This window comes from Cibotium barometz, chromosome 15 (genome assembly GCF_041138505.1).
Source record: "Cibotium barometz isolate CiBa-2024 chromosome 15, ASM4113850v1, whole genome shotgun sequence".
NCBI lineage: Eukaryota > Viridiplantae > Streptophyta > Polypodiopsida > Cyatheales > Cibotiaceae > Cibotium > Cibotium barometz.
Genome location: NC_141060.1, coordinates 39,749,442 through 39,966,422, shown reverse-complemented (window position 1 = coordinate 39,966,422; position 216,981 = coordinate 39,749,442). Strand labels below are relative to the sequence as shown.

The following is a 216,981-nucleotide window of genomic DNA, read 5'->3' as shown; positions in this document are numbered from 1 at the left end:
TCTCTCTCTCTCTCTCTCTCTCTCTCTCTCCAACACTCACTCTCTTTACCTTTCTCTAACTCTCTCTCTTACTCTCTCAAACTGGCCAACTCTCTATCTCTACTTCTAACTCTTTTCTTTTCTGTAACTCTCTACAACTCTCTCTCCCATAATCTCTCTTACTTTCTCTAATTCTCTATATTTCTCTCGAAATGCCCAACTCTCTCTCGAACTCTCGAACTGGGCAACTCTCTCCAACTCACTCTCTCTCTGACTCTCCTTTTTTCCTTTCTCCAACTCTCTCTCTAATACTCACTAACTCTGTTTCTTTCTCTTTCCAACTCTCTCTCTCTCTCTCTCAATAACTCTTAGTAGCTCTCTCTCTCTACCTCTACCTCTTACTCTTTTAATTCTCTCTCTAACTCTCTCTCTCACTCTCTAACTCTCTTTCTCTAACCCTCTCTCACTCTCTAACTCTATTTCTCTAACCCTCTCTCTAACTCTCTTCAACTTTCTCAATATCTCCTACTCTCTCGTCCTCCCTCTATTTCTCTCTAACTCGCTAACTCTCTCTCTCTCTCTCTCTCTCTCTCTCTCTCTCTCTTTGACACTCACCCTCTCTCTAAAACTCTCTTTCTCTCTCTCCTTAACTCACTTAATCTCTCTTATTCTCTCTATTTCTCTCAAATTACCCAACTCTCTCTCTAGTTCTCTCTAACTCTCTCTCTCCAACACTCGTTCTTTCTCTAGAACCTACTCTCTTTGCCTTTTTCTAACTTCTTCTCTAACTCTCTCTCTCTCTACCTCACTCTCTCTCTCTCTCTCTCTCTCTCTCTCTCTCTCTCTCTCTGACTTACTCTCTTTACCTTTCTCTAACTCACTCTATTTCTCGAATACTAAGGATCTCTCTCTCATTCTCTCTTTAACTCTCTTACTCTCTCTAATTTTCTCGAGCTGGCCAACTCTCTCTAACTCACTCTCTTTACCTCTCTCTAACCCTCTCACTCTCGAATTGGCCAACTCACTTTCTCTCTCTAACTCTCTTTCTTTCTCTCTCTAACCCCTCTAACTCTCCCTAACCCCCTAACTCTCTCTAATTCTTTCTTTCTTCTAAGCCCCCTCTCTCTCAAACTCTCTTTCTTTCTCTATTTATCCCTCTCTCTCTAACTCTTTCATTCGCTCTAACTCTCTCATTCTCTCGCTAACCCTCTCTCTCTCTCTCATTCTCTTCTATGCACTCTCTCTCTCTTTCTAACCCACTCTCTCTCTCTCTCTCTCTCTCTCTCTCTCTCTCTCTCTCTCTCTATATATATATATATATATATATATATATATGTATATATATATATATGTATATGTATATATATATATATATATGTACCTCTCTCTCTCTCTCTCTCTCTCTATACATATATATATATATATGTGTGTGTGTACCTCTCTCTCTATATATATATATATATGTACCTCTCTCTCTCTAGAGAGATAGAGAGAGAGAGAGAGAGAGGTACACATATATATATATATATATATATATTCATATACATACATACATATATATATATGTATGTATGTATATGAATACATATATATATATGTATGTATGTATATGAATACATATATATATATGTATTCATATACATACATACATATACATACATACATATATATATATGTATTCATATACATACATACATATATATATATGTATGTATGTATATGAATACATATATATATATGTATGTATGTATATGAATATATATATATATATATATATATGTGTACCTCTCTCTCTCTCTCTCTCTATCTCTCTAGAGAGAGAGAGAGGTACATATATATATATATAGAGAGAGAGAGAGAGAGAGGTATATATATATATACCTCTCTCTCTCTCTAGAGAGAGAGAGGGGTTTAGAGAGAGAGAGAGAGGTTTAGAGAGAAAGGGGGTTAGAAAGAGAGATAGAGTTAGAGAGAGAGTGGGTTATATATAACTTACTCTCTTTACCTTTCTCTATTTCACTCTCTTTAACTCTTTCTCTCTAACACTCACTCTCTCTCTCTTTAACTCTCTCAATCTCTGTTACTCTCTCTAATTCTCTCTATTTATCTCAAATTGGCCAACTCTCTCTCTCTCTCTCTCTCCAACTCTCTCGAACTGGCCAACTTTATTTCTAACTCTTTTTGACTCTTTTCCTTTTTGTAACTCTCTCCAACTCTCTCTCCCATAATCTCTCTTACTTTCTCTAATTCTCTATATTTCTCTCGGAATGCCCAACTCTGTCTCTCTCTCTCTTTAACACTCTCTTGAATTGGCCAACTCTCTCTCTCTCTCTCTCTCTCCAACTCTCTAACTCTATTTCTTTCTCTTTCTAGCCTCTCTCTCTCTCTAACTCAATCTCTTTCTCTCTCAAGAGTAGTAGTATACTATAGTATATAACTCTCTCTCTCTCTCTCTCCAACTCTCTAACTCTATTTCTTTCTTTTTCTAGCCTCTCTCTCTCTCTAACTCAATCTCTTTCTCTCTCAAGAGTAGTAGTTATATACTATAGTATATAACTCTCTCCTCTACCCCTCACTCTTTTAATCCTCTCTCTCTACCTCTACCCCTCACTCTTTTAATCCTCTCTCTAACTCTCTTCAACTCTCTCTTTAACTCTCTCAATATCTCCTACTCTCTCTTCCTCCTTCTATTTCTCTCTCTAACCCCCTAACTCTCTCTTTTTAAACTCTCTCTCTCTCTCTCTCTCTCTCTCTCTCTCTCTCTCTCTCTCTCTCTCTCTCTCTATGTAACTCTCTTATATCAACCTCGCTCTCTCTCTCAATCTCTCTTACTCTCTCTAATTATCTCTCTCTCTCTCTGACACTCGCCCTCTCTCTCTAACTCTCTCTCAATCTCTCTTACTCTCTCTAACGCTATCTCTCCTCAACTCACTTAATCTCTCTTACTCTCTCTAGCTCTCTCTATTTCTCTCATATTGGACAACTCTCTCTCTAGTTCTCTCTAATTCTCTCTCCAACACTCGTTCTTTCTCTATAACCTACTCTCTTTGCCTTTTTCTAACTTCTTCTCTAACTCTCTCTCTCTACCTCATTGTCACTCACTCACTCTCTCTCTCTCTCTCTCTCTCTCTCTCTCTCTCTCTCTCTTTAACTCCCAAACTCTCTTACTCTCTCTCTCATACACTCTCTTTAACTATCTCTCTTACATGCTGTCTCTAACTTTCCTCTCTAATTCACTCTCCTTACCTCTATCTCTCTAAGTATGTCACTCTAATTCTCTCTTTTTTAATTATCTCTTTTTTAATTCTCTTTAACTATCTCAATCTCTCTTACTTTTTCTTACTCTCTAATTTGCTCTCTTTACCTCTCTCTCTCTCTCTCTCTCTCTCTCTCTCTCTCTCTACCTCACACTCTCTCTCTCTCTCTCTCTCTCTCTCTCTCTCTCTCTCTCCAGCCCCCCTAGCACTTGCTCTCTCTTTCTAACTCACTCTCTTTACCTTTCATTAACCCTCTCTTACTCTCTCAAAACCAGCCAACTCTCTCTCTCTCTCTCTCTCTCTCTCTCTCTCTCTCTCTCTCTCTCTCTCTCTCTCTCTAACTCTCTTTTTTTCTCTTTCCACCCCCCCTCACTCTCTCTAACTTTTTCTTTCTTTCTAAGCCTCCCTCTCTCTCTCTAATATTATCTCTCTCTAACTTTGTTTCTTTCTCTCTCTAACTCTGTCTCTTCAACTCTCTCCAATCCTCTCTCTAACCCCCTCTCTTTCTCTCTCTCTCTTTTGAATCCCCTCTTTCTCTAACTATCATTCTCTCTCTAATCCACTCTCTCTCTCTCTAACTCTATTTTCTAACCCTCTCTCTCTCTCTCTCTCTCTCTCTCTCTCTCTCTCTCTCTCTCTCTCTCTCTCTATATATATATATATATATATATATATATATATATAGCGTACTCTCTCTCTCTCTCTCTCTCTCTCTCTCTCTCTCTCTCTCTCTCTCTCTATAATTCTCTCAATCTCTCTAATTCTCTCTTTAACTCTCTCAATCTCTGATACCCTCACTAATTCTCTCTATTTGTCTGAGATTGTCCAACTCTCTCTCTCTCTCTCTCTCTCTCTCTCTCTCTCTCTCTCTCTCTCTCTCTAACTCATTCGAACTGGCCAACTCTCTCTATTTCTAACTCTCTCTAACTTTTTGCCTTTCTGTAATTCTCTCCGATTATCTCCCTCATATATTTCTCTTGGTCTAGCCAACTCTCTCTTACTCTCGAATTGGCCTACTTTCTCTCTCTAACACACTCTTTCTCTAACTTTTTTATTTATTTCTCTAACTCTCTCTCTAATACTCTCTAACTCTGTTTCTTTCTCTTTCTAACCCCTCTCTCTCTCTCTCTCTCTCTCTCTCTCTCTCTCTCTCTCAAAACAGTAGTAGTATACTATAGTATCTAACTCTCACTCTCTCTCTCTCTCTCTCTCTCTCTTTAACTCTCTCAATATCTCCTACTCTCTCTTCCCATCTCTATTTCTCTCTCTAACTCGATAACTCTCTCTCTCTCTCTCTCTCTCTCTCTCTCTCTCTCAATCTCTCTTATTCTCTCTAGTTGTGTCCATTTCTCTCGAACTGGCCAACTCTCTCTCTCTCTCTCTCTCTCTCTCTCTCTCTCTCTCTCTCTCTCTCTCTCTCACACACACACACACACACACACACACACTCACCCTCTTTCTTTAGTTTCTCTCTTATCTCTTTAACGCTCTCTCTCCTTAACTCAATCTCTCTTACTCTCTCTATTTCTCTCGAATTGGCCAACTCTCTCTCTAGTTCTATGTAACTCTCTCTCTCTCTAACACTCACTCTTTCTCAATAACCTACTTTTTTTTACTTTTTTCTAACTTCTTCTTCTTCTCTCTCTCTCTAACTATCTCTCTCTCTCTCTCTCTCTCTCTCTCTCTCTCTCTATTTCTCTTCAACTAGCCAACTCTCTCTCACACACACTCACACACTCAGTCTCTCTCCAACTCTCTCTATCTCTCTCAAACACTCTCACTCACACACTCACACACTCAATCTCTCTCCAACTCTCTCTATCTCTCTCTAACTCTCTCTCTCTCTCTCTCTCTCTCTCTCTCTCTCTCTCTCTCTCTCTCATTTTCTCTAACTCTCTCTATTTCTCTCGTTGCTCTTTCATTGTTATTTTGGTTTCACCCGAAATGGATTGTATCAGTCATGATGTACTTTTGGTCCCATATATGTCTTCAAGGCATTCTGAGGACATTAATCTCTCTCTCTCTCTCTCTCTCTCTCTCTCTCTCTCTCTCTCTCTCTCTCTCTAACACACACTCACTCTCTTTGCCTTGATGTTAGCTCCCAGAAGGGATGTTGCACCACCCAACATATACAGGGAGGTGATCTATGTCCCCTTACAATCGTACAAATATTATTCCAAAGCTTTTGTGCAAGAGTGTCCATGGTTACCAAGACATGGACACAATCGGTAAATTCATCAACCTTTGGGAGAGGTTTGTAGTCATGGTTCTCATCTTCACTATCTAATAACTTGTTGCAACATTTACACATGTTGACCAATCAATTCGGGAAATTGTGTCAGACTCATTGGCGATAATGCCTTGACCCATGGGATGAGTCTTCCTTGTCTTTAGCTTTATCTTCAAGAACTAGTTGCATTTGGTTTCCCATTCATAAACCAGTCTTGCTTCTCTCATGTAAGGCCTTCTGGATCATCATGTATGACCCTCTTCTCTGAAAATCCATCACCTAGAATGTGTGGTGGAAACTTAATGCAAAGGCCTTGATTTTTAGATCTTGCAAGATGCCTATAAAGGTTTGCTTGTGTTCAAACTTCACTCTGAGGCTTGTGCTTGCGGACGATGAGTGGCAAGCTTCCCCATGCCTCCCAATAATCCTTGGTGATTATGTTGACACCAGCACCATCATCCAATATTGTGGACATCAAAAGACCCTTGTAGATTATAGTTAACCATGGTGTTTATTTTGTTGCTTCCAAAATAGTATCCAAGCTTGTTTATGGGCACTTCTACCTTGAAGGGGAGAATGGCACAGCTACCATTCTCCCTCACATTCAATGAAGAATGGAAGTGGTGCCATTCTCAAGGCCTCCAATCACCTTGAAGGGGAGAATGGCACCACAACCACTCTTCGTTACATTCAAGGAGGAAATGCAGTGTTGCCATTCTCAAGGCATGTCCCATAACCTTGATTGAAGAGGGGGAATGGCACCACTAGTATTCTGAAGGCCTCCTATGACCCTAAAGGGGAGAATGGCAGTGGTGCCATTTTCAAGGCCTCCCATCACCGCCGTGAAGGGGAGAATGGCACATCTACCATTCTCCCTCACATTCAAGGCCTCCCATCACCGCCGTGAAGGGGAGAATGGCACATCTACCATTCTCCCTCACATTCAAGGAAGAATGGCAGTGGTGCCATTCTCCAAGCCTCCCATCACCTTGAAGTGGAGAATGACACCACTACCATTCTCTGTTACATTCAAGGAGGAATGGCAGTGTTGCCATTCTCAAGGCACGTTCCATAACCTTGATTGAAGAGAGGGAATGACACCACTTGTATTTTGAAGGCCTCCCATCACCCTAAGAGGAGAATGGTAGTGGTGCTATTGTAAGATTCCTCCCTCCAGCTTTTGAGGTGTGCAGGTGTAAGTACCTCCCCTTCTGATCTTATAATTATTCCCCTCTCTGAAATAAAAGAAAGATCCTGTTTTGGCCTAGAGAGAGAAAATGTCTAAAAGAGAAATTCATAGCATATTAGAATTATTGGATATTTTATTTAAATTCAAAGATGAATTTTAGATTAGTTTTGACTATGGAGGGAGGGTGCTCAATGGGGCATGCTTCATCGTTCTCCTCCTTAGGTTTAGGTTCAAATGTGTAGGCTCCTAAATTCCCATGCATCCAATCCAAAAAGCCTCTCCAAAGTTGTGAATTTCCTTGCAAAAAAAAAGAAAAACTTATCAAAACTTGGACCCAATGACAAGAAGGCTATGAGGCCTCTATGTCCCACGCAAGCCACTCAATGGGTTATGAAGCCTCTATGTCCCACGCAAGCCACTCAATGACAAGAAGGCTATGAGGCCTCTATGTCCCACACAAGCCACTCAATGGGTTTATACTCACTCCGAGGTGGGCTCAAACCTGATAATGTATAAGGTATGTGCATTGACCCTTCTCTAGGAGGAGCCTTGGATGTGTTCCTTTTGTTGTCACCCTCCTCATCTTAGCTTAGAGATTTGTGATGGTATTAAGGAGGGGGATTGTGTGAATAAGTCCTCCTTGTACACTTAACAAGTTAAGGCTCGTTGAAGTGGTAGTAGCAAATGCTTCTACCATATGGGAGACTGTTGCTCTACTGGGATAATCCTTGTTGTAAGCATGGTCACATCCGATAGCATATGCTTCCATATGGATGCCAAGATTAAAGCTGTGAGATAAACCATCAAGATCATGGTTTAGATATCCACCAAGGTCGAAGACAAATGTGTCATGATGATGGCATGCCACATCAATAAGCACAAGGCTTTCAAGATGATCTCTGATAGGACCAAAAGTGAATGCCCAATAAAATTTATCCTTATCAATGCATAGGCATCCATAAGCATCACAAAAGAATGCGTCATAATCCAAGTCAAGACATATACCAAAAACTAATAGGATGGTATACCTCCATCAATGGTGCCTCCATAATCACTGGATCTATGAAAATGCCCAAGTCAAATCACAAGTATGGTATGCCTCCATCAATGGGTGAGGCCTTGTATGCGAGGCATGAGCATGCACACAGATCACTGGATCCACGTGATCTGTGTGCACACTCATGCCTCACCCCCACAAGGCCTCACCTCAATGAAGTCATCCTACCCTCATGCACTATGCCTGATTGTTCAAACATATGAACTATATCCAAATGGACATTGCCAGGTACATTATAAGAGCTAGGAGTAGTGTTCAAACTATAGATATCCCCACACAAGAAAACTTAGAGGAATAGCCCAACACATCTAACACAAGAACCTCAGGCCTATGCTCCTCATGGTCCATCGTATGCTCATGAGTATCTCTAACCTCATGTGCAATAGATGCATCACTAATCAAATAATCAAGATCCTCTAATCGTCCCTCACAATCATCTAATACATTACCGTGATCTCTAGGAGGGAAGTAGGTAGACATACTAGGCATCTCATCATCTATAATGCTCGATGTGCTCAATGCCATGCCTACCCTCAAGATCATGTCCACATGATTTGGCACACACATATCAATATCGCATGCATCATCATCATGTGCATGTGTGTTAAAATTATCACCATGTGTATGTGTGACAATATCATCATGTGCATATCACCATGTGCATGGGTATCAATGTCATCATGTGTGTTTGTGCATGATACATCATCGATCTTACATATCTTCCATGGGCAAGTATGTATGTATGGACACTAAGAATAGAGTTTTCAATGTGATTCCTAACCAAGGAACGAGTTTGAGTCCATACCCATAAAACCCAAATGTGTTCAAAGTGGATAGACTTGACTTAGGATTCTATTTTTACAAAGATGTTTGAGACAATAGATACATTCCATGTGATGAGCCATAAGTGGAGTTACTATTAAAAGAGGCTAGGCAGGGGGAGAAGAAACCATCTCTAATCCCTCATCTTGAACCTCTTTTATCAAGCTTTGGCTCAACCTCATTTGATTTAAATGAGGGGAGGGGAGGATGAAGCTATCTCCAGGGGGACCTGGGAAATAGAAGCCTCTAGTGGGTTCCCTGAATTTACTTTCTATACAATAACCCAAGTGATAGAACTTTTCCAATTGCACCTCTTCCTCCTCATGATTACATAGCACCTGACCCTCACATAGGAGTCCATGAGAAGGGTATCCAGGTCATGTGCCATACAGCTATATTAATATAGTTGTTCCACGTGTCCCATGGAGAACACACTCATGTACATCCTTGGGTAAGAGGCATGCATATGCCCACAACTGTGGCTACAACTCCTGTTGGGAACCTGTACAAGAATTCTAGAACTCGCATGGTGGGATTACGTCCCCCAGCTCCTAACTACACTCCTCCAAGAGTACATGCTTTGCCAATAGGAGGAGAAACAACTGTGGGAGTTCCACTCCCAACATAGGCAGTAAGACCCATTCCAATTGAACCACAAGTTCCTCCTACACCTCTAATCAAAATGGTGTCAAGTGATGATGCCATCAGAATAGCTGAAGCAAGTGCCATAGAAGTTTCAAGAGGACCTGCTATTCTTATAGCACCTCTTACTCCTCGAGAAAGAGAATGGGACTAAAGAAACTCTAGAGTCTGGAGTGTGTCAAAGGCTATGCAAAAGTTTAGTGGGATTGGTGATGCTCATGGACATTTAGAAACTTTTAAGCAAGTATGCGATGCTTTGGAAGTGAATGACGACCCCACAAAGATTAGAGAATTCCAATTTACCCTAGAGCACGAGACTACCAAATGGTTTAGAACCTTAGAACCTGAGAGAAAGGCAACCTACGAAGATTTGAAACAATCCTTTTTTATTGCATATTCCAAGACTGGAGATAAATGGAGTTCAAAAAACCAAGTGAACACTCTAAAGTAAAGAATACATTAACAATTCTAAGTATCTCTATAGTAGGGGTGAGACTGATGAGAGACCTAGCAAAACTGATTGATCTCTCTTTTCTTGGAAGGCTTACAAAGCGCAAAACTGCATGATGCACTTTATGCAAAAAGCCATAGTACCTTCAATGAATCTGCTCTAGATGCCATAGTGACAATTTCATGGGACCACCCAAAGAAATACATGGATCATAAGGATCATTCAAGACATGATCAAGAAGTGAAAGATCTAAAGGACAAAAGTCAAAGGGGAAGAAAGAGGATCCGGATCTTATTAATAGACTGATGAGACAGTTGAAAGATGAGTTTAAGATCACCCCTAAATGGGCAGGAAATCCCCACCTCTACCCAAAAAGAGATATGGTTTGGTGTGTTTACTGTAAATCGAATCATACAACAACAGAGTGTCCGCACCTAAAACCAAGGCCTAATCTATGTTGTGGCTATTGCACTTGCATTGGCAATCACAACACTAGACAATGCTATAGATTGCATGGGCAATCACAACACTAGACAATGCTATAGATTTAACCCAGTGCGAAAAACTAATGCAACACGAGCTTTGGCCTAGCCTGCTTCTCAAAGGTCACTCGCCCTATCAGCACCACCAATTAGAACTCAAAATCCAAGAGCTTTGGGCAAAGGATCAAGACTTGTTGAAATTCCTCCACCGATTTTACCTCCTCAACCTACTCCACCCAGAGTCACTCATGTGCATCGAGTGGGAGGAGAAGAGGAAAATCCCTCTGAATGTTTTATGGCTGATTACAATTACGAGTCACCTGAAGTCCATACATGAGTATTTTGTTACACCTCTTGGTTTCACCATGGTTGCATTAGTGGTGGTAGGGATGAGCACACATCTTTGACGAACATAGCAGCTTTAACATGTGGGAAAGACATTAACTCCTATGCGAGAAGACCCCCACTTGCTTGCTATGCATACGATGGACCTCACATTAAGGCTGAGTGCCCAAATAGGATCTACAAAGATGCCCCAGTGGCTACAGACCATGTTTCCTTGGATAGATGGTATGGTATTGAGCATATGCTCAAAGACTGACCCTACATTACTATTCCACAAGTGAGTTCAATGGACCTATGGCACTGACTATAGCTTAAAATATGTTGAGCATCTTTCAAGGGTAGAAAATTGATTCAATCCTTATACCTTTCAACGTTGTGATTACACAAAATTGACTAAAGATAAGGATGACAAAACTTCGACTAACTAGGAAGCTAGCACTTCCAAGGGCATAAAAAGCAGATCAAAACAAAAGAAGAAGAGTACCCAAGTTGGGAAAGGGGATGATAAAGTTGAAATCTTGGACGAAACATTTCTCATCTGCTAGATACCGTCCATACCAGAAGATGAATCATTACACTTCATGAAGAGAGAAATCGAGAGTAGTCTTGAGAAAAATCCTCAAGCCTTACACGAGAATCATGTGCAATATCCAAACCGAGTTTAGGAAAAAGAGCGCCTTTTGGTAGCTCAAGAGTTGGTTAGGCAAACACAATGAGAAGTAGAGGGGGTGCTTGGACTTTTAAAGACACCTCTCCCATATCCTCCACTACCTCTCTCTACAATTCAAGGTCCGATATCAAAGTGTTGAAAGAAATGATAAAAATAGGGGCTTCACGAAAAATGAGGAATCGATGGAGAATCTTTCTGATGAGACCAAAGAAACATGTCCTCCTACAAAGCTTGAGTCTCTTCCTTCTGATTTCTTGGAACAAATGGAAGAGCATAATCCAAAAAATCTTTGGTAGCATATGACTCCTAGATCTCCACCCGTCAAACCCTAACTCACGTGTACATATGTAACGTAATCCTCCTGCCCAAGTTTACAGTCTCACTACCTTCACCAAGAATAATAAAAAACACAAAAACTCAAAAACATACCCACAAAAAATGAATCAGTGATACTGATTATTGTTCTGCACCCATAGCACCTATGCAAGAGAGAAAAAGCCTCGTGATTTGGCCACCACAGCAGCAGAGAGAAAGAAAGAAAGGAAACACCCGTGAGCCTTTGGCCGCTAGGAGAGAAGGAAAAAACGAGTTGTGCCCTTGCCAATGAGCAATGAGGAGAATGAGAGATAGGCTTGCCAATACCAACACCGAGAAGGGAGTGGGCTACTGCTCTTGCTACAATGCTGCAGCACCTTTCTTATAGACCTCTTTTCTATAATTTGTTACACGCCGTTTCTTGTAAGTAAGCCTTGTGTTTTGTGTGGCCCAACCTAATTTAAATTCCCCCACTCTCCAAGTCCACACATTAGTCAAGGGCTATAGTCATTAAGGGTTTTATTTTGTCCCAGTTGTTGCATAAGGTTCCAGATGTCACGGGACCTAATTTACAAGTTTCGAAATAGACCTTTGTGGACCATATGTGGCAACAAACATTGCAAGCTTTATATGGCCACATTATGAGCAAGTGAAATCAATTACAAGGCTATATATTATGAATATTTTCTAGTGCTACAAAGACTTCTTGCTATCTACGCTAATTTATTAGATCCTGTTTTCCATGCTCAAAACACTATGGCGGAGGCACCGTAAGCACTCTACAACTTGGATTCAATGTGAAACCCTCAAGCTTGTTCAAGATTAGAAAGAGGTTGGCTTCCCTGTCCTCTTCCCTGACATAAACCTTGGTCTTTCTACCAACCACACCATGCAAACTATCGTTTCTACCAACCACACCATGCAAACTATCTTTCTACCAACCACACCATGCAAACTATCGGCATATCCAACAAAGCACCAAAGCCAACCGTTGTGGGCTCAAAGTTGATCTTCTTTTGACAGCTATATCGGTGTTTCAACAAGTATTGATCAACATACTATCAATGTCTACATCTTCTTGGCAAGTGTAGATAAACCCTTCACCCTCCTTTTATTGCTTATATTGGCTCCCCACCATTGAGTGGGTAGAGCGCTCCCCCATGGAGGGTAGAGCTAGTATAGCTGGTTATTTGCAAGTACTCTCCTAGAAAGTCCAAACACATCTTCCTAGATAGTCCAAAACACCTCTCAAACATGCACATACCATGCACTTACTCAAAACCTAAGGGCTTAGTCCATCATGCACAAGGACTATTGCACACACATCATGACACATGATGCCACATCCTTTTACCATGGGCACTTATGCACATAGGCCCCGATAGTCCTCCCTACCTTGTGGTCTTTTTGGCACCAATCCTTGCACCCATACCTTCCATCAATTTTCACCCACCAATGGTCTAATCTGCACCTTATCAAGGCACTCCGATAGAGGCTCCCATTCTTACATGCCATACATACCCCATGCCAACACTTTGCATGGATGCCTTTGATCATGTTGTCTTGACTTCTTCATTGAGTCTTGTTCTTGCTCAGTCTAGACTTCTTTCCATCCATGAAAAACAATTTCGGCATCCACATGTTCACAAGGGCTACTAGCTTTCCATCCACACTCAGCATGATGGGACTTCATGAAGATTCCTATCAAAGAAGCCTCTATCTACATCATCCACTTCCCATGTTGCCTTGACAAGTTGCATGCCATTAAGTTTGCTCAAAGCTTCCCATCACTTTACCCTACATTTGGTTTTATGTATTGGCCCTAAACTAACCACTTAACCTGAGCTACCAAATCCATGGCATATCCTAGACCATCCACACCACATCCACTTCTTGATAGTAGCTTCAGCACTGACTTGGGTGTCGACTTGGGTGATGTAAGGACATAGTCACCATTTGGAACGGGGGTATGTAACCACTCGGTTAGTTAATGTGGTTTCACTCACCCAACCTATTGTAAGGCACATTTCCATCTTACCCGCATGAATAGGCCCTTAACTTTTGTAAGACAACGTTGGAACATATAAAGTGGGCTTACCCGATGAGCTTAATGTCAAATAGGAAAAGCCTACACACTTTAGTGTACATAGTTGCTTAAGACTAGTAATAGAGGCCTAACTATTTTTTAGTTGGCTGGCCTGGTGTGAAAACTAGTCACTTGTTTATGTCATTTTTGAGACAATAAGAAATACACAATCATTCCCTTGCAATAGTTTACTCGTGAGCTCTCATTCTTCCCTCTTTTTGTTTGCTTGTATGCTTTTGAATTTATGCTTACTTGATGGATAGATTCTTGAGCAGGTTTAATTGTAGGCTTCTCTCTTTGAGTAGCTTCTTCTTCCCCTACTTTTAGAGAACCATTACGCAAAGGATCCTCTCTTCTTGCTTCTATCTAGGCATTAAGAGATCTCCCTTCACCCCTTTAGAAAAAGAGCATTCAGGTGTGACGACGGTAGAGTGAGGACACGACAGATGAGCACCCACAATGGGAAAATGGGAAGTTGTATTTGCAACTCGAAGGCAAGACTTAAAAACACATGCTTTTGCAAGGCTAAGGTGAGCTCTTGACTTGAACAATTGGCTATGGGAATGGGTAGATGTGGGAGGGGAAATTCTAGGAAGAACTAAATAAACATACCTCCTATGATTGTAATAGATAGCACTGGGACAAAGGACTCTTGCTCGGTGACTCAAGCTTGGACTAGCATGTTGAGCAAGCAAGAGAATAGTCTACTCACACAGACTAAGGACACAAAAATTCTTGATGTTTACAAGAGTTTCTTCTAGCAGGATTGCCTAATTTTTAGCACACATGTAGCAAACATAGTCTCCCAAGCACCCTATAGGGTTCCACTCCAAGGCATTATACTTGAGGAGTTGACACACAAATAGGAAGGCATGTCACTACTCTACCCCACTCCACTAAGCACTCACATAAACAATCAAGAGAGACAACAGTTGTGAACACACCACTATACCACTTAACACAATTAAGTAAATTAACACACCGTGAGATGTTGAAAACAACCAAATGAAGATGCTATAAGAAGCTATGATTGACAAATTGGCTCACCAAACCAATAAGCATACTCACCCTTGGATAGTCCCAAGGGTGACCTCTTTTTTACATTAAGAGTTGTCTATCTTTAGTCATCCCAATGGTGGGCATCACCTAAACTAGGAATAGCACCATCAGTAGCATACCATGAGAAGCTAAGAAAAACCAAATAAAGATGCCACATAAAGCTATGGTGGTTTTGGCAAACCAATGAGCACACAAACTAATAAACTCATCTCCTTGGATAGTAGGGTGACATCCTTTTTACATTGAGAGTTCCATATCTTTAGTCATCTCAATGGTGGGCATCACCTAAATTGGGAATAGCACCATTAAGGGCATACCATGCAAGTTGGTTCACCGGTTACCTCTGTAAGTTGGTGTATTGGTAAGAGGTAACTATTGGGTAGGTAGCCACCGCTCTAGGTTCATGACTATACTTAAACTAGTGTGCGAGATCACTTTACCACTTTCACATGTAGAAAATCCCATGGGCAGCAAGGTGTTTTCAATTCATACACATAAAGTAGGGCATTTACGTATGCTTCCATGAGGTTTCCCATGAGAAAGATACTTTAGCAACTTTATCCCATGAGCAAGCATCTGTAGTGGCACACTCTACCAATGTCAACCTTGCCTTCAGATGCTTCAATGAATAGACTGTTTTAATAGGCATTGGTGGTTTAGTTGGGCATAAGCAAAAAGCCACGTGGCATGTGCTCCTTGGATTCAAATCCCTAGTGCTTTTTAATATCAGTATATCTAGTTGAGTATATCCAGTTGAAGTTGGGAGAATTTATTCTAGATTTTCCAAGGTGTCAGTGTGCCTTTAAACTACCTTAGCCTTACTAAAGCATGTGATAGAGCCATACAATTTTAACTTCTTGATGTGGGTTGGCTAGCTTGTCCATCACATCCTCACTCCATTGCACCGAAATGCTCCTTCTTGATGGGGTGAAAGGAGAGCTCTCTTCACCTAGATGGAGGCAAGAAGAGATGGTCCTTCATAAGCAAAATGTGGGGGAAAAAAAGGAAGCAAATGTAAGGTGAAAACCTACAAACAACCCTATCTAGCAAGCATCCATCAAGCATGCAAGATTCAACAGAGCACAAGAAGAAAGAGGAGAGAAGAAGGAGAGCTCACAAGTATTTTATCACAAGGGAATGATTATGTCTTGCTTATTGTAAAAAAATGACATATATAAATGACTAGCTAGGGCCACCAAACTTAAAAATGATTCGGCCTCTATTACTAGTCTTAAAAGCAAGTATGTATACAAAGTCCTTAGACTTTCCATATTTCACATTAAACACAAGATAAAGTCATGTTATATATTCTAGCACTGCCCGTTTGAATGAATAAGATGATGATATAATATTATACCTCAAGCTCATAGCGTGATGCCTAGAGATTGAGATTCTCATTGGCCGGTGGGCCAGGGTGAGGTTTATCGCGTTGAATTGGAGTCAGAGGTTGCATGCATTGAAGCTCTTTAGAGGTACCTACAAGGTTGAGGGTTCTCTAGGTGATGAGTTGTACCATGGGCCATGCTTGCATACCCACCATGGTCCCCCCTATCCATAGATGTACCTAGAGGGTTTGGCATTGACAAGATTAGGTTGTTGGTGCATGTGTGCATGCATACCATGAGGTGCAAGATGTGGACAAAAATTGTGATGCCCCTAGTGATATATGTAAATGGCATGCGTGGGCAATGGGTGGAAGGTGTGCCCTATATGTACTCTAAACTCAAATATTTCTCCAACTCAACTCCTTTCTTCGAATCTCTTTATTGTTTTCTTTGACATTTACTTGATATCCCTTTTCTTAGGGAGTAAAGAAAAGGGATATCGAGTAAAAGGGATTTCTTTGACATAACTCTTTCTTCAAATCTCTTTGCTACTTTCTTTAACATTTACTCGATATCCCTTTTCTATCATTAGATTATTGATGTATGGCAATAGAGTTTTTCCATAGTTGCAATGGAGCTAGGTGGCCTCTATGGTTGAGGGATTTGCCCAGAGTTGCAATGTAGTTGGGTGGCCTCTATGTGGTTGAGGGATTTTCCCATAGTTGCAATGGAGCTGGGTGGCCTTTGTGGCTTAAGGGATTTGGCATTGTGGTGATCACTAGGGTAGAGGCAATTTGGATTAATGGGCAGTGGGGCCGAAGAAGAGGATATGAAAGGTTCCTACTAATTTGAGGAAAGGCCAAGCGATGGCTCATACATGTGCTAAGCGATAGGTCATACTGATTTGAGGAAAGAATTTAGGACACTCAATATGGCATGTGTATGTTAGCAAGATGGGAGCTATGGGTGGCTTGTGGAACATAGTTAAATGGAGCGGGGTGTGCTTGAGCCTCTTTTTGAAAAGTTGGTGGGTGACTCAGTCTGCTTGCTTCTTGATTCTCTTCTCAGGGGAGGTTTTCTTACTCTCTCTCTCTCTCTCTCTCTCTCTCTCTTTCACTCTCTCTTCCTCTCCTCTACCTTTTTAAGATTTTTACAGGTGATGAGATGGCACTATGGGCCTACATTTTCATGTGGAACACGTAACCCTATTTTTATTTTTATTTTGTAATGATGTAGCACTCGATGTGTTATATGCACATTATGTGTGCATATACTAGGAGGCTAACCCACATTAGGCTTGTGAGCATGGGAGCATGGGAACAAGCTCTATTGGAGCATGGGTTAGGACTAACCTTAAGGGTTAAGGTTAGGGTCAGGCATCCAAGGGTCACACATGGGAAATGGAGAGTCAAGAGTCACTTGAGGGCCCTCCTATATAATAGCGGCATGGGGCACACTCAGGGGGGGCTTGGAGGCTTGGGCTTATTATGAGGCCAAGGCTATGTTATGCTCTCTTGTGTAGGCAATAGGCCTTTCTAGGGCACATACTTCTATGAAATCGGCCATCATTGGCATATACTTTTATGAACTAGGCTCACATCTATAGGCTCATACCTTTTGTATGAACTTTTGTATGAACTATGCTCACATACTTTATGAAATAAGCCTTCCTAGGGCATATATGTGTATGAAATAAGCCTTCTTGGGGCACATACTTTTATGAATAGACCTTCTTGGGGCACATACTTTTATAAAATAGGCCTTCCTCGGATACATACTTTTATGAATTGGGCTCACATACTTTATTTTTGTGAAATAGGGCTCTTTGGGGCATAGACTTTAACATAATAGGCCTATGATAAGGTTGGTGTGCAATTATTGGGCAAATAATTATACTTTAATGCCCCAATAATATTAAAGAAATAAGAAATTTCCTTTGGAAATTGTAGGTATATGACAAGAAAATCCTTAAAGGACATGAGTACATATTTTCGTGTACAAGTCTGTAAGGCAGTAATAAAGGGTTGGTATAGTATTAGGTATACCTACCTCTAGACTCATCTAGGCTCCCATTTGTAGGCTTACCTGTCTAGATCCACTTTTTTTTTTTTTGCAGGATTGTGGACTCAAGTCCCCATATCTGAAAGCCAGGCTTTGCCTAGATTTTAGAGTTTTTGAGATTTTTTGGACTTGATGGGGGATGATTAAGAGTCCTAATATTAAGAGTCCTAATATAAGGTTGTGTAAGTAATTAAGTGTTTTTTGATTGTTTTTATTGGAATTGCATGCTTCTAAGCTACCAATGCATGAATAAAAATTCACACAATTAACTATCCCATTCTAATGGAGCTCAATGCTTATATCTTTGGAGCTCAATGCTTATGTTTTTGGAGTGGATTCCACCTCTAATCACAATTGTTAAGCTATTTATTGGCTCAATACAATAAGATCAAAGCCTTATAAGCTTCAAAATCATGCAAATAACCAAGAAACCAAGGTTTTTCCTTCCAAGGTATGAAATTAGAATGCTCTAATTTGAATCAAAATTAAAAGCAATAAATCAACACATCCAAGGCTCCAAAACCGTATGTTTTTTGGATGTGACCTCCTAATCAACATTGGGCAGTATTGGGGAATCGCAACGATGAATGGAGATAAGCCCTAGGCTAGTCTCCGACGGTGCTGCCAAATATGTTAGAGTCAAGAGCTTACCAAAGCATGTGTCCTTGGGCCTTGCCTTAGAGCCACAGATTACAACTTTGCAATATAGGTGCACTAGTTTGTTTGTCGCGTCCTTACTTTGTTGTTACACCCGACGAATGCTCGTCGATGGGATGAATGGATAGCTCTCTTCACCTAGATGGAGACAAGTAGAGATGGTTCTTCACAATGGTTCTCTCTCACAAAATGCGAGGGAAGAAGAGGAAGCTAATGCAAATAAAAAACCTATAAACAATCCTATCTAGCAAGAATCCATCAAGCATGTAAGATTCGCAATGGTTCTCTCTCAAAAAAGAAGAGGAAACTAATGTAAGCAAGAAACCTATAAATAATCCTATCTAGCAAAAATCCATCAAGCATGCAAGATTCAATAGAGCACAAGCAAGAGAGTAGAGAAAAAGGGAAGCTCACAAGTATTCTATTACAAGGGAATAATTGTGTCTTGCTTATTGTCAAAAATGACATATTTATAATGACTAGTTAGGCCAGTCAAACTTAAAAGTGGTATAATATCTATTGCTAGTCTTAAGCAAGTATATATACCAAGTCTTTAAACTGTCCCTATTTAACATTAAGCACAAGAAGGTAAAGCGCAAGGTAAGGTCACTTTATATTTTACAACACCGTCTTACAAAAGGTAAGCACCTATTTGAGGAGGTAAGATGGCAAAATGCCTAACGGTAAGTTAGTTAAGTGAAACCATGTTAACCTATGCAGTGGTTTGAAAACATGTTTAACACCATAAAATTACATGATTAATCTTTGTATGTTGTTAACCTACTAAGCTGTTCAACACCATACTTGAGAGACTAATTATCGGGTTTAAGTGAGTGTGAAGCAATAGTTGTTAACATTGGTTACTTAGGATTGCTCTTGGAGTAGCATGCATCCCTTAAAGAAATCATAACACCAAACTAATTCCTTGGCAACATCCATCGCACATGAGGCATATACTCACACCACTTCAAATGCATAGATGTAAGCAAGGATCAATATGAGGATTACATGATTCTTGTAAAGGCTTTGGTAAGTGCTCCAACCTCACTTTAGTTATTTCTTTAAGGTCTTTTCAGCCTTCTAATAATTTACATACTAATTGGCACATGTAATCAATCAATAAACTAGATAAGATTTTGATTGAAAATATCAAAATAAAATTATTTCTAATATGATTCTTAATAGAGGGACCATAACAAAGAGATATTTCCTAGGAGATTATTATGTCCCTCCAAGACAAGAGGCAACATTTAAATTTCTTTTCTATGAAGTTTTGCATTTTGACCAAGAAGTTCTTTAACTAGGAAGATCTAGTTTTACATTTTGACCAAGAAGTTCTTTAACTAGGAAGTTCTTTGACTAGGAAGCTATAGTTTAAAGGAGGAAATATATGATGTGCTTAAATATGCTTATTATTGGGCTCTGTGTTAAGTAACTTATGATTGGTTTTACTAGCAGAGCTGCTTTTATTATCGAGTTTACGTGGGTGGTGAAAGCAATTTATGCTATGTAGGTGTTTTATGTGTGTAAAAACGACCCTAGTGGGTCAGGGAGGTAGACCAAAAGCACTTCTAAAGATTTGTAAATTTTTATTTTTTAAGAAAATATTTAAAAATATTTTTTTTGGGTTTAGTACGGCCATATGCTCATAAGCGAACGCCCATGGCTTTAGGTTGGAACAACTCTGGAACAGCGGTTTGAATTTTTTTTGAATTTTTTTTTTGGTTTGGTACGCCTGTACACTCACAAGCGAACGCCTGTGACTTTAGGTTGGAACGGCCATGTGTGGAATGGCCGTTCAAGTTTTTTTTTTGGTTTGGTACGCCTGTACACTCACAAGCGAACGCCTGTGACTTTAGGTTGGAACGGCCATGGCAAGTGTGGAATGGCCATTCAAGTTTTTTTTTTTTTTGGGTTTGGTATGGTCATACACTCACAAGTGAACACCCGTGGCTTTAGGTTCAAATACCCGTGGTAAGAGTGGAACGGTTGTTCGATTTTTTTTTTAATTTGATTTTTTTGGGTTTGGTACGACCGTACGCTCACACGTCCATGGCTATAGGTTGAAACAGCCATGGCAAGTGTGGAATGGTCGCTCGATTATATATATTTTTTAAAAGTTTTTTTCGGTTTGGTATAGCCGTACGCTCACAAGCAAACGCTTGTGGCTTTAGGTTAGAGCAGCCGTGTGGCAAGTGTGGAGCGGCCATGCGTTTTTTAGTTTTTTTTTTGGGTTTGGTATGGCTATACGCTCATAAGCGAATGCTCATGACTTTAGGTTCGAATGGCCGTGGGGCAAGTGTGGAACGGCCGTTAAAAAAAAATTGGGAATTTTTTTTTTGGGGTTTGGTATGGCCGTACGCTCACAAGCGAATGCCCATGGCTTTAGGTTGGAACGGCCATGGCAAGTGTGTGGAGACGGTTGCTCAATTTTTTTTTTTTAAAAATAGTTTTTGTTTTTAGGTTTGGTATGGCCGTACGCTTATAAACAAACGCCCATGGCTTTAGGTTGGAACGGTCGTGGTGGCAAATTTGAATTTGAATTTGAATTTCAAATTGGAGGGAATTGAGTGGGAGACAACTAATACCCCCTCTTTAATGCTAGGTGGGTGGGATAGGGCTAAAGTTAGAGGCTACCTCTAAATTCATGGATTTTGACTAATTTAGAGGTCCTCTAGCTTAACTAAAGATTAATTCTCTTAATCTCACTACTAATCACTCCTTAATCCTCTTCTTTGCCCTCAAATTACTCCTAATTGGTGAGGAGTTTAAAAATGGAGATTTGATAGGTGGATTAGCAATGTTTATGCTAATCCAAATATGTGATTATCAAAAAATAATTTCACTAATTAATCCACTCAAAGGAGGAGAAATTAGACAAAAGAGACCAAATTAGTGCTAATTGGAGCCTAATTAGAGTGAACTGAGCATAGATTTGAGTCAAGGCAAATGTTTAGAACACTCATGCCACTCCAATTAGTCTAGGCTCAATTTTTTAGTTTTTGGATCTCTTTAAGTCTGCTAATCACACTAACCAGTAGGTTAGTGTGATAATTAGTGAAAATTAAGAGATAGTTTATGGTTTTTTATTTGATTAGTGTTCTCTCTAGTAATGCGCTAACCTACCTATGCAAAGGAATTAAGCAATAAAAATAAGATTAAGGTAAAAATTAACAAAAAGAGTCTAGGTTTAAGCAAAAACCCTCTTGATTAGGCTCTCTAATCACCCAAATCACAAGTTTTTTTACTCTAGCAAGTGATAATCCTACTCTAAACACAAAGCTATACTCAAAAACATCGAAATAACCAAACAAAACATCAAAATACAACAAAAAATCAAAAAACCGCATGCCAAAGAGCACCGGGCTATGGGGCTCCGTTGGATTCGAATCAAAGATGGAGTAGACAAGTAGCAGATGGCGCTCCCCGATAGCGACGCCAAAAATGTTAAGGAAACCCTATCCTAACCGTGTCGTGGTGGGAAGTTACCTATCCGTTGAGCTCCAGCATGGCTTGAGAGCTCCACCGTAGTAGCCGCTTGTCACCGCTGTCCTCCCGCACTCGTTGTCACTCCGAGACGGTTGTTCTAATCCAACAGGTGATGCAAGCTCTCTCGCGAAGATTGTGTGGGATCTTCGCGGAAGAGGATCGCATTGGTTAGCCTAATCCCGAGAGAGAGAGAGAGAGAGAGAGAGAGAGAGAGAGAGAGAGAGAGAGAGAGAGAGAGAGAGAGAGAGAGAGAGAGAGAGAGAGAGAGAGAGGGTACAAGTGATTGGTACTAATCACTCCCAAATCCTAACCCTAAGCACACTACACATGCTAGATTAGCATTGCAAGAGATAGGAAGAGAGAGAACACTTCACTTCTCTTGCAAAAATGGGAGGATGAGTTACAAACAAGAGAAATTGGTGTTTATAGTAACTTAATCACCGATACTCCACTAACTTCTTTCCATCTACTAACTCCCCCACCCCCTTTCATTTCCAGAGAGACAAGCGAACCAACCAAGTGCAACCTTCCCTGCGTGCCTCACCATCCTCTCATCGATCACAAGGACGTGATCGACTTCAGGAAGGGGAGTATGTTAACCACATATTGGTTAACATATTCCTATGACAACTATGTCTGCACACTTATGTAATGAGCGCCCGTGCTATATTGTAAATCCTACTCCCAAGTATTGAGCTTCAAAGGACAGAAAAGATGATCTTGGTCAGTTGTCCAAACCATAAAAGCCTTGTAACTATGTTTTGTATGCCTCAAGTCACTTACTCCCGGGCAGCCTAGTTGGAAAAGGCTTAGAACTATAAAAGCCAATTTCTCTTGTTTGTAACTCATTCTCCCATTTGTGCAAGAGAAGTGGAGTGTTCTCTCTCTCCCTCTCTCTTGCAACTCTAATCTAGCATGTGTGGTGTGGTTAGGGTTAGGGTTTGGGAGTCTCTCTCTCTCTCTCTCTCTCTCTCTCTCTCTCTCTCTCTCGATTAGGCTAACCAACGTGATCCTCTTCCATGGAGATCCCCCTGCCAAAGGGATTGGTGAGATCATTCTCATAGCCACAGATGGTCTAGGTATATGTATTATAGATATGCATCAAGCATAAAGAAGAATTTGATGTCTATCTCCTCTTTTTCTAAAAGAGGCTATGAGGATGATAGGTGCATGGTTACACCATCACTTAGAAAGCTTTACTTTGTGACTAATGACTACTCCATATTTTCTTAGATGTACCATCTTCAAGCAAAATTTGAGATGTTTATGTGTTTTCAACATTATTTTGCAAGGACTGAAAATGAGACATGTTGCAAATTGTAGACCCTTTGAACAAACTGAGGAGGGGAATATATGTCAGATGCTTTTAAAGCATACTTGGTTGAAAAAGGCACCAAAGGTCAATGCATTGTGCTATACACACCACAATAGAATGGTGTGCGGGCAAAAAGAAAGAACAAGTATTTAGTGGAGATGTTTAGATGTATGGTCAAAGTCAAAGGTTTGCCTCTTAAGTTTTGGATGGAGGCAATCATTCCGTTTGAGGCTTGGTATGGCAGAACATAGACATTTGGATGCCTTGCATATGCACATGTGCCTTTGCAGTTACAAGGAAAATTGGATGACAAGGAAGTAAAATGCTTATTTTTGGGCTATAGCAATGGTAGCAAGGGATACCGTCTCTACAATCCATGCACTCAGAGGATCTTTGAGAGTAGAGATGTTGTAGTTGCTGGAAATTTAGCATAACTCATTTGATAAATTTAGTAGAGACTTCAAAAATGACTCATAGGATATGTTTGAGGGACTACTCCCATTGGTTACAGATGTTAGACATGACTAGCAACTATAAATGTCCAATGGATAGTAGTTGAAAATCAGCCCCAAAATCAACCCATTACAGATCATGACATAGAAGAAGCAGTTCATGAAGAGTAGACAACTTTGGAAGAGGTCAGAACAATGCCTTGTTGGCTAGTCCATACATTGCAAGAGAGTAAACTCTCAGTTCCTTTGCATAGTGGAACAAGGGTAGGTTCTAGAAATGCTCAAGAACAATGTAGATGTGGCTTGCATGAATAGTCTTTATGATACAACAGAGCCGAATTCTGATGATGAAGAGGCTCAAGAGGATGAGCACTGGCAAGAAGCCATGCAACAAGAGATCCATGCTATTTAGAAGAATAACACTTGAGATTTAGTAGATTTGCCTCTTGGGCAAGAAGGTAATTGGTACACAATGGGTCTACAAAGTCAAGAGAAAATATGATGATACCATTGATAGGTACAAGGCTAAGCCCAATAGAAGGGCATAGATTATGATGAGATGCTTTGCACCTACTTCTTGCATGTCCACTATTAGATGTGTTGTTGCTTTGGCTGCCCATGGATGGAAGGTGCACCAGTTGGATATCAAGATAACCTTTCTCAATGGGAGAAGAGGTTTATGTGAGTTAGCCCATTGGTTTTGTGATGCCTGGCCAAGAAAGTAAAGTGTGTAAGCACTTTATGGTCTCAAACAAGCTCCCAGAACTTGGTATGAGTAGATTCATTCTTCTTACTTGGTCGGTCAGGGCTTCAGGAATAGTACACAACTGAGAGCATGCTGCATGTTCAAGAGGATCATAGGATTTTCATTGTTGTTGACTGGGAATAATGAGGCTACAGTTTCAGCTTTCAAAGCTAAATTAAAAACATTATATTGCACTATTATTTGGGCATCCAATTTGTGCAGACAAATGAGGGCATCTTTATGCGTCATTCCAGAAATTGTTTCATAAATTTAGGTTTCAGGATTGCAAACCTATTTCTCCTCCAGTATAACCAATAGTTAGGCTAGAGCATTTTATGATGCTAGTGAGCCATTCGGCATGAGTTTGTATAGTCAGGTTGTTGGGTGTCTTATTTACTTGTGTTACACAAGACCAGATGTTTAGTTTGGTGTATCCCAGGTAAGTAAATTTATGCACAGTCCAAATAGTAAGCATTGGCAAAGCAGTGAGCAGATCTTTCACTATCTTTAGGGCATCGTGGATCTTGGATTGTTTTATGCCCAGGGGGTAACTTGCAAGTATATGCTTATAGTGATTTTTCGACTGGGCTGGAGATTACGATACTCAGTAATCTACTAGTGGTGGGATTTTTTTTTTCATTGGAAACTCATGCATATCTTGGTTGAGTAAGAAACAACCCACTATTGCCACTTCGGCAGCTTTCACTACTACGGTAGACTGTGTCTGGCTCAGGAGGTTATTTGTAAATCTTCGTGAGTGTCACCACCATACTTACTGACATTTAGAGTGCTATGGCCGTGCCACGGAATCCAGTCTTCCATGCTTGTATAAAGCACATAGAAATAAACTATCGCTTTGTGAGAGAGAGGCTTCATGTAGGGGAGATCACTTTGACTGTTCACAATGGCTTTGCCTCGAGAGAAGTTTGAAGCTTTCCACAAAACTTTAGGCTTGCTCTCCTACAAAGAGTAATGTGAAAGCTTTTATGCTATGTGTAGTGCGACATGTGAATAAGGGCTTACCAAGGGCAGTTTTTTTCCCTTATGGGTTTTTTCCCCTTGGCCATCCAATGTGAAAGGGCACCCACTTATGGTTTAGGGTTTGTTGTACTTTCACTTTACTATTATGGTGTGACTACGTGCAAATAATCACTACACGTCTTGCTGCTTCTCTATGCACTCCTTGTGTGAGTGAGGTTGCTGTAGGTTTCCATTACCCTCTTTTCTAACAAGTGTACTCCTTGTCTGAGTGAGGTTGCTTGAAGGTTTCCAATGCCCTCTTTTCTAACAAGTGGACGGCTCATAGTTGGTTAACTCTAGTTGGAAGGATATCAAGACTCAAACTAGGCCTTGTTAACACTCTACCTAGACACTTGGATAGTGGGCTTTGGTGGCATGGGATGCCAAAGTTTGGGCGATGTATGTGATCATCGTAGGTCTAGCTTAAGGAGGGTACTATGAATGGAGCAATGGTTGGGTGATACATGTGATCATCGTTGGTCTAGCCTTAGCGTCAAGAGGGTGCAGTGAGAATGGAGCAATGGTTGGGTAGTGAGCAAACCCCTTGATTGACTTGGGGGGTTCACAAATGTCCACCCGAACGAAATCCCCCCCTTTACGTGGAATGTCCATTGAAATTGTGCTTCACACAATCCGTGGGGCGGACATGCAACATTTACGACTAATGGATCTTAAAAACTCATCCAACTTGGTAATGGCAGAGACTATATAAAATTTGGACCTGCCGAGATTCTAAACTAGCACCTCGCCCAATCAGGTAGTCTGCACTACCACTTGGGTCATTGGCTTTTGACGTTATGTTTGTGGAGTTATCAGGTAAATGTCCGCCCCTTGTGAAAAGGGGGACGAACAATAGGGCTTTACTTGGGCATGGATGCTTGTGAAGCAAAGGGTTGCGTAAACAATTGGTTGGAAGGCCGGACGCGTGTGTAAGGCCTTACAGAATGAAAGAAAGTCCGGCGTCCAGAATTTTAGAATGGTGGTTTTCAAATAAAGTTGACAGAAAGTAAGAATTCAAAATAATTTCTTGATCGATTTCTTTGCGAAACGAAAGCACAGAAAACATGTGGAAGCTTGTGGTAGCTGAAATGAAAGAAACGGTGACTGTGAAATTAACACAGAATGCTTCTTGCTAGGTATATGCTTCTTGGCATGCAGATTATTTAGGGGAAAAAAAACAGGAGAATTTACAGCAGCGCCATGTCTCTCCAAATGGTGCTTACTCAACCTCCAATCATTGATTTTGATTTTAAATTATGAATCTCTGCAGTAATTAGTCTCTCGGTTAACTTGATGTTGAATTTCTTTACACGCAGTTAGAGGTTAGAGCAAGCGTTTTGATGGAGCTCATAGTGGACAAATTAACATTGCTTGATTATGAGAACAAATTTTGCAACTCAAGGTAAAATTTTCTCGTTGTTTTTTTAAGAGAAAAAAAATTAGGCGTTTTTTCTTTCTCTAAACTAATGTATGGAAACAAAGTTGCATATTTTTGGCTGAAAATGTTAGACAGAAAATTTTCTTGTCTTTGGTTGGATATTTTTGCGTAAAATGGTATTCATGAAGAATTTAATGCAGTATTTTTCTCCTGAAATGTCAGTAAATTATGAAGGAGAACGTGCTGGACAAAATTTTCTTCCTTGCATTTTTATTAGATATTGCTGCATTTTCTGACGGCTGCAAAAATCAGATGGTTTTTTTTTTCTTTTGGCAGAGATCTTTGTGCAGAAAAAACGCTTTGTTATTTTTGTTTTTGTTTTTTGATTCTGATTTCTTTTCATTTTCCTGCTTAAAAAGTCAGTGATTTTGTAGGAAACCCCGGAAACAATCCCCCTTCCCCCTCCTCCTCCTCCTCCTCCTGGGATATGTATTATTAATAAATGACTGCTGGCCCCATTTTGAACTGCTTTTTAGGAAGCCACCGTGGCCCAGGATACACAAGTTCTATTTTTCTATGCCGTGCAACACTCGGAACGATCAATTTTTGTACTTTGTAAGCCTGGTGAGATTCTCTCTCTCTCTCTCTCTCTCTCTCTCTCTCTCTCTCTCTCTCTCTCTCTCTCACACACACACACACACACACACACACACACACACACACACACAGGCTTTTCTATGGCAGCTCACAGATCCCCAACATGTTTTGTGAAGGTTTCATGGCTTCTGAGCTTGATAGGTCGAAAGTTTTCAGCTCCTAAAGAACACATGGATCCGAGTACAACCTGCACAGATATCAGTAAGAGCTTTTTACCTTATCATGCTTTTAGAGGACACTCTTTGCCCCATTTGGGGGTATGTATATGTTATATATGTATAGATACATATATTAAACATTCATATATACATATATATATGTTTAGAAAATTTATCATTCCGTTATGATGACGTAGGTTTTTTTTTTGTCCTTTCAAAGTGTAAACACACATACACATCACACTAGGGAGGATGTCGTACCTTGTCCGGCGCAGAGTAGAATATACATTATGTTGTTCAAAGGATGAAGATTAGGAAACCTTATGTCTGCCATGTTGTTTGATATGTGTCAAATTGTTTGTCACCTTGTACATCATGTTTGTTGGAGGTTAGCAGGTTGGTGGACGGCTTGTAGTTATCCTTGTATGCCCATGTTACTGTGTATAGTCTATTGGAAATCTGAAAGATCCTTGTCCCTCCGCGTAACGAATTCCGGGGTGCTAGCAGCGGAAGTAGCACTTCTTGCGCAAGGCAAAACCTCTCACTCGGGGCCTTGCCCACGGATATGCGGACAAGAGACTAATCCCTCGGTTCTTCCAAAACTTAACCCGGAAAAACTTCCCTCGCCCAGCAGATAGGCGATTCCTCCAGGATATTTTTATTCTAACGTAGTCAAGAGCCTTAACTAACCAAACTGATATTTTTATTCTAACGTAGTCAAGAGCCTTAACTAACCAAACTGATTCGATCGAATCCGTAAGTCACATGGTCAGATAAAGGAAAAGACTTGCACTTGGATCATCGAGTCCAACGCTTTTTACCTCATCAAGAGGCATAGCCGTTGATTCTTTTCCATAAAACAAGGGTTATCCGGGATTTACTTCAACTATCGTAACTTAACAGAATTGAGTCTCATTTTAGGGATCCATCAGTCCATAACCCCATCCAATCCCATGGGGTTAGCCAACCGCCCACCAACCACTGTAGTGATAGGATCCATATAGAAATTTGGTTATGTTTTGCCCCGGGTACCAGGGAAAAGAGTTCCTAGGTCCCCTAGCCGGCCCTTCAAGCAAAAGTTGATACATGAGGTATCTGATCGGGGTGCCCTTGGGGATCCACTGAAATGACTAGTCAAGTAGCTCCTCCTGGGATCTAATGGAGAGGTGGAGACCGTGGAGTCCTGTCTTTTGTGTGGAGAGAAAGTTACTCATCGCTTCCGCCAACGAAAAGGAAGAGGAAGGGGGTTGGGGAGATTCCTGACTGATCTGGAGGTCAGAAACTTGTCCCTCGATGCCCCGTGAGTGAGGATCTGATTGTGAGCTATTGAATATAGGGCGGAGACACCTCTAATTCATCTAGTTAGAAATCCCATCCTAAGCATGGTGGCCTCCAGAAAATCCCAATCAACCTTGCCATAGGCCGTTTCAAAATCCAAAGGAAGAATTGCCATGTCCTCCTTGTGATTGTCGCCTCCCAAAAGGTGAAGATGTTATCGAGGATTCTCCTATCGTGGATGAAGTCGGTTTGGGTGCCATGGATTGGGTCGTGGAGATGAGGCTGCAAGCGATGACTGATGGCTTTGGCGAGGATTTTGTAAGCATTTCCAAGGAGGGTGATGGGGCGCCACTACGGAACCTCCAAATGGTCACCACTCTCCTTTGGAATCAAGTAAATCATCCCCTTAGAGAGTCTCTATGGCATGTGACCTGAGGCCATGATCTCATATCGAGGCCACCATGAAACCGACTTCCATGAGATCCCAATGACGTAGAAAGAGGGTGACCGGCAAGCCATCCTCTCTTGGGGCCTGGAGGCCTGGGGCACCACCTCCCGCGTATGCTGTGAGACCCTCTCCCTTGCCTTCTCCACCTGAGGGGTGAGGGAATTTGCTAAAAGGAGATTTGTGAAGAAACCTGTGGCTATGGCCCGAACCTAGGGGGGATCTGTCTCTATGGTACCATTTGGGTTCCTTACCCTCCAGACCCCATCTCTGCGATGGCAGGTGTAATGGATGTGTTTATGCAGCTCACACAAAGTGAGAAGTTTGCTGAATTTATGAGATCCTGTTCCGAGCCTGAAAAGAAGAAGAGGAAAGTGCGTTCTAAGAACCTACCTCAGGGCAATAGTGGTGCCTTCCCACAGGATCCATCTTTTGGACAGTTTCCGAACATGCAACATACTTTTGGTGCCAACTCACAGAGTTCCTTTTTCGGACAGCCATCTATTTCTTAGCAGTCTATGCATCGAGGTTATTTTGGTGGTGGCTCTGTGTTCCAATCCATGACCGGGGGTTACCCTCAGAGAGGCATGGGTATTCCAGGGACTTTTGGAGCTAATTTTCAGCCTGGTATGCAAGGGAATATGTATGGTGGTATGCAGTCCGCAATGCAAGGAAACATGTTTGGGGGCATGCAACCTGGAATGCAAGGAAATATGTATGGGGGCATGCAGCCCGGTATGCATAATGGTATGTTTGGAAACATGGATGGAATGTATGGCATGCCAGGTGTGGGAATTGGTAATGTTGACCCTATGATGGGCATGAATGCTGGGGGTAGCAATGTTGTGAAGCCACTTCCTTACGATAATCTTACGCCTATGGGTAAGGCGAAGGATTAAAAGGAAGGGGGAGCTGCTGTGAAATTTGACACATTCAGTGGGGCCAAAGATAAACTAAAGGCACTTATCTTTTTACAGCAGTTTGGTTGATGCTGCTTTTTCTGGTGGTAATTACACGGAGTCCTCTAAGGTGAGAAAAGCTGTGACTTTTCTCAAAAGCAATGCATTGCAGTGGTGGTCCACTCTTCTTTTACAGGGCATAGCACCATCTACTTGGGTACAGTTTAAACAGGTGTTCTCTTCCGTATGGCTCACATCTACTTTTGAGGTGGATGTAATGACAACATGGCACAAGTTGGATGCAGTTTTGGGAAGCTTTACTCCCAGTTACTTCTTACCGTGCAGTGCCTTTGTCTGAGCTGGTGGAGAAGTATTGTTGTGGGCTGCCCAAGGAAGTGCGTGACTATTGCATAAAGACTCGAGTAACAAATATGTCACAGATGATAGAGAATGCTATGACAGCAAATGCGTTACTCACTGGGGTCTCATCTGGATTTAAAGGCAGTAAAAGCTCAAGCAAGAAATCTGAAAAGTCAGGGCATGCTTTGCGTGATGCAAAAGGGTCTACAGAGAAGCGGTATAAGAAGTTACCAATGCCCAAGAGAACTTCTGAGGAGAGACAGGCTTTGATGGATGCTCGGAAATGTTTTTACTGTACAGAAGAGGGACATATGTCTTTTAATTGTCCCAAGCATAAGTCCCAAAAGGACTCTGACACAAAAGGGGAGCCCAAGTCAAAGAAACCAAAACCTTCTGCAGGGTTAGTTCCTGATCTTGTTGGGGAACAGCTAGGTGGTGAAGAGACTGAGTTGTGCACGGCATGGGGCAAAGTGAGAGATCAAAGTGCCTTGATTTTCTTTGACACAGGTGCTAGAGCCAACTTTATTTCACCAGATTTGGCTGGCCGATTGGGGATCCGTGCAGAGGAGATGGGGCCTTTATATGAGGCTAACATGGCTTGTCCTGGGTATGTAGAACCCGTCACTCCTATTATTGGGAAGCTCAGGCTTCATTTGCAGGAATATGTGGACAGTGAGGAGTTTTTCGTCATGCCTCTTGATGGATGTGATGTTTTGTTGGGTATGCCATGGTACCACAGAGTACATGCGGTGGTGGATACATACAATAGGAAGATTACTTTGACTCATAGAGGGAAAGAACATGTTTTGGATGTAAAGCTTAAAGGGGAATTTGTTCCTATTGTATCAGCTTCGGCAATTTCATCAGTAATGAAAAAGCATCTTTTCGCGTACTTGATTTATGTAAAGGATGCAAAAGATGATGAGTCTAAATCTAATTTGTCTACGTTAAATAAGGACAGGACTGATTTCTTATGTGAGTTCCAAGATTGTTTTTCCGAGTCATTGCCAGGAGAACTTCCTCCGGAAAGGCCAGAAGATCATGCCATTGATCTAATTCCGGGTAGTACTCCACCAAATAGACCGTCGTACCGTGTTAGTGCAGCCCAACAAGAAGAAATTATGAGTCAGGTAGAGGAGCTGTTGAATAAAGGGTTGATACAGCCTCGCTCATCACCCTTTTGCTCACCTGTACTCTTAGTGCAAAAGAAAGATGGTTTTTGGCGCATGTGTATTGATTACACGGCGCTGAACAAGAATACCATCAAGAATCGATTCCCTATTCCGAGGATCGATGACATATTGGACCGCTTTACAGGGCTTCACAGTCTTTAGTCGGATTGACTTGAAAAGCGGGTATCATCAGATACGTATTAGACCCGAGGATGTGCATAAGACAGCATTTCGAACCACTTTTGGGTTATATGAGTTCTTGGTTATGCCCTTTGCTTTGACAAATGCACCTGCCACATTTAACAGAATGATGGACAGGATTTTCCGGCCTCATAGAGCGTGTGTGGGTACATTCTTTGATGATATGATTGTGCATTCACACACTGAGGAGGAGCATAGAAGGCATTTGGCCATTGTGTTTGAAGGACTCCGAAACCATAGGCTGGTTATTAATGGCAAGAATAGTGAGTTCTTCTTGCAAGAGATACACTTCTTGGGGCATATTGTGTCTAAGCATGGAGTCCGTATGGATCCATCGAAGGTGGAAGCAATTCTTAATTGGCCAGATTTGAGAACCGTGCATGATGTACGCAGCTTTTTGGGATTGTGTTCCTATTACAGGCGGTACATACGGTATTTTGCTGAAATTGCTTCGCCCCTTTATACCTTAACAAAGAAGGCAACTTCGTTTAGATGGGCTGATCAGGAAATTACAGCCTTTAAAAAGCTTACTTCGGATCCAGTATTAGTATTACTGGACCTCCGAAAGGCTTTTGTTGTCCAGTGTGATGCATGTGGAAACAGCATTGGGGCAGTTCTCATGCAGGAAGGACATGTGATAGCCTATGAGAGTCGAATATTGCAGAATGCCGAGAAGCATTTACAGGTTTATGAGAAAGAGATGTTGGCTGTAATTCATGCTCTTTCTACATGGAAACACTATTTGCTTGGGGCTGATTTCACTGTGCAGACAGATCATCAGACCTTGCGTTATTTCCTCACGCAAACTAAGCTTTCAGAGAAGCATATGCGATGGGCCAACTTTTTGACTATGTTTCAATTCCAGATTGTGCATGTGGAAGGCAAAAAGAATGTTGTGGCAGATGCTTTGTCACGCAAGCCACATGTCTCAGCAGTTTCACTTGCTTATCATCATGAGCTTGATGAAATGAAAGAGCAGTATGCACATGATGAGGACTTTGAAAGGTTATATGATCAGATGTCTGAGGGTCAGCGGCATGATCATTATACTCTCAGGGATGGGTTTTTGTTGATGCATGGTAGACTGTGTGTTACTAGGCAATTACGACTCAAGGTTATGATTGAAAGTCATGCTCCACCGTATGCAGGTCATAGAGGAATTGACGCCACGGTAAAAGCAGTTGAAACTTTCTTTTATTGGCCAACCTTGCGAAGAGATGTTGATGCTTTTGTTAGGCAATGCATCGTATGTCAGAAGGTAAAGTTTGACCGTCAAAAGACACCAGGGTTACTACAGCCTTTATCTATTCCAGATAGACATGGGAGAGCATTGCCATGGATTTTATATTTGATCTTCCACGGACACAAACGGGCAATGATGGCATTTGGACTATCATATGCAGGTTTAGTAAGCAGGCTCATTTCATTCCTGTGCGTAAGACTATCAAAGTTGATCATATGGTGAAGTTGTTCATGGCGAACATCTTCAAGTATCATGGCTTGCCTTCGTCTATCATTAGTGACCGTGATCCACGATGACGAGTTTATTCTGGAGAGGGTTGTTTGACAACATGGGTACAACTCTCAAGTTTTCATCTTCATTTCATCCACAAATAGATGGTCAATCGGAAGAGGCTAATTCTACAGTGTTAGATCTTCTTAAGTGTTATGTGTCAGAGCACAAGCAACAATGGGAAAAGTATCTTCCTTTAGTGGAGTTTGCATATAATAACACCGTCCATACCTCGACGGGCAAGGCGCCTTTTGATATTGTGGAAGGAGGAAAGAAGGTACCACCCATTTTGCAAGATCTTTGAGGCTGATCAGTATGTGGAAAACATGGATGAAGCTTATCGGAGAGTTAAGTTGGCACTCCAGAAAACTCAGCAAAAGCAAAAGAAAGCAGCAGACCGTCCACAGACGTGCATTAGAGTTTGCATTGGGTGATTGGGTTCTTTTACGCTTTGAAAAAGCTAGGCTCAAGAAGATGAAGGGTAAAGAGCGCTTATTCCCTAAGTTGAGCATGTGCTATTATGGACCTTTTTAGGTATTGGAAAAGATTGGTGAGGTGGCCTATCGCTTGAAGCTACCAGATCACTGGAAGATTCACAATGCATTTCACGTGAGTCTGGATATGCTGAAAGTTGCAAGGGAAAGTGTAAAGAGTGCATAGTATTACCCTAACTAGCGACAGACCCCCAGAGTTCTACAAAAGGGTATGTGGGTGTATCTTAAAGTCCTTCATAGACCATGCACTTGTTAAAACCATGCTCTGATACCAATGTAAGGTCTTCATAGACCACGCCCAAGGATCATTTGACCTAGAACCGAAACCCTAACGAGGTTTCATAGACCCGATGTTGTACGCATCGCATGGCCACATTGGATCGTGGCTAGCAACTCACCACCCAACTGTAGAGTCCCCTGGACTCACCTCCGCCGAACCAGAGGTTTGATTACCCTACGAGAGCGTGCTTGGTACCGATGGTTGGCCCTAACCTAGTGTCCCATACCACTAGGTTGAACCATCCACCTTGCAGCTCCATGGCTGTGAGGTCTTGCACGCCCTTGGTAGCACTCCTGTCTACTGTGTGGATACCTCAATAACTCATAAGTGTCCCCAAGGTCACTTATGTATGGCCCTTGCTTTATTTATAAGCTTTTAGCTATTATTAGTCCTAGGCTATTAATTATAGACTCTTAGCCAATCTAGACCTCATCCTGCTAGAGCCCTTAGTCCACATGTGAACCCTCCAAGTCTCCACGTCCTAGCTAAGCCGTAATCCCAACCTTGGTTAGTCTACCTAACCTTAGCTTTGTCGAGACATAATAAACGACAAGCCTGCCCAGGAAGCTTCTCAGACCCTCACCCAAAACCGCCCCGAGTCCTTGTGGTAGGAGCGGAGGAGGTTAGAGGGCAGCCCCATCTCGCTCCTCAGCTAGATGGTGGGCAAGTGCTTGGCCAACTTGACCGGGCAGACCACCAGCAATCCCCCCAACAAAACAGACCCAAGGTACAAAGAAGACTTTGGCGCAAATCCTACGATCAAGCGTAAACAAAAAGAAAATAGACATAGACATTGGCATCTAGCTCACCACCCAACCATGGAGCCGTTTAGGCACCCTTAAGCATAGAGGGTTAGTAGTATCTGAGGCATAGCTCCATGTGCAAAGTCCTTGGTGTCCCATACCACGAGTACATACCCATTGGATGTAAACAGTCTCAAGGCCTTGAATCCAGGTCAGAGGAGCTCTCCCTCTAACTCACTCATAAAGGCACTTATATAGGCTCCTATAAACCAAGAACCAAATATAGCACATCTCATAAAAGCTACTAACCCCCCACTTAAGATGCATAACCCCTAGGCTATGGTTAACCTAACCTGAAGGTCTTAACCTTGATTAGCCTTTGGACGACCTAACATACTTTCCCCCCTTATGAATCATTGCTCCCATGTAGCCTTGACCTCAGACCGTCCCTTTAGACTATGCATTGACTCCCATGTAGTCTCAACCTTAGATTGTCCCTTACATTTGATCAAGTACTTATAATAGATGGTGTGATGCCGAGACCATCTAGTATGTTGATCCAGAACCAACTTGGATTCCATAGGAATATATCTAGTCATGTCCTCGAGGTTAGGGATCTCTTGTATTGGCACAATCTCATCACCTTCACCCAGACATTCTTTCAAACGATTAAAGTGAAACACAAGGTGAATCTTGATTCAGGGAGGTATTGCTAACCGATAAGCCACATCACTACTCTTCTTTGTGATCTAGTAAGGACCACAACATTGAGAAGATAATGTGTAATGCTTGCCATTCCTCATTGTCTTAAGAGTCCTTAGGGGCTTTAAGATACACCCACATGCCCGCTCGTGGGACTCTCGGGGTCCATCGCTGGTTAGCGTAATACTGAGCGCGGTCTTGAGCACTCTTTGCGCTTTCCCTTGCAATTTTCAGCATATTTGCACATCTTGCAAGAAACCCATTGTTGATTGCTTGGAACGCTCCCTCCCATCCTCCATTGTCCCGTGCTCCCCCCCCCCACCCAACGGTATGGCAATCGGTGACTTCGGCTGATAACCGTACATAAGCATAAATGGGGTAAAACCAGTAGTCGCATGATTACTACTGTTATAAGCAAATTCAATTTGTGGAAGATACCTTTCCCACTCAGACTGTCTCTTGGAGACATACTATGTCCTCTAGCAAAGGAGCATTTCCGAATTGACAATGGAGTGAGGATGTGACGGATGAGCTAGCACACCCGCATGGGAAATTGCATTTGCGGCTCTACGGCAAAGTATCAAACAACACTTGATTTGGCAAGGCTAAGGTAAGCTATTGACTTGAACAAGGTGTAAAGTACCTCCCATTGGGATCAAAACTTTCGAAACTCATTCGAAACCCATAGTGTTCACATCTCTTTGAAGGTTTTGACAATGCTGCATCTTACAATAGATGGGTACTCATCTTCTATGCATGTTGATTTAAAGTTTATTTCAAAAGTGCATTAGCAATACCTTTGTCTGCATGCGCATGTATCTCGTTGAACATGTTGTTTCGCCCCACACCTTTTAACTACCCCGATCCAGTCTAATATACACTTTTGTTGGTGCTAATAGGGGCGCACAATGAGCGATTAATTAAATTCATTAATTAATTGAATCGAGAAACGTAAGGTTAAAAAACCTTTCGTTTTAAATAACATTTTTAGATATCATTTTTAGCCTTAGTAAGGGTGGCGGTTGTGGGGTTGTTCGGCGGAAGCTTTTGCGATCTCTCGTCAAATGCATGGCCCAGCCTTCGATGAAGATGATTCCCCGGGCAGTGCAGAGGCGAATCACCTGCAGTGCGTGGCCGATCTTGCCTCTCACCTGGAGTCAGCGCCCTAAACCAGAAAGGCCTCCCACTCCTCCCCCTTCGCACGCTTCGCCCAGCGCATTCGGGTAGCCTACGAGCGCGTCCGATTTAAGAATCTCCCTCCTCAACTCAGAGCTGCAGCTGTTGCAGCGTCCACCCACGCCGTAAGGCACGCCCTATTCTCTTCCCCCCATTATTTACGTCTCTGTTTATTATTTTTTTGTATCTGTGTCTGCTCCATAAAGGCAAAAGAAAAAACCAATTCGCGTTCAACAGAGATCCTCTGCCGCAGCCTGATTTTTGAATGGAATTGAATAGTTTGACGGATCTTGCCTTGGAAGCTCAAAAGTTTCAATTCAATCAGCCCGTCTATAACCAAGAAGCGTGAGTATGGTTCCACTGTTCTTGCTTTCGTTTACATTTTTCCAACTAACAGTGTAAGGCAAAATTTTCTGAACTTTCTATCTTTCAACATTGGGTTAATCCTATTAAAGTAGATGGTATCCTGAATGTTAATATTCAATGCACGTCCTTTTTTCAGGTCTTTTGATGAACATGTTCAGGTCATGAACACGAACGATGATAGTGCTGAGGAGGTAAGGCAATCTTGATGGACTACTTTGATGATGCGGCAATTGACATGTCCATGTCCACATGTAACGAGTCCATGTCAGCATGTAACAGGACATGGACATACATGCTATCATGTGCACCCTCATGGACATACATGCATAATCCACATGAAGGCCATGCATGATGCCATAGATTGTGGCCTTGGATGGTCCATATGGTCCGTACATATGGTCTTCTCCTGGTGTGCTTTGCATAGTCCATGTGATTTGCATATGGTTGTCTTAGTGACGGAAGATGTGGGAGATATTGTGCAGGTACGTTTTTTTGTGAGAATGTATGCATACATGTGTTTGTGAATATACATGTAGAAGCTTCTTGCTTAGCAGTGTGCATGTATGTCTGTGTGACTTTGAGATTGTTTGTATTCCATGGTGTCTCGGCAAAAGGGCCACCAACAAACCATGGTGAATTTGCAAGGCATTGCATAGGGTAGAGGTGGTATTGCTGACAGTAGGCAAAACACCTTGGAAACATAGGAAAGCACACTTGAAGGACAAACCACAATGCAAGTCCCAACTTGGAAAGACTTTTTATCAAACACCTCCCATGATCACTCACATGGACATTAATCAATACAAGAAATTCGCACTGGGACATATCAACAATACTTAAACCTGAATTATCTCCTGAGACATGGAACCTGCAATTTCTCCCTTGCTGCAGGGATCGATTTCTACCAAACAGGCGGCGCATCTACAAGGCTTAGGAAACCTTAGAATGGTGTGAATCTTGAATCTTTTAACACCTTCCTGAATCTCGAATCTTTTAACACCTTCCCTCAAGATCAGCAACATCTCTGAACCTTTGTTTAATAGCTGACTACAAATTGATTCAGTCAGCTGATTCAATTAGTTGACTCGGATAGCTGATTCAGTCACTTGATTCAATCTTGATTCAGAAAGCTAATTCAGTCAGTTGATTCAGAAAATTGACTTTGATAAACTCCACAGGTTGGAAGCCGACTCCAGCAGCTTCTTTAGTCAGTTGACTCTGATCTGATAGTTGATTCTGACAGCTGACTCAGACCTGCAAAATGAAAAATAAAAAAATCTAAAAACTTGGGTTGTTGCAGATTTAGCATCAGTCAAATTTCGCCTGTAGACTCAGATTTGCTGAATTTGCATTAGCTTCCGTTCTATTGATGCCACGTCCTCTTCTGAGATGTTGATGCCATGTCATCTTTCGACCTGTTGAAGCCACATCATCATCCGACTTGCTGATGCCACGCCATCTTCCGACCTGTTGATACCACGTCATCTTTTGACCCGCTGAAGTTTGAAGCTTTCCACAAAACTTTAGGCTTGCTCTCCTACAAAGAGTAATGTAAAAGCTTTTATGCTATGTGTAGTGCGACATGTGAATAGGGGCTTACCAAGGGCAGTTTTTTTCCCTTATGGGTTTTTTCCCCTTGGCCATCCAATGTGAAAGGGCACCCACTTATGGTTAGGGTTTGTTGTACTTTCACTTTACTATTATGGTGTGACTACGTGCAAATAATCACTACACGTCTTGCTGCTTCTCTATGCACTCCTTGTGTGAGTGAGGTTGCTGTAGGTTTCCATTACCCTCTTTTCTAACAAGTGTACTCCTTGTCTGAGTGAGGTTGCTTGAAGGTTTCCAATGCCCTCTTTTCTAACAAGTGGACGGCTCATAGTTGGTTAACTCTAGTTGGAAGGATATCAAGACTCAAACTAGGCCTTGTTAACACTCTACCTAGACACTTGGATAGTGGGCTTTGGTGGCATGGGAAGCCAAAGTTTGGGCGATGTATGTGATCATCGTAGGTCTAGCTTAAGGAGGGTACTATGAATGGAGCAATGGTTGGGTGATATATGTGATCATCGTTGGTCTAGCCTTAGCGTCAAGAGGGTGCAGTGAATGGAGCAATGGTTGGGTAGTGAGCAAACCCCTTGATTGACTTGGGGGGTTCACAAATGTCCACCCGAACGAAATCCCCCCCTTTACGTGGAATGTCCATTGAAATTGTGCTTCACACAATCCGTGGGGCGGACATGCAACATTTACGACTAATGGATCTTAAAAACTCATCCAACTTGGTAATGGCAGAGACTATATAAAATTTGGACCTGTCGAGATTCTAAACTAGCACCTCGCCCAATCAGGTAGTCTGCACTACCACTTGGGTCATTGGCTTTTGACGTTATGTTTGTGGAGTTATCAGGTAAATGTCCGCCCCTTGTGAAAAGGGGGACGAACAATAGGGCTTTACTTGGGCGTGGATGCTTGTGAAGCAAAGGGTTGCGTAAACAATTGGTTGGAAGGGCGGACGCGTGTGTAAGGCCTTACAGAATGAAAGAAAGTCCGGCGTCCAGAATTTTAGAATGGTGGTTTTCAAATAAAGTTGACAGAAAGTAAGAATTCAAAATAATTTCTTGATCAATTTCTTTGCGAAACGAAAGCACAGAAAACATGTGGAAGCTTGTGGTAGCTGAAATGAAAGAAACGGTGACTGTGAAATTAACACAGAATGCTTCTTGCTAGGTATATGCTTCTTGCCATGCAGATTATTTAGGGGAAAAAAAACAGGAGAATTTACAGCAGCGCCATGTCTCTCCAAATGGTGCTTACTCAACCTCCAATCATTGATTTTGATTTTAAATTATGAATCTCTGCAGTAATTAGTCTCTCGGTTAACTTGATGTTGAATTTCTTTACACGCAGTTAGAGGTTAGAGCAAGCGTTTTGATGGAGCTCATAGTGGACAAATTAACATTGCTTGATTATGAGAACAAATTTTGCAACTCAAGGTAAAATTTTCTTCTTGTTTTTTTTAGAGAAAAAAAATTAGGCGTTTTTTCTTTCTCTAAAATAATGTATGGAAACAAAGTTTCATATTTTTGGCTGAAAATGTTAGACATAAAATTTTCTCCCAGTTACTTCTTACCATTTTACGCAAAAATATCCAACCAAAGACAAGAAAATTTTCTGTCTAACATTTTCAGTCAAAAATATGCAACTTTGTTTCCATACATTAGTTTAGAGAAAGAAAAAACGCCTAATTTTTTTTCTCTTAAAAAAACAACGAGAAAATTTTACCTTGAGTTGCAAAATTTGTTCTCATAATCAAGCAATGTTAATTTGTCCACTATGAGCTCCATCATAACGCTTGCTCTAACCTCTAACTGCGTGTAAAGAAATTCAACATCAAGTTAACCGAGAGACTAATTACTGCAGAGATTCATAATTTAAAATCAAAATCAATGATTGGAGGTTGAGTAAGCACCATTTGGAGAGACATGGCGCTGCTGTAAATTCTCCTGTTTTTTTTCCCCTAAATAATCTGCATGCCAAGAAGCATATACCTAGCAAGAAGCATTCTGTGTTAATTTCACAGTCACCGTTTCTTTCATTTCAGCTACCACAAGCTTCCACATGTTTTCTGTGCTTTCGTTTCGCAAAGAAATCGATCAAGAAATTATTTTGAATTCTTACTTTCTGTCAACTTTATTTGAAAACCACCATTCTAAAATTCTGGACGCCGGACTTTCTTTCATTCTGTAAGGCCTTACACACGCGTCCGGCCTTCCAACCAATTGTTTACGCAACCCTTTGCTTCACAAGCATCCACGCCCAAGTAAAGCCCTATTGTTCGTCCCCCTTTTCACAAGGGGCGGACATTTACCTGATAACTCCACAAACATAACGTCAAAAGCCAATGACCCAAGTGGTAGTGCAGACTACCTGATTGGGCGAGGTGCTAGTTTAGAATCTCGGCAGGTCCAAATTTTATATAGTCTCTGCCATTACCAAGTTGGATGAGTTTTTAAGATCCATTAGTCGTAAATGTTGCATGTCCGCCCCACGGATTGTGTGAAGCACAATTTCAATGGACATTCCACGTAAAGGGGGGGATTTCGTTCGGGTGGACATTTGTGAACCCCCCAAGTCAATCAAGGGGTTTGCTCACTACCCAACCATTGCTCCATTCACTGCACCCTCTTGACGCTAAGGCTAGACCAACGATGATCACATATATCACCCAACCATTGCTCCATTCATAGTACCCTCCTTAAGCTAGACCTACGATGATCACATACATCGCCCAAACTTTGGCATCCCATGCCACCAAAGCCCACTATCCAAGTGTCTAGGTAGAGTGTTAACAAGGCCTAGTTTGAGTCTTGATATCCTTCCAACTAGAGTTAACCAACTATGAGCCGTCCACTTGTTAGAAAAGAGGGCATTGGAAACCTTCAAGCAACCTCACTCAGACAAGGAGTACACTTGTTAGAAAAGAGGGTAATGGAAACCTATAGCAACCTCACTCACACAAGGAGTGCATAGAGAAGCAGCAAGACGTGTAGTGATTATTTGCACGTAGTTACACCATAATAGTAAAGTGAAAGTACAACAAACCCTAAACCATAAGTGGGTGCCCTTTCACATTGGATGGCCAAGGGGAAAAAACCCATAAGGGAAAAAAAACTGCCCTTGGTAAGCCCCTATTCACATGTCGCACTACACATAGCATAAAAGCTTTCACATTACTCTTTGTAGGAGAGCAAGCCTAAAGTTTTTGTGGAAAGCTTCAAACTTCTCTCGGGGCAGACTTCGCCAGGAGATCCAGAGGGCTCTCGTTGGAGGACCCATAGATATCCTTTTCATCCGGAGCACCACCTTTCTGTCGGGCGTACCCGCACCTGCTGGAAGATCTTGCCAGGCAGGAGTCACACTTTTTGGTCACCGGCATATGGCTCCCAGGGGAACCAGGGTGGAGTATGCATCTCAGTCAGCGAGCAGCTTCTATCCGAGGTTGTGGACTCTGGCACTCTGGTCCAGGGTCGAGCGCAGTGGATCATCCTTCGGGTTGGGGAAGACCGCATTGGCTTCCTCAACTTCTACGCCCCTAATGGGGCGACCGGGAGAGCCGAGTTCTGGAGCACCATTAGGCAGTCCCTCCCCTTGGCAGACCACTGGTGCCTAGGAGGGGATTGCAACATGCTGGAGGATGCAGAGGACAGGATGGGGGGCAGCCAGGAGACCATTCATGGGCCGGAGCTCGCTGCCTGGGAGGAACTAGTGCTGCAGGTGAGAGGCCAGGATCCGTGGACTCTCCCGGAGTTTGGCAGGTTGCAGGGGAGTCTATCTTTCTCGCGCTCGGATAGACGGGCCACATGAGTTAACCTTTCCCGCATCGACAGGTTTTACATTGATGAGTGGGCTTGTGATAGAGGTGGCACTGTGGGCATACTTGCAGGCTCCTCGTTTTCAGACCACTTTCCAGTGCTTCTCCAGATCGAGGACCCTACGAGAGGAGAGCGGGGCCAGAGCGTCTGGATTCCAGATTGTCTCATAGAGGAGTCCGAGATTGCGATCAGAGTTGAGCAGGTCTGGCAGGAGCTGCAGTTCAGGAGAGGATCGGCAGCCAGCGATCTTGCCAGTGGCTTGCAGGAGATCAGTCGGATGCTCAGACAGGCTGCCCTGGACCGTCTGGAGGCCTTCAGAGAGCAGGAGAAGAGCCTACGGAGGAGTCTAGCGTCCCTCCAGAGACTCCAGGAGAGGGATCCTACGAGCCCTTGGATCTCAGAGCAGATGGAGTCAGCTCGCACTGAGATCAGATCCATCGAGGAGAGGAGGGTGGAGTTCCGATTCCATGCTCGGCTTCTATTTGGACACAGGCTGGAGACAGAGTGACTCGAGATTTCTTTGAGGCGACAGGGCCTCGCTTCAGACGAGAGGGTCTCAGGCGTCTTCGGCAGGCTGATGGCCAGGTTGTGGTGGATCCCCCCAGGGTTCGGGCGATAGCCACAGATTTTTACAGGGATCTTCTCTCTGCTGAGCCAGTAGATGAGAGGGTGAGAGAGGCTCGGGAGGCAGTCTGGAGCTTCACGAGACCGGTTGTGCCGGCCCATTTGCAGCACTCCCTTCTCTCCCCCTTCTCGGATACGGAACTGGAGGAGGCTCTTCAGGCATTACCTCGGGGCAAATGCCCAGGAGAGGACGGTCTCTCAATGGCTTTCTTCCAGAGGTACTGGGGCCTCTTACATAGGGGCTTCAGATTGGCATTCCAGGAGATTATGGAGTCGGGAGTCATGCCGGACAGCATGGCAGAGGGGTTGATTCACTTGATCCCCAAAGAGGGAGGAGACAGACTGGAGATTAGACAGTGGAGACCGATCACCTTGCTAGGCACGGCCTACAAGGTCCTAGCTAAGGCGATCAGCAGGCGGCTTCAGCCTCACCTTCCGGACATCATCCACTCCACGCAGACAGGCTTCATCCAGGATAGGAGCATTCTGGATAACATCTTCTCTTTCTGGGAGGCTACGGCTTTGGCTAGATTTCGGCAGGAGGATCTGGCAGTGCTCCTTCTCGACTTCGAGAAGGCTTATGATCGGGTGGACTGGGCCTTCTTGGAAGGCACTATGGAGAGGATGGGCTTCCCCCCTCAGTGGATCCGTGGGGTCTCTGCACTCTACTCATTGGCTCATAGCCAGGTGCTGATACAGGGCGTGCGCGGAGAGAGGTTCCAGCTCTCGCGCTCGGTGCGGCAGGGGTGCTCCTTGGGGCCCTTTCTTTTTCTTTTTGTGGCGGAGGCCATGAGCACTTTTTTGACGGCACAGGATACAGGTTTGCGGGGCCTCCAGCTTCCCATCCGCACCTCGGAGGAGCTCCTAGACTCGGAGTTTGCGGATGACACTGCTGTCTATCTTCAAGGAGGTGAGGAGAACCTCCGCCGCTTCGCCTCAGCCATGGACAGGTTTTGCAGAGCTTCGGGCACTTTGATCAACTGGCACAAGTCGTGTGGGTTGTGGGTCAGTTCTATGCCCCCCCCGACTTGGAGGCCAGTTGACGGTTTTCAGTGGCTGCCCCCCGGCACTACAGTGCGTTATTTGGGATGCTATGTGGGCATTGACATATCTCCGGAGCAGCAGATAGCCCCCCTTCTTCTGAGCATTCGGAAGAAGCTTCTGTATTGGAGTACCGCTCGTTTATCTCTGGCTGGCCGAGTAGTTGTGGCCAACCAGGTTTTGCTTGCTACCATGTGGTATATCACTTCTTGCTGGGCCTTCTCTCGGGCGTGCATTGGCTGGGTGCAGAGGCTCATCAGGAACTTTCTTTGGTCCGGTGGCGACGGGCGGCCCTCCAGGGCCAAGGTGGCATGGGCTGTGATCACTCAGCCGAGGGAGAGAGGCGGCCTGGGCATTGTTGATCCTATTTGCCAAAGCCGAGCTTTGCTTGGCAAGTTGGTAGTTCGTGGCCTCCTGCCAGGCGCTGAGCCGTGGAAGGAGTTTCTTGTTTCCAGGATGCTCAGCCGCACTCCTTCTCTTAGCGGCCCCTGGACCCCCAACATCAGGTGGATCTTTACAGAGCAGCGATCCAGAGGAGTGGGCCTTGGCTTTGAGGAGCGTTTTGCAGCTAGCCTTCTGAGGGCCTGGGCGCATCTGAGGCCGTCACTCTTCCAGACTCCCTCGGGCACCGATGAGGAGCGCCTGAGGCAGCCATTGATCTGGAACCCCTTGATTCGACTTCCCAGTGGCCATATGGTTGGATCGCGGTCTCACGTGTCGTGGGGCCCGTTGAGCTCCGGCCCAGCCCAGTCCCTAGGCGACTGGATATGTTTTCAGCAGAGCTGCCTCTAGAGGCTCAGGAGAGGAGACTCAGTGGGATGAGGGGCAGAGAGTTGATGAGACAGGACATTGAGGCGGCCATCCCCGGGAGTGGCGGACCCCAGTACAGGACCCTCCACCTCCACAGTGGATGGGTGTCTTTACTCGGCATGAGATCCTTCTAGCGGTCTGCGGCACAGCGGAGAGATTCGCCCCACTCACTTTCGAGGCGGGAGAGGGTGGCCAGCTTCAGAGGACACGACTAGATTTGGATGGGCTCTAGGGTTGTATTCTTCAGAGGGTGCGGGTGGTCGGCTTTCATCAGAGACAGTGGCATGTAGACCCCTCACCGGCCTCGATAGGGGAGGATTGTTCTTGGAGATTATGGGCTTGGGACAGCAGGCCTCTTATTCGCCTTCAGTGGGAACCAGGTGAGTGGTTTTGGCGAGATCCCTACTCGGCCCCTACCAGCCCAGGCATCCCCTTTTTTCAGTACACAGCGAGGCTGGGGCGGCGGATTCAGAGGCACAGGATAGCGAGCACCCCGGCGGCGGCCGAGTATTGGCGGCGACAGGGGCTCTCCCCTGCCTTTCTTAGGGACTTCTGGCAGCGCCTTTGGGCCAGCTTCCGGCCCCGGAAGGTGACGCTTTTTCTCTGGCTCACAGCGCATAGAGGACTGGCTGTGGGGGCTTGGCTAGCTTTTGGCAGACACCCAGCGTCCTGCCCTCGGTACGGCCATGCACAGGAGTCGCAGCGGCACTGCTTATGGGATTGCCCACAGGCACAGCAGGTCTGGCAGCGCGCTCTCAGGATGGTTTTTGCAGGCTCACCAGGTGAGATGCTGGTGACGTGGGGTGCGGTGGCTTGGGCCACGGACAGCGGCCCGGCCCTTGGATATGAGGACGTCCCTGGCAGTGCGACCATCCAGGTCTCTCACAGGGCGATGGCGGTGGTTTCGACGCCAGACTTCTCTTTGGCAGCCCCTCAGGAGGGGGTCGGGCACAGATGGGAGATGATCAGCAGCATGACGGCTTGGCACATATCACCTTGAGAGGACACTGGGGGAAACTCTAGGGCGACTCGGATCGCATGAGAGGGTGCCGCAAGTCTTTTCCTTCGCACTTGGCAGCCTGGCCCTTTCCTCACCGCGAGGGGCGAGGATGTCACTTGGCACTATAGGCCTCCAGTTTGGCTTTTCTCACCTCCCACATGTACTACTAGGTAGCCCCCCCCCCAGAGAGCGGCCAGCCACGGGGGTGGAGCTCAGGTGTTCACTGTGTTTTTTATCCCTCCTTGCGAGGTGAGCTTTGTAGCCTTATGGCGTTTTCTCATTAACTAATAGAAGGATCGTTTTTCCGGGAAAAAAAAAAAGTTTGCTTCTTTGCTTTGTGATATCTTAACCTCAACTCATCGACCTCCAAATACACGAATGTCTGCTGCAGCCATAGCTGCGTTTTTTTCTGCCCGCCATACCAACCTGCCCCGTTTGTCTCTGCTCGGCCTGTTGATTCTGCTCCACCGTGCAACTCCAGATCTGCGCCAACAACTGCACGTCTTCTCCTTCTTGCTGCCGCCTCTCTACTTGAGCTTACTGGCCTGTCCTCTAGTACTGCACATGCAGCTGCTAACCCCGCACTCTCTTCTTCATCAACATGTCTTCTCAAGTCGTGGACCTCCTGGACATTCAACTCATGCAACAACTCGTCATTTTTGGATCTCTAGTCTTCTCGACATCAGCTCGACACCTCCTTTTGTGAAGGCAAACTCCAATGCTAATTTTGGACCTGATTTGCAACATCTGTGCAAAAGGCATTTCCCCCTTTATTTCCCATTTTCCTCTTCATCTTCACATGTGGGTTAGCTGTCCATTGGACCAGCCAGACCTGCAGCAGCAAATTTAAAGCAGAAATCAAGTGTATGTTGTGTTCTATTTTTAGTCTACTCTCTATCTCTTGAAAAATAAAAATCTCAGTTCTGAATTTCATTTACTTCTCTATCTTGTACGGGATTAGACACTGCCAAATCTGGTAAGACCTTCCCATCTCTCTCATAATTATCTATGTTTTTCATGCTATGTACCACCATTGATCACCAATGATGTAGATCATGGGGTAATATCATGTCTATTTGTCTACATGGACTTATCTTGTCCCTATCCAAGAGGCACCCTTGCATTACCCACTCTAGCAGGAGGATTGACCTTGAGGAGGGATTATCTATCTAGGTCCATCTCTCTATCTATCTACAATCAGTCAGTCTCTCTGTCTATGTGTCTATCCTGTGCGTCTATCCTGTCACATGTCTTTGACACTCTATCTATCAGTCTATATGCCTCTCTTTTGTGGATTAGCTACCCACATTCTCTTTGGCATTTTGTCTATGTCCCCATTTATCTTCTATTTGTTAGTCTCTCTCATGTCTATCTGAAAGTCTCTCTCTCTGTGGGACCACTCTACTGGCTGATTGTCTCTCTCTGTCTATCTATGATCCACTCTTGTCCCTACCCTTGTGGACCCATATGAGGATATCACTTGAGGAGGGGTGTCTCAGGATCTTTTGTCTTTCATGTCTTGTCTCTCAGTCTATCAGTCTTTATGTCTGTCTTCTAGTCTTGTCCATCTTGTCTTCTAGCTTCTCTCTCAATCCTTGTCTAGTCTCTCTGTCTTGGTCTTATCTTTTGTCATGTTATAGTCTTGTCTTTGTCTTCCTCCTAGTGTCCACTTAAGGAGGGTGTTGGAAATAAGTGCACACTAGGTGTACTATTTCTCTAGTCTAGTTTCAGTTGAGTCTTTGTGTCTTGAGTCTAGTGCCATGTGGCACCTCTACATTTATCCCATAAGTGAGTCTACTCAATCTTGTACTTCTCACCTATATATTGTGGGTGTCACATCAATGAAAGTATCAATCTTGTGTCTTGTCTACACTCATCTCAAGGTATGTCTATGGTTTGTGTTTCCTTCTAGTTATGCTCTCATTTCAGTTTCAGTTTTGTCTTTGTCTCTTCCCCATTTTTCATAACAGGTCCTTTAGAAGGCGCTTCCTACCACGGGTGGGAAGCCCTCCAAGGCCCTGAACATTCCATGAGACGATTCTCATGGAAGAGAAGAGGGTTGAACCCCCGATCTAAGAAGACGATGGGCAGCCTGAGGACGCCTCTCATAATGCTGGAGGACGGGAAAATCCACAGGGCAAAGTCCACTGACATGCCCTTGTCCGAGGCCCTGCACCGTGCCTGCATATGTACGAGAAACCTGTTCGCCCTGCGGGGCATCATGGGCAATGGTATCATGCTGAAAATCTTGCAATACATGATCCCCTTTGTGCTGAACATCCTGCATATCGCCCCCTCCAAGTACAGAGGACTCCATAAAATCATCCTGATCAAAAAAGATGCATCAGCTGACATATCCCTTTGACCAGAAACATCATCTATATGTACATGATCTATCTGTACATGATCTGAGGAAGCCTTCCCATCAATCGCACCAGGGGGGCGGGTGTGAGAGATAGCACGCCATACTTGGCGGACTGAAGGACGGGAAGGAACCAAGGGAGGTGGCGCTTGATAGGCACGCTTATGAGGCCTCCTGCGACCTCGAGCCCGAGGACAATCTTGAGCAAAGTGACCCTGTTGGTGACAAACCCGGCACTGATCGAGTTTACCTGCAATCTCCATACGTTGCTTCAAAGGGCCACAAGGGCCCGGAAGCAAAACATAGTCCTCAAAGAGCTCAATGTCACGGGCAAGAATCATGACCCTGGGGACAGCATCCGCCGAGGCAGTGACCACCTAGGCAGAAGATGTCCGCGAGGCGTGAAGGGGGGGGGACACTTGAAGAACAAGCCCAAAGGCAGACCCGATGGCCTCTAACATAGGCCAATATGCGCGCGGAAGACATGGAAATCTGAGAGTAATCGGGAATCAGTTCCGGTCTTCCTCAACAGGGTCAAGATAGCTGGAGTAGGGAAGAAAAAATATCTTCCTCGGGCCCAATGGCAAAGGACTGCCCTTCAAAACCTCTAAGGCTGCGTCCTCAGAATCAAAATCCACTTGGAAGAAACCTCTTCCAAGCAACCTGACATCTCGAAAGTGTAAAGCGAGGTGGGAGGGCAGAGCCGCTAGGATCCAATCCCGAGCCTGGAGACGGGACGGGTGAGATCCAAAGATCCTTGCAATGAGGGTCGTTTTGGAGTCTTTCTCTATTTCGGCATAGAGGACCGCGAGCTCGGCTTTGGAGAAAACAATGGTTCGCTTGGCCGAGGGAGAACGATTAGCCATGATGCTAATCGAAGAAAAAGGCCGACTTGAAACCGGATGAGAAGCAATCGGAACCAAGGGGAAGAGGAAGGCGTTGAGGCGGAGGAAAGGAAAGGAGGGAAGAAAAGGGAACAACAAAAAGGAAAAGGGAAGCAAGGGGAGAGGCTGAAATTTTAAAGGCAAAGAGGGGCGGGGGTGGGGGGGGGGGGGGGGGTGGAGAGGCTGAAATTTTAAAGGCGAAGAGGGGCAGGGGAGGGGCAGCACAACAGCGCTGCGCTGAGGAAGGAGGGGAGGCGATTAGAGGAGGGGAGGCGAAACGATGAACAGGAGGGCTAGGGTGGGCAAAGGCAAGGAGGGGAGGCGGAAAGAGCATGCAGTGCGTGAAGGAATTCATCCTTCAAGAAAGGGGCATCCAGGGAAGAACACAGCATCTGTAATGAGCCTGGGCATGCACTCCCAAACTTTCTGCCGTGCCACATCTCTCTGAGGAGAGGGCACCTCTGTAGTCAACAAAGACGGATAAAATTCTGAAGCAATTCCCCTCACCTTATCAGGCTCAATCTGAACCTCACCCTACCTCACAGAATCCTTGCTATGGGAAGGCCTGTATGTAGAAAAAAACTCTTTGTTGCATCTGCCACCCATCTGAGTCCAAAAGGCCTCGTTCGCATGAAAGGCGAACTTAGCCCTCCTGTCCATGGTTAACTGCAGCTCTGCTCTAATTGTGGTCAAGAGGTCTGTAATCCAAGTCGCATGTGGATGCTTTTTATGTTCCCTCTGAAGAGTAGCAATCCTACGCCTAATAGCTCTCTCCTTGTCCAGAGCCTCCTTCTTCTTAGACAAGGCAGTGCTACGATAATGATGGCTGGTCCTCTCAAGAGCTAGCGCAATATTGTGACGAGGATCAGGACCGTCACAAGATCTCCATATCTCTCTGATCTCAAGGGAAATGTCAGCATCAAGATAAAGAGAGTCAGGGATACGGACACGGGGAGAGGCCGAGCGAGCCCCAGGCTCCCTGAGACACAAAACGACGGGGCAATGATCGGATTTGGTGGTGCCAGGCATAATAGCAATGGTGCCTCCTCTGTCCAAGGACCAATCATCCACATAAAACCTGTCCAGACGTGCAAAGATGCTCTCATCCCCGCTCCTGCGGTTATGCCAAGAGAAAGATAAGGAATTAGGCCTTCTCTGGAAATCATCCTCAGTCCAGCAATCCCTGCCAAAAAAGGAAAGCGTAAACCTCTCCCATGAGGCTCGCTCCAAAGGGTGTAAACCCCCTTCGCGTCCACCCTTCTTGTTAGAAGGTTGCTCAACCATATTAAAATCTCCTCCCACTATCCAATGATCAACTTGGGGAATCACATTTGTAATGGTGTCCCAAAAGGCCACCCTTTCACACCTCACATTAGGTGCATAGATATTCAAGATTCCCAATTTCTGACCCTCATGCATGATCAAGATCCACTGCGCTCTAGTAGGGATGATAACACCGTGCCCAATAACATGAGGTATAATAGATGCTGCCACTGAAATACAAACACCCCCTCTAGTCCCAACTGCCGAGGACCAGAAGGTGTGGCCAGAAAGCATCTTACCAGTTTTGCCACACTGAGATCTATCCAAATTGTGTTCCTGCAACAAAAGCACATCCATAGACCCTCCTATAACAGCAGGGTGAAGCTGGTCCTTTAGAAGGTGCTTCCTACCACGGGCAGGAAGCCCTCCATGGCCCTGAACATTGCATGAGACGATTCTCATGGAAGAGAAGAGGGTTTGACCCCCCATTTAAGAAGACAATGGGCAGCCTGAGGACGCCTCTCATAATGCTGGAGGACAGGAAAATCCATGGGGCAAAGTCCACTGACATGCTCTTGTCCGAGGCCCTGCACAGTACCTGCATATGTACGAGAAACCTGTTCGCCCTGCGGGGCATCAAGGGCAATGGCATCATGCTGAAAATCCTGCAATACATGATCCCCACTATGCTGAACATCTTGCATATCGCCCCCTACACGTAGAGAGGACTCAACAAAATCATCCTGATCTGAGATATCATCTCTCTGCAAAGATGCATCAGCTGACACATCCCTTTGACCAGAACATCATCTATCTGTACATGATCCGAGAGGCCTTCCCATCAATCGCAGGAGGGGGGCGGGCGTGAGAGACAGCTCGCCACACCTGGCGGACTGAAGGACGGGAAGGAACCAAGGGAGGTGGCGCCTGAGAAGCACGCTTACGAGGCCTCCTGCGACCTCGAGCCCGAGGACAATCTCGAGCAAAGTGACCCTGTTGGTGACAAACCCGGCATTGATCGGGTTTACCGGCAATCTCCGTACGTTGCTTCAAAGGGCCACAAGGGCCCGGAAGCAAAACATAGTCGTCAAAGAGCTCAATGTCACGGGCAAGAACCATGACCCTGGGGACAGCATCCGCCGAGGCAGTGACCATCTGGGCAGAAGTTGTCGGCAAGGCGTGAAGGGGGGGCACTTGAAGAACAAGCCCAAAGGTAGACCCGATGGCCTCTAACATAGGCCAATATGCGCGCGGAAGACCTGGAAATCTGAGAGTAATCGGGAAGCGGTTCCGGTCTTCCTCAACAGGGTCAAAATAGCTGTTGTAGGGAAGAAAAAATATCTTCCTCAGGGCCCAATGGCAAAGGATTGCCCTTCAAAACCTCTAAGGCTGTCTCCTCAGAATCAAAATCCACTTGGAAGAAACCTCTTCCAAGCAACCTGAATCCTCGAAAGTGTAGAGCGAGGTGGGAGGTCAGAGCCGACAGGACCCAATCCCGAGCCTGGAGACGGGACGGGTGAGATCCAAAGATTCTGGCAATGAGGGTCGTTTTGGAGTTTTTCTCTATTTCGGCGTAGAGGACCCTCGGCTTCGGAGAAAACAATGGTTCGCCCGGCCGAGGGAGAATGATTAGCCATGATGCTAATCGAAGAAAAAGGCCGCGGATAAGGAGCAATTCGAACCAAGGGGAAGAGGAAGGCGTTGAGGCGGAGGAAAGGAAAGGAGGAAGGAAAAGGGAACAGCAAAAAGGAAAAGGGAAGCAAGGGGAGAGGCTGAAATTTTAAAGACGAAGAGGGGCGGGGGAGGGGCAGCACAACAGTGCTGCGCTGAGGAAGGAGGGGAGGCGATTAGAGGAGGGGAGGCGAAACGATGAACAGGAAGGCTAGGGCGGGCAAAGGCAAGGAGGGGAGGCGGAGGAGGAAAGGGGGCGAAGCAGGTAGAGAAGCGAAATTGGGCAGCGAAGGAAAAAACGAGGAAGGAGGAGGGGGCAGCGAAGAGGGGCTTTCCACAAAACTTTAGGCTTGCTCTCCTACAAAGAGTAATGTGAAAGCTTTTATGCTATGTGTAGTGCGACATGTGAATAGGGGCTTACCAAGGGCAGTTTTTTTCCCTTATGGGTTTTTTCCCCTTGGCCATCCAATGTGAAAGGGCACCCACTTATGGTTTAGGGTTTGTTGTACTTTCACTTTACTATTATGGTGTGACTACGTGCAAATAATCACTACACGTCTTGCTGCTTCTCTATGCACTCCTTGTGTGAGTGAGGTTGCTGTAGGTTTCCATTACCCTCTTTTCTAACAAGTGTACTCCTTGTCTGAGTGAGGTTGCTTGAAGGTTTCCAATGCCCTCTTTTCTAACAAGTGGACGGCTCATAGTTGGTTAACTCTAGTTGGAAGGATATCAAGACTCAAACTAGGCCTTGTTAACACTCTACCTAGACACTTGGATAGTGGGCTTTGGTGGCATGGGATGCCAAAGTTTGGGCGATGTATGTGATCATCGTAGGTCTAGCTTAAGGAGGGTACTATGAATGGAGCAATGGTTGGGTGATATATGTGATCATCGTTGGTCTAGCCTTAGCGTCAAGAGGGTGCAGTGAATGGAGCAATGGTTGGGTAGTGAGCAAACCCCTTGATTGACTTGGGGGGTTCACAAATGTCCACCCGAACGAAATCCCCCCCTTTACGTGGAATGTCCATTGAAATTGTGCTTCACACAATCCGTGGGGCGGACATGCAACATTTACGACTAATGGATCTTAAAAACTCATCCAACTTGGTAATGGCAGAGACTATATAAAATTTGGACCTGCCGAGATTCTAAACTAGCACCTCGCCCAATCAGGTAGTCTGCACTACCACTTGGGTCATTGGCTTTTGACGTTATGTTTGTGGAGTTATCAGGTAAATGTCCGCCCCTTGTGAAAAGGGGGACGAACAATAGGGCTTTACTTGGGCGTGGATGCTTGTGAAGCAAAGGGTTGCGTAAACAATTGGTTGGAAGGCCGGACGTGTGTGTAAGGCCTTACAGAATGAAAGAAAGTCCGGCGTCCAGAATTTTAGAATCGTGGTTTTCAAATAAAGTTGACAGAAAGTAAGAATTCAAAATAATTTCTTGATCGATTTCTTTTCCGAACGAAAGCACAGAAAACATGTGGAAGCTTGTGGTAGCTGAAATGAAAGAAACGGTGACTGTGAAATTAACACAGAATGCTTCTTGCTAGGTATATGCTTCTTGGCATGCAGATTATTTAGGGGAAAAAAAACAGGAGAATTTACAGCAGCGCCATGTCTCTCCAAATGGTGCTTACTCAACCTCCAATCATTGATTTTGATTTTAAATTATGAATCTCTGCAGTAATTAGTCTCTCGGTTAACTTGATGTTGAATTTCTTTACACGCAGTTAGAGGTTAGAGCAAGTGTTTTGATGGAGCTTATAGTGGACAAATTAACATTGCTTGATTATGAGAACAAATTTTGCAACTCAAGGTAAAATTTTCTCGTTGTTTTTTTAAGAGAAAAAAAATTAGGCGTTTTTTCTTTCTCTAAACTAATGTATGGAAACAAAGTTGCATATTTTTGGCTGAAAATGTTAGACAGAAAATTTTCTTGTCTTTGGTTGGATATTTTTGCGTAAAATGGTATTCATGAAGAATTTAATGCAGTATTTTTCTCCTGAAATGTCAGTAAATTATGAAGGAGAACGTGCTGGACAAAATTTTCTTCCTTGCATTTTTATTAGATATTGCTGCATTTTCTGACGGCTGCAAAAATCAGATGGTTTTTTTTTTCTTTTGGCAGAGATCTTTGTGCAGAAAAAACGCTTTGTTATTTTTGTTTTTGTTTTTTGATTCTGATTTCTTTTCATTTTCCTGCTTAAAAAGTCAGTGATTTTGTAGGAAACCCCGGAAACAATCCCCCTTCCCCCTCCTCCTCCTCCTCCTCCTGGGATATGTATTATTAATAAATGACTGCTGGCCCCATTTTGAACTGCTTTTTAGGAAGCCACCGTGGCCCAGGATACACAAGTTCTATTTTTCTATGCCGTGCAACACTCGGAACGATCAATTTTTGTACTTTGTAAGCCTGGTGAGATTCTCTCTCTCTCTCTCTCTCTCTCTCTCTCTCTCTCTCTCTCTCACACACACACACACACACACACACACACACACACACACACACAGGCTTTTCTATGGCAGCTCACAGATCCCCAACATGTTTTGTGAAGGTTTCATGGCTTCTGAGCTTGATAGGTCGAAAGTTTTCAGCTCCTAAAGAACACATGGATCCGAGTACAACCTGCACAGATATCAGTAAGAGCTTTTTACCTTATCATGCTTTTAGAGGACACTCTTTGCCCCATTTGGGGGTATGTATATGTTATATATGTATAGATACATATATTAAACATTCATATATACATATATATATGTTTAGAAAATTTATCATTCCGTTATGATGACGTAGGTTTTTTTTTTGTCCTTTCAAAGTGTAAACACACATACACATCACACTAGGGAGGATGTCGTACCTTGTCCGGCGCAGAGTAGAATATACATTATGTTGTTCAAAGGATGAAGATTAGGAAACCTTATGTCTGCCATGTTGTTTGATATGTGTCAAATTGTTTGTCACCTTGTACATCATGTTTGTTGGAGGTTAGCAGGTTGGTGGACGGCTTGTAGTTATCCTTGTATGCCCATGTTACTGTGTATAGTCTATTGGAAATCTGAAAGATCCTTGTCCCTCCGCGTAACGAATTCCGGGGTGCTAGCAGCGGAAGTAGCACTTCTTGCGCAAGGCAAAACCTCTCACTCGGGGCCTTGCCCACGGATATGCGGACAAGAGACTAATCCCTCGGTTCTTCCAAAACTTAACCCGGAAAAACTTCCCTCGCCCAGCAGATAGGCGATTCCTCCAGGATATTTTTATTCTAACGTAGTCAAGAGCCTTAACTAACCAAACTGATATTTTTATTCTAACGTAGTCAAGAGCCTTAACTAACCAAACTGATTCGATCGAATCCGTAAGTCACATGGTCAGATAAAGGAAAAGACTTGCACTTGGATCATCGAGTCCAACGCTTTTTACCTCATTAAGAGGCATAGCCGTTGATTCTTTTCCATAAAACAAGGGTTATCCGGGATTTACTTCAACTATCGTAACTTAACAGAATTGAGTCTCATTTTAGGGATCCATCAGTCCATAACCCCATCCAATCCCATGGGGTTAGCCAACCGCCCACCAACCACTGTAGTGATAGGATCCATATAGAAATTTGGTTATGTTTTGTCTCGGGTACCAGGGAAAAGAGTTCCTAGGTCCCCTAGCCGGCCCTTCAAGCAAAAGTTGATACATGAGGTATCTGATCGGGGTGCCCTTGGGGATCCACTGAAATGACTAGTCAAGTAGCTCCTCCTGGGATCTAATGGAGAGGTGGAGACCGTGGAGTCCTGTCTTTTGTGTGGAGAGAAAGTTACTCATCGCTTCCGCCAACGAAAAGGAAGAGGAAGGGGGTTGGGGAGATTCCTGACTGATCTGGAGGTCAGAAACTTGTCCCTCGATGCCCCGTGAGTGAGGATCTGATTGTGAGCTATTGAATATAGGGCGGAGACACCTCTAATTCATCTAGTTAGAAATCCCATCCTAAGCATGGTGGCCTCCAGAAAATCCCAATCAACCTTGCCATAGGCCGTTTCAAAATCCAAAGGAAGAATTGCCATGTCCTCCTTGTGATTGTCGCCTCCCAAAAGGTGAAGATGTTATCGAGGATTCTCCTATCGTGGATGAAGTCGGTTTGGGTGCCATGGATTGGGTCGTGGAGATGAGGCAGCAAGCGATGATTGATGGCTTTGGCGAGGATTTTGTAAGCATTTCCAAGGAGGGTGATGGGGCGCCACTACGGAACCTCCAAATGGTCACCACTCTCCTTTGGAATCAAGTAAATCATCCCCTTAGAGAGTCTCTATGGCATGTGACCTGAGGCCATGATCTCATATCGAGGCCACCATGAAACCGACTTCCATGAGATCCCAATGACGTAGAAAGAGGGTGACCGGCAAGCCATCCTCTCTTGGGGCCTGGAGGCCTGGGGCACCACCTCCCGCGTATGCTGTGAGACCCTCTCCCTTGCCTTCTCCACCTGAGGGGTGAGGGAATTTGCTAAAAGGAGATTTGTGAAGAAACCTGTGGCTATGGCCCGAACCTAGGGGGGATCTGTCTCTATGGTACCATTTGGGTTCCTTACCCTCCGGACCCCATCTTTGCGATGGCAGGTGTAATGGATGTGTTTATGCAGCTCACACAAAGTGAGAAGTTTGCTGAATTTATGAGATCCCGTTCCGAGCCTGAAAAGAAGAAGAGGAAAGTGCGTTCTAAGAACCTACCTCAGGGCAATAGTGGTGCCTTCCCACAGGATCCATCTTTTGGACAGTTTCCGAACATGCAACATACTTTTGGTGCCAACTCACAGAGTTCCTTTTTCGGACAGCCATCTATTTCTTAGCAGTCTATGCATCGAGGTTATTTTGGTGGTGGCTTTGTGTTCCAATCCATGACCGGGGGTTACCCTCAGAGAGGCATGGGTATTCCAGGGACTTTTGGAGCTAATTTTCAGCCTGGTATGCAAGGGAATATGTATGGTGGTATGCAGTCCGCAATGCAAGGAAACATGTTTGGGGGCATGCAACCTGGAATGCAAGGAAATATGTATGGGGGCATGCAGCCCGGTATGCATAATGGTATGTTTGGAAACATGGATGGAATGTATGGCATGCCAGGTGTGGGAATTGGTAATGTTGACCCTATGATGGGCATGAATGCTGGGGGTAGCAATGTTGTGAAGCCACTTCCTTACGATAATCTTACGCCTATGGGTAAGGCGAAGGATTAAAAGGAAGGGGGAGCTGCTGTGAAATTTGACACATTCAGTGGGGCCAAAGATAAACTAAAGGCACTTATCTTTTTACAGCAGTTTGGTTGATGCTGCTTTTTCTGGTGGTAATTACACGGAGTCCTCTAAGGTGAGAAAAGCTGTGACTTTTCTCAAAAGCAATGCATTGCAGTGGTGGTCCACTCTTCTTTTACAGGGCATAGCACCATCTACTTGGGTACAGTTTAAACAGGTGTTCTCTTCCGTATGGCTCACATCTACTTTTGAGGTGGATGTAATGACAACATGGCACAAGTTGGATGCAGTTTTGGGAAGCTTTACTCCCAGTTACTTCTTACCGTGCAGTGCCTTTGTCTGAGCTGGTGGAGAAGTATTGTTGTGGGCTGCCCAAGGAAGTGCGTGACTATTGCATAAAGACTCGAGTAACAAATATGTCACAGATGATAGAGAATGCTATGACAGCAAATGCGTTACTCACTGGGGTCTCATCTGGATTTAAAGGCAGTAAAAGCTCAAGCAAGAAATCTGAAAAGTCAGGGCATGCTTTGCGTGATGCAAAAGGGTCTACAGAGAAGCGGTATAAGAAGTTACCAATGCCCAAGAGAACTTCTGAGGAGAGACAGGCTTTGATGGATGCTCGGAAATGTTTTTACTGTACAGAAGAGGGACATATGTCTTTTAATTGTCCCAAGCATAAGTCCCAAAAGGACTCTGACACAAAAGGGGAGCCCAAGTCAAAGAAACCAAAACCTTCTGCAGGGTTAGTTCCTGATCTTGTTGGGGAACAGCTAGGTGGTGAAGAGACTGAGTTGTGCACGGCATGGGGCAAAGTGAGAGATCAAAGTGCCTTGATTTTCTTTGACACAGGTGCTAGAGCCAACTTTATTTCACCAGATTTGGCTGGCCGATTGGGGATCCGTGCAGAGGAGATGGGGCCTTTATATGAGGCTAACATGGCTTGTCCTGGGTATGTAGAACCCGTCACTCCTATTATTGGGAAGCTCAGGCTTCATTTGCAGGAATATGTGGACAGTGAGGAGTTTTTCGTCATGCCTCTTGATGGATGTGATGTTTTGTTGGGTATGCCATGGTACCACAGAGTACATGCGGTGGTGGATACATACAATAGGAAGATTACTTTGACTCATAGAGGGAAAGAACATGTTTTGGATGTAAAGCTTAAAGGGGAATTTGTTCCTATTGTATCAGCTTCGGCAATTTCATCAGTAATGAAAAAGCATCTTTTCGCGTACTTGATTTATGTAAAGGATGCAAAAGATGATGAGTCTAAATCTAATTTGTCTACGTTAAATAAGGACAGGACTGATTTCTTATGTGAGTTCCAAGATTGTTTTTCCGAGTCATTGCCAGGAGAACTTCCTCCGGAAAGGCCAGAAGATCATGCCATTGATCTAATTCCGGGTAGTACTCCACCAAATAGACCGTCGTACCGTGTTAGTGCAGCCCAACAAGAAGAAATTATGAGTCAGGTAGAGGAGCTGTTGAATAAAGGGTTGATACAGCCTCGCTCATCACCCTTTTGCTCACCTGTACTCTTAGTGCAAAAGAAAGATGGTTTTTGGCGCATGTGTATTGATTACACGGCGCTGAACAAGAATACCATCAAGAATCGATTCCCTATTCCGAGGATCGATGACATATTGGACCGCTTTACAGGGCTTCACAGTCTTTAGTCGGATTGACTTGAAAAGCGGGTATCATCAGATACGTATTAGACCCGAGGATGTGCATAAGACAGCATTTCGAACCACTTTTGGGTTATATGAGTTCTTGGTTATGCCCTTTGCTTTGACAAATGCACCTGCCACATTTAACAGAATGATGGACAGGATTTTCCGGCCTCATAGAGCGTGTGTGGGTACATTCTTTGATGATATGATTGTGCATTCACACACTGAGGAGGAGCATAGAAGGCATTTGGCCATTGTGTTTGAAGGACTCCGAAACCATAGGCTGGTTATTAATGGCAAGAATAGTGAGTTCTTCTTGCAAGAGATACACTTCTTGGGGCATATTGTGTCTAAGCATGGAGTCCGTATGGATCCATCGAAGGTGGAAGCAATTCTTAATTGGCCAGATTTGAGAACCGTGCATGATGTACGCAGCTTTTTGGGATTGTGTTCCTATTACAGGCGGTACATACGGTATTTTGCTGAAATTGCTTCGCCCCTTTATACCTTAACAAAGAAGGCAACTTCGTTTAGATGGGCTGATCAGGAAATTACAGCCTTTAAAAAGCTTACTTCGGATCCAGTATTAGTATTACTGGACCTCCGAAAGGCTTTTGTTGTCCAGTGTGATGCATGTGGAAACAGCATTGGGGCAGTTCTCATGCAGGAAGGACATGTGATAGCCTATGAGAGTCGAATATTGCAGAATGCCGAGAAGCATTTACAGGTTTATGAGAAAGAGATGTTGGCTGTAATTCATGCTCTTTCTACATGGAAACACTATTTGCTTGGGGCTGATTTCACTGTGCAGACAGATCATCAGACCTTGCGTTATTTCCTCACGCAAACTAAGCTTTCAGAGAAGCATATGCGATGGGCCAACTTTTTGACTATGTTTCAATTCCAGATTGTGCATGTGGAAGGCAAAAAGAATGTTGTGGCAGATGCTTTGTCACGCAAGCCACATGTCTCAGCAGTTTCACTTGCTTATCATCATGAGCTTGATGAAATGAAAGAGCAGTATGCACATGATGAGGACTTTGAAAGGTTATATGATCAGATGTCTGAGGGTCAGCGGCATGATCATTATACTCTCAGGGATGGGTTTTTGTTGATGCATGGTAGACTGTGTGTTACTAGGCAATTACGACTCAAGGTTATGATTGAAAGTCATGCTCCACCGTATGCAGGTCATAGAGGAATTGACGCCACGGTAAAAGCAGTTGAAACTTTCTTTTATTGGCCAACCTTGCGAAGAGATGTTGATGCTTTTGTTAGGCAATGCATCGTATGTCAGAAGGTAAAGTTTGACCGTCAAAAGACACCAGGGTTACTACAGCCTTTATCTATTCCAGATAGACATGGGAGAGCATTGCCATGGATTTTATATTTGATCTTCCACGGACACAAACGGGCAATGATGGCATTTGGACTATCATATGCAGGTTCAGTAAGCAGGCTCATTTCATTCCTGTGCGTAAGACGATCAAAGTTGATCATATGGTGAAGTTGTTCATGGCGAACATCTTCAAGTATCATGGCTTGCCTTCGTCTATCATTAGTGACCGTGATCCACGATGACGAGTTTATTCTGGAGAGGGTTGTTTGACAACATGGATACAACTCTCAAGTTTTCATCTTCATTTCATCCACAAATAGATGGTCAATCGGAAGAGGCTAATTCTACAGTGTTAGATCTTCTTAAGTGTTATGTGTCAGAGCACAAGCAACAATGGGAAAAGTATCTTCCTTTAGTGGAGTTTGCATATAATAACACCGTCCATACCTCGACGGGCAAGGCGCCTTTTGATATTGTGGAAGGAGGGAAGAAGGTACCACCCATTTTGCAAGATCTTTGAGGCTGATCAGTATGTGGAAAACATGGATGAAGCTTATCGGAGAGTTAAGTTGGCACTCCAGAAAACTCAGCAAAAGCAAAAGAAAGCAGCAGACCGTCACAGACGTGCATTAGAGTTTGCATTGGGTGATTGGGTTCTTTTACGCTTTGAAAAAGCTAGGCTCAAGAAGATGAAGGGTAAAGAGCGCTTATTCCCTAAGTTGAGCATGTGCTATTATGGACCTTTTTAGGTATTGGAAAAGATTGGTGAGGTGGCCTATCGCTTGAAGCTACCAGATCACTGGAAGATTCACAATGCATTTCACGTGAGTCTGGATATGCTGAAAGTTGCAAGGGAAAGTGTAAAGAGTGCATAGTATTACCCTAACTAGCGACAGACCCCCAGAGTTCTACAAAAGGGTATGTGGGTGTATCTTAAAGTCCTTCATAGACCATGCACTTGTTAAAACCATGCTCTGATACCAATGTAAGGTCTTCATAGACCACGCCCAAGGATCATTTGACCTAGAACCGAAACCCTAACGAGGTTTCATAGACCCGATGTTGTACGCATCGCATGGCCACACTGGATCGTGGCTAGCGACTCACCACCCAACTGTAGAGTCCCCTGGACTCACCTCCGAACCAGAGGTTTGATTACCCTGCGAGCGTGCTTGGTACCGATGGTTGGCCCTAACCTAGTGTCCCATACCACTAGGTTGAACCATCCACCTTGCAGCTCCATGGCTGTGAGGTCTTGCACGCCCTTGGTAGCACTCCTGTCTACTGTGTGGATACCTCAATAACTCATAAGTGTCCCCAAGGTCACTTATGTATGGCCCTTGCTTTATTTATAAGCTTTTAGCTATTATTAGTCCTAGGCTATTAATTATAGACTCTTAGCCAATCTAGACCTCATCCTGCTAGAGCCCTTAGTCCACATGTGAACCCTCCAAGTCTCCACGTCCTAGCTAAGCCGTAATCCCAACCTTGGTTAGTCTACCTAACCTTAGCTTTGTCGAGACATAATAAACGACAAGCCTGCCCAGGAAGCTTCTCAGACCCTCACCCAAAACCGCCCCGAGTCCTTGTGGTAGGAGCGGAGGAGGTTAGAGGGCAGCCCCATCTCGCTCCTCAGCTAGATGGTGGGCAAGTGCTTGGCCAACTTGACCGGGCAGACCACCAGCAATCCCCCCAACAAAACAGACCCAAGGTACAAAGAAGACTTTGGCGCAAATCCTACGATCAAGCGTAAACAAAAAGAAAATAGACATAGACATTGGCATCTAGCTCACCACCCAACCATGGAGCCGTTTAGGCACCCTTAAGCATAGAGGGTTAGTAGTATCTGAGGCATAGCTCCATGTGCAAAGTCCTTGGTGTCCCATACCACGAGTACATACCCATTGGATGTAAACAGTCTCAAGGCCTTGAATCCAGGTCAGAGGAGCTCTCCCTCTAACTCACTCATAAAGGCACTTATATAGGCTCCTATAAACCAAGAACCAAATATAGCACGTCTCATAAAAGCTACTAACCCCCCACTTAAGATGCCTAACCCCTAGGCTATGGTTAACCTAACCTGAAGGTCTTAACCTTGATTAGCCTTTGGACGACCTAACATACTTTCCCCCCTTATGAATCATTGCTCCCATGTAGCCTTGACCTCAGACCGTCCCTTTAGACTATGCATTGACTCCCATGTAGTCTCAACCTCAGATTGTCCCTTACATTTGATCAAGTACTTATAATAGATGGTGTGATGCCGAGACCATCTAGTATGTTGATCCAGAACCAACTTGGATTCCATAGGAATATATCTAGTCATGTCCTCGAGGTTAGGGATCTCTTGTATTGGCACAATCTCATCACCTTCACCCAGACATTCTTTCAAACGATTAAAGTGAAACACAAGGTGAATCTTGATTCAGGGAGGTATTGCTAACCGATAAGCCACATCACTAATCTTCTTTGTGATCTAGTAAGGACCACAACATTGAGAAGATAATGTGTAATGCTTGCCATTCCTCATTGTCTTAAGAGTCCTTAGGGACTTTAAGATACACCCACATGCCCGCTCGTGAGACTCTCGGGGTCCATCGCTGGTTAGCGTAATACTGAGCGCGGTCTTGAGCACTCTTTGCGCTTTCCCTTGCAATTTTCAGCATATTTGCACATCTTGCAAGAAACCCATTGTTGATTGCTTGGAACGCTCCCTCCCATCATCCATTGTCCCGTGCTCCCCCCCCACCCAACGGTATGGCAATCGGTGACTTCGGCTGATAACCGTACATAAGCATAAATGGGGTAAAACCAGTAGTCGCATGATTACTACTGTTATAAGCAAATTCAGTTTGTGGAAGATACCTTTCCTACTCAGACTGTCTCTTGGAGACATACTATGTCCTCTAGCAAAGGAGCATTTCCGAATTGACAATGGAGTGAGGATGTGACGGATGAGCTAGCACACCCGCATGGGAAATTTGCATTTGCGGCTCTACGGCAAAGTATCAAACAACACTTGATTTGGCAACGCTAAGGTAAGCTATTGACTTGAACAAGGTGTAAAGTACCTCCCATTGGGATCAAAACTTTCGAAACTCATTCGAAACCCATAGTGTTCACATCTCTTTGAAGGTTTTGACAATGCTGCATCTTACAATAGATGGGTACTCATCTTCTATGCATGTTGATTTAAAGTTTATTTCAAAAGTGCATTAGCAATACCTTTGTCTGCATGCGCATGTATCTCGTTGAACATGTTGTTTCGCCCCACACCCTGGATACTTTTTTACTTGATGTTGTGTGGCCTTTTAACTACCCCGATCCAGTCTAATATACACTTTTGTTGGTGCTATACAGTGCATCATTTGAAAGAACTTGGCTTTGCACAACCTAGTTGGGCTGCGACCAAGTTGAAGCAAGTAGAGACCTCAAACCGTTCCACTAAATGATTCTGAAGCTATTCTGCCCTTTTCAATCTCGCTCACCTTGCTTATGATGTTGCTTCTTTGGAACCGGTCTCTATAGAAACATGCATGTTTTTGTCAACTTTGTAGGGTTTTGGTGATGCTGTATGTAGCGTGTTGGATAGTTTGACGGATCTTGCCTTGGAAGCTCAAAAGTTTCAATTCAATCAGCCCGTCTATAACCAAGAAGCGTGAGTATGGTTCCACTGTTCTTGCTTTCGTTTACATTTTTCCAACTAACAGTGTAAGGCAAAATTCTCTGAACTTTCTATCTTTCAACATTGGGTTTATCCTATTAAAGTAGATGGTATCCTGAATGTTAATATTCAATGCACGTCCTTTTTTCAGGTCTTTTGATGAACATGTTCAGGTCATGAACACGAACGATGATAGTGCTGAGGAGGTAAGGCAATCTTGATGGACTACTTTGATGATGCGGCAATTGACATGTCCATGTCCACATGTAACGAGTCCATGTCAGCATGTAACATGACATGGACATACATGCTATCATGTGCACCCTCATGGACATACATGCATAATCCACATGAAGGCCATGCATGATGCCATAGATTGTGGCCTTGGATGGTCCATATGGTCCGTACATATGGTCTTCTCCTGGTGTGCTTTGCATAGTCCATGTGATTTGCATATGGTTGTCTTAGTGACGGAAGATGTGGGAGATATTGTGCAGGTACGTTTTTTTGTGAGAATGTATGCATACATGTGTTTGTGAATATACATGTAGAAGCTTCTTGCTTAGCAGTGTGCATGTATGTCTGTGTGACTTTGAGATTGTTTGTATTCCATGGCGTCTCGGCAAAAGGGCCACCAACAAACCATGGTGAATTGGCAAGGCATTGCATAGGGTAGAGGTGGTATTGCTGACAGTAGGCAAAACACCTTGGAAACATAGGAAAGCACACTTGAAGGACAAACCACAATGCAAGTCCCAACTTGGAAAGACTTTTTATCAAACACCTCCCATGATCACTCACATGGACATTAATCAATACAAGAAATTCGCACTGGGACATATCAACAATACTTAAACCTGAATTATCTCCTGAGACATGGAACCTGGAATTTCTCCTTTGCTGCAGGGATCGATTTCTACCAAACAGGCGGCGCATCTACAAGGCTTAGGAAACCTTAGAATGGTGTGAATCTTGAATCTTTTAACACCTTCTTGAATCTCGAATCTTTTAACACCTTCCCTCAAGATCAGCAACATCTCTGAACCTTTGTTAAATAGCTGACTACAAATTGATTCAGTCAGCTGATTCAATTAGTTGACTCGGATAGCTGATTCAGTCACTTGATTCAATCTTGATTCAGAAAGCTAATTCAGTCAGTTGATTCAGAAAATTGACTCTGATAAACTCCACAGGTTGGAAGCCGACTCCAGCAGCTTCTTTAGTCAGTTGACTCTGATCTGATAGTTGATTCTGACAGCTGACTCAGACCTGCAAAATGAAAAATAAAAAAATCTAAAAACTTGGGTTGTTGCAGATTCAGCATCAGTCGAATTTCGCCTGTAGACTCAGATTTGCTGAATTTGCATTAGCTTCCGTTCTGTTGATGCCACGTCCTCTTCTGAGATGTTGATGCCATGTCATCTTTCGACCTGTTGAAGCCACATCATCATCCGACTTGCTGATGCCACGCCATCTTCCGACCTGTTGATACCACGTCATCTTTTGACCCGCTGAAGCCACACTTGTCGATGCCATGTCATCTTTCGGTCGTTGGAGTCAGCTATGTAAACAGTTGACTGAGTCTGCTGTCTTAAACAACTATCAGAGCCAACTGCTTGAATCAGTTGTCGAAATTAGCTTCCTGAATCGGCCGCCGGAATCAGCCGTCTCAGCCATCTGAGTTGACCTGCTACTACTGACAAGCCGTCGACCTGCTGTTGACATTAGCGACTTGCTGCTGACAGTCACTGCTTGTTGCTGCATAGCTTTTCGCATTCCGGAGTCGGCATTGAGAGTTTGGCGGGGTTTACTCGTTTGGCAGGGTTTACTCCTTTGGCAGGATTTACTACCGTCAGAAACAACTTTCGTTCTATTGGAAACAGAAGTGGTAGATTTTTTTCTCGCAATATGTCACTCAGCTCTTTTTGCTGCACTAGGGCCTTTTCCGCCATAGCGATCTTGGTCTGCATCTCGTCTATGTGTTGTGCCATCATCTATGATTTGTTCTCTAAATCCTTTGCTTTAGCTGTGGCATTCACGAGCATCCCATGTTGTGTATGGTTCAGGACACACATCTGATTGATGGTGCTTTGAGCCTTTGACTCATAATCCTCCATCGAAGAGAGAGCCTGAGAGAGGATGTTCTAGGCTACAGACATCAGCCCTTTGTTCATGTGCAGCCGTTGGCTTGGGAGTTCCGCTTCCAGGTCTCTGGGTAGCTTTTGAAAAAGATTGCAGGAAAAGCAAGTTGATCGAAAGGGGAAATCAGTCAGCTATGCTTAAGATGGAAGCTCTCAAAGCTTCACAAATGCCAACACTTTTCTCTCTATTGAAGAGATCAAAGAGGCCAACCATGTAGACCATGGCAGGAAGTAGGACCATGGTGGATTGATAGTGGGGCAAGCTCCCACATGACTTCTCATATGCTGAGTACTTCTCTAAATTGGATCCTACTCATGATGGCTTGATTTATACTGCAGACAACAGTCCTAATTTTATCACAGGTAAAGGAGAAGTTTCCCTTGAGCTGAACACAGGGGAAAGCAAACAACTTGGAGATGTCCTCTTGGTGTCTTCACTTACCAAGAACCTTCTCTCAGTTGGAGCCATGGTGGATAAAGGCTTCAAAGTGGAATTTGAAGGTCAGCACTCCTCTATATCAGAGATCCTCAAAATAGTTACAAGGTCGTCGGAAGAGGTTAGAAGCAAGGAATACTCGTCAAGCTAAGTGGATCAATAGAGCAAAAGTGTTAGCAATGCAAGTTGATAGGTCAGCCTCCTTATCTCCATCAGAATTATGGCATAAAAGGTATGGTCATCTGAATTTCAATAGCATGTGTTTGCTGAAATCACAAGGTATGGTTTTGGGCATACCATTCCTGCAAAAAGTTGATAAAGTATGTGAAGCCTGTTGCATTGGCAAGCAGTCCAGAGGACCGTTTTCTAGAAGCACAAGTAGAGCAATGGAGTCCTTGACCTCATTCACACAAATGTTAGTGAGTCAGCCCACACTCCTTCTCTTAGTGGTAATACATATTATGTTTCCTTCATAGATGATATACTTGGGTTTTCTTCATGAAATCCAAAGTTGAAGTATTTGGCATTTTCAAAGAATATCATGTTATGGTTTAGAATATGACAGGTAGAAGCATCAAGGTCCTCAGGTTAGACAATGGAGGTGAATAACTCATTAGAAGGCAACTGACATGCAGCTATACACCTCAACAAAATGGAGTTGTTGAGAGGAAGAATAGAGTCTTGTTTGAGTTAACTAGGTGTATGCTAAAGAAGAACCTCTCCAACACCTACTGGGTTGAAGCTGTCAGCACAGCATCCTACTTGATGAACAGATCCTCAACTTAAGCACTCTAGGGCATCACCCCCTATGAAGCTTTTCACGGACTCAAGTCTCAGGTATAGCATCTTAGAATATTTGGTTGTTTTGCTTTTTTTCATATTGCAGATGCACACAGGAAGAAGCTTGATGACAAGTCAAGAAAGTGTGTGTTTGTTGGATATGGTAGTGAGCATAAGGCTTACAAACTCTATGATCCAGTTAAGAAGGAGACATTTGTGTCAAGGGATGTGATATTTGATGAGCCTACTAGCTGGTCATTAGCTGATCCATCAAATGCAGACACCCCTTCTTCATCAACTCCTCTCAAAGACAGATAGCACCTATGGAAGACTCCATTGAAGAACTAGAGGAAGAGGATGATACCCACCAAGTAGGTCTGCCAGAGATAGAAAGCAACCCCAAAGGTTAATATATCACAAAGGGAAGAATTCAGACTTTGAACAAGCAAATTATGCTCTCTTGGCGTCACTGATGCAGCATGATGAACTCTCTTCTATGAGGATGCCTGTGATAAGCAAGAATGGATAGATGCAATGGACAAAGAGATGATTGCATTGCACAAGAATCACACTTGGGATCTGTGTCAACTTCCACCCAACAAGAAAGCCATAGGTTGCAAATGGATTTACAAGGTGAAATACAAGAAGGAAGGAAAGATAGATAGGTACAAAGCAAGACTTGTGGCTAAAGGTTTTGCTCAGAAACAGGGGGTTGATTATGAAGAGATCTTTGTACCATTAGCCAAGATGAATTCCATTAGGTTAGTCCTTTCTATGGCATCTCTTCATGAGTGGAAATTGTGGCAAATGGATGTCAACAATGCCTTCCTAAATGGCAATCTTGAGGAAGAAGTTTACATGCAGCAGCCTGTAGGTTATGTCAAAGCAAGAACAAAGAATCTTGTTTGCAAGCTGCAGAAGAGCTTGAATGGTGGTCTGAAACAAGCTCCAAGAGCTTGGTATGGCAGAATTGATGAGCATCTCAAAGCTCAAGAGTCCCAGAAGAGTAATGCAGATTATACTCTCTACTATATGGAGACCTGCAAGCCAGTGTCTACACCAATGGAATCCACTCTGAAGTTGACAAAGGATGAAATAGGACATCCTTCTGATACTACTTTGTATAGGCAACTCATTGGTTCTCTCATTTATTTGACTATCACTAGGCTTAACCTCAGTTTTGCAGTAAATAGTCTTGCTCAACCAAATTATCTCATTGGACTGCAGCCAAAAGAGTGCTCGGATACTTGAAAGGCAGTCAGCATTTGGGTATCTTATATGCAGGTGACACTGTAAGCCTACATGGGTTAAGTGCTTCTGAGTATGCCGCTTGTTTGATGGACAGAAGAAGCATCAGTGGAAATGCATTCTTTCTTGGTGCAGGAGCCATTTCTTGGTGTTCTAAGAAGCAGAATACAGTCAACCTTTCCTCTAAAGAGGTTGAATACAAGGCTTTAACCACCTTAGCTTGTGTAGCTATCCGGATGAAATGATGCTTGTAGGAACTTGGTCTTTATGGACTTGATGATCCTACTCCTATTCTTTGTGATAACATATCAGCTGAAGCCTTAGCCAAAAATCCAGTCATGCATCAAAGGACCAAGCATATTGAAGTCAGAGAACATTTCATTTGGGAGAAGATACACTTAGGTGAGTGTTGCGGCATTGCAATACCAAAGAGAATGTTGCAGACATTTTCACTAAAGCCCTAGGCACATAGCTCTTTTTCAAGCATAGAGCAGGCCTTGGCATGATGGAGCTTTCCTTAAGAGAAGGTGTTTGAAGAGTAAGGAAAGGCTCCACAGTTACTCCATGATTGACACCTGGCAGTGATCCAGGTGTACATAGGTCTACGAGAGTTAGGTACCCTATTTAGAGGTGGAGATATGATGGATATACAGCCCATCATTATGCTTACATGGTTAAAGCAATACAGGAATTAGAGTCCACTTGTTTTGAGCGTTCACTTGGAAATAAGAAATGGGAAGATGCCATGAATGAGGAGATGGCAGCATTGGATACAAATGCAACATGTGAGTTAGTGCCTTTGCCTAAGGAAAAGAAGGCAATTGGATATAAGTGGGTGTATAAAGTCAGGCATAACGCTAATGGTTCAGTGAGTAGGTAAAAGGCAAGATTGGTGGCCAAAGACTATGCGTAGACTTATGGCATTGACTATGAAGAGACATTCAGCCCGATTGCAAGAATGGTAATCGTGAGAGCTATCATTGCTATGGCTGCAGCAAAGGGTTGGTCTTTACATCAAATGGATGTAAAGAATGCCTTCTTGCATGTTGATTTGCAAGAAGAAGTTTACATGATACAACCACCAGGTTGTTATGAGAGTGATGCGCACCCAGATTTCGTGTGCAAGTTACGCAAAGCCTTGTATGGCTTGAAGCAGGCACTCAGAGCATGGTCAAACAAGATCGGGGAGTATCTTGTAACCATTGGATTTCAGATATCCAATGCAGATTTTTCACTTCATGTGAGAAAGACAAATAGAGAGATCATGTTATTAGTCATCTATGTGGATAAGGGAAGGCTTAATAGTCTTTCACAAAATAAACATGTTTTAGATTTTTTAATTTTTCACTTTATGTGAGAAAGACAAATAGAGGGATCATGTTATTAGTCATCTATGTGGATAAGGGAAGGCTTAATGGTCTTTCACAAAATAAACATGTTTTAGATTTTTTAATTTTTCTTTTTGCAGGTCTGCGTTAGTAGTCTGAATCAGTTGATTGAATTAGCTAACTGAATCAGCTAACTGAGTTACCTGACTAAATCAACTGATTGAATCACCAAACTGAATTAGCTATCTGAGTTATGCTGAGGTCAGCTCCCAACCTGTGGAGTTTGTTAGAGTCAGTTTTTTGAATCAACTGGTTGAATTAGTCGACTGAATCAACTGGTTGAATTAATCGACTGAATCAACTGATTGAATTAGCTATCTAACAAAGGTTCATAGATGTTGTTGATCTTGAGAGAATGTGTCAAAAGATTCAAGATTCACACCATTCTAAGGTTTCCTAAGCCTTGTAGATGCGCCGCTTGTTTGGTAGAAATTGATCCCTACATCAAAGGAGAAATTGCAGGTTGTCATTGTCTCAAGAGATAATTCTGCATAACTTACCTAACCGCTGTGATTGAGCTGCATAATTCTCATCAAACCTACCTAATTACATTGGCGGAGGAGTGTCCGGGAAGCGGAGGTTTTTTCGCTCGCTGAAGCTCCCGACCCCCCCTGCGCTTCGCGCCTTCGCTCCCCCCCCCCCATCCTCGCGTTCCTTCTCTCCTTCCGCCCCCCGCTTGTCCCCCCTGCTCGCCGCTGCGCCCCCCCCCCCCTCCTTCTTCGCTGCTGCGCCGCCCCCCCTCCTTCCTCGCTGGTTCGCCTCCCCCCCCCTCTTCGCCAGTTCGCCCCCCTCCCCTCTTCGCCATTTCGCCCTCCCTCCCCGCTGTCGCCTGTTCGCCTCCCTCCCCGTTCCTGCAGTCTTTCTCAAAATGACTATATTTTTGACAGCAATAACATTGAATGGAGTTATGGGAAGTTCTACCTCTTTCTCGACCTCTAGAGCAATAGCCACCTCTACCATTAAAAGAAGTACCTTCATGAGTACCCTGATCATTGTTGTTGTTGTTGGGATGATAGTTGTTATGTCTTCCTCTTTCTCTTTGATTATTTGATCTTCCTCTACCTCTTGTGTGTGAAGAGGGCTTTGTTAGTGTTACTTGCTGAAGTGTTACTGCTCCCATGGATGTTCTTCACAGCTGCTTTCCTTTGATCCTCATCCCTAAGGTTTTGCTCCATTTCATCTAGTGAGGGTTTTTCTCTTAGAGTGACGAGGCCTTGAGCAAGACCTTCATAGCCTTCATGGCGTCAACACGTCGGAAGATGATGTGGCATGATCAGCATCAACAGTTCTGAAGGTGATGCAAATTCGGCAGATCTGAGTCTGTAGACGAACTGTCAAGCTTGGGAAGACTGTGATTTGCCACCTTACGAGTGCTCCACAAAGCACGGATTTTTCTAAATTGAACCAATGCATCTTCAACAGTAGCACATGTTCTCCATTCTTAACACATTTTGATGTGGCTTTCACGATGACGTGAGAAAATATACTTCTCCGTGTGACTATTGAAATGGTCTCGCCAATAAAAAGGCATAACCTCTCCCTATCTGGCATTGCCACTCTATTGTGGAACACGCGGTGTATGGCAATTAATTGGTAGTTGTCTCGTTAGCCATAAAACCACAAAAATTAGCTCGGTTGCTTGTGTGCTCAACCATTGCAACATTTAGATTATCCCAAAACATTGCTTGGGCAACCTCGTCCTCCTGCTGAAACTGTGCCCATGCTATTGTCAGTAATTGTTGCAAACTACCCACAAAGAACACAACAATTTTAGTGGGCAGATAAGTTAGAGATCTAATCACACACAAGGGAAGGTGATGGATACTTACTACGGGTCATACACATGTGCAACCATTGTGTGCCATCCATCTATTCGATGAACGTGATCAAAACACACCCATGCATCCTTGAGGTCTCCATTCTTATTAGCGTCCATGCATTGAACGATATCAACTTCTTGACCTGGCCCTGTGGTGGACATTTTAAAAATGTAGCTAAGTTCTGACTCGGACTGCGCTTGAAGAGAAAATCGGCTCCCATGGAAGAACTCGAAATGGCTCTTTCGCTTTAATTCTAAAATAGCTTCAAGCCCATTCCCAGCAAGTCGGCTATTCTCTCTACTATTCATTACCATTTACTTCAACTTGAAACGCAGTTTTACATCAGTCCTTGTAATCTATCTTCATCAGTGAATGCCTTCATAATGAGCTCCCTTGCAACAATCATTTGTACTTTTCGGGGGCTTGCATTATGGTCCATCTATACAACTTTTTGCACAAGGATCTTGGTGTTGTGGAGAGCCGCTCTTCACATGTCCCGTTGAACCTCGTGGGAGTGAAAGCCGCGATATATAAACAAGCGTGTATGTGTTGATTGTCTGGGCATGAAATAGTGACCACTTATTATAGAGCATGTATCCGTGCATATAGGTGCATGCTTACCGAAAAATTATTTAAGCTCCCCATAACTACCCGTTGCTAGAGATCCTTGAGGTGGTGCATTTATCAATTGTCCTTTCCAGTAAAGCTTATTCGGCCTAGAGGAGCGTAGCAAGAACACACACGTCTTGTTCATGCACTGAAAAGTGTCACCACAAATTGACTTTCTCAATACTTAGGTCTTGTTTGACCTGGTCTGTGTTTGAGGCTTCGTCCACACAATTCCTTCATATTTCTGCTCCATCCCATATACTTTATTTCATTCGTAAGCTCAAAAATACAATTTCCATTGTATTCCTTGGGGAAGAACTCTAGCTTGCCCTTGTATTCACAGTCTCTCAAGAAAGTGTGTAGCACGTCATTGGGTGGAAGGACCCTTATTATTTGGAATGTAGACACTGGTTCTGGAAATGACAGATCTATGTTAATATCAATGACATCTTGGTCAAAGAACTTGCAAACGGTTTGCATCTCTTCATGTTCTACTGCACTGTTTAGTACCACATCCATAGCACGGGACCACGGGTTAGCAAAAGCACAGACTTGCAATATTAGCACGGTTGAGCATTAACACATGATATGAAATAAATAAATAATTTAAAAAACATACATGGGTGATTTCTACTCCCTGAAACCTTTGACGTTGACCCCGTGTTTTCTTGGCCTGTTGTATCAATTTCGTCACCACGTGCTAAGTAGAAGCTGGACAGACTTTGTGCAAGAACGAAGTACTTGTCTTCCTCGATTTTGGGCAGCGTGGTTGTGGGACCCAGTATCTCAAAACCATCTTCTGTTTTCAAAAGAGCTTCCACAGTGATGTTTGAGAAGACATCTAAGATAGGTTGCAATGACTTTTGCGAAGCCCCTGTTCGCCCCCCTAGGAAAGGAACCTCCAAGGAAGCACCTCCAGTCTCACCTAAAAAAATGGTTGCATTAATTACATCTGTGTGCATAAAAGTTGGTTTAGAATTAATGTACATGAACATTTCAATGATAATTATAAGAGTCTCACACATTTGGGATAGTGTCACTAGAAATTAAATATAGAATAAATTAAACTAACATAAGAGCTGTCAACTCTTGCAATGCAATGTAACCTATTCTTAATGAAAGCTAAAAGTAAATGTCAATCTTACTTCTTTTTGTATCTATATTACTTGTTGGGAATATAAGAAAAAATATGTAGGATATTATTTGTTTAATATGCACAAATTCAATGTTCATAGTATTCCTTGTCACTCGTCCTAAAGATCACAAACAATCTAGAAAGGACAACTTATCTTCCCACCCATTTTCAAGGACTCGTTAATGCACTCTTACCCACTCTTGCAAGATCTAATTATCCTGGAAAGGTGTCCTTTAAGGAGGAGTACCGTGGAAGTCTTATCAAAATCTAGACGAATGTTTACAAAGCAACCCATTAATGAGGTCTGAAATATTCTTATATCTGTCTATTCTAAAAATTATATAGTAATCCTTGGGCATAGTACATGCATCATTTTCACAAGAAGAACGTGGACTTTCATTTCTTTATAAAGCACCTATTGTCGTTAACGTTGTCAATCATCCTTCCTTTTATGCATTTTGGCTCTTGTTCATGTCATCTTCTTCTTCTTCTTCATTATCAGACCTCATCTCCGATGATGACCAGAAGAGAGCAAAAAGAGAGAAACGACGTCTTGCCAAAGCTCTCTCACCAAGCGATCTCCCGGATGAGACTCCACCAGGCTACTCATAGTCTGCACAAGAGTAGGATGAATCTGAAGAAGAGGAGGAGAAGGATGTATAGCCGCTCATGGGTGATGACGACCTCACCTCCAGTGATCATCCCGGTGATCGCGACACTCCGAAAGCCTCCCTACCAACATCAAACGACGATGGTGCAGAGACAGATGCTGAGGAAGATGAAGACATGGGTTGCGACTCTAGGGACGATAGAGGTTGCGACCTTGGGGACGACAGTGGTTGTGACTTGGGGACGGCAGGGGCTGTGACCAACGTTTTGGGGGAGAGATGTTTCTTTCACACTCAACGTGGTGAAAGAAAGCTGCCTCCCCGAATAAGTCCTATGTTTCTATATTTCAGAAGGATACCCTAAAGGCCTGTACATTTTTTTGCATGGCATTCTATACGTCTATGCGAGGTCATGCAAGACCTTGCTGTGTTGAATTAGCTTAGAATTGATAGAGATTAAAAAACGCAAACTATCTAATATCCACGGCATTCTTAGGAGCCAAAATTTGCGTTTGCATATACGAGAAATTTGTTGTCGTAGAGCCAAGGAGAGAGAGAGACGTACCTTTCCTTTGCGTGGAGTCAATTGCTTGCGGAAATCAGGAATTAGAGAAAGCTCGTGTTCAAGAATCAGGAATCAAGACAAGTCGCCCTAAAAAGCAAAAGTCGAAACGATACACCCTAATAAAGCAATTGAGGAGGTATATAAGTAGACGGGGAAAATTTCTAAATAGGAGAAACTGAATAATAAGTTGACCCTTTTATAAGTCGACTCTCGATTTTAAGTGGCGATCCAATGAGATAACTGCGATTTACACATGAATTTGTACAAATTGCCGGGATTTATAACTAAACTATCCCACTCTCAACCTTAAAAATCAAAAGCCATATATAACGATAACCTGGATTTTTAAATCTTAGCCGCGAAATTTACACAACGAAGTTTCCAAATGTGTGAACAATAGACCTTATTTATATTTGTAGTTCAACAAATCACGTACTTGTGCTTCAAGCACACAAACAAGAATACTCAAAACTGAGAAACATAAGTGATTTGTATTGCTTGGATAACATAGTAGAAAAGAAGTTGCACTTAGAGTAGTTGCTACACACTCCTAATCACTATTATCATCGGTGTCGTCCATGTCTTCATCTTCCTCAGTATCTGCCTCCACACCATCATCGTCTAATGGTGGTGGGGAGTGTGGGGGTTGTCGGGGGATGATCACCGGAGGTGAGGTCGATCAGCCATGAGCGGTTGTACTTCCTTCTCCTCCTCTTCTTCTTCAGACTCATCCTACTCTTGTGTAGACTCTGAGTAGCCTGGTGGAGTCTCATCCGGGAGATCACTTGGTGAGAGAGCTTTGGCAAGGCGTCGCTTCTCTCTTTTTGCTCTCCTCCGGTCATCATCGGAGGTGAGGTCTGATGAAGAAGAAGAAGAAGAAGAAGATGACATGAACAAGAGCCGAAATGCATAAAAGGAAGGATGATTGACAACGTTTACAACAATACGTGCTTTATATAGAAATGAAAGTCCACGTTTTACTATATAATTTTTAGGATAGACAGATGTAAGAATATTTAAGACCTCTTTAATGGGTTGCTTTGTAAATATTCATCTAGATTTTGATAAGACTCCCAGGGTAGTTCTCTTAAAGGACATTCTTCCTGGATAATTAGATTTTGCAAGAGTGGTTAAGAGTGCATTAATGAGTCCTTGAAAATAGATTGGAAGATAAGTTGTCCTTTCTAGATTTGTTTGTGATATTTAAGACGAGTGACAAGGAATACTATGAACATTGAATTTGTGCATATTAAACAAATGATAATCCTTTGCAAGAGTTGTCAGCTCTTATGTTAGTTTAATTTATTCTATATTTAATTTCTGTTGACACTATCCCAAATGCATGAGACTCTTATAATTATCATTGAAATGTTCATGCATATTAATACTAAACCAACTTTTCTACACAAGGACGTGATTAATGTAACCATTTTTTTGGGTGAGGTTGGAGGTGCTTCCTTTCCTAGGGGGGCGGGTAGGGGCTTCCCAAAAGTCATTGCAGCCTATCTTAGGTGTCTTCTCAAACATCACTGTGTGGAAGCTCTTTTGAAAACATAAGATGGTTTTGAGGTACAAGGTCCCACAACCACGTTTCCCGGAATCGAGCGAGACAAGTACTTTGTTCTTGAACAAAGTCTGTACAATTTCTACCTAGCACGTGGTGACAAGGCTGATAAAGTAGGTCAAAAAAACACATGGTTAACGTCAAAGGCTTCAGGGAGTGCAATATCACCCATGTATGTTTTTTAAATTATTTATTTATTTGATATGTTGTGTTAATGCTCAATCGTGCTAATATTGCAAGTTGTGTTATTGCTAATCCGTGGTCCTGTACTATTTATTTATTTGATATGTTGTGTTAATGCTCAATCGTGCTAATATTGCAAGTTTGTGCTATTGCTAATCCGTGGTCCTGTACTATGGATGGGATACTAAACAATGCAGTAGAAGATGAAGAGATGGAGACCGCTTGCAAGTTCTTTGACCAAGATGTCATTGATATTGGCATGGATCAGTCATCTCCAGAACCGGTGTCTGCATTCCATATCCTAAGGGTTCTTCCATCCAACGACGTGCTACACACTTTCGTGAGAGACTATTAATACAAGGGCAAGCTAGAGTTTCTCCCTAAAGAATACAATGGAAATTGTATTTTTAAGCTTACAAATGGAATGAAGTATATGGGATAGAGCAAAAATATGAAGGAATTGTGTGGACAAAGCCTCAAACACAGTCTAGGTCTAATAAGCTTTACTGGAAAGGACAATTGATAAAGGCACAACCTCCAAGATCTCTAGCAATGGGTAGTTATGGGGAGCTAAAGTGCTTTTTCTGCAAGCATGTATCCATATGCACGGATACATGCTCTGCAGGTACTTACTATTTCATGCCCAGACAATCAACACATACATGCTTGTTTATACATTGCGACTTTCACTCCCACCACGTTCAACAGAGCATGTGCAGAGCGGCTCTCTGCACCACCAAGATCCTTGTGCAAAAAGTTATACAGATAGACCATAATGCAGGCCCCCAAAAAGTACAAATGATTGTTGCAAGGGAGCTCATTATGAAGGTATTCACTGATGAAGACAGATTACAAGGAGAGCATATGTCAGAGCTAGAGTTTGTAGAGATAGCATACGAATTGCAAGGCTTGCTCCGCCTAGACAAGTAAGGATTCATTGTAAGGATTATAAATGCCCCTACTACATTCACTTTTGATTTGATGTAAAACTGCGTTTCAGGTTGAAGCAAATGGTAATGAATAGTAGGATGGGTAGCCGACTTGCTGGGAATGGACTTGAAGCTATCTTAGAATTAAAGCAGAAGTGTCATTTCGAGTTCTTCCATGGGAGCGGATTTTCTCTTCAAGCGCAGTCCGAGTCGGAACGTAGCTACATTTTTAAAATGTCCACCACGGGGGCTAGTTCAGGAGTTGATATTGTTGAACGCATGGACGTTGACAAGAATGGAGACCTCTAGGATGCATGGGTGTGTTTTGATCACGTTCATCGAATAGATGGATGGCACACGATGGTTGCACATGTGTATGACCCGTAGTAAGTATCCATCACCTTCCCTTGTGTGTGATTAGCTCTCTAACTTGTCTGCCCACTAAAATTGTCGTGTTCTTTGTGGTGAGTTTGCAACAATTACTGACAATAGCATGGGCTGTAACATGCACCGGAAGTCTTCGTATTGGAGGATCCTATCACACAAATGCTCACACTGTCTTCTGTATCTTGAGTTTCGTGAGTTTAGCAATCCACTTTAATAATTCAAACTTATGAGAGATATGAGAGAGAGATGAGAATTGTACACCGTATGGGGTCCTAAATTACCCACTGAAGGCCCCCTATCCCGTTACCGAGATCGTATTTGCTTTATTATCTTTAAAGAGACTGACGGTGTGACTGACGATAAGCCAAAGGCAAGAACTCTGAAGACCAAGTGTTGGGCTGAATTGTACACTGTTGTAGAAGCACCAAAGATGTCCAATCTCGAGCCTATGCACTCTTCCCAATGGTATGAGGGAGGGATGCAAAGCTAGGGCTGAGAGAGGGCTGTTTGGGACTGTTCTAGGCTGAGTATGAATGCTGTAAACGAATATGAATGTTGCGTTTTACCTTCACCAAGTGGCTGGAGCAAAATGATGATATGATGAATGCTGAAAACTATGTGGATGCAGAAAACACAAGGCTGAATGCTGAACTGATGCGTTTTACTGATGTAGATGGTTGAATGCTCATGCATTTGAGGCGCCTAGGGCTGTAGGAGACAAATGCTGAAGAAAGGTGGCTGAAACTGCAATCGCTTACGCTTCTTACGCTGAGGATGACAAGCGCTTGATTGCTCCTTTGCTGAATTATGAGATGAAAAAGAGAATGGAGCAATCCCTCCTATTTATACTAGCAATGTAGCTAGTCGGTTGGCACTAGATGCTGGCCAACTGCTCATAAATGTTACTCACCCATGGAGACTAAGTGAGTGGTGGCTGGCGCTTGGAAGGTGAAATCAATGGAAGCACCAACTTGTTGCCTCGATCAGTCCCGAGTGTAGTGATCCTTGGCCTCGGGGCAATGACGGCATGGGAGTGTCTCTTCTGAAAGGGGACACCGACCTTGGTAGTGACCATACTCTCGGCAACGGCAACATAAGATGGGATGGTTACGGGAAGGAGGTGGGCGGGAGGCTGGTTTTGTGCAGGGGTGGTGGGCTAGTAGACATGTGCGGGTGCTGGAGTGAAAGATGTAAAATGACCGGTGGGGGTAGTTAGAGGAGGAAACTGTTGCTGGTGATGCAATTGGCAGAAGCCCTTCAAGTAGTAACAATCGTTGTCCTCATGACCACCTTTCTCACAGAAAGAGCAGTACTTTCTTTGTGTGCACTCTTTGGGGGGGGGGGGGGGGGGGTTGGGCGGGTGGGTGGGGAGGGGAGTGCTTGGAGGCTACACTATCTTCTTTGCTTCTTGTAGCCCCTTGAGTTCTTCTATCTCCTTCTTCAGCTGGGCCAGGGTGTTGTCTTCACTTTGCGCCTTGTGAAGCTTCAGTGCGTCCAACTCCCTTTTGAGTATGGCCACAGGGTTTTCTTGTGAGGACATGACCCAAGAGGATGAGGAACTATTGTCTCGTTCAAACATCAAACACACATTCTCCAGTTGAGATGCCAGCTCTTGGAAGTCGAGTAAGGTGTTAGGTGCAGGCCTGCTCTCTTTGATCTTTTGTTGGGTGGACCGGGGCAAGGCTTGCAGCGCCCATTGCTTGACCATGAAGTCACTTGGGTAGGTCGGCAGACGGGATACCTAGACCCTTGTCCGTGTCATCAGCTCAGACACGCTCCCCCCGGGCAAGAGTTGAAGTCTTCCCAAGGTTTGGAGAATGCGGTCTTCGTAGTTACGTGGCCTGAAGGTGTGAAGGAAGGTATCCCTCAAGTTGGGCCAGTCCACGAAATGGCTACTCGCGAACTAACTAAACCGCTTGTTAGTGGAGCTTTCTAGAGTGGATGGAAATAGAGCCAAGTAGGCATCCTCTCTCTCGAGACCACATCTTTTGCACATGGAGATGAAGCGCCGCACGTGGTCATCCCCATCTTTTGAGGTGGAGTCTTTGAACGTAGGAAGCTTGATGTTAATTTGGCCAAACACCACGGATAAGGGTTCTGGAGCTGGAGGGAGAGGTAGAGGAGCAGGGGGGCTTTTGGGGGGCACAAAGGTACTTGCGGCTGTAGCACTTGATAGAGAGGGGACTCTTGATGGGATTGATAGAACTAGAGCTCACCTGAGAACGTGTATTGGGCATGCAGAGATGATGAACCACCACAGACTCAAAATTTTGGAACTCCTGACTCAAAAGAGTCCTAGCAAGATTGCCAAATTTTTAGTGTAAGTGTAGCAGACTAGGATGCCCGTCGTGTAGGCACACTAAATCACTAGGGTCCTCTCTAGGGTAGTATACCCTCAGGAGTTGGCACAGGCTAGGGAGATGGCAACCACTCTGTCCCACTCTACTATGCACTCACACAAACTCAAGAAGGGAATACACACCAGAGCTACCTAGAGCGACATGCACACAACACAAGACGGAAGTAGACAAGAGTTGGGACAGCACAAAAACATGTATTGCATGGGGATCCTCCCTCAGTACACCAAAGTTTCTCTATATACAATGGATGTGGCCCCTTGGGCTGTCAGGAGCCAAGTGCTAAAAGTGGTCATTGATAGATGCAATTGGAGTAGGTAAGAGGCACCGAGCACAAGTAGGTGAGCACCGCTTCGTCGGTCAAGTGGGTAGCCAAACTTGGGGAGTGGGGCCGCTGGAGATTTCCACCTTGTATGACTAGTGGGTGGCCTTGTGGTTCATGAACTTGGGTGCCGACTTGGGGGTGCCCGATCTTGAGCTTGGGGTGCCTGACCTTGGGGGTGCCCGACCACTGGTAGTGAGGGTGGCTACATTGGTGATAAGTTGAATGGAACTGTGCTTTGTCTTATGTTATTCTCATTAGTATATATTTAGTTGCAAGATTTGTGCTCTACCGTGTGTTACAATAGCCCTTATATCCTTCATACTGACATACCCAAATAGCCCATGTTTTTTGGATTTAAGAGTGCAATTTAGCTATCGTCTCGGATACATGCACAGCACGCACATGTTGAAGTTACTTTAAGAAAAATGATGTGGTTTATGGTCGAGAGATTTTTCAGCATAAGCATGCAGTATGTACGTGCTTGTGTCCATGCTTGCACTATTCAAAAGTGCTGAGAAGATCTTTACCACTACTTATGGGATTTGACAAATATGACTTGCTTATGTGACAGTTCTTTGTTTCCAGGTTCGTGTACTACCTGATGCAATACAAATGAAATCAGAGGAGAAGAGTGAAAGCACGTCTGGGTCTTTGTTAAAAAACATGTAAGAGTTTGTCTCTTGTAAGCTGTGTAGTTTGATACATGAATGCTGTCCTGAATTGTGGGATGCGTACCTTGTTGAGAAACCTTATAAGCTGATAAAGCCGAATTAATTGTGCAGTAAATTTATTCAAAACTTTTATATTTCTAAGCAGATGATGGTAGTTCTTGGCAGGGACAAGCAAGCTGCTGAAAGGGATTACTTTGAAGAATCAAAGGTTGAAGCGGAGCGTGTGGCATTTCAACTTCGCATAGCTATGGTTTGTAACATGCATTGATGGATAGAAGATTAATTATAAACCTTCGCATGGCTATGGTTTTTAAAATGCTTTGCGGGATAGAAGATTAATTATAAGCGTTGTTGCAACTGTTGTTCTGTATCATATGAGCTACTTGGTCATTTTGGATGCAATTTCTATTGTGAACGGAAAAAAATATGATTTTTTTGAATATATTTCAATGATGAAGCATCCCATCTTGGAAATGATGACAGATCTAAAATAAATCTTGAATTATCATCCAAATGAAAGGACTGGGCTGTAGAATTTATCATTTCTTGGAAAGAGTCATGGCATCCGTTCTATTATATAGAAGCCCATCTCAAAAAGTCCAAAGCACAGAAGGTTTGTAAGTGTTAAAACCAATTATATGTAGGATTTAGCTCTATGGCCATGTGACATTGCTCATCTCCACCCTCGTCATGCGTAATTTGTCCCATCCAACTTCCCCCATCACCAAAAGGTGAAGGGCGGGCATGAGGGCTCTGTTATTTGGAGGTTGGGCCATCTCTCCAAATCTGTCTTTAAATAGCAAACTATCAAAACAAGCTTTGCCTAGAGCCTATGCTTGATACCATGAAAGAATACACCGGAAGCAAGATCAACACAATCCAAAGCCACCAAAGCTCTAGAGGCCAAGTCGAGCTTCCTCCTACTCCAGTGATGGAGTTTGCTTTTAAAGCTTAAGAGCACAGGAGCAAACTGTTGTGCAGGGGAGATGTCAACGCCCACCTGACAACCACGGTATCTAGCAGAGCATCCTCTCTCAATCCAAGTAAAACCAAAATCTGTACCCCAATCTGCAAGAGGAGAATCACTGATCCAAAAACCAATTGACTTATGCCAATTGATAGTAGCTCCTGCTGCCAAACAAAAGGCCTCCAAGGCTGTCCAGAAAGCACATAAACAAGCATTTGAAGCCTCAAGGAACAACGCCGAATCATCTGCTAACTCACAGTCCAAAAACTATTCCTCCGTACATAAAGGCAGCCTGAGACCCACAACACCAGGGGCAGCCCGAAGAAACCTGCTCATAGCCTCAGCTACAATGAAGTATAGTAAAGGGGCGAGGGGACAGCCCTGCCTCACTGAATGGGAAATCTGAAAACGCTCACCCCGCCCCCCACAAGCTAAAACAGTGCTATGAGCCTCCCTGTATAGGCAAGACACACCTCTGATCCAGTTTTGGGAAAACCCCATGTGTGCCATAGTGCCCTCCAAAAAATCCCAATCCACTCTGTCATAAGCTTTTTCAAAATCAAGCAAAAGAATAGCAAGAGGCTGCTGACTAGCCTTTGCCCACTCGACAGCTTCCCAGAAAGAAAAGATGTTATCAAATATACTCCTTCCTTGGAGAAACCCATTCTGGGTATCATGGATAGTCCTTTGGAGAATCGGCTGCAACCTTATACTCAAGGCTTTAGCTAAGATTTTATATGCAGATCCAAGGAGGGTGATGGGCCTCCATTGCTTGATGTCAGTCTTGTCCCCACTCTTGGGGATAAGGTGAATCAGCCCCTCCGTGAGGTATGGAGGCATCATACCCGACAATCACATTTCCTGAAGGGCAACAGTGAAAGCATCTCCAATTTGATCCAAAAAAAGAATAAAGAAGGCGGGAGAAAGACCATCATCCCCGGGGCATGAACCACTGGAAAGAGCATGCAGTGCGTGAAGGAATTCATCCTTCGAGAATGGGGCATCCAGGGACGAACACATAGCATCTGTAATGACCCTGGGCATGCACTCCCAAACTTTCTGCCGTGCCACATCTCTTTGAGAGGAGGGCACCTCTGCAGTCAACAAAGACCGATAAAATTCTGAAGCAATATCCCTCATCTTATCAGGCTCAATCTGAACCTCACCCTGCGAATCCTGCAAGTATCTCACAAATCCTTGCTATGGGAAGGCCTGTGTGCTGAAAAAAACTCTTTGTTGCATCTGCCACCCTTCTGAGTCCAAAAGGCCTCGTTCGCATGAAAGGCGAACTCAGCCCTCTTGTCCATGGCCAACTGTAGCTCTGCGTTAACTGTGGTCAAGAGGTCTGTAATCCAAGTTGCATGTGGATGCTTTTCATGTTCCCTCTAAAGAGCAGCAATCCTACGCCTAATAGCTCTCTCCTTGTCCAATACCTCCTGCTTCTTAGACAAGGCAATGCTATGATAATGATGGTTGGTCCTCTCAAGAGCTAGCGCAATATTATGACGAGGATCAGGACCGTCACAAGATCTCCATCTCTGTGTGATCTCAAGGGAAATGTCAGCATCTAGATAAAGAGAGTCAGGGATACGGATACGCGGAGAGGCCGAGTGAGCCCCAGGCTCCCTGAGACACAAAACGATGGGGCAATGATCGGATTTGGTGGTGCCAGGCATAATAGCAATGGTGCCTCCTTTGTCCAAGGACCAATCATCCACATAAAACCTGTCCAGACTTGCAAAGATGCTCTCATCCCCGCTCTTGCGGTTATGCCAAGAGAAAGATAAGGAATTTGGCCTTCTTTGGAAATCATCCTCAGTCCAGCAATCCCCGCTAAAAAAGGGAAGCGTGAACCTCTCCCATGAGGCTCGCTCCAAAGGGTGTAAACCCCCTACGCGTCCACCCTTCTTGTCAGAAGGTTGCTTAACCATATTAAAATCTCCTCCCACTATCCAATGATCAACCTGGGGAATGACATTTGTAACGGTGTCCCAAAAGGCCACCCTTTCACCTCTCACGTTAGGTGCATAGATATTCAAGATTCCCAATTGCTGACCCTCATGCATGATCAAGATCCACTACGCTCTAGCAGGGATGATAACACCGTGTACAATAACATGAGGTATAATAGATGCTGCCACTGAAACCTCTAGTCCCAACTGCCGAGGACCAGAAGGTGTGGCCAGAAAGCATCTTACCAGTTTTGCCACACTGAGATCTATCCAATTTGTGTTCCTGCAACAAAAGCACATCCATAGACCCTCCTGTAATAGTAGGGTGAAGGTGGTCCTGTTGGAAATAAGTGCACACTAGGTGTACTATTTCTCTAGTCTAGTTTCAGTTGAGTCTTTGTGTCTTGAGTCTAGTGCCATGTGGCACCTCTACATTTATCCCATAAGTGAGTCTACTCAATCTTGTACTTCTCACCGGTGTCACATCAATGAAAGTATCAATCTTGTGTCTTGTCTACACTCATCTCAAGGTATGTCTATGGTTTGTGTTTCCTTCTAGTTATGCTCTCATTTCAGTTTCAGTTTTGTCTGTGTCTCTTCCCCATTTTTCATAACATGGTATCAGAGCAGCGTGCCAGCATGTTACTTCTGCAGCCCGTCATATCAGTCAGCAGCGCCATTCTCTGCGCTATCTTCTCCTGCATCTGCCCCGCCATTTTCTGCTGGATCTGCCCGCTTCTCCCCTCAGCCTATCCACAGTCTGCTGCAGCCTATCTTGCGAGCTTTCTTGCCCGTGCCAAACATGATACATACAAGTCAAAATTTACGTAGTTTCTAATCTTCTATGTCTGCTCGCTTGGTCCAACAACATGTGGCGGCAAGTTTGCTTCTTTGCAACCAGCGTCTTTGAACTGACGACTTCGCCTGTGAGCTCCGCCTCTCCCCCCCCCCGCTGCTTCTCGCCGTCGCGCCCCCCTCTCCCCCCCGCCAGTCCCCCGCTCTCTCCTGCGTCCTCTCCCCCGCCTCCTTCATTGCGCCCTTCCTCGCCATCTCTCCCCCGCCTTCTGCCTCGCATGCTCCCCCGCCATCGCTCCCCCGCCTCCTTCCTCGTTTCCTCCCCCGCCTTCTTTCCCCCCCGCCTTCTCCTCCTCCGCCTCCTTCCACGCTGCCTCCCCCGCCATTCCCCCCCCCCGCTTGCTTCCTTCCCCCGACATCTCTTCCCCCGCCTCTCTACCCCCCTCGCCTCTTTCTCCTCCACCTTTCTGCTCTCCCCCGCCACCTCTCCCCCCTCCGCCTTCTCCTCCGCTGCGCGACTCTTCCCCTCCGCCTTCTCCCTCTCCTCCCCTTCCATCTCGCCCCTCCCCCCACCGCTAGCTCCCCCCCGCCTCATCTCCCCCCTCCCCCCCCCCCCCCCCGCCCCGCCCCCGCTATCCTGTAGCCCTCCGCCTCTCCTTTTCCTCGCAGGGCTGTGTCCCTCCCGTTGGTGACCCCGGTTTCTGGCCTTCTCCCTCTGGAGGACTCCATGGAAGCCACTCCGACTACCCCTGCCGATTCCGGTCTCCGTCTGGAGTTCACAGCTGAAGATCTTCAGTTGTTTGTTTCCACAGTATCCGCTCTTGAGGCCTCCTCCTTGGTCTGCAAGATAGTGGGTAGCCGTCTGATGCGGAGAGAGCTTCGCGACCTTCTGCAAGGCAGCCTTGTTGGCGTGCCCGCCAAGATCGTCAGCGTAGATTTTTTGGGACGTGGCTACTACCAGGTGGATTTCGAGTCCCCCCAGGCAGCTTAGATGGTGCTGGCTCGGAGCCCCATTGCCCTCCGCTCATCCCGGGCGTTCCTGGCGCGATGGACTCATGGTTTCGACCCCGCTTCTGACCCGCTAGCAGGCGCGACAGGTTTCCCCGTCACTATCTGCTTTCCTGGACTCCGTAGGGAGTACTTGCCCCTCTTGCCATCCATTGGCAAGGCGTTCGGGCAGGTGGTGGAGACGCCTCAGACAGCGGCTTCAGTGATTGCTCGGGCAGTAGGACTCCCGGCCATTCGTGTTGTGGTTCCGTCACCGGAGTCCCTCCCGAAGACGATCCTCCTCCCTTGTCTTTCTGGAGGACATCTGATACAACGCGTGGAGTATTCGGGCCTCCCCGGCCAGTGCTACACATGTCGGGAGATGGGCCATCTCGCACGGGCCTGTCCCCGCAAGGGGGTTCATCCTTCACGCTATGCTGCCTCTGGAACCCCTGCAGGAGACCTGAGGGATGGCCATCCACCTCAGAGACCGGACATCCCTGGCTCGCCACAGCAGGCCCCGGCAGAGGATGCCGCGCAGACCCAGGAGGCTGGCGGATGGCAGGAGGTTCGCCGGCGGAAACGCCCGGCCCGCAGGGACCGTCGCAGACGCCAGCAGGCAGCACAGGCTGGCGGACAGGCGACTCCGGCTGGCGTACAGGCACCTACTCGCACTTATGCTCCAGTCAGGGATAGGCGGCCAGCAGGTCCCACCCCGATGGACGAGGATTCAGACTCAGTGCCCGTTGAGGCCGCTGGTGGAGCCTCCCACGTGGAGACCCCGCTCCCGCCTCCCCCCGCGGGGGGCCCCGCCTCCTCCTTGGAGCAGATTCCTGAGGATCCCGGGCCGCACTCTGCGACCCCCGGCTCCCCTTCCCCTCACTCGGAGAGCACTCCTTCCACCCCCCCTCTCCCCCCCAGCCCCCCCCTCCCGCCTCCCCCGGCGGCCCCCCCTGACACCTATCCTCTAGCAGATGCCTCTCCATCCTCTCCTCGCTCTCCCCCCTCCTCGCCGCGAGCCCCCATCCCCCCCTCGGCCTCTCCAGGATACTTCGCCAGACCACCCACTGCCCCGGGGCAGTGAAGCTGGGTAGGCCAGAGTTCAGTCCACCACCGCCACTCCGGGCCGGTGGAGATGGCGATCCTAGCTTCGCCCGCCCACAGAGTTCTCTCCACCAGCCTCCCCAAGGGGCCCCCGCGAGTGATGGGGCTACCAGTGGATTACGGTTTTTTCAGGTGCCTCCAGCTGGATGCTGGCCCGTTCGAGACACTGGTCGCGCCCTTGCGAGTTTGCGTGGTGTGCCATCCCTCTCGTTCTCCTTCAGTGGTGAGCAGCATGGTGGCCTTCTCCTTTCCTCTCAGTGTTGCCCCAGACACAGCATGGGATTGCAACTCTGTAGAGGAAGTTTTGCGTGATCAGATACTGGAGTTTTCTCACCACTTCAGTGACTTGGGGCTCACGGACCTATTGCAGACCCGATTACACTCAGCCCGCATGAGCTTGTTTGGTATAGGAGATTGGCGGGCGGATCCGGTCCACACCTCAGTTGAGGCGGTGCTACTGATTCTCCTCCATGCCGCCCCGAGGGTGCAGCCTACCTTTAGATACATATATGCAGAGGATTGGTCTCACGCCTATGCCCTGGACAGGGCGAAGGCGGAGTGGGGCTGGACACAGAGACAGGTCACCCTCTTTTTGGAGAGACTCCGCACCCGGACAGACAGTGACTATTCTCCCTCCAAGCCGGCGCCCAAGACTCACAGAGTGGAGGGCAGATCATCCGGGCCGGCTGAGAGGGGTGAGCCAGTGGCGGCTGCTTCACTTGCCATAGCTCATCCATGAGGATCCTCTCATGGAACATCGAGGGTCTCGGTGGACATCGCTGCTACATTGGTCGGGGCAGACTTCGCCAGGAGATCCAGAGGGCTCTCGTTGGAGGACCCATAGATATCCTTTTCATCCGGAGCACCACCTTTCTGTCGGGCGTACCCGCACCTGCGGGAAGATCTTGCCAGGCAGGAGTCACACTTTTTGGTCATCGGCATATGGCTCCCAGGGGAACCAGGGTGGAGTATGCATCTCAGTCAGCGAGCAGCTTCTATCCGAGGTTGTGGACTCTGGCACTCTGGTCCAGGGTCGAGCGCAGTGGATCATCCTTCGGGTTGGGGAAGACCGCATTGGCTTCCTCAACTTCTACGCCCCTAATGGGGCGACCGGGAGAGCCGAGTTCTGGAGCACCATTAGGCAGTCCCTCCCCTTGGCAGACCACTGGTGCCTAGGAGGGGATTGCAACATGCTGGAGGATGCAGAGGACAGGATGGGGGGCAGCCAGGAGACCATTCATGGGCCGGAGCTCGCTGCCTGGGAGGAACTAGTGCTGCAGGTGAGAGGCCAGGATCGGTGGACTCTCCCGGAGTTTGGCAGGTTGCAGGGGAGTCTATCTTTCTCGCGCTCGGATAGACGGGCCACAGGAGTTAACCTTTCCCGCATCGACAGGTTTTACATTGATGAGTGGGCTTGTGATAGAGGTGGCACTGTGGGCATACTTGCAGGCTCCTCGTTTTCAGACCACTTTCCAGTGCTTCTCCAGATCGAGGACCCTACGAGAGGAGAGCGGGGCCAGAGCGTCCGGATTCCAGATTGTCTCATAGAGGAGCCCGAGATTGCGATCAGAGTTGAGCAGGTCTGGTAGAAGCTGCAGTTCAAGAGAGGATCGGCAGCCAGCGATCTTGCCAGTGGCTTGCAGGAGATCAGTCGGATGCTCAGACAGGCTGCCCTGGACCGTCTGGAGGCCTTCAGAGAGCAGGAGAGGAGCCTACGGAGGAGTCTAGCGTCCCTCCAGAGACTCCAGGAGAGGGATCCTACGAGCCCTTGGATCTCAGAGCAGATGGAGTCAGCTCGCACTGAGATCAGATCCATCGAGGAGAGGAGGGTGGAGTTCCGATTCCATGCTCGGGCTTCTTTTTGGACACAGGCTGGAGACAGAGTGACTCGAGATTTCTTTGAGGCGACAGGGCCTCGCTTCAGACGAGAGGGTCTCAGGCGTCTTCGGCAGGCTGATGGCCAGGTTGTGGTGGATCCCCCCAGGGTTCGGGCGATAGCCACAGATTTTTACAGGGATCTTCTCTCTGCTGAGCCAGCAGATGAGAGGGTGAGAGAGGCTTGGGAGGCAGTCTGGAGCTTCACGAGACCGGTTGTGCCGGCCCATTTGCAGCACTCCCTTCTCTCCCCCTTCTCGGATACGGAACTGGAGGAGGCTCTTCAGGCATTACCTCGGGGCAAATGCCCAGGAGAGGACGGTCTCTCAGTGGCTTTCTTCCAGAGGTACTGGGGCCTCTTACATAGGGGCTTCAGATTGGCATTCCAGGAGATTATGGAGTCGGGAGTCATGCTGGACAGCATGGCAGAGGGGTTGATTCACTTGATCCCCAAAGAGGGAGGAGACAGACTGGAGATTAGACAGTGGAGACCGATCACCTTGCTAGGCACGGCCTACAAGGTCCTAGCTAAGGCGATCAGCAGGCGGCTTCAGCCTCACCTTCCGGACATCATCCACTCCACGCAGACAGGCTTCATCCAGGATAGGAGCATTCTGGATAACATCTTCTCTTTCTGGGAGGCTACGGCTTTGGCTAGATTTCGGCAGGAGGATCTGGTAGTGCTCCTTCTCGACGTCGAGAAGGCTTATGATCGGGACTGGGCCTTCTTGGAAGGCACTATGGAGAGGATGGGCTTCCCCCCTCAGTGGATCCGTGGGGTCTCTGCACTCTACTCATCGGCTCATAGCCAGGTGCTGATACAGGGCGTGCGCGGAGAGAGGTTCCAGCTCTCGCGCTCGGTGCGGCAGGGGTGCCCCTTGGCGCCCTTTCTTTTTCTTTTTGTGGCGGAGGCCATGAGCACTTTTTTGACGGCACAGGATACAGGTTTGCGGGGCCTCCAGCTTCCCATCCGCACCTCGGAGGAGCTCCTAGACTCGGAGTTTGCGGATGACACTGCTGTCTATCTTCAAGGAGGTGAGGAGAACCTCCGCCGCTTCGCCTCAGCCATGGACAGGTTTTGCAGAGCTTCGGGCGCTTTGATCAACTGGCACAAGTCGTGTGGGTTGTGGGTCAGTTCTATGCCCCCCCCGACTTGGAGGCCAGTTGACAGTTTTCAGTGGCTGCCCCCCGGCACTACAGTGCGTTATTTGGGATGCTATGTGGGCATTGACATATCTCCGGAGCAGCAGATAGCCCCCCTTCTTCTGAGCATTCGGAAGAAGCTTCTGTATTGGAGTACCGCTCGTTTATCTCTGGCTGGCCGAGTAGTTGTGGCCAACCAGGTTTTGCTTGCTACCATGTGGTATATCACTTCTTGCTGGGCCTTCTCTCGGGCGTGCATTGGCTGGGTGCAGAGGCTCATCAGGAACTTTCTTTGGTCCGGTGGCGACGGGCGGCCCTCCAGGGCCAAGGTGGCATGGGCTGTGATCACTCAGCCGAGGGAGAGAGGCGGCCTGGGCATTGTTGATCCTATTTGCCAAAGCCGAGCTTTGCTTGGCAAGTTGGTAGTTCGTGGCCTCCTGCCAGGCGCTGAGCCGTGGAAGGAGTTTCTTGTTTCTAGGATGCTCAGCCGCACTCCTTCTCTTAGCGGCCCCTGGACCCCCAACATCAGGTGGATCTTTACAGAGCAGCGATCCAGAGGAGTGGGCCTTGGCTTCGAGGAGCGTTTTGCAGCTAGCCTTCTGAGGGCCTGGGCGCATCTGAGGCCGTCACTCTTCCAGACTCCCTCGGGCACCGATGAGGAGCGCCTGAGGCAGCCATTGATCTGGAACCCCTTGATTCGACTTCCCAGTGGCCATATGGTTGGATCGCGGTCTCACGTGTCGTGGGGCCCGTTGAGCTCCGGCCCAGCCCAGTCCCTAGACGACTGGATATGTTTTCAGCAGAGCTGCCTCTAGAGGCTCAGGAGAGGAGACTCAGTGGGATGAGGGGCAGAGAGTTGATGAGACAGGACATTGAGGCGGCCATCCCCGGGAGTGGCGGACCCCAGTACAGGACCCTCCACCTCCACAGTGGATGGGTGTCTTTACTCGGCATGAGATCCTTCTAGCGGTCTGCGGCACAGCGGAGAGAGTCGCCCCACTCACTTTCGAGGCGGGAGAGGGTGGCCAGCTTCAGAGGACACGACTAGATTTGGATGGGCTCCAGGGTTGTATTCTTCAGAGGGTGCGGGTGGTCGGCTTTCATCAGAGACAGTGGCATGTAGACCCCTCACCGGCCTCGATAGGGGAGGACTGTTCTTGGAGATTATGGGCTTGGGACAGCAGGCCTCTTATTCGCCTTCAGTGGGATCCAGGTGAGTGGTTTTGGCGAGATCCCTACTCGGCCCCTACCAGCCCAGGCATCCCCTTTTTTTAGTACACAGCGAGACTGGGGCGGCGGATTCAGAGGCACAGGATAGCGAGCACCCCGGCGGCGGCCGAGCATTGGCGGCGACAGGGGCTCTCCCCTGCCTTTCTTAGGGCCTTCTGGCAGCGCCTTTGGGCAGCTTCCGGCCTCGGAAGGTGACGCTTTTTCTCTGGCTCATAGCGCATAGAGGACTGGCTGTGGGGGCTTGGCTAGCTTTTGGCAGACACCCAGCGTCCTGCCCTCGGTACGGCCATGCACAGGAGTCGCAGCGGCACTGCTTATGGGATTGCCCACAGGCACAGCAGGTCTGGCAGCGCGCTCTCAGGATGGTTTTTGCAGGCTCACCAGGTGAGATGCTGGTGACGTGGGGTGCGGTGGCTTGGGCCACGGACAGCGGCCCGGTCCTTGGATATGAGGACGTCCCTGGCAGTGCGACCATCCAGGTCTCTGACACGGCGATGGCGGTGGTTTCGATGCCAGACTTCTCTTCGGCAGCCCCTCAGGATGGCGTTTTCTCATTAACTAATAGAAGGATCGTTTTTCCGGGAAAAAAAAAAAGTTTGCTTCTTTGCTTTGTGATATCTTAACCTCAACTCATCGACCTCCAAATACACGAATGTCTGCTGCAGCCATAGTTGCGTTTTTTTTTGCCCGCCATACCAATCTGCCCCGTTTGTCTCTGCTCGGCCTGTTGATTCTGTTCCACCGTGCAACTCCAGATCTGCGCCAACAACTGCACGTCTTCTCCTTCTTGCTGCCGCCTCTCTACTTGAGCTTACTGGCCTGTCCTCTAGTACTGCACATGCAGCTGCTAACCCTGCACTCTCTTCTTCATCAACATGTCTTCTCAAGTCGTGGACCTCCTGGACATTCAACTCATGCAACAACTCGTCATTTTTGGATCTCTAGTCTTCTTGACATCAGCTCGACACCTCCTTTTGTGAAGGCAAACTCCAATGCTAATTTTGGACCTGATTTGCAACATCTGTGCAAAAGGCATTTCCCCCTTTATTTCCCATTTTCCTCTTCATCTTCACATGTGGGTTAGCTGTCCATTGGACCAGCCAGACCTGCAGCAGCAAATTTAAAGCAGAAATCAAGTGTATGTTGTGTTCTATTTTTAGTCTACTCTCTATCTCTTGAAAAATAAAAATCTCAGTTCTGAATTTCATTTACTTCTCTATCTTGTACGGGATTAGACACTCCCAAATCTGGTAAGACCTTCCCATCTCTCTCATAATTATCTATGTTTTTCATGCTATGTACCACCATTGATCACCAATGATGTAGATCATGGGGTAATATCATGTCTATTTGTCTACATGGACTTATCTTGTCCCTATCCAAGAGGCACCCTTGCATTACCCACTCTAGCAGGAGGATTGACCTTGAGGAGGGATTATCCATCTAGGTCCATCTTTCTATCTATCTACAATCAGTCAGTCTCTCTGTCTATGTGTCTATCCTGTGTGTCTATCCTGTCACATGTCTTTGACACTCTATCTATCAGTCTATATGCCTCTCTTTTGTGGATTAGCTACCCACATTCTCTTTGGCATTTTGTCTATGTCCCCATTTATCTTCTATTTGTTAGTCTCTCTCATGTCTATCTGAAAGTCTCTCTCTCTGTGGGACCACTCTACTGGCTGATTGTCTCTCTCTGTCTATCTATGATCCACTCTTGTCCCTACCCTTGTGGACCCATATGAGGATATCACTTGAGGAGAGGTGTCTCAGGATCTTTTGTCTTTCATGTCTTGTCTCTCAGTCTATCAGTCTTTATGTCTGTCTTCTAGTCTTGTCCATCTTGTCTTCTAGCTTCTCTCTCAATCCTTGTCTAGTCTCTCTGTCTTGGTCTTATCTTTTGTCATGTTATAGTCTTGTCTTTGTCTTCCTCCTAGTGTCCACTTAAGGAGGGTGTTGGAAATAAGTGCACACTAGGTGTACTATTTCTCTAGTCTAGTTTCAGTTGAGTCTTTGTGTCTTGAGTCTAGTGCCATGTGGCACCTCTACATTTATCCCATAAGTGAGTCTACTCAATCTTGTACTTCTCACCTATATATTGTGGGTGTCACATCAATGAAAGTATCAATCTTGTGTCTTGTCTACACTCATCTCAAGGTATGTCTATGGTTTGTGTTTCCTTCTAGTTATGCTCTCATTTCAGTTTCAGTTTTGTCTTTGTCTCTTCCCCATTTTTCATAACAGGTCCTTTAGAAGGCGCTTCCTACCACGGGTGGGAAGCCCTCCAAGGCCCTGAACATTCCATGAGACGATTCTCATGGAAGAGAAGAGGGTTGAACCCCCGATCTAAGAAGACGATGGGCAGCCTGAGGACGCCTCTCATAATGCTGGAGGACGGGAAAATCCACAGGGCAAAGTCCACTGACATGCCCTTGTCCGAGGCCCTGCACCGTGCCTGCATATGTACGAGAAACCTGTTCGCCCTGCGGGGCATCATGGGCAATGGTATCATGCTGAAAATCTTGCAATACATGATCCCCTCTGTGCTGAACATCCTGCATATCGCCCCCTCCAAGTACAGAGGACTCCACAAAATCATCCTGATCAAAAAAGATGCATCAGCTGACATATCCCTTTGACCAGAAACATCATCTATCTGTACATGATCTGAGGAAGCCTTCCCATCAATCGCACCAGGGGGGCGGGTGTGAGAGATAGCACGCCATACTTGGCGGACTGAAGGACGGGAAGGAACCAAGGGAGGTGGCGCTTGATAGGCACGCTTATGAGGCCTCCTGCGACCTCGAGCCCGAGGACAATCTCGAGCAAAGTGACCCTGTTGGTGACAAACCCGGCACTGATCGAGTTTACCTGCAATCTCCATACGTTGCTTCAAAGGGCCACAAGGGCCCGGAAGCAAAACATAGTCCTCAAAGAGCTCAATGTCACGGGCAAGAATCATGACCCTGGGGACAGCATCCGCTGAGGCAGTGACCACCTAGGCAGAAGATGTCCGCGAGGCGTGAAGGGGGGGGGACACTTGAAGAACAAGCCCAAAGGCAGACCCGATGGCCTCTAACATAGGCCAATATGCGCGCGGAAGACATGGAAATCTGAGAGTAATCGGGAATCAGTTCCGGTCTTCCTCAACAGGGTCAAGATAGCTGGAGTAGGGAAGAAAAAATATCTTCCTCGGGCCCAATGGCAAAGGACTGCCCTTCAAAACCTCTAAGGCTGCGTCCTCAGAATCAAAATCCACTTGGAAGAAACCTCTTCCAAGCAACCTGACATCTCGAAAGTGTAAAGCGAGGTGGGAGGGCAGAGCCGCTAGGATCCAATCCCGAGCCTGGAGATGGGATGGGTGAGATCCAAAGATCCTGGCAATGAGGGTCGTTTTGGAGTCTTTCTCTATTTCGGCATAGAGGACCGCGAGCTCGGCTTTGGAGAAAACAATGGTTCGCTTGGCCGAGGGAGAACGATTAGCCATGATGCTAATCGAAGAAAAAGGCCGACTTGAAACCGGATGAGAAGCAATCGGAACCAAGGGGAAGAGGAAGGCGTTGAGGCGGAGGAAAGGAAAGGAGGGAAGAAAAGGGAACAACAAAAAGGAAAAGGGAAGCAAGAGGAGAGGCTGAAATTTTAAAGGCAAAGAGGGGCGGGGGGGGGGGGGGGGGGGGAGAGGCTGAAATTTTAAAGGCGAAGAGGGGCAGGGGAGGGGCAGCACAACAGCGCTGCGCTGAGGAAGGAGGGGAGGCGATTAGAGGAGGGGAGGCGAAACGATGAACAGGAGGGCTAGGGTGGGCAAAGGCAAGGAGGGGAGGCGGAAAGAGCATGCAGTGCGTGAAGGAATTCATCCTTCAAGAAAGGGGCATCCAGGGAAGAACACAGCATCTGTAATGAGCCTGGGCATGCACTCCCAAACTTTCTGCCGTGCCACATCTCTCTGAGGAGAGGGCACCTCTGCAGTCAACAAAGACGGATAAAATTCTGAAGCAATTCCCCTCACCTTATCAGGCTCAATCTGAACCTCACCCTACCTCACAGAATCCTTGCTATGGGAAGGCCTGTATGTAGAAAAAAACTCTTTGTTGCATCTGCCACCCATCTGAGTCCAAAAGGCCTCGTTCGCATGAAAGGCGAACTTAGCCCTCCTGTCCATGGTTAACTGCAGCTCTGCTCTAATTGTGGTCAAGAGGTCTGTAATCCAAGTCGCATGTGGATGCTTTTTATGTTCCCTCTGAAGAGTAGCAATCCTACGCCTAATAGCTCTCTCCTTGTCCAGAGCCTCCTTCTTCTTAGACAAGGCAGTGCTACGATAATGATGGCTGGTCCTCTCAAGAGGTAGCGCAATATTGTGACGAGGATCAGGACCGTCACAAGATCTCCATATCTCTCTGATCTCAAGGGAAATGTCAGCATCAAGATAAAGAGAGTCAGGGATACGGACACGGGGAGAGGCCGAGCGAGCCCCAGGCTCCCTGAGACACAAAACGACGGGGCAATGATCGGATTTGGTGGTGCCAGGCATAATAGCAATGGTGCCTCCTCTGTCCAAGGACCAATCATCCACATAAAACCTGTCCAGACGTGCAAAGATGCTCTCATCCCCGCTCCTGCGGCGGTTATGCCAAGAGAAAGATAAGGAATTTGGCCTTCTCTGGAAATCATCCTCAGTCCAGCAATCCCTGCCAAAAAAGGAAAGCGTAAACCTCTCCCATGAGGCTCGCTCCAAAGGGTGTAAACCCCCTTCGCGTCCACCCTTCTTGTTAGAAGGTTGCTCAACCATATTAAAATCTCCTCCCACTATCCAATGATCAACTTGGGGAATCACATTTGTAATGGTGTCCCAAAAGGCCACCCTTTCACACCTCACATTAGGTGCATAGATATTCAAGATTCCCAATTTCTGACCCTCATGCATGATCAAGATCCACTGCGCTCTAGTAGGGATGATAACACCGTGCCCAATAACATGAGGTATAATAGATGCTGCCACTGAAATACAAACACCCCCTCTAGTCCCAACTGCCGAGGACCAGAAGGTGTGGCCAGAAAGCATCTTACCAGTTTTGCCACACTGAGATCTATCCAAATTGTGTTCCTGCAACAAAAGCACATCCATAGACCCTCCTGTAACAGCAGGGTGAAGCTGGTCCTTTAGAAGGTGCTTCCTACCACGGGCCGGAAGCCCTCCATGGCCCTGAACATTGCATGAGACGATTCTCATGGAAGAGAAGAGGGTTTGACCCCCCATTTAAGAAGACAATGGGCAGCCTGAGGACGCCTCTCATAATGCTGGAGGACAGGAAAATCCACGGGGCAAAGTCCACTGACATGCCCTTGTCCGAGACCCTGCACAGTACCTGCATATGTACGAGAAACCTGTTCGCCCTGCGGGGCATCAAGGGCAATGGCATCATGCTGAAAATCCTGCAATACATGATCCCCACTATGCTGAACATCTTGCATATCGCCCCCTACAAGTAGAGAGGACTCAACAAAATCATCCTGATCTGAGATATCATCTCTCTGCAAAGATGCATCAGCTCACACATCCCTCTGACCAGAACATCATCTATCTGTACATGATCCGAGGAGGCCTTCCCATCAATCGCACGAGGGGGGCGGGCGTGTGAGACAGCTCGCCACACCTGGCGGACTGAAGGACGGGAAGGAACCAAGGGAGGTGGCGCCTGAGAAGCACGCTTACGAGGCCTCCTGCGACCTCGAGCCCGAGGACAATCTCGAGCAAAGTGACCCTGTTGGTGACAAACCCGGCATTGATCGGGTTTACCGGCAATCTCCGTACGTTGCTTCAAAGGGCCACAAGGGCCCGGAAGCAAAACATAGTCGTCAAAGAGCTCAATGTCACGGGCAAGAACCATGACCCTGGGGACAGCATCCGCCGAGGCAGTGACCATCTGGGCAGAAGTTGTCGGCAAGGCGTGGAGGGGGGGCACTTGAAGAACAAGCCCAAAGGTAGACCCGATGGCCTCTAACATAGGCTAATATGCGCGCGGAAGACCTGGAAATCTGAGAGTAATCGGGAAGCGGTTCCGGTCTTCCTCAACAGGGTCAAAATAGCTGTTGTAGGGAAGAAAAAATATCTTCCTCAGGGCCCAATGGCAAAGGACTGCCCTTCAAAACCTCTAAGGCTGTCTCCTCAGAATCAAAATCCACTTGGAAGAAACCTCTTCCAAGCAACCTGACATCTCGAAAGTGTAGAGCGAGGTGGGAGGTCAGAGCCGACAGGACCCAATCCCGAGCCTGGAGACGGGACGGGTGAGATCCAAAGATTCTGGCAATGAGGGTCGTTTTGGAGTTTTTCTCTATTTCGGCGTAGAGGACCCTCGGCTTCGGAGAAAACAATGGTTCGCCCGGCCGGGGAGAATGATTAGCCATGATGCTAATCGAAGAAAAAGGCCGCGGATGAGGAGCAATTCGAACCAAGGGGAAGAGGAAGGCGTTGAGGCGGAGGAAAGGAAAGGAGGGAGGAAAAGGGTACAGCAAAAAGGAAAAGGGAAGCAAGGGGAGAGGCTGAAATTTTAAAGATGAAGAGGGGCGGGGGAGGGGCAGCACAACAGTGCTGCGCTGAGGAAGGAGGGGAGGCGATTAGAGGAGGGGAGGCGAAACGATGAACAGGAGGGCTAGGGCGGGCAAAGGCAAGGAGGGGAGGCGGAGGAGGAAAGGGGGCGAAGCAGGTAGAGAAGCGAAATTGGGCAGCGAAGGAAAAAACGAGGAAGGAGGAGGGGGCAGCGAAGAGGGAGGGAAGCGAAGGCAGAGGCGGAAGGGAACGATTCAGGCGATGGAGGAGCGCAGCAAAGGAGGAAGGAGGGGCGCAGATCGGGGAGCTCAGGAAAATACGAGGAAGATGGAGGGGGCAGCGATGAGGGAGGGAAGCGAAGGCAGAGGCGGACGGGAATGATTCAGGCGATGGAAGAAGGAGGGGCGCAGCGAGGGAGGAAGGAGGGGCGCAGTTCGGGGAGCTCGCGGTTTCCTGCCGATTTCCAATTCAAAGAAAACATTTCAAGGCCCACTTGTGTGCTTTGGGTAAGGAGCTTTGATTGTGGCGATCTAGACAGACTCTGGACGGAGGATGTCTTGCTTACAAGAGTGCTTGAACACAATGACCTCGATGATGAACCAAACTAGTTTATATATAGTAGGCAGGGTCGGCATCGATGCAAATCGGCCATGTTGGCCAAACCACGACTTGGTCCAAAATGACCAACCGACCATATCTTCCGAGTGGGACCATATTACAGTACCATCCAAGACCATTTGAGATCGTTTGGACCCTCAAGCGGGTCCCACAACCCAAGAATAGTGTGTCCTTGGTTTGCTGTCCAGTACTCACTAATGCACATAGCGCACTACTTGGCAGAGTGCCAAGTCTACTGTCTACATAAGCCATCTCCTAACCATCTGGCCACCATCTAGTGTCTAAATTGGGAACTGCCGGGTGGCCGAGTGCTCACCACAACGGCTACGATTCATAAAGGGCGCCTTATGTAATAGAGCACATGCGTCATCCATAGAAACAACACGAGAATGGAGCATTGTGTAAATTTTCCAACAAATAAGATGTTGCATGCACAGAAGCCTTGCTTACTTGACCTCAGCCCTAAGGGTGATAAAGAACAATGATGCAAACTTTAATGATTATGAGACAGAGAGAAGAGAGAGAGAGAGACGAAGTGTGTGTTCAATGTACAAAAAGATGATGATGTTTGCACAACTTTTGAGGCCTTTGACTTGACCAAAAGGTTGACTTTAGACCTTCTATTGACTGCCTTTGACTTGATCCCCTCTAGACCTTCTATTGACTGCCTATGACCTGATCCCCTCTAGACCTTCTATTGACTGCCTTATGACCTGATCCCAAAGGGGATCAGGTCATAGGCAGTCAATAGGTCGTCTAAAGTCAACCTTTTGATCAAGCCCAAGGCCTCAGAAGTTGTACAGTACATGTATAAGGATTGGCAAGGTCCTTTCTCAAACTGTTGTCGTTATGTGTGATATTCACGTATTACTTGGTGTGACCACTCTGCAGGGAAGTGATGGAAAAGATTGGCGATCACATTTAAATGAGGCCCAGCATCTACATTCTGTAAGTTTTAATGGATGTAAAGTAGTAATCTTTTAAAAACCTGATGAGGGTAGTAAAAATTGGTTTATCTTACATGTTTTTATGAATATATTTACCATCTTTAAGTATACATACCGGTAAAAAGGTATATTTATCTCCTCTACTGTAAGTCGTTTACATTCGAAATAAAAAAACAATGCAGTTCCTGTAAATCTAAAAGATTGCAAACAGACCTTTAAAAAAACATCTCTGTGCAGTCAGGTGATATCATATCTTTTCTTGAGTGATGCCCTAAGGGTCCCACTGCCCATTTTCCATTTGCTGCCTTAGTTCCTGCTGGTTTTTCCTCCCTTTGCTTCCATCTTCTTTGCTTCCCTAGTGATTCCCTTGCCCCCGTTGGAGTGATCGATAGAGACGATGGAGAACACCAGATGAAAATTCTTCTAGAGGAGAGACCTGGATCCTCTACCATTGTTGAGGAGATATTGGCTCTACTGATGTCCTAGGTGATGTGGTTGAGCGAGAGAGCCGCTATATGATTTGATGGGAATTTCCTCACAGATGGAGACTACTCATCATTCTCATCTTCAGGCTGGATGATGATGAGTGAGTGGTGATTCATGAGACTTGATTTATTAGCCAGTGGGCTTGTGGTGACTAGTCACTCTCACTAGCTAGTGGTTATCGTATCAGTATTTACTTTAGTAGTGACCACTGACTAGTCACATATTCAGCTTGTAGCTACTGATGCTACTAGCTTTGTACTTTCATGATTTATGATCAAACATGTATGATGTCATATTATTTTGTGATGGCCATATGGCTATTAGTGTTTCAACTAAGATTTCAGATTCAGAAGGACTTCATGTTGTATGCTTACAACTCATTTGACATTTTAGAGCATAGATGTTTGAATTTCAATTATTTTTTGCGCAATTTTGTTTAGTAGTGTTGCTAAACTATGAATGGTTTATAATATATATATTTTATTATATATACATTATTTTAAAAAGTGAACGTACTTAAACTACTTATCGTGATGCATATTTTACATTCTTGTATGCATACCGTACCGTACTGCACCATACCTAAAGTATGCAACCACTATGGTTTTGTCCAGCTTTTATGTTTTATGCAAAGTGATGATGGATATGTGTTAAGGATGTGGCTGATTTCAGTGTTTAATTACATTAATGGTCAAGTGTTTTGCGACACCACCGGGGCCCCCTTTCAGGAAGTTACAAGTGCTCAAGGGCAGCCCCTTCCCTTTGGGGCCAAGGAAGATTTTCTTCCTACCGTACACTAGCTACTTCGACCCTATAGAAGAAGACCAGAACCGTTACCCTATCACACTCAGATTCCTAGGTCTTCCTCATGCTTATTGGCCATTGTTGGAGGCCATTGGGGCCTTTGGGCTGGTCCTACAGGTGCCCACCATCCCATGTTTTCCCACTTTTTTACCGAGGCAGTAATCACTACCTCGAGATTGAGCTGTTCCCAGGGTTATGGTGTTGGGTCGTGACAGTGAAACCTTTGAGGATTTTGTGATGTTTTCGGGACATACTGGTTCCTTGAAGCAATGTATGGAGTTGTCTGGCAGACTTAATGAGTGCTGGGTCTGTCAGCAGGTGGGCAACTTTGCGCGGGATTGCCCTAGGGCTAGGGGTCAGAGGAGGCGGCGCAAACGTGCTCCCCAAGTGACACAGCCTATTCCTCGGCCTTGGCCAACCTTTTGCTAGGAGTGGCGGGTTGTCTCTCACGGCCGCCCTTCAAGTGCGAACACTGTGGCACAAGATGAGGCCCGTGCCATAGACAATGCACACAAGCTAATCTTATCGGACACAAATGAAGATTGAAATAAAGCTATGTGTGTGTGTGTGTGTATATATATGTGTGTGTGTGTGTGTCTGTGTGTGTGTGTGTGTGTGTGTGTGTGTGTGTGTATATTGGGTTGGAGGCCGCCGAAGACCTGCTCGACTGCTCTCGACTTGCTCCCTTGCTCTGTCGACCTGCTCGTCTGCTCCCTCATCCTGTTCGCCTGCTCGTGTGAGAGCACATGTGGTGAGGCGATTGTCCCAGGACTGTATCGGCCCTGTAGCCTATACTGTGTCAGCCCTGCAGTAATCTACGCGACCTTCTGAGGCTACCCTGATGCTCTTTTTCCTCATCGCCAATCTGCTCTTTTTCATCTCTTCTTCGACCTGAGTGCGTGTATAGGAGTGAGTGTGTGTGTGCGTATGCGCTGTGACTCGCTACAGGTCTATTTTTCCCCTTCTGTATAAGTCGCTTCAACTCTCTGTTTTTCCCCTTCTGTATAAGTCGCTTTAGCTCTACGTTTTTCCTCTCCTTGTAAGATTGCATTCCAATAGTGCTGTTCCCCCTTTTTTCCTGATCTGTGTCTTCCTGCTGAATCGATTGGTCTCGATGGCAGAATCAAGCAAGTATTATGTCAAGAGAGCTCTTTCTCCTGAACCTAAAAGACAATCAAGGGAATCTCTGCCCCCCATAGCTCCTTCATCTGAAGATGCTTCCTATGTGTTTGACATGTTGAATGAGGATTTTCAACAAAGTAGAAGAGAATGGACACTACCTGCTCCGGAACTCACTTACAAGATGAAGTTACCTTCTCTTGTGCATCCTCTGAAGAAGCTCTCTCAAACTGCAGTCATCATCTTTTTTCCAGGTAAAATACCCTCGGCTAATGATGTGGGACAATGGGTGAATTCTCTCCTAGGTGGATGCTATGTAGAAGGAGTCTATTTTGCCTTCCAGAGGATTTTATGAAGTTCATCTCTTGGATGTATTGACAAAACAAAAGATGCTGGAAATGTCCCCTTTATTTTTTGGTCGTCAAATGGTGCACGTCATGCCCTGGTCTCCTAACAAGGATTATCAAAATCTCATCAAACATCACTGCCCTGTATGGGTTGAAGTTGTTGATTTCCCATATTATATGAGAACAGAGCTTCCAGGCTTAGCGATGACTTTGGGACAAGTGATTTGTCCCCCTCGTCCCACAGGTAACAAAAATCGTTTTTGCATTTTATGGGATACTGATAGACCAACCCCCTCTTCTATTGCAGTTGAGATTGAGGGTGTTAATTTGGGAAAGAAATATTTCACTTTGAAATGGGGCATTTTTGCCGGAGCTTGTTTCTCTTGTCACAAGTTCGGGCATCTAGCTTCGGAGTGTCCCTCAATCCTTCATCCGCCTCCTCCAGCTGCCATTCCTCCACCATCTAATAAAGGAGGTCAAAAGACTTATGTGGAAAAGATTGAAGCTAAAGGAGCAAAGCCTTCACTTCCTACAGGGAACCAAGCCAATTTAGCCCAAAATAAGGATAAAGGAAAAAGCAAGCTAGTGGAAAATATTTCATCTTCTCACGAGGGTTGGCAGAATGCAAAGAAGACGGTGCCTCTCAAACAAAGACCTCTCCAATCTCGCAATTGGGATGCTTCTGCTCCATCTCCTGGCCAACCTTCTACCTCTTCGGACAGCCCCATCTCAAAAGCATGGGTCAATGCAGTTAAGAAGGGTATTCCACTTTGTGAAGAAGATGATTTAGTCAGGGAATTGGATTTTGAGGGTCAGCAAGACCCTGTGGCAATGGCAGAGGCTTGATGCCTCCCTTTCTCTTTGAGGATTGCTCATCTCTTGTACATATTTTCATGCGTACTTCTCTTAAATGTTTTTCTTATAATATACAGGGCCTCTGTAATCAGCACAAATGGAGACTCCTATGGCATTATATAAACAATACTCATCCTGATGTGGTGTGTCTGCAAGAGCATAATCAGCATTCTTTTGCTGGCCAGCATGGGTTCTTTTCAGGCTACGATATATTTTATGCAGGATCTGGACATTTCTCTGGGCTGTGCATTTTAGCCAGACATGATCTGCAGCCATGTGTAGCTTTTAATGATCCTTATGGCCGATGGATGATTATCCAATGCATGATCAATGGAGAGATTTTTGAAATAGGCTCCTTGTATGCTTATCAAATTTCAGCTTCCAGAGCTCAAATGTGGGACTCCATTAACCAATATCCTTGGTCTTCAAATGCTCTACTTTGTGGTGATTTTAATAATTCCCCTCACTGGAAAGACAATACCACACATAAATCCCATATGATTGCCTCTGAAATCCAGCGATGGGAACATATGAATTCTTCTCTTCATACTGCAGATTTATGGACAGCAATTCACCCTTCGGTTTTGGGATTCACATATCATCATAATGCTTTTACAGAATATTGGGCCAGGCTTGATAGATGGTATCTTATTCATGCTCAGCAATATGATGATTATACATGTCAAATGTGGACTGATTATTCTCAACAACTATCTGATCATACTCCACTCTGGCTCAACCTTTCTTTTGGTATGCCTCTGGACGACATTCAGCTCTCTTTAGTCAGACACTTGCAGGTTAATCAATTATATCTTTCTCATGAAAAATTCCAGCAAATGATCAGATTGGCTTGTAAGCCATTGTTAGCTCATGCTCGGGAGGATCTGGATTTTGCTTGGAACTCCTTTATACATCGTATTCAAAATGTCATGAAGGAATATGGAAGATGGTACATGGCAGAAACTAGACAGCATATCCAGTGGGCAAAATCATACAAGCAGTCCTTGGTACAGATTAGCCATCAAAGGTCTCTTTCTGCTTCTGAACAGAATTCATTGTCTTGTGCTTCTTCCATAATTGATGCTAATGATAAACGCAAGCTTTCCAAATGGCAGACAAGGGCTAGAGTTAAACCTATGCTGGATAAGGGCTGCTCCTCGAAATCTTTCTTTCGAAATTTACACACGTACAGACAAAGTCAATCTATCATGAGAGTCAGGAAATCGGATGGTCTTTGGACCCAGTCTCTATCTCAGTTAGAAAAACAATGCCTGGATCATTTTCGGCTTCTTTTTTCTCTACCATCTTCTTCTACATCTCAGGCTGCATTGGCTCGGAGCAAATTTATTGAGCTTGTTTCTCCTATTGTTTCTTTGCAAAAAGCTTCAATGCTGGAAATGTCCTTTTTGGATACAGAATTGGATGAAGCCCTCAAGCATTTGGGTAAACATAAATCCCCAGGTTGGGATGGTTTGACAGTTGAATTTTTTGTAGCTTTCTGGGCTGAATTGAAGGGTCCAATCTTGAAGCTCGTTAATGTAGCCTGGCAGCATAAACATCTTCCCTCAGCTTGGAAACATGGTCTGGTTAAGCTTCTGCCCAAAAAACCTCTGTGTGAAACAATGGATGACTGGAGGCCTATCACTTTGATGCCTGTTATATATAAACTTATTGCTAAAATGCTGGTACACCGGATAAAGGATATCCTTCATGATGGACTTCATCCCAGGCAGCAATATGGTTTTGTTCCAAGAAGGCATATACATGATAATATCTCCAATACTCTCATTGCAATGGAATATGCAAAATACTCTGCTCAAGATGTTTTGGTCATGCAGGTGGATGTGGCAAAGGCATTTGATACGGTGCAGTGGGATTATGTTTCTCAAATCATGTCTAAACTTGGTGTGTGTGTGTTTGTGTGGTGAAGCATGTGAGAAGCGAGACGGCCTGCTCCCTCGACCTGCTCGACTTCTCCCTAGACGACTCGCTCGCCCCCTCTGGGTGAGCACGTGTGGTGAGGCGCCCTTTCCTGGACTGTGTCGGGTTCCTTCCTGGACTGTGTCGGGTTCCTTCCTGAACTGTGTCGGCCCTATAGCTCTCTTCGCTCCCTTCTCTTGTTCCCAGTTGCGCTGTCTTCTCATCGTTAATCTGCTCTTCCTCCTGTCTTCTGCGACCTGTATAGGACTATCTGTGTGTGTGCGTGTGTGTGGGGTAATCTGCTTCTGTGTGTGTGTGTGTGTGTGTGTGTGAAAAGGAGGTGAGAGGTGCGTTGGAGGATTACAAAGGAGCTCTTCTTCGCGTATTGGCTTGCCGACAGCTTCTTCTACGCACATGGCAATCACTACACTCGTGGGCGAAGAGTTTCGTCTTCCTTTTCAGAAATTTTAAAGGTTCCAGTATACAGCATACAGCCTTCCGAAAAAAAAAAGTTGTTTAGCAGTGTTGTACAGACTTTACTCTTGCAATCATGTCTGAGACTGTTATGACCTATGCTCACCGGGATAATGCAGCAGACAGTAACAAGAGGCAGCATGCTGCAATTGAATCTGTCACCATGATTAAGCAAGATTCGTCGGATGCACAGTTTGTATATGAGGCTTTATGTGAGGACTTTGTAGACAGTCGTGTCAAATGGAAGGACCCTCCTCCTTCTGTCAGTTACAAGATTAAGACGATTGTGTCTCCTCTACGTAGATACTCAGAGAAAGGGATTATTCTCTTCTTTTCGGGTAAAATGCCTTCTGCGCAAGAAGTAGCTCAATGGATTGAGTCCATTCTAGGTGGACCCTTTGTAGATGGAGTTCACTTTGCAGCAAGGGGTTTTTATGATGTATTACTGTCCGATGGTCAATATAAGCAGCAGATGCTTGAAACTTCTCCCCTTATGTTTGGTGTACAGTTGGTACATGTGTTACCTTGGTCCCCGACCAATGACTATCAGTCCTTGATTAGGCATCGTTGTCCTGTTTGGGTTGAGGTCGTGGATTTTCCAGAATATTTGAGGGAACATTTGCAGCCACTCTGGGCAAAGTGGTTTGTGCACCTCGTCCTACAGGAAACAAAAACAGATTTTGCATCTTGTGGGATACGGACCATGAGCAACCACCTGCAATTGCTGTTGAAGTAGAAAATATGCGTGGCATGGGTGCACGTTACTTCAAATTAAATTGGGGAGTCTTTGCAGGTGCTTGTTTCACTTGTCATAAGTTTGGGCATATGGCTTCTGAATGTCCTTCTCTGCTGCATCCTCCGCCGTTATCTGCTGTACCTCCCATTTCAGCGAATGTGCAGTCAACTCAAGTTAAGGAGATACCAACAAATCAAGCCACTCGAAATACTCAAAAGGAGAAAGAGAAAGGAAAAGCTAAAGTTATTCCACAAGTTGTTTCTTCTTTGGCCGTGCCTAATCAACCTAAGGATAAAGGAAAAGATAAAATATCTTCGGCTGAATGGAAAACTCTGAAAAAAGCTACTATGGTTCGTCGTGCTCCCGTTCCTTCACGTAATTGGACTGCATCTGCCACTATTGCACAGTCTTCCACTTCATCGACCATGCTTTCTAGAATATGGTCGGATGTAGTTCGAGGTGCTTCCTCGAGTATGGATACCGATGTAAATGCTTTGGATATGTGTGTTGATACGAATATGCATGAGTCTCTCTTGATTCAGGGCGAAGGTTCTCTCCCTGATTCAGTTGTTGTTATGCAGCATTGATTTTGCTGGCTGTTCATTGTATATACCTTTGTACAGATTTGATGTTTGATGCTCCAATAAAATGTCTTTCGTACAATATTAGAGGACTTTGTGATCCTGGTAAATTTAGATTGTTTTGGCACTATGTACATAAAATGCAACCTCATCTGGTGTGTGTGCAAGAACACAATCAGCATACCTTAGTGGGTCAATCAGGTCACTTTGCTGGTTATGATATATTTTATGCGGGCACTCAGCATTACTCGGGAGTTTTTATGCTTGTTAAGCATGATCTGCAACCAATGTTGGCCTACAATGATTCTGCTGGCAGATGGATGGTCATTCAATGCTTGTTGTATGGACAAATTTATGAATTTGCAGCAATTTATGCACCACAAAGCTCAGCTGACTGGGCAAATATATGGTCACAAATGTTGGCATATCCTTGGCTCCATAATGCATTCCTTTGTGGAGATTTTAATAATGCTCCATCTCCTGAATTTAATTCCACTGGAAGAACTCATATGCTTGGAGCTGAACGCAGAACATGGAATGATTTGCTCTCTTCCTGCAATATTTTGGACCTATGGCAGCATGTATTCCCTCATCTGCAAGGGTTTACTTTTAATCACAATGCTTTTCCACATATCTGGACACGTTTGGATCGCTGGTACTTGTTACATGCTGACCAATACGATGATTTTGTTTGCAAGCTATGGATTGATCATTCCATGTTACTGTCTGATCATTCTCCTTTATGGTTAGGCCTTTATTTTGATATGCCACAAGATGTTTCTATTCTTCAGAAACATAGGCTGTTGCTTTTAAACAACAGTTATCTTGTGCATGCTGATTTCAAGGAAATGGTTTTGCAAGCCCTTGAGCCTTTGTCCCTTCAAATGCATGAGGATATTGACATTACTTGGTTTCAATTTGTTCAGCGCATGCAGGCTGTGATCTGTGATTATGGTCGTTATAACATGGCCGACTTGCGGGATCGGATCTTGCAGGCTAAAGAAACATGTCAATCTATGGCCGATCTTGCTCAGTTTCGGGTTTTAAATACCAATGAACAAGAATCTTTAATGCAGGCTAAGCATTTCCTCATGCTAAATGATCAGAGAAAATTGCAAAAATGGTTGACACGTTCGCGATATCGAGCTATCATAGATAAGGGTTGCTCTTCCAAAGATTTTTTCAAAAATCTACATGCTTCAAGACAAAAGGAATGCATCAGAAGGGTGAAAAAATCTGATGGTCAATGGACTCATTCCTTGTCGGAGCTCTCATATATTGCTAGTCAGCATTTTGCAGCTCTTTTTGCTAAACCGCCAACTACTTCACCTGACATACTTAATGCTCGTTATGCTTTATTGTATCATGTTCGGCCCATTATTTCTCCACAGGATGCTTTGGAATTAGAATCTCCGTTCACTGATATTGAACTCAAAGATGCTTTACGTTCAATGGGTCGATGGAAATCTCCCGGATGGGATGGATTGACAGTGGAATTTTTCCATGCTTTTTGGCCTCAGCTGGAACAATCATTGCTGTATATGATCAATGAAGCTTGGGCAAATGATGTACTACCATCTTCTTGGAAAGAAGGATTGGTTAAGCTTTTCCCTAAACGGGATCTTTGTGAAGCTTTTTCTGACTGGAGGCCCATTACTCTTATGCCTGTCATCTATAAGCTTCTGACTAAGATGTTGGCAAATCGTATTAAAGGATTTTTACATGATGGTTTGCATCCTGCGCAATATGGTTTTGTGCCTCGGAGGCAAATCAATGATAATTTGGCTAATGCTTATATTGCCATTGAATATGCCAAATACACTAAGCAGGATGTACTCATTTTGCAGGTTGATATCGAGAAAGCTTTTGATTCTGTGCATTGGGACTATATAGCTATGACTATGAGTTATCTTGGTTTCGGTGCAAAGTGGCAAAATATTGTGTATTGGCTCTATAATGACAGTGATGCTTCTTTGATTTTGAGCTCTTCTCTATCGGATTCTTGGAAATTTGGACGTTCAGTTCGCCAGGGTTGTCCGCTTAGTTCCTTGTTGTTTGCTATTGCCACACATCCTTTTCTTTGCTACTTGGACTTTCTGCAAGCTACTGATGAATTGCATGGCTTATAGCTTCCTGCTGGGCATACTTTCCTGGCTCAGGCTTATGCTGATGATTCTTTTTTTATGCCCAAGAATACACAACAAGATCTTCAGAGATTAATGGAGGCTTTGGAACTTTTTGGTCTGGCTGCTGCCAGTTGGTTTGAAAGTGAATTTCCGTAAATCTACCTTGCTTGCGCTTAATGTACAGCAATGGCATCATGTATTGTGGCCCAGTGGAATACCTCCTGGTGGACATATCGTTCGTCATTTGGGTTACCCTTTGGGTTGGCAGCTGTCATCTTCACAAATGATTCAATGGGTTATGCTAAAATTGAATCGCAAAATTGATTATTGGCAGCTTTCCACTTGGCCTCTTCATGTACGTCTCAGGATAGTGCAGGCTATTGTAATGGCTTACATACAGTTCTTTCTTCCATTGATTATGTGGAGGAAAGCTGATATAGATCGGTTTATGTCTGTGGCAATGGCAATTGTGTGGAAAACTCAACATCGTAAAAAGGGTCTTCGTCTTTTGTCAATGCCAAAGATGTGTTCTCCAAAGATACATGGTGGCTTGAACATATTGAATATTCATTTTCATGTGCTTGCTCGTAAATCCACTTTACTGTTGGAATTTGTCCAACAGCGCCAGCCATGGGCTATTATGTTGGGTCATATGTGTATGTCTATGTCTTTACCTGCTTTTGGAAAGTGGACTGTTACGTATTGGGATGCAATTTTCAGCCATTTCGATGGCAAAATTGTCGGCTGCCCTCTTTCATCTAAGTTAATTTTTGCCTGGAAATAGGTTACGCAATATCTTTTTTGGAATCCCAGGCTTAATGCGCAATCTTCTTCGCTTCGCCTTGAGAGTATTCATTGGTCAAAGGCTTTTGATGTACCCTTGGCTCTACGTGAGCCTAGGAAGGCATATTTCCTTTCAAAGAAAGGGGTTTATCTTATTGATGATGTTTTGGATGCTGGTGGCCATGTGCTTTCTTTTGTGGTTGCCGCCAGAAAATTTGGTTTGGGGATGCATTATAGATCAATCTGGCAGCTTATTCGAGAGCTTCTTGCTCCTTTTGAACCAATTGCAGATTTGGATCCTTCTGATCGTTTGGTTGATTGGAGTCTTAGAAGAGAACAACGTGCACGAGGCCCTTTATCAATGGCTAAACTTTCGGTTCATTCAATATATCATCTCTTGTTACCTGCCTCTTGGGTTCAAGAACATGCGAATCAGATTTGGCATCTTCATAAAAGTCAGGCTTGGTGGAAACAGCGGCTTCATTCTCCTTGGAAATGCAGTCTTCCTTTGAAAATGAGACTTTTTTTATGGAGATGCTTGATTGGAGTCTTGCCAGTCGGCCTTTTCTTGGCTAGGCGACATTTGGCACCTTCAACTTGTCATAGTTGTGGTGCTTCTCAAGAGACAGTCTTTCATCTTTTGTGGAGTTGTCCTCTCACCAGGACTTTATTGGATCGGATTTGAGAGCCCGCTTCGGACAGGCACCCTTTGGGAAATACTTTTGGATCTTCGGTCTTCTCCCTTCACCCCTTAGATCCTATAAAGTCTTCTTTGATTGGATTCGCTACTGGGCTTTATGGACTACCTGGCAGTTTCGCAACAGGATAGTTTTTGCTGGGCCTCATTTGGATGCTTACTCATTCTTCCGTTCCTCTCTTCAGCAATCTTTATATGACTGTCTCTCTCTTCATGAGATTGACTCATCTTTGTATGCTCTTTTTACAGATTGTTTTTAGATGTTTAACTATGTTCACACTGAACATAGTGAACACTCTACTGGTCTTCCTTGTATATGGTCTTTTTGGTGGGTTTTCCTCGTTTTGAGGTTTCCCACCTGTAATTAATGACATGAAGCTTTACAAAAAAAAAAAGTGTGTGTGTTTGTGTGTGTGCGTTTGAGAGAAGAGACGCCAGCGAGACTGTGCACGTGCATCGTGCCGTCTCCTGTTCCTGCTGCCGTTGCACTTCCGCCTTCTCCTTTCTGTCGTTTCTGTCTTGTATGTAATCAGTGTACTGAGTGTCCCTTGTTTTTTCTGTTATTGCTGTCTGCCTGCTCAACTGCTCGTTTTGATCCTGCTGTTTGCGTGTTTCCTTCCATTCCTCCTTCGCTTCCCCTCTTTCTTCAGTTTGCAAGCTGCAGCGCCTGAGTGCGTGCATAGCAGCGTCTGTGTGTGTGTCAGCCTGTTCCTTTTCACAGCCTTTCCCTTTCCGTGGTTCTATCAATGGCTTCAGCTTTAGATGTTTGTACATATGCCCGAAAAGAAAGATCTGCAGATGCTAAGCGCCGCCTATCAGAGTCGGCTTTACAAGATGATGCATTTACGTTGGAAGCTCAGTATGTGTTTGATACCCTTAAGGATGACTTTCAACAGTCACGACAGGAATGGGGCAAACCGATTCCAGAGGTCACCTACAAATTGAAGTTGCCGTCCCTGGTAAACCCTCTCAGAAAGTTGTCTCAAACTGCGGTTATAATATTCTTTCCAGGAAGAATCCCTGTGGCCAGCGATGTCGCGCAGTGGATTAAGTCCATCCTTGGAGGATGCTTTGTAGAGGGAGTGTATTTTGCTTCCAGAGGCTTTTATGAGGTGCATTTATCAGATGCTTCATGCAAGCAGAGGCTTCTTGAGTTCTCTCCCCTGTTTTATGGGAGACAAATGGTACATGCTATGCCCTGGTCCCCAAACAAGGACTATCAAAGTCTTATACGGCATCACTGCCCTGTATGGGTTGAGGTTGCAAACTTCCCGGACTATATGCGTGAAGAGTTGCCATTTGGTTGACACAGTCTGGGCCGCCTCAGGTGAGATTCGAGGGGACTGACAGGAGCTTGGCCATTATGGTGAGCAAAACAGAACCCTGCAAGCAGAGATTGAAGCCAGGAGAAAGAGAGAGGTGGGCTTAGAAAGACAGGCAGGTACAAAGAGGAAGGCAGGCAGGCAGAAGGAGAAAGGTGGGCAGCAGGCACTGAAGGCACGAAGAGGGGAAGAAGGGGACTGCGTGCCAAATAAAGGCACGAAGAGGGGAAGAAGGGGACTGCGTGCCAAATAAAGGCACTTTGGGGGGAGGTGCTGCACACGGAAGGAAGGGCAGGCATGGTAGGGCTGCGTGTGCACAGGAGCCATTGTGAGGAGGAGAGAAAGAGGCACGTGAATCAGGGTGGACGGGGGCTGCTCAAAGAAACCTCTTCTTATCTTATTGATTGTAAGAAAAGCCACCTATCCTGAGTCGTCCTATTCCTTTTCCATAGTAAAAATCCTATGTTCTTGCTAGCCCATTTTCTTGTGGATGCTCTTGCTTTTGGTATCACCTTACAACCTCCTTGCTAAACCAATATCAGATCTACCTGGCCAATTTATGTTCTTTGCAATATTTCAATGCTTGGGGTATCTTTTTCATGTGTTCCTTATGTTTTACAAGCATTCTCATGTGAAAGAAATAGTGGATATCTTTTCTCTGGCTTTCAGGAGATGTCAGAGAGCTTATCAAGTTGTTGCACTCAATTGCAAAGGTAATGAGGTTGATCACAAGAAAGCCATTTCTTGAGGGTAACGGCTTGTGTATAAATTGCAATATATATTGAATATAAGAAATTAGACTATTAGTGTAGGTTAAAAATGACTTTATTGATAAAATATACTAAAATAGTATATTTTGCATATATAATATGAATTATAATTTTAATTATATTTTCTCTCTCACTATTATGTAAATTTTACTTTTCTAATTGAAAGTTAGATAATAGATATGGCAAACACTAGTATTATTATTAACATATAATAGTATAAAATACTGAAATAAATTATATTTCTGTAAGATTTTTAGAAGTATTGATAATATTCTTAATATTTATCAATGAACTATGACTATTGATAGAATATTAATAGAAAAAGAGAGTGTGTGTGTGTTTGAGATCACATTTTTTAATACCTTCAGTGTGTAGGTCTTATGAAAAAGAGTATCTCAAGACTTTTGATTTGGTGAATTTATTACTTTGTAGAGTGGAAGATGATATATCATTTTTTTTGGACAAATTGGAGAGCCGAGAGAAATTCCTAAACAAGCAGTTTGAACCGCTGGTAGATTATCAACTTCTTGTTCTTTGTTGATTGTTAGAAGCTTTCATATCCCACTTAAGTAGTTGAAAACGTAGCCAGGAGGATCTAGCCCAAGTGGTTGCAAGTTAGGCCTGCTCAAGGCAGATCCCAGCTTTGATTCTTGACACCATAACTTAGGAAGTAATAGAAGCGTTCATCTCTCACTTAAGTAATTGAAAAAGTAGCCAGCAGGATCTAGCCCAAGTGGTTGCAACTAGGCCTGCTCAAGGCAGATCCCAGCTTTGATTCCTGACACCAAAACTGAGGAATTTATATATATATATATATATATATATATATATATATATATATATATATATACATATAGTGAGAGAGAGAGAGAGAGAGAGAGATTAACATCTCCTAAAGGCCGAAATGGCCCATGAGACCAAAACAAGGTACAACTGATGATGATGATGTCTCATCATAACAAGTATGAAAGAAAGAATGAAAATAGTAACATCCTAAGAGAGCTAAGAGCTGAAAGCTGAACCGTTGAATTGTGCGGTAAACTCCTCCGGTGGTGGGCAATGATGGCTCGAATCTGCCGATGGTGAGGGAGTCATGGACGCGATCCTCGTGGTCGTGGACGTCTCGCTCTACAGATGGCAATGGCTCTATCCAGGGTGGAGGGTGGTTTGCAAGGTAGGCCTGTAGATGGAGGAGTAGAGGCTGGTGGGGTTACATTGTTGGCTCTGAACAAATCTGTGAGGGCTCTCTGTCTAGGTGGCTCTGGTCCCACTGCCCTCCTGTCCCTCAATAGGCTCTCTCTGTGGCGTCTAAGCTCAAGTATGAAGAGCCCTAAGCACCTTTGGTCCTCTAAGTCCATGATCCGACACAAAGGTCCAAAGCCTTCACAGAACAGGTAGTTGTACCTCCCTCGGATCTCATAGTAGACAGTACAACGACATATATAGTGTTCCTCCGACTCCACCTCCTGATGGCAAAGCTGGCAGATGCGGTCCTCTAGTGATATATCCTCATATCGAGCTGTCTCTATCCTCAGCCGGTGTGAAGAGGTGCGAATCTGTCCAATAGCACTCCGAATACCATGTGAGAGGTGTGTGTCCATGTAAGCATGGCGTATAATAAACCCGTCCGAAGAGAGGTGTAGAAAATGGTAGTGTGCCATTTTCGTGCCCAACGGCTGCGGGGGCCTGACCCATGTCCTCTCTATATCTAGTCTCACAATGTCCATCCTGAACGGGCAGTCCAGGCTGTAAAGCATAAGGCAAGAGTGCATCAAAACTCATGCCATGCAAGGCCAGCCATGTGCGCATCTGGGCATACCAACACTAGGTGTCTCCCTCATCTGCAAGCTGTTTGGAGGAAGTGAGTGCTAGGCGAGGGTATTTCTGCTGAGGGAGCTCCCATATTCTATGGAGAAAAATAATTGCACGGAACAAAGCCTCAGTAACCACTAGGGCAGCCCCCATCTCTGCCCTGATGATCTCATGTGGTACAGATGACTTGCTCCGAATCATGTGTGCAATCATCATCACTAATCACTTATGGAAAACACTAGGCCCCCATATCTCCGCTCCATAGAGAAGTGTCGATGTAACCAGAGTGTCAAATAGCCATAGTTTCGTGCGTGGCTCCTGAAATTGTATGTCTGCGCACTCTCTCAAGTGCCCCCAAAGCTGCAAATCCTCATGCTAGTCTAGCCTCTGCTGCGCCTCCCTCATAGAAAACTGCAGCCCTCTGAAGGTCACCCTCAGGTACACATAGGATCTGACATACTCAATTGGCTCTCCTCTAAACGTAAACTGCATCTGTGTTCTAGTCACCCATGCTTGTGTGGTATTAAATGTCATAACCTTAGTTTTACCAAGTTTCATTGTGAGATCTTTGTCCACACAAAAAGACTGCAATGCATCCAAGTGTCTCTGTAGTCCCTCAGGAGTGTCTGAGATAAGCACGATGTCATCTACAAATAGTAGGATGGGTATCAACACCCCAGCTAGGCTCCCTGGGCCACCCAATCTATCCGCATAGTCTGAGACCTCATCAATGTATAGCCCAAAGAGCATGGGTGAAAGCGGGCAGCCCTGCTTCACCCCAATAGAACTGTTCACTGCATATGACAAGCCCCCTGGGGCACGTACTCTGCCTATCACTGACTCATACAAAGTGTATACTCCCCATTGCATCTCCTCAGGGACAACAATATCTTGTAGTCTCCTCATAAGCTTGGCACCTGGTACCGTATCAAATGCTTTGCGAAAGTCCACAAAACAACAATATATCCTCCGTCCTCGTGCTCGTCCCTCCTCAATAAGAGCTCTGAGAGGGTGAGTATATGATCCAGTGTGGTGTATCCCCTCCTAAAACCAGCCTGTCCAGTTGCTCTATGTCCCTCCATCTCTGCTCACTGGCTCATCTCATGCTCCAAGATGGATCCGTATATCTTAGCCAGATAATGGCCAATCATGATCGCACGATAGTTACTGGGCATCATGGGATCCCCGCTCTTAAGCAACGGCACAATAGTGTTATCTGGCCAACTAGCTGGGAAACCTTCACACGTAGCTCTATTAAACATGTGTACAAGGATCGGTGCCAGAGTATCCGGTGCACATGAGAAATGTTCAACTGCTAGACCTTCATGATCTTGCGCCCTCCCTATGTGTAGTCTATCAATCGCATCTAGCACCATCCGCAAAGTGAAGAAAACACAATGATCCGGTCGAGGTGATGGCGGGCGCGGAATGGGAGGCTGTCCAGGTACATCATATAGGGACATCGCATACTCGTGCCAAGTGTTAGGTGCCGTGATTGGGGTAGGTGGCTACCTCTCTTGGAACATTTTCCAAGCCCTCTTACTGTCCTGACTCCAGAATAGTTGGTACAACTCTGCCTCAAGCTTTGCCAGGTAATCCCGCTTCTTTCGCACAAAGCATCGGAAGAGCGTCCTGGCCTGTCTGTGTGTACGTGGCCCAAGGGCGACCTTTCTCCGTAGCTGAGCTCAGTTCTCTGAGCATTCGACATCATACCAGCTATTTTGCGGAATAGTACTGCTCATGGGCTTAGAGGCAGCTATAGTATATGGGAAAGCATATGCTGCCGAGGTATGTAGTACCTCTGTAAAGCCTCTCATAAGCTCCTCTAAAGGGCTATCTGGGTCAAGAGTGAAAAGGCCATCGTAGACTGCACTGTAATAAACTCCAGCAGTCTCTCGTGTAAAATGGTATCTAAGGTGGCGAGAGAGAGGTAATGGCGATAACCGTCTTTGGTTCCTGCATACCACTGTGAACCATAAGTATGCATGATCTGCCGCCATCCCAATCGGCCTGTCAGAAATATAGAAACTCTGGATATCTGGCATCAAAGTAGGGGATCCCATCAAGTAGTCCACTGTACTAGCGCCCTTCTTATTATTCCAACATGTAAAAGCACCCGAACCGGGCCATCGTGACAAACCATTATAAATAAGCAACCCATGAGCACTCCCCAAAGCCAAGAGATGTGTCCCATACTCTGTGATCTCACCCATATCCTGTGATGTCCTCTGTATGCCCACTTCATCTACTTCAAGCTCTCTATATAAAGGCTCCTCTGTGTCATAAAGTGTTGATTGCTCATTGCCCGTACGAGCATTGAAGTCCCCCACCAAAAGAATGTCTCCCAAGTTAGCAAAGCGTATGATGTCCTCATACAATGGCAAATAAGGTGACTCACCCTGCTGTGCATATCTCGAGTAGGCAGAGGAAAATAGCATACGGCAATGTATATGTCTTGTAGCCTCTATGTGCGAACTCTAATCCACATATATCGTGCATCTACGTCTCTATGTACTACATGAACCATATCCCGAGGCTCCTCTCTAAATAACATAGCCACTCTGCCTGATCCTCTAGTACTACCTGGTGTACGTGGGTGGGGGCGATAAACCGACTCCCATGTGTATCCACGCACTGTCGGGAGGCGACTCCCTGCACACTGATGGGTCTCCGTATAGAAGACAATGTCTCTATCTCTGAATGTGTCTTCGAAGTATCCTGCATCTAGACATAGAGATCCATTACAATTCCATATTGTCATCTTAGGGTCCCATGGGCCGCGCACCGTCATGTGGATCGGCGCTCTGTAATAATCACCCTACCGTCCCTGTACACTACCCACTTCCCTTCCTTTCGTGCTTGATATACCCGAGGCATATGCTCTTTTCTGTGTGCTACTTGTGTTGGTGTTAGATCCTCATCCAGATAAATCTTCTCTCCCTTGAGAGCCATCCTTTTTGATAAGAAGGCCCTGTTCGATCCCATGTCTGGGAACTTCAAGATCAATGCCCATGCCTTTGTAGCATCCTTGCCCACTCTCCAAGGATCCACTATGGGGAGCTCAGATACTCCCATTTTAGTGCCAAGATCTTTTGCATCCTCTTTGGGGGAGCTTTTCTCATTCCATCCAGTAACTCGCACATGTAAGGCCCTGGCACGTCTCTTAGCTGAAAAGATGCAGGGGAGAAGAGAGCTTTAGCTCTTGCAAGCACACACACACTCACAAAACCCTAAAAGAGAACACCCAAGGTGAGAGGCTGAAAATCTTCTTCTTCTTCACACAACACTCAACACACCATATACAAAGATAAGAGTACACACTATGAAAAGGTACTCAACCAAATACATACTAGGGTTCTCTATAGTGTGAACCCAACTAAATGAGCTGGCGCTATAACTATGCCAGTCTCTAGAATGGCTGTCACACAGCCTGTCATCCCACTGGTCCAATATCACCCATGATCTCACCAGGTGTAAGTGTGGGGCCTATCCACCAGGCGGGTCATCAGTGTCCACTGCCTCACTAGATGAGCTCGAAATCTCAACACTTCCCCACGAGCTCAACTCCATCTCATGTACACCAAGCGAAGCCCTGAATCTGCGGAGCTGCTCTGTACCCAACGCTTTGGTGAAGATGTCAGCGACTTGATCCTGTGTGCTGACATAAACAAGGTCAACGTCTCCTGCCAAAACCTTCTCTCTGACAAAATGGTAGTGGACCTCTATATGCTTCGTGCAAGCATGAAAACTGGGTTCCTGGCCAACTGTATACTGCTAATGTTGTCACAGAAAATGACAACTTGTCTATCCAACTGATAGACCCAAATCTGCAAGTAGCTTTCTCAACCAAGCTACCTCACATGTTGCCATAGCAGCACCTCTGTACTCGGCCTCTGTACTGAATAGAGCAACCGTAGGCTACTTCTTGCTGCTCCAAGTCACAGCAGCACTCCCCAAAGAAAACATGAAGCCACTAGTAGATCTCCTATTTGAGATACTACCAGCCCAATCAGCATCTGTGTACCCATGTACACATATCTCTGTCCCAGTTTCATAAAATAGTCCACAATGCAAAGTAGACCTCACATACCTCAGTATGCGTCTCAATGCATCCAAATGCGGCTTCCAAGGAACCTGCATAAACTGACTCACCAAGGTAACAACAGCATAGCTCAAATCTGGCCTGGTGATCGTCATGTAGATCAAGCTTCCTACTATGTGCCTATACATAGTAGGATCCTCCAAAATCTCTCCTGAATCTGCACTCAACTTGCCATTCTGATCCAATGGCACTGAGATAGGCTTACAGCCTGTCATACCATACTTGGACAACATGTCCAAGCCATATTGTCTCGCAGTAATCCAATACCATGTGGTGACCTAATCACCTCAATGCGTAAGAATTATCTGAGCTCCCTCAGATCCTTCATCTCAAACTTCTGTCTTAGCAAGATCTTTACATCAAAGATCTCTGCATCATGGCCCCCCGTAATGATCAGGTCATCTACATAGATGACAACAAGCACAACCCCTCTATCACTGTGTCTCACATACAGCGAGAAATCTGCATTGGCTACATGAAAGCCAATAGTGACAAGATATTCAGAAATTTTCGTGGTGCAAACGACCATCACATAGAGATAAATGGAGATAAATGTATTTTTGACAGCATATAGTTACATCAATCATGACAACATTTTGTATTTCTTAGAGCAATAGAAACTAAGACAAATATTCTACATTTTCTTATTGGATGTTTAAAACATTGATAGCATGTTCTCATTTTTTCCTACAAAGCGTGCTATTGTGTGGGATGATTCTTGTTGTTGGGACGGTGAGGCTTCTCATTGAGGGGGTGCTTGCTCTCTTCGGGACGCTCTTGTGTTGGTTGCTCTTCGGGACGCTCTTGGGGTAGTTACTCTTCCGGATGCTTTTGGGGCGGTTTCTCTTCTGGAACTGAAGCTTGCTGTCATTGCGAGGTTGAAGCTTCCAAATTGACATCTTCAAATTCATCAGATTCTAGAAGCTCGACAACAAACCTGTTGACTTGTGTTTGGGGGTACTACCGTGGCGGTGGTCCTGGTTGCGGCCGTGGTGGAGGGGGCACAAACACAACATGGATATTAGGCGGCATGCTATGAATGTTGACAATAATATGCTCAATGGCCTCTTCCCTGAACAGCTCTAAATCCACATCAGAGTATTCTGATAATCGTGGATTCTACAAAAAGCCAAAAACATAGACATGTGCCGTCAAATTGTCAGACCATGCTCTTGGTGCTTGTTTTAAGCCATACAAGTCTTTCTTCAACCTGCAAACATGCTCGGGGTGACTCACATCCTCATAACCAGGTGGTTGCAACATATACACCTCTTCCTGCAAATCCCCATGCAAGAATGCATTCTTTACATCCATCTGATGTAAAGACCATTGCTTTGACGCAGCCACTGCTATCACAACTCTCACTGTTGCCATCTTGGCAACTGGGCTGAAAGTTTCCTCATAATCAATGCCATATGTCTGCGCATATCCTTTGGCTACCAATCTAGCCTTGTACCTGCTTATGCTTCCATCACTGTTATGTTTTACTTTGTACACCCACTTGTATCCAATGGCTTTCTTGCCTTTGGGCAATTGCACTAAATCCCAAGTCTCATTTCCATATAGTGCATCCATCTCCTCATCCATAGCTTTCTCACAACACACATTTCCAACAACCTCATCAATGCATGTGGGCTGTATAACCTGCACAACTTTTGCCATGTATGCATAGTGATGTGCCACATAACCATCATAGGTAAACCTCTGCACAGGATTCTTCACTCTCCCAGATCTTCGCAGCTTTGCATTCATGGCTTCCATAGCCTTCTTTACACTAGGTGTTCTCATAGCTGGTATCCCAAGATCCTCATCAAGGCTCATCTCTGAGCCACTAGACTCTCCATCAACATGAGAATGCCCTGCAGAAATGTCAGGCATACTAAGGGGCTCAATCACTTTCTCTTGGCCTTTATGTGATGTACTAATCACATTTGCAGGACTGGTATTATGATGCAGCCTGCCACTCCATGGTCTATCAACTGAACCACTAGATGAGGACTCTCCTGGTCCACTCAAAGACTGTGATTGCTGACTTGCATTCTGTGTAACCATATTTCTACTCACATCAGCCCCAACAGCTTCTTTTTCAGCAGCATACCAGCTACTCATCTCATCAAAAACAACATCCCTGCTTACCCTCAACTCACGTGTAGCAGGGTTATAACACCTGTATCCCTTTTGCTCAAGGGAGTATCCAATAAACACACATTTTTCAGCTTTTGGATCCAACTTAGTTCTCATCTCATCTGGCACATGCACATATGCAATGCATCCAAAAACTTTCAGATGAGACAAAGCAGGTTTTCTGCCAGTAAACCTCTCCTCTAGAGTTACATCATGTATGGCTGTTGTTGGAGTCCTGTTCATGATGTAAACTGTTGTAGAAATAGCCTCGGACCAATAGCTATGCGGCATATTCTTCTCTCCCATCAATGCTCGCGCAATCTCAGCAATGTGCCTGTTTTTCCGCTCAGCAACTCCATTTTGCTGCGGAGTGTATCTGCATGTAAACTGTCTCCGAATACCATTCTTCTTCAAAAAATCAGAGAACTCATTGGAGAAGTACTCTCCCCCTCCATCTGACCTTAGGCACTTTACATATTTCCCTGTTTGCTTTTCAACCATAACTTTGAAATTCGGAAAATAAGTGAACATCTCACCCTTCTCCTTCATGAAGTATATCCACACTTTCCTTGTGTGGTCATCAATAAATGTCACATAATACCTGCAGCCTCCCATAGACATGGTCTTCGTAGGACTCCATACATCTGAATGCACAACATCTAGTGCATTTCTGCTCACATTTCTATCACGTGGAAATACATGCTTTGTTTGCTTTCCAAATTGGTATGCTTCACATATTTTCTGCATACCTTCGACTTTAAACTTTGGCAGCCCTGTCACAATTCCTTTAGTCTGCATAGACTTCATTCTCTGCACATTCACATGTCCAATTCTTTTATGCCAAATGTCTGTGTCTGCAACAATTCCTGAACCATTTGCAAACATCGCAGCACTCACTTCAGGCATGTTTACATTCAATGTAAACATTCTGCCCACTCTGTTGCCTTTTGCAACCAACCTGCACTTGTCTTTAAAGTCTTCAACATAACAACCATCAGGGTTAAACCGAACGTGCAAACCCTGCTCAATCATCTGGCCAACTGAAACCAGATTCTTTGTTATGTTCGGAACATGAAGTACATCTGCAAGGTACTTCACTTTGCCATCCTGCATAGACAATGGCACATCTCCAACATGGGCAATTGGATGAGTAGTGTCATCCCCTGTTTTCACAAAACCTGGTCTTTCAAGGTTTTTCATCTCCTTGAACCACTCCCCATGACTTGTCATGTGGTTCGAAGCACCTGAATCAACGTACCATACATCATCTTTATGTGTTGCTTCAACATTTTCAGACATGGCATTAACGACATGCTGCATAATAAACAACCTTTCATTATCCTCATTGTTTCTGCTCAAGGATGCATAGTTGTTTTGCTGCAATTTTCCATTTTGCGTGTTAGCCTGCTTCTTATAACAATCTGCTTGCACATGTCCAGGCTTACCACAATAAACGCATCCACGTGTATCATTATATTGCCTTTGCCAATTTCCACGACCTCTTTGACTCCCCCTGCCTCTGAATTGGTCTCTTCCACTTGCGTGTTGTTGTTGTTGTGAATTCTGGGGCTGTTGTTGTTGCTGTTGCTGGCCATAATTCTGATTACCTGTTTGGCCATCTCCTTGGCTGCGTCCATGGCCTCCTCTATCTCGTCCTCTTCCTGAACTTGTGTAGAAGGCCTGTTGCTATGAACTGATTTTGTTTTGTGAAGACTGTTGATCTTCACCCAAGCTCTTCTCTTCTATAATCAACATAGACACCAAATCTGTGAAATTGGGAATGTTTTCCCGAGTCTGAATAGACGTCTTGAACGCCTTGTATTATTGTGGCCCGAGACCACGTAGATAGACTTCCACCTTATCATCATCATCTACTGAAACGCTAATAGATGCAAGGGATTCCATAATACCCTTGATCTTCAATGCATAGTCATTCACAGACATACTCTTTTTCTCCACAGTATGAAGTTCATTCTTCAACTGTATCTTTCGTGCCTTAGTATTCGTTTCATAGAGTTTTACCAAGGTGTCCCACGCCTCCTTGGGGGACTTGGCATCCTGTATGTGCCCAATCATGGTGTCCTGTATACTGATAGAGAGCCAATACATAACTTTTCTGGCTCCTTGGTTCCAATCCTTAAACTCTTTCACATCTGCAGCAATCGGATTAATCTCCGGTATCTCCGGTGCCTCTTCATGCTCACCTTCTATATAGTCCCAATAACCCTTTCCCATCAGGAAATTTGTCAACCTTCCAAGCATGGAAGTTGTTCTTATCAAGCTTCTCAACAACTATCTGGTTTATGCCATCATTTGACATCTTGCCAGACACACAAATTTACCAGAAACAACACTCTGGTTTGTCCTGCACAAACTGCTGTATTTTCTGCAGCGGTACTGTACTACACTCAAATGTCACAACCAGTGACCTCAATGTGCATGCATACACCCAATGGCAACTGTGGACCTGTTTGCAGCACACACAATGTCTGCACAACCAATCTGTCTTCCTGCAGTTCTTAAAAGAGAGTTTTGCAGAGAATCGATGACTTACCCGCAGTACTCGAAATCGCCTGCTTTCTGAAAAACGGAGGTCGTAACGCGCCCGAAACGCTTTTTCGGCCGGAAAATTAAATCCTATAGGACAATATAGTTTCCCTATAGCTTTACTCCCGCGAAGAAAGGTCCTCAATCAGAGATCGTTTGCCGGTGCCTCCCGTAGAGCTCCCGACAAGGGTGTAGTTGCTAACACAAATAGGGAAGAGTAGATGAAGCTCTTACCCTCGTACTGCTTCCTGTGCTTCTCTTGCTTGCAGCTCAGCCCTTAGCATGAACCAGGCTCTGATACCATGAAAAGATGCAAGGGAGAAGAGAGCTTGAGCTCTTGCAAAAGCACACACACTCAGAAAACCCTAAAAGAGAACACACAAGGTGAGAGGCTGAAAATCTTCTTCTTCTTCACACAACACTCAACACACCATATACAAAGATAAGAGTACACACTATGAAAAGGTACTCAACCAAATACATACTAGGGTTCTCCATAGTGTGAACCCAACTAAATGAGCTGGCGCTATAACTATACCAGTCTCTATAATGGTTGTCACGCAGCCTATCATCCCACTGGCCGCATATCACCCATGATCTCACCAACCATGCCAGTGGTGTAAGTGTGGGGCCTATCCACCAGGCGGGTCATCAGTGTCCACCGTCTCACTAGATGAGCTCGATATCTCAACGTTAGCCTCCTCCACCAGAGTGGCATTCATTACCTCGACTTTATCAACTGACGCACCCTTGTGTTTCTTCACTACATCAATCCATTTGGTATTCTCTTCAACATCTGCTTTTGTTTGCTTTGTCACCTTAGCAAAGGATCTGATCTGTTTCTCAACGTGTGTTTTCAACTCCTTAATTTCATTGCAAGTTGGGGTGTTACCGACCCCTTATGCCCTTCTAGCTGTTTTTTGCATGCCAAAAGTTCTCCTTGGAGTTCCTTGATCAAGACATCTTTATCTGTTATGCATTTCTCCATCTTAGTTTTCCACGATTTGACCTCAGCCATGGCATCACTAACTTTTTTATACACCGCAATTTCCATTACATTCACCTCTGTTCTCAAGAGGGCTTGCATTTCCCCTTTCAGTGCCGTATACATCTCCGCCTGCAATTACATTAGTATTTCCTTATGCAATTGCTTTCTCATGCATGCATGCATGTCGTTCTTCCAGGCTTCCATAGCCTCATACATTTCCTTTTCCAAATCTAGTCGCATATTGTTCAATTCTGCCTTGATCATGATCTAGAATCGTCTTTGGTTCTAGACATTTTTCCCACCCTAGATGAGCCCGGGGAAGGCGTACTTTCCCTCATTCTTCTACGAAAAATGAGCCATGCTTTAGGCGGTGTTTGGCAGACACCCTGGTCATCAACATTGCACGAAGTATCCATTTCTCAGAAGCCCACATGATGCGTACATGCATTCAGCTGGAATCACTGGAATAGAACCTCAGAAATGCTGCAATAGTTTGCTCTCGGGACCAAAACCCACACGATATATACATAAAAGCTCACGTCTTGAACCTGCACACTTTCAGCTTTTAGTTTTGCACGCCTGCACACTTTGTACCTGCGCACACAACACTTCCAACCAATAGCTACACACTTTGCATACACTTGTCCACCATGCACTCTGCACTTGGCATTTTCTCCTGTAGGTGCTGTGAATAGTAGTGTGCTGCACAGAAAAGCGCTTGATTCAAAGGTGCATAGAGCTAGAGGCGATGCTTGAGATAGAGAGCCAGAGGCGTGCCAGAGGCGTTCCAGCTGTGAAGCTGAGTACAGGGAAACTTTTACAACTATAGTTGAGTGTGTGTGTGGCTCAGACATCTTATCGCTGATTTGGGTGTTGGACAGTCGTCTAGCACTATGATTTTCACTGACAGCCAGAGCGCATTAGCAGTTGCGAGAAACCCAGTGTTTCATGCTCGCACGAAGTACATTGAGGTGCATTGCCACTATGTTAGGGATCCTGTTGCTATGTCACGTGAGGGCTAGCTTCCCTCCCACCCCCCTAAAAAGGATTTGAGATGGGACCCGTGGGGGGGGGGCACCGGGGGACCAATGGGACGGTCTTTCGGACTGTCAATGAGGACAAGCTCTAGTGAGATGCCCCATTTGCCTGCATATGAAGCATTGTCTTGGGAGGCCAAAGTACTCTACTCTTTGCAGAATAGGGGCTCCACGGAGGCAAGGAAGAGATACAATGTGCAGCACCGTCTTCAGAGAGGCTACGCAGATGCGAAGGGATGGAATCTCGCCTGCCCGAGCAAGAGCCGAAGTAGCGGTGGAGGGGGATCCCATCACTCTCGTGTTAGCACCACCTATCGCCGAGAGAAGAGGAAGGTATTGCTTCCTAAGTCTTGGGGAGTAGACTGTCATGGGAAAGCCTGAAATGCCAGCCAATAGAGGGTCGGATGCTGGTTTGAAGCCGTGCTGCCACCTTACAAAGAAGACCTGGTCCATACTCAGTGCGATGGGGCTCAGCTGCATGACACTATTCGACGCACCTGGCGAGTAGAACTCAACCTAATAGTAGCCACGCCCCAAAGGATGAATATTAGTAATCTTTTTAGGTGCACCAAGGAGGGTAGCTTGTAAAAGATCCTTGAGTTGTGCACGCGTTGGGCGGCTACCAACAATCTTGCATACCAAAGCGGAGGCCTCTAAGGATGTGATTGTCGAAGCGCGGAGCTGGAGATCCACCTCTGAAAAATGATAGGCAAGGGACTGTGGCCTCGGTTGGGGAAAACGGAGCGGCTACCGTAGAGTCCTCCTAGGGGTCGTAGACGAGAAGAGAGTTAAACTTGTCATAAGAAAATGCTGCCCGAAGAACTGTAAACATGCCTAAGATCCTCCAGGCCTCCTTACAGTCCCTTCCAAGAAATAGCTGGTATAGCTCCTGCTCAAGCCTTGCTAGTAGGCTCTCTTCTCTCTCCGTGTGAGACGTCGAAAGATGACTCGCGCCTGCTAGTGAGTGGTGTATCCTAGTGCCACGTCCCGATGTAGACGGGCTCGGGTATCACGACATTCCTCGTCGTACCAACTATTCTGTGGGACAGTCCCTCCTAGTGATGTAGGGGTGGCTCTGGAGTGTGGGAAGGCGGCTGCAGCGGACGCATGGAGGGTGGCTGAGAGGTGTGTAGTAAGCTCATCAAGTGGGATGTGGGGGTCGAGGTCGGAGAGGATGCAGTAGGCGTGATCAAAGTAGATGGAAGAGGTCTCTCTGGTGAAGTGGTATCTCAGACGATGATGGGGCAAAGCAGGTGGTTGCATGGTGTATCGGCATGTGAGTGAGAAGGCCAGGTATGCATGGTCGGCTGCAACATCGATGGGGCGAGGAGAGATGGTAAACTCTTTGAAGGGGTCAAAGGTGGCCTTATCCTCAGCTTTCAAGGACGTAAACCACTGGCCAAAGTTTACCAACGAGGGTGAGGCCAAAGGCCCTCACCTTAATTTGATCTTCTACGTGGCAAAAGGCTTCACAAATTTGATTGAACATCTCCAAATGTGGCATGGGGTCTGCAGTCCCATCAAATTTAGTGATCAGCTTTGAGATGTTGGTGAGCTTGTTCTGCTCTAATCTAAGTGCAGGTTACACTAGTGCTGGGGCGTGATGCCCACAGCCACCCCCTCTCTATTTCCATGGCTAATTTTAACATTTATGGGGTTAGCCCTACCATGGAACAGGTTTAGGTTGACAAATGGTTGGAGGAGCAGGGACTAGCAGATAATAAACCATTGGAGGCCCTTGTCTCATGGGTGGGTTCGGTTTTGCCCCTTGTGGTCCCTTGTAGTACCCAGGGTATGCTCCCCATGGGCGAGTACTGTTGATATACGAGTGGACTGGGCTGATGTGATGGGCCTAGGTAGACCCATTCTCTCTGGTATGATGTTTCTAGTCCCTAAGAAGATGGACCTAACTCTAGGTTTTGTACAGGTATTTGGGCCCCGGATGAATCAGCCACTCCTGGGACAGGCATGGCTCTCTCCAGACTAGTGGTTCGGTTTGGGTTTGATGGCTTTCACTCTGCCCAATTTTTGCTCACACCCACGCACAAGAGGGGATACCCGGGGGTTGGGAGGGGTGGCTTTATTATACAGGGAGGAGCTTCAACATGTGATACAGGTGGTCAGACGGGATGAGGCCGCACAGTTTTTGGGGGTGAGGATCCATACAGAGAGGGCCCGAGACATCTACCTTGCAGTGTGTTACTTTGCACCCTCCAATTCTAAATATGCCACCCATGGAGAGTCCTCGTACCTGCCCCTTTATGGTGACATTATGAAGTTTTCCCGTCTAGGGGACATCCTCCTGGCTGGAGACTTCAATGCCCGCACTACAAGTGCACAGGTACCCTTCTTTGAGACAGATGATCCCATGTACCAGCAGATTGACTCGATGGGTACAGATCTGGAGCGGACATCACAGGATACAGCAGCCCGCACAGACTATGGAGAGTATCTCTTAGCCCTCGGCGGAGCTCATAGGCTGGCCATTTATAATGGCCTGGCTAGATGGCCTAGATCCCACTCCTTCACCTCCTACCCCTTCGGACATGGAGCTAGTACAGTGGACTACCTAATGGGATCCCTCTCTTTGATATCCCACTATAACAGACTCCCATCTTTATCCTCTGACCTTTGGAAGCCGACTCCCCTGGGGCTGATGAGTCTCTGTGTATAAGACCAAGTGTCTCCCTCTAAATGTCTCCTCGAACAGACCTGCATGTGTCCTCAAGGCGCCATTGCAGTTCCAAACCGCAATCTCTAGCTTGGTCTCATAGGTCTCGCACGGTCATTGGGCACATTGCTCGGTGATGATCACCCCCCCATCTCGGTTTACTGCCCATTTCCCTGCCTTTCGTGCATCCAAGATGCGTGGCATGCATTCCCTCCTGTGTGCCACTTGTCCTAGTGTGTCTTCTTAATCACCTCGGCCCATGTGATTGGCTCGTTTGCCTGCTTCTCCTCTTGTTCCTGGAGGGTCTTCAATTGCACTCTAAGTGTATTCAGCTCATCACTAAGGGATAGTTGAGTCTCTCCTTCTTTGAATTGAGTACGTGCCCTCAAGGTCTCGTTTTCCACTCTAAAGGTGGCGACTTGGGCCTCCAGCTCCGTGATTAGTGAGGTGTGGTGGCTGGTTTTTGTGTCCAACATTTGGACCATTTCCTCCTGCATCTTGCTTAGCTGACCCTTGCCCTCTCCGCGCACTAGAATCCCAGGAGCTAGCAGCGGAAGTAGCAACCTCTTGTGCACCAGGGCAGACATACTTGGGATGTGAAGGAGGGAGAAATTGGGATGTGAAGGAGGGAGAAATTGATGATGTGTGTCATACACCACTTTATTAAGTGTAGAGGGTCTTTATGAAACAAATGATGGTCCACACCAAAACGAACATGCATGATGTCCGCCCACCCTCTTTGGACTGTACATTGATGCGGTCTCTGATTATGTAGATAGATTGGGAGGCCCAGGGGCATGCCTGGCATGGATGTTGATACCCATTTTGTTATATGCTGATGATATTGTTGTAATCTGAGACTCTCCAGAGGGATTACAGAGACACATGGATGCATTACAGGCTTTCTGTGCGGATAGAGATCTGACAGTGAACCTTGGGAAAACCAAGCTTATGGTGTTTAACACCACACAGGCATGTGCGACAAGATCAGAGCCTCAGTTCACTTTCTGAGGGGAGCCGGTAGAGTACGTCAGGTCATATGTCTACTTGGGAGTTACTTTCACAAGACCGCGTTTCTCCTTGAAGGAGGCAGCAGCAGCTAGATTAGCTGGAGGGCATGCAACCTTGGGGGCACTTGAGAGGCAGTGTGCACTGTGCACACATACAGCTTCAAGAGACACGCACCAAATTGTGGCCGCTTGTCACACCGACTCTCCTGTACAGAGCTCCAATTTGGGGGCCCAGTATACATCACAGATCTCAGAGAGGGACAGATGAGGGATGGAGGCAAATGACCACTTATTATGATGATTGCCCGCATGATTCGGAGCAAATCATCAGTAACACATGCGATTGTTCGGGTTGAGCTGGGTGCCCCACCAAAAGTAACCGAGGCCGTATTCCAGGCAGTTACCTGTTTACAGCGGCTATGGGAGCTCCCTCAGCAAAGGTAATCCCGATTGGCATTGACCTTATCCATACAGTTGGCAAACGATGGAGATACTCATTGCTGGTACGCTCAGATGAGATCATGGTTTGACCTACATGGTTTGCGGATAGAGGCACTACCACCCTTTCAGTACAGTCTTGACTGTCCATTTTTGGATCTCACCCGCTCAGAGCAAAACCGCGTGATCAGGATGGATATCATCAAAGTGGACACAGAGAGGACATGGACTAGCCCCCTTGAGCCCTTAGGCACGAAAATGGTTCATTACAAGAGCCATTTTCTACACCTCTCACCAGATGATTTTATCACCCGCTCGGCATACATGCATGTACACCTATCACATGGGATACGTTGTGCCATTGGACAGATCCGGACCTCATCAAACTAGCTGCAGATTAACACAGGGCAATATGTGCATTAGATCTTGGATGACCGCATTTGTCAGCTCTGCTAGGAGGAGGTAGAGACAGAGGGACACTACATTTGCCGATGTACAGTCTATTATGAGATCCGAGGGAGATATCACTGCCTCTTCCGAGAGGGTTTTGGGCCGTTACGCAGGGTCATGGAGTTTGAGGATCAGAGATGCCTGGGATTGTTTCTACTTGAGCTCAGGAGACACAGAGAGACCCTCTTGGCAGACAGGCGGCCGAGCCATGATGTACCTAGATAGATCAGGGCACCGACCACGCTCCCAGGGAGTCACCACTCATAGAGCAGTTATCTTATGTTGTGCTCGTCCGCCACGCTCACCAGGATCCCGACCACGGCATCCTCACCATTGCCAGATCAGAACCATAGCGGGCATCCCTGCTTCACCCCTATCGTGTTGGTCACCCTATCAGATAGTCGGATTCTGCCTGTTCACAAACCCATACAAAGCATATATCCCCCCCTGCATATCCTCGCGTAACTTAATGTCATGCAATCTGTGCATAAGCTTGGCACGTGGTACGGTATCGAAGGCTTTGCGGAAGTCCACAAAGCAGCAGTATATCCTTCTCTTTTGTCCCGTGCCCTCTTCAATAAGTGCCCGAAGTGTCAGTACGTGATCCAAGGTAGTAAATCCTCTCCTGAAGCCAGCCTGTCCATGTGCTCGATGCCCATGCCTCTCTGCCCATGAGCTCAGCTCCGACTCCAATATAGAGCCATATAGTCTGGCCAAGTAATGACCAATCATGATCGTCCTGTAGTTGCCCGGTACCATGGGTCCCCACTCTTAAAGAGTGGTACAATGATATGCTCTATCAAGCTTGTCGGGAAACCCTCACAAATGGCACGATTAAACACATGTACGATGAGCGGAGCCAAAGTGTCTCGTTTATATGAGAAGTGCTCTCTAGCTAGCCTATCATGATCCTGTGCGTTTCAATTCAGTCTGTCTATCGCATCTAGCACCATCCACATAGTACGAAAGGTGCTGCTAGCCGGTCTAGCTCCCAGGTGGAGGGGGGGTGGGGGGCTGTCCTGGTGCATCATATAGCTCTCTAGCATAAGTATGCCATGCCGCAGGTGCAGTAATCGGAGTACTAGGCTGTCTCTCCTGAAACATCTTGCATGCCCTCTTGCTGTCCTTCAAAGATCATCCTGGCCTGTCTATGCATGTGAGCCCTAATGGCAATCTCACGTTGTAGAGAGAGAGAGAGAGAGAGAGAGAGAGAGAGAGAGAGAGAGAGAGAGAGAGAGAGAGAGACATCTCACGTTGTGGAGTGAATCATCTCAGATATACGCTGAGTAGTACGTACCTGCCCCACAACTGTCCTGTATAAAGCAATGATTCCCCAAATCAGCTCTGTCGGTACTTTGTCAAAAGCTTTGCGGAAATCCACAAAGCAACAATAAATCCTCCTGCCATATAATCTGCCCTCCTCAATAATAGCTCTGAGTGTCAAGATATGGTCAAGAGTGGAGAAACCTCTCCTGAACCCTGCCTGCTGCACGTATGCCCTCTCTCTCTGAACCCTGCCTGCCCTGCTGCACGTATGCCCTCTCTCTCTGCCCATCTACTCAACTCCTGCTCAAGAATAGATGCATATAATCTAGCGAATGTGTGACCAATCATGATGGTACGATAATTCCCAGGAAGCATGGGATCCCCTGACTTGAAGATAGGCACAATCGTGGACATATTCCAAGTCTCAGGAAAACCCTCACACATGGCTTGGTTAAACATCATAGCAATAAGCTCTGCAAGCATATCTCTGGCATGAATAAAGTGTTCTGCTACCAAACCATCATGATCATATGCTCTCCCAGTCCTCATCCTGTCAATAGCTTTCCTTACCATCTCAGTAGTAAAGGAAGCACATGTCTCTGGCGATGGGTCTGGCAGGGGCGACTGTCTTGGTGCTGTGTATAGGGATGCTGCATACTCACCCCAAATCTCTGTGGAGGTAATGGCTGGTGATGGTGAATGCTGATGGAATAGTCTCCATGCCTCGCCTGAGTCCTGACTCATAAATAACTGATACAAATCCCTCTCTAACTGAGCAAGATAAGCCCTCTTCTTCCGTCGCACTAGGTGCCGGAAGGTAATCCGTGACTGTCCGTGTGTGGTAACACCCATGAGCACCTCTCTCCGTAATCTGATCCTCATCACTCTGCACTCCTCATCATAACAACTATTCTGGGGCATGTTCCCAGATCGTGTTGGTGTAGGCTGACTATGGCGATATGCCTCTGATGCTGCAGCATGAAGCGTCTCTATCAATATCTGAGTGAGCTCATCTAATGGCCGTCTCGGCTCCTCGGCACATAAGCGTCTGTATATCTCATCCGTGTACAAGGTGTCAGTCTCCCTCATAAAGGTATAACGAGTGTGTGTGGAGACCTGTCCCAATGGAGCGGTGCTGAACTGAAATGTGAGAGTGAAGGACAAGATAGCATGATCCACTGCTATTCCAACCGGCCTAGTGCCTACCATAAAATCCTGAAAAGAGGGAATGAGACTGGGCTAGGCCATAACATAGTCCAATGTACTAGCACCATGCCGATGTGGAAAGCTAGTGAAACCGCCCGATGTCGGGAATCTCTGTAGGCCATTCAGGATGGCCAATCCATGTGCAGTCCCCATGTCTATCAAATACCGCCCATACACTGTATGTTCCTCATCCTGTGAGAGTCTAGATAGGCCCATATCCCTAACATCAAGCTCCCTCAACATCTCCTCTAAGGTATCATAAAATATTGTCTGGTTATGGGCGGTCCTGGCATTGAAGTCCCCCAAGAGAATGATGTCACTATCCTTGGAGAACTCCCAAATGTCATCATCCAAAATAGAAAAGGGAGACTTGTTGGAAATAAGTGCACACTAGGTGTACTATTTCTCTAGTCTAGTTTCAGTCTTTGTGTCTTGAGTCTAGTGCCATGTGGCACCTCTACATTTATCCCATAAGTGAGTCTACTCAATCTTGTACTTCTCACCTATATATTGTAGGTGTCACATCAATGAAAGCATCAATCTTGTGTCTTGTCTACACTCATCTCAAGGTAACTCTTGTCTTTCATTTGTTCTTGTTTCATTTCTAGTTTTGCTCTTGCTTTCATATTTTCAACATGGTATCAGAGCAGGCTGCTTCTGCCCTGTATTGCCTGCCATAGCTTCAGGCCACCATCTCCCTAGCTGCACTCAGCCTGTAGGACCAGCCTATTCACATTCTGCACAGGCTGCGCCGACCTGAACAGCCTATTCACATTCTGTCCGCCCTGCGCCGACCTGAATCTTCTGTCCGCCAGTTTTTTTTTGCTGTCCGCCGCCCTGCGTCGGCCTGATTTCAGTAGCTGCTGCTGCCCGCCGTACTGTTGCAGCTCTTCTTTGGCTGCCTTCTTCATCAACTCAAGGGTGCGTATCATCTCAAGGAAGCTGCAGATTGACTGTCCTCCTAAACGAGCTATTTTGCTGCATTCAGTTCTGCCATTGCTTCCTCTTGAAGAGTCTACAAGGTACTGTGCATTGTCTCCATCAGTTTGCTGGTTAGTCCTTTTCTTATCCTCATATCTGCAAACTGCTAGTTCCTCATGCTTCGATGGGCTGTCAAATGCTATGGCCTTGACAATTGGTGAGAGAGCCGGCTTCTAAAAACAGTTTGGATCTCTTCTTTCATTCATTTCTGCAATCTTGTAAGGGAATAGACACTGCCCTTGCATTTTAGCAAGAGGTAAGACCTTCCCACATGGCCTCTTCTACTCATTCTCTCATGTCTATCGACAAATTCAATGGGTCCAACTTTCATACTTGGCAAATCAAAATCAAGTGCCATCTTATGAAAGAAAGTCTTTGGGACGTTGTTCATCCTGCTGCTCCCGAAGATTCCGACATTGAGCAAGTTATCACTTATGCTCCCACTGCCAAGAATGACAAAGCCTATGCTATCATCTTGCTCGGTCTTGGAGATGATTACATTCATCACATCTCCGACATACAGTCTGCTTCTCGAGCATGGATCACTTTGGATACCCTTTTTGGACCCCGCTCTAAAAATTCTAAGATTGCACTTATGATCTCATTCTTTGATCTATATATGCAGGAGGGAGCTACTATAGCCTCTCATGTCAATTATTTTCGCAGTCTTATGGTTCAGCTTGCATCAGTGAAGTCCCCCATCTCCGAAGATATTGCTATTGCTGTGCTTCTCAAAAGCTTACCTGACACCTATGCTACTCTTGTCACTACCTTCAAGTATCACAATAATCCTACTCTTGAAGGTATCATCAATGCTCTCCAAGAAGAGGAAAGAACAAAACAACAAAAGGTAACTGACACTGCATTTTTAGCAAAGAAAGGAGGTTCTAAGGTAAGAAAGCCTTGCACCCATTGTGGAAAAACTAATCATATGGAGAAGGACTGCTTCAAGGCTCATCCATGCACCATTTGTGGCCGTGATAATCACCGGGAGAAGGACTGCTACTCTAAAACCTCTACATCAGCCCTTGCATCTACCTCAGCCCATGTTGCTGCAGCATCTACATCAGCAGATCTTGCTGTTCATTCCTCACATGATGAGGAATGGGCTTTCTGATTACTTCACCTTTCTTGTCTACCACTTTGACCACCGATGATGTAGGTCAAGGGGTTGTAGTGTCTTACTCATTATGCTTTTTGACCTCTCTCTTGTCCCTACCCAAGAGGCAGAGATTGCCCTTGAGGAGGGGATGTCTTCAAGGTCCATCTGTTTGTCTACAGTCAGTCTTCTGTCTATCTAGTCTTGTCTGTCTGTCTATCTGTCTATCAATCTGACTGTGTCTTGTTTTAAGATCCATCTTGTCCCTATCCTTGTGGACCCATATGAGGATATCACTTGAGGAGGGGTGTCTCAGGATCTTTTGTCTCTCATGTCTTGTCTCTCAGTCTATCAGTCTTTATGTCTGTCTTCTAGTCTTGTCCATCTTGTCTTCTAGCTTGTCTCTCAATCCTTATCTAGTCTCTCTGTCTTGGTTTTATCTTTTGTCATGTTATAGTCTTGTCCTTTTGTCTTCCTCCTAGTGTCCACTTAAGGAGGGTGTTGGAAATAAGTGCACACTAGGTGTACTATTTCTCTAGTCTAGTTTCAGTCTTTGTGTCTTGAGTCTAGTGCCATGTGGCACCTCTACATTTATCCCATAAGTGAGTCTACTAAATCTTGTACTTCTCACCTATATATTGTAGGTGTCACATCAATGAAAGCATCAATCTTGTGTCTTGTCTACACTCATCTCAAGGTAACTCTTGTCTTTCATTTGTTCTTGTTTCATTTCTAGTTTTGCTCTTGCTTTCATATTTTCAACAAGACTGCCCGCCGCTAGGTGATGCATACACTGATGTACTAGGAGCAAAATAGCATATAGCAATGTAGAGATATCTGCCCGTCTCTGCCCTCAGTCTAACCCACATGTACCTAGCCTGCTCATCTCTGCGGACTATATGTATCAGTGGCTGTAGCTCCTCTCTAAACAATACTGCCACTCCTCCTGAGCCCCGTCCTCTATGCTCTGAACGAGTCTCCTGTCTACAAGCTGTCTCCCATCGGTATCCACTAACATGTGGCATGGACTGTCCAGGAGCTTGATTCGTCTCACAGTAGAAGATGATGTCCCTCCTTGTGAAACTATCCTCAAAAGCCCCTACATCAAGGCGTAGAGATCCATTACAATTCCAAGTAGCAACTTTTGAGTGCCGTCATGAAGAGCGTCTCTCCATAATCACCACTCTATCATCTCTATAGAAGGCCACTTTCCCTTTCTCTCGGGCTGCCAATATCTCGGGCATAACTTCTTTCATGTGGGCAAGTTGCGAGAGTGTGAGGTCATCTCCAAGAAATATTCCCGTCTTCTTGAGTGTAGGACGTCTCTTCAAGAAGTCCTTCTTCGCTTTCATGGAGGGGAAACGAATGATAAGTACTCTCTCCTTAGAAAATTCGCCACTACCTTCTCTCTTCTTTCCCACTCTCCATGCCTTTGTGTGCGTGGCTTCAACGCCCATCATAGAGAAGAGCTTCTTGGTTTCCCCTTCCGCATCATCATGGTCTTTTAGACCGGACACTCGTACATGTAAGGCCCGGGTCTTCCTCCTTTGCTCCTCTTCAAGGGTCATGTTGATGATGGTGGGAGTGGGGATGGGTGGTGTGATTCTTTACCTTTCCCTTTCTTGGCGACCTCGATCCATTTCTCCGCCTCGTCCATCTTCTTTTGTGTCTTTGTGATCACCTCCACCCATGAAGATGTCTTCTCTTTATGTTGCTCCTCCTCCTCTCGAATGATCCTCATTTGTTTACTTAACTAGGATAAAGAAGGGTTGATTCTAAGAAGAGAGAGGGGAAAATCCTTTCGATCAAGGCTGAAATCTCAACCTCTTGCTTGGATGTTCTCTCTTCGAGCTCTTGGATTTTGTCAAATCCCTTCTCGAGTTTGGAGAGGCGGTTTATGATTGCGGTAACGGAAGAGTCGACCATCTTTAACTCCGGTCTTGGCCATGACTTTTTGCAGAACTTCCCACAGCCAATGGACTGGAAATTAATCCATGACACCAGCGCGAAACAGCAGCAGGAGGGAAGGGGGGGTGTTCAAGCCATGTAGGGGAAAGAGAAAGAGAGAAGAGATTCAGCAGAGAGAGAGTTATGTTGCTGCCTTGGGGGCCTGAGGAAGGGTGGGCGGAGGGACGGGCCAGCCCAGGCGGGAAGAGAGGCGGGCGAACAGCGAAGAGGGAGGGAGGGAGAGAGAGAGAGAGAGAGAGAGAGAGAGAGAGAGAGAGAGAGGGGGGGGGGGGGGGGGCGGAAGCAAAAAAAGGGAGAGAGGGGCGCGTCGAGCAGGGGCGAACAGCGAGAGTGGTGGGAGGCTGAAAAATGCAGGGGTGGGGGAGGGATGGCGGGGCTCTGAAAACGCAGAGGGGGAGAGAGAAAGAGATGGCGGGACTGAAAACGCAGAGGGCGGAAGAGAGGCGAGCGGAAGCGAAGAAAGGGAGAGAGAGAGGGGCATCGAGCAGGGGCGAAGAGAGAGAGAGAGAGAGAGAGAGAGAGAGAGAGAGAGAGAGAGAGAGAGAGAGAGAGAGAGCGGGGGGGGGCAGGGGGGCTGGCGAGGGGGCAGAGGGGAGGGCTGGCGCAAAGAGGGTTGGCATAGAGGAGGTTGCTGGCGGGAGGGGGGGCAGAGGGGGCTGGCGCAAAGGGGGGCGAGGGGCTGGCGGGAGGAGGCGCAGAGAGAGAGAGAGAGGGGGGGGGTAGGGGGGTTGGCGGGAGAGGGCAGAGGGGAGGGCTGGCGCAAAGAGGGTTGGCATAGAGGAGGTTGCTGGCGGGAGGGGGGGCAGAGGGGGCTGGCGCAAAGGGGGGCGAGGGGCTGGCGGGAGGGGGCGCACAGAGAGAGAGAGAGAGAGAGAGAGAGAGAGAGAGAGAGAGAGAGAGAGAGAGAGAGAGAGAGATGAAATGAAATGTTATATTAACGTCTTCAAAAGGCCATAATAACCTATGAGACCAAAAAGTTACATCATGGTGGATCTGATACAATGTCTGGATAAAAAACCAGAAAATGAAAGATAAAGATGATACTACTGGCACCTAGAAAATGAAACTGGAACTGGAAGGTAAACAGAAACCCTTGTAGGGTGTGAATATAGTGAGGGGGGGGTACGCTATGGAGGTGAGTGGAGTACAGTGTGAATATAGTGAGTAGAGAGAGAGAGAGAGAGAGAGAGAGAGAGAGAGAGAGAGAGAGAGAAGAAAGAAAGAAAACTATATTAACGTCCTTTAGAGGCCACATCTGACCTATAGGACTTATCATATACATCCATGTGATTACATTCCACTTCGGGGGCAACAAAATGAAAATAGAGATAAAACTAGAAATAGTTCAAATTCCCTACATGACCGTAGGAGAATCCTAGATAACATGAAGGATTTCTCTAGCAGCTACTCTTCATTACTACCATGTTTGGTTGTCCTGAAATCTGCAATAACAGCTCTACCTCTACGGTAGACTGCCCATTTTCCTTGTTTCCTTGCTTCGTATACTTTGAGTTCTTGTTTCCTGTTTTTTAGTTGTGTGGCTCTCCATTTGCCTCCATCCCTCATTTGTCCCTCTCTGAGATCTGTGATGTATACTGGGCTCCCAAATTGGAGCTCCGTACAGGAGAGTCGGTGTGACAAGCGTATCAAATAGCCATAATTTGGTGCGTGGCTCCTGAAACTTTATGTGTGCACACTGCCTCTCAAGTGCCCCCAAGGCTGCATGCCCTCGAGCTAATCTAGCTGCTGCTGCCCCCTTTAGGGAGAAACGCGGTCCTGTGAAAGTAACTCCCGACAAGTAGGCATATGACCTGACGTACTACCGAAAGAGAGAGAGAGAGAGAGAGAGAGAGAGAGAGAGAGAGAGAGAGAGAGAAAGAAAGAAAGATTTTATTAACGTCTTCCAAAAGACCGAACTAGGCCTATGAGACAAATCGGTGTACCTGTATGGGGTATCCTCTGTCATCCCAACAAAATGAAAAAGTACTGAACTAAAAAGCTGAATCTGGGTGTGCAATAAGTACAATGAGTGGGGGAGGAGATGGAGCTCTACTACTAGGAGAATGCAAAGCTATATGCATGGAGTATATAATCATGATATGCAACCTAGCTAGCTCCATCCTGTACCATACTGGGGGTATAAAATGGTATACATCAATGAAGGGGGTGTCCACAGCTCCCTGAAGAACATGCCTGGGTGTGCTCTGAAGCGAGCCAGTCGCTCCGCACCCTCTCTGTAAAACTGAGCTCTGATCTCTGTCATCTCTCTCTGGTATAGGCGTGGTGTCCGAAAGCCAGGTGTCCTCTGTCTCCTGCGGGCTCTGAGTGTCTGTGCTCTCTGGAGAGTAATTCCCTGCCGTGTAGGGGCTGGGAGTGGGATGGATCTCTGAAAAAATGTAGTAATCTGTGTCTGTCGTCCCCCCTCTGGAGCTGTCTGAGCCTGTAATGATGTCTCTCTGTGGCGCTGTATGTCTAGAATGAATCTCCCGAGTATGCGCTGGTCTGCTGCCTCAAAGATCTGGCGTAGGGAATGTGGCTCTCTAAATAAAATGGGATATCTCTCTCTGATGGCTGTATATGCTCTGCATCTGCATACATAATGCTCCTCACTCTCCACCTCCTCTCTGCACAATCTGCATACCCTCTCCTCTCCGGGGATCCGTGCTGCTCTGCCGGTCTCAATCTCCAATCGGTGTGATGAAACTCTAAGCTGACCAATAGCCACTCGGGAGCCGTGTGGTAAAAAGCCCTCCATGTATCTAGGCCTCTCTATAAATCCATCATCAGTGATACTCATGAAGTGATCTCTGTAGTATAGCATCTTCGGTGGAAGAGGCTATGTAGGCGATATCCATGTCTCTCGTGTATAGAGCTGCCATAGGTCCTGTCTCAATACTCTGTTCCTCTCACTATGTGAGACGGATTTGTGGTGCATCCCTGTCATACTGGAATGGTGGTAGATGATCCATGTCTAGGCCATGCTGTGAGAACCAATGTGTGACCTGTGCATACCATGATCCTCTGTCTCCTGCCTCAGCCAGTTGTCTAGATGCCTCAAAAGCTCTGTATGACAATCTGTCCTGTGGCATCTCTCTGAATCTGTCTAGCAGGCATATAGTCTGAAATATGGCCTCTACCATCATAGGAGGCGTAGCAAACTCAGCTCGGATAATGTCATGAGGTATTGACGGTTTGCTGCGTATCATGCGTGCCATCATGAGGGCCTGTGGTCTCTCTATCTGTGTCCACCAATGGGTAGCAAGGCATGGCGCCCATACCGCTGCTCCATACATCAATGCAGGTGTGCCTAATGTGTCAAATAGCCACCCCTTCGTCCGGGGCTCTTGAAAATGCGCCTGGTGGCACTGTCTCGCTAGCATAGCTAATGCTGCATATCCCCGTGTCAATCTAGCTCTGGCTGCTGAACCCATGGTGAAGCGTGTGGCTGTTGCAGAGAAGGTAACCCCTAGGTACACGTATGATGTCACCACCTCCACCTGGCGTCCTGCGAGAGTGAATGTCAGCTGATTCCTGCCCTGTCGCGATGTGTGCAAAAATCATCGAGTGCATGTAGATGCTGCTGTAGACCACCTGGAGACTCAAACACTAATACAATATCATCAGCATAAAGCATAATATGTACTGAGGTACCTGCTAAATCAACTCCATCTCCGCCTTCCCGTGTAATGGAGTCAGCCACCTCATCAATGTATAACCCAAATAGCGTGGGGGAAAGTGGGCATGCTTGCTTCACACCAATGGTGCTAGCAATAGTCTCGGACATACCTCCTGGACATCTAACTCGCCCAAAAAACTGCTCATATAATGCATAGATGCCCCATGTCATATCTGCTGGTATGCCAAGAGACTGCAGGCGCTGAAAAAGCCTCTCTCGTGGTACTGTGTCAAATGCCTTGCGGAAATCCACAAAGCAGCAATAGAGCTTTCTCTTCCTCACTCTGGCCTGATCAATCATACATCTCAAAGTGAATACATGGTCAGTGGTAGAGAAAGCTCTCCTGAAGCCTGCCTGCCCTGATGAGCGTAAACCTGCTCGCTCAGCATATAAGCTAAGCTCTTGCTCCAACACTGCACCATAGAGTTTGGCCAGCACGTGGCCAACCATCACCGTCCTGTAGTTGCTCGGATCGAGCATATCCCTTGTTTTGTGAATCGGGACAATGGTGTGCATTGTCCACTCCGCAGGCAAACCCTCTGCTAGTGCCCTGTTAAACAGGTGTGCAAGAAAAGGAGCCAAAGAATCTACTGCATATATGAGATGCTCACCCTGCAGGCCCATATGGTCGGCAGCCCGTCCATGCTGTAGGCGGCGGATAGCTTCCTGTACCATCGAGTGGGTAAAGAAGCTAGCTGTGGTAGGTCGAGGCTCCTGTGGGCTGAGGTATAGGTGGCTGCTGTGGGACGTGGTATAGGCCCTCTACATATGTGTGCCATGTCTGTGGGTCTGCAATAGGTGTCGGTGTCCGGGGCTCTCTGAAGTGCCGCCATGAGACAAGGCTATCTCTACTCATGAAAAAATGAAAGATCTCTAGCTCCTGTATCTCTGCGAAGGCCCTCCTTTTGCGGCGAGTAAGTCTCCTCATCTCTCTCCTCGGCTCCTGCTATGTGATGGCTCCCAAGGCTCTCTGTATGCGGAGCCGTGAGTATAGGGCTCTACACGTCATCATACCATCTGTTATGGGGCATAGTCCCAGATTTCGCAGGCTCTCCTGGTGGGACACGATGTGGGAAGCTCTGTAATGCAGCCGTGTGTAGGAGTGATGCCAGCTGGGCTGTAATGGTATCCATAGGTGCCAGGGGATCCATGAGGAGGAGCCCATTCTCTACTCTGCCAGTGTATATGTCTGCCATGTAATGTGTGAAGTAGATGGTAGTGTGTGGCGTCGGTATGTGGGGGGCTAGTGATACTGGTGATCCGGCTAGTGAAAATGCCAAGTATGTATGATCTGCCCCAATAGGACGAGGTGGAATGGAGAATGAGGTGACAAGCTGTGATGCCTCCAAAGACCCCATAATGTAGTCTACCACCGTGCCTCCGGTCCGTGTATGACCCCCATGTGGGAAGCATGTAAACCCTCCTAATACCGGCCACTGTAGCACCCCGTTATAAATAACGAGACGATGCCTGGCTCCCAACTCTAGTAAGTGGTCCCCATATTGTCCTCTATCTGGTCCAGTGTCCTCTGATGCCCGACTAGCTGCTATCTCCTTTGGATCCACAGGGTGGAGGATCTCCATGTCATCATAGTCATACACCTCACACTGTCTGCTCTGTGTGTGGGCATTGAAGTCGCCCGTAAGAGAGAGAGAGAGAGAGAGAGAGAGAGAGAGAGAGAGAGAGAGAGAGAGAGCAGTCCTATTGAAACTGAGAACTGTAAAGAAATTGCTTCACTATGTTTGAAGAAAATGTAATTACTAGAAAGCCCTGTGTTTTGTGACTTGAAAAACGTTATGGACATGGTACTACATTTGTATGTCATTTTCGTAATATAGAAATGACATACAGAATTATAGAAATGACTTTGGTAATATAGAAATGACTTTTGAGCGTTGAATGTGTGCAGTTGACAGATTACAATGCTGTGAAAGCTCGTTGGATAGAAGTGCAACAGGTCTGATTCATTCCAAACTTTACTTATGTGAGTTCTCGGTAGTTTAGAAACGGTTTAAAATTTTCAAATCTTTTTCTTTCTCAAGATTTTATCACTTAAAAAGCCTAATAAAATGCTCCAATTCTTTGTGGAATTAGAGACATGAGCGAAGTTTGGAGAACGTGGTGGACTTTAACAAACAGTTAGCATGCACATCGGAACAGCTTGATAAAGTAAAAGTAAGTACAAAATATATATATATATATATTTTGTGTGTGTGTGTGTGTGTGTGTGTGTGTGTGTGTGTGTGCATGTCTCAATACTCACTGTTTCTCTCTTGGGTGACATATTGGGCTCTTTGGACAATTTGGAGTGAGCATAATTTGGCATACTCGGGTCGGCAGAATCATCAGTCATATAAATCGTTCCGAGCCTCATTGTGGCAATCCTTATATGATGCCTGCCATGAGGGTGATATGGATGCTTCTTGCTTAGAGCTTTTCTCTTTATGTTTCTGACATTTGGGATACTCTCCATTTCGGAGACTTCCCATCTTGTAAATTTATGAGCATATAAATATACTGCACTGGATATTACTAAAAAAAAAGTGTGTGTGCATGTCTCCATACACACATGCACGTGCACGTGCACTGACGGAGAGAGAAATAAATAAAGAAATAAAGTTATATTAAACGCCTTCAAAAGACCATAAGGTCTATGAGACATAAGGGATTACAAAGATTATGTGTCAAAAAAACTGGTAAACAGACAAAAAAGACAACATAAGAGAGAGAGAGAAAGAAAGAAAGAAAAAAGAAAGTTGTATTAACGTCTTCAAAAGGCCAAAATGACCTATGAGACCAAAAGGTTACATCATATCCATGAGGTACATAATCCTGGGTACAAAATAGTAATAAAGAAAGATAACAAAAATCTAGAACTTTAAAATCTGATCTAGGTACATGAGCAGAGAGCTCTCATATCACCCTAATACATCCCTCATGGGCCGCTGTGACATGGTGCTCAAGGTGGCAAAACTGAGCTAGCGCAAGAAGATCCTGCGATGATGGGAGATGATAGCCCAAATCTTCCTGTGGTGGCATGGCCGTGGGTGAGGGCCATGGAGCTTGGGGCGTCGAGCTCTGCATAACTCAGTGGCTTTGTCGAGTGTCACACCTCTCGGCCGTGGGCGAGGGCCATGGAGCTTGGGGCGTCGAGCTCTGCATAACTCAGTGGCTTTGTCGAGTGTCACACCTCTCGGCCGAGCTCCTACACTAGCCTGTGGTCTGGGTATGATGGGTGGATCGGCCCTCGGAGTGCTGGTATGGAAGAAGTGAGTGAGAGCTCTCTGTGCTGGTCCTCGAGCAAGTACAGCTGATCTGGATCTCACTAAGGACTCCCTGTGTCTACGGAGCTCTAGAAGAAAAAATCCCAGGTTATCTCTGATCCGGGAAGTCCATGATCTTGGAAAGTGGTCCGAACCTAGCTCGGAAGAGGCAGTAGAACCTCCCCCGAATCTCATAGTGCACGGGGCATCGGCATATGTAATGGTCCTCTGTCTCGGGCTTTGTGTGACAGAGCTGGCATATCCTGTCCTCTGGTGCGGCCGCCCTAGGCCCATATCTGGCAGTCTCCACTCTCAGCTAGTGGGATGAGGTGCGGATCTGGCCGATCGCACATCTCATCCCAAAGGATAGGTGTATGTCCATGTAGCGTGGATGGATGATGAACCCATCCTCTGTTAGGCATAAGAGGTGATCTCTGTAGAAGGCCATCTTTGTCCCTAGTGGATGACTAGGTGAACTCCGTGTCCTCTGAGTATCCCCAGTCTGACAATGTCCTTCCTGATAACCGTGTTCCGCTCTATGCGGCTGAGAGCAAATGACGGGGCCTCTATGCTGTACTGGAAGGGGGGGAGTGCCTCCATTTGCATACCGTGCATGCCAAACCAAGTGCCTACCTGTGCATACCAGCACTCTGTATCTCCCTCAAGTGTCAATTGTCTCGAGGACTCCAGGGCTAGCCAGTGGTATCTATCAAGTGGAAGCTCCCATAGCCTATGCCAGTATGTCACTGTCTGGAATAGAGCCTCTGTCACTATCGGTGGGGCGCTTATCTTTGCCCGCACAATCTCATGTGGCACTGATGGTTTACTCCTAATCATGCGTGACGTCACCGCCACTAGGAGCCTCTCCATCGGCTTCCACCCATCATATACCTCCTCTATATTTGTCTCGGCCGGCTCTCTCCTATGTCTCCTCCTATGGTATAAGCTAGGACCCCAGATGGGGGCACCATACAGTAGTGCAGGTGGAACTAGAGTATCAAATAGCCAAAGCTTCGTCCTCGGCTCCTGAAACTATATCTGTGAGCATTGCCTCTCTAGCGAGCCAAGGGCTGCATATCCCCTCATCAATCTAGCGTCGGCCGCCTTCCGCATCGAGAACTGAGGTCCAGCAAAAGTGATCCCAAGGTATACATACAAGGTAACATATTCCACAGGCTCTCCACTGTATGTAAACTGTACTGCAGATCTACTTATCCACTATGAGGAGGTGTTAAAGATCATGACCTTGGTCTTTCCAAGGTTCACAGTAAGGTCCCGGTCCTCGCACGTAATGCATCCAAATGCCTCTGCAGTCCCTCTGGTGAATCAAAAATAAGAACAATATCATCTGCATACAAGAGGATCGGTATCAGGACTCCTGCCAAATGTGCTCCTGGTCCTCCCTGTCTGTCTATGTAATCCGAGATCTCGTCAATGTATAGACCAAATAGAGTAGGAGACAAGGGGCAGCCTTGCTTCACCCCGATGGTGCTGTGTATGATCTCTGAGTCACCTCCCGGAGCCCGTACTCTGCCTGTGTGACTGACTCATAGAGTGTAATGATCCCCCACAGCATCTCTGCTGGCACTCCCATATCATGTAGTCTCCTCATCAGTCTGGCCCGTGGGACGGTATCAAAAGCTTTGCGGAAATCCACAAAGCAACAGTATATCCATTTCCCGTGAGCTCTCCCCTCCTCAATGAAAGAAAGAAAGAAAGAAAGAAAGAAAGATTGTATTAACGTCTCTCTCAGGCCAAAAAAACTGGCCTACGAGACAAAACCATGTACAATGTATGTGGTATCTCTGAGTATCAGAGGGTGCTCAGTGCACAATACAACAACTGGAAGAAAACTGAAAGAAAACTGCTACTATGAGGTCAGGATGTATGTACATATATAAGGATGGAGCACTAGTGGGGTGAATGCACAACTATATGCTAGGGTGATACAACGATGCTCAATGCAGACATGCTCCTAGTCAGCTCCATCTTGTGGTGAGGGGGGGGTGTAATATGTCATACATGTCAGTGCCAGTTGTAATGATATGCAAGATGGCCGCCAGATCAACGGGTCCCTGCAGAAAAGCTCTAGAGCCCCTAGATGCTACTGTAGTCCCTCCTGTGTCTCTGAAATCAGGATAATGTCATCAGCATATAGCATAATATGTACCTGTGTGTCCAAGATCTGCCCGCCGACTCCACCTCCTCACTGAATATAGTCTGCTACCTCGTCAATGTATAGCCCGAAGAGGGTGGGAGATAGTGGGCATCCTTGCTTCACACCAATGGTGCTAGCAAAGTCTGCAGACATACCTCCTGGGCATCTGAGCTTGGCTGCCACATGCTCATAAAGAGCATAAATTCCCATCATCATCTCTGTAGGTACTCCCAGTGTCATGAGTCTCTGAAAGAGCCGCTCTCGAGGAACCGTATCGAACGCTTTGCGGAAATCCACAAAGCAGCAATGTAAGCGCCTGCCCCAGCTCCTGGCCTGCTCAATCAGTATCCTGAGAGTGAAGACATGGTCAATGGTGGAGAACCCTCGTCGAAAACCTGCCTGTTCAGGGGCTCGGAGACTGTGGGCCTCTGCATAGTGACTAAGCTCTGCCTCCAATACTGCCCCATATAATTTGGCCAATGTATGACCAACCATGATAGTCCTGTAGTTGGCTGGGTCCATACGGTCCCCAGCCTTATGTAAAGGCACTACAGTATGCATAGTCCATGTCTGAGGCAAACCCTCTGCTAGAGCTCTATTAAAGAGCCAGGCAATGAAAGGTGACAGAGTCTCTGTTGCAATATAACGTGCTCTCCCTGGAGGCATGTGTGATCCGCGGCTCTCCCATGCTGTAATCTCTGTATAGCTCTAGTGACCATCTTGCTGGTGAAGAAAGTAGGGGCTGTGGGGCGCTGCTCTGATGGCTGAGGGGGATAGGTGGCTGGGCTGGGATCTGGTATAGTCTCTCTGGGTAAGCATGCCATGTAGCAGGGTCCTCTATCGGTGTGGGTGGGGAAGGCTCCCTGAGCTAGCGCCAAGCCACATCTGCATCCCGTCTCTTACGTCTAGTGAGGGTGGACATCTGTCGTCCAGCCTAGCGTAGTGTAATCTGGCCCAGCTCTCTCTCTACTCTCAGCTGTCTACATAACTGGCGGCACTCATCATCATACCAGCGGTTCTGGGGCGTAGTCCTAGAACAGGTGCTCTCCATGCCATGTGTAGTGTGGGGGAAGCTCTCCATGGTTGCTGAATGCAATATTGACGTAAGTCCATCCGTGAGTGCCGATAGAGGTGCTAATGGATCTAGATGTAGTATCCCCTCATAGACATGGTTTGTGTATATATCCTCCCACTCTTTAGTGAAATGGATGATGGTGCGAGGTGGTCGTGAGGGTGGTTCTAATGGTGTGTGGCTGGTTGCTAGTGATAGCACAAGATGTAAATGGTGCATGGGGGAAAGTCCTGAACAAGATCCATGCCTCCTATGGACCCCATGGCATAAACGATTGTGCTGCCTCCACCCGCTCCTCCCTTCTGGAAGCATGTAAGCCCTCTAAAGTCCGACCAGCGCGTCATACCATTATAAATAAGGAGCTGGTGTGCTGCACCCAAGGCCAGTAGGTGTGATCCATAACTTGTGTTGTTAGCACCTAGGTCAGATGATACTCTCCCCAACCTGACTGCATCCATATCAAGAGCATCTAGTAGTATAGGATCTGCAAAGTCAAAAATCTCCCACTGCCGGCTCTCGTTTCGGGCATTGAAGTCCCCCACAAGGAAGACTTCACCCTGTTGTGAGAAATGAATGATGTCCTCAGATAAGATCGAATAGGGTGGCTGCTCCGTCAAGGAACTCTCCTCCACCGCCTCCTCATATTTGATGTCCAACTACTCCCCCATCTCACCAGCATCATCTGTGTCCTCATCCTGTCTCTGAGTCGTCCTCTGTCTAGCAAGTGCGTATGTGGACCCTTTGGGTGGAAAATAGAAAGCCGCCCTCGTATCTGAGAGCTGTATCCGTATCCACATGTATCTAGCCTCCTCACCCACCTGCTCCACCTTCACCAAGTGTTGTAAGCCACTCCTCACAAGTATTGCTACTCCTCCAGACCCCCTGGAAGTACCCTGGAAGTACCCTGTCGTCTAGTCCTCTTGTATGCAGACTCCCATTGATAGCCCTGTACTCATGGTAGTCCCCTCTCCGGGCTCTGATGCGTCTCTGTGAGATCATGATGATGTCTCGGCCCTCCATCACCTCCTCCAATCTCCCCGGGTGTGTCCACAAGGAACTGTCACAATTCCATGTGGCAATCTATATCCTCGAAGTGATGTCCTCCGTTGAGAGAGAGAGAGAGAGAGAAAAGAAAGAAAGATATAATAGCGTCTACTACAGACCCAATGGGCCTATGAGACCAAAGTGATACAATAATGTCCATGGCATATCTCATCATGGAATGGAAAATAAAACAGAAAGAAAACATAAACATAGCTATCTCATTGGGGTGATACAAAACTGTCCATGGAAACTCATCATGCACATTGGAACAGCTTGATAAAGTAAAAGTAAGTAGAAAATCTTTTTTTTGTGTGTGTGTGTGTGTGTATGCGTGCGCGCGTGTGTGTGTGTGCATGTCTCCATACACAAATGCACGTACGCGTGCACTGAGGGAGAGAGAAATAAATGAAGGAAGTTATATTAAACGTCTTCAAAAGACCATAAGGTCTATGAGACATTAGGGATTACAAAGATTATGTGTCAAAAGCACAGTCACAAGGGACGGTGGGGATGGAGGCTTGGAACGCTGGGACGGCGAAACGGGACGGCGCAGGGACAGGGACGGCAGGGGACGGACAGACGTCCCCCTGGAGGCGTCCCTCACAAGGGACGGTGAAGGGGACAGCAGTAGGAACGGGGACGGCTGTGGGGGATGGCCCTGTGGGGGGACGGCAGGGAGCCATTCTGTGGTTTCTTTTGCCCGTTTTTAGCCGTTTGCGGGGCCGTTTCTAGCCGTTTGGCTTGGCCGTTTGGGGAGGCCTTGAGCCTTTAAGGCTTGGGCCTTGAGGCTTGGGCCTTGGGCCTTGGGCCTTGGCCCTTGCCTCTCTCTTGCCTTGAGGTTTGGCCTTTAGGCTTGAGCCTTGGGGCCTTGGGCCTTGGCCCTTGAGGCTTGGCCCTTGCCTCTCTCTCTCTCTCACTTGCCCTTGCCTCTCTCTGGCCTATCTAATATCTATATAAGAACAAGGCTACAAGGCTACAAGCATGGAGTTTAGGCTTTAGCGTAAACGGCCCCCCCTGCAGAGAGGAGCTCACGCCCCCCTCTGCACCTTCCCCCAAATAGGCTGGTGTGAAACTGCACGCCGCAACGGACCCAAAATTTACAGCCCATATGCAGTAGGTGTATAATAACTCACCGCATATGCATGTAGCCTGGTTGGCAGTGTGCCAACCTTCTCCAGAATCGTCTCATGCTATCTGGCCACAATCGGCCACCATCCGGTGTTAATATGACTCAAAAGCTTACCATTTTATGTAAATTTGTGCTCATTTTGATGTACTTCCAAAGTAGAATAAGTGTAGAGTAGAAAAACTTTTAAAAAAAGTATTTTTTCAGTGCTGTTCCCTCCCCCATCCCCGTTCCCTACTTATGGCCGTCCCCCGTCCCGTCCTCGTCCCAGTCCCCCGTTACCGTCCCCCGTTCCTTGTGACTATGGTCAAAAGAACTGGTAAACAGACGAAAAAGAATAAATAAGAGAGAAAGAAAGAAAGATATATTAAGCGTCTACTAAAGACCCAATGGGCCTATGAGACCAAAGTGATACAATAATGTCAATGGCATATCTCATCATGGAATGGGAAATTAACAAGAAAGAAAACATAAACATAGCTATCTCACTTGGGTGATACAAAACTATCCATGGAAACTCATCATGAAAATACTAAGAACATAGAAACATGAGAGTAGTATCAGCTCCGAGTAGATGGTATACCACTCTCCAGAATATCAAGCATGGGGCTAATGAGTATGGCCGGAGTAGCCAGTCCATGCGGAGCCCATATACTGAGAACCAAGTGGAAACTAGTGCATACCATACTCCAGAGTGGCCCTCAAGTGCTAGCTGTCTTGAGGACTCCAGGGCAAAACTCAAGTACCTGTGGGGATCCATGTGACTAATGCGATGGAGGTATGTGACTGTCTAGAAGAGTGCATCCACTACCATCTGGGCTGCAGCAAACTCTACCTAGATAATCTGGTGTGGGACTGATGGTTTGTTACGGATCATAAGGGAGAACATCATGACCTGGGGCCTCTCAACTCGTTGCCAATCCTCATCGATTAAATCTAGCCCCCAGAAGGTTGCTCCCTACATCAAGGCCGGTGTGACGAGGGTGTCAAAAAGCAAGCCCTTCGTCCTGGGCTCGTGGAAATGTGCCTGGAAGCACTGCTGCTCAAGTAAGCTCAAGGCTCCATAACCCCGTGTCACTCTGTCATGTGCTACGGGAAGCATGGTGAAGCATGGGCCACTGAGAATGACACCAAGGTAGAGATAGGATGAGACAATCTCCACATAATCCCCTCTATATGTGAAGCTCAATCTGGATGTGAAGGGGCGAGAGGTATTGAAAACCATTACCTTGGTTTTACCAAAGTTAAACAGAGAGATCCTGCTGAGTGCAAAAGTTCTGTAAGGCATCCAACTCTCTCTGAAGCCCCTCGACTGAGTCTGAGAGGAGGACGAGGTCATGTGCATAAAGTAGTATGGGGATCAATATGCCTGCCAGTGTGGGACCAGCTCTGCCTAATCCGTCAATGAAGCTCGAGATCTTATCAATGTAGAGGCCGAAAAGAGTGGGTGATAGAGGGCAGCGCTGTTTCACCCCGAATAATGCTAGAAATCTCCTGTGATGTACCTCCTGGGGCTCTCACTCGTCCAACGGACTCATAGAGGGTGATGATGCTCCAAACCATGTCAGATGGTACTGCTATCTCCTGTAGATGGTGTAGGAGGCAAGCCCGGGGTACAGTATCAAAAGCAGTAAATCCTTTGATGTGGTGCTCTACCCTCCTCGATGATGGCATGGAGGGTGAAGATGTAGTCAAGGGTAGAGTAGCTCCTCCGAAAGCCAGCCTGTCCTTAGGCTCTATATCCTTGGCTCTCTGCAAATGAACTGAGCTCCGCCCGGCGCCTCTAGCACTGATCCATAGAGTTTGGGCAATGTGAGGCCAATCATGTTCGTCCTGTAATTATTAGGATCAAGTGGATCTCCTGCTTTGAGGATGGGGGTGATGGTGTTGGTGGACCAAGAGGGTGGAAATCCTTCACAAAGGGTTCTATTGAACATGTTGGCTAATAGGGGCGCCAGGTTATCATCGGCATGCGAGATGTACTCAGCAGTGAGTCCCTCATGATTGTGGGCTCCCCTCGCCCATTACGTAGTCTACGAATGGCCTTGAGGACCATGCCCTTTGTGAAGAAGGTGGAGGTGGTGGGACGGGGATCTGATGGTGGGCGTAGGGGTGGCTGATGGGGGATATGATGGAGGGAGCGTGCATAGGAGTGCCATGTGTTTGGGCAGGTGTGATAGGTATGGGAGGCCGACGTTCTCGGAGTTTCCTCTAAGCCTCTTTGTAGTTCGGCCCTTAGAAAAGTCGGTATAACTCATCCTCTTTCCGAGCGTAGAACTCTTGTTTCTTGCGTTGGGTGAGCTGTTGAGAAATCTGTTGTGCTTGGTGCCTCGTGATTTGTCCAATCCGTACCTCATGCTTAAGACAGGAGCGTGGTGCCCAGCATTCGTCTTCAAAAGGCCAAAATGACCTATGAGACCAAAAGGTAACATCATATCCATGAGGTACATCATCATGGGTACAAAATAGTAATAAAGAAAGATAACAAAAATCTAGAGCTATAAAATCTGATCTAGGTACATGAGTAGAGAGGTACATGAGTAGAGAGCTCTCATATCACCCTAGGTACATGAGTAGAGAGCTCTCATATCATGGGCCGCTATGACATGGTTCTCAAGGTGGTAAAACTGAGCCGGTGCGAGGTGGTCCTGCGATGATGGGAGATGATGGCCCGGATCCTCCTGTGGTGGTGTGGCTGTGGGCGAGGGCCGTGGGGTTTGGTGCGTCGAGCTCTGGATAACTTCGTGGCTCTGTCGAGTGTCACACCTCTCGGACGAGCTCCTGCACTAGCTTGTGGTCCAGGTATGGTGTGGTCCGGGTGCTACTTTTCATCAAATTGGTACTATCAGGTAATTTAATATCTTGTAAGAGATAAGACAATTTTTGATAGGCTGAAGAGCTTGCATCCATAAAGACAGGCTCAGCCTCATAACATCCCCCTTTCAAAACAAGCAACGCTTTTCGCATAAATTGGAATGGCTCCTTGGCACTCTTCATAGAATGTATAATGTAGTCGTCCACGTCCATGTCACCAAGGCCTGAACACCACACGTTGAACCATTTCACAGCTTCCTCGTTGCTACTGAATGATGACACATAACGTTGGCTGTAGCTACTTTTATGATATCAGGGATTTCTTTGAGTGACAACCACTGCTTATTAGCACCCTCAACTTTGAATACCAAAAGACTTCTGTAGAGATCTCGCTCATGCAGATTGAATATTCCTGTACTGTAAAAAAATACACCCCCTTAAGTCTTGGAAGACGGGAAAGTATAGGTCGTAACCGCAATAGGCCCTTGCTAGATCCAGCACCATGCGTTCATTACGAGCCATTTGAGACTCAACCAAAACCTCCTAGAACAAAGTATTCTAATCTAAACCCTCACTACAGATTTTGTGATTTACTAAAGCCCTTCTAAACTTTCCAACAAACTCATCAAGATTAACGCCGATTAAACCTTCATTGGATAATAAAGAATACTCAATGAGTTGTCTTTTGTGTTTCGTTGTGAAGTCTAATATCTCCTCTTCGATCCTAAACACAACTTCTTGCAGAGCCGAAATACCCTTTAAGCGCCCCTCTACTTTGAGGTTCAACCTCGGCTTAAACAAATCGAGGTTTTTAGAGCAACAGGCTAAATCTGTATAGTAAGTCTACTGAGTGCGTCAAATATCCCCCAGCCAATACGGTCCATCTGGAGGTCATGTGCATCAAACCAGTCGACTACCTCCAAGTACCATCGTGCTAGCAATGATAATGATGGTGATGGTGTTGATGATGTGGAGGGCAGTCCAACCAACCTTACCCGCTCGTGCTGCCTCTTCCTCTCTTGATGTAAGTGCATAGATGATTCCAGTGCTAGCCTTAAAGGCAATCCCTATCAAGAGTGTTACATGCTGGATGTAGGTCATGGTTTGAAAGAGGGAATCTAAGGCAAGTGGTGCCATCCCAAACTATGCTAGCACAACCTTATGTGGCACCGACGTCTTTCTTCTGATCATGCGTGATAGCGTCATAATCTGTAGCCTCTCTATGCACTTCCAAGTAGCTTGCCCTAGCCATGGTTCCCAAAAAGTTGCACCATACATGGATGTTGTTCGTACCAAAGTGTTAAAAAACCAACACTTAGAACAAGGCCCTTGAAAGTGGGATTGGAAACACTACCTCTCTTGACGGGCTAGGGAGGCGCAGCCCTTGGCTTGTCGATCAGTGGTGGTAGCCATAGGCATGCAAAAGCAAGGACCTGTAAATGTTGCTCTGAGGTATACTTACCTATTGACAATCTCCAGAGAGGCATTGCTGTACAAGGACAGCCATGATGCAACATCATAGGATGTGTTAGAGACCATGACTTTGGTCTTGATGGTAAGGCATCTCTCCCTGCAAAACCTCTCCAATGCATCCAAGTGTCTTTGTAACCCTCGGCTGAATGTGAGATCAACAAAGGGAGATTGTGTCTTTGTAACCCTCGGCTGAATGTGAGATCAACAAAGGGAGATTGTGTCTTTGCATTATGAGAAATGCCTTTTATACATCTAGCCCATATTCACATTTTGGTATCCAAAACTTAAAAACTAACTAACAAGCTTGGTCATGGCTAGTTTTTCTTTTAATATTTACAACTTTTATAGTTCGTTTTCATCATCCTCCCTACCTAATGTAAGTTCCGTCCTCATAACTTTGTGAAGACCTAAAAGGCTCCATCACCAAGCTTAAATCTGTAATGATTTCTGCTAGATTGTAGCTTGCATAGTGTCCTGAAATAGGGATGCAGGGTCTGAAAAATGATGTATCTATCAAGTCTTCAAATGTCACATGCATGTATCCTAGTAAGCACCAAGATGATGATAGTAGTATATGATGTATGTATAGTTATCTGCATACAACAATATGGGCACCAATACATAAGCGAGCGGTGAGCCTCTGCCTCCAAAGCTATCCACAAAGTTCTCAATGTCATCAATGTATAGACCAAAGGGAGTTGGAGAGTTGACCCCAATAGTATTTCATGTCCCCAGAGAGTCCACGTGGGGCACGAACTCAGCCAATCACTACTTCGTATAGGCCCATCACACCCCAAATCATGTCATGTGGGAGCTGCAGCTCTTGCAAACGTCCTAATAAGCGGGATCTAGGGACAAAATCAAAAGCCTTGCAAAAATCCACAAAGCAACAGGGATACATGTTGCTTTTGTGATCTCGCCTCCTCTATGATGGCCCGAAGAGTGAAGAAATGATCCAGGGTGGAGAAATTCCTCCTAAGCTTGCTTGATGTCATGCTCTATAAGCCATAAACCTGATGTCTGCCTATAACGCAGCTCCATAGAGCTTGGCTTTTGTGTGGCCAATCATGATAGTTTTATAGTTATTCGAATCCATAGGGTCTTTTGCTTTGTATGTGGTCCAGTATAGTGGAAAGCCTTCACAAAGAGCTCTATTGAAGAGATTTGCAAGGATGGGAGCAAGCACATGTTGCATGTGGTCAAAGTGTTCCACGCACAGATCTTCATGATCTTTTGCTCTCGCATTATGCAACTTTTTTAGTGCTGGAGTGACATTGGTGGATTTGAAGTGGAAAGACTGTGGGTCGCTGGATGCATGTGGAGTACAGGCTGATTCGGCACATCATAGAGCAGTCATGCATAGGCCTCCCAAGGGCTAGGATCTGTGATGGGTGTGGGGGTTCTTTTTTCCTCAAGAATGTGCCATGCGTCTGAGTTATCCTTGTTGAAGAAGAGCTGGTATAACTCTTGAGCAAGAAACATGGGCTATAGAAGATTTTTTTTCATCTAACATGCTGAGATCGATCCATGTTGTCTTTCACATAGGAGGCGTAGCCTTCTGGCTTCATCATTACACCCAATTTGAGGCTGGGAGCCCATCGATATACTGGCTGCTGAGCATGTCGTGTAGGATGGGCAGAGTCATGAATGATGGATGAAATTGGGATGTGATTGTGGATATTGGGAGGGAGAGGTCAAGGGCTGAAATATGGGGGGAGAGGTGATCCTACTAAATGTGGTCTAGATCATGGTGAAAATGGATACGAGTGAAAGTAACCAGCTCATGCATGGCTCCCATCTCTAGGTAGCCCTCACTCAGGGTATGTGTAAAAGATGATCTCTCTCCCTATGAACATTGCTTTGTAAAAGATGAGAGAGAGAAAATAAAGAAAGAAAGATATATTAAGCGTCTACTAAAGACCCAATGGGCCTATGAGACCAAAGTGGTACAATAATGTCCATGGCATATCTCATCATGGAATGGAAAATAAAACAGAAAGAAAACATAAACATAGCTATCTGAGAGAGAGAGAGAGAGAGTGAGAGGCGACCAGTGCATGTAGCGCAATAGGTTTGCGCATCGGAGTTTTATGGTGTTGACTTGAGTTCAATTCATGCTGCCTGCGGGTGGCTGCATTATTGTAAGAGGGGTGCGGGAGGGCCGCCACCCCATGGGTGCATGTGTGTAGCTAAAGGAAATTCACCCCCCCCCCCCCACCCCCCCCCCCCCCCCAAAAAAAAAAAAAAAACTTTGCAACTCTGAATTTGATGATATTAAAATAGCAATTGAATTTTTATTAATATCATTATTGTTCTGTTGCACTTTACAGCACAGATTAGTGGAAAAAGGCAACAGAATTTCGGACGTATCTCCTCTTGTAGAGATGAAGAATGGCATTCGTAATCTGAAGGTCTCCGTAATCACTTTGCTTTTGTTATTAAATAAATGAGAACTTTTTATCAAGAGATTTTTTATTTTTTATTTATTTTTGCGCAAGAAAGAGGCTTCTATCAACTATGAATGAATCAATACAAAATTACATTGAAAATCTGAAAAATAAAAAATAAATCCTCATCCGAGAGTGTATGGTATCAAATTTACAGCTACAAGCCTCTATGCATCTCCTCTCCAAATCTGCCAGGCTGTAATACTGGCAATGATCTCCCAAGTGGTGTCAATGCTCTGCAGAAGCAGAGTATACCATGACAAAGGAATATCCTTAAGTGGTGTCAATGCTCTGCAGAGGCAGTGTATACCGCAACAAAGGAATATCCTTAAGTGCACATCTCTGAGCCACACCTCTACATACCAAGATGACAGGAGCACAATCCCTGCCCTTGAAGAAAATCTGTGGGCTAGAGTGAGCAAGCCAATCAATAGCAGCCCATGTAACATAAACTCTTCCTCTCCTCAATTTGCCCATGAGCTGGGGGCTATAGAAACTCAGATCCTCTGTGGTGCTGTGCACCCCCACAAGCAATGTTGTACTGTCTCTGAAGCTGCTGTGCATCTGGGACATGCTCGATCAACACCAAAGATAGCTCTCCAATGATTAATAGAAAGCCAACCATGTAAGAATAACCAAAAGAAATGAGAGATATGGCTCCTCATGTATGAATGCCAAAGTCTGTGCCAGAATGTCTTTTGAATGAAAGGGGTAGTATCATACCCCTTCCAATGTGGTCTAAGAGTGGGAACCTGGATCTCTTCAAGAGGAGCCTAGCATTACGTACAGTGTAGTTGAAGAAAGGCAGAATCTTCATGGAATTAGCAGCATCAATCCGCTCCCACTCAACAGGGCCCTAATGAATTTATCTAATGGGGCAGCTACTATATAGCCATAAACACCAAGAAGCCTAAGTCACAATCGCAGGGGAAGTGTCAATATACTGGCGCTTTCCTGAGCAACCCACTACTCTCACTGGATGAAGCATAGAGCCAAGCATAATCTCCTGCATGTTACATCTAGCCAATCTCCACCCTAGCTGAAGAGAGTGGAGACTGGATGCATAGTGCACGTTTCATCTTCTCTAAGGCAGAGTATAGAGTACCCTCATCCCCGCTTGTATCATCCATTATTAGAGTTTGGGGCAACATGAGAGCCTTTTTACATCACAGCCCCCTGTATCAGAGGATGAGCTTGACAGGCAGTCCATTTTGTGGAACGACCTTTTTTGAGATGATGTTGGCAGACCCTTGGGTGCAGCCGACGGATATATGCACTGGCCAGGTTAAAAGAAATGTGCAGTGACACTTGTTGATTGGAAGACTTTCAAAAGTATCAGAAAATGGCATCCACCCAACGATTGGATCACTGGTACAATCCATGACGTACATCATCTCACATGACTGAGAGATTTTTCCTGGACAAGAGTACCCCTTCAGGTGTTTGGTATATTGGATCAGGTGGAGGAAGGGGACCATGTCTTAATCTGGAGATATGATACATGAAAAAGTCCTTCCAAGGCTGTGTTCCAGGAAGGAAGCCTCTGACTACTAGTTTAGAGAGCAATGCTTTGTCTGATACTCATTGCTTTGGACGAATAACAGTATCCCAAGCAACTCTGTCCTGAGTGTCAAAGAATCCAGTCTCGACCAAAAAAAGTTGCGGACCAATCTCCTTAACTCGCCACTATATCCAAGGTAAAAGCACTAGCATGAAGCAATAAACCAAGCTGTCACAAGAAAAACTTAGCGTGCAGACGAAATGTCAATCCCGACTTGACATCCAAGATATTTGGCGGTGTAGCCTCTATCAGGCCGGTAAAACCATCCTCTGCATTCCAATCCTCTCTCTAAGAAAACTAATTTAAAATGCAACGGATTTGTGCCATTAGGGCCCTTGCTGCTAGGAAAATTTCCTCCAAACCACTCCTAAAAGAGTGCACAAACATGAATAGGAGGCCTTCAGAAACATAGCAATATTATCAGCCAACTCATAGTCCAAAATCTCCTCCTTCCTGTGCAGAGGCAGACCAGAAACTCCCGTGGTGGAGTGAAGATAGATGCTCATAGCCTCCATGACAATCAGATACAGCAGGGGGGCTATGGGACATCCCTGTCATACTGAGGGAGATATCTGGAAGCGCTCTTCTCTACCACCACACGCAAGCACACTACTGTTAGCGAGATATCTGGAAGTGCTCACCTCTACCACCATAAGCAAGGACACTAATGTGAGCATTCCTGGGGGGGGGGGGGTATGAGCCTCTACTGTAAGGGGCTGGCTATAAAAATTGAAGGCAAACCTTCTGACTATGCTAGGCTCCGAACGGAGTATACCATGAGTGTCCTTACACTTTCTTTGTTATGAGATGGACCATAAGTAGCCAAGAAGTGTTTGTTGCATCTACCTCCCATTTGAATCTGTAGTAAATCAAAATTTTTAGTGGTTATGGTGCATTCATTAACACCATTTTGTCATGTGTTGTAGGTAGAGCTTCAAGAAATGGAAGTCCGTGTGGGTGTACTTGAGCATACCCTCCTCCAGGTATCAAAACCTTTTCAAGAGTATAGATTTATTTTAATTTTGTACATTACAAAGGTGAGTGAAAAATTTCTTGTTCCTTTGATATAAAAATAGTGCTGGTATAGGAATATAGGCATCAATCGGTATAATTGAAGATATAAGCATGGATAACTGGATGATATAAGCATGGATAACGTAAAGTATCAAGTTGCAACCTTATGCCAAATGAGTGTTTGACTTGCCTTTTGATTTCAGTGTCTAGTTGGTCTGCTTTACTGAAGTGTTTGTTGGGAGCTGTTGCTTTGTGGTCGTTTGATTTCCAAATTAGCCCACAAGTGCAATCGAGAAGATCACTAGGGGGGTTTATCACAGAATCACAAGACCCAAATGGGGAGGTCGGGGGGTTAAGATGGCCATCAAGCTGGGTGAATGAGGGAAGCACTCCAGCCAATCTAGATGAAATTTAGTGTCAATGGAGTCTATTCGATTCCTGGCCTCCCTGATGGAATTCTATCCTGTGGCACTCTTGATCTGCTAGAATCTGGGAGAGAAGAGCTAAGATTGGAGGTACTGGGCTGGGCCAGCATCACATCCACCCCAAATGATGTGGGTTCACAATTCCAACTGATGAGTGGAGGGGGGCCTAACCAAGTCTCTCCTCCTCAACACGTACTGGGAGCTTGAAGAGGGCTGGTTTGAACTTTTTCCAAGGTGTTCCAAAGTTTCTCCTCATTGAGACAGGTGGTTGAAGCTGGAAGAGGGGAGTGAGCTCAGCAGGCCAGTGGTGAACTTTGCAGAAGAGGAGCCAGGTTTGTGGAGGGTGGGTGACACGAACATCCACAAGTGACCTGGTAGCCATGGGCCACCTTTGCTTGAGGTGCAATTTGCAATGAAAGTGGGTAGGAAATCCTTTCATGGTCTGCTGAGCTCCATGGAAGAGGGGGTGAGCTCAGCAGGCCAGCAGCGAACTTTGCAGAGGAGGAGCTGGGTTTGTGGAGGGTGGGTGACATGAAGATCCACAAGTGACCTGGTAGCCATGGGCTATCTTTGCTGCAGGTACAATCTGCAATGCAACTGTGTAGGAAATCCTTCCATGGCTCCCCTCCTAGCTGGAATCAATGCAAGCTTGCATAGTAAGGCTGTTGCTAGTAGCTATGTGTCTTGGGCAGATGATGCAGCACCTGTGGTGGAGACGCACAGAGTAATGGTGTTCCACAAGTCCTTGGCTCTGAATCTGGTGGCTTACCATTCTTTGGTGCCTAAGGGAATCAGCTGCTAAATCTTGCTGATACACGATTGGAAGACAAGTCTAGCAGTTGGTAATGTATCACATGGTTTCCAGGATGAAATGGTTCACCACCCATACCTGGCCCACCAAGGCTAACCACTCTGTTCCAGGAGCAGACAGCATCTTGCAAGAAGAGAAGGAACCTGCTGTTTCTCCGCAATGCTGATGCCGATATGGAAGCCCGGATATTGGACTGCTGTGCCTCTAGGAATCCACTGAAAGCCCCTTCAACACACACAAGATGGAGGTGTTAGAGCCACTAGCTTTAAAACTGCAGGATTTGTTCAAGAATTTAGAGATCCTCCTAAAGGACCCTGAGATTCAGCAGAGCTTTGAGGAGATTTGGCATGTAGGTTGCACACCTCCAGAGGGCAGGAGAGCAGCCTATGCCAGAGCCTCACCTCTCCCCAATGAGTCCTAGAGCAGACACCTTCCAGCCTTTCCTTGGTGTGTAAATGGAAACAGCCCGCATTGTTTTGGAGGCTCTTGAGACAGGCAATTAAATACCAGCACCAGGGCTGTGCTTCCTTTTTGACCCAAGAAAGGCATTGGGTCTCGCTGGGGACTTTTTGACTCCGTGGGAACTTAGCGCATCGGTAAGATGACATCGATGCCTCAACATACCAAATGTTCTCTTGGAGAAGTTGAAGCCCCTCCCTTGCCCCACACCTGCATCTGGGATATAGCCATAGGCTTCTACCACTCTGAATTCGGGCAGGAACTAGGGCCAGGCGAGGCAACACTCCTCTCTCCACTTAGAATCTTGTGTAGAAGAAGAGGAGAAAATAGGCCGTTGTGTGGGTGCCCTGACCTCTCCTGTCAAATGGAGGGCAATCCAGCTCCATTTGTTCCTTGGGTCATGAAAGCCGCTGGAGATCTGTAATTCTCAAGTAAAATAATGAAGACAGGGTGGCCTCTGTTGAATGAGCATCCCACGCACAATTGGGCCTTGCATTCAAGTGGAAGGAGAGAATTGAAGAGCCTAGGTCCTCTGGCTTAGTTCTGACAGATTGGTACAGGAAACAAATGCAAAGCTTTCTGTGAACATTGGCTGTGGGAGCTTCTTGATCAGGAAGTGCCACTAGGAGTGTGTATCTCATATTCAAGGATTGGTGGTCCAGCCATGCTGGGGAGAGGTGCTGTTCTGGGACAGGAGGTGTGGGGGGGGGGGGGGGGGGGGGGATGATTTTGTAGAGGAGAGCCAAGAAGGGTTGGCAGAGGAGTAGGAGGCTGGGAAGGACAAGATAGCTATGGTAAAGGATTTCTGGGTAGGTGAGAAGTTCGGTGGGTAAAGAGGTCCTCTCAGCCTGAGGGGCCTGGGGGTTTGGGGGGTCTGGTTTACCTGCCTGGTTAGACACTTCTTTGTGGCACCTGCTCCAAACTGGGATGACTCATGGGAGTGATCCTACTGGGAAATCTTGGTGTCTTTATGCGTGAACCTGAACCTATTCTTGGGTTCTGATGAGGTGTCATTGCACGTAGTAGGGCACCCACAGTGCACACTATCCACGTTTAGGCACTATGGTAAGATATCACACCTTCTGGTATCCATCTGGAATAGGATTCAGGAACTTTCCAAGACTCAGGAGCATAGTTGTCAGGTATGATATTGTACAATTCGTACGATACGATACCGAACAGGAAAATACGGTATGATATAAAAAAATTCTCATCGTACGATAAAATACTTTGTTTTCAAAAATTACTTATAAACATAGGTATTTCCAATTTCGAGATATGGAGTATTTTAAAAAGGAGGGAAGCATCATAGTACAGAGGAAGCTCAAACAGCCATAGACAAGAAAAAACAAGACCATTACTCCCAAAAAAAGAAATTTTTGAAAAAATGATTTTTTTTTGGGAAAAAAATTTTCAAAAACAAAAACCCTCGGAAAAATCTGTACGAGTGCGTTGTGTGGACAAAATAGGAGTTGGTAATGTGTACATACGTGTGCATGGCGTGTGTGAAGGTTTTGCTTTTGAGAGCGTTGTCAGGTGTACAGAGTAAATGGTTTTGATGTGAGCATGTATAAGCCTGTCCGGTGAGAGGTCCACTGAGGATGATATCAGTTGCTCGGCCATTGGAAGTGTGTGCGCGTCCCCAAGGATACAGTGGGCACTGGAAAGTTATGTTGGAAGATGTGGAAGCATGAGAACCATAAAATATTGATGTGGCCTTGAGCATAATGTGAAATGAAGAGTGATATAGCCATTGTTGGGGCTTTAGGAAAATAAAATAATAAGTTACATTATTTATGTGGCCAAAAAGCATAACTACGTGGCTGTTTACATTTTTGCCAACAACGGCCAGCACGTGAAGAAGACGCTGCTTCTGGAAGTTGGCGAAGTGCGGATGCTTGGAGGCGGCCTAGTACATGAAAAAGGGGGGATTCTAGAGAGAAGTGGGGAGCGCCGCTTGGGTGATAACTGGTGAAGAGCAGCGGGGGGGAGCAGACAGAATTGCCAGAGGAGAAAAAAGCTGCAGCAAGGGACGTGAGGAGGCCGCCTCTGAGAAGGGCGAGTGGATGATAAAGGAAGTGGTGTGTTTTGCTTGGACTGAGAACAACGGGCTGGCAACAGAGGGGTGGCCGAATACAGAGGGAGGTAAAGACGGGTTGTTGCTGCCTGGAGGACGAGTGGAGGGTCGCAGAGCATACAGGTGAAGAGTAGTCGCCTGGTGGATAAAGGGGTCATTTTCCTAAGGCGCCTGTAGACAGAAAGTAGAGAAAGCTTTGTTTTTTTGGCTCGGGCGCAACTGGAAGATAAAGCCAAGGTTTGCGTTGAAGGTTCGGGTGTTCATGGCTGCGGGCGACTAGAGAGTTGATGTGGTGGAAGGCGACGGCTGGTGAGAGAAACCGCCTTGGTGAAGGCCGCCGTTTGGATGGCTACCGTAAGAAGGACATGCAAGTAGGTAGAGTGCAGTCGGAAGTGCAGTTGAGGTAGACGTGAACGTGGATTCGATGGGGTCCCCCTTGTGAAGTACAGCCCACAGACGAGTAAAGCGAGTGGAGTGGTTTGCAGAGAAGCTGAGCGTGGGCTGGTGTTTGTGCTGGGTTTTGGAGAGCTTACGACTGCAGAGGAGCTGCCTAGGGTATGTGAAACAAAGGCTGGTGATATAAAGGGTGGCTGGTGAGGCCGGAAGCACGGCAGATAAGTTGCAGAGCTTGGGCTTGAAGTGTAACTGACAGAGGATCAGCACAGAGAGCCAGAGGGAGAGGGTGTGTGTGTGGTTTTTTGTGGATTTCTACCTTTTCTGAAGACTCAAGCGAGAGTTGTAAATTCTTTTGATTAGCTGTGGCTGGTGTTTGGTGATGCCAGAGAGTTCTTTTTATTTCTGTGTTTGTTTGGGTACAAGTTGTGGCCAGATCTGAAATATAAAGTCTTGTTCATGCTCTTTGATCTGGTGTTCTGGTGTGTTTGCATGCGTGTGTGGAAGTGTGGCATTCTATAAGGGCGTAAACAGCTTTACCGCTTCCGTGCCATCACTTTTTGGTGCCTCCACAGAGGAGCAGATTTCCTCTGGTTTGTGAAAGAAGACAGGGGCTGTGTGAAGCAAGATTTGGAAAGATGGCTTAGGATTTTCCAGAGTATTGGGGATTGCCATAGGAGAGTGCAGTCAGGTTTCTGGAGAAGATGGAATTTACAGCCTTGATGAAAGACAGAGCAACTCCGGAGATCCTCTCTCAGATTTTGGCTTATTGCTTGCAGGGTGATGCAAAAACATGGCTACATATGTTTGTGACTACACATAGGAACATTCATCAACAGGATCCTGAGTACCGTGTAGTCAGAGCTGCATTTTTGGCACAGTTTGCCCGTGTGAGAAGTCCAAATGAAGTATGGAAGGAGTTGTGTAACATTGAGCAGAAGGACGGTCAGGATGTGGATCAGTATCTGATAGAGTTTGGTAGACTGTGGAGTCTATGGTGTGAGGCTCTGATTCCTGAAGTACCCCCGCAGATGATAAAGAGAGACCGGTTTGTGGCTGGTCTGGAGCCAACCCTCCGTCTGAAGGTGGAGCTGAAGAACCTGGATAGCTTTGACGAGGCTGTCAGAGTAGCTCGAGAGAAGGAGTGGAAGGTGAAGCGTCTGAGGCAGATGGGAATACAGGAAGAGCCAAAGAAGTTTGTGAAGATGCCAGAGATTGAGAGTATACATCCTAAAAGGGAAGCTGCTGTTGTTCCAGAACAGTAGGACACTTTGAAGAGGGACATACATGATGCAGTGGAGCTCATGAAGTCTCTAAGTTTGAATTGGAGGGAAGCAGGTGGAAAGGGAAGAAGCCGAGGTGCACCAAATAATAGAAGAGACAATATGTCAACAGGTGAAGGGAATATGGGAGGAACAGGAAGAGGACGGGGCTACTATTTGAGCAATGTCCAATGTTGGAACTGTGGGGAGCGGGGACATATCAGCCCTCAATGTGACAAACCGCCCAGAGCAGGTGGTGGAATGTATCCTGTGATGCAGAGGACTAATGATAGATCGGGGGATCATAGTGTGGAAGTAAAAGATCCAAATCAACCCTCTACCAGTGGAGTTAAATGGGAGGATAAAGGGAAAGGACCGGCTCTCAGCTTGATAGGAGTGGAGACCATTCCAGAGATTATGCCTGTGGCCAAGAGGACGAGGAGTACAATGGCAGAACCTGAACCATCTTCTAAGAAAGATAAGCATGTCCAATTTGATATAAGCCCTCAACCAGAGAAGAAGAAGAGGAAGCCAAGGAGACATTATAAAACTTCAGATTTGCATATTGGTCAAGGTCAAGAGGAGTATACATTGATGGGAGATTTAAAGGGAAGGGTAGCCAATATAACTTTTGCCCAATTGCTTGGATTGTGTCCGAAGCTTAAGAGAGAGTGGAAGAAGTTGGCAAATCCGAGGAAAGTAAATGAGCAGGAGCCCACACAAGGCGAAATGGAGCTGATGTCTGTGGAAGACCTTCCTAATATTTGTCCATCAGTTGATGCTTGGTGTGGAAGTGTGAGTGTTGGAGAAGCATATGTTGATGGCGGTGCACAAATCAGTGTGATGACTCAGTCCTGTATGGAGAGATTGGGGTTAAAGCTGAATGCTAGTTCAGATTTTAGACTCCGTGTGGCAAATCATGCAAAAGTGAAGTGTCTGGGTATATGTACAGAAGTGCCAGTGACTGCTTTTAGTGTGGTTTGCAACATGAATTGCCATATTATGCCGGCTGGTTTGGGAGCTTATCCACTGATTTTGGGCAGACCTTGGCTCAGACAGGTGGGTGCCATCCAAAATTGGAAAAGGGAAACTATAACAGTACATAATAGGAGAGGGAGAGCTAGGAAATTCAACATGAGTAGTAAGCGGGAAATGAAGAGTGAACCTGAAGAAACAAGTGCTGATGAGTATACAGATAGTGAAACTGAAGAAGAGAGTTCTACTTCTGATGATGAGAGCCAGGTATCATTTATAATGAAGGAAGAAAACGAGCATGTGATGCAAGCTGAAGAGGAATTAAAGAAGGAAGAAGAGAGCAGACTTGAAGATATGGACAGTTTGATGCAGCCTCCATCACCCAGTGCAGAGAAAGAGAAACTGTTACAGGGCATGCTGAATCCTAAATTGCAACCAGTGGAGAAAGAAGAGTATATGAAGGTAATACATAAATTCCCTCATTTGTTTATTACTTCATATGAAGAGATTCGAGGATTCAAATGTGAACCAATGCCTATAGTATTGAAAGAGGGTGTGAGGCCAGTGTTTCAGAAACTGAGGATAAATAGAGAGCTATTGCCTGTATTAAGAGAGGAGCTGAGTAAGTTGTTAAAAGCAGGGTTAATTTATCCAGTAGATCACTCAGATTGAGCAAATCCAGTGGTCTTTACTCCAAAGCATACAGGTGGGTGGAGAGTCTGTATTGATTACAAGCCTCTGAATGCTGCAACAAAAAGCAATCACTATCCTCTGCCGTTCATTGATGATATTTTGGACAGGGTAGCTGGATATGAGAGGTATAGTGTATGCGATGGCTTCTCTGGGTATTTTCAGATCTCAATTGCTGAGGAAGATCAGGCTAAGACCACTATCATTACACCGTGGGGTTGCTTCTGTTACCGAGTAGTACCATTTGGTTTGAAAAATGCACCCTCATGGTATCAGAGGAACACTGACAGAGTACTTGCACCTCTTACAGATCATTTTGTGAGAGCTTTTTTGGATGATATATGTGTATATAGTTCTCAAAAGGAGCATGGTAATAAATTGGAGCAAGTATTTTCTAAAATGGATGATGCAGGTGGACAGCTGAATCCAAAGAAGTGTCATTTAGGATATTCAAAGGTGAAGCTGTTGGGGCATATGATATCTCAGAATGGAATTGAACCTGATCCAGAGAAGATAAAAGCTCGTCTTATTATCTGCACCATCAACATCCAGGCAGCTGCAGACTTTTGTCCAGAAGGTAAAATATATGGCAAGATTTGTTCCTTTAATGTCTCAACTGCTTTACCCTCTTCAGCAGGCTATGAAGAAGGAACCATTGCAATGGAATGAAGAATGCGAGGAAGTGTTTGAGAAAGTGAAGGAGGTATTGGGAGGTATTTCCAGTGTAAAAGCTCCGGATTTCTCTCAGGTCTTTTATGTGAATCCATCTTTTGGTCCGGATGTAGTTGGAGCAATCTTAATGCAGAGAGGAGATGAATCCAGATATATGAAGTCTGTGTATTATGCAAGTAGAGTGAAGAGAGAAGCAGAGAGGAAATATACTGAGGCTGAATTGGTTTTGTCAAGTTTGGTGTATGCTTGCAGGAAATTCAGGTCATATCTCCTGATGAGACCATTTGTGGTGCTGACAAATTATACTCTGCTCCCTCAACTGGTGAATGGTACTTCACTCTCAAAAGGTATGATACGATGGTTAGTGGAGCTTCAAGAATATGATTTCTCATTTTTGATTGAAGATACTTGCAAGGCAACTCTGGCAGATCTTCTAACATACAAGGATGGCCCGATACTGGTGAAGGAAGTGGATTCAAAGATAGAAAAAGAGGAACAAATTATCATTCCTGGAGCTCATGTTTTGTTCTTTGACGGTTCATATAAGAGGAGTATACATCAAGCCACCGGGGGGTATATAATCCAGGATTCAGAAGGCGTGCTGATTCTAAAGGATGGGATACTTCTGGAAGCTGAAAGTAACAATGAGGCTGAATACACAGCATTGTTTCAAGGGTTGCAGGCTGCTTTAAAACAGAAAATTCAGAAGTTAATCATAAAGGGAGATTCTCTATTAGTAGTAAAGCAGGTCTTGGGTAGCTGGCAAGCAAAGAATCCGAGATTAAAAGAATGTCTGACTAATGTTAGAAGGCTGCTACATCAATTTACAGCATGGAGTATTCAACATGTGCGGCGGGAGGACAATCATATGGCACATGAGTTGGCTCAGGAGGCAATTAATCAGGATCCAGTAATTGCAAAAATCGAAGAGCCATTATATAGAGGGAGGGAATACCTGTCCAGAGTGGTGGATTATTTACTCTCAAGTCGCTTGCCTGAGAAGCTCTAAAAAGGCCAAAAGTATCATTTTATCAAGAAAAGTAAGCATTATGTCATGATTGGGGATGAATTATACATGCAGGGAGCTGATCAGGTATTGAGGAGAATTCCCTGGAGGGAAGAAATTTATTATATTCTATCTTCAAATCATGAGGGAGCATGTGGGGGTCATTATGCATTTAAGATCACCTTGCAGAAGGTATTACTGGAGGGTTATGTATGGCCTTCCATCCAGAAGGATATTCAGCACTGGTGCAGGTCTTGCCATGAGTGCCAGAGAATGGGGAAGAGGATCTTAAAAATGGAGCCGAGAAATATTATGCTGGTATATGACATTTTTGAAAGATAGGGAGTGGATGCAGTTGGACCACTTCCCAGGACAGCCAGAGGAAAGTGTTATGTGCTTACTGCAGTGGATTACCTATCAAAATGGGCAGAAGTGAAGGCAGTAAAGAGAGTGGATAGTAAAGAGGTGGCTGATTTTGTGTATGAACATATATGCTGCAGATTTGGTATTCCTCTGGAGATATTATCAGATAATGGACCTGAATTTCGAGGAGAGGTAGTTGATCATTTATGCAGAAGATTGAATATCAACCACAAGTACTCCACTCCTTATCACCCTCAATGCAATGGCTTGAATGAAAGATTCAATGGTGAATTTAAGCTGATGATAACCAAAATGACAGAAGGCCATATCAAGAATTGGGATATAGAGATGAATCGTGTATTATGGGCATACAGGGTTGCAGTAAAATCTGGTACACAATTCTCACCCTTTCATTTAGTTTATGGAAAAGAAGCACTCATGCCTATTGATGTGGAAATTCCAGCTTTGAAGTTTTTGATTGAAGAAGGGCATGAGCCTATTAATTGTTACAGAGAAAGATTACTGGCCTTACAAATAGTCCAGTTGGATAGAGAGCTAGCATTTGATCACTATGCGGCTATGCAATTGAAAAGACAAGAGAGGGAGAATGAGAAGGTGGAGCAGAAAGAAATTGAAGAGGGTGATCTGGTTCTCAGGTATAATAGCAAGCTGGATAGTACTTTTCATACTGCATTCCAGACAAAGTGGGAAGGTCCGTATAAAGTTGAGAGAAAATTTGATAATGGGAGTTATCAGCTTGCTGATTTGAATGGAAAAAAGCATAAAAGGAGAGTGAATGGTTTACGACTGAAGAAATATTTTGCTCGATTGATGTTAGCCGTGAAAGAAGAAGATCAAGAAGCTTGTGATGCATGTCAGGAGGTTGCGGAGAGTACAGAGGAAAATCTGAATATTTCATCCTTGTTTGTACAGCTGCTGGACATGAATGTCTCAGCAGAAGTAGGGGGTTGCTAAATATGTGTGGACAAAATAGGAGTTGGTAATGTGTACATACGTGTGCATGGCGTGTGTGAAGGTTTTGCTTTTGAGAGCGTTGTCAGGTGTACAGAGTAAATGGTTTTGATGTGAGCATGTATAAGCCTGTCCGGTGAGAGGTCCACTGAGGATGATATCAGTTGCTCGGCCATTGGAAGTGTGTGCGCGTCCCCAAGGATACAGTGGGCACTGGAAAGTTATGTTGGAAGATGTGGAAGCATGAGAACCATAAAATATTGATGTGGCCTTGAGCATAATGTGAAATGAAGAGTGATATAGCCATTGTTGGGGCTTTAGGAAAATAAAATAATAAGTTACATTATTTATGTGGCCAAAAAGCATAACTACGTGGCTGTTTACATTTTTGCCAACAACGGCCAGCACGTGAAGAAGACGCTGCTTCTGGAAGTTGGCGAAGTGCGGATGCTTGGAGGCGGCCTAGTACATGAAAAAGGGGGGATTCTAGAGAGAAGTGGGGAGCGCCGCTTGGGTGATAACTGGTGAAGAGCAGCGGGGGGGAGCAGACAGAATTGCCAGAGGAGAAAAAAGCTGCAGCAAGGGACGTGAGGAGGCCGCCTCTGAGAAGGGCGAGTGGATGATAAAGGAAGTGGTGTGTTTTGCTTGGACTGAGAACAACGGGCTGGCAACAGAGGGGTGGCCGAATACAGAGGGAGGTAAAGACGGGTTGTTGCTGCCTGGAGGACGAGTGGAGGGTCGCAGAGCATACAGGTGAAGAGTAGTCGCCTGGTGGATAAAGGGGTCATTTTCCTGAGGCGCCTGTAGACAGAAAGTAGAGAAAGCTTTGTTTTTTTGGCTCGGGCGCAGCTGGAAGATAAAGCCAAGGTTTGCGTTGAAGGTTCGGGTGTTCATGGCTGCGGGCGACTAGAGAGTTGATGTGGTGGAAGGCGACGGTTGGTGAGAGAAACCGCCTTGGTGAAGGCCGCCGTTTGGATGGCTACCGTAAGAAGGACATGCAAGTAGGTAGAGTGCAGCCGGAAGTGCAGCTGAGGCAGACGTGAACGTGGATTCGATGGGGTCCCCCTTGTGAAGTACAGCCACAGACGAGTAAAGCGAGTGCAGTGGTTTGCAGAGAAGCTGAGCGTGGGCTGGTGTTTGTGCTGGGTTTTGGAGAGCTTACGACTGCAGAGGAGCTGCCTAGGGTATGTGAAACAAAGGCTGGTGATATAAAGGGTGGCTGGTGAGGCCGGAAGCACGGCAGATAAGTTGCAGAGCTTGGGCTTGAAGTGTAACTGACAGAGGATCAGCACAGAGAGCCGGAGGGAGAGGGTGTGTGTGTGGTTTTTTGTGGATTTCTACCTTTTCTGAAGACTCAAGCGAGAGTTGTAAATTCTTTTGATTAGCTGTGGCTGGTGTTTGGTGATGCCAGAGAGTTCTTTTTATTTCTGTGTTTGTTTGGGTACAAGTTGTGGCCAGATCTGAAATATAAAGTCTTGTTCATGCTCTTTGATCTGGTGTTCTGGTGTGTTTGCATGCGTGTGTGGAAGTGTGGCATTCTATAAGGGCGTAAACAGCTTTACCGCTTCCGTGCCATCACCGTACTGTATTGTGTCATACGGTATTCCGTACGATATGCCGTCGTACGTTGTACGGAGACAACTATGCTGAGGAGTATAGATGGATACCATCACGTGTATTTGGAGAGAGTCCCTTGTCTGGAACAAGCCATTACATTCCTGATTGGCTCCACCAGCAGCAATCTTAGGCTGTGAATCCTGTAACTCCTCCATCAAGATAGGTTGGGCGGGTAGATGGATGGTCCACGAGCATGGGTGAGGGGTAGATCTTCCCCAATCCCGGTTCCACCACAGATGTGTAAAGGCCCTTACTCTTTGAGTGTCCTTCCTTCGTAAGTAAATTTTTTTCTTAAAGTAGATAAGCTATAAAGTTCAAATATATCCTATTGTCGAATGCCAAAGGTCCAAGGTAAACAGTGAAAGCTGAGTAGAGCTGCTACAAGATGAGATTTTGTGTGTAATAGCTGGTGCAATCTAATGCAACACTTGGAGAGGGAGTTGCTGCTTCATGAACTGAGTCCTTTGGTTTGTCTTTTGTCTGGCAGGTCAGTATTTTGCTTGGCAAGATGGAGGCATGGCTTGTCGGGCTTGGCACTACGCACAGATATATAGATATTTACATATATATACACACAAAAATAGAAATAATTATTTATATTATATGACGCTTCATAAAAAGGCCCATCACTGATTTGCTTATTCTTTTCATTATTTCACCAGAATCAAGTCAACCAGAGTATTGCATTGACAAATGTGAAATGAAGCTCAAGTTCAAAAGCATGATCAGCACTATATGGAAGGCTCCAAGTGTGAAAATCCGATCTGGATGATGTATATAATTTTGTTGCAGTTGCAGATCTGTGTCATGCACACCCTGGTCCCTAGGTTGTTTGTAATAAGTGAGTTTGTACTTAAGGATCAAGCTTATCTGTTTTGCAGACTCACTCGAAGGTTGTGAGGTGTGTCATTATTTGTATGAAGGCCCTCGTTAAAAGAGTCTTACATGTAATATGGAGTAATTTCATACCGTACTTTGAAATAATATGATCACGGCTTGTCCATGATAACAATCTCTACAAAAAATCAGATGAAAAGATTTAGGTGTTGTCCTTCAAAATTTGACAAACTCAAAGCAAAGTGTACAAATCAAAGAGGACATCGATTCACATGATTGATATCAAATGATGATAAAGGGTGCAGAATGTAAGGCTCTATCAAGAAGTACTTGAGAGGATGTAGGCGTAATTGCTACAACTGAAACCTTCTGGACAATATATAGACCAAGAGCCCATGCCAAGGTTTGAACTCAGGTTCATGCCCTTGCAAAACCAAACTTAGGTAATTATTCAATCTTGACATGCGCACATGCACCCACATGCACACGTGTACATACACATGCAAGCACGCGAACACACCTACAAATGTGCACACACTTGCACGCGCACACACTAATCTAATTTACCCTAATTGTGCGCTAATCTACAGCTTAGCAATGCAATGGAACTTTCTTAGGAATTTAAATGAGTAGTTGCCTTTCTTATTGGTTGAGTTTGGTGTGCAGGTTATGTTATTAGAAAGTCAAAATTTTCTCTAGACCCATGATTTCGGGCTTATCTAAATTTATAAACATATATTAAGGAAAGATTCTACGAACCTACCCCTAGCCTACGTGTCAGATTTTGCTAGGTTTGGCATTTAACTTCATTTGGTGAGTTTTTTCCCCTTTAATGTGATAAGTTGCATTGGTGATGCTTTAGATTGTCGAGGGATTATTACCTCAAGATGTATATAAATGTAGAATTTGACGTACTTTGGGGTCTACTTTGTTGAAGAGTGCAAGCTCAAGAGAAGCTACAAGGCAGAGGAACAAACTCTTACGTGGGGATTTTTTATATGCTTTTTTTCAAAGTTGTATATGGAGGGCTATTGCCAATCATAAATAGTGCCAAGGGAAAAAGTTTGCAAAGCTCCTCACTTAATAGTGGTGGTGGATACAATGGTTGTGCTGAAGAGGGGTTGAGGAAAGAGTTTTGTTTAAAACCTTTCCGATAGTAGCAAGCGGATTGAACACTCTCCGCAGGCTAAGTAGAGAGGCAAGCCAGCAACGCTAAGCATAGAGGCAGCATAGCCAACTCAAGGCAAGAAAGCTAGGTCAACAGCTTGCATACAGAGAAGGCCTCAACCTGCCAAACGAGCATACAACGCTAAGCAAGCGAAGAAGGCATCAAACAAGCCTTTGGTGAGAGAAGCAAACATAGGTGTTTAAAAAAATCTAGCTTTTTTTTTAATTTCTTTAGAAAAGGCAAAGTTAGTAGTCCTACTTTAGAAACCAAGAAAGAGAAAAAGGAGGGGATCAATAAGCTCATTTTTTTAACGTCGTTTGAGACGCATCTTGCTCTTTCACCATATAAACTTCTTTAACCTTTCACTTCTATGCTTTCTACATCGGCACTTTTTCCTTGTCAAATCATAGCAGAGATACAAATCAACAATATTGAAAAGCTTTGAAAACACAAGTACCAAGCGTGGAGGCTCAAGATCAAAATATTCCTTTTATCATATGATCTTTAGGGTATACTTATTGGATCTCATGCAATGCCAAACATACCTCTAGACCTATCGGAATGCAGTAACAGAGAGAAGTCCAAGAAAGAGTTGATCATGCTCGTGAGACTCAACAAAGTTTACAAAGACAACTGGTATGAAATTGATGTCAAAGCATAGCAATTAAAGGAGAAAAAGGTGATGAGTATTATTGCTCACGCAGTGAGTCAAGCAATAATTCCACACATTGAACATTGTGAGTCAGTTATAGAAATGTGAGAAACTCTTTCAAGCATGTTTGAAAGTGTGTCAAATTTCACAAGATACAACTCAGAGGAACGTTGCATACGATTGAAAAGGAGAACTTGCCAGTGTTTGATTATGTTGCAAAGATTAGAGGTATATATGATCAATCGGCCATGATTTTTGAGCCAATTGGAAGAGAAAGAGATGATAGAGATATACATAAGAGGTATTGGAAGAAACTCAAAATGTTCAGAACATCTATTTTATCTCGAGATCGGTTACTGAACTTTGAGAAACTTGTGGAAAAAATGATTCTTGAAGAACAGATTCTTGGGGGAAGCTCATTAAAAGCAGATTGGAGTGATGAAAATGCTCATTAAAAGCAGATTGGAGTGATGAAAGTAATCTATACACTGGTGTTAGAAAAGCCAAAGGAAGATGCTGAGGAAGAGGACGAGGATGTCAAGGCCTTAGAGGTGGCAACTTCGAAAGAGGTCGATGAGGACTCCATAGATAGGAAGAGTCAAAGGAACACTCAAAGAGGCCGAAGTGGAAGAAAATCCTTAAATCAAGAGGCTATAATGGCGGAGGAGGACAAAACAATAAAGATGCTTGCAATTATTGTGACAAGATAAGACATTGGACTTGAAATTGTTGTTCGAAGTAAAGAGACATTAGAAATGGCACTTTGGAAGCAAAGGAATTATGTCTCGACAAAAGGAAAGAGAAAAGAAGACAAATATAATTTTTTTTCTATGCATCATCCAGTAAATAATAGCCTTTGAAAAAAGACAAATGGTACATAGATTTCGCATGTACAAATCACATGATCAAAAGAGAGGACTTGTTTTCATCAAAACAAGAAGTCACTAACCATATCTTGCAACTCACATTTAGAGTTGGAGATTTTTAAAAGAGGAGTTCAGCATTTAAGCAATGTTCTTCATGTTCCAAATATTAAAGGAACTTATTGTCAATTGGACCGATTGTGGAGCAAAGTATGCAATTAACAATGAATCTAGATGGGTGTATTGTGCAAGACTAAAACAATGAATCTAGATAGGTGGGTGTGTTGTGCAAGACTATAACATACTCAAGCTTCTAGCAAGAGGTGAAAAGGTTGGAAGGACGTTTATTTTGGATGTGATATCTATGTGAGAGGCATGTGTATATATGAGAAACTTGTCCATGTCAAAAGCTGAGCTTTAGCACAAAAGACTTAGTCACATAAGTATCTCTTGATTGAAGGAGATAACTCTCAAAGAACAAGCAAGAAAGCCTTCCAACAAAGAAGGATATATTCATCAAAAGCCTTTTGAGCTTATATGTATAGATCTGTAGGGTCCAACACAAACACAAAGCATTGGAGGAGCAAGTATTATATAACCTTTATTGGTGACTATTCAAGGAAGGTTTGGATATATTTTTTGAAAGCTTAAAGCAAAGCTTTTGATAGGTTTTAATAAAGTGGAAGTGGCTTGAAAGCTTAAAGCAAAGCTTTTGATAAGTTTCAACAAAGCAGAAGTGGCAAAAACAAAGTGGTCTCATGAGCAAAATCTTGAGAAGTGACAGTGGAGGAGAGTATATGTCATGGGAATTCGACCAATACTTAAAGCAATGAGGTATCAAAAGATAGTTGATTCCAAGATACACGCCATAAAGAAATGGAGTAACAAAAAGGAAGAATTGGCACATTGAAGAGATGATAAGAGCCATGTTATATGAGAAAAACATGCCAAAAAACTATTGGGCAAAGGTATGTAATTATGCCATTTTCTTGATCTTCAACATTGATTGATCCAAATATAACTCTGGAAGAGAAGTTTACAAGACAAAAGCCTAATGTGGGAAACTTGAAGATCTATGGGGATGCTTATCCACATGTGCTATATGAGATACAAACAGAGCTTGAGCCAAAAGCTTCGAGATGTGTGTTTATTAGAATTGATTTACAAAAGGGTGTCTTCAAATTCTATGATTCTACAAACAAGAAGATGTATGTTAGCAAAGATGTTGACTTTGATGAGATTCATGGATGGTATAATAAGCATGAAGAAATTGTCATCATATATGAGCCAAGTGGAGCTCAACTTGCACACAAAGAAGCAGAAGAGGAGAATATGTCTCGATGGAAAGTAGGTCTTTGCACCATCACTAGTGAGCTAAGCACTAGTGGTACTCCTGAAGTGATCTCTCAAAACAATCAAGGGAGTGAATATGCTGAAGAAATTCAACCTCAAAGGTGTACAAGGATAAAGCACGTTGACCCGTGAATGTTTTATGGTCAAACATTATGCTTATATGACAAAGGTGACAGAGTTAGAAGAGCCAAAGAGGTTTTAGGATGCTATACAAAGCCATGAGTGGAAAGTGACTATGGATGAAGAGATTGATGCTCTTCAGGAGAATCGAATTTGGGATCTCACACCATACAAAGAGAATCAAACTTGGGATCTCACACCATACAAAGATGAAATAAAGATCATAGGATATGCAAATGGGTTTACAAGATCAAATACAACTTAAATGGAAGTCTAAACAGGTTCAAGTTGCCAAAGGATATGCTCAAACTTATGGAACTGTAGACTATGAAAAAACTTTCACTTGTTTCAAGGGTGGCAATGGTAAGAATCATCATTGATTTAGGAGCGGATCAAGGATGGGTATTTCATCAAATGAATGTGAAAAACACATGGAACAACCAAAGAGATATGAAGATCTACATCATCCAATATATGTGTGCAAGTTAAAGAAATATTTATATGGATTAAAGCAAGCACGCATTGACATATTCTCAAATTATTTGAGAAATATTAGTTGTAATAACAATTATGTGGATCCTTCACTGTTTGTAAAGATAGAAGTAATATTATAATTTTGGTGCTTGATGTGGATAATCTTATTTTTACAAAGAATAATGAAGAAGAGAACACAAAAGTGAAAGCATTATTTCATGCATAATTTAACATGAAGGACTTGGGAGAACTAGGATATTTCCTTGGAGTGGAAATAATCAAAGGAAAAAAAGCATATGTGCTTTCACAAAGAAACTACATCATAGGCATGTTGGAACAATATGGCTTAATAAATTACAAAACTATAGCTACACCTTTGGGGGTGAATGTGAAGCTTTACATAGACAAAGGATCGATATTTGAACATAAAACCTTGGTATAGATAACATGTAGGAAAACTCATTTATCTCCATAATTACAAGGCTAGATATTGTTCATGAAGTTAGAGTGGTGAGCCAGTTTCTGCAAAGCCCAAGGAAAACTTACATGGATGAAGTGAGACAAATCTTGAGATATATCAAAAGCACGATGAATCATGGACTTCACTATTGGTGTGAAGATGAGTTTAAACTTCATGCATATAGTGATGCAGATTGGGCAAGTGATCCATCAACAAAAGAAGAAGAACCACATGCATGTGTTGTTGAATTGGGAAAGATCTTCTTTCTTGGAAATCAAAGAAACAAATTACAGTAGCCTTGAGTACAACACAAGTAGAGTAGAGAGCTTCAGCACAAGCAGTTTGTGATGTTGCATGGATGCAACAAGTCTTAGCAGACTTGGAGAAAACCTTGAAAGACCCAATACCTATATACACTGATAGCATGAGTTCCATTCAGTTAGCCAAGAATCTCATATCAACTTTGTGAGGAAAAAAGTACTTTAAGGTCAAGTACATCTAAAATTTGTAAAGACCAAAGACCAAATCGCAAAGATCTTCACCAAAGCATTGGTGAGAGAGAAGTTAGAAAAGTTTCAAATACTACTTGGAGTTCAAGATATGAACATCATCTCAACTTGAGCTTGAGGCAGAAAAAGTGCAAGCTTTTTATGGCTCACCCTAACCCCCCTTGAAACACATCCAACAAGAGATTACCTGGTGAACCGTAATTCCGAGTTTGTACTTAAGGATCAAGCTTATCTGTTTTGCAGACTCACTCAAAGGTTGTGAGGTGTGTCATTATTGGTATGAAGGCCCTCGTGAAAAGAGTCTTACATGTAATATGGAGTAATTTCATACCGTACTTTGAAATAATATGATCACGGCTTGTCCATGATAACAATCTCTACAAAAAATCACATGAAAAGATTCAGGTGTTGTCCGTCAAAATTTGACAACTCAAAGCAAAGTGTACAAATCAAAGAGGACATCGATTCACGTGATTGATGTCAAATGATGATAAAGGGTTCAAAATGTAAGGCTCTATCAAGAAGTACTTGAGAGGATGTAGGCATAATTGCTACAACTGAAACCTTCTGGAGGCCAAGAGGCCATGCCAAGGTTTGAACTTAGGTTCATGCCCTTGCAAAACCAAAATTAGATAATTATTCAATCTTGACATGCGGACATGCACATGCAAGCACGCGAACACACCTACAAATGTGCACACACTTGCACCCGCACACACTATTCTAATTTACCCTAGTTGTGTGCTAATCTACAGCTTAGCAATGCAATGGAACTTTCTTAGGAATTTAAATGAGTAGTTGCCTTTCTTATTGGTTGAGTTTGGTGTGCAGGCTATGTTATTAGAAAGTCAAAATTTTCTCTAGACCCATGATTTTGGGCTTATCTAAATTTATAAACATATATTAAGGAAAGATTCTACGAACCTACCCCCAGCCTACGTGTCAGATTTTGCTAGGTTTGGCATTTAACTTCATTTGGTGAGTTTTTTCCCCTTTAATGTGATAAGTTGCATTGGTGATGCTTCAGATTGTCCAAGGATTATTACCTCATGATGTATATAAATGTAGACTTTGATGTACGTTGGGGTCTACTTTGTTGAGTGGGAGCTCAAGAGAAGCTACAAGGCAAAGGAACAAGCTCTTACATGGGGATTTTTTATAGGAATAAAGTTATATAGAGTTATATGCTTTTTTTCAAAGTTGTATATGGAGGGCTACTGCCAATTATAAATAGTGCCAAGGGAAAAAGTTTGCAAAGCTCCTCACTTAATAATGGTGGTGGATACAATGGTTGTGCTGAAGAGGGGTTGAGGAAAGGTTTTTATTTAAAACCTTTCCGACAGTATAGCAGGCTCTCAGAGTGGATTGAACACTCTCCACAGGCTAAGTAGAGAGGCAAGCAAGCAACGCTAAGCATAGAGGCAGCATAGCCAACTCAAGGCAAGAAAGCTAGGTCAACAGCTTGCATACAGAGAAGGCCTCAACCTGCCAAACGGGCATACAACGCTAAGCGAAGCGAAGAAGGCATCAAACAAGCATTTGGTGAGAGAAGCAAACAGAGGTGTTTAAAAAAATCTAGCTTTTTTTCTTTTCTTTAGAAAAGGCAAAGTTAGTAGTCCTACTTTAGAAACCAAGAAAGAGAAAAAGCAGGGGATCGACGTCGTTTGAGACGCATCCTGCTCTTTCACCATATAAACTTCTTTAACCTTTCACTTCTATAGCTTTCTACATCGGCATTTTTTCCTTGTCAAATCATAGCAAAGATACAAATCAACAATATTGAAAAGCTTGAAAAACACAAGTACCAAGCGTGGAGGCTCAAGATCAAAATATGCCTTAATCATATTATATTTAGGGTAAACTTATTGGATCTCATGCAATGCCAAACATACCTCTAGAGCTATTGGAATGTAGTAACAGAGAGAAGTCCAAGAAAGAGTTAATCAAGCTCGTGAGACTCATCAAAGTTTACAACGAAGACAACTGGTATGAAATTGATGTCAAAGCATAGCAATTAAAGGAGAAAAAGGTGATGAGTATTATTGCTCAGGCAGTGAGTTAAGCAATAATTCCACACATTGAACATTGTGAGTCCGTTATACAAATGTGAGAAACTCTTTCAAGCATGTTTGAAAGTGTGTCAAATTCTCACAAGATACAACTCAGAGGAGTGTTGCATACGATTCAGAAGGAGAACTTGCCAGTGTTTGATTATGTTGCAAAGATTAGAGGTATATATGATCAATTGGCCATGATTTTTGAGCCAATTGGAAGAGAAAGAGATGATAGAGATATACATAAGAGGTATTGGAAGAAACTCAAAATGTTCAGAACATCTATTTTATCTCGAGATCGGTTGCTAAACTTTGAGGAACTTGTGGAAAAAATGATTCTTGAAGAACAAATTCTTGGGGGAAGCTCATTAAAAGCAGATTGGAGTGATGAAAGTGCTCTATACACTAGTCATAGAAAAGCCAAAGGAAGATGCCGAGGAAGAGGATGTCAAGGCCTAAGAGGTGGCAACTTCGAAAGAGGTCGATGAGGACTCCATAGATAGGAAGAGTTAAAGGAACACTCAAAGAGGCCGAAGTGGAAGAAAATCCTTAAATCAAGAGGCTATAATGGCGGATGAGGACAAAACAATAAAGATGCTTGCAATTATTGTGACAAGATAAGACATTGGACTCGAGATTGTTGTTCGAAGTAAAGAGACATTAGAAATGGCACTTTGGAAGCAAAGGAATTATGTCTCAACAAAAGGAAAGGAAAAGAAGAAGACAGATATAACTTTTTTTCTATGCATCATCCAGTCAATAGTAGCCTTTGGAAAAAGACAAATGGTACATAGATTTCGCATGTACAAATCACATGATCAAAAGAGAGGACTTGTTTTCATCAAAACAAGAAGTCACTAAGAAGATAAGTGTATCCACTGGAGATGGTACACCATATCTTGCAACTCACATTTAGAGTTGGAGATTTTTAAAAGAGGAGTTTAACATTTAAGCAATGTTCTTCATGTTCCAAATATTAAAGGAACTTATTGTCAATTGGACCGATTGTGGAGCAAAGTATGCAATTAACAGTGAATCTAGATGGGTGTATTGTGCAAGACTATAACAATGAATCTAGATGGGTGGGTGTGTTGTGCAAGACTATAACATACTCAAGCTTCTAGCAAGAGGTGAAAAGGTTGGAAGGATGTTTATTTTGGATGTGATATCTACGTGAGAGGCATGTGTATATACGAGAAACTTGTCCATGTCAAAAGTTGAGCTTTAGCACAAAAGACTTAGTCACATAAGTATCTCTTGATTGAAGGAGATAACTCTCAAAGAACAAGCAAGAAAGCCTTTCAACAAAGAAGGATATATTCATCAAAAGCCTTTTGAGCTTATATGCATAGATCTATAGGGTCCAACACAAACACAAAGCATTGGAGGAGCAAGATATTATATAACCTTTATTGGTGACTATTCAAGGAAGGTTTGGATATATTTTTTTAAAAGCTTAAAGCAAAGCTTTTGATAGGTTTTAATAAAGTGGAAGTGGTTTGAAAGCTTAAAGCAAAGCTTTTGATGATAAGTTTCAACAAAGCAGAAGTGGCAAAAACAAAGTGGTCTCATGATCAAAATCTTGAGAAGTGGTTTGAAAGCTTAAAGCAAAGCTTTTGATGATAAGTTTCAACCAAGCAGAAGTGGCAAAAACAAAGTGGTCTCATGATCAAAAGCTTGAGAAGTGATAGTGGAGAAGAGTATATGTCATGGGAATTCGACCAATACTTAAAGCAATGAGGTATCAAAAGGCAGTTGATTCCAAGATACACACCATAAAGAAATGGAGTAACAAAAAGGAAGAATCAACACATTAAAGAGATGGTAAGAACCATGTTATATGAGAAAAACATTCCAAAAAACTATTGGGCAGAGGTATGTAATTATGCCATTTTCTTGATCTTCAACATCGATTAATCCAAATATCTCCGTAAGAGAAGTTTACATGACAAAAGCCTAATGTGGCAAACTTGAAGATCTATGGGGATACTTATCCACATGTGCTATATATGAGATACAAACAAAGCTTGAGCCAAAAGCTTGGAGATGTGTGTTTATTAGAATTGATTTACAAAAGGGTGTCTTCAAATTCTATGATTCTACAAACAAGAAGATGTATGTTAGCAAAGATGACTTTGATGAGATTCATGGATGGTATAATAAGCATGAAGAAATTATCATCATATATGAGCTAACTGGGCTCAACTTGCACACAAAGAAGCAAAAGAGAATATGTCTCGATGGAAAGTAGGTCTTTGCACCATCACTAGTGAGCTAAGCACTAGTGGTACTCACAAAGTGATCTCTCAAAACAATCAAGGGAGTGAATATGTTGAAGAAATTCAACCTCAAAGGTGTACAAGGATAAGGCACATTGACATGTGAATGTTTTATGGTCAAACATTATGCTTATATGACAAAGGTGACAGAGTTAGAAGAGCCAAAGAGGTTTTAGGATGCTATACAAAGCCATGAGTGGAAAGTGACTATGGATGAAGAGATTGATGTTATACAAAGCCATGAGTGGAAAGTGACTATGGTGCATAAAGAGATTGATGCTCTTCAAGAGAATCAAATTTGGGATCTCACACCATACAAAGACAATCAAACTTGGAATCTCACACCATACAAAGATGAAATAAAGATCATAGGATGCAAATGGGTTTACAAGATCAAATACAACTTAAATGAAAGTCTAAACAGGTTCAAGTTGCCAAAGGATATGCTCAAACTTATGGAACTGTAGACTATGAAAAAACTTTCACTTGTTTCAAAGGTGGCAATGGTAAGAATCATCATTGATTTAGGAGCAAATCAAGGATGGGTATTTCATAAAATGAATGTGAAAAACACATGGAACAACCACAAGGATATGAAGATCTACATCATCCAATATATGTGTGCAAGTTAAAGAAATATTTATATGGATTAAAGCAAGCACCTCGAGCATGGATTGACAGATTCTCAAATTATTTGAGAAATATTAGTTGTAATAACAATTATGTGGATCCTTCACTCTTGTTGGAATTAGGATTATAGGAAAGCACACAAAGCTTGGAGAAGAAGAAGCAAGAATGCACACAACACACAGTGTATTAGATTGTGTCAATGTACAAAGATAAGTTAGCCCTAGAATAATGGGCGTATATACAAGCCGAGGGAAAAAACCTCCTAAGGAGGGAAAAAGTGCCCTGGCGGTCCTAAGTGTGTTCACACACATCACTGCCTATATATATGGCAACAAATCGCCCCTGGGAGTGATGGTGTGAATGAGAGCTGGCACTCATGTATAGGGAAGTGCCATGCCCGAAGTAGATTAGTCCACAAAGGGGAGCAAGCCCAAAGCTTTGCGGAAAGCTTCAAACTTCTCACGAGGAAGCGCCTTTGTGAAAAGATCGGCGAAGTTGTCTTGTGTTGGCACATATGCCAAGCTGATCTCTCCTACTGAGAGTCTCTCCCTGACATAGTGATAATGCACCTCAATGTGCTTTGTGCGAGCATGAAAAACTGGGTTTCTCGCAACTGCCAATGCGCTCTAACTGTCAGCGTAGATAGAGGTGGCAGACTCCTATCCAACACCACCCAAGTCAGCCATAAGCCGTCTGAGCCACACACACTCAACCGTAGCTGTGAAAGCTGCCCTGTACTCAGCTTCACAACTAGAAGTGGCCACAGTAGGTTGCTTCTTGCTCAACCAAGATATGCATGAGCTACCGAGCATGAAAAAAAAACCACTTGTGGACACTCTTGTGTCATAGCAACCAGCCCAATCTGAGTCCGAAAAAGTATGTAAATCTGGCGACCCCCTTGGGATAAAACAACCCAAGATGTATGGTGCCATTCAAGTAGAGAAAGATGCATTTAACTGCCTTCCAATGCTGAGACCCTGGGCTATGCATAAACCTGCTCACCTGTGAGACTGCAAACTAAATGTCCGGCCTCATAATGCATACATAAATGAGGCAACCAACAGCTGTTTGATAGAGTGTGACATCAAAGTGATCTCCAGCATCATGAAGACTCAACTTCAAACCTGTCTCCATTGGAGTAGCAATAGGCTTACAGTCTTCAAGGCCAAATCTCCGCAACAATGTCTCAATATACTGGCGACAACGATCCCCCTTGGGATAAAACAACCCAAGATGTATGGTGCCATTCAAGTAGCGAAAGATGCATTTAATTGCCTTCCAATGCTGAGACCCTGGGCTATGCATAAACCTGCTCACCTGTGAGACTGCAAACTAAATGTCCGGCCTCATAATGCATACATAAATGAGGCAACCAACAGCTGTTTGATAGAGTGTGACATCAAAGTGATCTCCAGCATCATGAAGACTCAAAGTGATCTCCAGCATCATGAAGACTCAACTTCAAACCTGTCTCCATTGGAGTAGCAATAGGCTTGCAGTCTTCAAGGTCAAATCTCCGCAACAATGTCTCAATATACTTTGTCTGACACAAAGCAATACCTCCATCACACTGCTTAAATTGTATCCCCAAATAATGATGCAAATGCCCCAAATCTGACATGTCAAAAGAAGCATTTAAATCAGCCTTAAAATCAGTAATATGACTCTCATTTGGTCCTATGATCAGCATGTCATCGACATAGAGAGCAATGATCAGATGTACATCATCCACACATTTAACATACAAAGTGCTTTCTGTTGGACTATTCTGAAAACCATGTGCAGTCAAATATGCATGTATCTTTTCATACCAAGCTCGCGGAGCTTGCTTTAAACCATACAAAGCCTTTTTCAACCTGCACACTTTGTTTTCCTGCCATCTTTGAACAAAACCACGAGGCTGCGATACATACACCTCCTCATGCAAATCTCCATTCAAGAACACAGTCTTTATGTCGAACTGATGTACATTCCAACCATTATGAGCTACCAATGCACAAATGCTACGAATGGTAGTCATACGACAAGTGGGAGCAAAGGTCTCATCAAAATCAATGCCCTTTTCTTGAGCATAACAAGTCTAGCCTTATAGTGATCAACACTGCCATCTGGCTTTTGTTTCAACTTAAAAACCCACTTACATCCAATGACCTTTTTACCAATAGGCAAATCACACAAAGACCATGTACCATTCTTCATTATAGCATCATATTCTCTTTGCATTGCAGCCAACTAATTTTTTGATTTTTGTGCCTCATCAAATGAAAGAGGTTCTTCCTCTTCACACATACTAGACACAGCCAAAGCATAACAATCTGATGCATAAGAGGCATGCTGAAAACCTGAACGAGTACGACTAGAAATAGGTGCATCAATTCTACTATCACGCAAGGTTTGCACCAGCCATTTAGGCATACCTCTAGCCTGCTCATTTTCAATCCTATCCTCATAAATTACATCCTGTAAAATCAGAAATAGATTGATCTATGATGTCATTTGAAATCTGCATAGGCTTAATATTTGCCTCATTAGGACTTACATTTGAATTCCCACCTGTAAATAGAGGCAACAACGTATTAAATACATCTCGTGAGCTCACACCTATCTTTTTGGTACATGATAACAAAGGTTGCACAGCATCTTCCACAAAAACAATATCTCGACTAATCAAGATACGCTTTGACTGCGGATGATACAATCTATAACCCTTGCTCTCAGCACTGTAACCAACAAAAATGCATTTGACAGCCTTATCATCCAATTTTCTACGTTGTTGCACAAGCACTAAAGCATAGGCCAAGCAACCAAAGACACGCAAGTGACCAATAGAAGGGTTCCTACCATGCTAAGCTTTGTATGGAGTAACAGACTACAAGGCCTTAGTGGGACACCTGTTGAGTACATATGTAGCATACATGACAGCCTCAAGCCAAAACGCATGTGGCAAAGCTTGGCTCTTGACCATACATTGTGCCATCTCTATAAGTGACCTATTTTTCCTCTCAGCAACACCATTTTGCTGAGCGGTATACGGCACTGTACATTGGTGTTTTATCCCACGACTAGCCAGAAATGCATCAAACTCTTTAGACATGTACTCCCCCCCTCGATCAGAACGAAGGGTGCCCACAGTACAATTGGATACATTTTCAACCATAAGCAAAAACTGTTTGAAGCACAAAAACACTTCAGACTTTGCCTTCAGTGGATATACCCATGCATGCCTTGAGTAATCATCAATAAAAGTCATGAAGTACAAGTGTTTACTAAATGACGGAGTTTGCATAGGCCCACATACATCACTATGTACAAGTTGCAATTTGCGAGTGGCTGCATAGAACCATCCTTTGGAAACGCAGAATGCTACATTTTGCCCAAAATACAGCCTTCACAAACATGTTTTAATGGTGCCTCAAGAGGGGGCAATGAAGCAACCATATCAAATTTTTGCAAACGCATCAAACTAGCAAAGTTCAGATGACCAAAACGAGCATGCCATAGTTTTGCATCTGAAACTGCCTTTTCATCAGAAATTGCATTTGCTGAATCTTCCACACACTTGTCATAAGAATTGAGCCTATACAGCCCACGAAACAAGGTGCCAAATGCAATAATCATATCACCAAAAGTCAAATCATGAACAGTACATCTGTCATCCACAAATTTGACTACAAGTCCAAGTCTAGCAAGTGCAGAGACAGACAATACATTCTTCTTTATCCCTGGCACATACAAAACATCTGAAAAGTGTGAAAGCACTGCCATTTGTAGCAGTAAGCATAATTTTACCAATGCCCTTCACTAGGTAAGAAGCATTATTGGCACATGTGACAGTATTCTCATTAGGGACAGCCTCAAGACAAGTGAACATATCACAATGCAAGGTAATGTGCTTTGTAGCACCACTGTCAAAATACCATACATCCGAGTCAATAGAAACTGCCAAACATGCATCATGTACAGATGGGTCATACTGGCAATACACGCTAAACGCCCATTCTGTATCCTGCACAACATTTGCAGAATCTACATTTGTAGAAGCATCCGCTATTGTGGCTGCATTTGACTCTTTCTTCTTTGCCTCTTTAGCCTTTAGCTTAGGGCAATTCTTAATGACATGATCAGTTGCCTTACAATAGTTGCACCTGATTTTTTTCTTGCCTTTATCAAGAGCCTTCTCAGACCTATTGTTGCTACCTGTGGAAGGAGAAGAAGTTGCAGACCTACTAATAGGAGAAGAAACAGTGAAAGGGGCTACCTTACCACTTCTTCTCTACTGGGCAGCAACAAATGCCTGATCAACTGCACGCTGCCTAGTCCTGTTTTGCTGCCTGGACTGTGCTTCTTGCAAGAGCTTGTTGACTAAAGTATCATACTTGACAACATCAAGTCTGTCCTCAGTAACAAGTCTCCACGTGGAAGCAAAAGTCTGATATGACTCAGGTAAAGCATCAAGAATAGTCTGCACAAGAGAATGATCAGGAATAATCTCACCTACATAAATCAACTGTTCCTTGAGATCTTTAATCTCAGCAAGAAAAACATTCATGTCATCATCTTCCTACATAATCTTCGATTCTATCTCTTTACGCAGGCAAGAGATTTTTGCCTCGTTACGACCTGCATACAAACCAGCTAGAATATCCCAAGCCTGTTTTGCTGTTTTAGCTGAACGAATATGTGGAGTGATGTTACGTTTGACAGAAAGTGCAATTAAGGCATGAGCCTGCGCATCTTTACCATCCCAACGAGCTTGTTTAGCAGTGGGTAAAACAGCAGCAACAGTAGAGCTGCTAGAACCTGCAACATCCTCAACAGATCCTATATCAGTAGTTGCTGTCTCCATCTGTCATCAGTAGTTGCTGTCTCCATCTGTCATCAGCAGACAGCAGCAAAACAAACAACATGCGAAATACATCATTGCTGTTATCAGCCATGGCCACTGACTGAAACTGATGCAAAAGCTACCTGTAATGAAGCAAAGACCGAACAGAAAACAACTCGTGCTATGTAGCACGGTCCACAATAGAATACGTATGTCTGTTTTACAGAAAACTGCGCTGTCAAAATTTCTGCACAAAATGACGAAAACACCTGTACAGAACTTGTAATGCAAAAACGGAGCCCGAAACGACCTCAGATGCAATTTCTGAGAACGTAAAGCCCTATGGGCTTTTGTTTGCAAAGTATAGGGACCTGAAAGCGCTCGTGAAAGCTCACCTCAATCAGAGGATTTGATGTGAGTCGGAGGGTGCTAGCGGCGTAGCCCTGGGAGCCGATGCGTGCTCTGATACCAATTGTTGGAATTAGGGTTGCAAGAAAGCACACAAAGCTTGGAGAATAAGAAGCAATAATGCACACAACACACAGTGTATTAGATTGTGTCAATGTACAAAGATAAGTTAGCCCTAGAATAATGGGCGTATATACAAGCCGGGGGAAAAAACCTCCTAAGGAGGGAAGAAGTGCCCCGGCGGTCCTAAGTGTGTTCACACACATCACTGCCTATATATATGGCAACAACTCTTTGTAAAGATAGAAATAAGTAATATTATAATTTTGGTACTTGATGTGGATAATCTTATTTTTACAAAGAATAATGAAGAACACAAAAGTGAAAGCATTATTTCATGCATAATTTAACATGAAGGACTTGGGAGAACTAGGATATTTCCTTGGAGTAGAAATAATCAAAGGAGAAAAAGCATATGTGCTTTCACAAAGAAACTACGTCATAGGCATGTTGGAATAATATGGCTTAATAAATTACAAAACTATAGCTACACCTTTGGGGGTGAATGTGAAGCTTGACATAGACAAAGGATCAATATTTGAACATAAAACCTTGGTATAGATAACATGTAGGAAAACTCATTTATCTCCATAATTACAAGGCTGGATATTGTTCATGAAGTTAGAGTGGTGAGCCAGTTTCTGCAAAGCACGATGAATCATGGACTTCACTATTGGTGTGAAGATGAGTTTAAACTTCATGCATATAGTGATGCAGATTGAGCAAGTGATCCATCAACAAAAGAAGAAGAACCACAAGCATGTGTTGTTGAATTGGGAAAGATCTTCTTTCTTGGAAATCAAAGAAACAAATTACAGTAGCGTTGAGTACTACACGAGTAGAGTAGAGAGCTTCAGCACAAGCAGTTTGTGAAGTTGCATAGATGCAACAAGTCTTAGCAGACTTGGAGAAAACCTTGAAAGACCCAATACCTATATACACTGATAGCATGAGTTCCATTCAATTGGCCAAGAATCTAGTGTTTCATCCTTATATCAACTTTGTGAGGAAAAAAGTACTTTAAGATCAAGCACATCTAAAATTTGTAAAGACTAAAGACCAGATCGCAAAGATCTTTACCAAAGCATTGGTGAGAGAGAAGTTAGAAAAGTTTCGAAGACTACTTGGAGTTCAAGACATGAACATCATCTCAACTTGAGCTTGAGGCAGAAAGAGTGCAAGCTTGTTATGGCTCACCCTAACCCCCCTTGAAACACATCCAACAAGAGATTACCTAGTGAACCGTAATTGTCGTGAGAGGATCTTTTCAATGGCCTAGCTCGTAACCCTTTAGGTCTCCAAGCTCTACAACTCCTTGAGAAGTAATGCTATCACACCTCCCGCCGCCCGCGAGCGTTGCCACACCACCGCGTTGCACTATGGATACTCGTTCCTCCTCTCACCTCACTGCAGTTACACACACTCACTAGCATGCATTAGGGAGAGAGATTAGCAAGAGCAAGACTCAATAGCACAATGGGAGAGTATGTTGTATTATGAGAGAAATTCATTATATACATGGCCATAACTGTTCACACTCACTTAAACTATGGCCGATCGGGCACTTTAGGCTCATAAGAGGCCTAATGTTATTACAATGACTAATCTCATAATATATCCATGAAGTGCATCACTCAATTGCACAATGGGAGAGTATGTTGTATTATGAGAGAAATTCACTGTTCACACTCACTTAAACTGTGGTCGGTACTGAAACTTTATGCTCGTAAGAGGCCTAATGACTAATCTCATAATATATCCATGAAGTACATCACTTAGTACTTCATCCTGCATGCTACCACACGCTCTTAAAGCGAGAATTGCCTTAAGTATTCTATCCGACCATTAAGGGCACCCGTCCAAGTTGCTTTGGACACCATTGCTTCATATCTTGAATGTATGACCCTTTGGTATATCTACCTTGACTCCCTAATGTAAGATAATGGTGGTAGCTCTTGTTAACCCTAGGGATGGGTTAACATCCCCCCCCTTCTTCATGGCAATCGCGTCCTTGGTAGTGATCACATTGAAGACCTTTGTGTGGGGAGAATGGACAAGCTTTGTCGATGGTTTTGATGTTGAGTGATGTTCAATGGTCTTTGTTCCTCCGGCAAGAATAAGAAAATCTAGTTAGGGAATCAAAAGGTTAGTGGTTTATTGGGAATTCCTAACGGGATAGGGGGTGGGGTTTTTTGCGAATGATTGCAATTTTATATTTGTGTGAGCTTTTTTTAATAAAGGTTTTTTGCTCACTTTGTTTTTGGCAATCATAAGCAAGGTTACATGTGATTTGTGTTAGTGGGAACGCTAAGAGATATTAATAAATAGAGAGAAGAAAGCGAAGGATTTGGAGGAACGTAAACATAATCATTAGAACGAGATGGAGATTCTCAGTTCCTCATTTGATTCATTGAAGCGACATTCATCCCTTTGTGTGGCAGGATTCTTTTTAAATGTTTTTGAGTAGGTACTTTTCCTACATGTTTTTGAGTAGGACCTTCCCTACATGCTTCTTCCCATGTGCTTTTTATGTTTTTATGTATATTTAAGTGCTCTTATGAAGCAAATATACATGAAGTACAAGATTTGAGTCAAATAGACTCTTATTAAGCTACTATTTTTTGTTGAAGTAGCCACTTATTGGCGAGGATTGATACATCGATTTGCGAGGCTCTTTGCTAAGGATTGAAGATCTTTGATTTGTGAAAATGGTAGTGTCGTTTGGAGAGGTTTGTAATTTGAAGGAAAATTCCAAGCAATGGGTTGTACAATTGACTAGGCTTTCATCCACCATGGCCTCCCATCTAGAGATGTACCTAGAAGTTGTCAATGGTGAGGCTTTGGTGAAAATGTTCTCTGATGCATGAGTATGGATATGTACTCATGGAGAAGTTACTACATTATCATAGCCAAAACAATAGTAAGCTATAAGCTTAACAACATATAATGACTATTGAAAATCCTTGGGAGTTGCTTGTGATTTTTATCACTTCTAGGTAGGTCATATGTGTGACTCCCTTGAGTTTGTGCTTGCTTTTTTTTTTTTACTACCACCTTGTGAGCAACATGTTCTTATGGCTACTCTCCTTTTTGAGAGAATAGGTTCTTATGTCTACCGCGTAGCTTCTGCACTTATGCTTCACATCCAGAGGGGTGAAAAGACAATTGTGAGTTTTTCTTTGATGCGCTCACAAGTCTTCGTTTTGCAGACGTGGAAATTGATTCTTGAATTTTTGGCTCGAATATTGTCGAGGCGGTAGATAAGACTGCTGGTTACCATTGGGGTTGGTCGGACACACAAGCTCTTGTGTAAGTGCTGAATGCACGAGAGTGGTTGAGTGACTTGCTTAGTGTTACTTGGGCCTCCATTTTGTCAAACTTTAGGTAAAGCTGTTAGGGTTGAAGTCGGTGGTGAGGCTATCTTCACATTGTTTCTTTGAACAGGTTGAGAGGACCTTTTTGATGTGCTTGGGAATCTAAGCTTTGGTATTATCTTGGTAGTACCCTTGTGCTTGTAGTAATCTTTTTGGTACCTACACTTGTTGACTTAATAGAGTTCTTTGAGGAACTCACATGGGCTTTTGTGGACGATGTTGTGGAGTACTTTTCTTTTTCCTTGGCCTTTGACTGCTACGTTGAGAACGAGGCTTTAACTGCCGAGGCACCCAAATTTGATTGGCACATTTGTAGTAGCCTTGAGCAATAAGTAGCTGCTTTTCCACCCACATTTTGATACCATTAAGATATCGTGATTTTTGTTGTCTTGGTGGATTTTTCTTTTTGTGTGAAGTGGAAGGTTGTGAGCCCTCATTCACATAATCAGTTGGCATTGAGGCTGCAGGTTTGAGACTCATGGGTATTTTTGATGATGAGGTTCGAGTCTCTTGGAGAGTGGCATTCGATGATGAGGCTTTCGAGCATGCGATTGTCTCCTTTGGTGAGGTTTGTTGATGAAGAGGCATAGGCTCCGGGGCTTTTTCTTTGAGTTCCTTGTTAGAGATAGATGGTTGCGTGAGGGGGATTTCTTGAGGAATAGATGTTGATTGCAAGGTTTTGGCATCGAACTTCATTGGTGAGGATGGGTTTGAAGGAGTAGATTCTTTATCGAAGTCATAGATGGTAGGTCATTGTGTAGAGGGGCTTCTTTGGAAGAGGCTTGTGAGGTTTGTCGATGAAGAGGCATAGGCTTTGGGGCTTTTTCTTTGAGTTGCTTGTTAGAGATAGATGGTTGCACAAGGGGGACTTCTTCAGGAATAGCTGTTGATTGCAAGGTTTTGGCATCGTACTTCATTAATGAGGATGGGGTTGAAGGAGTAGATGCTTTATCAGAGTTGGTCGTTGACGTAGATGGTAGGTCATTATGTAGAGGGGCTTTTGTGGAAGAGGCTTGTAACCTTTTGCATTCAGCATCATAGAAATCCATTAAAGTTGGATTCTCTTCCTTACAGTATGGTATTGTCAACTTTTTATCGTTGACCATCATAATGACTCTATCACTAGCAAAGCACAGTGGTGCTTGGGTAGCAATAGTTCATTTATGTCCCAAGATCAAATCTTCTTCTAGTATATACTCAACCACAAAAAACTTGAAAGTAAGGGGATTAGTTTCAATATACATTGTATGTTCAAAGTACCCCAAACATGGCATGTTCAAGTCTTGTGTAAAGAGAATTCTTTCAGGATGAGCCATGAGTATTGGTTGACTCCACCTAACAAATCCCATAACTCGAGGGTCATGAGATTGTGTTCTCGTGTGTTGGATAAAGCTGTGCTTAAGCTGTGGTGATTTTATTAAAAAATTTCAATCCAACCAGAATCCTAGGGATCTTTTCAGTATATGTTGGAAGTTCCAGCTCCTCCAAGGTCTCTTCCTCTCGTAATAGCAATTGTACAATGCCTACAGGAGTGTTCAAGGTGACTGTTTGCATGGATTCATTAATTGAATATAATGAGTCACGTATCAAAGTTCCACCAAGGATGACGTCATACTCAAGGGAATCTAGGGTAACATGGAATGTAAATTCCACATCTCCACCGATTGTTTGAGTAGCATAGCTAAAGTAACCAGGAACTTCAATGTTTTGTCCACCATTGTCTCCCCTTGCAAAACCATTGTCTATAGGGATTAGTTTAGGCTGTCCCAATGACACCCAAGTGTCTATTGTCATGATGTTTTGAGTAGCTCGAGGGCTAATCAAAGCGCGTTTGTGCTTAACATCATTGCATGTAGGAAAATCTAACCATACCATGATAGAATCTTCCATAGGAACCATGGATGTTTCAGTTTTTATTTTAGCTTTAGATCCCATTTCGATTTCATATTCTCATTCACTTTCGTCCTCTTTTTGGCTCTTGTCTTTTTCAAGAGTATCCAATGTGTACAATGACATACTTGGTCCTCCTCTGACCATTCTAAATTGGGTTTGTTTGGAAACTTGTGAATCCTCACAGTCTCGTTCTGTGGAGCTCTTTATGTTGTGGTATAACTCATGTTGAGCCCTTAAAGGTGCAAGTACTAATGTTATGCTGGCTTCACCATGAGAGAAGAGCATTCCTCCAAATGAGGTTTTGAGAGACTACTTTAATTTCATAAGGGATTCATCAAATTCCCCACTTGCTTTCTCAATCGCATAATTCGTGTAATTTGTCTCTAATGACTCTTCTGTAGGGATTATGTCTTCCTCTTGAAAGGAAAAGCAGTACTCCTCTAGATTTTGGATTGGCATTATTAGGTTCAATCACAACTGGTGATCTTGTAATACACTCAATCATGCTAAGCATGCACTCTTGAGCTTGCTTTTTGCATTCCGCATATGTTATATGATCATGATTTTCAATTTTTGTGTTTTGGTTCCTGCTTTAAAGCATGTTCTTCTACCCATGTCGAGGTATTACCTTTTGCGATATTTTTGACCTTTTCTTGTGCCCTGGCTTGTAAGCGTGTAATCACATTGAAGGGTACCATGGACAATTACCCGTTTTGTACACTTAAGATGTTAAGAGTTGTATTTTGTGAGACAAGTTGCATTGAAGCAACTCGTCTTGGGCAATCTTGGAACATGTGATCAATGCCACATCGTTCACACATGGGTTGCAAAGTGTCAATGACCATGGGCATGGAAGTATTCCAAATTGTGCAGTCAGCCACCTTGTGAGGTCCACGATAATAGAAACACTAAAGTGTTTGATTAGCTGCTTCCTGAGCAGTTTCTACCCTTTGGACTATTTTTTGTTTGGTGCATGGAAGATGGGGGTTTTGAGTCAATTGTTGATGAATTGGGACACTTTATAGTATCATGATCAAAGGATTTACAATATATGCAGTACAGAAAAACAGGTGCCTTCTTGTATGCACAATGGGGATTAGGATGGTCATAGTGATTGCACTTAACACACAAGGCATTTCGCTCCTCACTTGTAGAGGCATTAAGGATGGTTGGTTTTGAAGGAGCTCATCCTCTCTTAGAGATGTCGATTGAAAGCTTTTAAGTAAGGCAGCATAGAATTTGAGAAATGACAATTCCAAGATCGATCGTTCTTTAGCCATTTCTTCACTTGGTTTAGATGAGGAACATCTTGGAACATGATCATCTATGATCATGTTATCATCTAAACATATTGCTTCTTTACAACATTGATTAAATGTTTCAGGATTGGATACAAGGATCTAGTTGTGTAAGCTGTTATTTCTTAATCCCATCATGAAACATCTCTTCATTTGAGAATCGTTTAATTTTTCCATGACTCACATCGTGAGTCCAAGAGTTTTATCAGAAGGAGGATAAAGACTTTAATGGTTTTGCTTGGTTTATGCTCAATTGAATAGACTTGTGTTTTGCTACACTCCACCGATCACCTTGTCTTGAAAAACCATGGATAAAAGTTTTGCTTGGTTTACTCTCAATTGAATAGAGTTATGTCTTGCTACACTCCACCAATCACCTTGTCTTGAAAAAACTGATCTCTGGCATTAATGTGATGAACCATCGACTAACTTTTCCCTCTAAGCATAGGTTCAACGCCGCATGTACCTTAGTGGGGCAGTTGGGATTTCCAAAGGCTTCACATCTCTGTTCAAACATTTGAATGAATTAAACATGATCTGTCGTACCGTCGTATTTGCCCATAATTGTGAAAATCTGTATGGCAGTATTTTTATATGAGTCATTGAGGCCGTATGTGAGTGCTCACAAGGTGGCTGACTGGACAGACTAAGTGAAACACTTAGTGTTTCATGCCCCATGAATCGAAAAAATGGTAGGGATTCACTCAGTTGGGTAACCCCCCTTCCTAAATTAGTCAATATGTCCAAGGTGTGGGCATCCAAGGGTTGGAAAGGGTTGGTACCTATAGGATTTGTGGGAATGTTATGTAAGGGACCAAAGCCCAGTGGGATTGAAGTGACAAGGGGTGTAAAACCCGATGACACGCTTGTTCTAGGCATGGCAAATGGTATTGGGAGTTGCAGTTGGGGCATAGATCTCAATGGCTTAAAGATGCCAGCAATTGGGTTCAGTGAGGGTGTCGGCCCACGTAGTCCCTTTATCGTTGCCATGTTTGATGTTGTCGATTGCTCCAGCACACGTGTTTTTTTTTTTTGCTTTTTATATTTTCTCACAGCCCATTACAGGCTTAGGAAGCCTGGCGTACTCTTCGTTGGGTCAAACGAGTGTCCGTTTGTCCTAATTAGCTCAAACACTACACGCACATAAACAACCTCTTAGAGATATTTTCCCGAAAAAAGTGCATGCTAGTAACTTCCCAAATAGAAGAGAAGGTCACCTTGTCTTGAAAAACCGTGGATAAAGGTTGTTTTCAAGGTTCTTATGTTGATGTTGATCGCTGGCGCATTAATGTGATGAACCATCGACTAACTTTTCCCTCTAATAAGCATAGGTTCAACGCATGTACCTTAGTGGGGCAGTTGGGATTTCCAAAGGCTTCACATCTCTGTTCAAACACTTGACTGAATTAAACATGATCTGTTGTACCATCGTATTTACCCATAATTGTGAAAATCTATACGGCCGTATTTTTGTATGAGTCACTGAGGCCATATGTGAGTGCTCACAAGGTGGCTAACTGGACAGACTAAGTGAAACACTTAGTGTTTCATGCTGTGAATCGGGAAAAATGGTAGGGATTCACTCAGTCCTTGGGCAACCCCCCTTCCTAAATTAGTTAATATGTCCAAGGTGTGGGCATCCAAGGATTGGTACCTATAGGATTTGTGGGAATGTTAGGTAAGGGACCAAAGCTCAATGGGATTGAAGTGACAGGGGGTGTAAACCCCGATGACACACTTGTTCTAGGCATGGCAAATGGTATTAGGAGTTGCAGCTGGGGCATAGATCTCAATGGCTTAAAGATGCCAACCATTGGGTTCAGTGAGGGTGTCGGTCCATGTAGTCCCTCTATCGTTTCCATGTTTGATGTTGTTAATTGCTCCTTAATGAGCAAGCACACGTGTTTTTTTAAATTTTAATATTATTATTTTTTTGCTTTTTATATTTTCTCACAGCCCATTATAGGCTTAAGAAGCCTGGCGTACTCTTCGTTGGGTCAAACGAGTGTCCGTTTGCCCTAATTAGCTTAGACGCTATACTCTCTCTCTCTCTCTCTCTCTCTCTCTCTCTCTCTCTCTCTCTCTCTCTAACTCTCCATATATAATTCTCTTTCTCTAACTATTTTTATCTCCTCTCTCTCTCTCTCTCTCTCTCTCTCTAACACATAAAAATTTATTATGTCTCTAAATTTTAAAATTCATTCAAATCAGAACATATCGAAAGTAAAAAGTTTTATTATTGTCGTCAAATTACATCATCATCAAAGATTCTCTCTTGGAGATACAAATTAATCAAGGGAGGAGGTAATACCCAACAATTACAAATGTTGCCCTGGGATAAATACAATGTGATAAAGTCTGGCGATGTACTCATCTAGGGATAATGGGGTGCTATTGAAAATTTTATATTCTTTTACTAATTCTAATTTCTCCATTAGTATTGACAAGAAAAGGTTGGATATATAGAAGGATCGATGATCTAAACTTATTTCAACCACAAATTTTCCTCTTGGTTTTTCAAGTGGGAGAGGATATAAGATTCCTCCTCAGCGTGCTTGAATAACAAATAAGCCTCTACTTCAATCCCTTGTAATCATTCTATGTTTCTGAATACAAGAAAATATTATTTTTCCTCGTTTGGCCTAGTGAGATAAAAAAAGTCTAGAGAGAGATAAATAAATATTGGGATATTTTTGGATAAATAAATTCTACAAATATCAAAAAAAATATTTCCCTGAAACAGAAAATCAAAATAGATTTTCCAAGGTGCAATTGGAATTAATTAAAAATGATTTAAAAGACCTTAGTCTAAGGGTTGAGATTTTTTAAAATTTTGGATTAAGGTTCCTATGGACCAATAAGATTAATCCAAGTGTTGGGATAAGAGAGAGGAGAGATAATCCAAATCTTGTCCAAATAAAAAAAGGGAGACAAATTGGTCCAAATCTTGTCCAAATTCAGCCAAACTGAAGCTGAAAATTCTAGAACTTAGTTGGACTCGGTTAGTGGCCTCCCTCACCTATAAATAGACCCTCATTCTTTTGTATTCTCATCTGTGAACTAAACTATGCCAGTATTACTCTAAGATAAGCTTATTTTCTATTATCCTCTAAAAACCCTCTACAAATTGAAGAGATTGGAGCTTCTCTCTCTCTTCAATCTTCCTTGGAGACTTCATCAACATACCAAACCAATTGATTGGTTGTGGGCCTCTACTTTAATCAAAGAATCAAGTAATCTAGAAGGTAAAATGTGGTTTATGGTCTTTTTTCTTTAATTTCTAAATGTTTCTCTCTTCTCAACCCCTCTCAAATGTTTCTCTCTTCTCAACCCCTCTCAAGCTTGAGAAGCATTCAATTGAATGGCTTTTGAATACAATTGAAGTTCTTTAATGAAATTGTAGTGATAAAACACATAAATCTTCATTTATGCTTAAATTATAATATTTTTTTAAGCATTTCTCTCTCTCCCCCAAAGAATGGTCATTCCTATGACCTATTCTATATTCAAATGAAGCTTCTCTCATGAAGCAATTCTCTAATCTAAAAGTAATTTCTATGCTTGTCTAATTGAGGCTAAATAAGTGGCTTTTTAATGCTTTTATGCTATTTAATTTATGGAAGAATAAAGAATCAAGTCCATAATTTGATATTGATCCAATTAATTATTCTAATCATAGGGATATTACTAAACTTTATGCTTTCAAATTATTGAGATTTAACAGTAATAGCTGCGGAGCTATGGTAAAATTTCTGAAAAATTAACACATAAATCATTTTCATTCATAATATTAAAAGAGAACTTCCTACCATATTCTAGGATTAATTATCCTAGATTAATTGAATGATTCTCATTATAATCATGAAAAATTTAATTTTTATGTTTATACATAAATAGTTAAATAGGAAAAAGATGAATTTCTAGTAATCCATTTTTATGTTAAAAGAGTAATCTCCACCATGACAATGGAAATCCATGCATTCCAATGAAATAAGAGAAAAATTGTGATGCTAAAATAATGTATATTTTATTTAAAAATTAAAGAAGGATTTTAGTTAAATTTATCTTTTTGCATAGATAAGTTTAAATGATGAAAGAGGAATTCCCACCATATTGGAATTCAAATATTTAAATGAGGAAAGTGTAATTCCTAGTGCAAAGAAATTAATGGAGATTTTTATTTAAATTTTAAAAGAAAATTTGGTTAAATTTATCTTTTTACATAGATAAGTTTAAATGATGAAAGAGGAATTCCCACCATATTTGGAATTCAATCATTTGAATGAGAAAAGTGGAATTTCTAGCTTAATGGAATTAATGGATATTTTTTATGTAATTTTTAAGAAGAATTTTAAATAGATTTAATTTATGGTAAAAGAGGAATTTATCTGAAGGGAATCCTTGTGTAGAACTAAATCGAATGAATTTGGTTAGACTACGAGAAGGACGGACAGTAAACCTACTTGTCCATCTCTCGATCTGAATCAAGTAAAAACTTCGAGACCAATTCCAATTTCTAATCATAAAGAATAGACTACCGGAACTAAACTAGTTTTCTTAACCGAACTCACCAAGAATCTAGTTGGACAATGAGATTGAATGATGGGTAGATTACCCTGATGAGAGAGATCAAGGATCCTCGTTATGAAACTAGGAATTATGGAAAAAGGGTTTTTGGAATCAATCGCAAACTGGAATTTTACTTGTATTGGAATCTCTGTTTTTTAATTCAAAGGACTGTTTTACGCCAGAATGTTGGTGGAAGGAGCATTTGGCTTATGTTTTTCTAAGAGGAGGTTTGTTGGAACAGCTGGCCGGCGGGGAGTCGTCAAGGGACGTCGCTCACAAAAGCCTGTCGAGGTCTGGACCAGCCTCGGTACAGTTAAAATGGTGCGCTTCTGGTATGATGGGCGAGGACCGACGAAGCGGTCCCTAAGTGAAGTGCTAGGACACCTAAGGAGGATCCTAGAGGGTTCTGACCAGGAGATGCACGGGCTCACGGTTGCTAGGACACCCATGCATACGTCGAGGAAGATTGGACAAAAAGGAAAGATTTTTGGGAACCAAATTTTGATACTGGATCTCGTTGGTTGGCCAGGTGGTCTTCAACGAAGAGTCCAGAGGATATTATTGTAATACAATGGACTCGAAATTAGGAAAAAAATGATCAGAAATATTATGATTTCTATTGAAGGATTGTTTTAAAGCCAAACGAATCTGTTATAAATGGTAATTTCATATTGGGTGTGTACATGGTATGCCTACCTTAATTTTTGCATGAATCGCCGGTTATATAGGGGGCCTGGGAACTCTTTTCCTCAGTACCCGAGAAAAACACAACCAAATCTTTATAAACGAATCCCACCAATACAGTGGTCAGGTGGTTGGCTAAACCCGTGGGCTGGATGGGGTTAGGCTAGATCGGAGGATTCCTGAGAAACAACTAGATATGATTAGTTACATTAATTAGTTTAAATCCTCAGAAGACCTTATTCTATGGGAGGGGATCAGTGTGGCTGTGCCTTATAAATGAGGAAAAAAGCGATGATTCCATGGACCAAGTGCAAGTCTCTTCTTGATCTGACTATGTGACTTCAGGTTCGATCAGATCAGTTTAGCTAGTCAAGACTTTGACTCGTCATCATCAGAGTAATTCTCCGTTAGAAGATTTTCCCATGGCGGAATCGCCCGAGCCTTTCAAGCGAGGGGAGTCTTTCGGGATGAGGTCTCAGAGGGATCGCCCAGGCTAGCCTCGCATCTCGGACATCCGCGGGCGAGGCCTCGAGTGTGGATCCCCACCCCGCGCGGGAGGCGGGCACCGCTTCCGCCGCGCGCCAGTAGGGCACTACGAAGGGGGGCAGGGACCTCACAACGATGTTTATATTATAATGCTAAGGGCTAATAAAGAACACAAGGAGGGAGGAGCTCCCTCTCTAGATGGTTGCATTAGAAGGGAGGCTACATTGGGAAAGGGTGAGAAAAAAGCCATCCAACTTCCTCCTTTGCTCATTTGCAATATAACTATTTGCAATGCTAACACTTTTAAGTGACTTGCATTAGGCTTATTTTCATACAAAGATTAAGTGTCAAAATTGAGGAGAGCATGTTCATGTTTTAATGCTAAGGAAATTACGAGAGAAGTCCAATCAAATGTGGGCTATGAATTGTGAAGTAAATGCTTTACTTCCACAGAGCATGTTCATATTTTAATGCTAAGGATATTGCAAGAGAAGTCTAATCAAATTTGGTCTATGACTTGTGAAGCAAAAGCAAAGATAGTAATAATTAGTGAGATTGATATAATCAACCATCCCTTGAAGAAATCAATACCGTAACATAATTTGCATATTGTCATGAAAAAATAAGTTAATAGAACATCTTAGTATTATGAAAGAAATGTGCAAATATTGTGGGATGCACAAGCTGGGCTCCTTATGAAGAGAATAGTATAACCTTTGTTGGCAACAAACACCATTTTCCCATAGTTGATCGATTTGGTGCTTATGATATAATGGTATTCTCTCTAGTGGAACACAAAGTATGTTTAGTAATGCCCATAACCATGATCCCAAACAAACTACAAGGAGCATTTGGAATTCATCACCTCTGGTGATAACACTTTAAAACGAAAGGGGAGCTTCTTAAGAGAATGACCCATGTAAGGTTACCCCACTGCTATAGGCATTCTGGAACTCTATAAAACTAATGTGTATAAAACAATTCACCAGATCATGAACAAGTATGTTAAGTAAGGAGCTACAAATTTTTTTTTCTTTGGCACTATTATAATTGGCAATAGCCCTTTATATACAAGTTTAGAAAAACATATAGATTTTTCAGAATCCTAAAGCATGCCTTTTGTTAAATATCTATAGTAGCTCTCTATGCCTAATGAAATAAATAAATGAAGATGAATAAAATAACTAAAGATACATACCCACGTACCAAAATACTCAGATTTGCACCAAGCCAAGAGATGTCCTTTTCATTTCAAAAAAGGGATTTTTATACAACTTAAAGGTACTTTCACACCCATTCATATAGGGATAAACTCAAACACTCTTCTCTCATTACAAACAATGTTCCAGCTTATAAAGCAGGGCAGTAGACCACCCTACTACACATACTCGGGATCATAAGAGATCATTGTCTTGGTGAGAACAAAAAAAAGGTACATATTTAATATTAAGGAGTTCGTTCACTGGAGGAGTGTCCATGTTGTTCTTGGGATATCAAAGTTGTTGGAGAGAAGAGAGTAGGAAGATGAATGGTAGAGCAAACTTAGACGCTACTATGGCCCTTTAACTATAAATGCTTTGAAGTCCATTTACCAAAACAAAGGAGAAAAAATAGAGGCTATAATTAAATGAGATTCCCAATGCAAAGCTAAAACTAGGTAAGACAAGTTGCATAACCATGACATCTCCATTAATATGACCCAAATTATCAACCTAAAAGAGGAAGACTAGGAAGTTAAGCCTGCTAGATTTTGGCTGGGCATGACCGTAGACATTGGTCTAGAACAAAAGCTAGTGCTCGGTCAACATGGGTGCCAACCATAACCTAATGTCCCACGAGACTTGGTGCACACTACAAAAATTGTTGTGAGCTCCCATAAAAACTCAAGTGGAAGGAGTAAACACATTAAAAACCATATGCATGGGTTCGTTCATGGGCATGTTCCTTCACATTGGAAATAATGAGAGAGAGAGAGAGAGAGAGAGAGAGAGAGAGAGAGAGAGAGAGAGAGAGAGAGAGAGCAGCAGAGGTTCACTGTAGTATCACAGAGAGAGGTAGAGAGAGAGAGAGATTCACCTCAGAATCAAAGAGAGAGAGAGAGAGAGATTTTCACCACATAATTTAAGTATTTTGGTGTGAGAAGGTATCAGATATTATTCGTGTTATAGAAAGGGAAAAATAGAATCCACCATGAGAAAGAAAGAATGAATCATAGCGAAAAGAGGATCCTCACACTTCGCAAGGTTAGAGCCGAGCAGGGTTAGAGAAGGTGCACAACAACTCAAATTTTTGATGAGGAGGTGATCACCTATAGCCATGGTTTCTTGGCAAAGCTGAATGGGAGCAATGGTGAGCGTAGCAATGGGCTGGTTCCGAGGTGGGAGAGGGTGCAATGACCATGGCTAAGTGCACCGTTTGGCGTGGATGGCCAACGTGCAATTGCCCCTCGAAAGCTCCTTTTTTTGCTACTGCTTCTTCCCCCTCCTTATCTCTTGTACACACAACACTCGTCAGATCTTTGGCCATGGCATCTTCTACTCCAACCATGCTTGCTTGCATTGGTAGAGATCCCTCCCCTTTTGTGGATTGGTGACACTGTGCTCTCTACCATGACCTCTTGTCCCTTTTCTACATATTGGTGATACACTCTGCTCTTTCCTCTGATAGGTAATGCGGAACCTACATTTCCACTCCATTTCACTGAACCACAACCCAGCAAGTCCGCACTCCAAAAACAACACTCTCATAAACCCTAGAAGTAGAGAAAGTAGAGTGACTATCCTACCCTAAAACAAGAGATGGGAGCAGGGGGCGATGGAATCCCCCTTGTCCCACCCGCCGGCATGCCAAAAAAGAGAGCTACATCTGTAGCAACTCTCTATGCCTAATGAAATAAGTGAATGAAGATGAACAAAAAGAATAAATGAAGAGACACCCAAGCAAAGAGATATCCTTTTCATTGCAATAAAAGGTTTTCAGCTAATAAAGCAGGGCAATAGACCCAGCTACAATATCACTCTATAACTTTATTTCTATAAAAAATCCCTATGTAAGAGCTTGTGAGCTACCACATTATCTTACATCAAGGATTCAAGGTGAATACACCAAAGGGTCATACATTTAAGATATAACGCAATGGTGTCCAAAGCTACAACTTGGACGAGCACCCGTAATGGTCCGATGGAATACTTAAGGCGATTCCCGCTTTAAGAGCATGTGGTAGCATGTAGGATAAAGTCCTAAGTGATGTACTTCATGGATATATTATGATAGTAGTCATTGTAATAGCATTAGGCCTCTTATAAGCCTAAAGTGCTCGGTCGACCACAGTTTAAGTGAGTGTGAACACTTATGGTCATGTATATAAGTGAATTTCTTTCATAATACAACATACTCTCCCATTGTGCAATTGAGTCTTGCTCTTACTAATCCTCTTGCTAATCTCTCTCCCTAATGCATGCTAGTGAGTGTGTGTGAGTGAAGTGAGGTGAGAGGAGGGATGAGTACCCGTAGTGCAACGCGGTGGTGCTAAAGAAAGGTTATGTTTTAGTTGAAGGCTTTTGAGTTAGTCGGTTCTGCGTTGTCAAACTTCTAAGGTAGTTCTCAATAGGTGAAGATCAGAGAAAGGTTGGAAGAGGGTCAGCCAATGGGTCCAAGGAGGTCCTGGGGTTGTGGCAATAAGGTCTGCTAAAGCTGGAGGACAATAGAGGATATTAGAGAACTCATTTTGGATTGGGGTTAGCACATTAGAATTTGGAAGCAAGTATTCTGTCAACATTTGAACTATATGTGGTAGTCGAGAGTATTTATGGTCAGTCGAGAGTATTTATGGTCAGTTAGCACAGTCAGATGAGGTCGGCTAAAGGGTTATAAGGGAAGATTAGGGTCATTTGAGATCAGAGCTGACCTAGGAGAATGTTGGAATGAAGCAACTGGATTTGATTAGAATATTTTGAGTGTGTTTAAACATATGCCTGTGTCAACCAGAGATTAGGAGACGTCAGCCGAGTGTACTGGTTCCTTCGTTTGGTGTTTGTGTTGGGTTGTTGTGGTGCAGTAGGTAATAGTCCCCCTCCTCATGGTGGTGTTCTTCGGATGGGACTATAGAGGCAGGTTTTCACGAACACATCAACGTGATACAAAAGAACATAGTGTGTAGTGTGCCAACACTTGAAACTCTCCTATCATGCTTGATATGTAAGAGCCTAATCACACATGCCTGATATATAAGAGCCTAATCACACATGCCTACAAAGACAAGCCCCCATGACTCTATGTAGGGATACGAGAAAAACTGAGGCTTTTATAAGATTCAAGGCATTATAAAGAGAACACATAAAAGGTGCGCTGTGAGAGTGTAAACCCGTGGACTACACCACCAAACACGTCAATCACGCCTTCTCCCTCAAATCAACACACACAAGAAACAAACACACAAACCATGGCCAAATACATCACCTATATCATCCATCTTTGAATTCCCAATCAACACTTCCATACAAGCTTCTTCCGACACACAGAAGCTTTTGCTTCACACCATCTCACATACATGACACTTTCAAATCAACCCAATCATTAAGGCGACATATACCTGGGCCATGGCTAAGAGTAGCAGCCCAACAAAACAACACATCTCTGCTCGCTACTACGAGCTGCACCCCAACAAGGTAAACATCTGTTGCGCTACCAGCAACTGCGCCAAACATAACAAACTCTCGGGCCGGCAGCAACCCAATGAAGCAATATGCACACACACTGTACTCAAAGGCGGCAACTCAACAAGGTAACACACAAAAAGCTCTCTGTTCTCTCAGACACCAGCCCGCAGCAGCAATATTGCCATTGCCATCACACTGAGAAAAGCCCACCACTACTGTAGCGATCACATATTTGAGCTGCAATGGTCACGACCATCATTCTCTGGAGAGCTGCCACACTTGGCATACACAATCACTAAGAGCAGTGCCCTGCAGAACTTCTCCTCCCTCTCTGCGCTTCCACTGTTTGATGATCGTGCACGCTCGTCCTTTTACCAAACAGGCCTGAGCAACCACGTGCTTCCTAATTTTAGCCCACCAAGGGCACCGCCTATCACATAAGGTCGTTTCCCACTAGTAGCCATACACACTGCTGTAATGAAAAAAAAAACTTCAAACCTCAAGCACCTGCTCCCAAAAAAAACCATGCATGTACTAGCCTACTACAAAACCATCCACTCTGTACACCTATCAGGGCCTTCAGGGCAAAGCTTTTTTACATGCCATCCCATATGCACACAAGACCAAAACACTTTTACAAAATTTTGCCTGACAACAACGAGAAAGCCCATTAGATATTCATGTGATGAAGAAAAACTAATATCCCCAAAAAAAGTGCATTAAAAAGGTTATCTAAGGTAACAAATAGGTTCTAAAGGTTTTGGTCAAAAGAAAAATCAATAAAATAATTTTGACATGAAAATCTCACTTTTTCATGTCGTGAAAAACTAAGTGTTTTTCATGGCCATGAAAAGTTTTTCACACATGAAAATGTCTAGCCACTCACCTACTTACATATGTTGCCCACCCCTATTTATGAATTAACCACCCATACTTGTCAATCATTATGAGTATTTAAATGTGTGTCCCTTCTTTTTGCCCATCTTTTTGCTATTTTCATTTTTGTTTCTTGTTGCTCATCACCTATGCCAAAGTGCCCTCACTATTTTCTACTCGTCTCCTACAGATCGTTTCCATCCACAATCAAGGTAGGAAGACATGTCTTTACCTTTTTCTATACTTTGAAGCTATTGTTGGTTTCAACTTTTCCCTTACTTTGTTGTTTAAGTATTCTCCACTATTTAAGTTAGGCCATTTTTGCTCTCTCTCAACCTTATATCCACTGCTTGCTTCCTTTCCACCTGTGAAATCTCACCAATGTCTTAATAAACCAAACTAGGGCTATATCCTCTCAATCTGGCATGATTTTTTATGTGTATCAAAACCTTGGTATAGTCAAATCTAGTCGTACACACACAAACCTTAAAAACTTAGTTTTATAAAGTCAAATCTAGTTATACACACATAAACCTTAAAAACTTAGTTTTATAAAGCCAAATCTAGTCGTACGTCTTGGTATAGTCAAATCTAGTCATACATACAAACCTTAAAAACTTAGTTTTATAAAGTTTAAACTTGCCCGGAGTCTCTATTGCAAATCTCTCTCTGCTAGCCACACAATCTTATCTGCACAATATGTGTATCAAGATAGGGCCGTGAAAAAGCAGTCTGGTTTTTCATGCCCATGAAAAACCTAGTTCATTTTTCATGCCAGGTCAACCTTATCATATGAAGGGGTAAATGTTCCAATCAGACCATTAGCACACCCCTGAATGCATCATCAACTTTGTTTCACAAAACAATTAGTGTGAATATCTTTGCATATTCACACCCATGAAAAACCTAGTTGGTCTTTCACACTGACTGAAACCATCAAGAATATATCGAAAATGCCCTCTGTCATCTCTACTTGCACTAACACTCTCTCTAACTTCATCTTGCATCACATAGCTAGCTTTTTTTGTCGTGAATTTTCTCCATCAAAATCACGCATGAAAAACCACCCTAGTTTTTTACGCCGGAAAAAATTATAACATTACATTATGAATAACTTCATTCCTTCGTAACATAACCAGTATGACTAACATGCATAAAGTTTATAAAAAAACAACCATTTTTCTGTCAATGAATATCTCTAGATATTCACAACAACCATGAGAAACTAGACTAATTTTCACGGCAAAACAATGTTTTGTACTAATTGTGACATTTTCAAGGCTAAATTAAATCCTCTTATAAAATTCTCAATATCAATCACTAACATTTTTTGGCATGAATATCTTAGATATTTATGGTCGTGAAAAAATAGACTAGTTTTTTCATGTTACTAAAAGTAATCACAAATGATGCACCAACGGAACCATTCTAACTTGCTTTTACTATTGATAATCTTTTTTTGGAATAAATATCTCCAAATATTCATGGCCTTGAAAAATCAATTTAGAGCAGCTCAGTTTATCGAAAAAGTTATACTAACATCTGCATATAACATTCACACTAAAACAAGGCATGCATGAAAACGAGAAGTCCCCTACCATCCAGTGAGAGCTGACATAATTTATTTCCAATGTTATAGGATGGTTCCCCCTTCAAAGGAGGATAAGGACTCCAATTATGCATCCTCGGACCCAAAAGCTTCTAGAGGGACCAACACTAATCTAGCCAAGAAGAAGGGCAAAAAGAAGGTTTCTCAGGCTCAGAAGCTAACCCACCTTGGCCACCACTTGAGGAATGTGGTCAATATAATTATGGGAAGTGATGACACACCACCCAAGGGGAAAGTCTCCTTCCAGTACCACTCTTTAGAATGCCTTCTCTTCTTGGAGACACCGAAAGTGAAGGAAAAGTTACAAGCTATTGGTTTGAATCAGAACGCAGAGCAATTGTGGAAGACTTGACCTTGACTGGAGTTGACAAGGCTAGGCCTTCAAAGAAGCATGACAAGAATGAGGTCAAAGAGGAGGTCGAAGAGCAGGCTAAAAATAGACCAAGCAAAGTGCAACAAAGATTCCAGCTAAACTACCTTACACTACAAATGCCAGCCCCAGAAAGCTTCAAGGATTTACCATTATTATCTCCACGCCACAAAGAGTTGAGTCTAATCACATGTTAGCTTTAGAGCATTGCTTGAGAGAAAGATACAAAAATGTGGAGTCTTACAAGGATAACAAAACAAAGGAGTATGCGTATAACAAAAAGCTTTTGCCCAAATGTCATATGCTCATAAGCTATATTCTCACTGCAATCAACCACTACATAAAAATGTGGAGTCTTACAAGGATAACAAAACAAAGGAGTATGCGGAAAACAAAAAGCTTCTATTCGAATGTCATATGCTCATAAGTTACATTCTCTAGTTGCAATCAATCACTACACAAACAAAGGTTAGATGCATGTGAAGGTGAGTTGTGCACAAGACAAAAGAAGAAGGAGAAGGATAGTTGAGCATGACCTTAAAGAATGACAACAAAGGTGCCAAGCTACATTGGGAGAGATCAATGCATATCTGGAAGAGATAAAGGCTGAGTTTGACAAAAAAGAGTTAGAATTTCAAACTCATGAAGAAAAAGAATCCTAGGGGCTACAAACCCGTCAGCCCCACAACTTGTTTTAGCTACTATAGGAGGAAAAAATCGAGTGTGAACAAAGATTGCAGCAGGAAGTGGAGTGAGCCAATGAGCTCAAGGCCAAGAATCCCAAAGGCTACAAGCCCAAGTCAGCCAACACATCAAGAAGCTCTACAAGAGGAAAGAACCAAGTGTGAACAAAGGTTGCAAAATAAGAAGTGGAATAAGCCAATGAACTCAAGGCCAAGTTGCAACAAATAGAAAAACACTTTGAGGCAAGCAAGAAGTTGGCAGAGGAACAAATCATTGTGTTACACAAGGCCAAAAGAATCAAATATTTGGAAAAAGAGCGAGAGGAGCTAAATAGAAAACATGCCCAAGCTATAAGAGCTCATCATGCAGACATCAAAGCAAGCAAGGAACAAATGGAGATGACCATCAATAACCACCAGCAGCTCGTGTCGTGCCCCATAGCATACATTCAAGAAGTAAAGATATAGCTATAAGAGCAAGAAGGGGTGCTTCAACACACTACTAGAGTTGGATGACTCACATGTCAAAGTAGCACATGAATCCACTACAACACTATTGGCAGAGAAAGATCAAAGGATAGCTTAGCCAACAACTCAAACCGTAAGCTGAAGAGCCAAATGTCCCCACATGAAGCAAGTTATCTACCCTTTCTTTATGTTTTCTTAATTTTCAATCAACTTAAGCATATCTTTTATGTTTTACAAGAAGTTTGGATAATTGATCCCAATCTAAGAGTTGTGTTTTAGTTATTGTTTTATAATGTTGAGTTTGTGGATTTTTATGATTAATTAGGTTTAGGTTTTTTTTGGGTGGAGAAATATTTTTATATATTTGTAAATAGGGATTGAGAGAGGATGGATATTTGTATATATCACAAGCTATGGTTTCCCTATCTTGTAAATAAGAGAGAAGTAGGGGTTTTATGAGAGTGTAGGAGATTAAAGCAAGCTTTATTTCTTCATTAGTAGAGAGCTTGGTGTGCGTGAGTAAAAAGGATTATCTTCTTCTAATCTAGGTCTTGTTATTCCTACTTAGAGCTAATTTACAAGTGGTGATTATACAAGAATATTATTTAAGGACCATATTGACTCTTTTAAAAGTAAATTATTGTGAGTAGGTGTGTTAAAGGGAAATTTAAAAGAGCATGCAAATTACCATGAGAATTTACTTTGTCATGGAAAGAATGCAAAAAGGACTCAACTGTTCCAAAAATGTTTTAAGATGTCTTTATGAAATGGTTATGGTAAAGAAGAAGAAATAATAACTAATAATAAAGATTGGAATGAGAATAGATGAATGAGGGTAGCGAGGAAGTTCATACTTGTCATGGAAAGTGGGGAGTCTAGGGAAAGATTGGAATGAGAATAGATAAGATGAATGAGGGTAGCGAGGAAGTTCATACTTGTCATGGAAAGTGGGGAGTCTAGGGCTTAACCAACCCTAATGAAGTTTGCACTCATTATGGAAAGTGGCGAGTCTAGAGACTAACTAGTTGCGACTCGGGTCCTTCAATTTGGCTTGGGTGAGGTCAAGATTAGCGACCTAGGGGTGTTCAGGCTCGCTGCTGTGAGAGGCCCTCAAGTGAAGCAGATCCCTAGTGATGATTCTCTTTGGCTAACAGATGGGTAGTCTGAATGATCTGGTGCTTCCCTTTTTGTAAGTTATATGAGGATGAAAGTTGGAATAATCTTATTTTTTACAGAATATAGCATACTTACATCATTGTTTGATTTTTCCTACTTGTTGTATTCTCTTATATGATGAGAATGAATAAAATCAATGCTATTTAAGTTTTGAATTTTGTGCCCATGCGGGTTCTTATGCTATGTGATTACCTCCTTGGGCTTGGTTAAAAAAATTAGGGACCTAAGTGGAGGTAACCCGCACATGCCAAGTGGTCATAGAACCAAGGGCATGCAAGGTAGTGGCTCTCTCTCTCTCTCTCTCTCTCTCTCTCTCTCTCTCTCTCTCTCTCTCTCTCTCTCTCTCTCTCTCTCTCTCTCTCTCACACACACACACACACACACACACACTTCACTTAAGCCATTATATTTCCATACACAAATTTGTGAACAATTGAAGACCATGTTCATTATGTTTATGCCATGTTGTAAGTTGATTCAAATCTATTTTTAGTCATAATGGCATGCTAAAAATTCATAAGTAGTGCCAAATTGAATTTTGATGAAATGTGTTAACAATTATGGCAAGTTGTTATAAAATGGATTTAGGCATCATGCCAAAGGTCATGCCATCGTGCCAAGCTAAATCCAAGGTGAAATTCTTATGAAATATGTTTTTAACCCCTATGTCATGAATATATATGGTGATTTTCTGTACATGCTCACTTAATAAAAAAAGTGCATTAAAAAAATACCATGTGGACATTTTTATTAAAATTTTTACTTTTCTTATATGCCATATAGTTAATATTTTAGAGATAGAAAAATATTCTTTATTTTTTTTAACTCACCAAAACAAGTCTCCTTAAAATGATGCCCTCCCACATTATAGGTTGATTTATTTCTACTTTTTCTAATTTGATATTTTATATTCATTTTTCAGACACCCAATTTCACAAAGTTATAATGTTACTTTATATAATGCCTAAAAAATTTGGTTTTGATATTTAGTAAAAACAAAACAAATTGTGTGAAGATAATATGGTTTTATGATAGGTTTAAAATGATAATTGGTGATCTAAATACGTTGGGTCACATTTAATCAGAATTTAGTGCATGTGCAAGTGGTGTCTCCACATTAACAATTTATACATTGTGTAATTATGTACAGATGATGTCTCCACATAGAAATTTATTCATTACATAATTATGAAGTTGTGGCTACTTGTATTTAGTCTTTTTATCATGATAGTGTAGAGGTTTGGAAAACATCTCACATTATAAAACATAGTTTTGAGATACTAGTGATTAATTGTAAGTAAAAATAGCATTTCATGAAATTGTGGCTGCTTGTATTTAGTCTTTTTATCATGATAGTTTAGTAGTTTGAAAAACATCTCACATTATAAAACATCATGTTAAAATACTTCATAATAATCAAGTAGTCAATTGCAAGTAAAAATAGCATTTCATCATAGTTGATTAAGAAAAAGATTTTTCTCAATGTGCATATATCAACCTATCTTTGTTGTAATGCTTTTCAAATTACTTCACGACAAGAGATGAGAAAATCCTATGAACTCAAAGAAGGATCAAAAGTTTCAATTCTTCCATGTGGATATATAGCCAAAATATGATAAAAATTTCATGTTATTTGTTGAATATATTTTAGCAAACAAACTCTTCGTCCATTTGCTTGTAAGAAAATATCCTCCTAATGTATCAATCAAACCCATAAAGTGGATCCATTCTACATCATATGTGTAGAAAAAACATGTTTGAATTGTATAAGTGTTTTCTTATTTGTGTAGTGATAGAGACATGTCAAGGTACACATAAGTGGCATTTTTTACTTGTGTAGGGAAAGAGACATTTCAAGATGCACATGAGAAACATTTTGTTTTTGATAATTGATGATATAAAGAAATTGTATTACATTCAATATAGAGTTTAGTGCATGTGTACGTGATGTCTCCACATTAGCAATTTATTCATTATGTTTTATGAAATTGTTGCTACATGTATCTAGTCTTTTTGTCATGATATGCAGCAGTATGGAGAATAACTCACAATATGAAACAACATATCAAATTATTACATAATAGATTAAGTGACTACTTTAAAATAAAAGCAACATTTCATCATGGTTAATCTTTCTTTAAAAAATGTTTTTCCTAAAAATAACCAAATGTGCATCTATCAATGTGTTTTTGTTAAAGTCAATTTCACCTTATTTTCAAGACAAGAGATGAAAAAAATCATTATAATAACAACTCAAAGAAGGATCAAAAGTTTCAATTCTTCCAAGTGAATATAGATAAAGCTAAAATATAAAAAAGGTCATGTTAGTTTTTGAAAGTAAGCTAATGTATCAATCAAGCCCATAAAGTAAGCTAATGTATCAATCAAGCCCATAAAGTAAGCTAATGTATCAATCAAGCCCATAAAGTAAGCTAATGTATCAATCAAGCCCATAAAGTGGATGCATTTCATAGGCATCCAAGGAGCTATCATATATGTAGATGAAAATTACTTGCATTATTTTCTTATTTGTGTGATGAAAGAGACATTTCAAGATGCACATGAGCGAAATTTTATTTATATCTATTTGGTACATGCCTCTCTTTTAAATTTTTATGTTGGTTGTACAAATATAAAAAACACAAAATCATAAATGCCTAAGGCATATCACCATAAAAAACAAGTGATAAGATTATTATAACGAGAGAGAGAGAGAGAGAGAGAGAGAGAGAGAGAGAGAGAGAGAGAGAGAGAGAGAGAGAGAGAGAGAGAGAGAGAGAGAGAGAGAGAGAGAGAGAGAGAGAATTTACAAATGTATTTTAATTTTTACTAATTTTACTTTTTAACTTGAGTTACGAGACTCATGGGTTAATTAAATTCCATGGTAGAGGTACTTGATACACTTAAAAAGATGTTGACTTTAGAAAATATGGCCAATTTAAGCTCTATAGCTTTTTGTTTACCTTTACTTTTCAACTTTTAGCACAAACTAATGTGCCATTTCAATTACTATGGTAAAGGATTGGTAGAGAAATAAACTCATTTATAAATTAATATGTTAAATATATGTTTGACCAATTAAGAAGCCTAAAAAAAGTTGACCAAAAAAACTATCACAATGTCTACCTTTGCAGGGTAATTCAAAATAGATCTAGATGAAAGTGACATGGACTCAAGGATAATCTCAACATGCAAATGAGTGCATGTGAGAAAAAAATAGAAGCACACACACGCACGCACACACATGCATGCACGTGTACACACACATATTACATTTGCCTATACATGGGGAGAGAGAGAGAGAGAGAGAGAGCCTATACATGGGGAGAGAGAGAGAGAGAGAAGAGAGAGAGAGAGAGAGAGAGAGAGAGAGAGAGAGAGAGAGAGATGACGATGATGATGATGATGACCATAGAAAATACATTTGTCTAGAGAGAGAGAGAGAGAGATGACGACGATGATGATGCCCATATCAAAATGAAGAAATGGAAGGGATAAGTCGTGATACATAAAGCGAGACAGTGGGTAAAAGAAGACTTTTGATTGGAAGCTTCTATAGAATCTAATATCAACATTTTTTAAGTTTCAACATCACAGTTCCTTGGGAATCATCTCAAATGCCATATATGAAAAAGGTGTAGATAATACTTGAATTTCATGATATCCAAGGTGCGAGAAAAAAGAATTGATGGTGACATAAAGAGGATGAACTTGTGGGATGCTTAGTAAATATGTTAATGGACGCTCTTTTTAATGGTAGTGACCTAACACGTGGACACATGAAGAGGATGAACTTGTGGGATGCTTAGTAAATATGTTAATAGTAGTGACCCACCAACACTATAGCTAATTAAAAGCATGTTGTATATTAGAACACCTTCTCAAAAAACAATCAATATCAAATTGAGTATCAATGTAAGTGGGTTTCGTAAACTTTAGAATAAAAGCTTTACAATAATATTGATAAAGACTAGCTCAACAAAGAGTATATTTAAATCAAACAAGTTATACTCCTTAAGTTTTTGTTGTTTTTTAATCTCAAGGGACTTTATTTTTTAATCTCAAGGGACTTTATTTTTTAAGTTGCATTAGGACATTTTGGAAGTCATTTGTAGGGCCTTGTAAGAAAATGGTTGATTCTTATTTTCTCTCTCTAGAAAAAATCTTGAAATATTAAAATAAAGAGAATGTAAAAGTCATAAAAGTGTAGTCTCTGAGCTAGAGAGGTAAATTTTCTCCCAGGCGGCCATCTTAAAGTTTGTTGGAACCTTCTTTGAAATGATACATTTGAAACTACAGGAATAAGGTTAGTTCAGGAGGATATTATTGCATGGAAGACAGTTTGGAGGGAATTAGAACCTTCATCTTCAATTTCAAAAGACAAATACAAGCCTTCTCTCACCATAACCAGTCCTATTCTTTCACTCTGCATCATATAGTATACTTACTCATTCCTAGAACACTCCAATGGAGAATAACCATGCGCACACTCATTCTATTGAAGAGTCCATTCATGAAAGCATTAAGAGAAAGTAGCATCTGCACATTGATCTAGATAGTGCATATGCGCCCATTCAAAAACGCAGAAGTGGACAACTATTGCTCTCATCAGATGTTAAAGATCATATGAGGTTGTTGGGGAAGCAACACATAGACCTTTGGTGTGATGGCTCCATCTATCCTATTGACCCCTTGTACTGCTTTACATTCTCCCTTTTCAAATCCCACAACTCTCTTACTTTTTTGTTACCATATTATAGTAGTGATGTGTGTGAACACACTTAGGACCGCCGGGGCACTTTTTTCCCTCACTAGGAGGTTTTTTCCCCCGTGCATTGTATATACGCCCATTATCTTCTAGGGCTTGTTATCTTTCATTTTTGGCACTCATAATACACTACTGTGTTGTGCTCAAGCTTTCTCATCTTCTTGAAGTTGTGTGTGCATTCCTGCAACCCTAATTCCAACAATTGGTATCAGAGCAGGCTTCCTCCTCCCGGGCAGCATCACCGGCACCTGCCGCTTCATCTCCTCCGATTGCGACGAGGTTTCACGAGCGAAATGAATGGTACATGGTCTTTATGTGACTTGCCCCCTGGCAAGAAGGCCATTGGCACTAAGTGGGTATACAAATTGAAGCGTAAGCCTGATGGCACAGTGGATCGCCATAAGGCTAGGCTTGTTGCAAAAGGTTATGCTCAAGAGAAGGGCATTGATTTTGATGAGACTTTTGCTCCCACATGTCGTATGACCACTGTTCGTAGCATCTGTGCATTAGCAGCTCATAATGGTTGGAATGTACATCAGCTGGACATAAAGACTGCGTTCTTAAATGGAGATTTGCATGAGGAGGTGTATGTATCGCAGCCTCGTGGTTTTGTTCAAAAAGGGCAGGAAAACAAAGTGTGCAGGTTAAAAAAGGCTTTATATGGTTTAAAGCAAGCTCCACGAGCTTGGTATGAAAAAATACATGCATATTTGACTGCACATGGGTTTCAGAATAGTCCAACAGAAAGCACTTTGTATGTTAAACGTGTGGATGGTGTACATCTAATCATTGCTCTCTATGTCGATGACATGCTGCTCACAGGACCAAATGAGAGTCATATTGCTGATTTTAAGGCTGATTTGAATGCCTCTTTTGAGATGTCAGATTTGGGGCATTTGCATCATTATTTGGGGATACAATTTAAGCAGTGTGATGGAGGTATTGCTTTGTGTCAGACAAAGTATATTGAAACATTGTTGCGGAGATTTGGCCTTGAAGACTGCAAGCCTATTGCTACTCCAATGGAGACAGGTTTGAAGTTGAGTCTTCATGATGCTGGAGATCACTTTGATGTCACACTCTATCAGACAGCTGTTGGTTGCCTCATTTATGTATGCATTACGAGGCCAGACATTCAGTTTGCAGTCTCACAGGTGAGCAGATTTATGCATAGCCCAGGCATTAAGCATTGGCAGGCAGTGAAGCGTATCTTTCGCTATTTGAGTGGTACTCGGCATCTTGGGTTGTTTTATCCCAAGGGGGGATCATTGTCGCCAGATTTACATGCTTTTTCAGATTCTGACTGGGCTGGTTGTTATGACACACGCGTGTCCACGAGTGGTTTTTGCTTCATGCTTGGAAGCTCATGCATATCATGGTTGAGCAAGAAGCAGCCTACTGTGGCCACTTCTAGTTGTGAAGCTGAGTACAGGGCAGCTTTCACAGCTACGGTTGAGTGTGTGTGGCTCAGACGCCTTATGGCTGATTTGGGTGTTGGGCAGCCATCTGCCACCACCATCTTCACTGACAGTCAGAGCGCATTGGCAGTTGCGCGGAACCCAGTGTTCCATGCTCGTACGAAGCACATTGAGGTGCACTACCATTATGTCAGGGAGAGACTCTCTGCAGGAGAGATCAGTTTGGCTTATGTGCCAACACAGGATAACCTTGCAGACCTTTTCACAAAGGCTCTGCCTCGTGAGAAGTTCGAAGCTTTTCGCAAAGCTTTGGGCTTACTCCCTTTTGTGGATTCGTCCACATAGCTAGACACTTCCCTATACATGAGTGCTAGCTCTTGTTCACCGCATCACTCCAGGGGGGATTTGTTACCATATTATAGTAGTGATGTGTGTGAACACACTTAGGACCGCCGGGGCACTTTTTTTCCTCACTAGGAGGTTTTTTCCCCCGTGCATTGTATATACGCCCATTATCTTCTAGGGCTTGTTATCTTTCATTTTTGGCACTCATAATACACTACTGTGTTGTGCTCAAGCTTTCTCATCTTCTTGAAGTTGTGTGTGCATTCCTGCAACCCTAATTCCAACATTTTTGCAGGTGATGGCTCCACAGGCTTACTAGGATATTGCAAGTCAATTTCTTACATACAAGAAAGAGAAAGGCATTATTCATAACACTTAGCAAATGAGCTTCTTGGCTTGTCTGGTGAATGCAAGACACAGAAAGTTAGATTGGAAGAACAAGAATGTCAAATCAATAAACTAAGAAGTGACCTCTGCAAATACAGAGAAAAAGACACAATCATTGGACGTCGCATACAGAAAAGAAAGCTAAAAAAACATCGAGAACTTGAGGCTCGGTTCTGGAGGCCTGAAGGCAAAAGAAGAGAATCCAAGCCATAAGGTAAGATTGCATTGAATGTATTCCCATTCACATGTCTTTGTGTTAGCAATTAATATTATTTTCTTTGCTAGGCTTCTTTGGGATTTACATGTTCTCTACGTTAGTAATGAGTAGTGTTGTATTTGTAGGGTTGTCATACATCCTGACAAAGAGAATATTAATCCCAATATCAATCCAGAAAAGCAACTAAAACCATTCGTGACATCAAGAATGGCAAGAGAAATGATAAAAGAGAAGAAGTTCAAGGTGGTTCAACGAGATATAGTTGATGAATTTGTAACCAACAATACAATTTCAGCTGCTGGCGGAAATACGCCATGGATTCAAGTGGAGTCAGTCGTAAGGGTTATAGTGCCATCCAGAAGCCAATGTCATCCCTCCTTTAGGCCAAAGGCATTAAATCAAAGCTACTTCCAACACCTACAAAAGTTTGGAGACATAGGGAGGAATTAAACACAGAATAGCTTCACTATGTTGGTCACTCATACCACATTGTAAGAGAGTTTAAGGGAGAAGGTGGCAGCATATTCTACAATGAACATCACAATATATTCATGGACTTGGAGCTCTTGCAAAAGAGAATGGTGGAGTTCTATGATATTACATTTAAGGAGGTAGGAGAGGTGTACTTCAGTTTGTCATCAAGCTTGATGAGTGTGAGATTATCAAGGAGAAAAAGACGGAAAGGGTCACAATAACACTTATGAATAGGGCTCTTTGTAATTGCAGTAGGGATGATTCAAAGTATTTTAGTGTGTAGTCCGAGACGAACATCTGGTGGCTAGGTTCATTTAAGGTCAAGAAAGAGGACCATGAATCCTTGTTTTGGGTATTTCATCAAACACATATCCCCAATCTCATCAAAGAACGTATGAATGCAAACAAGATGCTCCATGTAGAGAAAAGGGGGGAATTTCAAGTCCAATGGCATCTTGCGAGTGATTTGAAGACTCTCAAGTGCTCATTTAATTGCAGCAAAGGGGCCAATGCAAAGTCTCCATGCCTTTACTGCATGGACTCTGCAAGGGTGATGGGCTCTAAGTGGTGGAGACGACCACCCAATAGACAAATTTTGGATGAGAACTTTAAACCAGTGTTTGAGATTCCTCTTTCCAATGTGCATATATGCACGCTTCATGCTTTGTGTCGTATCATAGAGAAATTGGTATATCTCCACATTGGTTTTGCTTGGAAAATCAAG

At 44.1% G+C, this 216,981-nt stretch overlaps 2 protein-coding genes across 8 annotated transcripts; both read left to right on the top strand.

Moving 5' to 3' along the window:
- The first annotated feature begins 26,726 nt into the window (after positions 1 to 26,726).
- LOC147631293 (uncharacterized) lies at positions 26,727 to 29,554 on the top strand. Its single transcript, XM_086809171.1, has 5 exons — positions 26,727 to 26,863; positions 26,965 to 27,050; positions 27,563 to 27,650; positions 27,800 to 27,884; positions 29,325 to 29,554. Exons 1-5 carry the CDS (start codon positions 26,849 to 26,851, stop codon positions 29,552 to 29,554), a joined length of 504 nt encoding a protein of 167 aa, XP_086665297.1. The 5' UTR covers positions 26,727 to 26,848.
- Positions 29,555 to 37,196: 7,642 nt separating this feature from the next.
- LOC147631292 (intraflagellar transport protein 57-like) lies at positions 37,197 to 170,837 on the top strand. 7 transcript variants are annotated; one of them, XM_086809662.1, is made up of 20 exons: positions 37,197 to 37,234; positions 37,384 to 37,453; positions 37,607 to 37,661; positions 40,201 to 40,279; positions 40,381 to 40,466; positions 54,831 to 54,918; positions 55,058 to 55,142; positions 64,112 to 64,173; positions 64,309 to 64,409; positions 64,567 to 64,621; positions 81,476 to 81,555; positions 81,727 to 81,811; positions 99,668 to 99,724; positions 112,643 to 112,686; positions 113,176 to 113,254; positions 142,028 to 142,075; positions 142,213 to 142,293; positions 155,399 to 155,479; positions 158,003 to 158,059; positions 170,300 to 170,818. In XM_086809662.1, exons 4-20 carry the CDS (start codon positions 40,265 to 40,267, stop codon positions 170,417 to 170,419), a joined length of 1,224 nt encoding a protein of 407 aa, XP_086665788.1. In that variant the 5' UTR covers positions 37,197 to 37,234; positions 37,384 to 37,453; positions 37,607 to 37,661; positions 40,201 to 40,264; the 3' UTR covers positions 170,420 to 170,818. The 7 variants fall into 7 exon arrangements, with proteins under 7 accessions (XP_086665788.1, XP_086665790.1, XP_086665791.1 ...); XM_086809664.1 differs by lacking the exon at positions 37,197 to 37,234 and having other exon boundaries at positions 37,376 to 37,449; positions 170,300 to 170,367; positions 170,398 to 170,560; XM_086809665.1 differs by lacking the exon at positions 37,197 to 37,234 and having other exon boundaries at positions 37,376 to 37,449; positions 170,475 to 170,837.
- The last annotated feature ends 46,144 nt before the right edge of the window (positions 170,838 to 216,981 follow it).

What these genes read in the sequence shown, in the direction of transcription:
- LOC147631292 (XM_086809662.1), top strand. An exon ending in AACAAATTTTGCAACTCAAG is followed by an intron (nt 40,467 to 54,830) that starts GTAAAATTTTCT and finishes ACTGCTTTTTAG; the next exon opens with GAAGCCACCGTGGCCCAGGA. An exon ending in TGTTGCACTCAATTGCAAAG is followed by an intron (nt 112,687 to 113,175) that starts GTAATGAGGTTG and finishes ATTACTTTGTAG; the next exon opens with AGTGGAAGATGATATATCAT.
- LOC147631293 (XM_086809171.1), top strand. An exon ending in TTTTGTACTTTGTAAGCCTG is followed by an intron (nt 27,651 to 27,799) that starts GTGAGATTCTCT and finishes TGTTTTGTGAAG; the next exon opens with GTTTCATGGCTTCTGAGCTT. An exon ending in TACAACCTGCACAGATATCA is followed by an intron (nt 27,885 to 29,324) that starts GTAAGAGCTTTT and finishes GCCTCCCAAAAG; the next exon opens with GTGAAGATGTTATCGAGGAT.